General features: G+C 32.6%; 2 protein-coding genes across 10 annotated transcripts in view; one reads left to right on the top strand and one right to left on the bottom strand.

The window, feature by feature from the left end:
- Window positions 1-66,271, top strand: part of LOC114331221 (nucleolar complex protein 3 homolog) — a 229,787-nt gene extending 163,516 nt beyond the window's left edge. For all 8 annotated transcript variants that reach the window (XM_050654838.1, XM_050654840.1, XM_050654839.1 and 5 more), the window contains 10 exons: window positions 27,652-27,821; window positions 31,715-32,092; window positions 37,688-37,821; window positions 42,102-42,302; window positions 48,021-48,206; window positions 52,337-52,518; window positions 55,202-55,366; window positions 55,444-55,680; window positions 57,006-57,227; window positions 66,055-66,271. In XM_050654838.1, coding sequence (XP_050510795.1) covers window positions 27,652-27,821; window positions 31,715-32,092; window positions 37,688-37,821; window positions 42,102-42,302; window positions 48,021-48,206; window positions 52,337-52,518; window positions 55,202-55,366; window positions 55,444-55,680; window positions 57,006-57,227; window positions 66,055-66,250 — 2,071 coding nt within the window. In that variant the 3' untranslated portion in view covers window positions 66,251-66,271. The remainder of the gene's footprint in view (window positions 1-27,651; window positions 27,822-31,714; window positions 32,093-37,687; window positions 37,822-42,101; window positions 42,303-48,020; window positions 48,207-52,336; window positions 52,519-55,201; window positions 55,367-55,443; window positions 55,681-57,005; window positions 57,228-66,054) is intronic.
- Window positions 66,272-78,554: 12,283 nt separating this feature from the next.
- LOC114331260 (NACHT and WD repeat domain-containing protein 2) lies at window positions 78,555-285,233 on the bottom strand. Of its 2 annotated transcripts, none has more exons than XM_028280772.2 (21): window positions 284,865-285,233; window positions 254,678-254,825; window positions 214,267-214,484; window positions 201,108-201,305; window positions 194,029-194,196; window positions 188,689-188,839; window positions 188,011-188,218; window positions 187,684-187,839; window positions 170,237-170,532; window positions 168,792-169,026; window positions 164,668-165,039; window positions 156,305-156,536; window positions 152,825-153,039; window positions 143,530-143,603; window positions 128,674-129,198; window positions 124,495-124,742; window positions 115,028-115,100; window positions 114,696-114,832; window positions 99,403-99,603; window positions 94,960-95,094; window positions 78,555-94,132 (listed from the first exon to the last, which is right to left on the bottom strand). In XM_028280772.2, the coding sequence occupies exons 2-21, from the start codon at window positions 254,743-254,745 to the stop codon at window positions 93,921-93,923; spliced, it is 4,122 nt and encodes a 1,373-aa protein (XP_028136573.2). In that variant the 5' UTR covers window positions 254,746-254,825; window positions 284,865-285,233; the 3' UTR covers window positions 78,555-93,920. The 2 variants fall into 2 exon arrangements, with proteins under 2 accessions (XP_028136573.2, XP_028136582.2); XM_028280781.2 differs by having other exon boundaries at window positions 152,825-153,012.
- Window positions 285,234-288,358: the final 3,125 nt, after the last annotated feature.

The raw sequence follows: 288,358 nt of genomic DNA, 5'->3' as shown, positions 1-288,358 counted from the left end.
AATTCCTTAATTTTCTCCTTCAGTTGAAGAACCAAATTTTGAGATAAATCATTTATTCTTGAAGCAACAGTGTTTCTTGACAGCGAAATATTTTAAATTATTGACTTTTGAAATGGAAATGAAACATCGGCAACTTTCAACATACAGTCTTTAATAAAATCACCATCAGTGAAAGGTTTTGATCTCTTCGCGATTTCTAATGCAATAATAAAACTTGATTTCAGGGCATCTTCGCTCTCAGTATTAGCTTTAGTAAACATCGATTGTTGACCTTGAAGTTTAGATTTTAAAGATGACAATCTGTCCATTCTTATTTTTTCAGTGTAACAATCGAATTTTGATTTATGATTCGTATCATAGTGTCTCTTCAAGTTAAACTCCTTACAAACAGCAACTGTTTGATTGCAAATCAAACACAGTGGTTTACCTTTCCATTCTATGAAAAAATATGCATTTTCCCATTTAGACTGAAAAACTCTACGTTCACTATCAACTTTACGTTTTTGTGACATTATGCCGAAATCGTAACCATGCCCCGCCATTTTTTTTTGACATGGTCAAATAAAATACCAAACGTCAGACCGCGTATTTTAAATTTAAGAAATATTTTCCAAAAATTTAATATTTCTAAATTAGACATTACGCTTTCGAGGTGTGAACAGTTTCTGTTTTGCAGCAGTTAAAGTTTGCCACTAGTTTAGGGTCTTAACCTAGCTAACAACCGCCGGTGTTGTTGCTTAAGTGTTTGCATATAGGTAAGTTGAGCATTTTTGCTTATATTTTTTTTTCAAGCGGCTTTCTTTTATGCTATTTTGCTTGCTCTTTTTATTTCTTTTTGCTTTCTAGTTATTAATACTTCATTGACTGGTTTTTTCTTACAATGAGTGAGGAGAAGGGGGGCTCAGTCCCCCCTTATCCTGATACTTCTTCTCCGGCTAAAATTGCAATGACTAATAATTCCGAAAAAAATCAAAATCAGACTTCCGACAATAATTCTCAGGAAGAAAAAAAGGTTAATACATACTCCGAAAAAGATCATGGACCTTTTGTAGTATATCTTGAATCTACAAATATACCGAATATAAAAATTGGCACATTCAATACAATTAAAATAGCTCGAGATATATTCAACCTCAAACTTAATGACGTTAAAAAAATAGATAGTAAAGGGCTCAATAGAGTTTCAGTTGAATTTGCCAATTTTCACTCGGCTAACATGCTACTTAAGAACACTCAACTTCTAAATCAGGGATACAAGATATATATACCTTTTAACTTCGTAACCTGCAAAGGTATCGTCAGACAGATTGATACAGATATTGATGAAAAAGAACTTCTTCGGTGTTGCGATACAGGAAATGACATTGAAATTTTACATATAAAAAGATTAAATAGAAGAGTAATTAAAGATGGAGTAACTTCTTATGAACCCACAGGTACGACACTATTTACATTTCGAGGCGTTCTTATGCCCAAAACTGTGTTTTTTTATGGCATACCAAGACTAGTGGACACATATATTGCCCCAGTGACACAATGCTATAACTGTCTTAGATTTGGCCACACAAAAACAAACTGTAAAGGGAAAGAAAGATGTTTTAATTGCGGGGAAAACAAACATGAAGACGTATGCATGACAAAATGTTTTTACTGCAAGGACTCTCACAAATCTTTGGACAAGAGCTGCCCAGAATATACAAGGCAAAAGAATATTAAAGAACTGATGGCGTATGAAAATTTGACATTTTTTGAGGCAAGTGAAGCCATTCCAAAATCGTACATCTCAAATAATAAATTTATTTATAACCCGAGAGATTTTACAAATTTTAAAAATAACAGCAGGCCATTAGAAAATACTCCAAGTACCAGTACAAATAATTCTAACACCATAGAACCATCGCAACGAAGAACAAACAATTTTAGATCATCTACAGTAAAACGTTCCTTTCAACAGGTGGTTCTGAACTCCGACAACAAACGGAGAGTCGTGCAAAAACGTCAAGATAAGCAACCAAATGAAAAGAGTACTTATACACAGCAATTAAGACCAGAAAAGCCAACCTCTTCCCCCACTAGCTCATTTTCTCGTTCAGAACCTTTCAAATCAAGAACCTCAGGTAATTTATCACAAAACTCCAATCAAGCCTGGCAATCCAGTGCATCGCAAAACTTTCAAAATATTGATACCTTTTCTTCAAATGACTTTTTAAACTCATGCCTAAATTTTATTAGTAATACATCATCAGAAAACTTAAATTTACTTAAAAACCATTTATTTTCCCGATTAAACGTAGAGTCCTATATGGACCAAGAGGATAAATCTGATTCTGATTTTAATTAATTAAACATATATCAAATCACATAATCATGAATTCAAAAAAGAAATTAAAAATTATTCAGTGGAATATTAGAAGTATTAAATCAAACAGGGAAAACATAACGAACTTAATTTTCAAAGAAGACCCTGACATAATTGCTATTAATGAAACTTGGCTTAAACAAGATTTTAATTTTTCTTTGAAGTATTATAATGTTGTCAGACAGGACAGAGATGACGGATATGGTGGAGTAGCTACTTGTATCAAGAAATCTATTATTTTTTCTACAATTCAGAAGTACAACTCAGACCAAATCCAATACATAACAACAAAAATTGGTAACTTATACATAATAAACATTTACTCCAATACAAATAATGCCATAACTCTTCCTTTCTTGAGCTCAACAATAGAAAACATACCTACAGAAAACTTAATTATACTAGGTGATCTGAACTCTCACCATCCCCTATGGGATAAATGTCCTACCAATAAGGGAGGAAAAAATATTTATGATTTTATTTTTGATAAAGAATTAATTATCCTAAATGATGGGTCAGCAACATTGTTTCAACCTCCTAATAATAATCTTAGCGCTGTAGATCTAGCCATAGCAAGTAATAATATGGCTCTATGTTCTACTTGGGGTGTCATACAAGATTGTGGAAATAGCAACCATTTCCCCACCTTTGTCATAATAAACAACTGTGAGTTTAACAAAAATGATAGCATCTATACACAAACATACAAAATGAGAAATATTAAAAGAGCAGACTGGTATACATTCCACACTGGGATGATAACAGGAATGCTTGATTTACCGGTAAACTCTAATTACAATGAGTTTTTGGAGGTAGTTAATCAAGTAGCAGATAACTCAATTCCCTATAAAAACTGTAGAACACAGGGTAAACCTTCAAATCCGTGGTGGGATGAAGAATGTTCACTTTGGATTAAAAGCCGCAAACAGGCAATTCAAAACTTTAAACAATCTGTTTCCTTAGAGAACTATATACACGCTAAACGTATAATCGCCCAAACTAAACGAAACCTCAGAATTAAAAAAAGAAATAAATTCATAAACTTCTGTGAATCATTAAATAAGGAATCTAACACTACCTATGTCTGGAATAAAGTTAAAAAATTCTCAAATAACAAAAATTACGGCCAGACATTTCATAACCCAGCAGATAACATTAAAACAGAAATTCTACAGAACATGTCTGCAGTTTTTATTGATCCAAATTTTGAGCTTGACGATATAAACGAGCAAGTTTCCCCTTTTACAATCTGGGAACTTAACAATGCTGTAAATAATAAAAAAAATTCGGCACCAGGTATGGACGACATTCCTTACCTTATGATAAAACATCTACCACTACAAGCTAAACATTTTCTGTTGAATATCTACAATAATTGTCTAAATGGTGACAACCTGCCTGAAGATTGGAAAAACCATAATGTTATAAATATCTTAAAGCCACACAAAAATCCACTCTTGGCCAGTAGTTTCAGACCAATAGTTTTATCCTCATGTGTGCTTAAAACATTAGAAATATTAATCAAGAATCGCCTAGATTGGTCCTTAGAACATAACTGTTCATTCACCAACCATCAGACAGGTTTTAGAAAAGGAAGAGGCACTGCTGACAACTTGACCATCCTTCATTCCACAATTGTGGAAGCCTTTGAATCCTCCCAATCGGTTTTGGCCATCTTTCTTGATATCAAAGCAGCATATGATAATGTCAATATATACAAACTTTATAGCAAACTAAAACTTCGAAATATTCCATCTGCAATAAATAATATTGTGTTCAAAATTTTACAGAACAGACTTTTATATTCAAGATCTAATGATGGTGACTTTTTGGGACCTTTCATGGCAACTAAGGGGCTACCTCAAGGTTCTCCCTTAAGTACCATTTTGTTTAATATTTATATAGCAGAATTGTTTTGTATTAGCAATAATGAAGTTAAAATATGTGGATATGCAGACGACTTGGTTTTGTATATTAAGGGATATGATATCCAAAGCATGGTAAGTAAAATAAACAAAGAATTGGAAAACACATTACACTGGCTTGCAGAACATGACTTGTCCTTATCCAAAGACAAATGTGAAGCTGTATGGTTCACAAAGGGTAGGCGAAGAGATAATCTAACAGAAATCAAAATCAACAACACAGCCATTCCTCTAAAAAATGAAGTGAAATTTCTAGGCATAATTTTTCATAAGCATCTATCATGGGACTTACATGTTGACAATATTATACTCAAGGCAAAGAAAAATATTAACATCCTACGTGCAATATGTAGAGTCTGGTGGGGAGCTGACCCACGAACACTCCTAATGGTTTTTAATGCCTTGATCAGATCTCACCTCGATTATGGTTCCTTCCTATTCAACCCAATATCACAAAAATGCAACAACAAACTCAATGCAGTATTTTTTGAGGGACTTAAGATATGTTTGGGGTGCATGAAGTCTACACCAAATTTGGCAATCTTGGCAGAGTCTGCCCAAATGGACCTAGAACATAGAAGATTATTGTTAGCCTCTAAATTTTTAAGTAAAATCATCATTATTCAGAATCATCCCATAATATTACTCCTAATTGAAATACGTAAAAGACTTATAAACAAACCTAATTTTTATACAAGGAATAATGTACCATACTTGGTTTCGGCATTAGAATATTTTTTTCCATATTTTAAAAAAATATACAAAAGCCCAAATTTTCCATGCTATGAATTAGACTATGATACACTAATGAATCCACTTCCAATTCTAAATTGTAATATCAAAAAATATGACCCGATGATTAAAGAAAAATTCCTTATGACTACTGAACAATATGGGAAAGACCATACCTTTATATATACTGATGCCTCAAAAAACAAAGAAAGGGTAGGTTTTGGGATATGCATCCCGAGTATTGAATATAATTTCTCCTCAAGACTTCCTGGAGCTCTAAGCATAAGCAAAGCAGAGAGTATAGCAATACATCAAGCGGTGGAAGTCGCAACTACAAAACATCTAAAGAAAGCTATAATATTTTCTGATTCGCTCAATGCAATAACCAATATTAAAACATGTAACATATCTGCTTCAGCAGATATAAGGGCCCTAAAAACAAAGAAACTTATATCTTCAGCCAATGAGAATGGTACCAAAATTCTCCTTTCCTGGATACCTGGACACTCTAATATATTTGGTAACACCCAGGCTGACATACTGGCAAAAATAGGAAGAGACCTGAATGTACCCATGGAAGTACAACTGAATTCCCAGGATGCCCTATCAGTCATCAGAGGAAAAATTACAAAAGAGTACCAAGAAAAATGGAAATCTTTAGTCCATAAGAAGACTTCGCAATACAAAACAATTCAAGACTTCTTTCCTACAAAACCTTGGTATTCAAATTTTCCATATAGAAATAGAAGACACACTACCACCATCATTAGAATGCGCACAGGCCATTGTTTAACAAAACAACATCTGTATAAAATGAATATAAAAGATAATCCTTTTTGTGAATGTGGTCGTCTCGAGGATCTAAACCACATCTTTTTTGAATGCCCGATTAATGTGATTCCTAATTTTGATATATACACAAAATTTATTTCCATGAACTTCAAAACACCGCTCTCTATATACAATATTCTAAGTTCCTTAACGGAAGAATCAGTCAATGTAATTATGCGTTTTCTTGCAATTAACCAAATAAGCTTATAAACTGCAATGCGTTTTCTAGCAATTAACAAAATAAGCTTACAAATTGCAAGGCTCAACTGTTTATATGTATCCGTGTTATATTATGTTGCTATTTGTCATTTAATTTATGTTTTAATTTTTAATCATACTTAACCTGACCCAATTAATCTCATTTAATTATAATCATCACACCTCATCAAAAGCTTCCTTACAAGAACATAGGCTGCGTTCACCAGAAATAATCGGTTTAAGTTTCAACTAAACAGCTATGTTGCAGCGCTTTAAAACTACGTTTAGTCTGGTGAATGGTATTTTTCCGTTTGACACTTTCATAGTTGGTTTTTTTGTGTTCCCACCTGTTCTATGTATGAACCTAACCTAAAACGAGATTTGTTGTTTTTGTTGATTTATTATACTTATCGTTCAACGATAAATTGGACGTATCTTAAACAAATTTAATTCAAAAATGGATAATATACTACCTTTATTGATGTTTGAGAATGAAATGAACAAGAAATAATTTTTGGTGCTGCTGGCTGTGCTGGACTTGGCAGAGCAGAACCATTGGATGACCCACCATAAATAAATAATAATTATCACGTAAATATGAATTATGTTGAAAATATTGTTCATTAATACACAGATTTACAATTTCGTGAGCATATACAATTATGTATCTCCTAAGTTTCAATTACTTTATAATTAAAACCATTGTAAAATGAATATTTTCAAATAATCGCGCCATTACAATATATTTCTTAAACACGTTCAATATTGAAGCGATACAAATACTACGTTCAATAAAATGGCGACCGCTTCGTCAATACGTTGAAGTTTAGCCTAAATTGACGTGACGTTCACCCGAAAAATCTTAAACAGTTTCAGAGCGCTGACGTAGCGCACTGGTCTGGTGAACGCACCCATAGTCAGCGATTTTGGTATGGCTTAGAGCCAGACTACTGGACTACGTCAAGATCGCTTATAAATCGTGCTGGTAATCGCCTTGCAGCGAAACCAAAAACAAAAAAGAAGAAGAAGAAGTAACCACACACAACACTTTTTTCTATGATCGTAACAAATATGGAACTCGACACAATTATGGATATCGCACACGCACGACACAAACAAATGTACAATACCTTCTCAACCACTACTTCGCAACTGACTCACGTGACACGTCGACGCACTTCTTTTATATCGATAAGGAAGGTTCTAGTCTAGACTCGAAGCGCATGGAAGATTCTATTGTTCTCAACAAAAATAATAGGGTGTTTCCGCTAAGAGATGGTGTTACTGTCTATCTCTCTCGCTTGTCTAGGCACGCGCTGCCTTTGAAATGACTTATAAATGTAGTGTAGTGTACGCATTTTAAAACTTCCGTAGAGCAATCGAGTGAAGTCTAAAAGCTCTAAAAAACATGATTCTTCTTTCTGTGACACATTGCGATCGCGGGCCGTATTGGTATGGCCCGGGGGCCGGATGCGGCCCGCGGGCCGTATCTTTGACATGACTGCTTTAGATAGCTACTAGGTGGGATTCTAAATTGTGGCTACTTTTCTATGAGGGTGAAGTCAAGACGTCATCACTAATTAGGTTAGGTTATAAAAACAGAAAGTTAGGTTATTTGCAAGATAAACATAAACGTGCCTCTCTCTCTTTTGTATGGATATAAATAATTTACAACAAAATTAGAATGGCTGTGGTAAGAACTTAATTAACCGCAAATATATATGTAAGTATATTATTTTTATAATCAACTTTTTAGAAGGGCACTTTAGCTAAAAGTAAAAAAAGCCACAAAAATGTCAAATTTGCTAAACATGGCCCCAAGAAACAAAAGCTTTCCAAAAAACCGAAACCAAAAGAAGTCCCCAAAATTCAGAAAACTAAGCCAGTCGAAGACAACTCAGAGGAAAGTGACCAAGGAGAGGATATGTTGCAGATGGTAGATGAAGATGACATTAGTTTTCTGAAAAATGCTATTGCTAACAGATCATATAATTTATTTAATAAGATAAAAGTTTCTAAGTAAGTAACAACTCAAGCTTAACTATGTTTTTGTCTCCTGTTCTTATTAGTTATATTCCTTTAGTATTCCTTTTTTCTATTTAGATAATCACATTGACCAAAAAATGGCCATTAGTGATTCATTAACATGTTACCTGCGGGACGATGTCTCTTTGGCCCCGTCAAAGTTTTCGTATATGGCAGAATCAATTTTTGTAAGACTTCAAATATGGCTCTACAACTACGAGGTCTAATAGACCTCGTCAGAAACTTTCTCATGTGGTGGTTCAGGCATATATGACCCTGAAGAGGTTGCAATGTATTTTTGAAAATTGTTTTGTTACAATAAATAAAAACTGCATATTTGTTATAGAAATTCATTGTAAAACTGTCGAACAATATTCCTTTCTCATAGTTACTATTCTCTGTTTCAAACGTTAGAATCAGTACAGTTGTATATTGCAAGTGGGTGTGCCATTCTGTGAATTATCATAAATAAATTCTCCTTTAGTATACCACAGCAGTGAACAGCCATAATCCTCTACAAGTACCTGCCTAACCCGGGAGTAGTCGCACTCACTTCTGTAACGTGAATAGTGGCGTGTTAGATTCTATCTCACAATACGAATTTAAATATGAATTTACAACCAATTTTTATTTTATAGTATTTTTATTTACTTGTTATGTTAGAACTATTATTTCTAACAATTATTAAAACTAATTGCAAAATTGCAAAATTTTTCTTCAAGTTATCGCGAAAAAGGATAAAATTTGAGATTCTATCTAACGGCACAACTACTTGCTGGTTAATACTCAGAGACATAGACAAGAACAGAAACCGTAGACAAGGCATACTGAGCAAAAAAGCGTAACATACGGGCAGTTGATTGATGGTCTATCTATCTCTTTTTACTAAGCAATACCGCTCATATCGGCTAGACCACACAAAATGGATATTGACCAATGGCGTCCTTGATATCGGCATTACACCTCGATTCACAGAGCGGCCCATAGCTATCCTAATCTACAGGTTATTACAGTAGAACCCCGTAAATCCGAACCCCGCGAATCCGAACTTTCGGCAAATCCAAACCAACGGAAAGTGAAAAAAATTTAAAAATTTAAGACAAAAACTTAAAAACATGTTTATTATACAGAGTAAAGCCAGAAAATTAGGCAATGTAGGATTACTAGGACTTTGACATTTAAAATTTCTTTAAAATAAATATACTTTAATATATAGGTTTATAAAGTGTTTATAAAGGTTAAACACAAACTTACTTTGGTTCTCTCGTAGTCAACTTGAGTCCAAAAATATTGTCCACACTCTTGCGAGAACGTTTGGCTACTCAAAATCACAATGAAAGCTTTGAACTACTAGTTAAGGCTAACTTTCGGATAATCCGAACTTTTCGGAATCCGAACAGGCTGTCCCCCCAATTAGTTCGGATTTGCGGGGTTCTGCTGTATATCTATGTTAATACTACCTTTCACAGCCTCTGTCATGAAGAGCAGCAACATTGTCAGAAAATTCTCATTTAGTTCGCATGGGGCTATCCCTGTACACTGAATAGCATGTTTGAAATATGCTATAGATCAGCGGTGCTCAAATGATCGATCGCAATTGCCAAAGTTTTTGAAGTCAATCACAATTCACGGAAAAAATACACATGGAAAATGTGGAGACTGTGCTAACTTATGGATAATATGAAGTTTCATTCACATCATGAAGTGCATTAACATCCAAGTAAAATTAAGATGAAAAACATCTTTAATTACAACTCTCTGTAGTTACAACGTTTTATCAAATAGAAATGTGAAATAAAGTTTTTTATTTTCAAATTTTTTTTACTAGCAGTCGATCGCTGGACTCTTGCAGTTTATGTGGTAGATCCCATGCAGTGTAAGTCTGAGCACCACTGCTATAGATAGTAATAAAAAATTCATAATTAAGTTCCATGAAAGTTTTGTAAGATTTTTATTGAAATAAAACTCAAAAATACTAACATTTGTAAAAAAAGTGAAATTCATGAATAATACATTGTCCATATTTGACCACGATAAGCTGACTGTCTTCTGTTCTCATCACAATGAGAGTGGCCACTGTTGTGTTTATCAATTTTTTAGCTTTTGGCGAGATTTTTGTGAGAAAGTTGATTAGTAGCCTTTTTAGTGTGAAAGAATAATTACTAACCCCTTAATGTTTTGACTCCCAAATTAGTTTAGTTAAAAAACTACTGAAGGGTATCTTAAAAATAACTTTGTTGTAGTTTATTATTCTGGGATGTTTGATAGTTTAAACATTTATTGTTGTTAAGGTGTAGTTTTCTTAAACCTTTTGTAAATGGATGCCGTTAAGACAATCAGAAGGAAAATACTAGCGTTGATTGAGGTATTGGAGAAGATATCTCATGTTACGAAAGAAAACGAAACCTCTGCTATATTCGCCTCATAGATGGCAGGCCAAAAGCCATCTAGTGAGCAGATATGTGAATCTCTAACCCTTAGAACTACAAAGAAATTTGTATAAAATTCTACTTGTATTATTTTTGGATTTGACCACAAAACGCTACAATCGACAGCGTTGCCATTTCTAAATGTTTTGGTAATATTCAGTATCCAAAATATTTATTAGTCCAAGCTGTATAGTCACCTCCGTTATGTAAATTATTCCTTTTCGATTATTTTGCACAAATTTACTCAAAAAGAGATCCTTATAACAAATCCACAGGGTACCGGGCGGTACCGCGGTCGGAAAATTGTTTAAAAATTTTTTTTAAACAAATTCACAAAAATATTTTTTTTCACTTCGAACAATTTTTTTTTAGATTCTTTGGGTCATTCTCAGCAAAAAAGGTCTCTTGTTATTTTTCTCTAAAATTGATTGTTGTTGAGTTATACGCGATTTAAAATTTGAAAAAGCTAAAATAACCATTTTCAAGGGTTAATAACTCGGTTAAAAGTAATCATTATGAAAGTCAGAAACTGACCAAATTACCCAAAGATTAAAGTCCCCTCTACAAGATCCTGAAGAAATGTTTGTCATTATTTCATTACTAAGATGTTATTTTTAATTATCAACAATGAGCTTTAAGCGTGTATTGAGGCGGCGCGGCCGTCAATGTGAGTGCGAGTGAGATGCTCCATTGGACGGCTGGAATGGTGCATCTCTTTCGCAATCACCATTGAAGGCCGTCTAATATGCGCTTAGCGCCCATTGTTAATAATTAAAAATGACAGCTTAGTAATAACATAATGACAAAAATTTCTTTATGATCTTGTAGAGGGGGTTTTAAACTTTGATTAGGTCACTTTCCGACTTTCATAATAATTATTAGAGAGCGGAATATATGCAAAGTGCATATAGATGCTATTTTCAGACAACAAACACAACATTGCATATTTAAGCTAAACACGATTTATTTTGCATATTTTAAAAATAAATTATATAAAAGTTTAAAATTTTCCTCTCTTAGTTGGAATTTTATAACTTCGATATGAACGAGCTCGTTATTTATCTATCTATGGCTCATTATTATCTATCTGGACTTTCCCATTACTACCTGAATTTAACAATTATGGGTGTTCCCAGAAAAATATTATTTTATTAGCGTAGCAAGTCGTAGGTACCTACCTGCTTTTAAGGGTCTAATATTTATTTTGTCAGTTTCCGGCCAACATTTGTTTAAAGTAAACGTTGTATCGTATTTAGTGTTTTTGAAGTGATTGGTATATATTAAATTTAAATATGTCTACCATTCAAAAAAGCGCTTGGATAAAGTGTTTTCCCGAGTTAAAGTTAAGTGGAGACAAAGTATTTTGCAAGGCCTGTTCCAAAATCGTAAGTTACATTCATTTTCACATTTCATTTTTTAAATATTGTCCTATAACATCAGTAGATGTAGAACGAACTTTTTCTGTGTCCAAACACGTTTTTAGTGATAGAAGGCAAAAGTTGCTAGTTGAAAATTTTGAAAAATATTTGATTATAAATTCATACTATAATTTAGATTCTTAATTTAATTATAATATCAGTTTTTGTGTCATTTCATTTGTTTTTATGTGAAAAATAAATATGTATTAAACATAGATGTAGGTTGAATTTTTTAAACATAAATGTTTATATTTAATATATTGTTTTATTTTTGAGTATTTTTAATATGCATTTGCATATTTAGACAAATTTAGAAAAAATACCTGCATATTTGTAGTTAAAGTAATGCATATATATGCGCATATTTTGGTAATGTTGTGTTACATATATTCCGCTCTCTAATAATTATATTTAACCGAGTTATTAAACATTGAAAATGGCCATTTTCGCATTTTTCAAATTTTAAATCGCGGATAACTCGACAACAATCAATTTTAGAGAAAAATCACAAGTTACTAGGTCTGGATCCCGCGTACCAAAAAAGTTGATTAATAGCAAGCTGAAAATGTGTGAATAGCTTAACGGTGTCTAGACGGACAAACTTTGATGTATGGGAACATTGGAACAGGAGAAGTTTTAATAGTGGTTCAGGTTAAAGATTTGGACCGTCAGGCTACGAAAACTGTATTTTGTCGGATAGAACTTTCAATTGATTTGTTACGTTTTCATTGAACTCTAATGCAAAAATCAGACTGCTATTTATCACCAACGTAATTCCTGTTATTTGACATATTCTACGTGTCGGACTTAAAATGCCCAGTTGGTGATAAATAGCAGTCTGATATTTGCATGAGAGTTTAATAAAAGGGTAACAAATCAATTGGAAGTTCTGTCCGACAAAATAGATGGGATGTTTTCGTAGTCTAACGCTCCAAATTTTTAACCTGTTCCACGATTAAAACTTCCCCTGTTCCAGTGTTCCCATGCATCAAAGTTTGTCCGACTAGACACTCTTAAGCTATGATCAAATTTCAGCTTGCTATTAATCAACTTTTTTTTGGTACGCGGGATCCAAAACTATACCTTTTTTGCTCAGAATGGCCCAAATGATCTAAAAAATTATTTTTGTGAATTTGTTTAACAAAAATTATTGTTTAAACAATTTTTCGATTATGGTACCGTCTCTCACCCTGTGGATTTGTTATAAGGACCTCTTTTTGAGTAAGTTTGTGCAAAAATTTCGAATTGGAATAATTTACCTAACGGGGGCGACAATACAAACTCGACTATGTCCTAGCAAACATCTTTCTTAAATACCGTTATATGAAGGGTAGTGGTCCTGGCTGGTGATTTATTGCCGGGCTGAGGTTCGCTTTAGAATTAAAATAAAACCAGATGTGCAAAAGACTTTGCTTTGGAAATATTTACCTATACAATATGTACTATATTTTCACAATAATGGATTTAAACTTAGATTATAGAAACGAATCTTCTTCTTTTTGTGCCTATTCGTTTAGAATATTGACGATCATTCTGGCTCTAATGATTTTATTAACTGATGCTTTAAATAGATTAGTTGTTGTGGAGAACCATTTCCTCAGGTTCTTTAACCATGATATTCTTCTTCTTCCAATTTCTCGTTTCCGAATACTTTGCCTTGAAGTATTACCGTCAGTAATCTGTATTTGGTGCCGTTTCTCATTATGTGTTATACTAACTTTCGAACTTTTTAACGATATATACTAACTTTCTCCTTTTAATGGTGTACATCACCTCTCTTTCTTTTCCCATTCTTCGTAATACGGTCTCGTTGGTTATCTTGTCCGTACATGATATCCTTATGATTCGTCTGTATAGTCACATCTCGAAGGTTTCAAGTTTTTTCTCCATCGCTTTAGTGAGTGTCCAGGATTCAACTCAGTAGTATAATATTAAAAAGATATAACATCGTAGGAGCCTTACTTTTATCTCCAGTTTAAGGTTGTGGATTTTAAAGAGTTTTGCCATGTTATTTAATGCATTCCGAGCCTTCTCTATTTTACATTTTATTTCTTGTGAGTGGTCCCATTGTTCGTTTACTATTGTTCCAAGATATGTATACTATACTGTATACTGGTATATTAACTCAGTCCCCTGGTGTATTCTTGATAACCAGTTGGGCGCCTCTAATTTTATTTTTGCTGATGACCATAAATTTAGTTTTTGATATATTTTCTTGTAGTCCAAAAATCTTTTACTTATACGCCAGGGAAATAAGGCAAAAATATGCCATGTTCGGAACACTTGAGCAGCCAGGTTACAAATGGTTTTTTTGGGTACTATATACTATACATATACCCAGGGCCGCGCCGTCCACGTGTGCAATGTGTGCGGCGCACACAGGCGCCAGCAATTAAGGGGCGCCACTAGAGTTGGTACAAAAATTTTACGCAGGTCACAACAACACTTACCCATTTACCGACCTTGCCACTCCGTATATCTCAACTTCAAAGGAAAGTAGGCCTTTGAAGTTTGCCTACATTACGTATTGATGTATACAATCTGCATAAACAAGAAAAATCCTAATTATTAACTATTTTTTACGGGAAATAAGCCACAATTTTACTAAAAAATATATTTTATTAATATTTTATTTTATTATTTTTTTAGTAAAATTTTGGCTTATTTACCATCAAAAATAGTTAATTACAAAAATGCCACAAGAAAATAGTTTCAGAACAACATTAAGAAAAATCCTGTAAAGACATGCAGCCACCGGTCCAGCAGAATTTATGCTTTAAAGCCATTGTACAACAATTTGACAGAAATAATGATGCTTTATGTGATATAACACATTCGGATTTTGATCTTGATTCAAAATATCAAGCTAGATGTTTAGGAGATAAAATACCAACATTTACATTTATATGCTCAGTCCACATTTATGGTATGAAGTTCTGATGAAAGTTAACTTCGTCAGCAAAAGTTTACGATCAAAAACAATGAATATGCTAAATGCTTTAGAAGAGTTAAGGGCGTAGGTAAAATTTCGCTCCAATGTGTTTTAAATTCATTAATTTTTTTCAAATCCTGAGAAAACTAATAGGTATTTTTGAAAAATTTAAACCCAGAATGAAAGATTGCATTATTACCAAGGGCCGAAAGTCCCTAAAAACTTATATGATGTTTATTTGTTTATTTTAATAAACGTCATAGAAGTGATTTTTAGTTTTAAATATCTCATTCAAATGAAACATTTCGGTTATTCTAATGGACTTTCGGCCCTCGGTAATAATGTAATCTTTCACTCAGCGTTTAAATTTTTCAAGAATACTTATTAGTTTTCTCAGGATTCGAAAAAAATTGTTAATTCATTTAAAACACATTGATGCGAAATTTTACGTCTACGCCCTTAAAACAATTCTCGCTCTAGTTTCGAATAGATAGCAAATTTAATGATGTTATTACTACAGCCAATGAAACTGTAGAGAAACTGGATGCGGAGCCATGGTACAATAACTTTCCCAAGCTTAATTGAAGCTTTATTGTACCATGATGCGGAGCCCAGTTTTCAACCAGCCACACAGTTACGGAGTCGGAATAAAAGCAGGCTGTTCGCTTACGAACGTAAAAACAGACGAACAGATGTTGGATCCTAAAATGTCATACAAAGTTCATTTCTTTTATTGTGTTCTCGACCAAGCATTAATTTCAGCAAATGAAAGATTTTCCATATTGGAGAATCATGTTGATTCTTTCAATTTTCTATATAATTTAAACGACATTACAGAAAACTCACAATTAAAACTTGTTATTAATAAATTATTGCAAAAATAACGGTTTATAATACGTTCACTCACGGTTTTTGCTATAAATTTTAAAAAACCACTTGGATTGACATGAAATTTGGCATACACTAGGCTAACATGTCAGATAAAACAAGCGATTTTGTGTCGATGTCTGCTTTTACCCTGGGGGTGAGTGTCACGCCTTTTCGGGGGTGAAAAAAGAAACCTTTTAAATAAGTCCGGAAGTGGTTAAACTGATTAATTTTAAGCAACTTTTGTTCCATACAGTTTTTTTGACCAAGTCAATACTTTTGGAGTTATTTGTTTTTTTGTTGAAAAATGAACATATTCACTCACAAATAACTCGAAAAGTATTGAATTAGTGAAAAAACTGTATAGAACAAACGTTGCTTAGAATTTATCAGTTTATCCAATTCCGGACTATTTTAAAGGTGTCTTCTTTCACCCCCGAAACGGGACGAAACACACCCCCAGCGTAAAAGCACACATCGGCACAATATCATTTGTTTTGTTTGACATGTTAGCTACGTGCATGCCAAATTTCATGTCATTCCAAGTGGTTTTTTAGATGACTCCTAGTAGAGCAAAAACCGTGAGTAAACGTACTATAAACCGTTATTTTTGCAATAATTTATTAATAACAAAGTCGGAACCTGGTTTAAGCTATCACGACTAATGACAAGCGATTTAGCGTATATGATTCAATAAAATTGTGTTTTGACTGGGAAAGTTCTGATTTATTTCATTATATATGGCTTTTGGGCTGCTGAATCCGAATATGAGGTTTGCGGACAAAATTTCTGGCAGGAACATTGAAAAAATCGCGAAAAATGCGAAAAATTTCAGCTTTTTCCGCTTTTTTGCTCAAATCTCGAAAACTATTAACTTAGTAAATGGTCTGTTAACAGAAATTAAAGTACTTAAAATTATCTACAAACATCACTAATTACTTTTTTTTTAGACGAACTGTTCGGTCTAAAGTATAAGTTGAAAATTGCCAATTTTTAACGGTCTCGGCAAAACCCACTTTTTACATTCCAAAACTTTATTTTTTATTAGAATGCTGCCATTTGATAAATTTCTCCTAGTTTTCTGTACAAAGTAGTTGGTACAGTAGTGGTTAGTACACTGTAGTTTTCTGTGCACCTGAGATTTATGAAAGTCAGAGAGCTGTTCAACTAATAAATTTTGAAAGGACAAAACCTCAAGCTTTATCAGAAATCAAGATCCGAAGTGAATTTCGACACCAACTGAAACTGTGACTCCATCTGTGCCTGATCTTCTGGGCTCTAAGGTAAGGGAAAAGCAGAGATATTCTCGGTATTTTCGGATGGAATGGATTCATGGAAGCTATGAGAAGAGATATACCATATTCATATTATGAACTAACATTTATTATTTTTACAGAAAACTAGGAGCAATTTACCAAATGACAATATTCTAATAAAAACTAAAGTTTTGGAATGTAAAAAGTGGGTTTTGCCGAGACCGTTAAAAATTGGCAATTTTCAACTTGGCAAATCGCGGCGAACTAAAAGTGCCACGGGACCCCCTATGTTGCGACTAGACTAAATGCCGTTGTTATTTCAATCAACGTCAATATCCAATACGTAGGTATAAATTTATTAAATGTAAACCACGTACAGTACTTTTATTTTTTACTCCTTTTAAACTCCTTTGTATAATATTATATTTCAATCAAGGATGGCACCTAAAAACATTTTATTTAAAATACACGCTAATTATCCAGGTACAGTAAATTGGACTAAAGTTTAATGGCAATAAAGTTTAATATATTCTTCTAAAAGCTTTACAATAATATCACTTAGGTCTGGATCCCGCGTATGAAAAAAAAGTTGATTAATAGCAAGCTGAAAATTTGTTAATAGCTTAAGAGTGTCTAGTCGGACAAACTTTGATATATGGGAACACTGGAACAGAGGAAGTTTTAATTGTGAAACAGGTTAAAAATTTGGAACAGTCATACCACGAAAACGGCACATGTATTTTGTCCGAGAGAACAGACTTAAACTCTCCGAACAGAGATTAAACTCTCATGCAAAAATCAGACTGCTATTTATCACCAATATGGGCGTTTTAATGAGTAGAACATATAGAATATGTCAAATGAGAGGAATTATGACAGGTGATAAATAGCAGTCTGATTTTTGCATGAGAGTTTAATCTCTGTTCGGAGAGTTTAAGTCTGTTCTGTCGGACAAAATATATGTGCCGTTTTCGTGGTCTGACCGTTCCAAATTTGTAACCTGTTCCACAATTAAAACTGCCCCTGTTACAGTGTTTCCATATATCAAAGATTATCCGACTAGACACCCTTAAGCTTTTAACAAATTTTCAGCTTGCTATTAATAATCTTTTTTTTCATACGCGGGATCCAGACCTAACTGTGAATGTATCGGAAACAGGTGTTTGTCCAACGTTCATGTTTTTTATGCGTATTTTGTTTCTATTGTTAATTTAACCTTGCCCTTCTTAAAAATAACGTTAACTAAAAATTGAAAAACTGAACTAAATTAATTAACAGATACATAATATGTTAATTAGAAACGGTGTCCCAACCGTCTTTATTGTCAAAGCCTTATATAAAATATGCCCTTAAATAAAGGTAGATATGACGACATATAACAAGAAAAGCCTTCTATAAGTGTAATGCAAAGCAACTAATAATAATTATTGTGGGCATATTATGTTTCGAAATTCGTTAAGAATTACAAGAAATATTTATTTATACAATATGTATTCTAATTCAATCAAGGATTTAAATGAATATACTCTTGAATAAAACGATAAACACAAAGTTGGAATCCGATCAATTCATGTAATACAATACATAGGTATTGAAAAAAATCAAATGACAGTAGTTACATTATATCAAACTACAAAAAAGTTGTTTCAAACAACGTAAATACCACCGTTCATTGAAATATTATATTTCAGACCTATAAATATTTACAAAGAAAGAATCATTTAAATTTTATGACTAACTAGAAATTTCTTAGATGTGGCAACAGAGCTGGTGTGTAAAAAGGCTGGCTGAGTCTCTTTCCTTGTCTAAGGTGTAACGGTAAACGAAATAAAACAGGAAACTACAGGCTAACAGTATAGTTTGCGATGAATCCACTGGGGCAGTACCTACCGAAGAATCTATTTTTCAATAATTTTCCAGTTTGTAAGAGACAGAAGATCGTATTCGCGTTTTTGAAAGAAGGATAGAGATACTCGGTGAATGTCGGTGATAGAATGCCTCAATTTTTAGTGAAGCATGAGAGATCTTCCCATATCAATATTTCAATCAACGATACTAGGCTTATTTGACTTATGAAGTTATTACACTGCGGTTATTCACACTTTTTAATCAACTAATCATGCTTTCTAGTATGACCAAGACTGAGCCACGTTATTATTAATTCTTGGCTCCTTGAGGTGGGTAACACATTCAGATGAATAGGAATTCAGATGAAAAATAAAAAATTGGAAAATCTGTTTTTTGGTCTAACACATTTCTTTAGGTGTTGCCTTCATTGTGGAATAATGTCATATAATTTAGTTATCGTAGAATCTGCATAGTGCACCTGGTTGTTATTACCATTTCTGGTTTTGGCTCTCTTAGCATTAGCAAGAGTGCCACAAGGCAATTTGCGTTACGCTGTGGTCTAGAGTAGATGTGTGATAACGTCAGTCTAAATCGCAAATTGCCTAAGTCACAAATGGCAAATTTTACAGGAGAGACAAAAAAGTGTGGAGTTTGCCTATGTCCTATGAGGAAAATAACTTTCGTTTAGCGAAATTGCCGCGAAATAAAATAATAATTGCGCTTGTGGGAATTGTCAGGTGGTAGCTTTTACCGTCTACTACTAGATGAAACCAAAAAACAATTTTCGCAAAAAATGGACTTAGGCAATTTGCGATTTAGACTGACGATAAGTACCATTCCCTTTTAAATAGTGCCCTAACATGTCGCACCTCCTCTCAAATAGTGTCACAACTCAAAAAAAAAAAAATTAATAAAAACTGTTTTATTTCACTAACAGTTTAACAAAACTACAAAATCTTATCTCAAATAGTGTTACTAGTTAGGGTAGGTGGGGGCAAAAGTACGCACGGGGCAAAAGTATGCACTTACATTTTTCAGTAACTTCTTATATGTTGGCGACAACATCTTGTGGCATATGTTTGTACTACTCAGTAGCATTGGATGAGAAACTTTGGCGCAATCAGGGCGAACACAACAACAAAAATGAGATAAAAATTATTTTTGTACCTTTTGATCTAATTTTTCTTAAAAATTGATTGATTCTAATTCTTAATCTTTCAAACTCAGATTATTATTGGTTAGGCATGTTGAAAGTTTATTGTTAGAAGTCTTCTTCTACATGACAGTTTGAAGTTCATATGTGCATAGTTTCATATTGAGGTTAGATATATTATTGGTTGCCGGATGAGGCAAAAGTACTCACACAAATGGGGCAAAGGTACGCACTGCGAACGTTGAAATGTGGCAAACGTTCGCAGTGCGTACCTTTGCCCCCAGTGAGGTAGACTTGGCAAATGCATGTTTCAAGTCAATCTTCAAAGTGAATATCAAATTGAGCTTGATATTCTATCAGCTAATTTTGTCTTAATTGCAAAATGTCTCAAATCCGCAAAAGTACGCACATGCGTACTTTTGCCCCATTGGGTGGGGCAAAGGTACGCATTTACATTTTTTTTTCAAAAAGTTATCAACACTACAAAAATAATATTGAAGAATTTCCATTTGCCTAATATGATTACAAAATGTATCAATTTCACTTTCATCTATACCCTGTGCCAATTCAAGCATTAGGAGATTCACTAGAGATGAAAATTTAGAAAATGCGTACCTTTGCCCCCACCTACCCTATAGTTCAAGTATTTGTCATCAGATGACACTAGAGTCATTATACGATTAACCAAAATCAATGGTGCACCGAACATAAACACAGTCACATATCGACTTGTGCAAGGCATTTGTCCATCTAAGATGTGTATAAAGCGTCGTTTTCACGTTAAGACAGTATATGTGATTACTTTATTCAAAACAATCTGTGTATGTGCTCAAGAAAAGTGAAACGTTTATCACGTATTTTTCTTTCTTTTTGCAGTATTTTTTGTTTAATGTTATTGCTTGTATTTAAAGTTACATCATTTAAAAGTATAAGTCTGTTAACCAAATAATAATAATGATATTATATTCTGTACTGCAAGAGCCACTTTTGAGAAATAATGTTTCATAAACTTTTCGTTATTTTTGGTGAAAAAAAACATTGATGGTGAATACTACTATGATTTTCATAAAGCTAATCTTCCTTGCATTTATCAATACTTAGAAGCAATTGATTGGGACAGTCTTATAAGTGATAAAGAACTTTCCGAGATGATAGGTACTTTCTATGATATTCTTTACTGTGTGCTTAATATGTATGTTCCATTGAAAAAAGTTTGTACAAAGAAATTTCCTGGTTGGTATTCTAGTGAACTTACACAATTAATACGTGACAAAAAGACTGCCCATTTAATTTACAAGAGTAACAGGTCTCCTGAGAATTATGCAGGTTTTAGTCGACTTAGAGCTCAGTGCAAAATTTTATCAAAAAATTGTTATGCTAATTATATACATTCAACTGAGATTTCGATCCAAGCTAATCCAAAAAATTTTTGGAAATTAGATAGATAGATAGATATCTTTATTTCAAAATAGGTAACCTAATATACAAATTTAACTTAAATACATTTTTTTACATATAAAACGAATTAAAATACAATACAATGATTCACAATAAAAAAATTCAATAAAAAAAATAAAAAATGTAATAATAAATTAAAAAATAATAACAAATTATAATCAAAATTAATAACGAATTATAATCAAATTAACAAGTTCCCCAACCAATAAAAGTCAATAAAAATAAACAAAAATATTGTGCACGTTCACCGCCAATTCAAATACATACTACTTTAAATTTTTAAGGAAAACCTTTAATTTATCTTTAAAACTTTTAACTGTCCTACAGTCTTTTAATTCATTAGGCAATTCATTAAATTCTCTGAAACCTCTAAATATTAATGAATTCATTGAGCTGCTATAATTCATTTTAGAAAAGTATATGTTATTTTTATTTCGAGTATCGTGTATGTGTGTATTAGGAAAATTAATAAATTGCTGAAAATAATCGGGAGCTATATTGTTTTTAATTTTATAAACAAAAATCAATGCAAAATATTGAAACCTTTGATATACCGAAAACCAGTTCAATGTATTCAGCATTAAATTTATTGGTGTCCATCGACCCATTCTTAATATTATACGCATGCCACGATTTTGTAATTTTTGAAGTTGCCCCATTTTATTTAGGTTGAACAAATATAAGACTGATGCACAATAATCAAAATGTGGTTGGATTATTGAATTATATACAGTAAGTCTAGTTTCTAAAGATAAATTTTTTGCTATTCTTGTAAAAAAGAATAATTTCTTGCTGATTTTTTTGTGTATATAAACAAAATGATCTTCCAATGAAAGAGTGTTATCAAGTTGAAATCCTAAGTATTTAATAGTTGTTGTTATTTCAATCTTTTCACCATTTATGGATAAATTAATGCTATTTATATTGATTTTGTTATACTTATATCTACTGGTTACAATTAGAGCTTTTGTCTTTGATACATTTAATTTTAACTTGTTTAATGTTAAATAATTATAAACAGCCTCTAGAATTGAATTCATTTTTGCCACTGCATTTTCCAAGCACACATCACTACAAGCTATTAACGTATCGTCAGCAAAAAGATTGACAAACTCACAATCCACAAACAGATCTATATCATTCAAGTAGAGAATAAAAAGTAATGGCCCCAGGACACTGCCCTGAGGTACACCTAGATCAATGTTAAGTTCATCTGACATACAATTATTGAATTTAACCTTCTGATTGCGATTTGATAGATAATTATTCAGCCAGTCAAAAACTCCACCCCTAATGCCATACTGCCACAATTTTGCCAGTAAAATATTACGGTCTATGGTCTCAAACGCCCTCTTAAGGTCTAAGAATACAGATACTACATATTTGTTTTGATCCAATTCAGTTTTAAATTTACTAATTGTCAATTGAAGTGCCGAATCACAAGAGTGTTGCTTTCTGAAACCAGATTGATTACTTATCAAAATAGCATTTGTTTTAACATGTTCAATAATTTGATCATACACAACAAGCTCAATCAATTTTTCAATTGGGGGTAGTGTATTGATGGGTCTGAATTCTTCAGCTTTCACTGTATTATTGATTTTTTGAATTGGTACAATTGTACTAACTTTAAGTTGATTCGGAATTTTACCAGTAGACAGACTAGTATTTATTAAATTTAGTATAATATGCCCAATTGTTTCAAAAATGTCTTTGAGAATTTTAGCGTTTAATATATCATGAACTGAGCATTTACTGTCTAATTTATTAACATACATACATAATTCGTTTAAAGATACTAATTTAAATTTATTTATTGGTAGGTATAAGTTACTATTTTTATTACACCAGGTTTGCCTCAAATCCAAAGCTCCAACAATATTGTTGATACTTGAAACAAAGTAACTGTTGAACTGGTTAGCGATTTCTTTGCTATCTTGACATGTTGAATACATACCTGTTTCAAATCTAACATATTGAGGTGAACCCTTGGATTTAATGTTCACTAAATTTTTTAATGTTCTCCACATTTCTTTGGGGTTGTGTCTAAATCTATCTATTTTATTAAAATAATAAAGATTTTTTTTAGTTTTTAACAAATTAACAACTTCATTACGATATCTTTTAAAATTACTCCACAACTCCTGTTTAAACGGTTCAAGTGCTGTTTTAAAAGTTCTATAAGCATTATCACGTAATTTTATAAGAGAGTAAACTTCGTTATCAAACCAAGGTAGCTTTAAGTTAAACCGGCAGATTTGAATAGGTGCTGTTTTATTGATTTCAATCTCACAATTTAAAAATAACTCATTAAAAATCGAGTCAACATCAACAGAATTCAAATTCCAATTATAATACATTAAATTAGTTTGAATTGTCAAAATATTACTCTGACTTAAATTTCTAAATTTCTTAACATTATAATGCTCTGTACTTTTAGTATTTCTTAGATTAACAGAAATAATGGAGTGGTCAGTTAATTTTGGAGTTTCATGAACATTTACTATGATATTATTAGTATTTGACAGGACATAATCTACCAGTGTTTTAGATACATTTGTCACTCTAGTAGGTTCTGTAACTAATTGGCAAATACCGTAGCTCAACATTTGATTATTTATTTTTTTGACATAAAAAGTTCTTGACAATTGATCTAAATTGAAATCGCCCACTAAAATGAAAGAGTGGTTCGTTGAAACAATAAAATCAAAAATATTATCCAGTTCTTCCATAAACCTAGCATCTGATGATGAAGGCGAATGATATATGCAACCTATGTACCAAGTTGATGTTAAAAAATTAACTTTTAAAATTACACACCAATAATTTTTGTCAAGGACATACTTTCTTACAACAGAACATCTATAGTCACTTTTAACATATACTAACACTCCACCAGTATACCTACTTGATGAATCACAACGAACACACATATAGTTTTCAATTCTTATTTCATTATCTTCTATGTCCTTGGTGGTCCTGGTCTCGCTTAATAAAATAACCTTCGGATTAAAACATAACAGACTTTCCCTAATTAGATCTAAATTTTGCAAAACACTTTGAGCATTTATATATATAACATCTGTATTAAGTTGTATATCAGGTGCAATTTTTAGTTTTTTTGATTATTTATATTATTTTTGTTGACAATCGTGCTTCACATTCTTCACAGTAATACTTCAATAATCTGGTTCCCTTAAGATCAATAACTTTTAATTCACTAGCAGTAAGATTCGAACAATCCCTGTGTGTAGCCCTCTGGCAGCTGTCACATGTTATATATGGTCTGCTATTTATAATTTTACAAACAACACACTCCATAATAATCGTCAAATTAAAAATTAAAGAATTAGGAAAGTAGTAGGCACGCCACTGGTAATTATTCCAAAACAGACGGAGCTTATCCTTAATTGATTTTTAATGGTAATTGCTTTTGAGCCAAAAAAACCAAAAAGAGAACTGCAAAACTGCACTAATTTTCACAGATTTCTTAGATTAGAACACTTCAACTTCAAAAACACAACTTTAGGCAGAAACTGCAGACCTTTCTCACCATGTAGGTATAATTTGTAAACAGAAAGAAAGAAAATAATAGTATGCCTGTCTCAATGTCACTAAACAATACACTAGCCTCTAATGGCAACGATATTGCAAATTTATTTGCTAGCCATTTCTCTTCAGTTTTTAGTAATAAAACTCTTAAGCATAATGACAATTTAATACAGTCTAAGGTCTGTGTATCTTCTTATATCATACCAATTTCAAAAATATACGAAAAACTTTCAACTCTTAATGTCAATAAGGGACCTGGGCCAGATGGTATTTCTCCCATTTTTCTTAAACGATTCTCTTTTATTCTGTCTCGGCCGCTTTATCATATTTTTAATAAATCCCTTCAGTTGGAGGAATTTCCTGACTTTTGGAAACTATCCTATGTCACTCCAATTTACAAAGCAGGTAATAAAGCTGACATAACGAATTATCGTCCTATTTCTATTCTCGGCACAATTCCCAAGGTATTTGAGAGTATTGTTACTGATTACCTTAATTATGACTGCTCTTGGATACTAAATTCTCAACAGTTCGGATTTTCTTGTGGTAAATCAGCAGAACTTAGTTTGTTGCTTTATGTTGATACCTTGTCTGAAGCTTTGGAGAGGGGGTTGCAGATTGATTCAGTGTATACTGACTTCTCCAAGGCTTTTGATAGGGTAAACCATGATCTTTTGTTACATAAGCTCAAATTATATGGCATAGAAGGTTCTGTGTTGAAGTGGTTGGGCAGTTACCTAACAAATAGAACACAGCAGGTTAGGGTTAATCATCATTACTCCAACACTTTTCTAGTAACCTCTGGTGTACCTCAGGGCTCTCATTTGGGTCCACTTTTGTTTAACCTGTATATTAACGACATCGTCACCTGCTTCTCTAACACTTCTGCTCTCTTATTCGCTGATGATCTTAAATGTTATCAAATCATTAATAATCAAGATGATGCAATATCATTGCAATCAGATTTAGATAATTTAGCCAACTGGTGTCTTGATAATGGGATGGATTTGAATGTCAACAAGTGTCACATTATCCGGTTTTGTCGGAATCATCATTTATCAGTATTTAATTATACCATAAATGATCAATTATTGGATACGGTAGACTCAATTAAAGATTTAGGTGTTGTTCTTGATTCCTCTCTGAGCTTTAACCATCACATCAACAATATTACTCAAAGATCCATGAAAATGCTTGGCTTTGTTAAAAGGACAACTCGTGATTTCACGAACGTGTTCACTATTAAAATGCTCTATTGTTCTTTAGTCAGGACGCACCTTGACTACTGTTCTCCAGTTTGGTCCCCACATTATTTACACCTCAAGAACAAACTTGATAGTGTTCAACATAATTTTCTTAGATATATTGGGTTCAAAAAACACATCAATTATAATTATACAGATATGGAACGATTTTTGAATATCTCTTCTCTGGATGTCCGTAGGAAGCGTAAAGATCTCACAGTATTGTTTAATATTATCAATGGCATATATTACTGCCCTGAACTCCTTGCTAAAATATTGTTGTTTGTTCCACCACGATCAACAAGACAAATTCAAACCTTTCATATTTCTTTTCATAGATATAATTACTCATATTTTACTTTTGTTCCTAGAACACTAATACTTGCTAACTCCCTAGATGACCTTTTACTTTTTGGTAACTCTGTTGATGTTTTTAAGAACCATTTAACCAAATTAAATATTTAGCAATGTCATAACCTTGTTATTTGTTAGTAATTAATGTTTTGTAATTATTTTACTTTGTCATGTCTTTTTAAATGTTTTGTACTCTCTCATTTTATTCTTATATATTCAACACTGTAATTATCAATATCTTATTAATGTATTACCGAATTGGGCTTGCCCGTATAAATAAATAAATAAATAAATAAATATTTTATCTGTAGGTCACCTATAGTGTCACAACTCAATTTTTTTTTTAAATATTTTTAGCAGAAATAATACACTATTTTATAGAGCTTCAAAAACCTTAGTAACTGATTAAAATAGCTTATACTGATTTTAACAGTTTTTGAATTAAACCCAGAAAAGTTCTAGCATAAATTTTAAACATCGTTTTCTCGATACTTTGCTCTTTTGACTTATGACACTGTTTAAGCGGAGGTGCTATGTGATAATGCATTTGTTAGCCAAGAAAAATCACTCAAGTAAAACCTATGTTAGTGCCATAACCTGTGATAAGGCAATATTTTAAGGGTAAATTTCAGGGTAAAGCAATGTCAATAACTGAAAATAAATGCTATTGTTATAGCTGCACATAATCAACATGAGTGGTGAGAATTTGGTTAACTTAGATAAGAAAGTTACAGAGAAAAAAAAAATGAAGAGTTCACAAGTAACATCTTGTTTTTGCTCTCCTGAAAAGTTTGCGATTTCATGGTTATGGCACTAATGAAATCAGGTTGCGATGTGCTTTTTTAAACTGAATCATATTATATGTGCAGGTCACAGAAAGTTAAGTCTTAAAAGCTGTAATGATGCTAGAATGGTGTAAGAATGCCGAGAACACTCAACTGACTGAATTTTTGATCATTTTTATTTGGATACCCTATTCTTTTCTCTATTATTTTAAATACTTTAACTGTTTTTTTGTTGATATCTAGATATATACAGTGATATAGTCACTAAAGTTGTATGTACTGTAGATCAGAAGGTCCGAAATCAAAGAAGAGAAAACTAACTGATGATGATTCTTTAGAAAATCAATATGAAGCACAGCTCGATGAAGGTGAATCTGATAAACAAGTTAAAAATTTACTACCAATCAAGACAAAAAGGGGCATAATTCCTATGCAAACTTTGGAACCAATCCAAGGTAGGTGAAAACAGAAATTAGTATTCAGAAAGATTTGGATATCTTTTTGTTTCTAATATTTCTGGACCTCGGAGGTAAACTACACTAAGTATGTCATTTCGAGCAACTGTGTTAGCGTGTGTTGACCATATTTTAATGCTAAATATAACCGATTTGTATAATCCAATTATTAAAATAAGTGGATTAAAGAAACCTATTAGAAACAATGCCATGTCACCTTAGTGTAGTTTACCTCCAAGGTTTGATTTTATTAATTGTCTCGTACAGTACCTGCTATTAGTAAACATATGTACATAGTTTGTTCTTTTGTTGAACATGAGTTTGAGTTTTGTTTTTAATTTGTTCGTTTAGTGGAAAAGCTCCATTAGATCAAATGCTTTTTAGGTACAGTAGAGCGTCGATTATCCGAACGTCGATCAACCGAACGACCGCTTATTCGAACTATCGACTCCCGCGTCCCGCACTCGAATACCGAGCAAACGTTAGTAATTGACGCTTAAAATATCTTCAATTTTCTTCAATATTATATCCAAAAATAATTATGTTGTTGCAAAGACTGCACTTTTTTGTTTAGTTGCTAGTTGTCATTATCAAGATATAAATAAATATGTAGGTATATAAATATGGCTTTTATTCACTTGTGGATAAATATGTATGACTTTAAATATGTATCAATATATTGTAGTTCGATTATCCGAACAAATCGGTTTTCCGAACACCTATGTCCCCCAATTAGTTCGGATAATCGACGCTCTACTGTATATCAAAAACATACACTCACCTGCACAAAATTCCGCCACCCAAAATTTTTGATTAAGTTTCACAATTTAAGTATAACTTTATTATTTGTACTCCGGAATTTTGTATTCCGGTAACAAAAAAATTTGCTTAGATGGCATTATACGAGTGTGAATGGAAGCATTGTATTTTCTCTCAATTTTAAAAATTTGTGGAAAAATTAGAGTGCTTATTTTGTTACATACTCCTTTTGTATTATCCTGGAAGTATCCCTAAGATTTTGTTTTTTGAATTATCCGGATATCTCTTTTCTTTTAAAAGCTCTAAATAAGAACATTGGTTTGAAGGTTTACTTAATTAAAAATATCAAACGCACTAAAATTAACAACACAAAATAAAATTAACAACAAAACAAAACAATTCAATAGCGGGTATGTCCACCTCTCGTAGTAACGACTGCTCTCAATCTGTTCGGCATCGAATAAAGATGTGGTATCCTTGCCTTTGGAATAGCCCGATATTCCTCTACCAGGGCCATGCCATAACTGTACCAAATTTTTTGGAGGCATAGGAGACGGCGAATAGCTATTTTTAATTCGTCCCATAAATGCTCAATCGGATTGAGATCTGGGCTGCATGCGGGTCATTCTAATCTTATCAATCCAACCTTTATTTAAGATATTTATGTTTATGAGTCATGTGACATTAACGATGAACAAGGTGGAGAAAGAAAAGAAGGCAAAGCCCTAAAGTTGGGTGCCATAAATATGTGTGGCAATAAAATGGAAAGAAGAAGAAGTTGTCAACACATATGGGATGAACGAAGGCTCCGTTGCTCAGAATCGGTTAGAGATGTGGGTGTGGTTCTTTACATTTTCTTATTAGCTGGGAAATAGAGACAAAAAATAGACAAACACAAAAAGGGGCAAATAGCTACTAGAGCTAAACTAGGACACAGTGGATAAAAAAATTAAATTAAAAAATTAATCAGTATAAGGCCGAAAGGGCGCCACTTTGATCTTTTAGTTTTGAAAGGGAAGACAAAGAAAAACTCTTTAAATAAACCAAACAAATTAAAAGGTAACTAAATAAAAATAATCATTTCAAGATAAATATAAATTCATATAAAGATATGTAATAAAGATAAAAAAGATAAATAAAACCTACCTTATTATTTATTACTCAGTTGACCAGAGATAAGGGAGATGGATAATTAGTAACAAGCCAACATTATTAAAAATTAATACTATTTATTAAAGAAAAAAATTATAAAAAAAATTAAGGTTGACCTCTTTCTGGTTTTACATTTTTTATTTTAAGAGGTATTGTCCACAAATACAAATAAATACAACATTAAGTAGATACCTTTGTGTCTCTGCTTTAATATCCTGCAGCTTCCAACGCAAAGTCCAGATATACGGTAGCAGCACTTTTCACTTCACTACTACAAAAATACAATACTGATGTGGTACAATCTCGAATTTACAGGAGTATGTAGTTTGAAAAGTTCAGCAATGCTTTACTTGTTTTAGTAACTTATATAACTTGGTGTGACGTAAAAACACGACTTCATTTCACCATGATTATTAATTAAAACTGCTTGACCAATATGAAATGCGTTCCAAAAGGAACAGGGGGTGTCTTCCAGACAAAAATAAAGGTCGTTGACTACCGACCATCAAACTTTGTAGCTAAATCGACGATCTCCATAATTGCACCTAAGTGCAAACTCTCCCAGTGTTTTACGAAGACATCACTGGACACTGCACAATCAGAAGTTCGACCTCTCTACATCGTTGGCTGATCGATAATGCTCATCTTAGCTACCTCCTCATCGCTCCTACCCCAGAAAACATACCACCTTTCCTCCAGCTCACACCTCATGATCCGACCAACCAATCAAGAAAATATTGTCCTTTTCATGACAAAACAATTGACGAATCAAAAACCAATTACAGAAACAAGAACAGCCCCAAAAAGCACCATTTCTCCCAAATATATCACAAAACGTTAGTCTAGCCAATCAAAAATGAGATACCGTTCCAGATGACAAATATTAACCAATGCTAGCAAAATGCTAAGCCCTGCTCTTTTGCATGACACAATGTTTAGCGAATTAAAAACCAATACACTAACTCTGCGTTAAGATGCCAATAAATTATAGCCATTAGTTAGAAAAATAAACGATGTAATTTGGACGATCTTTGGTGTTTATAGGTCGCAATTAGATGATTCTATTCCATTTCGGCTTAACAAAAGATAGCCAATTAATCATTCCAAATGGGACTGACTTAAGTAAGAAGAACAACAAACAGTCCACTTATTTCACTACTTTTAATTTCTCAATGTTTATTCTGGATATGACTTGACATGGAAAAGAGATTAACTTTATAGCGAACGTTGAAGTTGCCCACATTTATGGTGAACAATAATGAACCACTCAACGTTCACTTGCATTTTTTAACGCAAAGAAACAGACACTTGTGTAAACACCAAAATATATCTATCTACGCTAAAGTGTAGAAACATTAGGATTCTACTTACGAATTTTTTCACGGCGTAATTTTTTAACGAATATTAGATAATACGTGTATGATATACAGGGTAAAATGAAACATAATGTTTTCTGCAAAAGCTGAAAACTAAAAAAAATTGAAGTGTTTTCGTATCGTTACAGTCAATCAGTGTTTTTATTTACAAAAAATTGTACAGCTCTTACAAGAAAAGAGATATTAGGATAATTCAAAAAGCAAAATCTTAGGAATATCTCCAGGATAATTTTTCCAATTTTTCCACACAATTTTTTTAAGTAAGTAGAAAATACAACGCTTCCATTCACTCCCGTATAATGTCATCTAAGCAAACAATTTTTATTACCGAATTAATAACAAACGACACCAAAACATGTACCTATAAACTGATGCAAGAATCTTGAAAATAGGAATACAAATAATAAAGTTATACCACTCTATAAACTGTCAAACTTAATAAAAAAATTTGGGTGGCGGAATTTTGTGCCGGTGAGTGTATGTTTTTGATATACCTAAAAAGCACTTGATCTAATGGAGCTTTTCCACCAAACGGACAAAATAAAAACAAAACTTTTGAATGTTAAAATATAACGTGAGCAATTAATCCTTTTTTTATGTATACAGATGAACAAGATGAAGAAGCTTCAGATGTCAATAATGAAGAAGAGGTAATTGAAGAAACTGAACCTGAAGGAAACAATTTTTCTCTAGAATCTACAGGATTTGATACAGGTGAACCAATTTCAGCAGCTCAGCTATTAGCAAAAAGAAACGAAGTCATAAACAAAATGAAAATTCACATTGGAACATTAAGTTCTGGTTTATTAGAAAACCCAGAGGAGAAGGTCTTGAATTTACGAACGTTGCTGTCCTTGATGGATGAAGAAGCTGCGCAACTTTACATAACAGTTAAAAAATTGATCACTGTATCTTTGTTGGAGGTGTTCAAAGATATATTACCATCATATGAGATCAAAAATTTGATGCCAGATGGAGTTAAATGTAAGTAAATAAAAAATCGTTTTATTATTTTAAAATGGTTTGATAATTTAGTTCTTTTTAAACGAAACTTTTTATGGTGATCTGATAATACACTTCTCCAAGAAATTAACGCACCACCTTAAAAATGGGTCATTTTTAATGTCTCGAAGTTCCTAAAGCTGTTGTCCGATTTAAGTGATTTTTTAATATGTTATTCGCTGTGAGCTTGTAGGTAGAGGGGATACATAAAAGTTCGTGAGCGCCAGTAGTGACAAATCAATGAATTTTTGCTGGAAATTTGACATAAATGTCAAAGTGATTGATTAATTTAAAACATTGAACTTTAAAACATTAATAGGAAAAATATTAGTTGGCAAAAGCTGTGGCATATATTTTTACCTTAAATATGTTTTTATCTACTTTATGTCATATTGTGTATAAGTTTTTAGTTTGTGAAAACTGTCATTATAGATAGCAGTGCGTGAAGGGTTTAAAGTGTGCGTGAAGTAACAATGTATTTTAAATGGGACTTACTTTTTCGCACTGTTTTTGACACACTTTCATATAATCAAATATCCTTAACTTTCGCGTTGTCATGGTGATGACATAATGAGCAATAAATTACAAGAAATATTTTGACAGTTTTCTGGTTTGAAAGAAATTAGAATTTTTAAATGTCAAAGTTCTCAAAAATTGTAGAATAGAAATGAATTCCAGTGACGAAGAGTTACAGTTTTTTTATTTGTTTATCGTAGATAAAATATTGTATAAAACTATGCGTGAAGTACTTTTTGCGAACTTACGCGATGTATAGCACTCGCTCCGTTGTCGCTCGTGCTCTAAACATCGCGTGCGTTCGCAAAAAGCATACTTCACGAACTGTTTCATAAATAACTATTCTACAACCGTGTTAAAAATGCAATTTTTAGCACTCCATAGGAGCGTTAAAAATGCTACTTTAAAGCACTAGTGCTTTAAAATTTTTAAGGCACTGCAGTTAAAAGTGAATTGTCAAATTGTGAAACGTCAGAATATTTATATTTCATTTATTAACATTAATATTAATAGTACAACTTGAGCAATTTGAGAAAGGTGGTTTAAAAGGTTTTTTAAAATTTAATTTAAACTATTATTGCATTTTTAACACGTTTATAGAAAAAACAAGTTTATGTAACGGTATAATATTTTCGCTAAGAATTTTTAGACATTCCCCTCGAGTGTAGATAACCAGTTCTACCTTTTACGGGTCATAGGTTTCATGGTTTCAGCAATTAACAAAAATGTTGTATTTTATACATTTATAACGTTTGTAGAAAAAATATTGTATGATATACGTGTTAAAAAGTACATTTTTAAGGCACTCATGTGAATTGCAGAACTCGCTTTCGCTCATTCTGCAAACTTTCACATGCGTGCCTAAGTCTACAGTCAATATTAACAGAGTTATTCAAATTGTTTATAAGCCAACATTAACTCTACTTTTGTAAAATGTTTTCGGAATAATAAAAATGAGTTTTTATTGCAGCATTTTTTTTTTCATATGGTTTCCACAGAATTGCTTTATCATTATTATTTTCTGAACTCTTGGGAGAAACAAATTGAATAATTAAACTAATTGACGAATCATCTTGAAATTTTCTGGGCATTATATGGACTATTTGATTTAACTTTTCATGCAATATCAAAGTCTTAAATTCATTTTTGCAAAAGTTATAGCCAATTTTTAATTTTCGAAATTTTAGTCTTACTTTGCAATTTTCGAAACAACAAATCATCGGACCAAAATTAAAAAACTGCCATTTTAAACCTTTGCTCATCTGCTAAAAGGTTAATACCCCAAATAAGATATTTAATTACCCCATTATTGCCTGTAGCGATTTAAACGAAAAAACTGCCATTTTTGACCCTTATTTGTTAATAACTAAAATTCTCGTCCCAATTGTGATTGGCATTTTTGTATTTATAATGTCTTAGGTATATAGTACCCAAAAAACCCATCTGCAACCTGGTTGCTCAAGTTTCGCGACAAAAACCTTATTTCTCTGGACTTAAAAACCTTACACCCTCTTTAGAAAAGTGATATTTATTTCTGAATTCCTTAGCGGTGTATTGTGAAAAGGGATTTATTGTATCTTTGAAAAGTTTCCTTTTTCGTGTATTTTCTATCATATTAATTAAATTATCAACTTCTTCGACAGCCGCAATACCTTTTAACCCATTTTTTTATTATATAATTCCTCACAAAACAAATCAAAAGATAATATATTTTTGCCTTTGATGCCATTGACAGTCATAAAATAGTTTATACCAGACTTAAACAAGGGTGTGGGTTGGTATAAATTTGGACTAAATTCTTATACCAAGTATAACCTATATCTGAGTTATTCCATGTTTATTGGTAGTGATTTTGCCTATACCTGATTTATTCTCAGTATAACTTTTATACTTGGTTTATTAGTAACAGTGTAAGGCTATTAGTTGCGATCTAACAGTCTTCATGTAGTAAAGCCCATGAGTATCTACCTGTTTAGCAACCCCCGTGATGGGTGAGTCATGCTGTGCCCATGGGCCTAATTCTTTATAAATGTTATTCATCCTTTGGAATTGTAATCAAATATGCTAATATACAATTTTTTATATCATTTAAAGGGTAAATACCCTGATATTTCTTTGGTTGCTCGGCCTGTGATCAAACAGTTTTAAACACTGATAATATTTTTAAATATCGAAAACGTTTTGTGATGTAGCCCGTAACAGTTTGATTGCCGATTACTCCGATTGGAGTGTGCCGGCAACCTTCGATGCTGCCGGCTGCTCCGATCGGAGTATAGATCACATAATCGAAGTAAGACTCACGGAGTTAGGGCAGTCAATGAGGATATTTGGCTCCGAATTCCATCCTACTACATCGATTTACTTGATATTTTCACAGTAAGTAGGGAATAGATCAAGAAACAAAGTCTACCCTATGCCGATGTGCGCTTTTATCTTGGGGGTGGTTCCCAGTCCTTCTCGGGAGTGAAACATGTTTTGGTTAAAATAGGCATGGAAGAGGCTAGAGAACCCAATTTTAAGCAAAAACTGTTCTATAATTATTTTTTGAAAACTCAATAGTTTTTGAGTTATTCGTGGTTGAAAATTGGCCATTTTCATTGAAAAATGACACCTTTTCGGGCGGGTTTTGCGAATACCTTAAAAATTATGCATCTAACAAAAAAACTATATAAAATATTTCTGTATGTTATAAAAAACAAAGAGATTCGTTCCTTCATAAATCTTCTAGTTAAAATACAAAGAGGGATATAGTAGGTAAGAAGAGTTTGTTTTTTTGCTGCATGCTCAAATCGATGTATTCAACTTGAAATAACAGAGAAACTGTAGATTTTAGGTGTATAATGATACTAATAACTTTTGTAGTGCCTGAAAAGACCTTTAAAATGAGTAATACTAAATGTCGATTACATTCAAACTAAGCGAGATATTCTGCAAAAAAGTTGATGACTAATGTATTTTAAGAAGAAATGAGAAGTATATTTAACCCCTCATCCATCAGAATTTAAATACATCGTTTTCCTTCTACAATACTTTGTATTATAGTGTTATTTCTATGTTCAAAAAGTTGGACTGGATAAAAATAAATGGTTTGTGAAAAAAATAAGATCAAAATTATAGAGCGCATTTTTAAATTTTCTTAAAAATCTTCCCTTTCCTCCATGTAACTCGAAAAAGATAAGAGATACGAAAAAAAGATACCACACAAAAATGTAGGGCTTTTTCAGATAAAAATTTCCTTTTTATTTTTCATTACAGTATCTCTTATTATTTTCAAGTTACATGGAGAAAAAGGAAGATTTTTAAAAAAATTTAAAAATGCTCTCTATAATTTGATCTTTTTTTTTTCAAAAACCATTCATTTTAAACCCGTCCAATTTTTTTAACATAGAAATAACACTATAATAAAAGGTATTGTGGAAGGAAAACGATGCATTTACATTTTGGTGGATAGGGGCTAAAATTACTTCTCATTTTTTCTTAAAATACATTAGTTATCAATTTTGTTTGCAGCATATCTCGCTTAGTTTTAATGTAATGGACCTTTAATATAGCTCATTTTAAAGGTCTTTTCAAGCACTACAAAAGGTATTAGTGGCATTATACACCTAAAATCGACCGTTTCTCTGTTATTTCAAGTTGAATACACCAATTTGAGAATGTACCAAAAAACAAACTATTTTCACCTACCATATCTCTTTTTGTATGATAACTAGAAGATTTATGAAGTCAAGCGTCTCTTTGCTTTTTATAACGTACAAAAAAAAAGTTTAACCTTTAACTACCCGCGCATCAAGTTATAATATAACTACACTCGTGGCGTACTTTATACGCCACAAGAAAATACACTTAAGAACATCGGATTTGTTTTTTTTTTGAAAAAATACACTTAGTTATTATTTCCTTATTCGGCATCAGTGAATACTTGGAGTTCCTTCTCAGCCAATTGGGATTAATAACTGGAATCATGGAATCCGAAAAATTTTTTTGCAATGTGATTTTTTACAGGAGAAAAAGTATTGTTTATAAAGAAAAATATATTTTGTGCCATAATGACTAAAAAACAATTGAAATATATACTTATATTACGACTTATATTAATATAATCGTGGCGTATATTGTCCACCACCGGAAACAACAAATAATAAACTGTAAATTACGATCTTCCCAGAACACCGATTATAACGAAACTAAAACCAAATTGTAAAGCACATTCCAGTGATAGGTTAGAGAGATAAACAAGGTCAAAAATTAAATTTTGAAATATATTTGCAGTAGAATTCTTATATCTGGCGTACAAAATACGCCAGCGCGTGTAGTTAAAGGTTAATATAATTTTTTTAGTTAGATGCATAGTTTTTAAGGTATTCGCAAAAAACCGTTCGAAAAGGTATTATGTTTCAATGAAAATGGCCAATTTTCAACCACGAATACCTCAAAAAGTATTGAGTTTTCAAAAAAAAATTATAGAACAGTTTTTGCTTAGAATTAGGAACTCTAGCGAGTTCCGTGGCAATTTTAACCAAAAAATTTTTCACCCCTAAGATGGGGTGGGAACCACCCCCAAGATAAAAGCACACATCGGCATAGGGTAGACTTTGAATTAGAAGATAAGTAGAGGCTAGGCCCAAAATTTCATTAAAATCCATGCAGTAGGATAGAATTCGGAGGTAATATCCTATTCTTGCTACCATTGACTGGCATAAGTAGCCGTCGTTATCGATCAACCTGTTAAAGGGATTTTAATAAATTTTATATATTTTACAAAGGATTTTTCATTAAAAATGTTTGTGAATGGTTTACAGTATGCAGCCAGCTGTAGGAAAAATTCTTTCTTTTCCTTGTGGATTTTTACTTCTTTTTTAATTACCTCAATTACCTTCTTATCAAATGTAGGAAATGTATTTGCATGCCTTATGGCATTTGCCAAATTATGGCAAACAACACTAGATTCTGCTAACAAATTGTTATATCAGTTTTAAAAATAATTAAATTACGGCAAACAACACTCCGCACTCTAATAACGAACTGCTCCCCAACTAAAACGCTTCTCTTACATTTCAGTGAAAAAGGACACATTAAAGCTGCAAAAATACGAAGAAAACCTCCTGTTATATTACAAAAAGTTCTTACAGAAACTAGAAAAGTATGCTTTAGTGTTGTTTAAGAAAAGAGGAGATACACGCAAAAGATCAGAAGTAAGTATTATAGCCCCACACTTAAAAACAATTAAAAAAAAACAGTAAAATCCTGTATAAAAGGTATATTTAAAAACCCTCAAAGAAGCCACACCAAAATAACATAACTAGTTTTCGACTGGTTTACCAGTCATCATCAGTGCTTGCCTAAAATTAATATAACCTGATAAAATAATACAAAAGATATTGAAATTTTGACTAGGGTTAAAAAAATATCAGTTATACTCACGTGCAATGTACATGCTAACCACCAAGATAGTATTTAACAAAAATATTAGGGTCAAAGCCCAGTAAAAGAAGTCCGTCAAGGAAACATTGGTTTAAAAAGCTACATAAAGTATGGATGTTTAAAATATTTAGCTAATCTGCCCCAGGTAACATCTGAGATGTGGATTTGACTTGTTTACATGTTGAATGTATGACGGCAAGTGACAATGAGATGGATAGGACCTCTGAACGATGACAAGACAGAAATGACAGTTCCACAAGAAGTTAAAAATTAACCTGTCATATTTAAGACTAAGTTGTACAGCATGTTAAAATTAGAAATGATGTAACAACACACTCCATTGTGAAAATTATCATTTAGAATTCATTGTTATGTCAAGCTATTGTCCTTTTCATGATCATTTTTCAGTGCGTAACAAATGATAGGAAAAAGGGTAAGTCCGTGATAATACACATTTATGACATTTATTCTAACATGACATTTTAGTTAAATCTGACAGTTGTCACATTTTATTTTCAATTTGGAATAAAAACAAATCAAATGTGTTTCTTTGCATTTATAAAATGGTATTTTCTTTGATTTGTATAGTCTTATAAATTATACAGATTATATTTGTAATATTATGATCTAATTAAAAAATTTTTTTTTATTATGGCGCCATCTATCGACAACTAGAATAACTAGAAGAAATGTTATAAAAATGTCACCGACGAAATCTAATCACTGACGTGCCTTTTTTTCTGTCACATACAATTTAATGCGTTAGAAAGAAATCGAAAAACTGTGACGCACTGAAAGATGATCATGAGAAATACTGTAGTTGTTATAATTAAAAATGTATTCACGTATACTGTAAGTGCAGTTAGGCAAACCATATTACACAAAATTTTCGTGTTCAATAACTAAATTCAGTAAAAAAAACCTTATTATCCAGAGATCTAAGATTTAAAAAGCAATTTGTGTTGATTAAAGTTATCGAATTTATTTAATTTATTGGTAGCTGTTGGAGTTTATGTGGGTAAGTGTGTAAGAGATCACAATAGGGGTGACTAAGGTGTAAAAATGTCTTAAATAATCTGGGGGATGTACCATTAACAAAGCACAAGCTCAAACTTAGGCGACTAATTCTTAAAGTCTTCGCAGGCTGCCCGGATCCCTAAGGGTCCAAAAACCAAAACCGTAATAGGATGATGACAGTCGGGGCTGGGGGTATGAGATGTCTGTGAGGGAATTAGTGGGAAAAGGAACATGAACGAGACCTAGAAAGAGAATTATTAGACTTTAATTGGTTTTAATAAAGATGAGTGTTATATTTTGGTAATGACCGATTGAAAAGGTAAAGTAAGTAATTTTTAAATATACCTTTTATACAGGATTTTACTGGTTTTTTTTTGTATTACATGGTATACAGTCAACCACAGGAAAACTTTTTCCTTGTGAATTCTTAAAAACAATTCCTTCATGAGACTTCGTTTATTCAGTTATTCATGTCGAGACAGACAACTTTTCTAAAATGGAAAATTTTCGAGAGGGGTGCGTTTCGTAAATATAGGGGTTTCTAAACTTTGGTGCGTCCGACAAGTGTAGTACCCTTAAAAATTTGTCGGACAATATTACCAGTGAATTGTAAACAATCCTGCAAAAAAAAAGAATGTGTGTGTACTTTTTACGCACGTAAGAAGTCATACTTCGATTGTTTGATAAAAATATTTACAATTAACTGGTAGCATTGTCCGACAAATTTTTTAGGATACGTTGTCGGACTGATATTTGGACCCAGAAGTGATATTTGGCCCTCAAAGGGATAGGCAGGTCATGTGGTAAGATCAGAGGAAAGAGCGTTAAAGACAATATTTTTTGAGAGACCAGACGGTAGATGAAAAAGATGGAAGGATGATTTTCTAAATTTTTTTTTGTTAGAAAAGTTTTCAGACTCGACATGAATAACTGAATAAACGAAGTCTCACGAGGGAGATAATCATTTTTTTTCAAGTGTGGGCCCAATCAAAGAATACCCCAACCAACAAGAAGCGAAAGCATTGTCGGCACCTTTTGATGTACAGGGGACAGAAATATCGGTTGGAGAATGGTAGGACTAATCCATCACACTACACTAAGAGAAGTAATGAGGAATTGGTTCAAAACAGTAGTAAATTTTGAGTTGCACTGAGAAACAAAGTAATAATTAAAACTAGTGTTTTTTAAGTTGATCTGTTTTATATGAATTGTTTTTTTTTCTGTAAAATTGTATTAATTCATATATCAATTTTGTAGTGATAAGTAAAAAGCTCTTAAGTTAAAAATATCGATTTTGACCAAGTTTTGTACGTTCAAAAAACCGATGAAACGTGATGGATTTTGAATGCTTAGTTGAATTTAATGGTTAATTTCAAAATAGAGATGGAAATTTATATCGATTACTATTACTTTTTTTTCGTACTAAAAAACTTGTCAAAATCGATTTTTTGACCCAAGAACTTTTTACTTAGTACAGAATTATACTTTTGTCTATTAACTTTGTCTTAGGTTGATGACTTTTTTTGTTACCTTTTGAGGAATTTCTTTGCGGCATTTTTTCCTGCGTCTGAGGCTAGAATGACTTTATTCACCTTCGATTTCTTTCTGTGCATCTGAGTTTTCCGGAACTTCTGGTTTTACTGTACCAAATTCAATTCTCTTGGATATATCACATTTATCCCATCACAAATTTTGTTAGATTTCAAATGTACGATAACGAAAACATAGTTTGAATTGGGTGCTAAGACAAATACTTAATGATCTGAAAAAAATTAAGCAAATGTTTGTTTACTGGAAATAACTATTGCAAATTAAATAAAACAATAAATAGGTATGTTTAAATTGTTTTTATTCTTTATTAAAAATCTGGGAATAAATAATTTTAATAGATAGGTACGTATATGAAAATGAATCACATGGATGTTTAAAAGGAACTTCTCTCATTGCCCTACGATCGTTTACCTGCTACGATTTCTCGGTATTGAAAGGAGAATTATTGTGTGTTCACGATCTAGTGGGGCATCCCAGTACGAACCACACAAGAAAATCCACCTTTGCGTGGAGCCATCACAATGAGAGTTTATTTTAACAATATATGTACTGTTCGTCTAATATACTTACCTTTGCACGTCATTATCTACGTCAGAGATCTAAGTTGACATTGTTGCCCAATTACAAACAATTATTGAATTCATTTTAAATCAAATATATCACATAATTTTTGAGGAAGTGGATTATATAACAAAACAAATTAAATATTCAATGTAAATAAATAAAAATTTTAGAAATAGAAAACAAGAATTAAGTTATAATCTTACGTTAAAGTAAATAATGAAAACAGTAAATATAATAAAACAAATACTTATAGTAAAGAATAAAAACAAATATGAAGTGTCATCACCGCAACTGTCAAATAAATGTTACCAATTTATGCCAAAATATCACCTTCGTTCGATTACAGTTACAGTGTGTTCCGAACAAATGTGCTTCATAAACACGCTTTATAATCCATTTATATAAATTAAATGAAACATATTATTGTGTATTTCTTTAAGTTAACATTAATAGATCTTCAAATATTATTTCTACGCGTACATAATAAAATATGTCTAGTGGCTGTAATTTCAGTGTACTCGGCAAAATGATTCTAAAAAAGAACACACCTACCGTCTAAATATGTCGTATTGGTATCATGTGAACGGGCTATGACGCGGATTACGTGCAACGGTAAGTATATTAGACGGAGTATATATGTTTAATAGTATTATCCTTTTTCTACAATTAGAAAAGACCAGACAACACAATAATTTTACAAACACGTTCACATTGTTTGTTAGGTTCAACAAGCATTGTTAGGGGTTAGGTTGAGAAATAAGAAGTAACATACATGAAACATGGCGGATCGTACATGCTCATAGAAATTTGGATCGTGAAATTGTCGATGCTTTCGCTTCTTGTTGGTTGGGGTATTCTTTGGCCCAATACCTATTATTTGAGTGACAAATGCAGCTATGTTAAAATTTGTATATTTCAGGAAGAATTAACGTTAGGAGTATTAGCAATACAAGCTATGTGCGAATTATTAATTACACATCCGTATTTTAATTTTTCGCAGAATATTGCTCAAGCAGTAGTTCCATTTTTAAATAACCGCGACAAATCTGTTAGGGAACTGGTTAAAACATCCGTGAAGACAGTATTTAAAGAAGATAAAAAAGATGAAATAACTTTGAAGGTAACTATATTATTATATCATCATCATCATTGGTTCTACAACCCATGGTGGGTCTTGGCCTGTTCCAGAATCAGCTTCCATTCCTTCCCATCCTTCGCCTTGGTTGTCCAATTTCGCACTCCCTAACTATCGCAAGTCGTCTTCCACTGGGTCCTTAACTCGTGCTATGGGCCTGCCTCCTCTTCTCACTCCATCTGGTCTCTGGCTACAAATGTGTTTCGACGGCTTCACATCATTCATTCTCTCTAAGTGGACTAGCCACCGCAGTCTGTTTATTTAGATAAATCTACCATTTTTATGGCATATTGTTACTATGGAACGCTTAAGGTACGATTCCGACATCGACGGCAGGCAGCAGACGGTAGTTGCAGTTGTCGTCGTGACAGACGTCACTACGTTGCACTATTAAGGTATGTGCAGGCAATAACGCCAGCTTGGTGATATCGCCAGCTCGTGATTTCTCAGAAAGTACGTTTGCTAAATAATAAATGGCAACATGGATATGTTCCTCATACTATTATAAATCACGTGATCATGTTTGCGATGACCTTAGATTCGCCAGTGGTGTTTAGGACAGTTGAGTATCAGTGTTCGGTGTAGAAGGAGTACCGTTTATAATTTTACATATTTTGTTTATTAGATTGGAGCGGCGTTATTGATGAGTAATTTTATTTGATTTCAGTGATTTGTACTTTGTTTCCTAAGGAATACAATGATGCATTCAGATTTTTAAGATAGTTTTGCTTATCTTCGAAAACCAAATTACAAACAATTTATGTGCATGTCAGTAACATCGCCAAGTCCAATGGATGGTAATAACGCCTTGGCGTTACTATCCCTACTTGGAGAAGGTTGCCTTGGCAACCTTCTCCAGATATGTCGAAGGTTGGAAAAATTAGAGTCATCGACAAGCAACAGTGATTCTGATGATATCGAGTTAAGTGAGATGGAAACATCAGATGAAGAAAAACATGACACTTCATTTTCAGATACCTATGCTAACCACTCCAGATTATGGTACAGAAATCTTATTGTTCTTAAATACTTACTTATTGTTATTTTTCAGCAAATATATCATTTTGAAGTATAATGTTCAATTGTTAGACCGTATTGCATTCGAAATAATAGGTTGGCGATATTGCCAACAAGGGTTGGAAATATCGCCAAAGATTACTTTTTTTTTTAAATTGTCCAGTAAATGTGTAAAAATATCCAAGTTATTATTTTAGTGGATTCTACGTAATTTCAAGTAGTAGTTCATTGAATAGCTCAAGTTGTGACATTTTTTTTATATAACCCACTATCCAACAAAAAATTCTAAACCTTAGCTTGGCGATATTACCTTCAGATACCTTAATTTGTATGAGACTGATTCCGACATCTGCAATTGCTGTCCGGCAGAACGTCAGTTTCTAATAATTCTACAAATTAATAGTGTAAAGTAAATACGTATGTCATGGTAACAACTGTAACTGCCGTTTGCAGTTGCCGTCTGCCGCTGCCGTCGATGTCGGAATCATACCTTTAGATAAATTTTGAACATCTTGAACAACAAAATACGTACAAAATAAACAACTCAAAATATCCCTGAATCCGTTTCAAATATTTAGTAGCCTTGTTTGTCACGATCTTGTCACCACATTCTGTCCGACTGAGTGCATTGTATGACAAAGATGGCGAATGTTCGATTTGGAAAATATCACCTCGGATATGGTGTTAATTTTTTTAGAATCAGAATGAAATATTACATCATTTCTCCTCTATCTATTCTCCTTCGTAAGGATGTAGTGGCGTCATGTAAGTCGTTTGATAGTCTAGGGCGCATCTGTTTTGAGATGGACGTTGAGAGGTGACTCAAATTTTTTTGCAGAAATTGCTTGAAAATAAATCAAATAATAATATTTGAGTTATCCTCCCTCTCAAAAAGGTCCGGAACATTGTTTAAATAATCAAAATGTCCAAAAATTAGGGAAAAATTCGATTTTTTTCTTCGTTTTTTGATTATAACTTTAAAAGTATTCATTTCCGAGAAAAGTTGTACTGACATAAAAGTTGCGTAATTAAATTTCCTATAATGTAAAATTGGTTAAAAATTTAAAAAATTGTTACCCTAGTTGCAAAATAGCAATAATTGTGAACAAACCATACAAAAACAAGTATTCGCATTTTACGTTTTTCAACCATTTATGCTACACTTAGGACCTTCATATTTCACCCAGAAGAACATTATGATACAGTAAAACAATACTGTAAATTTTATTAAGATCGGTTCAATAGATTTTGCAAAATAAATTTTGCAATCCAGCTTTCGCAAAAAAAAATTATTTTTTCAAAATGTTACAGGACTGAAAATAAAGCAGATAGCAAGTTGAATTTTTTTTTGTTTATAGAAGTGTACTGTACCTTTCATTTGCAATTTGCAAAATTAAAATCGATTAATTACCACGGCGTCAAGAAATTTTTTAAATAAACAATAATTTTTGGTGCTACGCGCAGGACAGCGGTGTTCGATTCACACAAGTTGATTTCCACCAAAATTTCTTCCAATCTTTATCTAATATATTATTTTCTTACTCTATATTTTGTTGTATTTTAATATTTTAATTGCACAAAAATCAAACTTATTTTATTATTGTTTGTGAAATATTGTTTAAACAATTGCATATGTTTAAAAATAATAAACTTTTATTTTTTAAGTTAAAATATATGAACAAAGAAAGTTTTTGCTAATAAAAGTGTTATTTCAAAGGATAGAGTATGTGTTTTTATTTTGCAATAAACAAATTTATTTATTTATATCGAAATTTAATAAAAATTAAAATGTATCAATCATTATCAAAGGTCATTGGAATGCCCAATCAGAGCAAACTATCCGCTGTCCTGCGCGTAGCAACAATAATTAATGTTTATTTTAAAAAATTCCTGACGCCGTGGTGTTAATTGATTTTAATTTTGCAAAATTGCAAATGAAAGGTACAGTAGACTTCTATATGCAAAAAAAATTCAACTTGCTATCTGCTTTATTTTCAGTCCTGTAACATTTTGAAAAAATGAATTTTTTTTACGAAAGCTGGATTGCAAAATTTATTTTGCACAATCTGTTGAACAGATCTTAACGAAATTTACAGTATTGCTTTGCTGTATCATAAAGTTTTTCTGGGTGAAATATGAAGGTCCTAAGTGTAGCATAAATGGTTGAAAAACGTAAAATGCGAATACTTGTTTTTGTATGGTTTTTTCGCAATTATTGTTATTTTGCAACAAGGGTGACTATTTTTTAAATTTTTAACCAATTCTATATTGTAGAAAATTTAACTACGCAACTTTTATGTCAGTACAACTTTTCTCGGAAATGAATACTTTTAAAGTTATAATCAAAAAAACGAAGAAAAAGATCGAATTTTTTGACATTTTGATTATTTAAACAATGTTCCGGACCTTTTTGAGAGGGAGGATAACTCAATTATTATTATTTGATTTATTTTCAAGCAATTTCTGCAAAAAAAATTGAGTCACCTCTCAACGTCCAAATGTACTAATATTTTTACAGATGCGCCCTGGTCTATGACTATTTCTGTCCAGTTCTCTCTCTCCTGTGCGTGTTGTTTCGCTTCGGAGAATGAGTAACCAGTCATGTCCTTTATTTGGTCCGACCATCGTAATGGAGATCTTCCTCTGGATCTTCTGCCCTCTACGTTGCCTTCAACTATCATTCGTTCCATGCCTTCTCTTCTAGTTATATGTCCAAAATACCTCAGTATATTTTGGTTGATAGTTGTGCTGAGTCTAGCTTTTATGTTAAGTTCGGCTAATATTGAATTATTTGTGCGATGGGCGGTCCATGGTATCTGCAACATTCTCCGGTAGACCCACATTTCAAATGCCATTATACGTTTTGAATCTGCTTTTTTGATGGTCCAAGTCTCTGAAGCGTTGGTGGCGATAGGAAATATTAACGCTCGAACAAGGCGTAATTTTGTGTTTTTTGTAATGTCAGTATTCTTCCATATTTTTGTGAGTTTGGCTGTTGCCGATCTGGCCATTATGATGCGCCTACGGATCTCGTCTTCGCATCTTCCACTGTTAGTAATAACGGAGCCTAAGTAATTAAATTGTCTGACCACTTCGTAACCTGCCAAGTCTCTTATCTCCGGTTGGTTGTTTCTGATTCTATCGATGATCATTACTTTGGTTATCTGTATATTTATTTTCAAACCATATTCTGTACTCACCGTTCTTAGCCTATTTCAATATTTGAGGTTCTTTTTCATAACTTCTTTTCTCTGTATTATGGTCTGGGTCGTTGTTAGAGAATAGTATTTCACAATATTTTTTCCACACCTCTACGATACCGTCTGGGTTTGTTATGGTATTTCCACTATTATCTTTGATGATCTATGTCTGTGGTTTGAATTCTCTCGCTAGATATTTTACTTTGGTGAAAAGTTCTCTAGATTCTTGGCGGTCAGCATGTTCCTCTATTTGTTCACATATGCTTTTTATATAATTATTTTTGTTCCTTCTGCACAAGTGTTTTATAGTTGTATTTATGGTGCTTATCTCTATTTGTATTGAACTTGACGTGCCGTTTCTAAGTTTTCGTCTTTCTTCTACAAGGTTGAGAGTTTCTTCAGTCATCCAATGTTTTTTCCTATCTATTACATCATTACCGAGGGTAAAAAGTCCCTTAGAATAAACAAAAAGTTTCTTTTGAATGAGATATTTGAAATTAAAAATCACACTCAATCTTCTCGTCTTTTTCACCCCTCTAACTTATTAAAATAGACATTATAGAAGTTTTCAGGGACTTTCTACCGTCAGTAATAATATTATACAGAGTGAGCCTGTAATTTGGAATAAATTCAATGGTTCAAATACTAACTGTTTTTTTGAAAAATGCTCATATCTGTCGATTAGTATTTCAAATCGAAATTTTTTACACACAATAATAATGTATATAGGTGTCCCAATTTAGAGATATGACGCCATCGTTGATTTTCTTAAAAGGCAACACTGTCATTTTGATAACTATTTTGAAAGGGTGTGTAAAGTTATACATAACTGTAAAATATTAAATTTTTATTCCGTACCATTTACAAGATACTATAAAAACCAAAGTTATATCTGTAAATTGGAATAAATTAAATAGTTCAAATACTAATTGTTTTTTTGAGAAATGTTCAGACCTGTCGATTAGTATTTCAAATCGAAATTTTTTACATACAATAATAATGTATACAGGGTGTCCCAATTTAGAGATGACATCTTGTAAATGATAGGGAATAAAAATTTGATATTTTGCAGTTATGTATGACTTTACACACCCAATCAAAATAGATATTAAAATGACAATTTTGCCATTTAAGAAAATGAACGATGACGTTATATCTCTAAATTGGGACACCCTGTACACATTATTATTGTATCTAAAAATTTTGATTTGAAATACTAATCGACAGGTGTGAGCATTTTTCAAAAAAACAATTAGTATTTGAACTATTGTATTTATTCCAAATTACACTCACTCTGTATAATCTTTCATTCTGTGTTTAAATTTTTCAAAAATACTTACAGTTCTCTCAGGATTCGAAAAAAATGAATGCATTTAAAAAGCATTGGCAGAAAATTTTGCGCTTACGCTCTTATAAGAGTAGAAGTACTTTCGTGACATTTTTTATTAATAATAGTACAAAGTTTGTTTAAATAATTGTTTTTTAGATTCTTAGAATTATAAACAACTACTTAAAGAACCATCTGCATGTGCATGTAGATATGCTTGAAGTGTTCTTAGTATTAAACCTAAGAGATGTTAATTTGGACCAAGAAAAAGAGCAAGATATGAAGCAGAAAAAGTTGATGTCACATAAATCTAGGTTATTGCAGATGTCAAAAAAAGAAAGAAAAGTAAGTTTTTTTTCCAGAAGTAAGTCCACAATTAAAACTTCCCCTGTTCCAGTGTTCCCATACATCAAAGTTTGTCCGACTAGATACCGTTAAGCTATTAATAAATTTTCAGCTTGCTATTAATAAACTTTTTTTAGTGCAGGCCCTGGGCCCTGATTCTAATTCATTTCGACAGTCGCAATTTCATTTCGACACCGCCATGACAGCCGCAGAGTATAGCGATTCTTATTCATTTCGATATTAGTTACAACTGGGGACATTAACCTTATCATGTTGACACTGCTCAGAATTTGGGTTGGCGCTCCGGTTTATTGGAATTTGTTGATAGTCTGGGAAAATTATTGAAAAAATGCCATTTTTGGGAAAAATTATTTACCAGCTATTTTATTGCTAAAATCGAATCTTAAGATTGCATATATTAGTAATATGGGGTATGACAAGTCCGCAGAAAGTGTGTTATTTTATTTATAAACAAATTAGCACTCCTAAATCTTCTTTTTTTTCAATTAGTGCTCTGTAACTCCTAAGATTTTTCCTTTGAGCCAAAAACACTCAAATAAAAATTCACCGTAATTTAGTTCTGCACAAAGTTATTTTTTTCCGATTTCCTTCAACAAAAATTTTACTCAGAAAATCCGAGTTTTCCCAAAAAATTTGCAATTTTCAATTAAAATTTTAGGGAAGTACCTAATTATTTATCAATAATTAAATATTTGATGACATGAAAGATTTAGTACAGTAGATTTTACAGAGGGGCTAAATTATGGAATAAATTCATTTCTTTAAAACGGACGATTTTGGAGCAAAATCCCGAAAGAGGTCGATTTTTATTTTTAAATTACAATTTTTTGGCATATATTTCATACTAGTGACGTCATCCATCTGAGCGTGATGACGTAATCGATAATTTTGTTAATGGGAATAGGGGTCGTGTGGTAGGTCATTTAAAACGGCGTTCAATTCTCTATTCAGTAATATAAACATTAATATCATTAGATATTTATACAGGGTTGCCAAAAAATAATTTTTGAATTAAATTAATTGGCGCAAAAAGAAGAATGTATGTAATTTATTTAACTCAAAATACATTGTACTGCTGTCAGAAAATAGAAAAAAAGGTTTATTTCACAAAAAAACATTTCTTTTCGCTTAAATTAAATCACAAACAGCCTCCCTCCTACCTATTGGCAGTTTGAACATTTAATTTAAGCTAAAAGCAATGTTTATTTGCAAAATAAACATTTTTTCCTATTTTCTGACAGCAATAGAATGTATTTTGAGTTAAATAAATTACATGCATTTTTCTTCTTGCGTCAATTAATTTAATTCAAAAATATTTTTGGCCTCCCTGTATAAATAATGATATTACTGTTTATAATACTGAATAGAGAATTGAACGCCTTTGTAAATGAGCTACAACACGAACCCCTAGTCCTATTTAAAAAAATCGATTACGTCATCACGCTCGGATGGATGGCGTCACTAGTTTGGAATATATGCCAAAAAAATTTAATTTAAAAATAAAAATCGACCTGTTTCGGGATTTTTCTCTAAAATCGTCCATTTTAGAGAAAATGAATTTATTCCATAATTTAGCCCCTCTCTGTATATCAGGAGACCGGCGACAATCTAACCAATAGTTTAGCAATAATTAAAATGTTAATTAAAAAATTTCGGTCGAAATAATAACCAGAAAGATTATGATACACCAGAATAACTATGATTTTCGTATAAAAAAGCACTATACCTATTCAACGTACCTTACAGGATTGAAATTGGACCATTTGAGCGGTCTCAGGAATGTTATAAGAAACAGTTTTTTGGCTTATAAACAAATAGAACCCCTCAGAAAATATTAGATTAAATTAAATTAAGTTAACGCTGTTGAAAAGGGCACGGCACGGCTTCTGTGCCCTTTTCGAAGAAAAAAAATTATAACCGGTCAAATTTGACCGGCATTTGCGACAGAGTTATAAACAACAGGATTTTAATCTTTGAACCATTAGATACCTTTTATTTCCGGTCCTCTTTGTACATACAAATTTTCATATCTTCAAGACACTCATAACAAAAAAGATTTATGTCACTGTCACCAAATTATTTAATTATTGATTAATAATTCTCTCAAATTTTAGTTGAAAATTAAAGATTTTGTTTGGAAAACCCGAATTTTCGTTTGGTATGGACTACTGTTCTACTAATAACCATATATTTAGCTCCTATAATAGTTAAGTTCAAACTATAACTTTGGGTTTCATGTTGCATAATTTTTTAATAGATGAAAATACAATATACATATAATTCCTAATTTGGATCAAACTGCAGATAATTCTAATGCAAATATTTTACCACAAATGTCAAAACAAAATAAAAACACAATTAATCAACAGTCAACGCAAAAATTCTGGTTAACATTAAAATGTTATGTTTTTAAAAGTTTATAAAATCCTTAAAATCAGCTGTAGACGTGACACAGGGTGACAAACAAAATTTCGACCAATCACGTGCCGAATTTCATATAATTTTCGATACAAGAACTTGCATAGTGTCATACAGGGCACAAATGTACGTACAAGAAACGATACAAGAAAATGGATACAACTTCTGATATCAGAAACGATATTAGAAATGATACAAGAAAATGCATAGTGTCATACAGCCTTTAAGATTTGATTTCAGCATGTCCAGCAATAAAATAGCTGGTAATTAATTTTCCTTGTTTTTTACTAATTTTCCCAGATTATTACCTTACATCTTTCATTGAGTTGATGATTCATGTTGTGGACATTCTCAATTATTATATTTCTAATTTAATACTATTCTATCTAATTCCTCAAAACAAGCAAATTTCAATTAAACCCAACCATATTAATACCTTTTGCTTTAGTTTTCCTTGCAAGAAATAAACAAAACACATCTAAACTAAACCTAACCTCGCTTTTGGCCATTCATTCATCTCCGTGTCAAATAATTTCGACATCGAAATTATAATAGCGACCACTTTTTTGGAGTCGCTATTAATTTCGATAGTCGCTATTTTGTGACGTCATTTCGTTAGTTCAATGAAAATCCACAAGGCTCGCACAGTCGCATTTCGACGTCGCCATATTGAAAGCGACTTGTTTAGTGTCGAAATTTGATTTAGAATCAGGGCTCTGGAAGCATTTGAGTATGCAAAACCTGAGGACCGGCAACTATGTTCGGATTCTTTTAGCTGAGACCTTGAACAATGAAAAACTGAATCTTGCCGGAAGGTGCGATGGGGCCTTGTTACCCCTTCCCTCCCCCCTATGTTACGGGCAGATAAACAGCGATTTTTCGCAAAAAAAAACAATTTTTTGTATTTCTTGGGCCATTCTAAGCAAAAAATGTTCCTACAAGTTTATTCTTAAAAGATATTCGGGCTCAAAAATTGCAATTTTTGGATTTTTTAAAGTTTAACCGCGTTTATCTCGAAAACTATGCATTTTACGAAAAAACTTGTAGGAACATTTTTTGCTTAGAATGACCCAAAAAATACAAACAAAAATCTTTTTTTTTGCGAAAAATCGCTTTTTATCTTCCCGTAACATAGGGGGTGGGAGGGGGGTAACAAGGCGCCATCGCACCTTTCGGCAATATTCAGTTTTTCATTGTTCAAGGTCTCAGGTAAAATAATCCGAACATAGTTGCCAGTCCTCAGTTTTGCATACTCAAATACTTCCAGGTCCCGGTCTATTTTTGGTACGCGGGATCCAGGCCTAATATGCTTATGCACTTTGCTTTTATCATTCGTTTTTAAGCCGTCTAGTGTCTTCAAGCCTTCAAGGAAAAAAATTAAAATCACGGGCACTGCCCTATTAACCGTAGTCCAAGATTTTTAAAAATACAATCAATAATTCTCTATCGATGCGTAAAATGGTATAATATAAGGGAGAAAATCGTCGCAGCACATGCGGTTTTCTTTACAAAGGAAAATTCAATTTCTACGCAGATTTCCTTAGGAAACACCATAGTTTTCACATATTTGACTCTCTTTGATTTCAGCTTTCACTGTCAAAGGCATAAGGAATAAAATCGTGGCTGAACTTCTATTGGAATCTGACGGTCTAATTGATTAACTTCTTGACAGACTTTTTATATTTTTTTAGAGAAAGAAAAAGTTGAAGGAGGTTGAGAAGGAACTTATGGAAACCAAAGCTGAAGAAAATAAACAAGTCAAACAGAAAAATTTGACGGAAATAACAAAAATAATATTCAATGTCTATTTTCGGATCTTGAAGACCTCCAGCGACACAAAAATTTTGGGTGTATGTCTAGAAGGATTGGCAAAGTAAGCACATTTTTCAACATTATTTATAATATGTAGAGTACTAGTCAAAAGTCCCCTCTCCCCTCGTATATTTTGAACGGTTAGGTACTTACATTAGTAAAATTTGGAAGGAGGAATTAAAAGGACGAAGGCTTCTCAAATAGTCATAACAGGTGGCGTAATAGTGACAGATGACGTTACAGAGCTACTTTGACAGATAATTTTAAATGGTACCTTGTGGCAAGTGATATCTTGTTTGAAAGGTATTAAAAATACCTATTCAATCATACTAATCTTGTTTGGGTTTAAGTTGATTTTAATGAATAAATTAAATAAATATAAAATTATAGAAAAAAAGCTAAGATTTCAATCTAAAAGCACATAAAACAACACCAACCGGTGTTGTTTTATGTGCTATTAGATTGAAAACTTAGTTTTTGCTAGCAATTGCCGCTAGGGCATCCCTGCCATTTCGTTCGTTGCAATCCGTGACTGCACGCCGGGGTTTGTCCTAGTTGAGTCAGAGAGGCAGCATATGTGCCTCCTGATGAGAGACTAATAAGTTTCGAAACCGGTAGAGGTGCTTGCTGCACTCTCTGATTGGACTAGAATAATGATGCGGCTGTAGTTTCGTGTTGCAACGAAATTGAAAATGGTTATTCATTTTTGATAAAATTATAGTTTTGCATTTAATTAATAAAGATTCAAACGCCCGCCTATGGTTATTTTTCAAAAAAGTTGACGTTGACGTAAAGCAACTAGAGAATTGAAAAACGTCAACTTTTTTGACAAATGACCATTAGTGGACGTTTCAATCTTTAGGTTTGTTCCAACTCGATACAAAACCGTTCTTGAACGGTTACGAGTATGCTGTAACGAAAAATGTGTACTGCGCATAATTATTCGTTATTGGGCATGCGCGTAACGATTCAAGAACGGTTTTGTATCGAGTTGGAACAAACCTTTTATCAATTAAATGCGAAACTACAATTTTATATTTATTTAATTTATTGATCAAAATCAACTTAAACCCAAACAAAATTAGTATGATTGAAGAGATATTTTCAATACCTTTCAAACGAGATATCACTTGCCGTAAGGTCCCATTTAAAATTATCGGTCAAAGTGGCTTTGTAACGTCATCTATCACTATTACGTCACCTGAGATTTGAGAAGCCCTTCGTCCGTTTATTTCCTGCCTCCAAATTTCACTATTTTAAGTACAACCGTTCCAAAGTTACGAGGGGAGGAGACTTTTGACTAGCACTGTATAATATTAATGTATACAGGGTAGCGAGAAAGTATGGAAACACTGTAATTTCTCGGAAACCGCTAGACCCATTTTTATAGATTTTGGTGAGTAAGGGTCTCATAATGCGACCGATATTATAGTGGTAATTACATTATTGTCACATATTCCGTTTTTCTGGAAATCTAATGAACTTTCTTATTTCAAATGGGACACCCTGTATATTTTTTGCGTTTTAAAGTCCTTAAGAAATACTGATTATGTTTCATGTTATATTCCCTATACCTAAATGCCATAATTTCTTAATTACTGCTACATTTATTAAAAAAAAATTAAAAATCACATTTTTTCGGCCCGTGTAGAAATTATTTTAGGTTCTTTAGATCATTGGGAACAAAAAAGATCTTTTGTAATTTTCCTCAAAAGTTAATCGTTTCCGAGTTATAAACAATTTAAAACTGAAAAAAATCGAAAAATGATAATTATTATCAAGGTTCAAAAACACAAGAAAAAAAAATAATTTTTGAAATTACAAAATACCTAAATTCAAGCTCAAACCATCTTCTATCAACTCCCTATAAGAATTTTTGGCATATTTTATTCTAAAATATTGTTTTTTTTTTAATTGTTAATAAAGCGCATATGAGAGGACGGGTGATCGGCCTGCATTAACAACTAAAAACCAATATTTTAAAATTACATAAGGCCAAATTACTTATCGGTACCTGATAAAAGAAAATTTAGACACTTTGTGGTTTCAAAAATAGAATGTTTTACTTGTGTTTCTGAACCTTGAAAATCGTCATTTTTCGATTTTTTTTAGGTTTAAATTGTTTATAACTCGGAAACGATTAACTTTTGAGGAAAATTACAAAATACCTTTTTTGTTTCTAATGATCCAAAGAACCTAAAATGATGTATATCCGGGCCGAAAAAAAATGATTTTTATAATTTGGTTAAATTTTTTTTTAATAAATGTAGCAGTAACTCCTAAATTATGAAATTTAGGTATAAGGAATATAACATGAAAAATTTTCAGTATCTTGTAAGAACTTCAAAACGCAAAAAATATAGGTACAGGGTGTTCCATTTAAAATAAGAAAGTTCATAAGATTTCCAGAAAAACGGAAGATGTGACAACAATGTAATTACCACTATAATATCGGCCGCATTAGAAGACCCTTACCCACTAAAATCTATAAAAATTGTTTTAGCGGTTTCCGATAAATTACCATTTTTCCATATTTTCTCGCTACCCTGTATGTATAATACTAAATACAGTCGAAAAAATGAAAGTTTACCCATGAACGATCACATCAATCACTTATTTTGTATTTGCTGTCTTTTTCTATAACAAACGTCTGTGATTTATAGAAAAAGACAGCAAATACAAAATAAGTGATCGATGTGAACGCGTATGTATCATATTAAACAATTAAAGTAAACAATTTTTAGGTACGCACATTGTATAAATTTAGAATATTATGTAGACATAGTCAATGTCTTGGATAATCTTCTGAAAGAAGATTGGTTAGGATATAGGGAGCAGTTGCATTGTATTCAAACAGCCTTTGCCATTTTAGGAGGTCAAGGAGAAGCCTTAAATCTTGATCCACTCAGGTAAGCTTTTTCATAGTTCAGATTTGTTTTATTTTGAGATCGGATTAATACATTTTTTGTTCTCTGTAATGTTCTAGATTTTACAATAATCTCTATAAGGAATTACTCACGATTAATGCCTCTTCGAAAAAGTCAGACAGCACATTGATTTTGATAAAAACTCTGAACGAAGCATTGGTAAGAAGAAGGAAGAAAATTACAAGTAAAAGAATGTTGGGCTTTACGAAAAGATTGGCTCAATTGAGTCTGCAATTAACACATGATGGATCGATGGGTTGCCTGAGTTTGATAAAAACCATAATGCAATTGTCGAGGTAAGTAATCGTTTGGAAAAAGGCAATATTGTAATAAAAAATTATTAAGTTCCCCTTTTTTGTTAATCGGCGTTGTTTTCATACCATATGAAACAACAGGTCTTATTAATGTCTTATATAGGTTCATCTTTGTTTTCTTACATAGAGTCTTGGTTCTCAGCAGATATTTCTATTCATTCCACATGTTTTTTTTTGCCTTTCAGAATTTTTTCATCTGTTCTCTCTTTTCCGGTTTTTCCTATTGTTACTCCCAAGTAGCTAAAGGTGGATACAGTTTCAAATTTGTTATGTGTTTTTAGATTTTTCTGAGTTGTTGTGTCGTCCTTCCCCATCGTCATGTAATTTGTTTTGTGCTAGTTTATCTCTAGCCCTATTCTCTTCGCTTCCTTATCTAAATTTTCAACTGCTTTTATAAGCGTCGTCTTCGTCTTCGCTGTGATGACTAGATTTGTCGTCCTCAAATAAAACGCGGTATGTGCAGCCAACTTAAAACCGAGAAATCGGCTGTTAAAGTTTTTTCTCAGGCCTCTATATGTTTTGACAACTTTTTAACGCAAAACATGTTCTAACGATAGTTAAACATTATTTAAAAATATATTATTAAAAAAGTCATGTTTTTATCAGAGCTGTAAACAAAAAGTCCGATACCGCGTTTTAATTGAGCAGCGGACATATTACTGGATCAGAAATAGTGCCCTATCTGCATGTTATTTACAAATATGATTTTTTACCAAGAAGAATGGTTACCAAAAAAGAAAAATAAATAGCTTATAATTGTTTATTATATACGCAAAATACCTACATGTCATATATGCTCAAAATACGAGGTCGCAACACGAGTCTCGATAAAAACGCGGTAAATGCACTGTGCTCAATTAAAACGCGATAAGTACATGATACTCGCTAGCCCATACCGCTTTTTAGCTGAGTACTATGTAGATACCGTATTTTAATTAAGCAATTATTGAAATTTAGCACATACGACATATTCCAATTTGTTTATTTTGGTAGTAAATAAAATAATACGGCTTTCAGACATTGCAAAAGCATAAATAAGGTCACAAGAAAACCACATATAGCAAAAACTCGATTTCCAATTTTTTTTGCAGATACCGCGTTTTAATTGAGGACGACAGAGATCATCTGCATATGCTACTAGTTAAATGATCATTTAGTAGATTTAAAATAATATTTAAGCCAATAAAAGACTACTTTGAAAAATAAAATATTGCATTTTGCAAATGTCGTCAGCATGATGATTGATATGACAATTTGTGGCAGAAACAAATCGCGTATTTGTTTGTCTAACTTCTTTTACTTTATAGATCAACCGATATTTTATTGGACCTTGATCCGTCAACAGGAGAAGGCAAATACGATCCAGAAATTGACGATCCCGAATATTCTAATGCTTCTAGCAGCGCATTATACGAGTTGATGTTATTATCTAAACATTACCATCCGATCGTCAGTAAATTCGGTAGAAATATTGCAAGTGGGGCCCCCTCAGCCGGCGAAGGAAGTCTCCCAGGGGAATACGCTAAGAGGTAAAAGCTCAGATTTTCTAAAATACTGTTGAGCCCATTGTTCTTTACCCGTGCGCCATCATTTAAAGCATACGAAATAACTCGGAAATTTACTCTACGCAACAGCAAGTGACAGAAAGTGGCTACTGTTCTGATCACGGATTGTATTAAAATTTGACGTTTTCAAATAAATAGAATTTTAGTGCGGAATTACAGCTACTTCTAATATCATTAGTGATTAATAAACTAGAGTTTTTCCAGGCATAATAAAAAAAATTCAATAAAATATATTCTTTTTATCATTTCTTTCACTTTTATGGAAACTTAAACAAAATTATTCCTTAACTGTGTGAATGAGGTTAACTTTGTATGTAGATTAATGGCAAAATAAAATACACTTACCATAAAATTTCAAACTCCAATATAAAATTAGTGGGAAAACAACTGCGTAATACACTCTTGGACAAAAATATTGCATATACATGTGGAATGATTTTTTTGTGCTGCTATCCTTAGCCCCCTGTATCATAGGAATATAATTTCTGATCTGGGCTATATGCTGGCCAGTATAATTTTTAAATTGAATCTCATCAAGGTAAGTATTTACTATGCTAACGGCATGAAGACATGCATTAGCACCAATATGTCATATCCAATGTGGCTTTCAAAATGGCAAACATGGTCTTCTAAAATGTTTTCAATGTACAGTTACGATCATTGAATAGTTTACAGGCTTACATATCTAGGAGCCGATCTTTTAATTTTTTTACCTCGTTTAAACACACCTTTTCCGTCAAAGTGACGTTACCAGTGGTGTACCTAGAATAGATTGATAAAAATTTTAAAATCAAAGTAATATAATTATATTTTACAATATACTTACCATAAAATTTCAAACTCCAATATAAAATTAGTGTGAAAACAACTGTTTGGGTAATACACTCATTGACAAAAATATTGCATATGCATGTGGAATGATTTTTTTTGTGCTGCTATCCTTAGCCCCCCTGTATCATAGGAATAGGATTTCTGATCTGGGCTATGTGCTGGCCAGTATAATTTTTAAATTGAATCTCATCAAGGTAAGTATTTACTATGCTAACGGCATGAAGACATGCATTAGCACCAATATGTCATATCCAATGTGGCTTTCACATGGCAAAACATGATCTTTTAAAATGTTTTCAATGTACAGTTACGATCATTGAATAGTTTACAGGCTTACGTATCTAGGAGCCGATCTTTTAATTTTTTTACCTCGTTTAAACACACCTTTTCCGTCAAAGTGACGTTACCAGTGGTGTACCTAGAATAGATTGATACAAATTTTAAAATCAAAATAATATAATTATATTTGAAGGGTGTCGGGAGAAAATCATGGATGTCACCAAGAAATGATTTTGAGAAAAACGAATTTTAAAGTTATAAGACTATTTACGACAAAAAAAAATGTGTTGGGAGGTATTAAAGATAAACGTAATGATAGAAAAATGTATTGATAATATAAACTAATGTAAACAAAGCATAAGAGTTAAATTGTTTTTAAAAAAATAAAAAATTAGTCGCGTAATGCCCACTTTTTAAAGAAGAAAACAATGGATGTCACCAAGTACAGGCGTTTAGTCACAGGATTATTCCTGTTTTGTTTTTGCTTTTTTGTTCTCTGCTTTTCATCTCAAACAAAATAAAACATTTTAGTTAAAAAATAGTATTTTTTAATTATTTTCTTCATAACCTCGTACATCCTTCCCTATTTTTCCTTTTTTCCATCACTCTTTTCACTATTAGCCATTATGAGATAATATTATATTGAACTCACACTAAACAATGCTGTACAGTTTTCGCAGTTATAAAACAATCTGCTGCTCTGTTGTTATAATTTGTAAACGAACTAACGACTAACCTATCTAAACACGTGTGTATTACAAATCAACCGAAAAATATACATTTTACTACGCAGCGTGCCGACGTGGCAAGTGATATTGCTTGGGTGACCATCATTATTTTCACCAAATTACGCGTGGACAAATATCGTTTTCTCCCGACATGGTCAATTTAAAAGGCTTAAAATCTCTGAACATTCGATGTTTTCTACCTATTTGAAGGAATGATGTGATAGTATTCGTTAAAATCTAGAGAATGACGTATTTACCTAAATATCACCCAATTGGTGACATCCATGATTTTCTCCCGACACCCTTCATTTTACAAAATTTAACAAAATGGAAAGTATAGAAAGAGGTTTTTTTGAATAAAATGGATTATGGTCTTAATAACGAAAATAAGGAAGTCTGGTTTTAAAACATCCATTTTATTTTAAATCTATCTATTTAACAATGATAATAAACAATAATTAATATTTGGTGGAAGCCCCATTATTGTCAATACAACTTTGCAGTCTTCTGGTCATAGATAGCACCAATCCCCTCATGTTATAGTCAACAAGCTCTTCCCATGCCTGCTCAATTGCTTTCCATAATTCCATTCTACGCCGTGGTCTAAGGTTTTTTTCATTTAGTTTCTTTGTTAACTCTGCCCACGCTTTTCCCAATTTCGACAGGGATAAAGTCTGAACCCCGGGAAGGCCAAGGAAGAACAATAACATGAGTTTCTTCCAGCCATTCTCGAACAATAGGGAACTTGCAAATTTTTTTTATTGGATAATAATGTTCAGTTTTGTTTAAAAATGAGATTTCCAAAATTTCACGCTTCAAAAACTCGTAATAACTTAGAAATACATATTTAAAGTCTTCAGCGGTATAAAATAGTTCAAACGGCACGTGACGTCACATAGTTTTGCAGTAGTTTTTATTATGGTTATATTTCGCTGTGTCTAGGTACACGCTAACGTGTACGCAAATAAAAAAGTTAGGTAGACGCGAATTAAACTTCATCAAGCCAGTGACGTCATTATTTAGCTTGCGCAGTTACTATATATTTTGGTACATGCTATTTTGATATGTTTAGTGTTTGTTTGATGGAAACATATTTGTTAAGGGAAGGGAAGCAGAACTATTCAGATGTTTCAAACTTAATTGTAATAAATCAATGTGTATATATAAAAGTATATATTTAGGTTAGCAAAATAATTATATGTATTTAGTTGACATGACATGTAGGTACAAAATATTGTTAAAATAATTTTTATACATAAGTGAATTATTATAATCAACTATTCTAAATGCAAAATAAGCCACAATTTAACTAAAAAAATTATTTTATTAACGTTTAAACGTCCAAATCGGATGTCATTGTCAAAATACAAAAATTAGTCAGATTAAATAAATTATTGAAAAAAATTTTTTACTAAGCAACAACATTTTTGTTTAATTTAATAATATTTTGTATTTTGACAACGACATCCGGTTTAGAAGTCGAAACGTTAATAAAATCAATTTTTTAGTTAAATTGTGGCTTAGTTCCCATTTAGAATAGTTGATTACAAAAATGCCACAAGGATAATAGCTTCAAAACAAGTTAATTATTATTGTGAAAGCTTTAGGTCTTCCTTTTATTTTAATCTTTTACGGTAATACTATTTCATTTATAACTAAAAAAAATATATATTAATTTATAGTCTCTTATCTTTTGCGTACTGTTTTAAAATGTTCTTAAACTCATTAAAAGAACTAAATAATTGTCCGCACTCCGTAGTTAATTTAAAAACAAACACTAAACAAATAAAAAATAAGAAATCACTGACACTCTAACTTTTTTATTTGCGTACACGTTAGCGTATACCTAGACACAACCTTATATTTAGGTATATTCTTCTTCTCATTCTTTAGTTTATTGGCCTCCACCTACTTGGGTATTTGGCAAGCTCATCGTCGTGGAATAAGTCAAAAATATTTATATTCTAATGACATTTATCGTATGTCATTGTAATAATATATACCAGTTTGTTAAAATTGTAGTTTTATACTGTTTTTGAAGGAAATGAACGAAGGTTTACTATTGAAAATAAAACCATTTTGTAAAAGTACAAATTTTCTATGAATAGGTCAAACACTTGTAACGTCACATAAATGTATTTTCTAATGACGTTTATAACGTCTAATTTAAAATTCTGTTTACTTTATTGGAAAAATGTAAATGTAAAACCAAGTGACGTCACGATGCGTTTTGGACCACCTGTTTGAATTTGAATTTTTAATCGTCTTTAGGGGCCAAACGAAAGACAAACAAAACTTTTTTATCTTTGATACAGGTTCTAAATTATGTTCTGTTGTGATTTATAACATTTTTTTCGAATTTAAAAATTTATGCAAGTTCCCTATTCTACTCGTATGCACCGGGCAATTATCATGTTGAAAGATGAAGTCGTTATTGGAGAATCTCCAGATCACCAATGGCAACATTGTGTTCTCAAGAATATGTTTGTGGTGTAATCCTGTTAATTTTTCTTCTATACGATAACAAACGCCCGGGCCTTCAGCACTTATCCATCTCCATAGGTTGATCGAGAATCCTCCACTATTTCTTAAATGATGCGTTGATGCGTATATTGTTCATCATACCTATGATTTCTCGGCCTATAAACTCTTATTCGACCAGTACTATATGATTGAAATACCTTTTCATCGGAAAATGCAACCCTAGAACAAAAGTTCTCTTCACGGTTTATAAATTCATTACAAAATGCAACTCGCCTCTTCTTGTGATCCTCATAGTCCAGGGCGCATCTGTTTTGAGATGGACGTTGAGAGGTGACTCAAATTTTTTTGCAGAAATTGCTTGAAAATAGATCAAATAATAATATTTGAGTTATCCTCCCTCTCAAAAATGTCCGGAACATTGTTTAAATAATCAAAATGTCAAAAAATGAAGGAAAAATTCAATTTTTTTCTTCGTTTTTTGATTATAACTTTAAAACTATTCATTTCAGAGAAAAGTTGTAATGACATAAAAGTTGCATAATTAAATTTCCTACAACATAGGATTGGTTAAAAATTTTAGAAATAGTCACCCTAGTTGAAAAATAGCAATAATTGCGAAAAAACCATACAAAAACAAGTATTTGCATTTTACGTTTTTCAACCATTTATATTAGGATATTTATATCAACCACTTAGGACCTTCATATTTCTTTCAGAAAAACATTATGATACAATAAAACAATACTGTAAATTTCATTAAGATCGGTGCAATAGATTATGCAAAATAAATTTTGCAATCCAGCTTTCGCAAAAAAAATTCATTTTTTTAAAATGTTACAGGACTGAAAATAAAGCAGGTAGCACGTTGAAATTTTTTTTGCTTATAGAAGAGTACTGTACCTTTCATTTTCAATTTAAAAAATTAACATCGATTAATTACCACGGCGTGAGGAAATTTTTTAATTATACATTAATTTTTGGTGCTACGCGCAGGACAGCGGTGTTCGATTCACACAAGTTGATTTCCACCAAAATTTCTTCCAATCTTTATCTAATATATTATTTTCTTACTCTATATTTTGTTGTATTTTAATATTTTAATTCCACAAAAATCAAACTACTTTTATTATTGTTTTTGAAATATTGTTTAAACAATTGCTTATGTTTAAAAATAATAAACTTTTATTCTCTAAGTTAAAATATATGAACAAAGAAAGTTTTTGCTAATAAAAGTGATATTTCAAAGGATAGAGTATGTGTTTTTATTTTGCAATAAACAAATTTATTTATTTATATCGAAATGTAATAAAAATTAAAATGTATCAATCATTATCAAAAGTCATTGGAATGCCCAATCAGAGCAAACATTCCGCAGTCCTGCGCGTAGCACCAATAATTAATGTTTATTTAAAAAAATTTCTGACGCCGTGGTGTTAATCGATTTTAATTTTGCAAAATTGCAAATGAAAGGTACATTACACTTCTATACGCAAAAAAATGTCAACTTGCTATCTGCTTTATTTTCAGTCCTGTAACATTTTGAAAAAATGATTTTTTTTGCGAAAGCTAGATTGCAAAATTTATTTTGCAAAATCTATTGAACCGATCTTAATGAAATTATTAGTGTTGTTTTAGTGTATCATAAAGTTTTTCTGGGTGAAATATGAAGGTCCTAAGTTCAGCATAAATGGTTGAAAAACGTAAAATTCGAATACTTGTTTTTGTATGATTTTTTCGCAATTATTGCTATTTTGCAACAAGGGTGACTATTTTTTAAATTTGTAACTAATCTTATATTATAGGAAATTTAATTACGCAACTTTTATGTTAGTACAACTTTTCTCGGAAATAAATACTTTTAAAGTTATAATCAAAAAACGAAGAAAAAAATCGAATTTTTCCTTAATTTTTTGACATATTGATTTTTTAAACAATGTTCCGGACCTTTTTGAGAGGGAGGATAACTCAAATATTATTATTTGATTTATTTTCAAGCAATTTCTGCAAAAAAAATTTGAGTCACCTCTCAACGTCCAAATGTACTAATATTTTTACAGATGGGCCCTGGTCTATCAGTCAAAAAAGGTTTCGTTGCAGCTGCACAATTTATCAGTCCACTTGCTTTAATTCTTCTACGTGCAGTGCCAATACTGCCCGGAAACGCTGTGTCTCTTCGCTAGCTTTTTGAGCTGTGGCAAAAGGAGATTCTCTCAAATAATCTACTAACATATCATCCTGTTGATCTGTGGAGATCTTCTGTCCTCTTGAACCGCCCAACGGTGCTATAGAGTGAACATTATCCCATCTTTGTTGGATTTTCCATATGCACATATGGCTCACGTTCAAATCTGTAGCAACTTGACTTAGTGACCAACCTTCTTCGAGTTTGGCAATTGCTCTTGCTTTGTACGCATCATTAAAATGCATTCTAACCATTTTGGAGGAGTTTGATATCGTTTTATTTTATTTTTTAACACTCGCAAAGTTTTTGACAAGCATTGACTTTTTGAAATTTTTTTACTTAGACATTTTTCAAATCCGTATGACACTGCAATTTTACAGTATTACAATATAAAAATTAAGGCGTAAACTATTCAGTGATCGTAACTGTACATATCAGTTGGCATTCGTCTAATCACCTCCACGTGTTCGGTATGTCCCTTCAAAGCAATACCGCTTTGTAGCACTATGCCGCCACCACCAAAACTAACGCTCTGCATGAGGTTACAACTGAAGTGCGGTTCGCCAACTCTTCTGTAGACGAAGTTTTGTAAACCCTGCTTCCATATGGTGAACGGTATGCCAGATGTAACCTCATACAGAGTGTTAATTTTGGTGGTGGCCGCATAGTGCTATGAAGTGGTAATTCTTGAAAAGGAGAGACCGAACTTGTGGAGGTGATTGGGCCAATGACGGTTGATATGTACATTAAAAACATTTTAGAAAATCATGTTTTGGCATTTGCCAGCCATATTGGATAACAAATTAGTCTTAAGTCGCGTTTACACGATGGCAATTGGTGAGACAATTGTCAGAAGACAACTGACTGGCATGAAATTATTGTCTTCGTGTAAACACTTCAGGCCAATTGCCTTGCTAACTGCCCTCACAATTGGCCCAAAATTCAGTTGTCTCCGGGAGTAGACTGAGGACAATGAGCTGCGCCCAGTGAGCCCCCCACCACTTGAAATCTCAATTGTCGCGACAATTGGCGCCGTGTGAACGGTGTAGGCCAGTAGTGCTGTCTTGTTTTTTGCCAGTTCCCTCTAGATGACGAGCAGTCGGCCATGTTTTAGCTGTCTACTGCCATGGCAATAGTTAACCCCGTGTAAACATCTTCTCTTTCAACTGGACTGGCCTCCGACAATCCGCAACCACGTGATGACAATTGTCCAATGACAATTGTCTCGCCAATTGCCATCGTGAAAACGCGACTTTAATGCACCATGACACAGCTCTTCATGTCGGTAGAATTGTAAATACTCACCTTGATGAAATTAAATTTAAAAATTATATTGGCCACCATAGAGGTCATATTAACTTTAAATCCAATTATACCATTTGTATGATACAATAAAACATCAAATTCGGAAAAGTAATCATATTTATATGACACGGGGGGCAGCACAAAAATTTTTATTTCAAACGTTAAGTTCAAAATATGCAATATTTTTGTCCGTGAGTGTATAAATAACGTCTAAATGCAGGACAAAAACAGCAAAAAATCCAACATGCTGACAGCCAGAATTAAACAAACCGGAAACGTCACAAATTGTACCTACTTATAACAAATACTATTGACTGTAATACATACAACTCTTGACATTTCCCATTAATATTGAGGAAGCAAAAAAATAGCGCCATCTAGCGGTATGAATAGGATAACCAGAGCAATCTAACCTTATATTTAGAGAATTGCTTTATTATTGTTTTTGTATAAGTGTTTGAACTATTTTTATTTTAATTTAATTTAGCAAAATTAGCTCGTTATTCAAAAATTTATAAAATTAAATTTGAATGTTTACGTCAAATTTTACGTTGCCAAAACGTAGTTCAACTCAAGCCGACAGTGGCGCTAGTGACAACGTGCTTCCAGATTTCTGTGGGAGTTGGATGTATTACAGTCAATAGTACATATTTGCTTATAATCTGAAAATATCCCCAAACGTCTTTTTTTGTACCTATCTCTTTTCAATGTAATGAGTCTAGAGCGTTCATAAAAATAACGTGTGTCTTTACTTAATAACAGGCGGTAACTGGTTTGCCTTAGTTTCATGCGTGGAAGACAGTGATGCTAGATAAAACATATGTATTTTATCTCGTCAGGTATTAATGACGCACGCGTAAAGAACCATGGACTCCATGTATATGTAATAATAAATTTTATATCACAAAAATTTTGATCATTCTCTTATGGAAGTTTTTCATTGATTATTTTGACGTTTATATATTTTAATATTTTGTTTTAGTGCTGCAGATCAATTGTATATAGATTTTGACATGTCCGAAATGGCATTTAACCCTCCTGTACCGCCACCTAAGAAGGAACAGCCAAAAACCAGGCCAAAGCAAATATTTTTCGCTGACAGTACGTTTGAGGAAGAATGTAGGCAATGTTTACGTAGACCCACTAAAAGAAAATCATTCTGGTTTGATAGTTTGTGAATATATGGTTTATAAAATAAATTTGTGTTTTATCTTTTTCTGTCATAAGGATCTATAGAAGAAGGGACGGTTATTCTTTGAGGTTATCGGATTCAGAATTAGCAATAGCCCGATGGGTAAAATAATTTATTACAGAATACTTTTTGTTTGGGCGATCGTGTGATATCACTATGAATGAGTTGAGAGTGTGACGATGATCAAGATGTTATCAGCAGTAAGAATTCAGAATGACTCGTGAACTCCATCTGAAGTACATAGAGGTTAAGGCAGGGACACGCGCTGGCGTGTCAGCTTTTTAACATAGCCTTAGACAAAGTCGTACTATATTTAATATATTGTATTTAATATATTAATATTATATATTAGTATATTAGTCCACATTCTAGCATATGCTGACGACACAGTTTAACAAGAACCACTCTATCCATTGGCGACGCGTGACTTTTTCTAAAGTGTTATAGCCCAGTCGGGATAGTATTTGACCTTGCATTAGGAGCTGCCCCAAATTTTATTTTTCTAATCTTTAGGGAGGGTCAATATTAGTATAAATTTAAAATCTCGACTGAATTCCACCGTTGCGTTAGCCGCCATCTTGATTTTAAACGAGAACCGTTTTTGCTCAATATCTCCGCAATTTTCAATTTTTTGACAAAAAGTGTAGAAACTGAAATTGTTGAAAATGCAATTTTCTGTAATTTCATTTATTATAATTTTTTTCGTGCGGTCGATATTTTCCGAGTTATGAGGGGAAAATAGTGACAGTTGTAGCATAATTATTGAATTAATGAATTATCTCGTTTATTATTAGTTTTACAACAAATATTTACCTATACAAAAATGAAAAGAATTAAAATTTGTACAATTTTGATGCCGTTCATTTTTTGATAAAATTAATATTTAAGGTAGTACGTATGTGGTAAAGGTGCGAGCGTAAGACCTGATTGATTTTGTAGCAATTGTTTTTGTTCAATATCTCCGCCATTTTAAACTTTTCGACAAAAAGTGTAAGAACTGAAATTGTTGCAATTACGATTTACTACAATTTTTCGAGAGAACCAGTAGCGGGTCTACAAGGGGGGAAATGGGAAAATTACCCCCAACAGGGTCCAAAATTTAAAAAAAATTGTTGGAACATCACGATATATTAGCTGACATAAAACTTAAAATATCGACAGACAAATTCAACCAATAAAACCCGCTAGTTAATAAAATTAAATGAACTTAATGTATATAATGTCTTTTTATGTCTTTTATATACTTAGTTTGGTTGATGTTTCATTGGAAGTTTCAAAAATTGTATAAAATATAATTCTCTTTATTTTTGTTTATGTACAATTATGTCGTAAAGTTAATAATAAATGAGACAATTTAATAATTATGCTTCCCCTCAGCTTCCATTATTTTCCCCCTTAACTCGGAGAATATTGATCGCATAAAAAAATTGTGCCAAAGAAATTGTAGGAAATTGCATTTGCAACAATTTTCTTTCCCACCATTTATGTCAAAAAGTTGAAAGTGGCGGAGATATTAAGCAACAACAGTTCTCATTTAAAATGAATATGGCGGCTAATGCAACCGCGGAATTCAGTCGAGATTTTAAATTTACACTACTATTGATCTCTCCTAAAGGATATAATTATAAAATTTGGGGCAGCTCGGATACAAAATTCAATTCAATAATTATGCTCCCCCCACCACATGCCAACCGCATGAAAAAAATTGTTAAAAAGAAATTGTGGGAAATTATATTTTGAACAATTTAGTTGAAAATGGCGTAGATATTGAAAAAAAAAAAAAACAATTGCTATAAAATCAATCCGGTCTTACGCTTCGCGCCATTACCGCATACGTACTACCTTAAATATTAATTTTAGCAAAAAAATTACAGAAATCAAAATTATGTAGAATTTAATTCTCTTCATTTTTGTACAGGTACATATTTGTTGTAAAACTAATAATAAACGAGATAATTCAATAATTCAATAATTATGCTCCAACTGTCACTATTTTCCCCTCATAACTCGGAAAATATCGACCGCACGAAAAAATTATAATAAATGAAATTATAGAAAATCGTATTTTCAACAATTTCAGTTTCTACACTTTTTGTCAAAAAATTGAAAATAGCGGAGATATTGAGCAAAAACGGTTCTCGTTTAAAATCAGGATGGCGGCTAATGCAACAGTGGAATTCAGTCGAGATTTTAAATTTATACTAATATTGACCCTCCCTAAATATTGGAAAAATAAAATTTGGGGCAGCTCCTAATGCAAGGTTAGGCCTGGTATTCGTCTAACCCGACTGGACTATTACCAAAACCCGTGACCCGTCAAAATAGCCCGGTCAAAACAGCTCCGTCAAAAAAGCCCCGTCAAAATAGCCCGGACACAAAATAGCCTTGACAAAATAGCCCCGACAAAATAGATCGCACACAAAATAGCCCCGGTCAAAACATCCCCGGCTAAAATAGCCCCGGCTAAAACAGCCCCTTAGAAAACACCTCCAATAAAAAGTTTTACCTTTTAACGGAGTACCATTTATTTTAAATTACTATTCTAATTGGGAAATAAGCCACAATGTTCTTAAAAAATTATTTTATTAACGTTTCGACTTCCACTTCGGACGTCGTTGTCATAATACAAAATATTAATAAATTAAACAACAATGTTGTTGCTCAGTAAAAACATTCTTCTAATAATTTAATTTAATCTGACTCATTCATATCGGCAATTCAGACGTACAGTATGGTGCACATGGAAGGAGTAAATTCGTTATTTCGTAAACCCGCCACTTTAAGGAAAAATCCTGAAATAGATCGATTTTTATTTTTAAATTACGATATTCTGTTATAATATATGTCATACTAGTGACGTCATCCATCTGGGCGTGATAACTTAATCGATGATTTTTTAACCCGTCAGTGGTCGCTATATGAGATTTTCTCTCACGGTTTCTGAAAATTGCGCACAACTTTTTTTCTGGGAAATTATACGCGCTGTAGTTCCTTCTAGTCTCCTAACTATCCTCCCTCGACAATCTAATAGACTCGTCCGCTCAGATAGTGACTCAGTTTACTTAGTGTCACCATATTGTTGAGTCAGTGCGCTTCATGTGAGAGATTCTCTCATCAAGCGACCACCGGCGTCACCAACTGCGTATAAAAATTAATTTTATTTTTCCCCTTAAAACCTAAAATAATATCCTTTTATGATGTAATAAAATGCGCCGTGGATGTGGTCGATGATATGAAAATCGTATATTCTGTTTCACGGGTTAGTTGTAGATGGTCACTTACCATATATTTTTCAATGTTAAATATTGTTGGCATCAATAGTCACATTTTATATAAATATAATAATAATAAAACAGAAAAACGTCGTGTCTTTTTAAAGCAAATGGCTTTATCATTGATGAAACCTCATGTTTTTTGTAAAATTTTGTAAAGAAAGGCAAAAGTTGGATATGTGAGAGAAAATCTCACGCGCGACCACTCGCGTAACAACCTACCTAGCAACCAATGCCGGGTTAAATGAGAATAGGGGTCGTGTGCTAGCTCATTCGAAAGGTTATTTAATTCTCTATTCAGTAATAAAACCTTTTTTTAGTTTAAATTATTTGACAAAAAAAGAATAATGTACATATTTAATTTATTTAATTTAAAATGCATTTTACTGTTGCCCAAAAACAGAAAACATGTTTATATCACAAATAAACATTGATTTTCGCTTAAATTAAATGTTCAGACTTCCAAGAGGCAGAGAAGACAGGACTCGAGTTCTCTGAAGAGACCATTTTTATTTAATGTTGTTAAGATAAACATCTGAATAGAGGATAATTACCATTTCCGAAAAAATGTATTTTTAAGGGATTATTTCATGATGAATTCTGAAGGGAGCTTTTTTGTCGGGGCTATTTTGTCGGCGGGCTATTATTCAGCGGCTATTTTGTCCGAGCTATTTTGTGTGCCGGATATTATGTCGGGGTTATTTTGTCGGAGCTTTTTCGACGGGGCTATTTTGACGGGGTACCACCAAAACCAGATGCAAAAAATCTTATTTAAAAAAAATGAAGATATGGCTAAATGTATATATAGCTTCAAAAATATCATTTTGTATATCACTTGAAACTCTCGAAAAAACAGTTGATGTTTCTAGATGTTGGCAAAATTTTTGATCTTTTTTGGCAATTAATGTTAACAATTCCCTGTAATTGCCGGGATTGTCAGAGTCGTCGCCCTCAAAATGACCACGAAACGCTAATTCTTGTTTGGCCAAAAAACATACGGTATCTATTATAAGTGTGCTAAGGATATACCTATCTATTTTTTTTTAACAAACTCATTATGTTTAGCAATATTTGCTTTAAAAGCTTGGTTAAGAGAACTTTCGATTCTTGTTTTGCCAAACTGAATCAAATTGGGTATACATCTTACATGTAGGTAACGGAGAAATTTCATGTCTCCTTTTTAAAACTCTAAAACTATTTAAATCGTGAACCTGGTCCATCCATTTTTTCTGTAGAAACCAGAAGACATGGTCAACAATACAGTCTATTTTTTTGCAATAGGGATGTTCACTAATTTTTAATATAGTTAAATTCAATAGATTACAAGGTATATAAAAACGTAACAATCATAAAACTGTTTAAAAATGTATATTTTTTAAGATAAATGAGTTCATAATGTTGATTTTCTTGGAGGCTAGAAAAACGGTACCCTGCAGCGAGGCTACGGTCTGTGACGTCAGCAGTCGTAACGTCTTTGATCGACAACTAGTTTTGTATACTTATTTACTCAGTGTATTTGAATGTGCGCAGTTTTTTACGTATTTAATTATTAAAAATAAAGCCAAATAAGTGGTGTTTTGTTCCTGGGTGTGTAAATACATCAAAAAACAGTTCTGACAAGATTTTTATTACCGTTCCAGCCAATTTAAAACAGAAAAAGAAATGGTTTGTTGCAGCTAGAACTTAAAATAACTAACTTAAAGAACTAACTTAATAAAATAAACATTATAGAAGTTTTCCAGAGACTTTCGGCCCTTGGTAATAATGTAATTGTTCTTTTTGCATTTACATTTTTCAAAAATACTTATTAGTTTTCTCAGGATTCGAAAAAAATGAATGAATTTAAATAGCATTGGACCAAGATTTTGCACCTACCCCCTTAAAGAGTAAATGAAAAAGTTTCGGGACCTCAAATTTGTATTCCTTAAACTGGGATATTCCTAAAAACGGGATTCTAATAATACATACAGTAAAAGTAAACCTTGAAATAACTACATGTGGATGTAGGTATGACTTTATATTATATTAAAATCATTAATAATTTAGTGAAAAGATGGTTGAAATGAAAATGTATAATACCCAAGTTTAAAAATATTTTTTACCTTGGAACAGTTGTCAACTCGAAATACGAAACAACCGAAATAAGATCTAGAGTTGAAAAGGACATAGCAACATTTAACAATATGCATGAGAAATATTTTCACCCATTGCGACATAATATCTCTCCCACTAAAAATGCGGCTGCTAAAATGTTATTATTTCCGGTTTTGCTATATGGCGCAGAGGCCTGGACAATAATGGAAACATTAATGAAAAAGCTAGAGGCATTCGAGATGTGGGTGTACCCACGTATCCTCAAAATATCCTGGGCCACCCACACCAACGTACAGGTATTGCGTCGAATGGGAAAACAAAAAGAAATCTCTTTTACAATTAAGAAACGAAATCTTAAATATTTCGGTCATATCATGAGGCATGATAAATATCGTATACTCCAACTGATAACGCAAGGTAAAATAGAGAGCAAACGCGGACCCGGAAGAAAAGACACTCATGTCTTAAAAACTTACGCCAATGATTTGGACAAAAATCGATCGAGTTATTCAGAAACGCCTCAAATGAAATTAAAATTGCCATGATGATAGCCAACGTCCACAACGGACAAGGCACATGAAGAAGAATAAAAATATTTTTAATACACCTAACCAAGGTAAAGTAATAACCAGCCAATGTATGTATGTATACAATATGCATGCGTACAATGCATGCATACAACTTTCTCTATTTTTTTTGTGGAGTATTAAGCATTTATTTTTTTAGCTTAAAGAAGACATGGAAAATTATATGGAATATACACTCAGTAAAGCTGTGGTAGATTTATTTTTTTACAAGATGCCAATAAATCATACACCATTGTTACATCTACACTACAGTCGGTAGTTTATACGAATCGGCTTTCTGAAAACGTTCTTCCATTTTATTTGTTTATTTTTGTAAAACCCAAAATATGTCCTTACAAACAGTCTATCCACTTTAAACTAAACAAATTCACTATAAAACTCAACTTTAACCCTGATAAAACAAGAAGAGAACAAAATAAAATGACCTGAAACGTCAAACAGGTAAACAGTAACACTATGAGAATGGCGCGCGCTTGCGGTATGCAACTAGTGACGTCAGGCCAATAGAGAAGCGTTCTTGAAATTTAAAATAATGCTAGATTTCTAATAAAGATTTTTTATAGAAAGGCTTATTCAATTTTGTTGAAATTTTGGACAATTATTCCTAGGGTGTTTCTTAATCCTTTTACATGTTTGAAATGACTTTTTAATTTTTTGTGAACATCCCTATTACATAACCAAGGATTTTCACTGTACCAACTAAATTTAAAATATTGAACTACTTTTTTGATTCCTTTTTTAAATTGTTTAAAATAGGTCTTTCATTTTCAATAATCTCATTTTTTTCTTCAAAATTACACAAGGAGAATTACTTTTCAAGTAGTTGATTGATTACGCAGTGACACTCATCCATGGTTAACTGCACGCACACTTTTTATAGGTACTATAACCAAATTTAAATCTGGTAACAGGGCTACTGATATACACAGCGCGCTTACCGCCGTCGCTCCTTCAAAATTTTCAGACACTAGCCGGTCCCGAGCGACAGCGATGATGTAACCATTGTAACCACAAATGAAACTGGTAACAGAGTATAATAAAGTGCAACTGAGTCACATAAACTCGCCAATATTTTCGTGTGTCAACGAGTAGTTGGCTACTTACTGAATTAGGTACTATTAACACATAATAATATATTTCTATTGGTAAAAATATAGGTAAATGGAATTATTCATTGTCATATTAACTGTTACCAATGGTAACAGTGGTTACATGGACGCTTCGCCATTGACTCTATCCTAAATTCTAATCGAAATAAAATCAGATTCATGTCGACTAACACCAATCAACCATTCAAATAAGTAACACATCAAAAAAGGAAAGTAACTGCGAGTATTTTTTACCTCCACTCTAAACCTTATACTTGTATGTAGTGTATGATTGAGAATAAAAGAATATGAAAAAAAAAAATTTAAGAAACGCTTTTCTTTAGTTACGAGTGACTAAAATTAAAAATATTATAAAAAATCAACTAAAAAGCAAAAAATTAAAAACAATTGAAAAAATCTAACACATCCGTCAAAGAAAAGCGTGGCGCGTGTTCATCGAATAAACGGTTTTCGCCCCACGCTTTTCTTTAACGAATGTGTTAGATTTTTTCAAGCTTTTTTAATTTTTTGCTTTTTAGTTGATTTTTTTATAATATTTTTAATTTTAGTCACTCGTAACTAAAGAAAAGCGTTTCTTAAAAATTTTTTTTTTCATATTTTTTTATTTTTTACTTTTTAGTCTTACACTTTTCAAACAATAAAATATATCGTCATGTTTATTAAAATATGTATAAAACATATGATGTACAAACATGAAAAGTAGTCAGAATCGGCAAAAAATTTGAAACTTTATTGTTTATTAATGAAGCATAACGTAAACAATTAACGTAAAAAGTGAAATTATGTATTGTTCATATCATTAGCTATACAATCTGTAAAAGTTTCAAGTTTTTACATTGTAAAAACAAGCGAATTTAAGCGTTTTCCATTAAAATCGTTTTTTTTTTATTTAAACAATTAATAAACATGAAAATTTTTTTTTTATTGACTATTCGTGTATTGTTCCCGCGAATGCATATGTCTGCAAATTTTCATTCATTTGCATTGAAGAAAAGGCAGTCAAATTAACGTCTAAAGATTTGATGCAAACCATTGAACTAAATAAAAGCGTTTAATAAAAAATATAAAAAAATTTTTTTAAGAAACGCTTTTCTTTAGCTACGAGTGACTAAAATTAAAAATATACAAAAATCAACTAAAAAGCAAAAATTAAAAAAAAAAAAATTGAAAAAATCTAACACATCCGTCAAAGAAAAGCGTGGCGCGTGTTCATCGAATAAACGGTTTTCGCCCCACGCTTTTCTTTAACGAATGTGTTAGATTTTTTCAATTTTTTTTTTTAATTTTTGCTTTTTAGTTGATTTTTGTATATTTTTAATTTTAGTCACTCGTAACTAAAGAAAAGCGTTTCTTAAAAATTTTTTTTATATTTTTTATTTTTTACTTTTTAGTCTTACACTTTTCAAACATTAAAATATATCGTCATGTTTATTAAAATATGTATAAAACATATGATGTACTAACATGAAAAGTAGTCGGAATCGGCAAAAAATTTGAAACTTTATTGTTTATTATTGAAGCATAACGTAAACAATTAACGTAAAAAGTGAAATTAAGTATTGTACATATCATTAGCTATACAATCCGTAAAAGTTTCAAGTTTTTACATTGTAAAAAACAAGAGAATTTAAGCGTTTTCCATTAAAATCGTTTTTTGAAGTTATACTTCTTTAGGTGCGATTTCATTGAGGGTGAAATTTTATTAATCTGCGCGCATGCGCACACAAGCAGTATGGAGTTCGTTACTAAATGTTTTAATTTATGTATTTATCAGTCCAGAAAAGGTGTAGAAAGGATATATTAGTGTTTTTAAATATATTTTTCTACAAACGTGTTAAAAATGCAATTTATAGCACTCCATAGGAGCGTTAAAAATGCTACTTTAAAGCACCGGTGCTTTAAAAATTTTAAGGCACTGCAGTTAAAAGTGAATTGTCAAATTGTGAAACGTCAAAATATTTATATTTCATTTATTAACATTAATAGATATTAATAATACAACTTGCGCAATTTGAAAAAAGTGGTTTAAAAGGTTTTTTAAAATTTAATTTACACTGTATTGCATTTTTAACACGTTTGTAGAAAAAAACAAATTTGTTAATACAAAAATAAAAGTAGATGTTATTCTGATTTACGTATTGACAGTATAGGCAGTTTTGATGTAATGTCAAGAAAAATATAAAAATGGAATGTCAGTCAAGTTTAAGTAAAAGTTTTTGTAGGTATTGTCCTGTAATTGAGAATGAATAAATTATAATTGTTGATATATAAGACGTTTGTAGAAAAAATATTGTATGATATAGGTACGTGTTAAAAAGTACATTTTTAAGGCACTCATGTGAATTGCAGAATGAGCGAAGCGAATGTTTCACATTCGTGCCTTAAAATTGTACTTTTAACATTTATATCATAAATAACTATTATTATAATTTTTGTGTATTTGGACTTGTCTACCTCGGGAATAAGATAATAAGTAATATTTAAAGTATTTTATAATTCACTTGTCTGTTTGTCACTATGTCTGAGAAATCTTGTAGACCGGATAATCAAAAGGGTATAGCTCAGTGGTAGAGCGTTGGACTGGAGATCAAGAGGACCTCGGTTCGAATCCTGGTGTTTTCTAATCTTTTTTTAATTTTTGGTATTGTTTTAATAAAAATGTTTGAAAAGTAGTAAGTAAAAATGAATTTAATCTTTAAATAAAATACAAATAAACTGTCCGAAAGTATATGTATTTCATTGAAATCATATTTAGAAGTATAACTTCTTACGTGCGTACAAAGTACACACACATTCTTTTTTTTTTATTTAAACAATTAATAAACATGAAAAAAAAAAGAATGTGTGTGTACTTTGTACGCACGTAAGAAGTTATACTTCTATTATATGATTTAAACGAAATTAATATACTTTTTATTTATATTTTGTTTAAATATTAAACTAATTTATACTTACTACTTCTCAAACATTTTTATTAGAACAGTGACAAAAATTAAAATAATAAAAGAATAAAACACACACAAACACATTAAACAAGCCACAAATGATGTCTGAACATTAATTGTCGAAATTTTTTTTAACTAAATACGTATTTTCTGAAAATACAATTATATAATAAATATACTTACAATCATAAAATGTATTAAAAAAACAAAAAAGAAAGTTTCTATTGGGACTTGAACCAGCGCTGATAACAGCGGTTGGTATTGGAATTCATTCGCCTTCTCCGCTTAGCCACGTACACTATGTGTCATTATTTACGAAGATCGACTAACTAAACGGATTAAACTTGTGATATTTTGATATTTTGAAAATTGATCAAATTATTTTAATTTTGAATTGAAATGATTTAGAATTGAAAAAATACAACAAAACATAGAGTAAAAAAACAATATATTAGGTGAATATTGATAGAAATTTTGATGGTAATCAAATTATATAAATAAAAGTATTACATACTATGTATTTTGGCAGATCAAATAGGTAGGTTTATACCCATGATACATTAACAATTATTACGTACTTGGTGCTTTTAAAAACTATTTAAAAGTCACTACAATATTATAAACTTTTTTGTTTCTGTCCTCACAACAATAAAACTAATATATTATACATTTGTTTACCTTTACCTTTACCTCCAAGCCACAGCTGCCATATCGGATAATTTTTGACATGTCATTTGAACATCCAATCAGAACAAAGTTATAATGCGCATGCGCCGGGCTGATAGGTTTTAACATATAAAAAAATCACCCTCTATCGCCGGTAAAGAAGTATAACTTCAAAAATTTTTATTGATTATTTGTGTATTGTTCCCGCGAATGCATATGTCTGCAAATTTTCATTCATTTGCATTGAAGAAAAGGCAGTCAAATTAACATCTAAAGATTTGACGCAAACCATTGAACTAAATAAAAGCGTTTAAAAAAAGAAAGCTGTCTTGATCGTAAGACCAAATAATAAATGTCTCTTTAACGTAATGTGAAAACCAGATGGGAAGATCCAATCAGTTATGAACACCAAGTAGCGACTCGTTCGCTATTTTACATATTGAATTATTTTGCTCTTATGTTAAGTCTGTGGACTAATCTTTGCAGACTATCTTCATCTTGGGCGTAACAGAGTATTTTTATTATTATTATACTCTAGTTATTTCTCAGTAATTTGTTTTATGACGAATATTGCATCTGTACACGATCTTCCTATACGAAAACTCCATCGTTCATCTGCTAAACTTATCCTCTGATCAATTAGTTCTTGTAGAATTGTAGTTGTAAGTCTAAGGGCCGGTTGTTCGAAAGCTAATCAACAATGATAATTATCAAATATTTAATTACTGTCCCCAACTGTCAATGTCAACTTTGTTTGGGTTGCTGAAAACATAATATGAAATTACTTAATCAATTATGTTAATAATTGTTATGTTAATTGAGTAACTAATCTCATAATTTTAATCAATTATGTTTTCAGCAACCCAATAAAAGTTGACATTGACAGTTTTGGTGACAGTAATTAAATATTTGATAGTGATCATTGTTGATTAGCGTTCGAACAACCGGCCCTTAGGGTAGTATTTAACAAGTTGATACTTCTGTAGTTTTCTGGCTGCTTTTTATCTCCTTCTGAATAGTGGAATTAGTTCGCTCTTTCTCCATTCTTCCAGTATTTTATTGTGTTTTATAATTTTATTAATTAATGTTGTTAATTGTTCTGTCATTGTTGCTCTACAACATTTCAGTAATTCGTTTGGTATTCCGTCTTTACTTGCAGCTTTTCTGTTCTTCAGATTTTCAAGTATTTCCTAACTTGCTTTGTACTTATTATACAGTGATGAGCGTGCTAATAACCGGCAAAATAGCGCAAAAGATGGAAAACGTATTAAGTTGTGAGATAAAAAGAAATGAAACTAGTCGAGCTGTATATTAACATAATATATTAACACATTAACATTATATTGACATCTTCATTTGTGGTAATTTCTGGTGTTTCCGGTTCTAGCGTCATTTCTTCTTCTTCTGCATATAGCTTTTTTAGATAGTCAATCCATGTTTCCTTTTCTATGTGTTTTGATTCTATTAGTTCCTTTACCCTCATTCTTTGGCCTCTTATAAAGCGCCATATTTCCTTTTGCAGACCATAAAAATCATGTTCCATTTCTTTCGAAAAACGTTGCAAGTGATAATTTTTTTATGCACTTACATTATTTTCTAGTTAAAAAAATTCAAACGCATTGTTTAATACATTTATTTATACACAAGTCTCACAACATACAAATATAATATTTTAATGAATTAATGTTGTTCCACATACCAGATGGGAATATTTTTTACAGTTACAAATAATAGAACAAATATAATGAACACCGTTGGATCTAATTAATTTTTCAGTCCAATAAAAAAATCGTCTTGCCAACTAACGTGAGGGATGATTTCTTCTTACTGAGCCTATACAGGGTGTCCAGAAACTCCACCGACAAACGAAGACGGGAGATTTCTCAGATAATATTAAGATAATTTAACCAAATTCACCTAGTCCGAAACTGCTTCCTAAGGGAGCTAAGAGCTATTTGAAGATGGCGTCTGGTAATTAGTTTTTCTTAAATGTCTCCAGAACGCTTCTATTAAAAAAAAAAAAACGAAAATTGGTACGCATATTTATCTTTCAGAGATAAATCGATTCCATCTACAGTAAAACCTGCCATATCCGGATCAATGTGGCGACAGACCGATTCGGATATGAAAAAATCCGGATATCAAGATAACTTCTTTTATAGTCTCTAAAACGTTTTCTCCTCATACATTTCAGTAATCAACGCCGTCAATAACTTTCGTCGATAGACACGTTTTATATAATACATTATTTCGGCATCTTTTAGTTCTTTTGGGTCGGGATGATAGGGTGCGTTGTCCAACAGCAGGACTGCCTTTCTCGGTAGATTTTGGTAGATCCGGACAGCAGAACCGTCCGGATATGGGGAGGTCCGGATATGGCAGGTTGTACTGTATTACGAATTTCTAGTACCGGTCATAAGCGTCCGTTTTGGGTAGGGCAACAGTTATCGTATAACTAATTTGTTTTTAATTTTTAAGCATTTTTGAGTCAGGATTATTAAAATGTAAGGTATTATAGTGCTAACTCTTACTTTAAGTCGATAGGATACACCGTTTTCTAGAAAAATCGATTTGGAAATTTTTCGTTTTTTGAATATCAAAAAAAAATTTCGACAAACTATTTAGGAAAACGAAAACTGGTAGGTACTATATTTTATATTCTAGAGATGAATCGATTTCATTAATTACGAATTTCTAGTACCGGTCATATGGGTCCGTTTTGGGTAGGGCAACGGTTATTTTATCGAATAACTTTTTTGTCTTTAATTTTTAAAAAATTTTGACACTAGATTATTAAATTATGAGGTATTCTAGTACTTAAAGTTATTCTTGCTTTAAATTGGTAAAACACACCGTTTTTTTAAATGTTTTTCATTTTTTTTTCAAATTCAGGAAACGAAAAATTTTCAAATCGATTTTTCTAGAAAACGGTGTTTTGGAGACCTCTTATCACCGTTACTATTCAATTTAGCCTTAGAATCTGCAATCAGTAAAATATCTGAGCTGACAGTAGGATTTGCGAATTGAGGATCAAAACTATTGTTGGCCTTTGCTGATGACCTAGAAGATGCAGTTGCTCATTTTACAAGAGACGTGAAAGAGGTGTATTCACAGCTCGAGGAAGAAACAGTTAGTCTGGGCCTTCGAATAAATCAAGAGAAGACAAAATACATGTGGTTAGTAACCAATAATTCAAAGACAGAACATAACTATTAATGAACACAAGTTCGAAGTAGTAAAACCGTTTAAATATTTGGGGGCGCTAATCACAGATGACAACCACAAAGAAAAATAGGTTTCAGCAAGGATAGCTGCTGGGAATAGAGCATTATACTCCCTATTATCATTACATATTAAGATCTAAGCTGTTAAAAAATCTAAATTGGGACTGCACTGCACATATCAATTATTCGCCCAGTTGTTACATGTGGAAGTGAAAATACATAAGCGGGAAATAAATAAGCTGCTGGTACATATTTGGAAGGACAGTTTTCAGAACGATATTTGGCACTCAAAGAGATGAATTGACAGGAGAGTGGAGAAGGCGCCGCAATGCTGAATTGGTGACTTTGTATGGTACTGAAAACATCGTCAGACATATAAAAGCTATAGCCGGAAAAGATGGGCAGGCCATGTGGTAAGATCAGAGGAAGACAGAGTGTTAAAGATAGTGTTCTTTGACAGAACAGACGGCAGAAGATCAGTAGGCCGTCTCAGAACGAACTCCAATATACATTAGATAAGTTAAGAGAGACAGGAGAAAAAATAATAATATTAGGATATTGGATTTCTAGAGTAGGTAAGGACGTTAATAGGGGATTAGGATGTATTGAACAATATGGGGAAGAAACACTAAATAGAAATGGAATTAAAATGCTAGAATTCTGCCAAACGAATGACCTGATAATAGGAAACACATTCAGTGAACAAACCATTGAAGACAAATATGCTTAGTCGAAAGAGCTTAATTGGCTATATAGTAGGTATATACAAGAAATTGGGAACAAAAAATACAAAATATCTTAACGGAAAAAGAACCGGAGCTGTCCACACAACACAGGTTTATCTTTGCAAAACTGAAGGATGAAAAAATAGAGGAGGTGGAAAGAAAAGAGTACAAGAAAGTAAAAGTAAACAAACTAACGATAGAACGTGTGCGAGAACTTTACAAGAAGGAAACCAATAAAAGATTGAGGCAGACAGAGTGCCAAAAAGAAACATGGAAAATGGAAGAAAGATGCAATACTTACAGGGAAGTATTAAAGAAAATAACAGCTGAAGTATGTGGAATCAAAAAATGTAATAATCAATTGAAAAGGACAATGTGGTGGAATAAAGAAGTGAAAACAGAAATAAAAAAGAAGAAAATGGCATGGAAAAAATACATCGAAACGGGATTAGAAGAAGATAAAGAAGAATATTACAGGCAGAGAGGATTGGTGAAAAAGACAGTCACACAAGCAAAAGCAAATATAAGCACAAGACCATAGAAGATGGAGGACTCACCCCGAGTTGTAAGGCAAGTCAAGAAGAAGATAGATTAAATTGATAGATGTTAAAAACTTTCTGTTATAAAACAATGCAGTGAATGAAACATTTCTTTATATAAATTTTATAAAAATAATTTTAGGCTCAGTAAAAAGAAATCAACCATCGTACATAAATATTTGTTTTCTGAATCCGCTGACATGATGATAGCTAATAACTAAAATAATAATCAATTTTTGTGCAACATTTCTAAGCGTACCTATATTTGATTGATAAGATTTTTAAAATCCAGTTAAAATGCAGCTAATTCAGAAAAAGTTTCAGACTATCGTTTGCTTTGATAATGTTAAAATTTTTGTAAAATATAGGTAATTTATTTGTTTAAAACAGCAATTTCGTTTGTGCAGGCCATTTTTATTTTTCTGATGAAAGTTAAAACAGGTTTCTTCTGCATTTACCAATTATATTTATTTTATATTTATTTTTGAATGTATTCAATTTGTATATTTCGATTTACTGACAAATGTTGTTAAAATAGTGTCTCAAAAGTATTAAGCCATGTTTAGTTCAGTCATTACTTATTTTCGACAACATAATGATTCATAGGTAATTTTTCTTTATGTAATTATGTTTATTTACAATCTACATCATTAAAAGAGTATTAAGTAAATTTGTTCCATGTTTTTGGGCATGAAGAAGAGACTTCCAATGATGTCTCATCTTATTCTATTTATGTTTAAGTTTTAAAATAGGTCCTGAGGCCAGGTTCTATCTAGTCTCCTTGTGGCAGGGCCATTATGGAATAATTCCCTTACTAACTCATTGTCATGGTGAATGGTACGCTGATTTTGTGACTCTGTGGCTCGATGGATTTCTTCTCTGATGAAAGGTATATTTAAGTCTTCGTGAAGTGTTTGATTAGTTACGTACCATGGTGCATCCACTATTGATCTTAGAACTTTAGACTGAAATCTTTGGATGATATTCAGTGATGTTGACTTTTGCACAGCCCCAGAGGTGTAGTCCGTAGTACCAAATAGGTTTGAGTATTGCTTTGTACAGAAGAATTTTGTTTTGGATGTTGAGTTTTGATCTGCGTCCAGGGAGCCAATACATTTGCCGGAATTTCAAGTCTAGTTGTCTTCTTTTGGTCTATATGTTTCTTCCATGTAAGACGTTGGTCAAGATGAAGGTCAAGGTATTTAGCGTCTGTTACTGTTGGTATTCGTTAATTTTCCATTCTTACAGGTGGGCATGTGTTGTGGCGGTTGATAAACGTTATTTGAGATGATTTTGTTTTGTTCACTTTTGTTCGACATTTTGTGTACCATTCACTGAGTATGTCCAGATGGTGTTGCAGGTCTTGTGAGGCTTGTATGTGATCTTCATTTACAGCTAGTATTGCTACGTCATCAGCAAAGGAAGCGATCGTAGTATTATGAGACTCTGGTATATCGGCTGTGTAGAGTGAGAACAGCAGCGGCCCGAGAACACTACCTTACGGAACTTCGGAGTTAATAGGACAGAGGCTGGATTGTTGGTCTTTGAATTTTACTGAAAAATATCTATTTGATAAGTAGGATTTGATTAGGAGGAAATAGTTACTAGATAGTGCTAATTTTACTTTGTAAAGCAGACCTCTGTGCCAAACTTTGTCAAACGCTTGTGAGATATCTACGAATACAGCGTTGCAGTATATCTTTTCTTCGAGAATTTTTGATATTTATATATATCATAGGTAATTTGAAACAAACATTTAAAACTCATTAAACTGAACTATTGAACTTTCTTCTTCTTCTTCTTCTTCTTCTTCTTCTTCTTCTTCTTCTTCTTCTTCTTCTTCTTCTTCTTCTTCTTCTTCTTCTTCCTGCTTCCTTAATAGGCTCGGGCCTGTTCAATCTTCGGATGCCTCCTCATCAGATATCCAGGTTGTCACTCCATCTCTTCCTTGGCCTTCCTACACTCCTTCGACCGTTTGGTGATCTGTCTCGTGCTATATCTTTACCAGTCTTCCTTCTCCCATTCTGCTTATATGGTTATACCATTCTTTTTTTCTTTTCAGTGTCCAGTCATTTATGTTCTCTATATTACAGCTTTGCCTGAGGTCTGTGCTACGCTGTCTGTTCCATAATGATTTTCCTGTGATATATCGGACTATTTTCATTTCCCAGGTTTTCATCAGTCTTTTTGTACTTGTGGTGTCAGGTCTTGTTTCCGCAGTGTAAGTCATAATTGGCCTAACTACTGTCTACTATAAATCTTGGCCAGGCACGGCCCTAGGAATTTTGCCGCCCTGGACAAGATCGGCGACCGCCGCCCCCCTTGGTATACCCAAAAACTCAAAAATTTCACCATGGCTCTTAATTTGCTTAAATCTATCACTTGCATGCACAGTTGTGCTATAATTTTTAAATAGAACTCAACTTTATATCGTGTCTCTGGATCTAGGTCCATACTTTCATCTTCAGCCTCATGGCCAAATTGTCTTTTCACTTTCCTCTTTCTGGCTATTATTGTGCCTCCTTTTCGCGTTCTCAATTTCTAACTTTGATGAGCTCTTTTGCGTCTGTCACTTCACTTCTGAGAGAGTTAAAATGGATTTCCGAATTTTCTAATAAACTGATACGCTTCCATGTCAATACTCTGCATACGCGACTACGTTGATGTGAAGAAGTAAAATGTCATGCCATATTACCACAGAGCAAAGAAAAGTAAAATCACGGATTTGATTTTCCAAACAGCTTGCCTCATGAGCAACCATTTTATCGTTGTTTTTATTCACAGTGATTTCTACAAGAGCATCGTAAATTTCTTCAATTTGGTATCTAATGGGAGTAATTGCATCAATTATTCTACTTTTCCATCTAGTTTCGGACAAAGGTTTCAATGTTAGGCTAGAAATATGATGTGTCAGCAAAGTCCAACGATGAATAAATGCTGAGAAACAGTTAATTTAGTAAATTTTTGTCACTAAGGAAAAGAAAGAAACTGCAAACTGTGAGGCTTTAGCAGCATCGTTCACGACTAAGTTAAGTGAATGGCTAGAACATGGGACAAAAAATGACAAAAAATTCATTTTTAACACTCTGTTTTGAACTCCCAAGTTCTTCTGTTCCATGTTTGCCCCATTATCATGCCCTTGTCCTCTTATATCTTCCAGAGGTATTCCCAGTTCATTCTGGGACTCTGTAACTCCCAAGCCAGTGGTTTCCACTACAGGCACAAATCCAAGAAAATGTTCTTCAATTTTAACACTTTGTGAACCAGAACGTAAGTTGACAAAATGTACAACAATAGTCATCTATAGCCCCAATAATCATCTATAGTCCCAGCAATATCAGATATACAATCTAAAATTATGCTATAATACTTTGCTGATTTCAAAAAGTTTAAAATTTTGTTTTTGATTTGGTCATGGAGGAGCTGAATAATTTCGTTTTGAATACGTTTTCTCAAGTAGTGATGCTGCTTGTTACTCCCATTAGTTATTTTCCTAATGTGCTCTTGTAAAATTTTGTTGAAATTTATTGTTAAAATTAAAATTTTGTTGTTAAAATTTCTTGTTAAAAAAGAATCAAAATTTTTAAAGAGCTCAAAAAACTTGAAAAAATTACCATTGTTTTGATGAAAATGTTTATCGGAATCGCCCTTCAATGGAAGACACTGTTGTGCTAAGAACTGTATTATTGACATACCTAAGTCGTTGTATTACATTTTTCCAATGACCAATTTGTGAATTTAGAACTTTTTGTGTTTCTTCATCTATGATTTTGCTCGATTCTAGTCTAATTGCTAGTTCTACCCACTGTCGCTGTGACTGTAGATGAGCTGGAGACTTAGCGTGGCTGGACAAAGCTTCAGCTATATGTTTCTAATTATTATATCCATTTTCAGTAAAGTTAATTTTAAGAGAATTTCAGTGAATTTTGTTTAGTTCTGATCCTACTATTCTTATGCGATGAAGAAGAAGGCGGTGTTGTCGATTTTCCGTCGAATGAACCTTGCAATTGTTATTGTTTCACTTACTTAATTCTCGTTTTTACAGTTGCATTTTTGCCCCACTTGTTCATAATATTGATTTTTTATAATATTAAAAACATAATTTATTATTTTATTTCTTCAATTTCAAAAATTGGCTGTCCTCTAAAATTTGCCGCCCCTGAATTTACCGTCCTGGACGGCCGCCCCTGGGGCCGGGCCTGATTTTGGCCTTTGTTTCCGTCCGTAGATGTGTGTTGCGCCAGATAGTGTATTTAAGACACCTTTCAATTCTGTTGGCTTTGTTTATTTGTTACGCAAATTCCGCTTCTGTATCTCCATAACTTTGCATTAATAGTACTCCAAGGTAGCTGATATTTCTTTCTTTCTGGATTATTTTGCTGTCCACTTCCAGCTTGCACCTTATTGGATCTTTAGAGATTACCATACTTTTTGTTTTATTTTTTGATATTATCATGTTGAACTTTCTTGTTGTTTAATTAAATTGATATAAAAGTCTCTGAAGGTCTTCCACTATTGAACCTTTATATAGTAATTCTACATTTCACGTCATATGGGATCTTCTACATCTTTTAAGTTAGTTTAATAACCACAGAGAAAAAAAAATCAACTGGTGTCAATTCGGGTTATCTGTCCGGCCACTTGTATAAACTATGAAGTACTCAGTATTTTAAAAAAGTCAATAAGTATTTTGCTTCGTATTTTAATATTCTGACTTAAGTGTCTCAGTTAACGTTTTACATTTTTTGTTGATTTTACATAAACTGAACATGACTTTCTTACAAAGTGTTACCAGGAGGTAGCATTGTACTTAAAAAATATGTTTATTCCTCATAAGCCTTGAAGATTATCTACAGAATGAAATTTGGATAGCTAGAATATGGATACTATTGAGAAAAATTGCTGGGAAAACTCTGTAAACTGAATTAGCAGTATTTATACCTATACAAGTTTGTGGTCTGTGGTTTGTGGTGACACATCAATAGACTTCCCATATAGCACACAACGTCCGATGTACGTCCATATAACGTACATTTAAAGTCCAAACGTCCATGGACCAAAACTGGACGTACTATGTACGTACATTACGGGACGTCCATTGGACGTTTGATTTCAACGTACATTGGACATCCATTTGTGGTCCATGGATATTTTACACAAAACGCGACTATTATATTAAATCCCAATACAAACTAAATGAGAATCTTCTTGACAACGTTGTCGCTCTTCGCGCTATCGGTCGTGAAAGGTAGTATATCAGGTACTTTTAGGGGATTATCGATGTTAATTGTTGTGGAATACTGAAGGATGGTTTATTTATGATAATTCACAGAATGGCAAACGCGCTTGTAATATACAACAACGGTACTGACTCTAAAAATAGTTTGGAACAGAAACAGAACAGAGATTAAACCTCTTTTAATGTGCATGCTTCCTAGGGCGTCATTATCTGAATCTCGTCTTTATGAAAATACATCCTGTGATATATTTGTGTTTTCTGTTTATCGTGCAAGTGCAGTCGTGCATTAATGAAGTTCCTAGTTCCTATAATAAAGTATATATTATAATGAAGTTATAGTAAAGAGAAATAAAAAAGGTCTTTTGTGTAATATTTTTAAGTATAAGTTTAGTATTATAAGGAACTATTTCCTATAAAGGCTTTTTGCTATGTATTCACAAAATTATGGATACTAGATTGCTTTCTGAAAAGTGCCCTACAAATAAGGTGTACACTGAAAGCTCCAATACAACGTACAATGTACGTTTGTAGCGGACGTTCTATGTACGTCCAATTTTGTGAACTCTGGACATTCGTTGGACGTCCATCGGATGTCCATTGTACCTTAGCGGGACGTCCATTGGACGTTCCAATGTACACAGATGTACGTCCATTGGATGTCCATAAAACGTACTTGTGCTATCTGGGTTAATGTCATTTTTGCAAATACATAATGTTTTATACCGAAAGTACATTTTATTCCGATTAAGTGGTTGAATTCCACTTTATGTGAGATTCTTTATAAATAGCTGGTAGGCGGTTTAAAGCTTTACTCGCTTTAAAAATGATGGGTTGAAAGCTGTCGAAACGAAGTCACAATAGTCACAAGATTTAATTTTTATATTTTGATTCTTCCTTAAGTGTAATGCTACCTCCCATCCTATTCCTTTTATTAAATCATTTAGTTTATACATTACACATGAAACAAATAGTGAAAAATGCATTAAAACTTAAAAAAATATTATTCTAAAAAGTCCGATTAAGCTGTAAGTTAGCCATTTTATTAAAAAATGTGTTTATATAAATCTGAAACCAGCAGATGGCAATTGACAAAAATATCTGTACAAATAATTTTAAAAATAAATTTCTTAAAACATAAAATATCTACTAGATCTGAAACCAGCACAGATCACTCTAAAATTTAAATAGAATTGGCGCTTTAGTCAGTTATATCTACTTCTTTTGGTTAAAACTATTAGGTATTGAAAATGTGTCAAAAAGTAATTAAGTCACTGTAATATAATTCTCCAAGAAATTAACGCATTACCTTAAAAATTGGTAATTTTTAATGTCTCGAATTTCCTAAACATGTTATCCAATTTAAGTGATTTTTTTAATACATGTCATAGCCTTATTCTTTAACAATATCACTGTAATAGGTAATATTGTTGCTAGACAGATAAATTATCATTGTATACCGGGTGTACCAATCAAACTGTGAATTTTTCACAAAGTTCGCGTCACCCTGTGGAATATTCTAGCACTTATAGGTATAAAATATTGAAAATAAAACCCAACTATAGCCTCATGTTTTCTTAACATTATGTTTTTTGATTCATTCGCTTATGTTGAATAATAAAAAAGTTTTATAAACACATCTTCTTCTCTTCTTCATTCTCCAGCCTGTTTGCATCCAGTCCTGGATAAGTCCTTCCCATGAATTCTCCATTCTCCTCTGCTTTGTTCTATTTTGGGTGCCAGTTTCTCCCCATTTTTGCTTTGATGTCGTCTAGTCATCGTTCTTGTGGTCTTCCTCCTTCCTCTACTACGACTGTGCTCGCGTGGTTTCCAATGTACAATGTTTCTCGTCCACCTTAAGATGTTTTGTCGTGCCACGTATCCTACCAAGTTCCATTTCATTTGCGTAATTCTTCCAATTACATTTTCCACCTTCGTCCTGCTACGCACGTCCTCATCCTCATTTCGTATATGTTCCCTCAGATATATTCCTAACATAGCTCGTTCGCTCGCTCTCTGTGTCATTCTCAATCTATAGGGCTTTTCATCGATTGTCATTTGTTTCGAGCTTCTGTCATGTGTCACATAATATTAATATATCTACGTAATACGTCTTTGGTTTGTATCATTGACAATACCAATAACGTATGACGTAGATATATTAATATTAGACGACACATGACATAAGTTCGAAACAAATGACTGTGAATGAAAAGCCCTATTGGCTGATAACTCTGTAAATGTCATAGTAGACCGGTCTAGTTCACGGTTATTAGACTTTATTACGGTTGTCTTGTCCGACGGTGGTGGGGAGACTTATATTTTTGATTTTACGTCACAAGAGTTTACATTCCCATATTTTTAAATTATTTTCCATCATTGAATGTGTGTTATTGTGTATATATGTGTATTATTTGTGTTATTATGAAATAATAAGACAAATAGTATACATTTTATCTTATACCGGGTGGTGAATCGTAAAAAGGGCCATAGGAAACTCAATGTAAAATTCTGAATTGTTGAATTCCTGCTTCCCTAATTATTCTACATCAAAAGTCATGAGAGAATACTTGTAGAGAATTAAAATCTGTATTAAAATCAAAAGTTAAAATTGTTCTACGATTTAATGCATTCCAAAATTTTGAAAAATATGATACATTTGCCACAATAGGTATGCGTGTATAAGTAAGGCTAAGGCTCCACGGGCGAGAAATTTACGCTAGCAGTAGCCGTAAAACGAACTTAAGGTTCCGCGGAACGGAATAGGAATAGGCGAACTGAACCGACTACGCACAAGTTCGTAGTCGGTTCAGTTCGGCTATTCCTATTTCGTTCCGCGGAACCTTAAGTTCGTTTTACGGCTACTGCTAGCGTAGATTTGTTGCCCGTGGAGCCTTAGCCTAAGGCCACACGTTACTATTTAACTGACAGTGCTCACACCATTGACTGAATAAAAAAATCTTTATTATTAATCCTTTCTCCGCAACTGAGGGTATCTTATCAACTGTATAATTTTTAAATAATAGATGATAAAATAAAAATATTGACAGTTCAAAAATGTGAACATTATTGCATTGTGTGTGGCCTAAGTTTGGGCTGAAAACTAAAATGTATTACATTTTTACAAAATTTTGGAATATGTTTAATTACGTAGACCAATTTTAACAGTTATGTCCAATACAGATTTCAATCCTCTTCAAATAGTTTCTAATGTCTTTTGATGTAAAATAATTATTAGGGAAGCTGGAATTCAACAGTTCAGAATTTTACATTGAGTTAATGCAAAACTTTGACGCATGTCAAAATTCTCAATGTGTTTTAATTGTATTCATTTTTTTCGAATTCTGAGAAAACTAATAAATATTTTTGAAAATTTTAAACTCAGAATGAAAGACTACATTATTACCGAGGGCTGAAAGTCCCTGAAAACTTCTATAATGTTTGTTTTAATAAGTTACAGGGCTGAAAATAAAAGAGAAGTGTGATATTTAATTTCAAATATTTCATTCAATAGAATCTGCTTGTTTATTCTAAGAGGCTTTCCGCCCTCGGTAATAATGTAATTTTGCATCCTGCGTTTAAATTTTTCTAAAATACTTGGTTTTCTCAGGATTCGAAAAAAATCATATTACGATTCAAATGACAGTAAACTCTCGTGACGTAATCTCACCCTTAATGTTCATTGGTTAGTCGATTTAGGCAACCGTAGTAATGTCTAAGAACCGTGGGTCTAGTTAGACTCAAAAATAGGAGTGAGGTTACAATAATTACCATCAAGCTGGAAATTGGCAGGATTGTTCAAAATACCATCATAAATGAAATCTAAAAGTACTCATAAATCCGACCAGAGCTAAAAAATTTACGCGGGGTCAAAGGTCACCAAATATGGTTTTTAGCGATTTTCAGCCAAACGGTAAGTTTTATCATAAAATTAGTTCTAACAAAAAATGTAAATTAGATAATTATCTATAAAAAATATCTTAATACTTTTTTTGGTAAGAGCCACCGTTTTTGAGATACAACGATTCAAAGAGTTGAAAGAGTTCTAATCGTCATAATAAATATGTATTAGTACACCACGTATATACATCACTGAAGCTGTAATACAAGTATGCATAATATTCTATCGGTCAACTTAACTTATATTACACATAATAATATAAGATATTATAAATATGATAATGTTTCTACTATACAGCTTGCGGTCTACCGAGGGATGCAATGTATAAGCTGTATTATATTACAGTGCCAACAAAAAAATCTTTACAAAGTGAATGTAACGCGAAAATAATAAGAATTATTATTTCAATTTTACGGCTTACTCCCAACAAAAATAGAAAATTGATATGACAAAGTATTAACTTATAACAATTCTTCTTACTTATGCGTCTTATTCAATTTGTAAAGATGGGTTTTGTCGGAATAAACACGTTCTATCGGTACGTCCGCTAATCTAATCACCCTACCTATTCTTTTCTCAGAAGGGTTTGAACATAATAATGAAAGCCAACTTTCTAGGCAAAATGTTTATTGCTAAGTACTAATAAACATTTCAATATACAATAAACTTTATGCAAATTTAGTTTGTTTACTATTATGCAAATAACACCGTTATCTTCCTGGGTGGCGAGATCCTTCAGGTATGATACCCTCGAGGTATTAATTAGTCTTGATTCTAGTACTACTCCAGAGTGAAAAATACGTGTTAAACCTAATATATTACTTGAATATGCTGAAGTTAAAAAAAAGTAATTCAACTCCACAAGAAGTTATTTCCAACAGAATTAGCTTTCTTCTCCTGAACACAATTTTTTGCAACTGTAAAAAAGGATGTAGCGCTAAACGTGGTTGCAAAAAGTTGGACTGTTTTGTTCGGTAGCATGAACGAATTGTCCAAACCTGTCGTGCTCCAATGTTGAATCACCAACAATTGAGGATTAATTTGATTATATCGAGGAGCCATGCGATGTTTCATTATTGGGGCAATTTACTTGCACCCAGAATGAACAAGAAGAAGAAGAACAAAAAGAAGAAGAAGAATAACAAGGAGAAGAGGAAGCAGAAGTATTAGAAAGTTATGAACCAGTTGGATAAATTTCCTTTTTTTATTTATACCGCTTTTTATAACTTTTATCATTTTTAACCCTTGCCAATATCAATTATTCAATAGCTTCAAATTAAACAGAATCATAATAGATCCATGGAACAGGTCTACTAGGGAAACCACGTTAAAAAACGCGATAAGTACATTACCTCAAAGGTGGTATGGAAACGTGTGCGCATATTATGACGATTACAACTTTTTGAATCATTGTATCTCAAAAACGGTGGCTCTTAGGAAAAAAAGTAATAAGACATTTTTTATAGATAATTATCTAATTTATATTTTGTGTTAGAACAAATTTTATGATAAAACTTATCGTTTCGCTGAAAATCGCTAAAAACTATATTTTATGACCTTTGACCCCGCGCGTACATTTTTTAGCTCGGGTCGGATTTATGAGGACTTTTTAGATTTAATTTATGATGGTATTTTGAACAATCCTGCCAATTTTAAGCTTGATGGTAATTTTTGTAACCTCGGATGTGTAAGTTGACCGGAGTATAGTCTTCATTCCATAGGTCATAACTGGTAGAATACAATTATTATTGAATACACATCACTGAGTCTTTCTACTGCTATTTTGATTTGTCATCTCTTTTGTTTTATTCATTTTTAAACCGATATTCTCAGATTATTGTTTAAGCTCCTTTAACATGTAGGTTAGTTCCTCTGTATTGTTGCTTATGAATAGGTACGATTTCATCGGCAAATCTTAGAAGACTTAAAAATCTGCCATCAATTTTAATTCCGCGTTGTTCCTAATTCAACTTCTTGAACACATCTTCTAATGCAGAAGTAAACAATTTTGGAGAGATAGCGTCTCCTTGTCTCACGTAGATAGCGTATTTTAGGAGTATTCTATATCTGGAATAAATCCTTGCCTTATTCATTCCTTCTAATACGGTCCAGAGTTCTATGGAATCGAATGCCTTATTGTAATCCACAAATGCCAAAAATTAAGAGGTTCATTGTATCCTCATCATCATCATCAACAGCTATTCCATCCATCGCCGGATGTAAACCTCCCTTAGGTGTGTCCATTCATATCTGTTTGCTGTTTTTTGTATCCATTTGTGGCCAGCCATTCGCTTGACGTCATCAGTCCACCTTGTTTGAGGTCTGCCTCTACTTTTTTTGCTTGCCTTTGGTCGCCATTCGAGAATTCTCTTCGTCCAAGGGTTGTCTTTAATTCTTTCGCTGTGTCCTGCCCAGTTCCATTTTGACATGGCAATCTTCTGGGTCACATCTGTTATTTTTGATGTATCGTCTTCATCTCTTCATTGGATTTGCTATAGCTGAGCTTAATGCTGAGAATTCTCCGTTCCATAGCTCTCTGGATCACTTGAAGCTTGTTGACTACGCTGTTTGTAAGTTTGATTTAAAAACTGTTTGTATAAATACAAACAAATGCTTAAATCAAGTAAATTTTGTTTTTAAGAAACGTGTTTTTGAAGTAGATAAAACTGACTTCTCTAACTGTATAAAAGTATCTAATATTTATACCAAATAATCAAGTGAACTCAAAGTAATCAACATCTTTTGATCAATTTTCCCCGTGATGTTGAAGTTCAAATCCCAACAGTTCAAATGACTATTCACTATAGAGATTATTAAAACGTATCATTTAGATTTGTACACCGGGAAGTTTCTTTAAGACAAAACTTGTAAGTAACCGATGAGGTTCAAAATTCTGTTTCTAGTACAGCGACTGAAGGTTTTCACCTCGGATTTCGTATGAACCTCCATCGATTTTCATGAAAATTTGTGAGTGGTTAGAGGATACCTCAAGAAACAAAAGTGACGTAGTGCGCACTTGTCCTTTTATCTTTCAACAAATTATGCTTAGAATTTGACCCTCTATCGATTTATGGTGGTATTTTTAATAAAATAATTTTTACCCCCGAGAAGGAGTTGCATCCACCCCCATTGTAAAAGCGCAAGTTGGTATCATGCCACTTTTGTTTCTTGAAGTATCCTCTAAGCACTAACCAATATTCATGAAAATCGATGTAGATTCACCGAAATCGGAGGTAATGGTTGATTTTTACCTTCATATACTGTACTAAATTCCCTTTCCATTTGAAGTCTCATCCATATAGTAATAGTCTAAAAGTTAAAGATTTGAGAATTATGGACTAATATTCCTTTATTCTGGTCAGCAGTTTTCTGGTAGCACGAATGTTTTTCCCGAGTTTTCTTCCTCTCCGTACGATTCGCTTTGGGGTGTTTCGTCGATGCCCGGACCTTTTAGCTCGAGGGTTACCAGCTTTTTGCATCCGTCCAATGCCAGCACCACGAAACGGCCGTTGGAGGTGATTTCGCAGGCGGAGATCTTCGTTTTGGGCGTGTAAACTGCTACTAAATTACCTAAAACAAATATACTGGTTAAGTACTTTCAATTATACCGATATAGAGCTAAAAGGACAAGTAGGTCAGAACACAATACAAAACAAGTATTTGTAAGTAGTTCTTCTTAAGGCCGCGTCCCACCATCAAATAATTTGATCAAACTTGTTTGAGCAAACTGAAAGTGACAGTTAGTGACGTCACATCCTGAGTGTTCATTGTGGATAATAATGAAAAATTTTAATTTTAAATAAAGTACAAACAAGTTAGACAACTCAATACAAAAAATTTGATCAAACTAGACTGATAGTGAGAGCACAGATTTTTAGAATTTCAAAAAACTGCAGTTGTGACGTCACTTTGACGTACTTCCGGAGTTTGCTCAAACTGTTTGATCAAATTATTTGATGGTGAGACGCGGCCTTTATGGTGCCTTTCCGCTACGTATGTTATACACTAACAAGTTTGACCTTGTTAATTGCTACCCTAAAAAGTCCGATAGTGGCCAAGTTAAACCAATTTCGTAGGTTATGTAGCCATGATATTCTTCTTCTTCCTGGACCTCTTTTTATGTGGACCTTATCTTGAAGTATGGTTCGAAGTAGGTGGATTGTTGTTCATTACGCATTATATGGCCCAGTTTTTCCAGCATGAATTCTCTTTTTAGCTTCTCTGATAGCTTTTATTATCTCTCTCTAGACACTGATATCTGGCGAAGTATTTCCCTTTGGATTCTCTCCTACTCTCCATCATTTGTATCATACTGTCGGACATCCATGGTTTTTCCTTTTCTGTTAGATATTTTTTAGGTTTTTATTTAAATTTTTAAATAGATATAAAATTCTTACCTTTATTAAGATCCCAGATTCTAATGGATCTGTCCCTACATTCCGAGTCCCTGGAAAGACAAAATGCTCCCGTAGGATCCAATTTTAATGACGATACTGGTGCTGTATGTCCACTTAATGACCATCGACAATTACCTAAATAATGAAATTTTATACATTAGTACAATCTAATAATAAAACTATGCAGAATAAAAGTTGGAAACACAACTCAGAAACTTTTAAAGTCGATAAAATACTTCGAAGAGCATGCTGCCTGTCACCAACCTTATTTAAACTTTATATAGATGAAACACTCAAACACTGGTATAAGAAATATGGACAGATGGGAGTAAAAATTGACGACAACTATGTCCATAAAAATTTGTTTGCGTTTGATGACATAATTTTAGCAGAAGACAAATAGTCCAGGGCGCATCTGTTTTGAGATGGACGTTGAGAGGTGACTCATATTTTTTTGCAGAAATTGCTTGGAATTAACTCATATAATGATAAAACTGCTTAGCCATACCATGAAAATATGGGAAAGAGTAATTGATAGACGGATACGTGAAGAGACCGAAATATCCGAGAATCAATTTGGCTTTATGCAGGGCAGATCAACAACAAATGCAATTTTCATTATAAGACAGTTGAAGGAAAAATACAGGAGTAAAGAAACAAACGCTCATATGGTATTCATTGATCTTGAGAAAGCATATGATAGAGTTCCTCGAGAGATTCTGTGGTGGGCACTCAATAAGAAAGGAGTCCCTGGTGCATATGTAAAGATTGTAAGGGATATGTATGAGAGAGTAACGACTAGTGTTAGGACAGGTGTGGGAGAGACTGATAAATTTCATGTGAAAGTAGGATTGCACCAAGGCTCTGTGCTTAGTCCGTATTTATTCTCATTAGTTTTGGACCAGATAACAGCGAAACTACAATGTAACATTCCATGGTGCTTAATATTTGCTGATGATGTCGTGGTAGTAGGAAATAGTGAAAGAGACTTAGAACAAAAACTGGAACAGGCAAGCTCTGGAGGAAAAAGGTTTAAAACTTACTAGGACAAAAACAGAGTATTTGGAATGTTCATTTAAAGATGGAGATACTACAAATAAAATGGTATCTTTGGATGGTGAACTGATTGTAAAAAGCAATAGTTTTAAGTACCTGGGATAGGTATTACAGAATAATGGAAAAATAGATGGAGATGCATCCAGTAGAATTAGGGCTGGATGGATGAAGTGGAAAAAAGCGAGTGGTGTGTTGTGTGACAGAAAAATTCCAATGAAGCTGAGAGAAAATTCTATAAAACAGCCATAAGACCGGTTATGATGTACGGAACTGAATGCTGAGCAGTGAAGAAGAAAGAGGAACAACAAATGCATGTGGCGCAAATGAGAATGCTTAGATGGATGAGTGGAGTGACAAAGAAGGATAAAATTATAAATGAGTACATTAGGGGAAGTCTAGGTGTGGCACCAATTGATGTCAAAATGAGAGAGCATAGGTTAAGATGGTTTGGTCATGTTCAACGTCGAGACGTTAATCACGAAGAATAGCTGAAGTGCAGATTCCTGGAAGGAGTAGGAGAGGAAGACCAAAGAAGACCTGGGGGGAGACGATAAGGCAGGACATGTTGGTAAAGAGGATTGACATTGATATGACCCAAGATAGAATTGTGTGGAGAAATGCAATTAGGGAAGCCGATCCCGCATAGGGATAAGGCAAAGAGAATGATGAATGATAATTGAGTTATCCTTCCACTCAAAAAGGTTCGGAACATTGTTTAAATAATCAAAATGTCAAAAAATGAAGGACAAATTCGATTTTTTTCTTGGTTTTTTGATTATAACTTTAAAAGCATTCATTTCCGAGAAAAGTTACACTGACGTAAAAGTTGCGCAACTAAATTTCCTACAATATAGGATTGGTTAAAAATTTTAAAAATTGTCACGCTTGTTGCAAAATAGCAATAGTTTCGAAAAATCCATAAAAAAAACAAGTATTCACATTTTACGTTTTTCAACCATTTGTGCTACACTTAGGGACTTAATATTTTATCAATATCGGTATAATAATCGGTTCAATAGATTTTTTTAAATAAATTTTGCAATCCAGCTTTCGCAAAGACAATTCATTTTTAAAAACGTTGCAGGACTGAAAATAAAACAGATAGCAAGTTGGTTTTTTTTTATATATAGAAAAATACTGTACCTTTCATTTGCAATTTGCAAAATTAAAATCGGTTAACTACCACGGCGCCAGGAATTTTTTTAAATAAATATTAATTTTTGGTGCTACGCGCAGAAAAGCGGTGTTCGATTTACACAAGTTGATTTCCACCAAAATTTCTTCTAATCTTTATCTAATATATTATTTTCTTACTCTATATTTTGTTGTCTTTTAATATTTTAATTCCACAAAAATCAAACTAAGTTGATTATTGTTTGTGAAATATTGTTTAAACAATTGCATATGTTTAAAAATAATAAACTTTTATTCTCTAAGTTAAAATATACGTACAAAGAAAGTTTTTGTTAAAAAAGTGTTATTTCATTGGAATGCCCAATTAGAGCAAACGTATCCGCTGTCCTGCGCGTAGCACCAAAAATTAATATTAATTTAAAAAAATTCCTGACGACGTGGTAGTTAACTGATTTTAATTTTGCAAATTGCACACAAAAGGTACAGTATTCTTCTATATGTAAAAAAATTCAACTTGTTGTCTGCTTTATTTTCAGTCCTGCAACATTTTGAAAAAATGATTTTTTTTTTGCGAAAGCTGGATTGCAAAATTGATTTTGCAAAATCTATTAAACCGATCATAATGAAATTTACAATATTGTTTTATTGTAGCATATAGTTTTTCTGGGTGAAATATGAAGGTCCTATGTGTAGCACAAATTGTTGGAAAACGTAAAATGCAAATACTTGTATTTTTATAATTTTTTTGCAATTATTGCTATTTTGCAACAAGGGTGACAATTTTTAAACCTTTTAACTAATCCTATATTGTAGAAAATTGAATTACCCAACTTTTACGTCAGTGTAGATTTTCTCGGAAAAGAATACTTTTAAAGTTATAATCAAAAAACGAAGAAAAAATCATGTTTTTCCTTAATTTTTTGATATTTTGATTATTTAAACAATGTTCCGGACCTTTTTGAGTGGGAGGAAATATTATTATATGAGCTATTTTCAATAAATTTTTCCAAAAATATATGAGTCACCTCTCAACATCCAAATGTACTAATATTTTTACAGATGCGCCCTGGTCTAAAAGACCACACAAATACATGGGAATGATTTTAACAAATACTGTATGAATATACAAGTACTGAATGATATATGTACCTACTTAATAAATAAAATAAAAAAGGAAAGACTATAACACGACAATAATTACACTTGATTACATGCAGCAACGATATTACAAGTAAAACAAAATACCAAATCTTTAAGACAATCGTGGAAAGCTGCTCATCATATGCCTCAGAGACGTGGGTAAAGAATGAAATACAGAACCAATATCTAAATAGTGAGAAATGAACGAATTAGACAACTAATGAATGTGAAGGAGACACTAAATGACGAAATATAAAAAGGAAAATTACTCTGGTATGGACATATGCGAAGGATGGACGAGAGAAAAATACCGCTGAGAACTTGTAAATGGACACCAAACGGAAGGATAAAAAGAGATAATTACTTACTAAAATCACTAGCCAGTTGTGTCTGAGTTTAGCGAACCGACTGTACCTATCTAGTAGGTAATGCTTTGTTTTACATAAATTAATTACCACCGAAATTTCTACCAATCTTCATCTAATATATTGTTTTCTTACTCTATGTTTTGTTGTATTTTAATATTTTAATTCCACAAAAATCAAACTAATTTGATTAAATTCAGAACTGTCAAACAGTAAAACGTTCAGCTGGCCTATCTTTGCACATAGCAAGTACGTGTAAGTGGCTAAATGAGTAGATGCTTCGACTTCAAATCCTAAGCACCCGAATAAACGCGGGTTCGAATCCCGATGCAAGTTTTTATTTTTTTATGTTTTTATACATTTTATGATTGTAAGTATATTTGTTATATTTTTTTTTTCAGAAAATGCGTATTTAGTTAAAATTTTTGCCAACAATTATTGTTCAGAAATCATTTCTTTGTGGCATTTTTCAATGTATTTGTGTGTGTTTTATTCTTTTATTTTTGTTAATTTTTGGTATTGTTTTAATAAAAATTTTTGGAAAGTAGTAAGTATTAAAATTAGTTTAATATTTAAATAAAATATAAATAAACTGTTTAAAGTACATATTAATTTCGTTGGAATCATATCATAGAAGTATCACTTCTTACGTGCGTACAAAGTACACACACATTCTGCATTCTTAAGATGACCATTTGCAAATGAATCAACCTAACGAATAATGATATAAACCAGAATTTTAACTTACCAGTAATAAGGTCCCAAACAAGTATCCTTGCATCTTCGAGACCAGATATGACACAGCCACCTTGTGAGCTTATTTCTAGAGAAACCGTATTGCAAGATGGCTTCCATTTCTTGAACAATGTACCACTTTGCAAATCATACACAACAATAAAATTGGGATTCGGTTCCGCTATTTCAAAACAAACACAACAAACGTAGTTACCTAAAAATTAAATTTAATACATTATAATAAAAATCTGTACAATATTTTAACAATATTCCACTTTAATATGTATAAATATATTAGTAAACAATTAAGCACACAGAATGTTGTAAGTAGACCGTGAATGTCTTGTAAACAAAACTTACGCATGTATTAGTGCAATCTTGCATTTATGTATTATTATTTATTTTATTAAACTTGACATTCATATATAGGAAAGTAAGAATACACATGAAATCAATAGATATTGATTTCATGTGTTGCAACCAATAGTTGCCAATTTCATGGCAATAGAGAGTGCCATCTTGAACAGAATACGTAGGTACATTTTCATCGTCAACTGGGTACTAGCAAATATTAATAAATGTACTTAGAAAAACACTAAAGTATTTGATGGGGAATATGGTGCTCCTGGTTAGCTAGCCCCATCACAAGGGAAAACCTACGTCTTTATAAATCTTTACTGGCATCAAAGTGCAAACATCAGGATTGTCCGCAATAATTCTGAAGAGCTTCAAATACGAACAGGAGTAAAACAGGGCAGCATTTTGTCCCCATTAATGTTTTCAACGTCTATGCTGATTTCGTTTTCAATAAAGCTATGCATAGTGTTCAATGTGGTATTAAAATTAATGGCGTCAGTATTGATCATTTGAGGTACGCGGATGACACGGTATTAATTGCAAATAGTTACGAAGAATTTAGCCAGAATGGCATATCACAATGGCCAGATCGGTAACAGTCAAACCCACAAAATATAGAAGAACACTGGCATTACAAAAACAGATATTACATTGAAATGGCATTTGAAATGTGCGTCTACCCTAGAATGTTGCGGATCCCATGGATAGCACATCGCACAAATAATTCAATACTAGAAGAACTTATATAAAACCTAGACTCACCACAACTATGAACCAAAATAAACTGAGATATTTTGGACATATAACTAGAAGAAGAGAAGTTATGGAACGAATGATAGTTGAAAGCAACGTAGCGGGCAAAAGATCCAGAGGGATTTGCGGAGTTCAATGGTTAGACCAACTAAAGGACATGCGTGGTTACTCATTCTCCGAAGCAAAACAATACGCGCAGGTGAGAGATAAGTGGACAGTAGATAAGAACTTCAACATCTGATTAATAGGATTATCACAACGTGTGGTGAATATGGACTGAAACTAAATACCGCAAAGATAAAGGTGATGGTGTCAGTTGTCAGTAAAACGGTAATACAACCAGAACGGTAATAGCTTATGGAGAACAACTGGAGAGAACCAACAGTATCACTTACTTTGGTTGTAATCTAAATTGACATGTAAACTGAGACATGCAAAGAAATTAAAATAGGTAAAGAGAAGGCCATAGCTGTTTTTTAAGGTGAAGAAAATCTTATGTGGAAACAATAACACTTTGAGATTAAAAATTAGATTAGTAAGATGTCATGTGTTCTTTCTTTTATGTGGTGTCGAAGGTTGGACTTTAACGGATACACTCCTCAAAAAACTGGAAATATTTGGCCTTTGAAATATGGGTGTATAGGAGAATCATACGAATACGTTGAGCAGATAGAATTCGTAATGAGGTTGTTTTGCAGCGGATGTACAAAGTTACGGAAGTGTCCACAACAGTTAAAAATCGCAAACTGGAATGTTTTGGCATGTTGTGTGTCACGCAGAGAGATATAATCTACGTCAGTGGATAATACAAGGCAAAATAGACGGAAGAACAGGGTCAGGTCGAAAAAGGACGTCGTGGCTTAAAACCCTGAAGGAATGGTTTAACAAATCTTCTGCATCCCTTTTCCGAGCTGCCGTCAATAAAATTAGTATAGCCAATTTGATAGCCAACGTACGATAATCGAGTATGACAGAAAGAAAAATAATAAAAATGAATAATTTGTTTGCTTATATTCGAACTAAAACTACTTGTCAGGTAAGCTGAAAATTTCAGTGGACCAACTCAGTAAACTATCAAGCCAGACTATTTTTGAGACTATCGTTCTCAATAGAAGACTAATGCATTCCGAGCATCATCGGCCCATATTTTTGAGAACGACCTTAGCATTGTAATTATTTTCAACAGCGAGCTCTCTATGTTGATTATTACCAACTGTTTTTAGTATAAATTGGATGATACGGACGGTTTAGTTTTCAATTAGATATACGCACTATAAATGGCAACACTGCTTCCCTGCTGCCCACCTAATGCAGTTGATTCGCGTCGATTCCTCAAGTCATGCGTCATTCTACAGTGGCAATGTAACTCATTTTCATAAACAATGTTGCCGATTTTACCCAGCAAACAGACCGACGTGTTAATTACGTGAATTTTGGGTACATTTGTCACCAATATACGTAAATTGTTTACGTGAATTTCACGTGAAAATTTGGTTGGAATGTCACATTGAAAATACGTCTTTAAATTACGTGAATAACTCGTCTTCAATAGACGTGTTATTTACCTTAAATAGCAATAACATGTTTCGGGAAATTCACGTTGCAAATACGTGTTGATTAACGTATCTTTTAGGGAATGTATATATTAGTATTCACGTGAAAGATACGTCCTCGGTTCACGTAATTATTAGCCTCATATGATATAAATAAAACAAGCATAATATAAAGTATTAACAATGTATTTATTTAGTAGAATTTAGAGACTTTAAAATATTTGTCTTGTATAATTATTATACAATATAATGAACCAAAAATGGTACCGACCTAAAGACACATTAAAAAATTTGCCAACACAAAACACAACACAGGTCACTTTTTATTTCTAGGATGACACTTCGACACTTTCTTGTTTTTTTCTAATTGCATCATTGGCACTTCAACCCTCGAGCAGTGAGGTAAACGTTAATACGAAAGACATTATTATAAATAAACCCGCCTAAAATAAAACGAAGGAAATAAAGCTGTTCACGTTTCACTTTCACTTTTTGTTGTGAGAAATGTGAGAAGCTGATATTACAGGTTATGATCATCGATTTTAAAAATCGATTATTTTTAAATTACAGTTAAACTATTCTACTTACTTTAAATTAGTATTACGTATTTTCTTTTTGTTTTTAAATTTCTTCTACTATTAACTAATTAGTCTTACTAAAAATCTATTTCAATACCAGAATAATATAAAAAAAGAATCCTATCGAAACTTATCTATTATTCGATAAATCGATTAATTTAGTTTTCGAACCAACTATGTTAATCATGTACCGTGGTCACGTGATAGTATTTAAAGGAGGAGAAAGGAGAAAGGCTTGGTAGTACGTCATCACCGCGCGCGATTTGAAAATTAGACTCAACATTATTTTAGCTCCTGTGATATTTTTAAAGAAAAAAATAGCAAAAATAGCGTCAAATCAAGGTTGGATTGAAATAGTTTGCTAAATGATTTTAAAAGCGAAATCATAAACTTTTTGTTTAAATATTGGTATTATTTATATTACTTTTACGTGAAATACATCTAATTTTTCAACGTCCATAAAATACAGTGAGTAAAATTCAAGCGATACGTATTTAACCAACACCGTTGTAAAATTTTTTTTTTCCAAATATTTCTCAAAATTTAACCAAAGGAAGTTATTTCTGTTTCGTGATTATTACGTAAAATAAACGTACCTTTGCGATGTAACCGACATTCACACCTATTATAAAAAAACATGTAGTATATTCGTCATTATGATTTTATATTATTCTAATGTCAAACATGTATAAAGGAAGCCCTAATATATAAGTGAATGATTTGGCACTGAAATACGTTTTTTTCCCGTCATAAATCACCGAGTTACGTATTCGTTGAAATTTGCCGTAAATTTAATGTAATCATCACGTAACTGGGCTCAAACCTGTTTGCTGGGTAGCGCTTCCTTAATTGGGGAATATCTGATCAAACAGTCTCTATGTACATCACCAACAGGTGGTTTTAACAGAAATGTGCTACATAGCATATAGTCCAGAGAAATAAGATTTTTCTCGTGACACAACCCCCTCCAGGCCGAAACCAAATTTTTTGAGTAGTATGGACATCTATAATAATAACCTAAATATATGTTTCCTGCAGCCGATTTTGACGATATTATTATTATTATTATTATTATTATACAATAATATCGAGCCAAAGCAGAGCTTATATGGCTCAAAGTACAAAAATAATTGTAGGTCTTAAACTAAATAATATAACATAAAACAAATTCTTACAAAATAAAAATTAAATTAAAGTAAATATTCAAAAGAATTGGTTTTCATAAAAGTTGTTACAACAATAGCAAATTAAAAAAGATACAAAAACTAGAAAGTAAGTATACCTAAAAATCACAAATTTTTTTTGTCATAAAAAAAACATAAAATATATCCTTATATTTTACAACAACTATTTAACAAAAATTGCCAACATTACACATACAATGTCCAGTTAGTTCTCATCAAACCTGTTTTTGAAACTATTTAAGCTAATAGCCCCTACGATGTCATCACTTAAACTGTTCCATTTATCAAAAACTCGATTTACCAAAAAGTTTTGCCTTACAGTAGTTTTAAAAGGTTCCTTTTTCAATTTATAGTGATGACCTCGTAGTCTAGCATCTTCGCTGATATTAAAAAAATTCGATGTTCCCCAAAATTCTCCCCTAATAATTCTGTAAGTAGATATTAAATCACCTCTCTCTCTTCTATGAGTCAATGGAGACAACTTAAGCTTTCTTAATAGAGTTTCATAGCTTAATCTTGCATAATTAAAAGGTAGCTTAGTAGCTCTTCGTTGTACTCCTTCTAATAAATTAATATCTCTTTGTAAATGAGGTGACCAAACAGATACCGCAAATTGCAGGTGAGGTCTGACATAACTTTTATAGAGTTTCAAAAACAAGTCTGAAGACATTCTAGGAAAAGCTTTTGATATGAGGTATAAAGCAGAGTTAGCTTTACCGACTACTTTTGCTGTTTGAGTAGACCAGCTTAACGTTTGGTTGACCGTAACACCCAAATCATTAACTTCCTGTACCGATTTCAGAGGAACTCCATCCAAAAAATATGTTATATGTGTGAAGCGTCTAATGTCTTCTGATTGATGAATAATGGTCGCTGGGTTTAATTAGTTAGGTAGTACCTAGAGACAATGGACTGTTTAGATTTGTAGAGATAAGATATATATGGGCATTTAGTATAGCAAAAATGAATAAATGTGTGTGTTTGTACGCAAATGTGAAAAAGTTGATCTGGCTATATGTTCATAAATTGTATCAATGTTAGAGAAAATATCGCACCTACCTTTAAAATGGGTGTAATTGGCCGGTATCTCCAGGATTGGGCAGCATCTCCATGACGGAACGGCCACCCGGGTGGTAAACTAGGCAAATGTGTCTCGTTCGACGTAGAATTTCGTACTGACTTTTTGTCGTCTTTTGCGGGGCCGCGGAGGTAACAGCCCTTAGCTTGGGTCATAAATTATTGACGCATGTGGTGCTTTGAAAGGCATTAGTGTCAAAGATGCCTTTGTGTTAAAAGTAAAAGTGCGTTTTCTCTGAATATCTGCTCAAAATATGATACAGCCAGTCATTTTACAGGGCAGTGTTGTAAAATACAAAATATAGGGTGAATATCAAATAAGATTATAGGTTTTAAAAGAAATTAATCGTATTACATAATTAACTAGTCATATGCTTAACTATAAAAAACTAATAAACTAAAATACTAAAATACGTTGCATACTTTCCCAAACATTCTCCCCCTCCAAAAACGAATGTTTTTAAGAACGATTGGAAGTATAAGTATAAATATGAACATGAAGAGATATAATATAACGTAGTAAAGAGATAGAATAAAAAAATGGTAAAAGATATAGAATAGTAAAAATAGTAAAAGAGTTAGAATAGTAAAAGTAATAAAATAATAGTAATAAAAGAAAAGTAATGAAAGAGGTAGTATAGTACAGGAATGCACTGAACACGAAATATGACTCCGTAAGCATACCTTGACCACCGAACGTCTGAGGTTGCCATGCATGGATGAACAAGCGCGTCGGACGCTGTTAACCAAAAAAGATATCTGATCCAATCGATTGTCAGGATAATACCGCAAGGACGAAATATTGATTGCCAGATAAGCTGTGGGCGTATTTTGACCACCGAACGTCTGAGGTTGCCATACATGGATGAACAAGCGCGTCGGACGCCGTTAACCGAAAAAGATATCTGATCCAATCGATTGTCAAAATAAGACCATTTTTTCCTATATAAATTTCTATTGATTGACAGATAACCGTGGGATGCGAAAGAAAGAAGAAGAACCGCGTCGAAAGCTCTACGAGGGGTCGTAGGTATTAGAAAGAAAGTGTTCGACGATAGCCGATAAGTAATAATAAAGTGATATTTCGACGTGGACCACGGTAGAAAACTGCCAATTGTAGGGAAAACCTGTAACAGTTGTGCCGGTGACCAACCACGACTAACACAATCTGCGAGGTTTTGATGAGATGGCATTTAATGCCGAGAAAAACATGAGATCAGTCCTTGTATGTGGCTTATGATTGACAAGAAAATAATTAAGCTAAATAAACAATTGTGAAATTTGACCAAACGTGAAGATTGGACGAAAAACTCGTTGACAAAATGTGACATGGACATTAGGAGTGCCAAGAACTCCAACCCTGCTATTGGTGATCATGTAAAAAAGACTAGAAATTTGGCACATACAAGTACAATCTGACATGTTAATATAAATAATATTGTTGTAGCAGACATTTGGCCAGTAAAAGACACTGAGAAATAAGCCAAGAGGATAAAAAAAAGAAAAGACGTCAGTCGTACGGCTCTATTCCAGGAAAATACCTTGATAATGGACGAATTCCTCCTTGGCAAACGAAAAGAGAAAATTGTCAAATTATCTGAACCAAAGTCGCTGAGTACCCCGGGGTAGATTTAGATGGTTGCTTGCTGCGAATCATCGAGCTTTAGAAGCTGAATAAGCTCTAACTGTAGAGAGCGAGTAGATGAAAGAGAATCACTTCCTAGCAAACCGTCATGAATGTAGAAAGTAGCGATAGTGTTAGTGACGCCGTAGGAGAATGTGATCCTGTAGTAAACGAAAACTCTTGGAGTTTTGTAAAGTAAGAAAATATGAAGACGTGACTTGATGCAGACACGTGGAGAATATTCTTGGAGCGGTTTACAAGGAGCCGATCTCCAGAGAACTCTCGAATAGTTCCAAAATTCTTTGTTAACGTTAATTTATCGATACCTTTGATTTATGTTGCAGATGAAGAAGTAATGAAAATATCGAAAATCAAGTAACAGAGGAAATGCCCTTTGAGGACTAGTATAAAAGTGGTATCTAGAGACACGCCTCGAACGTCATATTACGTAGATGAACGTCGAAGCGAGAACGAATTTTGGATGTAAGTAACGAATTTAATAATTTGTTGTATAAAAAGCTGCGCAAGGAGCTGTGTAAATAAGTAATTAAGTAACTAAGTAAGTGGACACCGTTTAGTAGAGACAATGGACTGTTTAGATTTGTAGAGATAAGATATATATGGGCATTTAGTATAGCAAAAATGAATAAATGTGTGTGTTTGTACGCAAATGTGAAAAAGTTGACCTGGCTATATGTTCATAAATTGTATCAATGTTAGAGAAAATATCGCACCTACCTTTAAAATGGGTGTAATTGGCCGGTATCTCCAGGATTGGGCAGCATCTCCATGACGGAACGGCCACCCGGGTGGTAAACTAGGCAAATGTGTCTCGTTCGACGTAGAATTTCGTACTTACTTTTTGTCGTCTTTTGCGGGGCCGCGGAGGTAACAGCCCTTAGCTTGGGTCATAAATTATTGACGCATGTGGTGCTTTGAAAGGCATTAGTGTCAAAGATGCCTTTGTGTTAAAAGTAAAAGTGCGTTTTCTCTGAATATCTGCTCAAAATATGATACAGCCAGTCATTTTACAGGGCAGTGTTGTAAAATACAAAATATAGGGTGAATATCAAATAAGATTATAGGTTTTAAAAGAAATTAATCGTATTACATAATTAACTAGTCATATGCTTAACTATAAAAAACTAATAAACTAAAATACTAAAATACGTTGCATACTTTCCCAAACAATGTGGATTATTATATCCACATTGAACAACACAACACTTACGCGAATTTAATGGAATAGCCCATTTCATGCTCCATTCTGATAGCTGATTAAGGTCACTCTGAAGAGTATTAACAATATCGGGACAGTAATATAACTTTAAATCGTCGGCATATGAAACTGATTTTGACTGCCATCCGCACGTTAAATCAGATACGTACAACAAAAACAGAATAGGCCCTAATATTGATCCCTGAGGGACACCACTGGCTACCGCACGTGGAACACTGCAGTCATTTTCCACTTTGACCGAAAAAGTTCTTTCAGAGAGGAAGTTTTCTAACCACAATAGCAACTCTCCACGCACGCCGTAATGTTCTAGCTTCAGCATTAATTTTTGTATGGGTACCTTATCAAATGCACGGGAAAAATCTATATAAATAATGTCAATCGGTTCATGTCGGTCCAAAGATAAAGTCCATTCATTAAGAGAGTGAAGAAGGTTGCTAGTTACAGAACGGTTCGGCAGAAATCCGTGTTGAGAGACTGGAATAACATTATGCTCTAACCAAAAGGATATTAATTTATTAGCTATTAATTTTTCCATTATTTTAACTGATGTTGGTGGAACTGTTACTGGGCGATAATTAGACGAAAGGAGTTTATTTCCACTTTTATATATCGGTGTTACTATACCAGATTTCCATGAAGCTGGTATTGAATTTGTTTGCAAAGATTTGGCCAATAAAGCTGCCATTGGAGCCGCTAAACTATCTGCACAATTATGATATAACAATGGTGAAATATTTTCCGATCCAGGAGACGCAGTAGTCTTTAAAGAACATAATACCTCTCTAACCAATTCAGTAGAGATGTCAATTGTTGATAAACTCTCCATTATTCTATCAGTAGTGGGCAAACCTGAAAACGCAGCATCCGTGTCAACTGTAAAAGCAGTGGAAAAAGTATCAGCAAATAACTCACAAACCTCTTCTTTTAAACATATTTCGCCATTAGATTTTTCTAATAAAGGAATACCAGTTTTTGTACAGAATTTTGATCTAACGTATTTGTAAAAAGATTTGGGACCTCTGGAGCTAACTCTGTTTTCATAATTACTTCTCGATAATCTCATACATAGATATACATAGTTATAAACAAATGAAGATCAAAAAAACGGTAAATTTTCGCTTTTTTCGTCTATTACCAAAAAGTTTAGCATTTTAAACAAATTTGAGAGTAAGAAACTCATAAATCATACAAAAAACTTCAACATGGCGTTCACTGAATGAATATGTCTATCCTTATTTGATGCTTAGAAAATTGCAAAATAAGTCATAAATTTTGAGATTTTATAAATGTTCATAACTTATGTAAGAATTAAACTAAAACCTTCTTATTGAGTAGAATGCTGAGACTTCTTGTGTTTAAATTATATTTTAAATTTCAAAGCAATTGGTCAAATAGTTTAAAAATTATTTAATTTGTTCCAAATTCATTTTTTTGCAACACTACAAGTCAGAAAATTATGAGGTTACAGTAACACTTCGGACAGTTTATGAAAGAAGAACATTTTTTATATGTACTATTAACTTAATTAAAAAAAAATGACAAAAAGTAATTTTAAACAGTGTAAAATTATTTTGCAAAAACATGTCAATTTTTTACTTACTTATAAACAATTAGAATAACTTTTTAACCGTTACCCGTAGAAAAATTATTTTTTCATATTTAGAAAGACTAAATTTTTACACACATTTAGAAAGAAAAATAATTGTCCTAGGAAAATTAGGGACGGAAGTTAGCCCCCCTTTTTTAATTCACATGTTTTTGCAAAATAATTTTGCAATATTTAGAATTATTTTTTGTCAATTTTTTTAATTAAATCAATAGTGTAAATCTTCTTCTTTCATAAACTATACGACTATTTCATATACTAAACATAAACCTACGAGTTTCCTGCACACCCAAAACTAGATCTCTTACACCTTCAACCGCCGACCGAACTGGTCGATTCCAGAGCACACACACGATTTCAAAAACTGTAAGTTGTACGTTTTCTTTACGATTCAGAGCAAATAAATGATTTCAACCACTTGTTAACATCGACACCATTCGATAATGTTTTTTGCAGTAACATAATACATTCATATTGAAGTACTAGCAGTGTTTTGAATCATTACATAATTAAATTGAACCTCTACCTATAGAAATATACCACTATCGAAGGAACCACAAAAAATCCATCTGAGAACGATTGTACCGGTTGTTCCGTACCCTGGCTCAAGAAGTAAGCCACACTAGGACGATTAGAAGCCCTAATTCGTTCCCTTTTCAAAGTACCTATTACTGCAACTTCATCATTTTCTGACTTATGGTGTTGCAAAAAAAAAAGAATGTGTGTACTTTGTACGCACGTAAGAAGTTATACTTCTATTATATGATTTCAACGAAACCAATATACTTTAAACAGTTTCTCTACTACTTTCCAAAAATTTTTATTAAAACAATACCAAAAATTAAAAAAATAAAAGAATAAAACACACACAAACACATTGAAAAATGCCACAAATGATTTCTGAACAATAATTGTTGCCAACAATTTTAATTAAATACGTATTTTCTGATAAAAATTATATAATAATATACTTACAATCATAAAATCTATAAAAAAAATAAAAAAATGTTATAACTTGCATTGGGCTTGAATCTACTTCCCGTGTATCCCGCCGTACGAGAGTCGAAGTGATTTCAAACTGCACTACCTTCGCGTATACGTCATGTGGGAATATACACAAACTTAATAACTTTTTGACTTTTGTTTATATGAATTTTTATTAGTTTGATTTTTGTCGAATTAAAATACAACAATATATAGAGTAAGAAAACGATACATTAGACGAAAATTTGTAGAAAGTTTGTTCGTAATCAGATTATGTAAATTAAAGCATTGCCTTCTAGGGGTATAGCATAGCAAGTACTAGGTATGTAAGTACATTATTTTTTTTACATTTTCCAAATAGGTATGAAGATAATTTTTTATTGGAATACAACTGAAACATTTAGAATTACGTACCTGTGGCTTTTCAAAACTATTTAAAAAGTCACTATAATTATAAATTTGATTTTATTTCTGTCCTCACAACAATAAAAACTAATATATTATACAACATTTTTGTTTACCGATAACCTCCATATTGAACAATTATTGACAGATCATTTCAACACCCAATCAGAGCCCGTATAAAGACTAATACCAAACTGTCGGTGTGCGCATGCGCGCAGATCAATATAAATTCACCCTCAATCTCAATCGCGCCTAAAGAAGTATAACTTCAAAAAAATTAATTTGCGATAAACAAATTAAATAACTTTTAAACTATTTAACCAATTGCTTTAAAATTTAGAATATGATTTAAGCACCAGAAGTCTCAGCATTGTGTGTAATAAGAAGGTTCTAAGTTAATTTTTACATAAGTTATGAATATTTATAAAAACTCAAAATGTATGATTTATTTTGCCATTTTCTAAGCAACCAATGAGGATAGACATATTCAGCGAACGCCATATTGAAGTTTTTTATACGATTTATGAGTTTCTTACTCTCAAATTTGTTTAAAATGCTTAACTTTTTGGTAATAGACAAAAAAGCGAAAATTTACCGTTTTTTGATCTTCATTTGTTTATAACTATGTATATCATCAAAATCGGCTGCAGGAAACATACAGGGTGAGTTTTTAGTGCGGGATCGGTCGATAACTCCATTATGGTATAAAATATCGAGAAAAGTTATTTAAAAAAAATGTAGGCAATGATATTCTCCAGACTTGGAAAATATGTCCATTTCTACAGGGTGATCAGTAACTGCGTGCTATATCAAACATATAATTTTTTAAATCGGACACCCTATAGATTTTTTCATATTTATATTCCCCTCATAATTCTTGTTCATATAATATATGGTTTTGCATTACTATACAGAGCGTTTAACAAGTTATGACCATTTTTATTTCGAAATCACTATGAGATTAACACCCTGTATATAAAGAAGTAATTCGTAGACAATAATTTGTTTTATTTAATAAGATAAACAATATACTGTAGTTTTTAAATTAAGTCCAATTCACATCATTGACGAATATTTGTATACAGGGTGAACTACAAAACCAAATTACGATTTTCTCTATTTTTTTAAATGGATCACCCTATATTTTATTTTTCAACATTATTTTATTTAATACACTCTTTCATTTTTATATAGCATTTCCTATATCTAAACTTATTACTTTTCGAGATATTTTTAGTTTTCTTCAAATTTCGGGAATACATTCAATTTTTCTAGTAGAAATAAGTTAGTATTGAGTGATAATTAAACAAAATTATTTTTATTAGATAAACAACTAACACAAAATATAAACCATAGCAATATGCAGTGAATATACCAACAAATGTGATATTAAGAAATTATCATATTTCCCTAATACACAAGAATCGTAAAATTCCTACAAAAAAAACTTTGTATTGTATATAATAATATAACAAGATTATTTTTATTCAATAAATAACTTACAAGAAACATAAATCAAAACAATATACAACTGATGTAACAGTTTTTAGATTGGTATATCAACAGCATTCTAAGCCAAGAATTTTTTAGTAGAACATTCATTTTTATTAGCACTTTTAAACTACAAAACAAAATTACGATTTTCTCAATTTTTTTTTAATCGATCATCCTATATTTTATTTTTTTTGAAATATTGTATTTATGATACTCTTTCATTTTTATATAGCATCTCCTATACCTAAACTTATTAGTTTCTGAGATATTCTTAGTTTTCTTCATTTGCCGGGAATACATTCAATTCTTATAAATATAAATAACTTAACAAATAAGTATTATGTAATAATATAACAAATATTTTCATTCAATAAATAACTAACAAAAAAATAATAAACCATAACAAAATTTAATGAATGTACCAATTAATGTGATGTTAAGTATATAATTCTAAAGTAAATGTTGAAAATGACCACTTTCAACGTCTATGCAATTTTGTAACCGATATTCAAATGACCGAGCCACATTTCTAACATTTTTGTAAGTCAATATTATTAAAAGCTTCTTTTATTCTATTTTTCATATCATCAAGCGTTGTTGTATGCTTCTGGTATACAAGGTTTTTTATATAGCCCCACTTGAAAAAAATCAATTTTGGAAGAACTGGAGCACCGTCGTATAAAAACCTCAACCGTCAAAAAATGTGGACCAATCACATAATCTCTAACAATATCACCTTAAACATTTATAGATCACCTAGTTTGAGTGTTAACAAAGTAGGGATTTCTTGATGCATATTAATGAAATTTAATATGTATATTATATTATTAATAACTGCGGGTCACAATCTGCAATTAGGAATGTGTTACTAAAAACTTCTTGGCTTAGAATGCTGTTGATATAATAATCTAAAAACTATTAAATTAGTTGTATATTGTTTTGATTTATGTTTTGTTTAAGTTGTTTATTAAATAAAAATAATCTTGTAATTTTATTATACACAAGATACCTATATTTTTTTTGTAGGAATTGTATGATTCTTATATATTAGGGAAATATGATAATTCCTTAATATCACATTTATTGATACATTCATTGCATATTGCTATGGTTTATATTTTGTGTTAGTTATTTATTGAATAAAAATAATTTTGTTTAATTATCATTCAATACCAACTTATTTCTACTAGAAAAATTGAATGTATTCCAGAAAGTTGAAGAAAACTAAAAATATCTCCGAAAGTAATAAGTTTAGATATAGGGAATGCTATATAAAAATGAAAGAGTATAATAAGTACAATATTTTTGAAAAATAAAATATAGGGTGATCCATTTAAAAAAATAGAGAAAATCGTAATTTGGTTTTGTAGTTCACCCTGTATACAAACATTCGTCAATTATTTCAATTGGACTTAATTTAAAAACTACAGTATATTGTTTATCTTACTACAGTGGAACCTCGATTATCCGTCTCTCTATTAACCGTCACCTCTGTTAACCGTCAGGGTCCATACCTGCAAAGTTATATTGACAACATACGTAAAAATTTAGTCATCAATTAATTTTGTTTGAGCATTGCGATGAGCCAAACGAAATTCGTTGAAATGTACACGCGTGCAGTTATACCACCACCGCATTTTTTATGTAAATAATTTTTGTTCTTATTCAGGGCTCTGGATTAAATTTCAATTTAAATAGGTGATAAATGATACCGTGCTTTTAGAGTTCTATTTTTAGAATCTCAAGCCGAAAATAAAAATGTACAGCACAATAATTATTAGTCAATATCTGTGTGTCACCATAATTAAATTTGATTCAAATTCGAACATTGATTGTGTCACTTAGTCGTTTGATCAATTAAGTTTTGTTAATGTTCTGTTAACCGTCTTTTAGATTATCCGTCATACCCTTGGTCCGGTGCCCTGACGGATAATCGAGGTTCCACTGTACATAAAACAAGTTATTGTCTATGAATTACTTCTTTATATACAGGGTGTTAATCTCATAGGGATTTCGAAACAAAAATGGTCATAACTTGTTAAATACTCTGTATAGTAATGCAAAACCCTATATAATATAAACAAGAATTATAAGGGAAATATAAATATGAAAAAATATATAGGGTGTCCCATTTAAAAAAATATATGTTTGATATACCACGCTGTTATTGATCACCCTGTAGAAATGGACATATTTTCCAAGCGTGGAGAATATCACTGCCTACATTTTTTCTAAATAACTTTTTTCGATATTCGATACCGTAATGGAATTATCGACCGATCCCGCACTAAAAACTCACCCTGTATATGTTATTATTATAGATGTCCATACTACTCAAAAAATTTAGACCAACAGGATATTTTTTTCCCTTATTTCTTTGAACTAATACAGCTTATAAACCCTTGATTTAATGTTCCTTGATTTGGTTGATGATGGGAATAATACACTTACCTTCGTACGTTATAGCAGACAACGCTGTAATAAAATGATGATGAGGAATCCTAAGGTCGTATAATAATTTTCTAGACTTTAAATTCCACACTAACAACGGAAAGGGCTTCTGCGTTTCGTCTCCACAAACAAGGACTCTAATAATAATATCAGCAGTTAAATTAAGCTCGTATAGGGCTTTTCATCGACTCTCATTTGTTTCAAGCTTCTGTCAAATGTTGTATAATCTGTATATATGAATATTATACACAGATTATACAACATATGACAGAAACTCGAAACAAACGAGAGTCGATGAAAAGCCCTATTAAATGTGAGATTGATTGAATTACCTCCCATCCCCTGAAACCAGCAGGGAGTTGAGAAAGCGGTCCTCCCCAGCCTTGAATGTAGTTACGCAATTACCTGAAATTATAAAAGAGTTAATGGAATAAATATAGTCAATTGTTATACACAGGAGAGACACATCAGTGACCTTTTTGACGATGCTTCTCGAGAAAATGCTCCAAATACTACCTGTGACAACCAATTAGACAGAGGTCCCAGTATACTGAAGTCAGAAGTCATAAAAGCAATACAACAAGCCAAAAACAATGAAGCACCTGGACCAGATCAAATCCCTGTTGAGCTACTTAAACTTTTAGATGAGGAAAACATTACCTACTTGACTACTTTCTTTAACAAAATTTACAACGAAGGAAAAATACCTGATGATTGGTTGGAGTCACTGTTTATAACATTACCAAAGAAAAGCAGGCCCACCAAATGCAGCAATTTGGATTTAGGTATGGTCTAGGAACTAGAGAAGCACTATTTTGTATGTGCGTTCTATTACAAAAAAGTTGTGAATTCCTAAAGAACGTTTATGTTTGTTTCATCGACTTCGAGAAGGCATTCGACCGAGTACAACATGATACACTTTTCGATTGCCTGCAGGCAGCAGGACTTGACCACTACGATATAAGACTGCTGAAATACTTATATTACAATCAAGTAGCCTCTATCCAAATTGGAGACAGTCGTACTGAAAAACTGCCGATAAAACGTGGAGTACGACAAGGTTGTGTTTTATCGCCCACCCTTTTTAATCTGTACTCTGAAGAAATCTTTAGGGAGGCTTTGGATGACAGACCAGAGGGAGTAAGGCTAGGCGGAGAAGTAATCAACAATATTAGATACGCTGACTATACAGCCATTCTTACTGAAAATTTACAAGATCTTCAGACACTACTAAATCTAGTCAGTGAAGCAAGTTATCGGAGAGGCCAAACAAAGTGGATGGCAGTTGGAAAGATTAATATAGATCAAGGTCAGCTTTCTCTTGATGGAGAGGAGTTAGAACGGGTAAACCATTTCAAGTACCTTGGCAGCTGGTTAACTATAAGTTTGACTCCGATGAAGAGATAATAACTAGTATCAAAATATCACGTAAGGCTTTTATGACCTGGAAACCAGTTTTATGTAACAGAAACCTGTCGATGAATATTCGAAAGAAGGTGCTGAAATGTTATGTCTGGTCTATCCTATTGTATGGTTGTGAGACATGGACTTTAAAAACCACAATGCTAAACAAAATAGAAGCATACGAATTGTGGTGCTATCGACGAATCCTAAAGATATCGTGGATTTCGCACACTTCCAATGAAGATGTTCTTCAAATGCTGAATTCAGAACGTCTGCTCATAAGCATCATAAAGAGGAGAAAAACAGCATACTTCGGCCATATAATTAGAGGACCTAAATACCATCTGCTTCGCCTTATAATACAAGGTAAAATGGAGGGAAAGAGATGGATTGGTCGAAAGAAACTTTCATGGCTGCGTAATATTAGACAATGGTGTGGCTGCACAGTAGAAGAATTATTTCGCGCAGCAGCCGATAGAGAGAGATTTCAGGAAATTGTAAACATAATGACGGCCAACGTCTGAATACAGACACGGCACCTAAAGAAGAAGAATTGCTATATACAGTGGACATTCCATCATCAATGTTGTCGTAACGGCGTAATCGACGATTTTTTTTAAATCGACGTCACGGGACACGCAATTTGAAGGGTCTCCTAATTGACTTTACAACGAAGCAATTATTTGAATATTTATTTCTACAGGGTTAACCAAAACTTGATACAATTAAGTTACAATAACAGTAAAATATAATCAAATTTTAAGAAATGTTGAAACTAACGACTATCAGCAATGTTATAATGAGAAAGGCGGGAAGTAAATTCTTTCTTAACGTTTTCGACAGTGTTGCCAATCGCATTTCTCTAGATTATCCGATAATCACTCGAAAAATATCCGATTTGTCACGAAAAGGTACGCTAGGTCAAAAAATATTCTGTTATTAAAATCAATGTTGCCAATGTTATTCTTTTTGTCCCCTTAACAACCATCAAATAATAAAATCCGTTGTTCGTACGCCAATCAGTAGATTGTAATCAATTATCATTATAATAATTACCATAATTGATTAATTAATTAATTACTAATTATCAATTAACGTAACAATTATTAAGATAATTGATTAATTAATCTAATCTCATAATTGTAATCAATTATGTTTTCAGCAACCCAATCAAAGTTGACATTGACAGTAATTAAATATTTGATAATGATCAGTTGATTCCATTTCTGATTAGAGTTCGAACAACCGCAACCGGCCCTTTAATCTACTGGATTCAAGTTTAAAAATTTTCGTTTATAGATGAAAATCTCGTATCCTATCTGATTATTACCTAATTCATGTATGTAAATACTATTTACTTACTATTATTATATTATTCGTATTTTGTATTATCGTAAGTGTTAAATTCTAAATAAATAAATAAATCTAAATATTTCATTATTTGGATCGTTATATTAATTTATTATAATTATTTAAGTAAAAAAAACACTTTTAAATGTTATTTTATTAAAACGTAATAACTATCTAAAACTAGGTACTGGAAAAATAAATAATAAATAAATCAATACAAAATAAACTACAGCTACATTAATAGCATAGGCGCAAAATTTCTGGTCAATGCTTTTAAAATGCATTATTTTTTCGAGTACTGAGACAGCTAATAAGTATTATTTAAAAATTTAAACGCAGAATGAAAGATTACATTATTACCGAGGGCCGAAAGTCTCTGAAGATTTCTATAATTTTTATTCTAATATGTTACAGGGGTAAAAAAGGAAAAGAATATTGAGTGTGAAGTTTAATTTTAAATATCTCATTCAAAAGAAACATTTTGTTTATTCTAAGGGACATTCAGCCCTCGATAATAATGTAATCTTTCATTCTGAGTTCAAATTTTTCAAAAATATTGATTAGTTTTCTCAGAAATCGAAAAAATTAATAAGTTTAAAGATTATTGGTCCGAAATTTTGCACCTACGCTCTTTTAACACCTAAAGATTTATTACAACTAAAACAATAGAAATGTATTTGACAGTCTTGTAGTTATTAAGGTATCAAAGTTATTATCCATAATACCCGTGGTGCGTTCAACGTTAATGCCCGACTAAATAATTTTTATAGGCAAAAAATTTGAAGGATTTTTGAGTTAATTAGTAGATATCTAGATACTACTAGTTTCAAATAAGTAGATTTTTCTACAACCACTATTCCAAATGCATTTTTTTGCACAATTTTATGTTACCAAACTTAATACTTTCTCACAGAATAACTGACAGTAGTGTGCAGAAAAGTGACGTTTCTGTGCCGGAAAAGTTTCTGCATAGTACCATTACATTCCTCAAAAAAATCATAAATATAATTAGGTATAACATTAGCTTCTAATAACACGAAAATATACTGGGTGATTCATTAAAACTAAAGATCATGGACTATGCTAGACTTTCGTGACGCACCCTGTATATTTAAATCTATGTTTATAAAGCGCCCATTTGAATTTAAAAGTTAACGGGTACAGCATTTTTTAATAATTTTCTAAAATAAGTACACAAAAAATTTTATTCCATAAGTAGTTTCCATACTTTCTAATTTCAAAATTTCACCCTGTATTATTGTTAATTATATTTCGTTAAAATTGGTTGTTAAGCAGCTTTTAAAAATATAAAAATATATAGGGTGTTCCAATAAAAAAAACATATGGACTCTGCCAGGCTTGCGCCAATCACCCTGTAGATTTAAATTTATATTTAAAAAATGCACATTTATATATATTAAAATCGACGGGTCCCAGCGCTTTTTTAATTCTTTAAAACAAGGACACAAATAATTTTATTCCAAAAGTGCCTTTCACAATGTATAACGGTTGTTGAAATTTGAATTGGATTAGTATGCCTTAAGTGGACGCACTTGTGCATTTAAATTCTAAACCAAAGAATCGGCACATGTCCCTTTTGTCAAAAGATGAAAAGTATCGGATGTCACTAACATTCATCCAGTATAGGCTATTTATAAAAATTTGGGTGGAACCAAACAAATTTAATGTGTTGTTGGTGTTGGGAATATATGAATGAGAAAGTTTTAGACAATGGTAGATACACTGAAAAATATCCGCAAATATCCGATTTATTTAAAGGTACGAAGAAGATACGACAACTCTCCAAAAGGTACGCAAATCGGATAATTATCCGCCGATTGGCAACACTGGTTTTCGATGACTTCAGAAGTTATTTGTGCAATTTCCGTTCTGATGTGCTCCTTTAACTCTTCTACATTATTCGGTTGACTTCGATACACTTTGCTCTCTACAAATCCCCATAAAAAAGTAACCGAATCAAATCTGGGGACTTTGGTGGCCATTGGATATATCACCATCTACCTATCCACCTTACCTAGGAAAACGTTATTTAAGTAATTTCGTACAACAATACCGGAGTGTGGGAACCATCATAAACATTTAGCTTCTCAGTATATTGTGTCCTATATTTTTCCATACAATGTGGATTTTAACTTACCCAGTATCGATATGGCTGACGGTTTACGTAATCGTTCTGCATAAAAACAGCTTTACCTGAAAGAAGTACCTATTCTACGAAGCTCTGATCTCTGTTACATAGCTCCATAATGGTTTCGTAAAATTCAATTCATCTATCAAAGTTATCTTCAAGTGATATATTATTCGACCAGCCTTCGCAAGGCGAGAACAAATATATACTTCCGGTTTGATGACTGTCCGTTAGTGATGTTGATTATAGTTACTTTCGAGTATTCGTTACTTTTGTATAAAGTAATCATTTACAGTATTCGTTAGTTTGATTACTATGATTACTATTTTGTTACTTTTGTAATTGAGTACCGGTAATCATATCGAGAATCGTATTTCTCAGTAGGTAGGTATTTTGTATAAAGTAATCATTTACAGTATTCGTTACTTTGATTAGTATTATTACTTTTGTTATTTTTGTATTTGAGTACCGGTAATCATATCGAGAATCGTATTTCTCAGTAGGTAGGTATTTTGTATGAAGTAATCATTTACAGTATTCGTTACTTTGATTACTATGATTACTTTTGTTATTTTTGCATTTGAGTACCGGTAATCATATCGAGAATCGTATTTCTCAGTTGGTAGGTATTTTGTATAGGTGTTCCGATATAATAACCACCTTCACGAAGTACGAAGTAATCAGAGTAATAAAAGTAATCAAAGTAGATGCAATAGTCGTTACTCGCTCTGTTACGATTGGTACGAAGTAATCAGAGTAATCAAAGTAATCAAAGTAGATATAATAGTCGTTACTCGCTCTGATACGATTGGTACGAAGTAACGAAGTAATCAGAGTAATCAAAGTAACGATTTGCCTCTCTGTATAGTAATCGTTACTTTCCGAATTCGTAAGTAACGAGTAATTTGTAACGAATAGTTACTTTTTCAACATCACTACTGTCCGTCTGTCCGTCCGTCCGCGAATATAACTCCTCCGTCACTATACCCGGTAGAATGACAAATGAGGTGTCGTATGAAAGCTTATAACCCAATAATGGTATTATAGATGAGAAATTTGACATCGGACTTCCGGTTTTAGAGTTGCAACCGGAATTTTATATAATTTCCGGTTAAAAAGTTCTAACTGGAAGTACCATATTATAGTCGCAGAAATAGTACATGTAACATATCAATCGAAGATTATTGAAAAGTCGAGCTTTTTAGTCCCGGTTTTGAAATCATTTCCGTAACAATAATTATGACCGAAAGTTTAGTAAAAATGACTCAAAATTAGTGAAATTGTATATCAATCGACGCAAAGTTACACGAAGAATTCAAATATCGACTTCAGGTTCTACATTCGATCACTTTAAGTGAAAACCTAGGACTTACGAAATCCAATTACTTGTTTTGCACGTAACTAAGTACAAAATTTTGGTTAACCCTGTAGAAATAAATATTAGAATAATAAATCGTTGCAATGAGGATCAGGAGACCTTTGACATGAAGTGTTCCGTGACCTCGGTTTCTATTAAAAAAAACCCCGCCGATTACGTCATTATACCAATACTGACGATATAATGTCCAACATATTGATCGCCATCCAAAAATTAAAATTTGCGTATTTTACAATTTTTTAAGGTTATCTGTTTCTGAAATAATGAATTTATTCCATAAATTTGCATCATACTGTATAAATGCGACGATAAAAGCAGTATGAAACAAATATTTAGACGAAAAATAAGGAGGTATAGAAGAGTATAGAGAGCTAGGAAGAGAAATAAAAAGAAAAATAAATGACGCCAAAGAAATATTGATTAGGGAACAATGTGAAAAAAAGGAAAATTAGGGATATTTTCTGTGGATGTGTGTTCCTCCTTTATCTTCGTTTTTAGTAAATATAACTTGAACAAAATCACATGCATAAACCTTTTATGCCTGGTTGCACCAACAGTAGGGATGGGAAAAACCTACCGGTTTAAACCTAAAACCGGTTTTTTTACTTCGCAATAACCGGTTTTACCGGTTGTTTTTTGTCCCGGTTATAACCGGTTTTTTCTTTTTAAAGTGAAAAACCGGTTATTAGGTTTTTACAGTGATTATGATTAGGTTAGGTATTATTTCGGATCCCAATCATAATTATTATTCTCAAATAATTATTCCAAACAAAACCATAATTCAAATTTTATTTTATTTTATAAAATACAGAAGCAAACTGAAAGTGCAATCTCACATCAGCCAGAAACAATTATTAAGTTTTATTATAATATTTCCTCGAAAAGGTATTTGTAATCATCATATTTACATAAGAAGTGATCTGGTTGAATTAGACGCAAACATCATATATTTTTCACACTTAACTCTTGACATTGAAAGTGGGTTAATGCCCTTTTCGGATTACCAAAGATAATGCTCTGACTATGAATATCGAATTACTGATTACGAATACAAATCTCCAAAAATTTCGCTATGTTTTCAAAACGATGCACTCATACAGGAAGTATTAAATGAGTTAAAATGTACCTATTCTACAAATATACAAACGTGTTAAAATACATGTTATTTCGATAGCACTAATTTTGATCATATTGATATCGAGTCGAATGAAGTATCGCAAACTAAAGTGTATTGTAAATGTAACTTTGTAACCTATTGGATTAAAAAAACCGAAAACCGGTTTTTCTAAAAACCGGTTTTTTTGGCCGGTTATAACCGCCAGGTTAAACCGTAAGCAAAAAAAAACCGGTATAACCGAAAACCGGTGTTTTGTCAAAAACCGCCATCCCTAACCAACAGATCTTAGGCTTAAGACGTGCCTTAAGCTCAGCTAACGAAACATTCGCGTTGCACAATTGAGCCTTAGATCAATTTTCAGCTCGCCACATTGGGCTTTTCATCGATTGTCATTTGTTTCGAGCTTCTGTCATGTGTCACATAATATTAATATATCTACGTCATACGTCTTTGGTTTGTATCATTGGTATGTACCAATAACGTACGACGTATATATACATATTCATATTATGTGAAACATGACAGAAGCTCGAAACAAATGACTGTGAATGAAAAGCCCTATGGATTGCCACGTGGATTACATCTTAAACTTATCAGTTAAGATGTGCTAAGATAGAGGAGCCCTATCTATAAGCAGAGCTGGGCTAAGCTGGAACTTAACATTTATTGGTGCAACCAGGCATACATATCAGTGGCGTGGCGTAGTAGGGGCGGCCCGCATCGTTCGGCGACCCGCTCTTTGTAGGGGGCGGCAAAATTTAACAATAAATAATAAAAATATTTTTTAAATATCTGACCTATTTTATATTTTTATCGCAACTACAAATTCGGACCGATTGAAAGAAGCACGGAATCTTTAAAATCAAAATGAGAGACAAGACGGCTTACTAAGGAATGGTTTTACCGTACATTGACAAACATTGAAAAAGTTTTACGTACTTGGATGGCTTATTCTTCACCTAAGGCATCATTATTAATTTTGCTTCTGTTGTCGTTTATTTGAGAACGTAAATACACCGAATGGATCTAAATTTTGCTCATCTGATGGATTTAATACTTGGTGGAAATTAAATCCTAAGGTTTCAAGTCACGAATCAAGTGCTCCACATCCAAAATTATTGCAAATGGAAGGAGTTGGAGAGCAGTCTTCAAAAAGGACAGACTATTGACAAAAAAGATCAAGACATAGTGACACAAAAAAATTAAAAAATGGCAGGAAACTCTGATCCAGAATGTTTGATATTATAAGATTTCTTGGCAAACAAAATTTGGCTTTACGTGGACATATAGAAAACGACACCAGCACCAATAGAGGAAACTACAAAACGAATTTATTGCCATTTTGGGAAATAATGTTCGCCAACATAATAAAAAGGCTAAGTATTATTCAATTGTATTCGAGAGCACTCCAGATCTTTCGCATAAAGATCAAACAAGCCAGGCATTAAGATACGTAGTAATTGAAAATCAGGAAGTAAAAGTAATGGAATTTTTATAGATTTCATTGAAACTAAAGACAAATCTGCTGAAGGAACTTCAAATTTGATTTTGAACACGACTCAAGCTGATGGCCTAGATATAAGCAACTGTAGAGGCCAAGCATATGATAATGCTGCTGTTATGGCTGAAAAATATTCAGGAGTTCAGCAAAGAATTCAAGAAATAAACCCTAAAGCTGAATTCGTACCTTGCTCCAATCATTCGTTAAACCTAGTTTGTTTAGACGCTGCCTCAGTTGAGGTGGATTCAGTAACTTTTTTCGGCACTTTAGAACATTGCTATTCTTTTTTTTCCTCATCGACACATCGTTCGGAAGTTCTGATAGCAGCTACAGGCAAAAGCTTCTTAAAAAGGGTTCAAGACACGCGGTGGAGTGCAAGAGGCGATGCCGAAAAATGTGGCATGGCATGATTACAAAGACATTCTCGTCACTTTGGAAAAACTGACAGAGGCAGGTGAAAGCTTAAACACTAGGACAGATGCAGGTGCTTTACTAGTTTCGATGCAGTCATTTTCCTTTCTTTGTTTTTTTGGGCCTGTGGCAGTGACAACCGATGCTACATGAAGTGAATGATACACAAAAATATTTACAAACAAGGGGACTTGACATAATATTGTGCGCTAAGAAAGTAAATGCTTTACAGATAATATTGACAGAGAATTAATAAACGTAATTGTAAAATTTAGATAAACTTTTTTATTTAAAATCTAACCTGTATAATGCAAAATAATGATGACTGTTCTCGCCGAAAAGTTCTCTATAATTAATGTATGTAATGTATAGTATACATTAAATTAAAATACCTAAATAAGAGGGCGGCAAAATTGTTTTCCGCCCCAGGCAGCCGACACTCACGCTACGCCACTGATCCATATTTTAAAATTTTATACCAAATCTTACCACTTTCTAAATTCATAAGATTGATGTACATCCTATTTCTACTGAGTGCCACTAGATGCGATTGGTCGTGCAGCCCATAGTAGGGCATCTTTTGGTTCATGACACCCTTCAATTTGGTTAAAAAACTACCAGAATTCAGATCGAACGTTCTTAATTCCCGCATACACAATACTATACATTTAAATTCATCTATTGGTATTAGATTAATGGGATGTGGAACACCCTGTAATATCCTTACTGGTTGGCAACTGAAACAAACAATATTTTTTTATTTATTTGAAACTTATAGGTGAATCAGAATGTGAATAGAAGTAAACATACTGCAGTAGCCACAGTTAGAATGCAGTGTTGGTCTTACGATGTTCGGCGATGCCGCTCATGTCGGCACAGTGGTAGGTGCGCGGTAGTTTGGCGATATACTGAGAAATCACTAGTCCGCTTGCGCCGCTTGGGGCAAACCGGCAACGTGGTCCGCCGTTCTCCCGTAAGAAATACATTGCTCTATGCTACCCGCAAATAAAATTTGGCTTATCGAAAAAATACTAAGAGGCAAAAAAGTTTCAAAAATATTGTGTTTAACTAATGGTACCACAATAATAATTCAATTGGAACGTACACAAAAGTTTGGAGGGAGGGAGTTTAAGGAACAAAATCCCATAAAATTTGTATGGGGTGTACAAATGTCCCTGTTGTTTTTTTTAAGATGATCCTTTCACAAGAATGCCACATGTCCATTTTTAATAAAAAATCTCTTAAGAGTTTTCGATATAATATGAAAAAAAATGGATTTTCATTTTGTAACTTCAAAGGGCTGTAACTTTTTTTGTGTGCACTATTGTATATAGGTAAGTGAGGTCAATCAACCTATTTTTGACCCCAGAATCTGTAGTATAATTTATGACCAATCTTTTAGGGACACCCTGTATAATAAAAATAGCAATGAATAAAATTACTTTTATTAAAATGAAGTCATTTCTTTGCAATAATCATCTCAGTTTAGAACTAAGACAAAGAATGGGTAAGTGCTATGTTTGGTCTGTACTTTTGTATAGTGCAGAAGTGTACCTAAGGCAAGCCGCACACCAAAGAAACATGAAACGAAAAACATGAAACATGTAACGTGAAACATGTTTCATGAAAATAAAACACTGCTAAACAAATCTCAAAGTCCACCTACCAATGAAACGAGTGTGATTCATGCTCATGACACATTTTTATTTTCGGAGAGTTTTATAAATGGCCGGACGTATATTTGTTTAGCAGTGTTTTATTTCCATGAAACGTAATTTACGTTTCATGTTTCTTTGAAGTGCGGCCTGCCTAACACTAAAAGTATCGATTATGAACAGAATTGAAGTATTGGAAATGTGGATTCATAGACGGATGCTGAAGATACCTTGGACAGCAAAAAAAGCTTAAAAGGAAGTGGTCAATAAAGATAGATAACTACTAAAGACTGTTAAACACCGAAAAATGTTTTATCTTGGGCTTATAGTGAGGGAAATCGATATAGAATATTAAATTGACCCTTAAGAGTAAACAGTAGCGATCAACAGGTAGCAATAAAATATAACTTCGGGAGATAGTATCATAAACTTTGGCAACATTGGTAATCTTTGACATTATGTAAGATTAATATTATTGACAATTTAACTCATAGGCGCGCTAAATGGAAGTAACCGAAAACAATTTTGTTATTATTAAATAAATATTTATAAAAATAAACCCAAATGGGTGAAAATTTTATGTTAACATAGGTAATTGTACGAAAAAATAATAATAAATAATAATTTCATTGTGAAGCGAAACGAGAGCAGTCTTATTTTATTTAGTTCAGAGAGCGCCAAAGGCACTCTAGAACACCCTTTAACCCTTCTTAGGGTCCCATCAAAGGTGCATATTTCATTCTCTTTGAACTACTAAAATTCGGGCTACCGTTATCGGTTCACAACGAAATGATGGCATGAATGCCGTGGCGGTATCTGCTAAAGACGAACAAAAGTTTTACTTCTAATATTAACAATATCAAAAATAAAATAAAACTTAGAACTAGTCTTCTGGTTAAACCAATCGTGGCTTGTGGCTTCTAAAATTTGCAAGCCAACGAATTGCCGGAGCTAAGAAGGCCGAGGGAAATCTACCAGGTTAAGTCGTACTTCATGGAATGATTATTTATTATTTTGATTAGTTCTACTCGTAATCTGAGTATTCGGAACTAAGCTTTGTTGGAATTTTACCGTGCTGGACAGGCGGGAAGTGATATGCAGCCTGATAGATCTTCCTCGGCATTGTTAGCTCCTGCACTTTTTATAAAAATACACTTTCTTCAATTTTTTTATCCGATGCCTAGATTTTGTGTCATTTTGGAACTACTAATGAAATAAAAAATTTTAGTAGTTCCAAAATTACACAAAATCTAGGCATCGGATAAAAAAGTTTATTTGAAGAAATTGTATTTTTTTGTTCTTCTTAATGGCGGTACAGGCTCGTTTTTTTAATATTGTATTTAATTACAGAGTACTTTCCACATATTAATATATTTTTCAAATGGGCCCTGTACCGCCATTCTTTATTTTATTACGAATACGTGTGCCAAATATCTCGAAAAAATATTCAAAATTACAGCCGCAATCTTGGAACGCGTTTTTGCTACCCGTTGATCGCTACTGTATCACCTTTAGCAAAAATAAATTTTTTCGGGTTCAAAAATTGCAATTTTTCGATTTTAAGTTCAACCGCGTTTATCTCGAAAACTATGCATCCTACGAAAAAACTTGTCAGGACAGTTTTTGCTTAGAATGACCCAAAAAATACAAAAAAAATGTTTTGTTTTGCGAGAAATCGCTGTTATGTAATTCCTCAAGTTCTTTGTTTATAACAATCTTATCGACATCCGGATCAACTGTTACCCAACAAATTCGTGTTCTACGGGTCAAGATACATAAAAAAATCTTGGGTAAGACCATCTGAATAAAGGAGGCCGTTGTACCCCCTTGGCGACAGGACTATGAATATCTACCTAAAAAAAATTGGCATTTGTACTGTAGTCAGGATCTCTGTACCTAAACATAGATTTATTACGAATTTCATTTTCATGGGAAACAACTTTTCACACTTTTTTTATGTATAACAACAGTAGATTACTTCTTATAGGTACTTATATTGTTAAAATTTGTGGTGGCTCCAATTTCGATGTTCTCATAATTTTGGCACGGCTTTTAATGGACTTTTTCTTGGAATTATTCGCTTTATTTGTCGTTTGATTAACTTTTCCCATTTCGTTAAACTATTGATAATATGTTAAAAATAAAATATCCTCCTAAATCTTTATACTCGCATTAGAATTCGAAATGTTTTTACGTAAAATATACTTACCTACCTACATAGAACTGAACTAAAACACAATTAACAACAATCTATTATTTCAAACAGGCCAACAACTTATACAACAACAACAAAAATATAATAAATAACTATCAATAAACACTATTTTCCTATGAAACAACGATAACGAATTCTTAAATTAACACACTACTGCACTGGTCTGATATCAATAAAGATGACAGAACAAATTAGAGAAAATCTGACGCAGGTTTGTCAAAATGACACTGACAATTTCTCTATGTTGCCTAATTAGTTATTTAGTTATAATATGTTCGATTTCTTGTTAGAAATAAAAAAATTTAGTAGTTCCAATATTACACAAAATCTAGGCATGCGATAAAAAAGTTTATTTGAAGAAAGTTTATTATTTTTTTCTTCTTAATGGCGGTACAGGCTCCTTTTTTCAATATTTTATTTAGTTATAGAGTAATTTCCACGTACTAACATATTTCTAAAATTGGGCTCTGTACCGCCATTCTTTATTATATTACGAATATGTGTGCCAAATATCTCGACAAAATATTCAAAATTAGAGCCGCAATATTGGAACGCGTTTGCTGCTACCTGTTGCTCGCTACTGTAGCCTCTTAAAGGTAAAATAGAGGGCCGTAGAAGTGGATTGAGAACAAATGTACAAATGGACTCAGATATCAAATGTACGACAATGATTTCATATTGCAGAAGATCGAGAAGCCTTCGCAATGGTGATCGCCAACATCGGATAATTCTGATACGGCACATGAAGAAGAAGAAGGGAGACTTGTGTATAATAATTTATAATTAACAAATACTTACTTGATAATATCCCATACACAAAGCTCTTTGTTGTTCGTAGATACGGTAACAATGAATTGATCAGTCTTCGGAAGTCGTACAACCAAATCGAAATTCTTCTCCTCAGTCGTCTTCTCCAAAAACTGGTCTGACTCCACCGAATCTGCTTCGTTAATAGCAATCAGCGATAAAACAGGAGGGGATTTACATACACTATACACTTTAGATAAACTAGAGTCATTATTTTCTATACTAAGTTCATTCTTGCTAATCTTATCAGTTAAATATTTGTACATGTGTGAGTAGAATTGTTTGCCGTCGTAGTTCAATACGGAGGCGTGGGTTTCAATGAAGTCTTTGAGAACAAGCGTAAATTGGTTTGAGATTTGAGGATGAAGGTTGATGTCTTCTAATATCTGGTAACAGTTAGAGCCGCACACCTTGTCGTATATCCAGGAAGTATCCGAGAGGAACATAGAGTTCTCCAGATTGGAATGCAGTTGGAAGTGTTGGTAGGGAAGTTCGTCCAGTCGCCTGCGGTTATAACTGTTGAAGATATTCAATATTATAAAACAGAAATTAGCTTATGAAGTTTGTTGTATGAGGATTTTAAATAATAAGCACACAAATTAAGTACAAACCTAAGAACACATTTATAATAGCACCAAGATAAAGATAACGTTGATGAACAGATAATATTTTAACAAACATTTATCATACAGTGTGTACAAATAGTAACATAATTTGGTAATTATTTTGATTCCAGATAGGTTTACGAAATAAGGAATAATCTGAACTGAAATTAGCGTGAAATTCATAGCGAATTACGATTTACAGTGGAACCTCGATAAGTCGGCCCCCGATGACCCGGAAGTCCGGCTAAGCCGGGCCGATTTTCATCAGACAAACATTTCAACAATAAAAATGTATGTAGGTATTTACATATTATGTTAAAACATTTTATCTGTAGCCTCTTCTGGAATGTCTCAAAATATCGAGTTTCATTGATAAAACTTCGCTTGGACCATAATATAATATTTGAGAGATAATGGGTATTTGTGTAATTTGAACTATATGATAGTGAAAATGACTCATGGCACACGGCGGCGGCAGAGCGACGTTCATTATTTCGGGCTATCGCAAACAACAGAGGCACCTGTTATTCCTTTATTTATTCCCAACTGTCTTTTAAAAAATTCTTTTTTAAATCCACTGTCTTTTTTTAAATCTTTTAAACAATGAAAGAGCCACTGTTCTTAAATAACATAACATCGTTCCGATGGCAGATGAAATTGACACAACCGAAACTGAGTTTTTTTACCTAGAAATGAGCAATACTCTATTATACTATCTATACTCTATACTCTATACTCTATACTCTATACTATACATACTCTATACAACTATAGGTAAGTTAGATGTGTACTGTGCATATATATTTCATGTTATTTTAATTATAACGGACTTTATCTATAAGTATACGGTATTTTATTAATTTTTACCATGCTCTCCGGCTAACCCGGATTTTTGATAACCCGGATTTTCGATAACCCGGATCGGCAGCGGTCCCGATGAATTCGAGTTATCGAGGTTCCACTGTACTAGTAAAATCACTTTGTTTTAAACTTCTCGACTGTTAGAACTCGAAGAGATGTCATTGCCATATTTAACTAGAAACGTACAGTGCGTCTAATTTACTTACCGTTGCACGTCATTATCTACGTTAGAGATTTAAGTTGACATAGTTGCCCAATTACAAAAAATTCTTGAATTCATTTTAAATCAAATAAATCACACAACTTTGGCGGAAGTGGATTATACAGCAAAACAAATTAATATTCAATGTAAATAAATAAAAACTTTAGAAATAGAAAACAAGAATTAAGTTATAATCTTACTTTAAAGTACATAATAAAAACAGTAAATATAATGCAACAAATTCTTATAGTAAAGAATATAAACAAAAATGAAGTGTCATCACCGCAACTGTCAAATAAATGTTACCAATTTATGCCAAAATATCACCTTCGTTCGATTATAGTTACAGTGTTTTTCGAACAAATGTGCTTCATAAAAACGCTTTATAATCCATTTATACAAATTAAATGAAACATATTATTGTGTATTTCTTTAAGTTAACATTAATAGAAATCTTTAAATATTATTTCTACGCGTATATAATAAAATATATCTAGTGGCTGTAATGTCAGTGTACTCGGCAAAGTGATTCTAAAAAAGAACACACCGACCGCCTAAATATTTCGTGTTGGTATCATGTGACGTCACGGGCTATGACGCGGATGACGTGCAACGGTAAGTAAATTAGATGGAGTATATACGTTGTTAGAGACGTTCAGGCGTAATCCTTCGTATGGTATTCATCTTTTCATGACCATTTTTCAGTGCGTCACAAATTATAGAAAAAAAGGTAAGTCCGTGATAATACACATTTATGACATTTATTCTAACATGACATTTTAGTTAAATCTGACAGTTGTCACATTTTATTTTCAATTTGGAATAAAAACAAATCAATTGTGTCTATTGCATTTATAAAATGGTATTTTCTTTGATTTGTATAGTCTTATAAATTGTACAGATTATATTGATAATATTATTATTTTATTTAATAAATAATTCCTTTTTGATTATGGCGCCATCTATCGACAACTAGAATAACTAGAATAAATGTTATAAATGTCTGTAATCAGCGACGTGCCTTTTTTCTGTCACATACAATTTAATGCGTTAGAGAGAAATCGAAAAACTGTTACGCACTGAAAAATGGTCATGAAAAGGACTAGCTTGAATTATTCTTGGCGTGTGTATCCGTGACGAGTGTTGGTAATCAATCTTTGATAGATAAAGTGAGAATCTTTATCTTGTCTACAGCAGTGCGGAAGAGCTGCAAAGATATTGTGTTGAAACAGATTCTGAGGTTCTTTAACCAGGATGTTCTTCCACCTGGACCTCGCTTTCTAAATATTTTCCGTGCAGGAGGGCATATTTGGATTCTATTTGTATAGTGTGTCCGAAGTGTTGTAGCCAGGGCCGCGTTTAGGTCAACTGACGCCCTAGGCAATTCTCTAGTAGCCGCCCTTCAACCATGTTTCATTTTTGCGAAAAAAAAATTGCAAAAATTTGCAAAAACACTAAAAATGGATTTAAACTACGATGTTTATATATCTATAACAGAAAAAAAATTCATTCCAGTTCGATCACATCAGAGACTTCTTTTCAAAAAAAAATTTTTTTCTTGACAAAATCGACAAATTGTTAACACGTTCTTGCGTCATACTTGATGGGAAATTATTTTTAATTCTTGACATTTTCAAAAATGACCTTTCAGCGGACACGTTAACACATGGGATGCACAAGTAAATGTGCAAAGCAATGCCAAAATTAGGGAAAATATCTTTCAATCCACTTAGTGCAGTCACTGAAGGTTTTCACCTCCGATATCGTTGAACTTCCTTCAATTTTCATGAAAATTGGTGAGTAGTTAGAGGATACCTCAAGGAATAAAGGTGACATGACGCCGACTTGCGCTTTTACCGTGGTGGTGAATGCCACTTCTTCTCGGGGATGAAAATTATTTTTTTAATAATACCATAAATCGATAGAGAGACAAATTCTAAGCAAAATTTGTTATATATATAGTTATTAATATAAATCAATACTTTTTGAGTTATTAAAGATCAAAGATTTTATTTTATTATAAAAAAATGCATGTTTTAAATCTGTTGCTATATTTTTTTCAACGAGTACTCAAATCTACATAAGTATTCAAGCTTAAATAACGGGAAAGAGATGCATTTTATAAAATATACCTACTACTTACACACTTGTTAAAGTACTTCGGAGTACCTATCAAATGAGCTCCAGTAGAAGTTAATATCATCACAATTAAGCAAGTTATGATGAAAATAAGAGAACCCTTTAGAACTTTTTAGGAAAAAGTGAAAAATAAAACATACACCATTTCCTCAAAAATTAAAATTTATAGTAGTCCTTAGCAGAATTTCTTTATATTAGCATAAATAATGATTTCAACAATTTTGACCGGTTTAGAATGCATCTTAAAAAAAAAGATATAATTAAAAAAAAAAATCAGAATTTTTAAAATTATCGTAATTTTCATTTTCTTTTGATCATAACTCCAAAAATATTCAATATACGTAAAAAGTGATTTATGAATATCCAAATTTTAGTTTCCTTTGTATCAAATATTTTAACTTTTTATATTGTAAAACTAACGGAGGTATTTAAAAAAAAAAACAATAACTTTTTTGGAAAAATTTTTAAAAGATAAATTTTAATGCTATCAACTTGTCCGGGGACTCATTTGATAGATATTTCTAAGTACTTTGACAAATGTTTAATAAGGTTATGTTATAAAATGCATCATTTTCCGGTTATTTAAGCTTAAATACTTAGATTTGGGTACTCGCCGAAAAAAATATATATTCAATTACATATAATTCACTTTTAGTTAACATTAAAAGGTTTTTTCAGTAAGGAGTTTATTTCATTTTTTATTAGCTTCAATTTTGGTAATAATAACATTTTTTTTAAATCTTATAGTTTTTGAGTTATTTATGAAAAATCGGATAAAAACATGCATTTTTCTCATAAAAATTAAAATCTTTGATCTTTAATAACTCAAAAAGTTTTGATTTATTTCAATAACTTATGTAACAAATTTTGCTTAGAATTTGCCCCTCTATCGAATTCTGGGGATATTTTTAATAAAATAATTTTATAATTTTCACTCCCGAGAAGGGGTGGCATCCACCCCCAGGGTAAAAGCGCAAGTTGACACCATGTCACCTTTGTTCCTTGATATATCCTCTAACCACTCACCAATTTTCATGCAAATCGATGGAGGTTCAACGAAATCGGAGGTAATAGCTCATATCCACCTTCAGTGACTGCACTAACTCTTCTTTAAATATTAAGATATGTATGTCAATTAGCTATTTTATTGTGGTATTCTCATGACCCTTTAAGTGAATGCATTCATGCATGAATGATATATCTTGGTCGTCTTTATTTTGTAAAAGATTTTCAGCTTCTTAATAATTTCTTCATTGCTTAATTTTGGCAAATCTGTTAATAACACGAAAACGTTGATAAATAAGTCGATAAGATTCCAGACGTCTATTTAGGTCTCTTATCAAAGTGTCGATTATAATATAGAATGTGTGGATTTTCATCTCATCGCTAGCTAAAAAGTTTAGTTCATCATCGGCCCCCTCGTCAAATTGAATTTTACTTTTTCTCTTTCTTATTTCTTTATTTGTTATATTTGTCACAATTTTTTGGCTTCCTTGCGGTAAAGTAATTTGAAAGAGCTTCATACTCTTTAGTGACAGAACCCAGATCCATAATTTTTATATACAAATCTATTTTGTACAGTATTTTTGCCGCCCTCTCATAATGTGCCGCCCTAGGCAACTGCCTATATTGCCTAATGGATAAAGCAGCCCTGGTTGTAGCTTTCGAGACTTGATAGTGGTCAGTATCTCCCCGTTCTTCTTGATTCTTCTGGGACGTCCTCATTTATGACTCAATCATCATAGCGTCATCTCAAATGTTTCCAATCTTCTGCACATATCTTCGTTCAGGATCCACGATTCAACACCACAAAAAAGGACAGAGAAAACGTAGTATCGCAACATTCTTACTTTTATACCAAGAGAAAGGTTGTAGCTATTGAAAAAGGACTCCATACGGTGGAAGATGGATCTAGCTTTTTCTATGCTCGCTCTTATCTCTTGGTCGTTGGTCCATTCTTCATTTATTATGGTGCTGAAGTAGTTGCAGTGCGTTACTCTTGCTACAGGGGTTTTGGTTGAAGTAGAGTTGAACATCTGTTATCATTTTTTGCTAATCTTCTTTTTCTTCCTTCTTGTATGTAGGCTTTAAAGCCTATTTCTTCTTCAATATTAGCCTCCTAAATTGTTTAAATTATCGCACCATCTTTTTCTTGTTCTGCCAATACTTTTGGCTGACTACTACCATTTGGTGACTTATCTCGTGCTATTCGTACTATCCTATATAATAATTTTGTATCATTATTTTACATCGTGGTGGGTATTTAGATGTTGTCATACATTTGGTTTTTTCTCATGATATTATTATATTGTGTTCTGCTGTATTGAAGATGTGTATTAATCTTTGGAGATTGTCTTCTGTCTCGTCGATTAATGCGGCATCGTCTGCATAACATAATATTTGGATTTCTTTGTTCCCCATTCTGTAACCATGACTTTTACGTACTGCTTCTATTATTTCGTCCATCGTCATTATTGCTAATCATCATGTGATTTGTCTTTTATAACATTATTTATTTTAAGTCTATATTGTTGACTGTAATACGTGATATTGTGTATATAAGGACTTCTAGAATTTCCGCAAATACTACGGTATCATCTGCAAATCTGATCTTGTTCAGCCGGTACCGTAGTAGAATGCCTTTTTCAGTTTCGTGCAAAGCTTTGCTAAATTTTAGAGTAGAGATTGAAGCTTAGAGGAGACAAAATACTACCTTGCCTCACTATACTTATGTTTTTTACATATTCGGTGTACCTATTCACCTTTAATTCTAAGATTTGCGGTCTGATTCCAGTTAAGGTTTCTGATCATTTTTAGATCTTGGTTGCTAATTCTTGCCTCTTCTTTTAATATTTGCATCATCTTGGCGTGCTGTACTCGGTCAAACGCTTTCTCGTAATCAACTAAATATGCATATAGAGAGACTACGCTACGTGCTGAATGTTTTTTTTTTCAATAAAATGTTATATGGAACTATAATTATAGATATAAAAATATGCTACGGTTTTGGAAAAATATTTCAGGAAAATATTTTGAAGGTGAGAAAAATTTTGAAAAGGTGGACCTTAATAAAAAGTTAAATAATCAGTTGTTAAAAGGTACCTTTCAAATTATTTTTTGTAAGAATATTTTTTATCCTAGAAAGTATATTTTGTTCATGCCCATCTAGGCTATTGATTATGTAGGTACTATAGAAAGGAACTACAACGTTAACGGGGTTTTATTATTTCATATGGTCAATGAATCTCTATATATGAAAAAACCGCGGAGTGCTACCATTTAAAGGGGTGCTTTTTTGAGAAATGGGTGAATTAGTCCCTGGGCACAGGTTACATTAGGGTGAGTTCTACGCACTTTTAGTACAAACACGTCTACTTAAAAATTGTTCCTGGTTAAATTTTCTATCTAAATATAACTTTTTAAAGTCATAGATACTTTTTTTTTACAAAAATATATTCAAAAGAAAAAGCACAAAGAAACCCAAAAGAAAGAAATTTTGTTTTTTGCACCATAACTTTTGTCCACGGGGATATAGGTATAGACATTGCTTCACAGAAAAAAAACTTACATATTTTGTCTTTAAAATGATGTTTGGCAGAGGTCATTAGGATTTACAGTTTTCGAAATAGAATTTTTGAAAGTTAGCCACTCACAGCAATTTTGGGCAATTTTCCTTGTTATTTCGCAAATATTGTTCTGTAACTTTTTTCTACGTAACTTTAGGCATATGCAATGGTACATGTAAGATGAATAGAAATCAATTACCTTTAAAATGTTTTACTGTATAATGTTGTACGACTTCTTTTAAAGAGTTTATCTTTTTCAAGACTTTATATTTTTAACGAGTTTTATATTTTTTACGAAAATTTTTTTAATTTCCCATTATAATTTTTATATATTATATAATAAAAAAGAAAGATTATTCTGTTTACTTTAAAATGGTGTATTATAAAAAATTCTAGGATTATTTTTGAATAAAATATGCTTTTTCAAAATGTAATAAGTACTTGCAACGATTTTTGATTTTAGGATTATTTTTTAAATTCCTCATTATAACTTTTTTATGTGATTGTCTGTTATGATTGAATCTTATTTTTTATAGGTAATACTTTGGATCCACTTGACTCGGCCGGGCAAACTTCAAAATATGGATTAATTCCAATATTTACTGTCAAAGCTCCTGCACCACAAGCTTTGCTTGAAAAAAGAGCATGTAAATGTACCAAAGGATGTACAAAAAACTGCGGTTGTAGGAAGATAGGAATTAGTTGTTCAATATTCTGCAAAGGGTGCATGTGCATGGGTACTAATCGTGGGAACTCTAAGATAACTGAAGTGTCAGAGGAAGATATTGAAGCTAATGCTAACGAAGAGATGGACTTTGATTTTGAAAATTTTTTAAATGTCAACCTTTAAATAATTTTAACTAACGTGATATTTTCTAAGACTAATGTTTATATAATTTTTGTAAAAGAAATAATTTTAAATAATACCGTTAAAAAAATATCAAAGAATCACTCGGTTTCCATTACATGTTTAAATATAGATGATACACCATTTTAAAGAACAGAAAGTAAGCCCTCTTTATTGAGCAATATATAGTATATTCATGTAAGTACAACAAAAAAAAGTTATAATGAGAAATTTCAAAAATAATCGTAAATTTTTTTTGAAGTTATACTTCTTTACCGGCGATATGAGGGTGAATTTTTATATGTTAAAACCTATGATCCCGGCGCATGCTCATTATAACTTTGTTCTGATTGGATGTTCAAATGACATGTCAAAAATTATTCAATATGGCGGCTGTGGCACAGCTGTAGTTAGATTATTTATGGTTGTTGCGTTTCAAAATTTGTGTGAAAAGAAACAACAAACAAAAGTTAGTTAATAGTTATACTGCCTTTTTAAATAGTTTTCATATACCTATATTTTTGGACTTTTGGACAAGGAAAACTCATTCTAATTTGGTAAGTAGTTTTTATTATAATCATATTGTAATTAAACATTTGGATTAGGTTGAAATACAGTAGAGCGTCGATTATCCGAACTAATTGGGGGACATAGGTGTTCGGAAAACCGATTTGTTTGGATAATCGAACTACAATATATTGATACATATTTATAGTCATACATATTTATCCACAAGTGAATAAAAGCCATATTTATATACCTACATATTTATTTATACCTTGATAATGACAACTAGCAACTAAACAAAAAAGTGCAGTCTTTGCAACAACATAATTATTTTTGAATACAATATTGAAGAAAATTGAAGATATTTTAAGCGTCAATTACTAACGCTTGCTCGGTATTCGAGTGCGGGACGCGGGAGTCGATAGTTCGAATAAGCGGTCGTTCGGTTGATCGACGTTCGGATAATCGACGCTCTACTGTACATTTATTTTCTCAAGAATGGCGATTTTCGAGAGAAATCCCAAATTAGGTCCGATTTTTATTTTTAAATTATGATTTTTTGGCGTAGATTTATTTATCTAGTAGGTATGTAATGCTTTGATTTACATACTTAATTTGATTACCAACAAAAGTTCTACCAATCTTCATCTAATACATTGTTTTCTTACTGTTTTGTTATATTTTAATATTTTCTTCCACAAAATGTAAACTACATAATTTAATTATATTCAAAACAACTGTCAAAGAGAAAAACGTTCAGTTACCCTATTTTTCCACATGACAAATAATGTGGAATTGGACGAGTGAGTCTAGGCTTCGATTACGAATCAAAGCGCCCCGAAATTCACGGGTTCGATTTCCGATGCAAATTTTTATTTTTTTATTTTTTTATGCATTTTATGATTGTAAGTATTTGTTATATATTTTTTTTTCAGAAAATGCGTATTTAAAATTTTCGCCAACAATTATTATCGTTCAGAAATCATTTTTTCTTTGTGGCATTTTTCAATGTGTTTGTGTGCGTTTTATTCTTTTATTTTTTTAAATTTTTGGTATTGTCTTAAAAATCACATAATATGTAGTAGAAGTATAACTTCTTACGTGCGTACAAAGTACACACATTCTTTTTTTTTATATTATATATACTATATGTAATATAATATATATATATATATATATATATATATATATAATATATGATATAATAATATTATTTTATTTTTATATTATATTATAAAAAATCGTTAAAAGTATAAAACCTTGAAAAACCATAATCTCTTTTAAAATAAAAAAGTCGTACAACGTTATACAGTAGACCATTTTAAAGGTAATTGATTTCTATTCCTATTACGTGTACCATTGCATATACCTAAAGTTACGTAGAAAAAAGTTACAGAACAATATTTGCGAAATAACAAGGAAAACTGCCCAAAATTGCTGTGAGTGGCGAAATTTGAAAAATCATATTTCGAAAACTATAAATCCTAATTACCTCTACTAAACAACATTTTAAAGCAGAAATATGTAGGTTTTTTTTCTGTAAAGCAATGACTATACCTATATCCTCGTGGACAAAAGTTATGGGACAAAAAACAAAATTTCTTTCTTTTGGGTTTCTTTGTGCTTTTTCTTTTGAATATATTTTTGTAAAAAAAGTATCAGTGACTTTAAAAAGTGATATTTAGATAGGAAATTTAACGAGGAACAATTTTTATGTAGATATGTTTGTACCAAAAGTGCATAGAACTCACGCTAATGTAACCTGTGCCCAGGGACTAATTCATCCATTTCTCAAAAACGCACCCCTTTAAATGGTAGCACTCCGCGGTTTTTTCATATATAGATGTCAATTGACCATATGAAATAATAAAACCCCGTTAACGTTGTAGTTCCTTTTAGCTATCTTATTTTGAATATAATCAATCGCCTAATCAATGGGTTAACAAATAAAATGCTTATGATTAAATATAAGTAGATACCTTTTACTGGTAAGCATTTTTCGCACTAAATTTTTAATAATTAAAAAACAACGCCGAAATTTCTGCAAAAAACGTTTAGGTTTTCTTACTATGGGTATATATTAACTGAAGACTCAAATCAAATACCTAGGTATTGCAAAGTACTGAGAAAAATTTATTTCCCTGGAATTAATACATAATAGAAAGAATAATTACGATAAACGTTGCTCAACACAAAAATTTCTAATAAATTAATAGACCTGGATCCCGCGTAAGAAAAAAAAGTTTATTAATAGCAAGCTGAAAATTTGTTAATAGCTTAACGGTGTCTAGTCGGACAAACTTTGATGTGTGGGAACACTGGAACAGGACAAGTTTTAATTGTGGAGCATGATAAACGTGTCGTCCTGACAAGTTTATGATTGTGAAAAATAGCAAGTTGTTTTTAAGTTTATTGAATAACCAACGTTATATAATATATGAAAAAATGTTTGTCCGACAAAAATGTTGGGCATTTTAACGAGTCCGACACGTAGAAGATGTCACATCACAGGAATTATGTTGGTGATAAATAGCAGTCTGATTTTTGCAAGAGAGTTTAATGAAAGGTTAAAAAATCAATTGAAAGTTCTGTCCGACAAAATTAATGGGAAGTTTTCGTAGTCCGACGTTCTAAACATGTAAGATATAGACAAAAATGTTGGTGATAAATAGCAAGCTAATTTTGATTTTTTATGTACAAATTATATTTTGTAACGCAAAAAGTTATATGTCGGACAAAAATTTTGGGAAAATCCAAGGAAATAAGTAAAAAATCATTTTTTCAGAATGACTTAGTCGCATATTGATAAAGCTATTTTAGTTGTACCTATATTATTATTTATATTCACATACTTGCACATGTATATACATACATGCACACTCCAAAAACAATGAGGTAAGTATCAATGCATGTATATATTCCATAAAAATTATTTTTTGGGTGGAATTTGTTCTAGATATTCTCAAAATGATAATAAAAAAATGTTATAGAACATATTAAAGCAACGACTTACGGTTTTCTTATTAGGCGCATCAAAAAGTATGGAAAATTTCCTACAAAAAACGTTGTATACATTTTTTTCCATAACCAAATCTTAGCCCTGTAAAACGACGTTGAAAAATGTGAAGAGTGTAAAAATTCGGTGCTTATAAGAATAGACGTAAGTATGTGTATGTAGAAGGCTGCATTATTTGTCTGTCTGACATTTTGTACTCTGTACAAATTATTATTTGAAAGCACATGGTCTCTGACTTTCTGTTTGCCTCGTGTGTTGGAAATTAAAATTTATATTAACTATGGAGTGTTTTTGTGTTTATTTTTGAGTGTGAACAGTTTAAATTTTAAGCCATCAAATGAAAAAGTGAAACAATTCAACGGAACATTTTTGAGTGATTGTTGAACATTTTACAAAGTTCGTATTTACAAAATTCTATTGGATATCATTCTTCGTGCTATAATGCTTTTTGAGTTAAAAAGGGCTTCATTGAAGAAGGGTAACTAAATAAATTATTTATTAAAATTGTATAATTGTATACAAACTTGAAGTTACGATTGCAATTTATTATGAATTATTCTCAAAAGTGACATTCTTAAATGGCAATGTATTCATAGACATATTATTATTATTATGGGTAGACAGGGAATACAGAGCAAACAGTCTGTCGTGGTCTATCTATCTCTTTTAACCAAGCGATCCCACGCATGTGACAGACAAAGATGGCATAATATTGGCGTTACACCGGTTCCACCTCGATGCAACAGAGTGGCCCATACTTTGCCTAATCTACTAGTTAGAATGTATTGCAGTAAGGTAACTAAATGATGTTGAGATAAATCGAAAGATATCGATTGTAATTGATTGTAGGTACTTTTGACATAGAATAATCACCCATTATTAAAATTTCAAAAATTATTTTTTTAAATTGTCCGACTACGAAATCTACCCCTTAATTTTTTCCGACAACAGTCATTCTTTGTAAGGAATAATTTACTTATAGGTCTGGATCACGCGTATGAAAAAAAAAGAAGGTGTGTGTACTTTGTACGCACGTAAGAAGTGTACTTCTATTATATGATCAACGAAATTAATATACTTTAAACAGTTTATTTATATTTTATTTAAATATTAAACTAATTTTAATACTTACTTCTTCTCAAAAATTTTTATTAAAACAGTGCCAAAAATTAAAATAATAAAAGAATAAAATACATACAAACAAACACATTGAAAAATGCCACAAATGATTTCTGAACAATGTAGGAAAACATTTTAACTAAATAGGTATTTTCTGAAAAAAAAATTATATAATAAATAAACTTACAATCATAAAATGTATAAAAAAAATCCATTGGGGTTCGAACCCGCTTATCAGCGCAGTTAGTATTGAAATTCATTCACCTTAAACTTTTGACGGTTCTGAATTTAACCAACTTATTTTGATTTTGAATTGAGATTATTTAGAATTGAAAGAAATATTAAAATATAATAAAACATAGAGTAAAAAAACAATATATTAGGTGAATATTGATAGAAATTTTGATGGTAATCAAATTATGTAAATCAAAGCATTACATACTATTTTGGTAGGTTCTTTTTAAATTTTCGAAATAGGTAGGCACCTATGAAATTTTTTATTAGGATACTGAAACATTTACAATTATTACGTACCTGTCGCTTTTAAAAACTATTTAAAAAGTCACTACAACATTAATTTGTTTATCCAAAATCTCCGTATTGAACAATTATTGACAGATAATTTTAACACCCAATCAGATCCCGTATAACGTTTATTCCATACTGTCTGTGTGCGCATGCGCGCAGTATTATGAAATTTTACTCTCAATCGCGCCTAAAGAAGTATAACTTCAAAAGTTGATTAATAGCAAGCTGAAAATTTGTTAATAGCTTAAGGGTGTCTAGTCGGACAAACTTTGATATATGGGAACACTGGAACAGGGGCAGTTTTAATTGTGGAACAGGTTAAAAATTTGGAACGGTCACACCACGAAAACGGCATATTTATTTTGTCCGACAGAACAGACTTAAACTCTCCGAACAGAGATTAAACCCTCATGCAAAAATCAGACTGCTATTTATCACCAAATGGGCGTTTTAATGAGTGGAACATGTAGAATATGTCAAATGACAGGAATTATGACAGGTGATAAGTAGCAGTCTAATTTTTGCATGAGAGTTTAATGTCTGTTCGCAGAGTTTAAGTCTGTTCTGTCGGACAAAATAAATATGCCGTTTTCGTGGTGTGACCGTTCCAAATTTTTAACCTGTTCCACAATCAAAACTGCCCCTGTTCCAGTGTTTCCATATATCAAAGTTTATTTGACTAGACACCCTTCAGCTATTAACAAATTTTCAGCTTGCTATTAATCAAATTTTTTTTCATACGCGGGATCCAGACCTATTAATTTAATTTCGTTTTGTCGGAAAGCTATTTATCACCAGCATTTTTGTCTATATCTTACATGTTTAGAATATCGGACTACGAAAACTTCCCATTAATTTTGTCGGACAGAACTCCCAATTGATTTTTTAACCTTTCATTAAACTCTCATGCAAAAATCAGACTGCTATTTATCACCAACATAATTCCTGTGATGTGACATCTTCTACGTGTCGGACTCGTTAAAATGCCCAACATTTTTGTCGGACAAACATTTTTTCATATATTATATAACGTTGGTTATTCAATAAACTTAAAAACAACTTGCTATTTTTCACAATCATAAACTTGTCAGGACGACACGTTTATCATGCTCCACAATTAAAACTTCCCCTGTTCCAGTGTTCCCGTGCATCAAAGTTTGTCCGACTAGACACCGTTAAGCTATTAACAAATTTTCAGCTTGCTATTAATCAACTTTTCTTTCTTATGCGGGATCCAGGTCTAAAAATAAAATGTTACCAACCTTGTAAGTTATCTATCTATTGTGCAAAAATAAGCTTTGCAATAATTAAAAGCAAAATAAAAATAAAAATTAGAATTAAAAAGCTTTATTAAAAAAATATGTACATGCATAACGGCAAACAAATTAAATATGTACAAAAATAATATGTAAATCAAACAAAATGAGGAAAACATCACATCCATATTATCACCATACCATTTTCCTAATATATTTTCTTGAACGACCAGCCGAGCCTGGAGACTTGTGGGTTTACTGTTCCACCATCGGCCCTAAAAGAATCAATATTTTATTTGTAAATTTACCTACCTACAATTATACAGAAATAGCTGAAACTGCCTAGGTCACTCAGGTAGTGAGTAAAGGAGAGGGGACTTCAGTTGAACGCGTTGATGCAAAGGGTAAACATTCATTTAAAAGGAATTGTGCACGAAATTAGTTGCTTTGCGGCATTGAAAAACCTTTGAAATCTAAGTGATCTGACAATGTCGCGTCGCGTAACCAACGTTTTCGATCGGTCTGACCTTGGTTGTTTCGGATATTTCTGTCGACTTGTACTTAATTGTAGATATATCAAGGTAATAATAATTATTATAACATTTAATTTTTTTTCACTTTAATCAAAAGTGGTGAATTTGGACTAATAGAATATATGAAGAGTACAGAGGTTAAACAAGGGATGTAACATTTTATACATATTGAGATAAACACCAATAAAGGTTTTTTTTTCCTTACATTACGCATCAACCACGCAGGGTTATTAACGTGTATGGATTGTGTTACAAAATTATGAATTAAAAATAGATTTTAAACATAAAATAGGAAATTATAAAAAGCCCTAAATCTATACAAAGTAAAGTAAAATAGGTACTATATTCTTGGTAAAAGGTTGCAGTCTTTGAGGAATGTGAAGATGCTTTTTGTATTACTGTCTTTTCCGAGTGCACTATTTAATGTTGGTGGTATGTTGTACTTTTTTCGTTGCACTTTATACTTCGGACACTGCAATAAACAATGTTTTACGGTAAGGACACTTTTACACAAATCACACACAGGTTGATCGGCACGTTGGAGTATGTAGTCATGGGTTAATCGAGTATGGCCAATCCGGAGACGAGTGAAGATTACTTGTTCTCTTCTGTTCTTGAATTGTGGAATTTGATTGTGGTTAATGTCAACTTCGTACAACTTGGTCGGGGAGTCCCTCCATGTATCCTGCCATATTGTAAAAGTATTTTCTTTGAAATAGGCTTTCAGGTCGGTGTGTAGGGTTTTCATGTTCTCTTCTGCGTTTGGGTTATTAGGTGCATTCTTTGCTATTTTGTCTACAACCTCGTTACCTTCTATTCCAGTATGAGATGGTACCCAAATAAAATTAACTTTAATATTCATATCTTCTACCTGTTTTAGTTCCTTTTTAATGAAAAGTAGTAGTGGATGATCAGAATAGAGTTGTTTTAATGCCAATATTGAGCTGAGAGGATCTGTAATAATGATGTTTCTCTTTTTATTTTTGTTAACTATCAGAGCTAATGCTTTTAGAATAGCAAACAGTTCAGCGGAGAACGTTGTTGTATATGAAGGTAATTTATAAGCTGCTGTGTAATCAGACGAGTATATTGCTGCGCCAGTTCCGTCTTCGTTTTTGGAGGCATCGGTGTAAACTTTGAAGCAGCTACCATATTTGCTTAATATTTTAAGAAATTCTTGATTGATTTGACTTGCAGGCGTTTCTGATTTGTTTAGCCGCAATAAGCTGGTATCAGTAGAGGGAAGGCGAATTGTCCAAGGAGGAGGGGTTTGGATTGCGGAAATATCGTAGGTGTCTGGAAAATGAATACCTATTTTTAATAAGTAAGTTTTTATTCGGTAATAGAAAGGGTGATCAGTTCGATTTGAGTTTTGGAAACAACTTTTAAAGCGGTCAACGAATACGTTGTGTCTAACTGGATTATCTTGATTAGAGGATACTGCAGTGGCATAAGAAAGACTTAGATATTGTCTTCTAAACGTGAGTGGGATCTCTCCAGTCTCCCAGTATAGAGTTTGTATTGGACTTGTGTGGTGTGCTCCTAAGGAAATTCGAAGACCTGTATTTTGAATCACATCTATTGTTTTTAAGTACGTCTTTTTTGAGGAGTTGTAAACGATTGAGCCATAGTCAAGTTTGGAACGTACTAGAGCCTTGTAGATATGTAGTAATGTAGAAGAGTCGGCGCCCCATTTTTTGTTTGCAAGTGATCGTAATAAATTTATTCCAGGCTGATATGTCTTTTTTAAATGTTCTAAATGTGTTTTCCAAGTTAGTTTTTGATCGAGTATCATACCGAGAAATCTAACTTCGTCTACATATTTAACCTGTTCTCCATTTAAGTATAAGTTCTTCAGTTGTATTTGGTGACTTTTCGTAAAACACACTGCTTTGGTTTTAATGGAATTAAATTGAAGTCCACTTGTGAATGACCATTCTTCAATATGTTTTATGGCTTTTTGGAGATGGTTATGGATGGTTGTTAGGTTCTTTCCTCTGCAAAGTATAACCAAATCATCTGAATATAACCTAGCTTTTACAGGATGTTTAATTTTTGCGGTAATAGAGTTCATAGCTATAAGAAACAGAGTTGTGCTAAGGTTCGAGCCCTGTGGTATACCATTGTCTTGATTTCTTGTTGAGGAATATACGCTATCTACTCTGACTTGAAACTGTCTATTTTCTAATAAGTTTGATATATATTTGAGTATATTACCTCTAATTTTCCATTCGCTAAGTGTTTTTAATATTGAGAATTTCCACACTGTATCGTAGGCTTTACTAATGTGGAAAAATATTCCGATACAATGTTGTTTAATTGCAAAAGCCTCATGAATTTCCGATTCTACGTCAATCAGATTGTCTACAGTAGAACGGTGTTTTCTGAAACCACTCTGTTCTGGTATAATTAATTTTTTTGATTCCAGATACCACATTAGTCTGTTATTTATTATTTTCTCTAGCATTTTGCTCATAGTACAAGTAAGAGATATTGGTCTATATGTTTCGGGATCTGATTTTGATTTACTTTGCTTAGGAATAGGAATTATTATTGAATTTCTCCACGATTTTGGAAATAAACTTTTCGAGAAGATTAAGTTGAATATGCTGAGTAAGTGTTCTTTAGATGGGTAGGTGAGGTTTTTTAGAAAAATAGTGGGTATATTATCTGGCCCAGGGCACGAGTTCTTACAGTTTTTTATTACCGCTTCTAATTCATCCATCGATATTGGAAAGTTTATTTCACTATTATTTTGATCTTCATAATCTATGGTATATTTTTCTTCATTTCTTTTGATCCTTAAGAAATTTGGTGAATAGTTTGCGTCGCTTGAATTTTTTTCATAAACTAATGCCAGTATATTTGATATTTCCTTTTGGGATTTATATATTATATTATTTTGCTCTAACAGATTTATTGACTTGTGTGATTTTGTACCAGATATTCTTTTTACTTTTTTCCATACCGTTGTCATTGGAGTAGAACTGTCCATTGTTGAAACATATGTTTTCCAAGATTCGCGCTTAGCTTTTTTGATAGTGAATCTGGCTATAGCTCTTAATCGTTTAAATTCTAAAGAGTTTTGTTCATTTTTTTGTCGTTTGAATTTATTAAACGCTTTTTTGGATTGTTGTATTGCTTGTTTACATTCATGATTTCACCAAGGAACTGGATGAAATTTACTGTTGAAATTAATTTTTCCAATATTTTTGTCTGCTGAGTCTATTATTAGTTTTGTAATGAAATCTACCTCTTCGTTCACATTACTATTTTCATTTATGGCATGCAAGTTGCGTTCGATATGATTTTGAAATTTCGTCCAATCCGCATTTTTTAAGTTCCATTTTGCTTCTGGTAAAGCTGTAGATGCTTCTTCGTTATGAATTATAATAAAATAATGGTCACTGTCGTATGGCTCTGGTAATACATCCCATGAAAGTATATGCGTTAATGATGGTTCACATATAGATAAGTCGATAGTAGAACCCTCGCCCGTTCTTATGTCGAAACGGGTATCTTGTCCATCATTAAGTAGATTTAGGCTGAGTTTTTCCAGAAGTACTTCTATTTTTCTACCAAGATGTGTTAATTTTTTTGAACCCCATAATGGACTATGTGCGTTAAAGTCCCCGACAATTAATCGTGGAGTAGGTATTTGTTCTAAAAGATCCGATATTTCGTTCTGGTTAAGTTCTTGATTGGGGGGATGTATATGTTACATAAGGAAAAACTAGTTACGTCTTTGATTCTGACTGCAATTGCCTCAATGTTTGTTTCTAGTGGTATTGCTGTGCTATTAATGTCGTACTTTATGTATATGGCTACTCCTCCACTGGCTATTTTAGCATGTTGTCGATTTTTAAAGAAACAATTAAAGTTTTTTAGTTTATGTGCAGTGTTGTTTTTAAAATTAGTTTCTTGTAAACATAGAATCATTGGTCTGTATTTTGAGATTAGTATTTGCAACATTTATAAATGGGTGTAATACCCATTCAGATTCCATTGAATTAAACTAGTGAATGATATTGTTATTTTAATATGTGTCCGTAGAGGTGTCGCTTTCTGCTTCGGTATGGAAGTCTGGATCAATCTGTCGTAAAATTTTATTTCTTATTCGGGTGCGTCTACTTTTAATTTTTCGATCAATTAGTTTAGGGTAAATTTTTGTCAGTAGATCTGTGACTTCAGAAATTTCATTGGTATACATTTTTGCAATGCTTATTGGGTCGGAGGAGCCTGTACAATTTTCGAAGAAATCTATTAGTTGATCATAGTTTAAGGGATAACTGGAATTTTGGTCTTCAAATAATTCTTCTCTAGGTTTCAGCATTTCCTCTAACGTCTTTTTTGGTATATTGCCTTGGTTTAATTTAGTCTTTTTCTCTTTGTTTTTTGGTACTTCAAAAGCATGTTCTGATGAAGGAGTTGGGGAACGCTCAGAAACTGTGCGTTTTGGTAATATTTGATCTGTTTCTATTTGGTTAGTTTGGAGCTCTGTGCTTAGTGTTTCATTTTGCACAACTTGATCGTTAAGTTCGGTTTGATTTTGTGGGATGACATTAGATACTTCTTGAGTCGCCTGATTGTTACTATTTTCAATTGAGTTCTCACTGGATTCTGTATTGTGAGGAATTGAAGTGGTGTCGCCTGATACAGATGCCTTTGCTGGACAGTCTTTTGCTGAATGCTTGGTATTTTTGCATATTGGACAAGTCTGGTTGTCTAAAGATATCCATATTCTATATGATGTTTTCTCATGGGTGATAAGAAAAGAATCGGGTAAGGTATGGTGGGTTAAAGGGGATATATAGGTTTGTCGCCTGAAGCTTAATATATGCTGGAACTCAGGACTGGAAGTCCCTATACGGAGAAATGATAAGGGTGACAAAAGGTTGACACCAAATGCTTGCAATTCGGATTCTAAGATTGAGTGTGGAATAGATGGACATACGCCTGAGAGTACTAGTCGTTGGCTGGGTGTGATTAGTCGACGTGCTTGTAAGAGTTGTTGATTAACTTTGATTTTTCCGTGGTTGGTAATAAAATCGTCCACTAATCTTTCATTTGCTAAGTAAATGCACATTCTGTTGTTGGATAGCTTTGAACAGAAAATAATATTGATTGGTCGAATAATTTGGGTTAAACTGTGAAGGTAATCTTCAATTTTGGTGTTGTCAATTGCGTCGAACACAATTGCTTGGTTACGTGATGGAAATACATTAGCGGTTGGTTGTCTGGTTGCGGAAGAGTAGCTTTTAGGTTGTTGAGATTGGTGGTCTGGTGTAGAACTAAGTTGAGTTGACGTAGATGAGGATGCAATGATGTAGAAATTGATATTTTTTATGCCAAAATATCAATTATTTGGGGCCAGTAAATACTGGCCTATTTTTGAGGTCGTCTATAATATGTATTTAAATAAAGTCACCTTAGTCGAGGCATTGAAGCACAAAAATAGGACTTACTGTCGATTTTTGGCGCAGTAAGAGGGATTTTAATGCAGTTTGGTGCGTTGGATTCGTGAGAATGTCAGGAAATTTTGTGAACTAATGTAATGGATAAGAAATCTCAAATTGCATTTGTGCATAAGAAAAATGTATTTCAAAAATGCATTTTGGTAAATAGTAGGAAAAATTGACTCAATTTTCTTACTCGGGGGGTTTTGTGGTCGCTGAAAACGAATATGAGGTCGGCGAGAGTGTGCAAACTATCTGGTGCCTGCAGCGGGTGTAATAAACGTCTTCCTCTGGAGTATTGTGGTATTTTATCATATAATTGGCTTAAACTCATTACTCGGGTGTTTTTGGGGTCGCTGAAAATGAATATGAGGTCCGCGAGAGTGTGCAAGCTACCTGGTGCCTGCAGCGGGACATCTTCCTCTGGCCTATTATGGTAATTTGTTAAATAATTGGCCCAAACTTGTTACTCGGGGGTCTTTGGGGTCACTCAAAATAAATATCGCAACGACTAAATTCTAATTTCATATCATTTAAAGCAGTTTGAATTAAGGCGCAAGTGGATGATGTGGTTTTACCTTGAGAGAAAATTACTAGATACATACAGAATGTACTTAATGGCTGTTGCCAAAAATAAAAAGATTGTCATTGGAAAAATTCTTTCATCTGTTGATGCATTTACCCAGCATTTAAAAAGGGTATATCTACAAACACAAATTTGGCTGCATGGAGAGGACAGTAACATGAACCCAACCGATTGGGGATGGGAATTACAAAATAATGTATTAATTCCAGTTAGAATGACTCAGCCACCTGGTCCTCCAAACATTTTAAATTTAATATTCTGTAGTTGTAAGTCAGACTGCGGCAACTCATGCGGGTACAGGAAGCATGGGTTAGTTTGTAATTTAAAATTTTGCAGGCTCTGATTGTACAAATATTGCATTGGACTCGAGAGAGGAAGGCAATAATGAAGAAGAAGATGATAATGATGAAGAAAATGAATTTTAAAGATAAATTACGATAAATTTTGTATAATGAACTTTTTTAACCATAAATATATTACAATAATAAAAATTTATGTTTATTTATAATAAAAATACCACCCTTTTAGATCACTATAGTTACATCGAAGAAAATAGATTACCCCAAAAACCCCCGAGCAACGAGTTTAAACTAATTATATGATAAATTACCATAATACTCCAGAGGAAGACGTTTATTACACCAGCTGCATGCACCAGGTATTTTGCACACTCTCGCCGACCTCATTATCATTTTCAGCGACCCTAAAAACCCCCGAGTAAAAAGTTTGGGCCAATTATTTAATAAATTACTATAATACTCCAGAGGAAGACGCTTATTACACCCGCTGCAAGCACCAGGTAGTTTGCACACTCTTGTCGAGCTCATATTCGTTTTCAGCGACCCCAAAAACCCCCGGGTGAGAAAATTAAGTCAATTTTTCCCACTATTTACCGAAATACATTTTTGAAATGCATTTTTCTTATGCACAAATGCAATTTGAGATTTCTTATTCATTAAATTAGTTCACAAAATTTCCTGACATTCTCACGAATCCAACGCACCAATCCGCATTAAAATCCGTCTTACTGCAAAAAAATCGACACATCAATCCTTCAATGCCTCGACTACCTTACCAATGTTTATTGATAAAACAACACATTCACAAAACGCGTTTTTAACTTTTGCAAAAACTGTAAGCGAATATTAATTAGAATTTAACGTCTTTACTCTTCGGCTGCTATGATAAGACTCCTACCAATAAAGGTTTAATTCTTATGATATTTAAAAGCTACTTTTTATTTACTAAAAGGTGATTTTTAGGCACCAAAAAACTGTTACCATTCCTTATTTTTGTTTAGTGGCGTGCGGACAATCCTGGTTCTTCGCCTGGATATAAATTCTTAGAAAATTTATATAGACTAATCTTTCTGGTTTTTGTTCTAAATCGATAGGCTAGTCGATAGTACTCATGTTTTGCTATCACATGGCGAGAAAAACCAAAATTCATAAAAAAGTGACATGCCTTATGTTTCCCCTGTACTTTTCATATGGATTTTATATCAATTATTTAAAATATTATTGATGTTTATCAATTTTCTTTACATATCAGCCACGTCGATAATAAGTTGGAAAACAAAATCCTGGAAACCAAAAAACCAATTGTTGGGCAATTCTAGGTTATAAACCAACAGCTGACTGCAGAGGACTGCATCAAGGACTGTGAAAGAGCTCAAAGGCTTCGTTCGAAGCCTTATTAGCGAGATACCATTATCTCGATGGAAGAGGGTAAAACAAAACAGGTGGAAAACATGTGACAACCAAAGCTTGCAACCACTACTTCGCATTGGACTCAAAAGGTATTTATACAGGTGGAACAAATTACAAAAGGGCCCGTTGAAGTTTCCAAAAATGAATTAACCGCAAATCTAAGATCCTACAGATCTATTTTCAGCACAAAAAACAGCACCGGTACAATCATAAAATAGCTGAGAAAAACATTGACATGGTGCTTATTCAAGAACCGTGGATAAATGAAGGTGAGATACGGGGACCAAATATTAAGGGATGAGCACTAATTTTGGGGGTACCAGACAGTAAAATAAAAACTTGTGTCTTTTTTAGGTCTGATCTTAACCTAATATCAGTCATGGTCATGGTACCAGTAAACTGAACTACAACGGGTTGGTTATAGAGATGTTTGTTGTATCTTTACCTTCCTATTCAGGGAACAGAAAGTCCCAAATATTAATGTGAACTTAATATGGTTCAGTGATGGGCTTAAAACTACCCATGGTAGTGGATCAGGAGTCTTTGGGCAGATATGTAATTATAATAAATCTTACAGCCTAGGTCAATATACAAATCTGTTCTAGGCTGAAGTTTTTGCTTTGATGTCCTGCAATAATGAAATAATGGATGGAGACCCCAAAGCAAAGAGAACCAAAAAACGAAAATGGAAGAAGAGATTGCCATACACATCCTATGTCATTGTATGCTATGGATATGAGGTAGGAATTCACTGATTGGACTTCGTTGAGGCCACATGACTTATTAGAGTTTTATGGAAAAAACAAGTTATGATAGAAAGGTCTTACAACCAAGTGCCAGAGATTAACGAGACTCGCCTTAACTAAGAAAAAGAAGAAAAAGAACTAATATGATATGGTCGAATAAGTATATAATATGCACGATACAATGCTATCAAAGACAACATGAAAAGGATATCGTGGAATCGCAAATAACGAGAAACGGTTGGAAAACCTGAAAAGCACAATAATTGATAGAAATGGATTTTAGTAATTTTAGAAAATATCAATGAAATGATGCAAAAAGAGTCATCAAAAGACATTTTTAACTGATTATACATTTTTAACTGATTATGGTGCATACTTTTTTATATAGTATTACGTTTGTCAACATCTTTAAATTTGACATCAGATTGGGATATCGTATACTATAAGAATAAAAATAAATTCTTACATTATAATAATCATAAAGCATTTGGTGGGCCCAATTTTTGTGTTCCTTGAATCTTTCAGACGCTGCTTCCTTTAACAAATTATCCTTCCATTGAATACCCAGAACCTTGCCAGTTAATGTCCAATGGAGGAATGGAGCTAAGTATTTATTTATTCTTGACCACGTTATACATGCTGGAGCCCAAGAAACTAAAACATCACATAGAGAGGATTTTTCTAAAATAAATAAAACATCAAGATCTACATCTATCTAAATAAAAAAATAAAAATATATTATTTTTCAATTGAAATTCATCTTTGGTCATGTTAGCCTTGGAAACAATGGTAATCACTTAATTCACGTTCTGCAATTTTTTTTCTGATTCTGGCCTTGGTTTAGAACTAGAACCTTTAGCCACGTAATTGTATCTTTGTTATCACTAACTCAGGTGTAACGTGAAGTGTGTGTGTTGAGTAAGTGTCTTGTTACTTTGCAAAGTCGACGTCATTGTCTTTGCAAAGAGACGCTAATTGTATCCGAACGTCTGCGGTCCCTCCGGTTCCTACGTTCTGCAATGTTATTTATGTTTGTAAACGTCACACTGACAGTTCCTTTTTTTTTGGATTTGACTGAAATTTTAAGTATTGTGATTAAAAAATGGTATTTGTTTTTAAAATTTCGACCAAATCTGATGATTATGTGGTCAATTTTTGTGTGCTGAAACCATGGCAAATTCATACAAGAATACAAACAGTGACTGAAAATGCAAGTTTTGTGTATCAGACTATCAAGGAATTTTTTTTTGAAACGTTTATAAAGCAATCTGTTAGTTATAAAAATTCTAACAATAAGCGTCTTTGGGGTTTGAAATAAAAAAGAATTGACGTTAGAGAGTCCAATGACTGGACCTCTAGTATGGAACAAACATGACATTCCGATAATATGCTACATACAAACATACATTTTACATTTACAAACAATACATATATCTAAAATATAAACACAATTACGGTGAGGTATAAAACTTATTTATAAATAAGGTCCAATGGATTTTTACGTTTTAGTCTGTGAGTTTGTTGACTATTATCAAGCAAGTTTATTGCCAGGGCATTTGGATGGCTTTCTAGGCGTTTAAGGCCCATTTATACATATCAGGGCCGTGTCCGTTCCGTGTTAAGATAGGGCCCGGTCTAAAAAAAAACAATATGTACTCTTATGAGCATGTTTATACATTGGCGTTTCCCGGACGGGGCCCGTCCGGGCCCGGTCTGAAATTAATCCCAGCCGATATTTTTGCTGTCGGCACTGGCGATGCACGAAAATGACACGGATCGCAGGGACTTGTATAAACACGATTTTATTGTTTTGTGAACGCGACTGCTGGAAAACAGACAAGCAATAGATATTGTGAGGTGAGATCTTCTATCCAAGCCGAAATATTTTCAACTATCTTTTACACAGAGATATGTAATAACATTTTCCTCTCTTATTCGGCCCGGTACGCACACTGCCACAACCCGGTTGTATGTGAATATCGCAACAAAAATACCCGGACTCGGCACTGACCCGGAACAGACACGGCCCGGGTATGTATAAATGGGCCTTAATGTACCGAACACTGCACTGAACTATCACTTCACTGATCGTAGGTACTTCTAGATCACAATAAATGTCTTTGTTTGACACGAACCATGGGGCGTCTGTTATAGAGCGTAACACTTTGGATTGCAATCTTTCCATTATCGATATGTTGGATTTTGTTGCTGTACCCCATAGCTGGATCCCATAGGTCCAGACCGGTTTGAGTATTGTATTGTATACCAACATTTTGTTACGTATAGACAACTTCGATGTTCTGCCCAGTATCCAATAATGTTTACGAAATTTTAAATTTAACTGTTGTCGCTTTTGCTATATGTATATGTGTTCTCCATGTCAAAGTTTTGTCCAGGTGCATACCAAGGTATTTAACGCTTTCGGCTTGTGGAATTGCTTTGTTATTTATTTCTATATTAGGCGATATTTTACGACATTTTGTAAATATGATATGTTGTGATTTTGATTCATTGATCTTTATTCGCCATTTCTTTGTCCACTTTTCAATGTTCCTAATATGCCTTTGAAGAGATTCGGTAGCTGTTGCGGGATTTTCATCTGTGACTAACATAGCTGTGTCATCTGCGAATGTTGTAGTCGTTACATTTTCGTTTGTTGGTATATCGTGTGTAAATATTAAATATAATATAGGACCCAGAACACTACCTTGAGGGACTCCAGATCGTATAGGGTAGATTTTCGATGTATCTGCTTCATGCTTGACACGGTAGTACCTTTCTTCTAAATATGATTTTAGTATAGTAAACATTGAATCAGGAACGTTCATTTTTATTTTGAAGAGCAACCCTTCATGCCAGACTTTATCAAAAGCCTGACTGACGTCAAGAAAAAGTGCAGAACAGTACTTTTTTTCTTCAAAAGTTTTATTTAATATATCAACGACTCTATGGACTTGTTCTATTGTTGAATGCTTCTCTCTGAAACCAAACTGGTGATCCGGAAAAAGATTATTATCAGTTATTATCTTCATTAGCCTTGTCGCTAATAGCTTCTCAAATAGTTTAGCTAGTACCGGTAAGAGACTAATAGGACGATAAGAGGTATGCTCGTGAGGTGGTTTACCATGAAATGGTAAACCATCAAGGAATGGTTGTGAAAATTTCAGAGTGGAAGAAAGGAGACGGAACCATAAGCTGCGACCAGGTGCCTTGAATACTGCACTAACAGACAGGAATGTTACATGTGTGAAAGACTAGAAAAAATCGTCGAATGGGTTTATCTTTGCAACATCTCACGGAATATAGCAAAATTTTAATGACTTTCTTTCGTCAATAATTGCTGGCGACGAATATTGGTGTCATTATTTTGAACCATTCAGACAAAACCAAAGAAGTTTAACAGACCCATAGAAGTTTAAAGTTTAATCTTCTGTAGGCAAGGTCATATTAAAATTTTTTTCCGAACCTAGACTGCATATCAATGTAAACCTGTATAATGAAACTTTGAAAGAGCTCCACATCAAGCAATAGGACGACAACGTCCAGGGAAGCTCTCACGTGGTGTCATTCTTCTACTTGATAATACTCGACCTCATGTTGGCAAAGTAGTGAAAGAAAATCTGCAACGAAAAAAATTATGAATATAAGTGCAACCACCTTACAAACCCGATTTAATGCCTTACGATTTTCACATCTTTGGGCCACTCAAAAAGACGTCAAAAGGTAAATAATCGTTTTCAGCATGACGAAGGATTCCAAAAGGTCTTAAAATAATTCTTAGAGCAACAGTCACAACAATTTTTAAAGCAGGGTATACATCAGTTGATAAAGCAATGTGAGTAGAGGTAATTATGTGTAGATAGATTTGCCAATAAATTTTGTCCGAACCAAAGATGGGTTTCAATTGAATAAGCTTCGTGTAGTATAAGTCTAGACATGTTATTACCAAATGTTGTATCTGTATTGAAATGTTCATCGAAAGCTAGTAAGTCTATCATTTCTGAGTCAGTTAGGCTATGCTTTGTACAGGTTAGTAGAGCCAAAGCGTGTTGGACTTGAGTTTCTCCTAAAATCGTTTCTAGTTCCTCCAGCATTTGGTGTAGTTGATCGTTGACATGCCCTTTTGGTACGATTTCGTGTTCTTTATCTACCCACCACGATGTTTGCCATGCTAAAACCTAAAAGAACAAATGCTAGATGTTAATTTTTTAAAAATTATTAAGATAAATTTAAAAATATAGGATATTTCAGATCAATAAAAATATCTAATTACACATAACCTCAAAAATTTTTCTCCGCCAGCAATATTGTTCATACAAATCGTCTTGCGCCATAATATGCTGGCTAAAATGAAACGGAAGATGCACGAATCCTTCAACATGAGATCAAAGATGACCAATGGCCAAGTTTTAATGCCTAATATTTTAAGGCCTATGTCAAATTACACAAAAAGAAAAGAAAAGAAAGAAAGAGTGCTGGAAAAGAAAGAGTGGACCACAGAAGTTCAGCAGGATTTTTTTGTGTTTCGGAAAACGTCTCTCTAGCCCACTGTGTTGCTCAAGACCTCTAGATGACTACAAACGAGATTATTTTAGTGAATACAAACGAGATTAATTCTTTTATTCAATAGAAATTTCGGTCGCTTGGACGAGTTAAAAAATCAAAAGCCTAAAGTTGGAACAGTACTGCGATTAGAAGATGGTCCTCGATCTTTGCTGTATATGGTTACCAGAAAATCTTATACAGACAAGGCAAGCTACGAGAATATATGGCGTACTCTACTAATTTGAAGAAAATTATTTGCAACTATGACATCAATGGCTTTACTAAAGATAGGCCATGCACTAGGAAATATGTATTGGGAGATTGTGAGAAGCATGCTTGAAGTGATCTTCCGAGAAACAGGCGTACAGATTATTATGTGTTGCATTAACCTAATGTATATGTAGATATTGGCAAAGGAAAGAAAATTATGAAAAAATAATACAATTAATGGGAATAGAAATCAGAACAAAAAGAGAATTAGAAGAAATATTAAATAGAAAATGGCAAAACGAATGGGATAATTCCCCTAAAGCAAGACGGCTCTATAATTCTATTCCAAATTTAAATAATATACCAAATTATTTTAACCCAAAAAAAGGATTAATCCATTTTCTTACAGGGCACGGTCCGTACCCTACATACCTACATAGATTTAACTTAAAAGACAATCAATATTGTGAATGTGGAGAAATAGGCACACCAAAACACATAGTATTTATTTGCGAAAGACAAACAAATACACAAGAACTACAAAGAATGAGAAGAGACCTTGTTGGCATAAATATAGAAAATATAATACAAAATGAAGAATTATTTAATACACTAAATAATTTAGCGGACATAATATCAAAGAAACAATTAGAATTATATAATATTAGACGAAGAAGAAATCAAGTAAATAATATCAGGTAAAATCAAGTAAATAATAAATCAAGTAAATATTATTGTCATTCCCCGTTAGAGGACAGTCTAACCACAATATACTGCAGATATTTTAATAGATGCAGTTCTTCTTCGTCTCGAGTTGATTCAATTCAGTCTACTTGCAATAGCCTCTTTGATAAAGGATAAAGATCCAGAAACACCGTGTCAGAGGATGGCAAGAGACTCGAATTGAATCAAAACGAAAACGATTATTTTCTTTTTCTAAATAATATCCAACCTCTATGAATTTGAATAAGAAATTATACAAAAAAAAAATTAAAATTACATATAAAAATATAAAATAAAATATTGGAATAATTAAATAAATATTTATATAATAAATAATTAAAAATTAATATCAAATATAAAATAAAATAAAATAAATCAAAAATAAAAAAAAATATTAATCAAACAAAAAAAAAATTAAACTAAAAACCTGAAATTTTAAAACTCAATGGTCTGAGGCTCACCGAAATACCATTGAGAATATCATAAAGTCGATTAGACCTGAACTTAAAATTATTCGTGACTATTTTTAGATGAATAGTGCTGGCATTTCTCATCTAAGAATGAGAAATGGGAGCACTTTTATAAAAATTATATGTTCAAAAAAAAAGTAATAATTTATCTTTTGTTTATTAGTTTTTGTTTAGTTGTTATTATTTGTTCATTAGAATTGTTTACAATTTGTAGTTTTCATAATTAGTAGTAGATTAGGGCTATATTGTTAATTAGTCAAATAGTAAAAATTCTTAAAGTAATAATATTGTAATAAACTACTGTAATCCCATCAGGAAACGACCTGGATTAGTCACAAGAGGCCAGGTCAATTGTATAGTACTATAAATAAATAAATAAATAAATATATAAATGTTGCATTAACCCGAAGAGGTACTGCTCTTCAAAGACAATAGACTGTTATTTCTTCTTAAGTGATTATGCAGAACTGGAGAGTCCTGTAAATTCCGCCATTCTGGGCCTTCATATAGAGTTGCTGATAGGGACGTTCAGATCTAAGAGGGGAGCAATGTAACGAAAAAGGTTATTTCGAAGCTACCCGGTATAACGTTTCCAACTCGACCGAGTGACGACACCGAGTGTTCTAGATCAGTAGCCGAGCTGCGAGAGGCGGATGTTCAGAATTATATTATATTATATTCAAAATTATATGTTCAGAATTATAAATGGAGACGAGAAGTTAAGAAAGTACTATCAGCCTGCGCGGTGAATAGAGATGGACTGTTTTAGATGTTCTAGAAATATGTATTTATATATATATATATATATATATATATAAAGCAGTTAGGTAATATTGACTGACACTATGTAAAATCTTGTTAATTTTGAGGTTGCAGTCATAAATTTCAGGGGGCAGGATAAGTTTAAACCTGAAATTTATGACTGCAACCTCAAAATTAACAAGATTTTATATATATATATATATATATATATATATATATATATATATATATATATATATATATATATATATATATATATATATATATATATATATATATAAAGCGCGCCGTTATTAGTTGAGTTTAGTTGATATGATAATCTAGTGATGTAAACTTATAAAAAGAGTTTTACATAAATTCGAACCGCTAGTTTTATTTAAAATCGTTACAAAAATCTTCTTCTTCTTGATGTGCCTAGTCATCACAAATGTTGGCGATCATCATGTCGCAAATAAGCGTGTTGTTACTGCCTTCTGGTCCCAATTAATTAAAACTCTTATTTCTATTCAAATACATATATTTTTGGTTTACCATGTCGATGACTAAATCATAATAACTTGTTTATAATCACGACCTACCTTAAACGTGGTTACTGCTAACTATTACAATAATCATAACAATAATAATAATGGTATCATATCATCGGGCGTTTACTTATATATTAGAATGAACTTTGCAACCTCACGCGTCGGCCTTGGTCAAGGGCGGACAATTTACTTTCAATAAAACATCTTTTGTACAGGGTGATATTATAATACCACAATCATGACAATGTTTATCTTATCTGCAGTAGCACGGAAAAGCATAACATATTTTTTGTTGAACTAGGTTCTGCGGTTCTACAACCAGGATGTTCTTCTTCTTCCTGGACCTCGCTTTCCAAATATTTTGCCTTGTAGGATAGCTTGTAGGAGGGTATATCATACTCAGTGCGTCCATAAAATAACGCATAAATTCATTTTCATTCAGGTCGATTTTTATTTTTGAATTAAAATTTTTTGGCGTATATATCATACTAGTGACGTCATCCATCTGAGCGAGATGACGTAATCAATTATTTTTTTAAATGAGAATAGGGGTCATGTGATAGCTTATTTGAAAGGGTATTTAATTCTCTATTCACTAATATAAACATTAACATAATTATTTATACAGCGTGTCCAAAAATGTATTTTTTTAATTACCTAAATTAATTGACACAAAAAGATGAATGTACAGTTTGTCTAATTTACTTACCGTTGCACGTCATTATCTATGTCAGAGATCTATGTTGACATTGTTGCCAAAGTATAAAAAAATCCTGAATCCATTTTAAATCAAATAGATCACATAATTATTGCAAACTTGGGATTGTACAACAAAACAAATTAATATTCAATGTAAATAAATAAAAACATTAGAAATAGAAAACTTGAATTAAGTTATAATCTTACCTTAAAGTAAATAGTAAAAACAATAAATATAATAAAACAAATACTTAAAGTCAAGAATAAAAACAAAAGGCCCGGATTATGTACACTCGATACGCATCGTATCCGCCATGTTTTACTGTAGCGCCTTATGGGAAAACATGGCGGATACGATGCGTATCGAGTGTACGTAATCCGGGCCCATCTAAAGTGTCAATACCGCAACTGTCAAATAAATGTTACCAATTTATGCCAAAGTGTCACCTTCGTTCGATTACAGTTACAGTGTGTTTCGAACAAATGTGCTTCATAAAAACGCTTTATAATCCATTTATACAAATTAAACGAAACATATTATTGTGTATTTCTTTAAGTTAACATTAATAGAGATCTTCAAAAATATTATTTCTACGCGTATATAATAAAATATGTCTAGTGGCTGTAATTTCAGTGTACTGGGCAACAGGATTCTAAAAAAGAACACACCTACCGCCTAAATATTTCGTGTTGGTATCATGTGACGTCACGGGCTATGACGCGGATGACGTGCAACGGTCAGTAAATTAGATGGAGTATAATATGTAATTTGTTTAATTCTAAATACATTTTAGTATTGTCAGAGAACATAAAAATGTTTTATTTAAAAAATAAACATTGATTTTCGCTTAAACGAAATGTTCAAAATTTCCAAAAGGTAAGATGGGTGGCAGCTTTAACATTAAATTTAAGCTAAAAGCAATAGTTATTTATCAAATAAACATGTTTTCTTTCTGTTTTCTGACAACAGTAAAACGTATTTTGAATTAAATACATTACATACAATCTTCTTTTCTCTCAATTAATTTAATGTAAAAATTTTTTTTGAACACTCTGTATAAATAATTATGTTAATGTTTATATTAGTAAATAGAGAATTAAATACCCATTTAAATGAGCTATCACATGACCCACATTCTCATTTAAAAAATCATCGATTACGTCATCAAGTCAAGATGGATGACGTCACTAATAGTATGATATATAGGCCAAGAAATTGTAATTTAAAAATAAAAATCAACGTATTTCGGTATTTTTCCTTAAAGTCACCGGCAAGTATTATAACTTTGGAGAGGGTCAGTCCCGTGGATTGCCGGCTGACTCAGTCAGTCCACGCAATTCTAGGTATTCTCTAATATAGCCACATCTCAAATGCTTCCAATTTTCTGAACAGATCTTCGTTGAAAGTCCACGATTTAACACCATAAAATAGGACTGAGAAGACGTATCATCGTAGCATTCTTACTTTTATACCAAGAGAGAGGTTGTGGCTCTCCTCCGCTTGAATGTGGATCCAGCTTTTCCTATGGTTATCTCCGATGGCTCTTATCTCTTGGTTGTTTCATTTGTTATGGTTACAACAACAACGAAACTTTAACATATATTACTTAAGAAGTGAAAATCTTCCTTTGTAAATGGTATATAATTTATTTAAAATGGGTTGTAAGTTTAAAAGTGGTAATTTATTTAAAAAAGATCCAAGTTGGACTCAAAGTAGATACATCACAAACAAAAGTTTTCGGAGTAATCAGTCAATCATCAGGTTAGGCTCCAGATCCAAAGCAGTTGAAACTAGCTACTAAGTTAGATCGAATGACCTTTCAAATGTAACGTTTTAGCTGTCTAGGCTACATTGAAAACGACAATAAGTCGTTGTTTATAAAATAAATTATAATTAACCATTTTGATAAGAAATAAGCCACAGTTAACTTGAAAAAAATAATTTTAAAAACATTTCGACACCCAAATCGGGTGCCGTTGTCAAAATACAAAATACTATTTTGTATTTTGACAACGGCACCCGATTTGGGCATCGAAACGTTAATAAAATTATTTTTTTCATGTTAATTGTAGCTTATTCCCCATCTAAATAGTTAACTATAAAAATGCCACAAGGAAATAGCTTCAGAACAACATTAAGAATAAATAGACCAGGGCGCATCTGTAAAAATATTAGTACATTTGGACGTTGAGAGGTGACTCAAATTTTTTTGCAGAAATTGCTTGAAAATTAATCAAATAATAATATTTGAGCTATCCTCCCTCTCAAAAAGGTCCGGAACATTGTTTAAATAATCAAAATGTCAAAAAATTAAGGAAAAATTCGATTTTTTTCTTCGTTTTTTGATTATAACTTTAAAAGTATTCATTTCCGAGAAAAGTTGTACTAACATAAAAGTTGCGTAATTAAATTTCCTATAATATAGAATTGGTTATAAATTAAAAAAATAGTCACCCTTGTTGCAAAATAGCAATAATTGCGAAAAAACCATACAAAAACAAGTATTGGCATTTTACGTTTTTCAACCATTAATTCTAGACTTAGGACCTTCATATTTCACCCAGAAAAACTTTATGATACAGTAAAACAATACTGTAAATTTAATTAAGATCGGTTTAATAGATTTTGCAAAATAAATTTTACAATCCAGCTTTCGCAAAAAAAATTCATTTTTTCAAAATGTTACAGGACTGAAAATAAAGCAGATAGCAAGTTGAATTTTTTTTGCGTATAAAAGTGTACTGTACCTTTCTATTGCAATTTTGCAAAATTAAAATAGATTAACAGCACGGCGTCAGGAATTTTTTTAAATAAACATTAATTATTGGTGCCACGCGCAAGACAGCGGATAGTTTGTGTGATTGGGCATTCCAATGACCTTTGATAATGATTGATACATTTTAATTTTTATTACATTTCGATATAAATAAATAAATTTGTTTATTGCAAAATAAAAACACATACTCTATCCTTTGAAATAACACTTTTATTAGCAAAAACTTTCTTTGTTCAAATATTTTAACTTAGAGAATAAAAGTTTATTATTTTTAAACATATGCAATTGTTAAAACAATATTTCACAAACAATAATACAATTAGTTTGATTTTTGTGAAATTAAAATATTAAAATACAACAAAATATAGAGTAAGAAAATAATATACTAGATAAAGATTGGAAGAAATTTTGGTGGAAATCAACTTGTGTGAATCGAACACCGCTGTCCTGCGCGTAGCACCAAAAATTAATGTTTATTTAAAAAATTTTCTGACGCCGTGGTAATTAATCGATTTTAATTTTGAAAATTGTAAATGAAAGGTACAGTACACTTCTATAAGGAAAAAAAAATTCAACTTGCTATCTGCTTTATTTTCAGTCCTGTAACATTTTGAAAAAATGGATATTTTTTGCGAAAGCTGGATTGCAAAATTTATTTTGCAAAATCTATTGAACCGATCTTAACGAAATTTACAGTATTGTTTTACTGTATCATAAAGTTTTTCTGGGTGAAATATGAAGGTCCTAAGTGTGGCATAAATGGTTGAAAAACGTAAAATGCGAATACTTGTTTTTGTATGGTTTTTTCGCAATTATTGCTATTTTGCAACTAAAGTAACTATTTTTTAAATTTTTAACCAATTCTATATTGTAGTAAATTTAATTATGCAACTTTTATGTTAGTACAACTTTTCTCGGAAATGACTACTTTTAAAGTTATAATAAAAAAACGAAGAAAAAAATCGAATTTTTCCTTAATTTTTTGCCATTTTGATTATTTAAACAATGTTCCGGACCTTATTGAGAGGGAGGATAACTCAAATATTATTGTTTGATTTATTTTCAAGTAATTTCTGCAAAAAAATTTGAGTCACCTCTCAACGTCCATCTCAAAACAGATGCGCCCTGGACTAAAATTATATTAAATCGACATGGTGTCTTTCACTTAGCTTCAAACGTCATGGCTAGGGTTGAAGCTAAGATTAAGACACCATGTTAATTTAAAATAATTTATTCTATAAACATCGACTTATTGTCATTTTCAATGTAGCCCTCATGGCTAAAATGTTACATTTGAAAGGTCATTCGACCTAACTCAGTACCTAGTTTCAAGTGCTTTGGATCTAGAGTCTAACCTGACTGATTAGTCCAAAAACGTTTGTTTGTGATGTACCTACTTTGAATCCAACTTGGATCTCTTTAGAAACAATTTTTAAATAAATTATATATCTACCATTTACAAAGGAAGATTTTCACTTCTTAAGTAATTTTCATTATGGTATACAGCCAATGAGAGGAATTCAATCCTTTTTTTAAATTTTAACATATATAATAGAAAAGAGGTCTGTAAATATATAGATTATGAACGTTTCTTACCTTAGAGTATAAAGGAATGGTACATTCTTGGACAGATTTTAATACGCAGTCTTGAATTTTAGAGTTAACGCTATGATTATATTGCATCACACTAGACATCAGGATCCCCTTGGCTTCAGTCTCCCCGAGAAGAGGCATCTGGATAAAATTGTCTTGGTTAAGCTTTTCGCTAATTTTGGCGTGCATATCACTGTGCTCTGATACAGAGATTATTAGTTTAATATTATCTGGCAAGACCGTGGGTAGCCAGTCTATGTTTTTGGAACTGTACGCTCGTACTTGATCCAGACCGTCCAATAGGATTATCAGCGGTCTTTGCAGGCAACTTGCTGTTAGTAGATTTGGAAGTACTTTTTGGTAGGTTTCTATGTTCTAAACAAATAACGAAAATATTTAGTACAATAGTTTTCAAAAACATAAAATTAGTATTATTTATTACATAAAAAAATGGAGAAATCAGAAACTTATATCAAGGAGGAAAAAACGAGAAAAAGGGGTACCGAAAAAACCTGTACACTACAAAAGTAAAAATGGAAGGAATTTAGTAAGCGACGAAGAAATACTGAACAGATGGAGAGAATACTTCTAAGAGCTTCTAAATGAAGTTCCTACAACAGAATATGCAGAAGAAGAAGAAGAAGAACCGAATGAAAATATTGATCAAGAAGAAATAGAGGAAAGACCGCCTAATGAAAAAGAAATAAAAGAAATAATAGAGAAACTAAAGAAAAACAAGAGTCCAGGTAAGGATGAAGTAACAGCTGAAATGTTTAAATATGGAGGACCAGTACTAATTAAGCATTTGGAAGAGCTGATAAAAGAAATTTGGGAACAAGAACACATACCAAAAGAATGGACTGAAGCCACACTGTGTCCAATTCACAAAAAAGGCGATAAGAGTTTATGCCATAATTACAGGGGAATAGCCCTACTAAACGTTGCATGTAAAATACTTGCAGTACATGTAAAAGACAAGATAACACAAAAGATAGATAGTGACATAGGAGAATATCAATGTGGATTCAGAAGAGGACGCAGCACGGGGGATCAAATTTTCCTGCTGCGTGAGATACAAGCGGAAAGCTACGAATACGGGAAATCTACAATGGCCCTATTCATCGACTTTAAACAAGCTTTTGACAGAGTTAAACGAAAAGAAATATACAAAGCACTAGGTGAAATTGGAATTAGAGAAAAATTAATAAAGATGGTAAAAGTTACACTCAGAGAAACAGAGAACAGGGTTAAAATAAATGGAAAGGAAACGGATAAGTATAAGGTCGGTGAAGGGGTACGACAAGGAGACCCACTGTCATCATTGTTGTTCAGTATCCTTCTTGAAATGGTCATCAAAGAAGCCGAAATTAACAGGACAGGACTTGTATACCAACGAAGACACCAATGTTTGGCATTCGCTGATGACATAGTACTGATAGCCAGAAGTAAACAAGAATTAAAAGAAATACTAAAAAGACTAGAGGCGATAGGAAGAAAGAAAGGAATATACATAAACGAAGAAAAGACTAAATATATGGAATAGACAGAACGAGAATACACACAAGGACAATATCTGACAATAAACACAGAGGCAAAAATATATACATTAGAAGTAGAGAAATTCCAATATCTAGAAGCGATATTCACTAGGAGACCAAATATAAAAGAAGATATCCAAGCGAGAACTATGGCTGGTAATCGTTGTATCTTCTAAACAACTTATTAAGAAATAAGAACCTATCTAGAGGGGCTAAGATAGGAATATACAAGACAGTGATAAGACCTATAGTATTGTATGCCAGTGAAACATGGACGATGAACAAATCCAAGCAAGTCATGCTTAAAGTGTGGGAAAGAAAAGTCCTAAGAAAAATATTCGGCGGAAAGATATGGAATGGAATGTGGATAAGAAGACCAAATGTAGAACTGGAGAGGATGTATGGTGAACCAAACATAGTAGGGATCATAAAATCACAAAGACTGAGATGGTTGGGACATATACAAAGGATGCCAAACACGAGACTTCCCAAAAGAATACTAACGGGAGGAATAGGAGGAAAGAAGAAGAAAGGTAGACCGAAAACCAGAAGGAAGAAAGATGTTGAAAAAGACATAGAAGAACTGAAAATCACAAATTGGAAAAATAAAGCAGCAAATAGGAAAGATTGGAAAGGAATAGTAAACCAAGCCATGGGCCTTCTAGGCCTGTAGAGCTAAACTATATAAATATATATTACATAAAAAATGTCGACAAACACCTCATTCCACAACAAGGAGGATTCAGACCCGGCAAATCTTGCACCGGGCTAGTCCTCGCACTAACATATTGAAGAGGGCTTCGAATAAAACTTATAACAGGGGCTGCTTCGGTAGATTTGACAGCCGCCTATGACACGGTGAGGCACAAGACACTGCACCACAAATTGTATGACACTCTCAATGACCAGCATTCAGGCAAGATCGTATATTCCTTACTGCAAAACAGACGTTTTTTCGTCATGCTGGAGGGCAAAGAAGTAAGTAGGTGAAGAGTTCAAAAGTACGGCCTCCCACAGGGAACTGTTTTAGCACCAGTGCTTTTCAATATATATAAAAACGACCAACCTACGTCAACTGAAACCGAGCCCTTTCTGTACGCTGACGAGATCGCAATATGTGGCCAAGGAAAAAGTTTTAAAGAGGGAGAGAAGAAACTCGAACGTACCAGCTGCAGAATTCACTGAAACCAATCCATCTCATTACCTCCACTTTTCCTTGTATTACAAGGCGAAGTAGATGGTATCTTGATCTTGGTCCTCTAATTATATAACCGAAGTATTCTGTTTTTTCCTCTTTATGATTTTTATGAGCAGACGTTCTAAATTCATCATTTTAGGAACACAAAGTGTGCGAAACCCACGATATGTTTAGGATTCGTCGATAACACTAAAACTCTAATGCTTCTAATTTGTTTAGCATTGTGATTTTTAACGCCCATACATAACATTTCAAGACCCTTTTGAAAATATGCTTTGAGAGATTTCTGTTTCATAGAACTGGTTTCCAGGTAGTCAAAGCCTTTCGTAAAAAACAATATCAGTGTATCTGCTATTGTTGATTTCTTTTCCGCTTAGTCTTATTCCCTCTTATCTGTCATACTTCTTCTTCTTCTACGGCACTACAGCCCAAATTAAGCCTTGGCCTTCTTTATTTTTTGCCTCCACCCTTGCTTGTCTGTGGCTGCTCTTTTCCATACACGGACTCCTAAAAGGGCTTGTGCGTCGCTGTTTACTGTGTCGTCCCAACGCTTTCTTGGCTTTCCAACCGGTCTCTTTTCCTGCATTCTAGCATTTAGTGCTCTTTCTGGTAGCCTATCCTCTCCCATTCTTATCACATGTCCGGCTCATTGCAATCTTTGTATTCTAATGACGTCTGACAGGGGTGCTTCCTTATAAAGTTGATAAAGTTCGTTGTTGTATCGACTTCTGAAGATTCCGTTTCCCCTCACAGGTCCTAGTATTCTCCCCAGTACTTTCTTTTCGAATGTGTCGAGTTTGTTTTTGGATGTTTCGTTCAGGACCCAGGCTTCAGTTTTTCAGTACGACTATCTATAATTTGGATAGAGGCTGCTTGATTGTAATATAAGTAGCCTCTATATGGTGGTGGTCAAGTCCTGCTGCCCGCAGATTATCGTGTTGTACTCGGTCGAATGCCTTCTTGAACCATTTCAAACAAGCCGATGTAGTAACAATAAACAAAGGTGAAGACTAAAATCCAACGCAGCCAAAAACCTACAGACCCAATTGTTTCCTGAATATAATGGTGTCCCCATTACAAGAGAAATTCCTCTGTAGAAGATTGAACTAAGTGCGAACATTGGCCGGAGTAAATCCAGACCAGTACGGATAAAGAAGTGGTAAATTTACAGACGACACCGGAAACAAGGTCTATGAAATGATAGCACAATAATATTATGAATACATGGGCGTAGAGAATCACCAATATAGGGGAGTTATGACAAAAAACAAAAATGACCAGAATATAATGTATAGGTACCTACAACATTCTATTCTTAGTGTTGTTTTTTTCATAGATCTTTTTACATAATAAGAATAAGGCAAATTTATAATTTAAACATTTATACTTACATGAGTACAATGACATTTGTGACCGTAATTTAAAATGGAACACTGATTAGTAATTGAACTCAAAAGCTGTTCTACTGTACTAGATTGGGCACTGATGCCAATAAATCTAACTATTAAAAACGCTTCTGGTAGCCATTGTTGGCAACACTGCGCTACTCTGGCTAACAGGGTAGTTTTTCCACATCCGCTGGGCCCGTAAATCACCAACGGATTTGTACTATTTCCATTTATATACCTAAAATAAATGATATAAAAATTATATATATTAGTACAATTCTACAGAAATATCTGGAATATTAAAGGTCACTCAGGTAGCAAATCAAGGAGGGGGACTTTAGTTTGAACGCGTTGGTGCCAAGAGTAAACATACATTTAAAATACATCGTACAGGAAATCAGTGGTTTTGCGACATTGCTGGATAAAACCGTCGAATAGTTGTTTATTTAGAATACATTTAATAAACATGAATATTATAACTGCGACAACGTCGCATAATCAAATTTTTCGATCGGTCTGACCTTGGCGATTTCAGATATTTCTCTAGAGTTGTAATAGGCCTGGATCCCGCGTACCCAAAAAAAATTATTAATAGCAAGCTGAAATTAACTAGTTTTGATGGGAAACAAGCCACAATTTTACTAAAAAAATGATTTTATTAACGTTTCGACGCCCTAAAATAAAATAATTTAGCATCAAAACGTTAATAAAATCATTTTTTTAGTAAAATTGTGGCTATTTCCCATCAAAACTAGTTAATTGCAAAAATGCCACAAGAAAATAACTTCAGAAGAACAGCAAGCTGAAAATTTATTAATAGCTTAACGGTGTCTAATCGGACAAACTGTGATGTACGGGAACACTAGAACACGGAAATTTTTAATTGTGGAACAGGTTACAGGTTTCCAACGTCAGAGTGCGAAAACGTCCCATGTATTTTGTCAGAGAGCACACACACACACCCTTTATTTAAACTATCATGCAAAAATCAGACTGCTTTTTACCACCAAGACAATTCCATTCATTTGACATGTTCTACGTGTCGGAGTTATTAAAATGCTTAACATATTTGTCGGACAAATATTTTTCAGACAAATATTTTTTCATATACTATATAAACTTTGCTATTGAATAAACTTAAAATCTACCTGCTAGTTTTCACAATCATAAACTTGTCAGGATGATACGTTCCACAATTAAAATCACGTTCCACAATTAAAATCACGTTCCACAATTAAAATCACGTTCCACAATTAAAATCACGTTCCACAATTAAAATCACGTTCCAGAATTAAAATCACGTTCCACAATTAAAATCACGTTCCGCAATTGAAACTTTACTTGTTCCAGTGTTCCCTTACATCAAAGTTTGTCAGACTAAAAACCGTTAACCAACTTTTTTTGGTACGCGTGATCCAGGCCTATAAGAATACTTTTGTGCAAATTACCCTTTAACTTCGTTTATGGTTTTTTCCCTATCGGTGCTGCATTGAGCCGCCTTTTGACAAAAAGTGGTCTGTTGATTTAGTTCTTCAAACAACGTGGCCTCAATACCAAAACTCGGTTTTAGCATAGTTTTGCTCTGGTGCTCTTCTATTATCGTATTGATCATTTCGCTAAGATGTTTTTTCAAATGATGTACTACGTTGGCTAAATATTCTTCATGTTCTGGAATTTGAATGTTTAGACCACCCTCGACATACTTCACTGGTATCCTTACTATGTGTTTTTCCGCCAATTGGTTCTAAAACAAAATATATACATTATTATTAAAAAATATTAAAAAATGGACTTCTGGAGAAGATCTGCTAGTATATCAAGAATACAAAAAATCAGAAATACAAGAATATTGGAGATAATGGATGTAAAGCATGCAATAATGGACGATATAAAAACAAAGCAACTAAGATGGTTTGGCCACGTACAACGTATGGAAGAAGACCGATTACCCAAGCAAGTGCTACGATGGGCACCAAAAGGACGGCGGAAGAGAGGAAGACCTAGGAAAAGCTGGATAGAAGGAATCCATAGGGAAATCGGAGAAAGAGGCTTGAACGAAGACATGTGCTACGATCGAGAGCAATGGCGATTGGGAATCGGAAGACGTCGTAGAACGTTATGAACCGATTATATATATATATATATACATCCCGCTATCATTATGTCATCTTTTCATGTTGCAGTCATTTGGCATCACCAAGAAATACTATCATTTTCGAATTTTAATTCGTGTATGTTTGTTGAGCGCATTTTTTAACGCCCTGTATCGTTCTCAGTTTTCTAAAATTTTAATTTTAAAAATTTAAATTATATACAAAAATTTTTACACTTCATAACCATTTTGACTTCCTCCACATAAAAATGTGTATTTCCCATCATTTTGCCGCTTTTCGACGTTGCCACGAGTTAAAAATACCGATCTTTTGAGGACAGGTAGAAAAGGTCTATTGTAAACTTAGAGGATGGAATATTTTGGTAAAATATTCCATCCTCTCAGATTATAAACTACATAAAAGGTAGGTTCTTTACCTGTTCAGCTGGATTACCAAGCAAGGGTCTAAATATTTTACGAGTTGAATTGTGTTTATTTGATTTCATCTGTTAAATTAAAATTTCTCATACCGACTTAAAATATTTGTTTGAAAAATTCATTTTATATTTTCGTTTAATTTACTTAGGGTTTTTGGTCAGAATTTTGAAGAAACGCTTGGTTCGACATAAAATTTGGGACACGTACCTATAGCTAATATGTTAAAGAAAAAAAGTGATATTGTGCCGATATGTGCTTTTGATCTGGAGGTGAGTTTCGTCGGTTATAGGGTATGAAAACAAATACGTTCAAATAAGTCCGGAATTGGATAAACTGACTAATTCTAAGCAACTTCTATTTTATAGCGTTTTTCACTAAGTCAATACTTTTAGAGATATTTGCGAGTGAATATGTTCATTTTTCAACAAAAAAAAAAAAACGTTTTTATACGTTTTTTCGCAAATAACTCAAAAAGTAGGTACTTTATTGAAAAAAAATTAGCAAATAGTAAATATAGCTTATAAAAAAGTGAAAAAATGGTATATGTGTCAGGTCTGTAGACCCAGTAGAAGCAGAGTTATTGCTAAGCTTTGTTTTAAAACCAAGAGGAGTAGGTAAACTAAATGGCAGATTCACACCCAAGAAAGTGACTAGAAATATCATCAGATAAATCTTCTTTTTTGGTTGATCATATCGGCCTTTGACGGTAATCTTGACTAAAAATCTAAAAATAAAAGGAAGAACGCAGAAAATACAAAAATTGCTGATAAAATAAATAAACTGACCTATGAAATGCCAATAGTGTCAAAATTTGATATGAGTAAAATTGCCTGAGGTTGTACCAATTACAAACAAGGTGTACGGCGCGGGAAATTTGAATGACTCCTCTTGTTTAAAAACAGACTATAGTGAAAAATAAGCTCTTATATCTCAAATTCCAAATCGAATATTTTAACGTGAAATAAAAAAAATGAAACACTTTTCTGGGAAAACTTATTACAACTTTCTTAAAGTGTTTAAGAAAACGTTTATTTTTATTTTTTTTTAAAGTTTCCAGCAGCAAGAGTAAGCAGGTTACGCTCAAAATACAGTTGTTCCTTTTTTTTTGGTTAAAAATATTCTAAAAACTCCCTCTAATTAACAGCCCAAATGGAATTAATCGTTACCACTTCACAAGTAACTTTATGTATTGTTTGTGTTTGTAAGTTTCATCAGTTCAAAGTGCTTATTTGTGGAAAAATTTGGTTTTAAAGTAAATTTTTTTAAATCTTTAATTTTGAAAAAAAGACTTTTGTCAAAATAACTTAAAAATTATTAGTGATACCAAATATCTTAAAGAGTAAAAAATGTAGGTGTTGCTTTTTTAAATATTTGGAATTTTTTGATTTTCTGGAAGACAAAAATTGGTTAAGATATGGCTGTTCAAAATTTGCATATACATACTCGTGACTAGTGATTCGTTCGAGGCCTTTCAACAAAACCCCTTTCAAAAATAAGCATTTTGAACCAATGCAACTTACAGATCATATACAGGGTTTCCCCGAAAATAGTGCGTTCCTTAAAGGTATAGATAGAAAGCACAATGTAGAGCAAAAAAGTCTTATAACATTTTATTCTAAATTCAGCCGTTTGACCAAAAAACGAAAATACATTTTGATATGCAAATTGATACTCAATTAGTAAATAAACAAGGGGTCCCATTAGATTAAATTTCACAGTCACAGGTTCTTCTACGCCATGTTGCCAGGTCATATAAATTTATGAAAATAAAAATTTACTCTTATGGAGAACAACGTAATTTTTGTTGAAACGGTTAACTTTAGGAAAAAATGTTACAACACCTTTTTGTTCTAAATTGTGTATTATATCCACACCTTAAAGGAACGCACTATTTTCGGAGACACCCTGTATAAACAATACATTTATCTAAAGTAACGTGTGAAGCGGTAACAATTAATTTTCATGACTTTCTTTTGCCAAAAAAAAGGGAACGATTTTATTTTCAGCGTAACTTGCTTACTTTTCACGCTAGAAACTGTTTTAAAAACACCAAAAAAAATTTTTTTTAAACACTTTAAAAGAGTTATGATGAGTGTTTCCCGAAAAGTGCTTTATTTTTTTGGTTATTTTACGTTGAAATATTCGATTTGGTATTTGACGAATAAGAACCTATTTTTCATTAGCTGCAACCCTGCTTCTACTGGGTCTACAGACCTTATACTGACACCTCTTTTTCATAAGCTATATTATTGCTAGGAATATTTTCTTCGATAAAATATGTACATACTTACTTTTTGAGTTATTTGCGAAAATCCGTCCAAAACGTGTTTTTCTATGAAAAATAAACATATTCACTCGCACATACCTCGAAAAGTATTGACCTAAAACTTTTATAGAACAAAATTTGCTTAGAATTAGAATTAGTCAGTTTATCCACTTCCGGACTTATTTTGCACGTATGTTTTTTCACCTCCAAGAAGGGGTGAAAGTCACATCCAGGACAAGAGAACATATCGGCATAATCTCACTTTTTTCTTTGGCATTTTAGCTACGTGTGTGCCAAATTTTATGTCAATCCAAGCGGTTCTTTAAAATCTGGAGGTTTTGCGATATTTTATCGTGAGTGAATGGAATAATAATTATTACAACGGCAATTATTGCCGTTGTCACTTTTAGATAAGAAGTCATTATCACAATGATATAGTCAGGTTAACTGAATTGTATAATTATTGTTTTTATCATTAAATGTGAAAACCTAGAATTATCCATGTCTGTCCGTCAATAAACACAACTCGTCTATTAGTAGGACAGAAAGAATGACAAATAAGGTGTCAAATGAAAGCCTATAACCAAAATATGATATTACATGTGAGAAGTTTGACCTCGGACTGCCTGTTCCAGAGTTGCAACCGAAAGTACTGTTTTAAATTCGTCGAAATAGTACAAACTATTGGTCAACACGACTAAGAAAGACCAGAACAAATACATACTTCCGGTTTCATGCCTGTCTGTTCGTCCATATCTGTAGGTGAACAAAATTCATCCGTCATATCAGCTGACAAAAAGTTACACGAAGGGTTCAAATATCGACTGCCGGTTCAACTTCCGGTCACTTTTTGTGAAAAATTAGAACTTACGATGTCCAATTGCTTGTTACAATTTTTTTTATAAGTGTTCTACTCTATCTATTCTGACTTTTCATTAACTTACTTAGATCACATATAATTTAATACAGTTTTGATGTCAGGGTCTTCAAAATTTATGTGGTGAGTTCCGGTATGTGATGAATGAAAAACGACTCCATAAGCAGAAGAAAAAAGTGTTCTCAAGACCTAAGACAATACATCGACTCACAAGAGCGTTGTGACAGTAGCAAAAATTCGAGTTGGGGTTCTAATTACTTTCTCATGCGGCTTACTCTCCTGACTTGGCCCCCTCCGATTATTAAGTGTTCCCAAATCTGAAGAAATGATGGGCGAGTCACAAAGTTTCACAAAAAAGCGAATATTTCGCGAAATGAACGTCAGATCGAAAAACTAAAAAATGCGTGTTCAATATTTTTCAAAAGTCTATCGAATGATACCAAAAACGAACCCCCACGGAAAGGGGTGAGGAGTAAATTAAAAATTTTAAATACGAACCCTGCGATATTTCGCGAAATGAACATCAGAGTGCCAGTGTGTGCTTTTTTTCTGGGGATGAGTACCACCCCCTTCTCGAGTGTGAAAAAATATAGGTCCAAATAAGTCCGTAAGTGGATAAACTAATTAAATTCCTTGTAACTTTTGTTTTTAGATGGTTTTTCGCAAATAAATCAAAAAGTAAGTATTTGATCGAAAAACTATTCCTAGCAAATATAAAGCTTATAAAACAGTAAAAAAAATGATGTATGTATGAAGTCTGGACACACAATAAAAACAGAGTTGGAGCTAATCAAAAGTTGGTTCTTATTCGTCAAATTCCAAATCGACTAGTTCAACGTAAAATGTCCAAAAAATAACGCACTTTTCGGGGAAAACCCGCCACAAATTTTTTAAAGAGTTTAAAAAAAGTTTTATTTTTGTTATATAAAAAGTATCTATTCTATCACCATCAGCATCAAAAGTAGACCGGGCAGTATCGTCGCCCCCGCTAGCGAAATTATTCCGATTCGATTTTTTTGCACAAACTTACTCAAAAAGAGGTCCTTATAACATATCCAAAGGGTGCCGGGCGGTGCATTGGTCGAAAAATTGTTTAAAAAATTTTTTTGAAACAAATTCACAAAAACAATTTTTTCATTTCGAACAATTTTTTTTAGATAACTTGTGTCATTCTGGGCAAAAAAGGTGTCTTGCCATTTTTGTTTAAAATTGATTGTTGTCGAGTTATATGCGATTAAAAATTTGAAAAATGCGAAAATGGCCATTTTTAAGTCTTAATAACTCGATTAAAAGTTATTATTATGAAATTAAAAAGTGAGCAGATCAAGTTTCAAACCCTTGCTTCAAGGTCCTTAAGAGATTTTTGTCATTATTTTATTACAAAGCTGTTATTTTTAATTATTAATAATTAGCGCTATAGTCCCGGATTTATCGTCGCCCCTGTTAGTGAAATTATTCCGATTCGATTTTTTTGCACAAACTTACTCAAAAAGAGGTCCTTATAACATATTCACAAGGTGCCGTGGTCGAAAAATTGTTTAAACAATTTTTTAAACAAATCCACAAAAATAATTTTTTCACTTTGAACAATTTTTTTTAGATAATTTTGGACATTCTGAACAAAAAAGGTCTCTTGTCAATTTTCTCTAAAATTGATTGTTGTCGAGTTATACGCGATTTAAAACCTGAAAAATGCGAAAATGGCCATATAACTCGACAAAAATCAATTTTAGAGAAAAATCTCAAGATACCTTTTTTGCTCAGAATAACCCAACTTATCTAAAAAATCGTTCGTAATGAAAAAATTATTTTTGTGAATTTGTTTAAAAAATTGTTTAAGGTGATACAGTAGCGATCAACAGGTAGCCAAAACGCGTTCCAAGATTGCGGCTGTAATTTTGAATATTTTTTCAAGATATTTGGCACACGTATCCGTAATATAATAAAGAATGGCGGTACAGAGCCCAATTTGAAAAATATATTAGGTAATATTTGAAAATTATTCTGTAATTAAATACAATATTAAAAAAACGAGCCTGTACCGCCATTAAGAAGAACAAAAAAATACACTTTCTTCAAATAAACTTTTTTATCCGATGCCTAGATTTTGTGTCATTTTGGAACTACTAAAATGTTTTATTTCATTAGTCCAAAACAAAATTTAAATTTTTTAATTCGACAAAATATTTCCACGCACAGGCTGTGGTCTGTATTAATTCGAGAACCAAGAGAGACAGCTCATTAACCGCCTTTCATTTTTTCTTAGAAAATAAACGATCTCTACACAAAGTACTTATAGGATAATACGCCGCCGTTATGAAATGATTGTAGGATGTTAAAATGACGAAGGATGTTTTACCCGGAAATCCGAATTTTATACACTTTTGTTATATTTAATACCCTAATAGCACACGACGTCCTTTGGACGTCCAAAATAGGTCAATTTTTGGTCCTAACGTCCATGGACCATAAACGGACGTCCTTTGGACGTCCGACGCTGGACGTACTTCGGGTGTACTAAATATGTACGTCCTTTGGACGTCCGGCGTTGGACGTCCGGCGTTGGACGTCCTTCAGGTGGACTAAATATGTACGTCCTTTGGACGTCCGGCGTTGGACGTCCTTCGGGTGGACTAAATATGTACGTCCTTCGGACGTCCGGTGTTGGACGTCCTTCGGGTGGAATAAATATGAACGTCCTTTGGACGTCCGTACTCGGACGAAACACGGACCTTTTCCAATCGTCCATATTGGACATATTCTACCAATAAGGGGATTAAACAGCAAAATTATTTAATAAAATATTAACTTAATTATGTTAATAAAATAGTTTAAATGGAAAAGATTATAAATCATATTTAATTCAAAACTGTATATGTAGTTTAATATCTAATACATGTTTTTGTTTTTATGTAAAGTGTGAAAATCTGATCGGTAAATTATTCGTTATGTCCACTCTACATCAACAATAAATTGAACAAGAAATTGACAAAGTTATTCAAGGCCAAATTTGACGAGTACAAAATGTATGATTTGTAAAAGAAAATGAAGGAATTTGATGAAATAGAACAATTGGGTATGTTTTATTTTGTCAAATTTCTTTATTTTCTGTTTATTCACGGCAAAATTGGAAGTAGAATTGTGTTTTGTATAAGCCAAATTTGACCTTGAATAACTTGTCGTCAATTTCTTGTTCAATTATTGTTGATGTAAAGTGGACTTTATAATGTTTTATTATTCCCGTTACCAAGATGATAGAAGTTTGGTGGTTAATTCTAATAAGCAAAAATATAATTTTTATCAATGTATCCTTACTACAGATGAATATTGAGAGCATCTTTTTGAAGTTGAGCGTACGTGTGCCCAAAATAGGTCCAGTTTTAGTCCTAATGCGGATGGACTATAAATGAACGTCCTTCGGACGTCCGACGTTGGACGTACTTACGTGTTGAATAAATATGAACGTCCTTTGGACGTCCATTGGACGTCCGTGCTCGGACGTCCGTTGGACATTGACATCGATCCGTGAGCGTCATCTGCAAAGAAGAAAATCACAAGCCAGGACAACCAATCCAAATAGTGAGTGTTTCAAACTTTTGTGTTGTGTTGTCAAAGGTTTATTTAATTATTTATAAAAATGTGTGTACCAGTAAGTTTTCAATTTAAAAATCTTTTAGTAATTTTTGATATTTTTCAATATTAATTATTTGCTATTAGGATTGAAAGCTTGCTTCGTATTTTTTTTCGTATTTTTTATTTATTAATTATTTATGTTTTTCCTTACATACTTACATATTTTTTCAAGCTTTTTGGTATATTTTTCATATTTTTTACTATATTTCGATAAAAAAATTCTTCGCAGTTTTATCCTAATCAACATCATCATCATTCTATCCAAAAAGGCAAATCGCCAAAATCGCAATTTTATCATAATATGATATGTATATTTGCATTTTACCACATTTTTTCGATGTTTTGAAACATTTTTGTATATCTTTTGTGTATCTATCTATATTTTGTATATCACCCCTCCTCGGGGTGAAACTCACCCCCCAAATTCACATACTAATTTGTAAGTACACATACTTTGTAAGTATGGAATAAAGGTTGCTTAATATTAATCAGTTTATCGAAGTCCGGACTTATTTTGAACGTTTTTCACCCCAGAGAAAGAGTGAAACTCACCCCAGGGCAATAGCACACATTGGCACAATATCACTTTTTTTCTTTGGCATGTTAGCTATGCGTATGCCAAATTTCATGTCAATCCTTTAAAATTTACAGCAAAAACCATCAAAGAATGTAGTAATACTTGTTTTCATGAAGTCGGTGATAGAGTTTGACAAATCTTTATGGTTGTTAAATATCTTTTAATTTGTGTATTCGATTTTTAAAGGTAGGTACTATATACGTCCATTTGGCACAATAAAAAATAATCTTCGACCGGTACATATTGCTTGTATCGATGCTCGGTGCATTGTTCAGTCATAAATTTTACCTGTCCCTATAGCGTCGGCCGTCGGGTCTTATTGTAAATTATTATAATAATAGTCCGTCTCGGTATTTTATTATTTCTGTCATAAGTATCTCTGTGGAAATGCAAATGTTGCTTGTAACATCCCAAAAACCAGCTCTACTATTAATTGTACTCGTATAAATAAGTGTATAATATGTACCTACCTACTTATTTATTGTATTCATTTATAGACCTGGATCCCGCGTAATAAAAAAAGTTGATTAACAGCAAGCTGAAAATTTGTTAATAGCTTCACGGTGTCTAGTCGGACAAACTTTGATGTACGGGAATACTGGAACCGGGGAAGTTTTAATTGTGGAACAGGTTAAAAACTTGGAACATCAGACTACCGAAAACGTTCCATGTATTTTGTCGGACAGAACTTCCAATTGATTTGTTACCATTTCATTAAACTCTTATGCAAAAATCAGACTGCGTACCAGTCTACTTTTATTCTCTTAATATTTTTACTTAAAAAAAGTGTACTACAATCATCTCGCTAAACTTAATATAACTGTTTTCGAGATAAACCCATTTTAAATCTGCGATATAACATAATTTTTTGCATAATATTGTAGTTAAATCCGAAAAATCAACTTAAAACCATAATAATAATTGTGCCAATTCTCATTTATGTCATTTATATTTTTGGAGATTTTTATGGTTTATAAGTTATTTTTCGAGTTTAGCGAGACGAATGTAGTATATATTTTTTAAGTAATAATATTAAGAGAATAAAAGTTTTGATTCGAAAAGTATATGTAATGTAGAGTTCCCTCAGCGATGTGATATAATATTATTACAGTATAGCTCCCCGTGCATGACAAGCTTATGGAGGTAGCCCATATAGCCTAGGCTATAATATTATTAAAAAAATCACTTAGATGGGACAATGGCTTTAGGAAATTCGAGACATCAAAAATGGCCCATTTTTAAGGTGGTGCGTTAATTTCTTGGAGAAATGTAATTATAATTTAATGTAAATAATCTAATATCCAATAATTGTAAATTAATATAAGATGTAATATAAGTTCCTTAAAAAATATATTTTTTATTTCCCACAATACATTCTCCACAGGTATAAATATCGTCTCTAGACGTCCACCGAACGTCCTCCCAGGACGTTAGATGGATGATCGGCAGCAATACATTGGACCAAACTGGGACGTCCTATGAAGGCCCAATTGACGTCCACCGAACGTCCCTTCGGACGTTAGGTGGACCTCCATTGGGCGTTTGGCAACGTGGAATTTGGACCAAAATTGGACGTCCTGTTAAGGTCCAATTCACGTCCCCTAAGACGTCCGATTAAGATCCAATTTACTCCGATAAGGTCCAATTTACGTCCAATTAAGGTCCCATTTACGTCCGATTAAGGTCCAATTTACGTCCGATTAAAGTCCAATTTACGTCCGATTAAGGTTCAATTTACGTCCGATTAAGGTCCAATTTACGTCCGATTAAGGTTCAATTTACGTCCGATTAAGGTCCAATTTACGTCCGATTAGGGTCCAATTTACGTCCCCTAGGACGTCCGATTAAGGTCCAATTTACGTCCGATTAAGATCCAATATATGTCCCCTCGGACATTAGATGGACGTCCAATGGACGTTCGGTAGCGCGACATTTGGACCAAAATAGGACGTATAAAGGACGTTCCTCGGACGAAAACGGACGTCCAATGGACGTCCCTAAATCCGTGAAGGACGTCCATTGGACGTCCTTGTGCTATTAGGGTAGGTACCTACCTATAATTCTGGTGATTTTTTAAATCCTCTATTGTTAAGAGAATTTACACCTTTAGCCAAAGTTTTACGATTTTCTAACGGAAATTAACAAGTTATTTTAAATACGCACCAATTATCGATGTTGAAAGGAGTTTTTCAAGTTATAAAAATATTTTGTCTGATCAAAGAATATGTTTCCTCGTAAAGAATTTGGAAAAACACATTGTAGTGAATTATAATCGAAGATATATTTATAGTGATATTGTTGTTTTATTTTAAATAGGTAACTATTGGTAGCAGTTTTTGTAAAAACTGTGAATAAATTGCATATATAAAAAATGATTTTATTTGAAAAATAATAAATAAGATTACTAAATAAGACAGAAAATTTGTGGTTTCCCGAAATGCGCATTTTTTGAATTTTTGTGCATATCTTGCGCATATTTCGTAATTTTTTACCGCATATATATGCGAATATTTCATCAAAATTGATCGCATATAAATCCGCTCCCTAGTCATTGTATTCTGTTGGCTGATTCCAATGATTTGAGCCGCCGTACGACACGTTGGGACCAATGGGAGTGAAGATACGTAACTAATACCTATCAAGAGGTTTACTCAAACTTCTTTTCTGTACTTATACCTACCACTCGGTATAAGTACAAAAAAGAAATTTGTGTAAACCTTTGCACAACTGTGTAAATACTAAAGAAAACTCTAAAATATTAAAAAAAAATAGTGGAATCCGTTAATCTGTTCTCGAAAAAATTAGCTATGAAAATGAGCATAATTTTCTATATCCCTAACTTTTGACGAGCAGTTTAGCTTAAATGGGGAAAAGCGGTAAGCTTAGACCAAACACCAGTAGGAGGCATTCAATTAATTGAGGAAAAAAATTAAATGGATAACAATATTCATTTCAGTTATAGAAAAGGCATTGCCCCGCTAGAATGGTTGAAATCACAAGTAACAATTAACCTTCGGAGTACGAAGACTGGGTCAAGCGTGACCCGAAATTCACTTATTTCTTAATATTTTATGAAATAATTTTTTTACAAATCCGATTGATCGTAAGTTCTCCTTATTTGTTTCAGTCTATTTTTTCGTATATAATTCGTGAACATGCAAATTACAGTTTTTCCTCTACGTAACATCTATGATGCTGGGTCAGTCCTGACCCGGTCTTCGGATTTCGAAAAATATTTTTAATATGTTTGTAGGTACACGTAAATCGCAGCCGTCTCTGTTTACGGGTATACGTATTCAAATATATGGCCGGAGCGAATTTACCTATGCCCGTTTTCTGTAAGGTATTAAAATCTGGCCGCCGCAGCGAACTAGTGTATACCCATGGGAAACCATCTTAAAAAATTTAAATACAATAATTTAGGATTATAATGGTTATGTTTGTTTGTTTTTTGTTGAATTAAAGATACTGTTTATTAATACTGACTATTTAAAACATCCTTATAAATAAAATGAGAATGGGTCACGCTTGACCCATCTTCGTAATCTAAGTAAGTCAAATAATCTCCGTACTCCGAAGGTTAATAGTCCTACAAAAAAGACAGGCGCTTGAAAGTGATAAGACCATTGAACAATAAGCCTGCGAACTGCCTTTTAAACACATTCTTAAAAATAATCCATAACACAATTAAAAAAAGGTTTGTTAAGAAATTCTTTTATAGACTTCAGAAATTCAACAACTTCTCCTGATTATGTTTAAAAAACGTACGGAATGCACTAAATGAAAAAAAGAAGAAAAAGATTTATCATACCGTTATACTCTAATATATTCTTACGTTGAATATTTGATGCTTCCCTGTAGAGTATAAAACGGACAGTTGTGTTTTTCCCGTGAGCTGCCTTGTTTAGTCTTCTTTGTCGTTCTATTCGTTAAATCCTATCCTCTCAAGTCACAGCGTCAGAAAGCAGTGGGTATATGCAGTGAACGGGAGGCCTATGTCGAGCAGTGAACGTTGGGCCCCTTTCGCGTTTATCATATGTAGAGAAGTCGCTTGTCAAAAACTGGACGTATGTAATCGTATTCTATTTGTTAAATACTCTCACCTAATATGTCATACCATGTGTGTTAATCCATTTTATTTCTACAATTTTAAAGTGTTATTACATGCCGTCATTTTCATTTGTCTACACCATCTTATTCTGCCAGTTAAATCCCATCATTTCAGACGCTGTACGTCACGATTGAACCAATAGAACCGTAGATACAAGACTAAGGCCCTTTTGACATGATGCTGTAATTGATTTTCATACGTCATTGTATTATATTAGTCAAATCCAGTTATTTTAGGTGCTGTACGCCACGATTGGACCAATAGGAGCGAAGATACGTAAATAAGGCCCTTTTGACATATTGCTGTAATTGATTTTTCTGTGTCATTGTATTCTGTTCATTAAACCCTACCATTTGAGCTGCTGTACGTCACAATTGGACCAATAGGACTAGATATACATAACTAGGGCCCTTTTGACTTGTTGCTGTATTTGATTTTTCTGTGTCATTGTATTTTATTTGTCAAGTCCTATTATTTGAGATGCCGTACGTCACGATTGGTCTTATAGGACCGAAGATACGCGACTAAGGCCCTTTTGACATGAGGTTGTATTTGATTTTTCTCTCATTGTATTCTGTTTGTCAAATCCTATCATTTGAGGTGCTATACATCACGATTGGACCAACAGGACCGAAGATACATAACTAAGGCCCTTTTGACATATTGCTTGTTTGATTTTTCTGTGTCATTGTCTTCTATGATGTCTAAGGCATATCTCTGATATGCCCTATTTTTAAATTGGACTTCGTAAGTCCTAGGTTTTCACCCACAAGCTTTTATTTGACACCTCATTTGTCATTCTACCCGGTATAATGGCGGAGGAGTTATATTGGCGGTCGTACGGACCGACAGAAAGAGTACCCAGCTCAAATATCTCACCTTTAGTACCATCCTTGGATTATAAGCTTTCATTTGACACCTCATTTATTATTATAGCTGGTATAATGATAGAGGAGTTACATTCGCGGTCGGACGGACCCACCGACAGACCGCCTAGGTCAAATATCTCACCTTTAGTACCATCCTTGTATTACCAGCTTACATTTGACACCTTATTTGTCGTTCTACCTGGTATAATGACGGAGAAGTTATATTCGCGGTCGTACGGACCGACAGAAAGATTGTCTAGGCCAAATAGCTCACTTTTAGTACCATCCTTGGATTATAAGCTTTCATTTGACACCTTATTTATCATTCTACTTGGTATAAAGACGCAGAAGTTATAGTCGCGGTCGTACGGACCGGCGGAAAGACAGCTTAGGTCAAATCGCTCACCTGTAGTACCATCATTGGATTATCAGCTTTCATTTGACACCTCATTTGTCATTCTACTTGGTATAAAGACGCAGAAGTTATAGTCGCGGTCGTACGGACCGGCGGAAAGACAGCCTAGGTCAAATCGCTCACCTGTAGTACTATCATTGGATTATCAGCTTTCATTTGACACCTCATTTGTCATTCTACCTGGTATAACGACGGAGGGGTTATATGCGCGGTCGTACGGACCGACGGAAAGACAGCCTGGGTCAAATATCTCACCTTTAGTACCATCCTTGGAATATAAGCTTTCATTTGACACCTCATTTGTCATTCTACCTGGTATAATGACGGAGAAGTTATATTCGCGGTCGTACGGACCGACAGAAAGATTGCCTAGGCCAAATATCTCACCTTTAGTACCATCCTTGGATTATAAGCTTTCATTTGACACCTCATTTATCATTCTACCTGGTATAATGATTGAGGAGTTATACTCGCGGTCGGACGGACCGACGGACAGACCATGTAGGTCAAAAATCTCACCTTTAGTACCATCCTTGGAATATCAGCCTTCATTTGACACCTCATTTCTCATTCTACATGGTATAATGACGGAGGAGTTATATTCCCGGTCGTACGGACCGTCGGAAAGACAGCCTAGGTCAAATATCTCACCTTTATTACCATCCTTGGAATATAAGCTTTCATTTGACACTTCATTTGTCATTCTACCTGGTATAATGACGGAGGAGTTATATTCGCGGTCGGAGGGACCGACGGAAAGACAGCCTAGGTCAAATATCTCACCTTTAGTACCATCCTAGGATTATCAGCTTTCATTTGACACCTCATTTGTCATTCTACCTGGTATAATGACGGATAAGTTATATTCGCGGTCGGAGGGACCGAGTCACAGACCGCCTAAGTCAAATATCTCACCTTTAGTACCATCCTTGTATTATAAGCTTTCTTTTGACACCTCATTTGTCATTCTACCTGGTATAATGACGGAGGAGTTATATTCGCGGTCGGAGGGACCGACGGAAAGACAGCCTAGGTCAAATATCTCACCTTTAGTACCATCCTAGGATTATCAGCTTTCATTTGACACCTCATTTGTCATTCTACCTGGTATAACGACGGAGGGTTATATGCGCGGTCGTACGGACCGACGGAAAGACAGCCTGGGTCAAATATCTCACCTTTAGTACCATCCTTGGAATATAAGCTTTCATTTGACACCTCATTTGTCATTCTACCTGGTATAATGACGGAGAAGTTATATTCGCGGTCGTACGGACCGACAGAAAGATTGCCTAGGCCAAATATCTCACCTTTAGTACCATCCTTGGATTATAAGCTTTCATTTGACACCTCATTTATCATTCTACCTGGTATAATGATTGAGGAGTTATACTCGCGGTCGGACGGACCGACGGACAGACCATGTAGGTCAAAAATCTCACCTTTAGTACCATCCTTGGAATATCAGCCTTCATTTGACACCTCATTTCTCATTCTACATGGTATAATGACGGAGGAGTTATATTCCCGGTCGTACGGACCGTCGGAAAGACAGCCTAGGTCAAATATCTCACCTTTATTACCATCCTTGGAATATAAGCTTTCATTTGACACCTCATTTGTCATTCTACCTGGTATAATGACGGAGGAGTTATATTCGCGGTCGGAGGGACCGACGGAAAGACAGCCTTGGTCAAATATCTCACCTTTAGTACCATCCTAGGATTATCAGCTTTCATTTGACACCTCATTTGTCATTCTACCTGGTATAATGACGGATAAGTTATATTCGCGGTCGGAGGGACCGAGTCACAGACCGCCTAAGTCAAATATCTCACCTTTAGTACCATCCTTGTATTATAAGCTTTCTTTTGACACCTCATTTGTCATTCTACCTGGTATAATGACGGAGGAGTTATATTCGCGGTCGGAGGGACCGACGGAAAGACAGCCTAGGTCAAATATCTCACCTTTAGTACCATCCTAGGATTATCAGCTTTCATTTGACACCTCATTTGTCATTCTACCTGGTATAATGACCGCCTAAGTCAAATATCTCACCTTTAGTACCATCCTTGTATTATAAGCTTTCTTTTGACACCTCATTTGTCATTCTACCTGGTATAATGACGGAGGAGTTATATTTGCGGTCGGAGGGACCGACGGAAAGACAGCCTAGGTCAAATATCTCACCGTTAGTACCATCCTTGGATTATATGCTTTCATTTGACACCTCATTTGTCATTCTACCTGGTATAATGATGGAGGAGTTATATTCGCGGTCGTAAAGACCGACGGACAGACCGCCAAGGTCAAATATCTCACCTTTAGTACCATCCTTGGATTATCAGCTTTCATTTGATACCTCATTTGTCATTCTAGCTGGTATATTGACGGAGGAGTTGTGGTTACAGACAGACGGACAGACGGACGTGGATAATACAAAGTTTTCACATTTTTTCAAAATTGGGTGAAAACAATAAAACATGATGCCAGACTGATTTCTTTATGAAAATAATATATACATTCTCAAATTGTCTATTTTTCGTTGTGAATAATATTGTATTCAACAGTGATGCCAAATTTCTGATGCCAAAATGATTGATAATGAAAGTGGGATATACGTTTTCATGTATATAACGGCAGCGACAAAACGGTAAAACACTGAACTAAATGTATATAATATTTTCACTGTACGATCATTTTGGACTCAAACATTTTATGGAATAAACTTATATAACTTAGTAAGAGGTAAACAAGGAAAGCTGATATATTAAAGTAACATCAAGGAATCAAATCTCTAACTACCGAGCTGATTAGACTTCTGGTAGCAAGTACAGGAATAAAGTTATTAAAGTAGTGTAAAGTGGCATCGATATACAGATGCCACTTTGCAAGACGATGCCAAATCGATGGTAAATGCATAATGTATCGATGCCAAATTGATAGTAGGATGTATATATATATATATATATATATATATATATATATATATATATAAAAAAATGAGATGTAGATCCTTTAAATATATATATATATATATATATATATATATATATATATATATATATATATATATATATATATATATATATATATATATATATATTAAAAAATTCGAAGCTTTTTTCCCAAGAAATAAAGACTTCTACTGGGACCAGATTCTGGTAACTCCTGTATTCGAGCTTTATAATACTTTCAAAGCAGACGAACGATGAATTAAATAAGACTAGGGGAAATCTAAAAATTGCATTTCGCTACCTGTTTATTCATCTTGGTAAGAATTCCAACGAATCTTGGTTCCTTGTACTCAGATAGGATAGGAATAAACTAATATACAATTAAATTGAGAGACACCTTATATTTCAATTCGTTCAGAGAGGACCATCATCCCCTTACGTTTCAAGCTCCTTAGGGATCATCTGAGAGGCTCTATGGTATGCTCTCCAGCTCCGTAAACCATAGAACCCTTTCCGATGATCCCAAAGGAGGGTAACAAGTACTTAAGAGATGATGCTCCTCTCTGAACGAATTGAAATATCAGATGTCTCTCATTTTCATATAAATATACTAGTATTATTAGACATATTTTATGCTTAAGATTATTTTGATAGTACCTTTAAATCTTTTTGTAAAATATCTAATCTTCTATGTGCTTCAGCTTCTCCCGGACTCATATTATCTGGAGTTTTTGCTGTTGGAGTGTAAATTCTATTCAACCATATACATCTCTTCGCTAGTTCTTGACTCATAAATACTGTATTATGTACTTCCTAGAACATAGAAACATACTTAGTATTTCGTCGTCATTCTAAGAATTATTGTCAAACTAAAGGGAGGGAGAATTATTGTTAAACATTCTACTATTATTTAAACATTCTACTATTGTGAGATTAAAAACTCGACATGGAAAATATGAGATATGTAAAACAATATAACTTTACCTGTTCAACTACTGTTGTTAAATAAGTATCTTTCAGTTCTTGTGAAAAAACGGTAATTAGCACGGCCAACATCTTATCTATCTCACTAGCCCATTCCGCGAAAGCCTTTTCTCTATCTTGAAGCGACGTCTCTTTAAAACCAGGAATGTGACAAGAAATTGGACGCAGTCTGTAGCAAGGTGGTTGAGCATGACTATCTAACATATACCTTAAAAGGAGATTATTCAGTAAATATTTAGAAAATATTCAGTAAATATTTAATAAAAAATGTTCAGTAAATCTTTAGTAAATATTCAGTAAATCTTTAGTAAATATTCAGTAAATATTCAGTCAGCAAATATTCAGTAAATATTCAGTAAACCTTCAGCAAATGTTCAGTAAATATTCATACAAAAAATATTCAGTAAATATTCAGTAAATATTCATTAAATAATTCAGTATATATTCAGTAAATATTCAGTAAATATTCAGCAAATAGTCAGTAAATATTCAGTAAATATTAAGTAAATATTCAGTAAATATTCAGCAAATATTCAGCAAATATTCAGTAAATATTCAGTAAATATTCAGTAAATATTCAATTAATATTCAGTACATATTCAATAAATATTCAGAAAATATTTAGAAAATATTCAGAAAATATTCAGTAAATATTCAGTATTGCAAAAACTTGTTTACCATTTGGATAAAAGTCCTTGGGCTGATTGATTTTCCGCACTTTCCATCGCTACGTTAAAATCTTGAGTTTCTATGGTAATTGGCAATAATTGAGTGCCTAAGGAGTTATTTAAAAACAACACAGGAATTATGTACGCTACTTCCATTTGCCCTAAAACATAAAATTTAGACCATTTAGTAGATTTTATAACAATGTAGATATATTATAATGTAATTTAGATACATAAAAAATAAAAATATTACAAAAAAATATGAAATGATAACCAAAAACGTTGAATTTTAAACAAGTTCAAAATTTGAATTAGTAGCTATTAAAACGGGCAATAAAATATGCAGTCCATTTAAGACGACAAAGAGACTACTACAGAACTGCCCCACATCACATATCCTGTTTAAAATATTTCTGGAAAAATCCCTGAAACCAAGGAAAAGAAAGTGCGAAGGAATGGGCATACCAGTAAGAAACGAATATCTACAGGGTGAGTTTTTAGTGCGGGATCGGTCGATAACTTCATTATGGTATAAAATATCGAGAAAAGTTATTTAAAAAAAATGTAGGCAATGATACTCTCCACGCTTGGAAAATATGTCCATTTATACAGGGTGATCAGTAACTGCGTGGTATATCAAACATATAATTTTTTAAATGGGACACCCTATATATTTTTTCATATTTATATTCCCCTCATAATTCTTGTTCATGTAATATATGGTTTTGCATCACTATACAGAGTATTTAACAAGTTATGACCATTTTTATTTCGAAATCACTATGAGATTAACACCCTGTATATAAAGGAGTAATGGATCACCCTATATTTTATTTTTCAAAATTATTGTATTTAATATACTATTTCATTTTTATATAGCATTCCCTATATCTAAACTGATTACTTTCCGAGATATTTTTAGTTTTCTTCAAATTTCGGGAATACATTCAATTTTTCTAGTAGAAATAAGTTAGTATCAAGTGATAATTAAATAAAATTATTTTTACTAGATAAATAACTAACACAAAATATAAACCATAGCAATATGCAGTGAATATACCAATAAATGTGATATTAAGAAATTATCATATTTCCCTAATATACAAGAATCGTAAAATTCCTACAAAAAAAACTTTGTATTGTATATAAAAATATAACAAGATTATTTTTATTCAATAAATAACTTACATAAAACATAAATCAAAACAATATACAACTGATGTAACAGTTTTTAGTTTGGTATATCAACAGCATTCTAAGCCAAGAATTTTTTAGTAGAACATTCATTTTTATGAGCACTTTTAAACTACAAAAAAAAATTAAGATTTTCTCATTTTTTTTTAATAGATCACCCTATATTTTATTTTTTTGCAATATTGTATTTATGATACTCTTTCATTTTTATATAGCATCTCCTATACCTAAACTTATTAGTTTCTGAGATATTTTTAGTTTTCTTCATTTGCCGGGAATACATTCAATTATTCTTATAAATATAAATAACTTAACAAATAAGTATTATGTAATAATATAACAAATATTTTCATTCAATAAATAACTAACAAAAAAATAATAAACCATAACAAAATTTAATGAATGCACCAATTAATGTGATGTTAAGGATATAAGTCTAAAGTAAATGTTGAAAATGACCACTTTCAACGTCTATGCAATTTTGTAACCGATATTCAAATGACCGAGCCACATTTCTAACATTTTTGTAAGTCAATATTATTAAAAGCTTCTTTTATTCTATTTTTCATATCATCAAGCGTTGTTGGATGCTTCTGGTATACAAGGTTTTTTATATAGCCCCACTTGAAAAAAATCAATTTTGGAAGAACTGGAGCACCGTCGTATAAAAACCTCAACCGTCAAAAAATGTGGACCAATCACATAATCTCTAACAATATCACCTTAAACATTTATAGATCACCTAGTTTGATTTCTTATTGATGCATATTAATGAAATTTAATATGAAAATTATATTATTAAAAACTGCGGGTCACAATCTGCTATTAGGAATGTGTTACTAAAAACTTCTTGGCTTAGAATGCTGTTGATATAATAATCTAAAAACTATTAAATTAGTTGTATATTGTTTTGATTTATGTTTTGTGTGAGTTGTTTATTAAATAAAAATAATCTTGTAATTTTATTATACACAACATATCTATATTTTTTTTGTAGGAATTGTATGATTCTTGTATATTAGGGAAATATGATAATTCCTTAATATCACATTTATTGATACATTCATTGCATATTGCTATTGTTTATATTTTGTGTTAGTGATTTATTGAATAAAAATAATTTTGTTTAATTATCATTCAATACCAACTTATTTCTACTAGAAAAATTGAATGTATTCCCGAAAGTTGAAGAAAACTAAAAATATCTCCGAAAGTAAAAAGTTTAGATATAGGGAATGCTATATAAAAATGAAAGAGTATAATAAATACACTATTTTTGAAAAATAAAATATAGGGTGATCCATTTAAAAAAATAGAGAAAATCGTAATTTGGTTTTGTAGTTCACCCTGTATACAAACATTCGTCAATGATTTCAATTGGACTTAATTTAATAACTACAGTATATTGTTTATCTTACTACATAAAACAAATTATTGTCTATGAATTACTTCTTTATATACAGGGTGTTAATCTCATAGGGATTTCGAAATAAAAATGGTCATAACTTGTTAAATACTCTGTATAGTAATGCAAAACCCTATATTATATGAACAAGAATTATGAGGGGAATATAAATATGAAAAAATATATAGGGTGTCACATTTAAAAAATTATATGTTTGATATACCACGCTGTTATTGATCACCCTGTAGAAATGGACATATTTTCCAAGTGTGGAGAATATGATTGTCTAAATTTTTTCTAAATAACTTTTTTCGATATTCTATACCGTAATGGAATTATCGACCGATCCCACACTAAAAACTCACCCTGTATATACCCTAACTTTTGTTGACTATCAAATAGTGATCGAACACGACAATGAGAAAACTGGAACATGAATATACAAAGAAATAAAACGACTGGAAATAGACGAAGGTAAACAAATCAAAGCAACAACTAAAGAAGATATAAAAAAATAGACCAGGACAAACAAGAGACTGCATACGAAAATTGAACCCGATACCGTGGGATAGAAAATCAGTGTCAACATAAAAAGAATAATATATAAATGAAGTAAAGAAACACAGACGTACTCACAATCATTTAATTTACTTCGACGACCGGTTTCGATCTCTACAATATACAGATCATCTTCAGGTCGGCGTTACAATTGATTAAATGATGCCGTTACAAGGGATGAGTTGTAAGTTCATCAATAACATATTTAAACGTCCAGATTATGCTAGTAGGGTAGCTAGGTGAAGGACTGGGTAGGCGGGCATGTTTCGTAGGTCAAAACACAGTAAATAGTGAACTTGCATAAAATTTTAAATTCGAAAAAAATGTTATAAATCACAACAGAACATAATTTAAAACATGTATCAAATATTAAAAAGTTTTGTTTGGCTTTCGTTTGGCCCCTAAAGATGATTAAAAATTCAAATTAAAACAGGTGGCCCAAAACGCGTCGTGACGTCATTCGTTTAAATTATGTTTGCATTCTTCCAAAAAAGTAAACAGAATTTAAAATTAGACATTATAAACGTCAGTAGAAAATACAGTTATGTAACCTTAAAAGTGTTTTTGATCGTTTGAACTATTTTAAATGTCATTTAATAGTGTCAGTGTCAAAACGAATGCCAAACCTAATAGGGAACTTGCACATTTTTTTTTATTGCATAATAATATCCAGTTTCCTTTAAAAATAAGCCTTAAGCGGAAACAGTAGCGATCAACAGGTAGCAAAAACGCGTTTCAAGATTACGGCTGTAATTTTGTATATTTTTTCGAGATATTTGGCACACGTATTTGTAATATAATAAAGAATGGCGGTACAGAGCCCAATTTGAAAAATATATGAATATGTGTAAATTACTCTGTAATTAAATACAATATTAAAAAAATGAGCCTGTACCGCCATTAAGAAGAACAAAAAAATATACTTTCTTCAAATAAACTTTTTTATCCGATGCCTAGATTTTGTGTCATTTTGGAACTACTAAAATTTTTTATTTCATTAGTAGTTCCAAAATGACACAAAATCTAGGCATCGGATAAAAAAGTTTATTTGAAGAAAGTGTATTTTTTTGTTCTTCTTAATGGCGGTACAGGCTCGTTTGTTTAATATTGTATTTAATTACAGAGTAATTTCCACATATTCATATATTTTTCAAATTGGGCTCTGTACCGCCATTCTTTATTATATTACAAATATGTGTGCCAAATATCTCGAAAAAATATTCAAAATTACAGCCGCGATCTTGGAACGCGTTTTCGCTACCTGTTGATCGCTACTGTTTCCTCTTAAAACCTCATAATAACAAGTACAAATTTAAAATCTATATATATTTTTTTGTTTTCTGGCCTTGGTTTAGAGAACCTTTAGTCAATTTAAAATAGTTCAAACGATCAAAAACACTTGTGAGGTTACATAACTGTATTTTCTACTGACGTTTATAATGTCTAATTTTAATTCTGTTTACTTTTTTGGAAGAATGTAAACATAATTTAAACGAATGACGTCACGACGCGTTTTGGGCCACCTGTTTTAATTTGAATTTTTAATCATCTTTAGGGGCCAAACGAAAGCCAAACAAAACTTTTTAATATTTGATACATGTTTTAAATTATGTTCTGTTGTGATTTATAACATTTTTTTCGAATTTAAAATTTTATGCAAGTTCCCTATTGGAATGTATTCTGAAGGCATATGTGTTATGTGAAACAGATATAGATGTATTAGCTATGAGAAAGACAACATTTGAATAATATATAACACCATGATAACAAATATCCTAACTTGTGGGTGTGAAAATTGGATAATAAATAAGAAAACAACAAAAACAAGAGCAACAAAGATCGAATACCTAAGGAGAAGCTTCAGAGTAACGAGAAGAGATAGAATAAACAACATAGAGATTCAGAAAAGAATGGATATGATCTCAGATATAATAGACTACGCAGATCAGAAGCGATTAACCTGATACGGACATCAGACAGGTTGTCAGAACAGCAGACAAAAAACGTTGGATAAACAGAATAACAGAGTGGAGCCCGATAGGAAAAAGGAGGAGAGGCAGACGCCAAAGATTTTCAGAGATGAAGTGGACGAAGAAATGGAAAGAAGAAATCTGCAGGAAGGGGAGTGGCAAAACAGAAAGATCTGTTTTAATCTTAATAAGTATAAAAATTAATAACTCCTAATTATATTACTTGTGAGTTCTCCTATACATAACTCCGGAAATTCGTGGTCCTGTTGCTTTTCTAGAAGAGTTTTCCAATGCAGATCCACGATATGTAACTCGTAGCCTCTGGATCTACAGTTTGCTCTTAATTCGGGGTAAATGGTATTATGTAGTGCCCCTTTCTCAACATTACAATCTAAAAAATAATTAAAATATATTAAAATAAATTGAGTTGAGTAGCTGTCAACAGTATGGGATAACTAATTACTAGGAAATTTTTAATAAAAAAACAAACATTTTAAAATTTTGACGTGTTTTTGGCAAGGATATGAATATTTTAGGAAAAAACATCAATACTACTATTCAAAATTGTACATCTATATGATGCCACAAATTTAATATGCATAATATTAGTATACTCATAGTAAAATGTACCAGCTGTAAAAATGATTAAATTAAGAGGAAAGAGTAGCATTAAAGACCATTTTATTTTGACTTACGTATAAATAGCATTTTTGCACTTCTCTGATATATGAAGTTTATCCGAAATATTTTTTATACATAGTGATTAGTGGCTGTAGTTCTTCCTTTACATCTTTGCTCATACATGAAATTATTCACGACTCCTTCTTATACTAGGTTTATTTTTTACCCACAGAAACTAGTATCGTAAAATAAAACCGCTTGTCCTTAGAATCCACAATAAGTTTAACAAGGATAAACCGTACGGCATGTCTTTGATACCTTGTTTACTATGCATTTTGACGTTTCTCATTTTCAGTGACAGTGACATTAGAGCATAATGTTTATTATGGGACCGTGCAAGTTCGGCAAAGCGACCTCTATTTCTACGCTCTGTACTTTTATTCGCACTTTTAATTATATTGGCCAATTATATTAGTCCTGGTTGCTGGATAATTGTCAAGGCCATAGTCCAAAAAAATAGTAAGAAGAAAAAATAAGATGCAGGTTATGTTTAGCAAACGTAAACAATTGACCATTCCAAATCACGTGATATAATATGGCCGGCAGTGGGCAAAAATTTAATAATATAGGGTTTACATCAGTTTTTTTAAAGAATATCCTGTTTGGTTTTGTTTTTTATTGTTAATTGTGCACCGAAATTGTGATAGCAAATAAATATAAACTAGTTTATCGCCTACATAACTGAATAATCCCATAGTAGTTATTGACACAAACTGGTAACTAATATGGGATAATTCAGTTCTGTAGGCGATAAATCACTTCATATTTAATATGTTATCACAATTTCGCAGATTTCCCTACACAATTAACATAAAAAAACAACCAAACAGGATTTTCTTTACAAATTAATGTAGATGTAAGGTTAGATTTTGCCCACACCCGGCCATGTTTGACGTTTCATTGGAATGCCTAATTGTATGTAGTAAATAAAATCAGTTATTAAAATGCAGTACTGCAAGCAAAATACAATTAATTAAATTTACCTTTATATAATAATTGCATATCATATCAATATTGTGGAGTAATATATAATTTTTCTGCGTCAATGACAGAAGGTATGAAATATACGTCAATTTGACAATTTCAATTGACAATATGAATTATTTAAGATAGATGCAATATTTCTCCGCGACTCGCGCACGGTCGTTTCTCGTTTCCCTTTCCAAGTACTTGCACACCGCGAATACACATATGTCCAAAAGTTTGGAATATTGGAATATTTCGTCTTTTTATTGATTTTTATATATAAACTTTTCTGAATAGTTAAACATCATTTTGTTTCAATTCTTAACATTACTAAATAAATCTCAAAACCAGATAAACGATATGCAAAAAAATTATTTATTCTCTTGGAGTGAACAAGTTAGAAAGTACAACTTACATTTAAAAATAAATTAGTAAAGAAAAAAATTATTTTTAATAAAACTAATAATTAGTATTTCCTCCATTGGCCTGTATGCATGCCTGTAGGCGATTTGGCATGCTGCCGATTAACTGGTCGAGCTGGGCTTGCGGAATTCTCTCCCATTCTTCACGAGCAGCATCTTTTAGTTCGCGAAGTGTAATATGGGGATTGTTTCGCTTTTTGATGCGTGTTTTGAGAATGTCCCAAGCATGTTCAATAACGTTCATATCGGGGGAATTCGAGGGCCACTGTAATGTAGATATTCCTTCTTCTTCCAGAAAATTTTGTACTGCTGCTGTTCGATGAGGAGGTGCGTTGTCATGCATAAACATAAATTCATCACCTACTGCCCCTCGGAATAGACGTACGACAGGATTTAAAACTTCCTCGATGTACACAGCACCAGTGACACTTCTCTCCAGAACCAGCAGTGGCGTCCGTGTACCACTCATAATACCACCCCAAACCATAATACTGCCACCTTGAAACGGGGCACGCGGTTGGGCTGTTTCTAGTCGGGCTTGTCGTCCTGGGGCCCTCCAAACTAGTGTTCTTCGCGAATAAGATACCAAGACAATTTTTGACTCATCAGAGAACATCACGTTATTTCAGTTAGGACCATGTTGCACCATTTCTGTAGCCCATTGCAACCTTACAATTTTGTGTTGGTAGGTTAGTTTAGGAACATGTAAGGGCATTCGACGATACAAATTTACCGCATTTAGTCGGCGTGTTATTGTTTGTCGTGAAATATTCAGTCCTTGCAACCTAGAAATTTCCCTGGATATACCACTTGTGGATTCCAGACGATTTCTTCGAGCTATCAATGTTATCTGCCGATCTTGTGCTGCTGTTGTACATCGACTTCTACCACTTCTGGGACGATCCTTGACGTCATTTTGTCTCTTGGATTTTTTTGAAGTTATACTTCTTTACGGGCGTAATGACAGTGAAATTTTATATGGTAAAACCTAGCGACCGGGCGCATGCGCATTATAACTTTGTTCTGATTGGATGTTCAAATGACATGACAAAAATTATCCAATATGGCAGCTGTGGCACAGCTGTGGGACTGTGATTTGGTTATAATGTATGCTTGTTGCGTTTTAAAATTTGTAGGAAGAGAAACAACAAACAAAAAGTTAGTTAATGGTTATACTGCCTTTTTAAATAGTTTTCATATTATATTTTTGGACTTATTTACATAGAAGAGATGATTGTTGCATGCCAATGTGAAAGCTCATCAAACTGTGACTAGTATGAGTGCCGCAAATCTCGCTTATTCAAAGCTAAAGAATCTTTCACTGGTAAGTGTTTTATAAATAGTTGATCAAATTTTGTTATGATATTTGAACATAGCCACTTTGCACGACGCAAGTGATTGCGAAATTTATTAGTCGTTATACGGGCTCCGATACCTACCTTGAACCTACCAAAATACATAAGTAGTATGTCATACTTTTATTTACATAATTTGATTACCATCAAAACTTCTATCAATATTCACCTAATATATTGTTTTCTTACTCTATGTTTTGTTGTATTTTTTCAATTCTAAATCATTTCAATTCAAAATCAAAATAATTTGATTTACATAAGTTAAAAATGTCAAAAGGTTAATCTGTTTAGTTAGACGATCTTCGCACATAATGACAAGCTGTCTCTGTGGCGAAGTTTTAATGCGAGTGAATCCCAATACAACGCAAATACCAGCCGCGTGGTAAGTTGGTTCGAATCCCAATAGAAACTTTTATTTTTTTATTTTTTTTATACATTTTATGATTGTAAGTATATTTATTATATAATTTTATTTTCAGAAAATACGTACAGTGGAACCTCGATAACTCGGATTAATCGGGACCGCGGCCGATCCGGGTTATCGAAAATCCGGGTTAGCCGGAGAGCATGGTAAAAATTAATATAATACGGTATACTTATAGATAAAGTCCCTTATAAGCAAAATAATATGAAACATATATGCACAGTTACCTATGGTTGTATAGAGTTTAGTATAGACAATATAGAGTATTATTAATTTCTAGGTAAAAAAACTCAGTCAGTTTGGTTGTGTCAATAATTTCGTCTGGTCTGCTTACGTAATTTAAGAACAGTGACTCTTTCATTGTTTAAAAGACCATTGTTTAAAAAAATAATTTTAAAAGACAGTTGAAAAATAAAGGAATAACAGGTGCCTGTTGTTTGCGATAATGAATGCCGCTCTGCCGCCGCCGTGTGCATGAGTCATTTTTACTATCATATAGTTCAAATTACACAGATACCCATTATCTCTCAAATATTATATTATGATTGAAGGGAAGTTTTATCAATGAAATTCGATATTTTTAAGACATTCCAGAAGCGGCTGCAGATAAAATGTTTTAACATAATACATACATTTTTATTGTTGAAATGTTTGTCCGATGAAAATCGGTCCGGGTTAGCCGGACTTCTGGGTTATCGGGGGCCGACTTATCGAGGTTCCACTGTATTTAGTTAAAAAATTTTCCGACAATTAATGTTCAGAAATCATTTGTGGCATTTTTAATGTGTTTGTGTGTGTTTTATTTTTTTATTATTTTAATTTTTGGCACTGTTTTAATAAAAACGTTTGAGAAGTAGTAAGTATAAATTAATTTAATATTTAAATAAAATATAAATAAAAAGTATATTAATTTCGTTTATAATCATATAATCATATAATAGAAGTATAACTTCTTACGTGCGTACAAAGTACACAAACATTCTTTTTTTTATTTTAGATACAGCACTCTGAGTAACATCAACAATATTCGCGATATCACTTTGGCTAAAGCCCTGTTGTAACAAAGCAATTATTCTAGATATGTCAAAGTGAGACATCACGTTTCTAGGCATTTTTAAACGGCTCAATTCAAATTTAAACACAGACTGAAATAATGTGTAAATACGCTAATCAGTTGAATGTGACCAAAATGGGCAAAATGATACAAAAACGATTCAAAGTTTTTATCATTTTCATGTAAAAACGCTCTCAAATGAATATCAACAACAGTTTTTAAACTACCATGGGCGTAGATATATTATTTGTACGTATTCCAAACTTTTGGACATGTGTGTATTTATATTTTATAAAGTTGTAATTGTGTTAAATATATTCTAACATAGTAAAATATAAACGTAGGTACAATATACCTAACTTTATAAAATACATAAGTCTAACAATAATAGCTATTTCCTAATTATTACATTGACAGTGCATATCAATGATATTACAGACATATCGATGTACGCTTCATTTAATGTTTTGATTTAAGGGCATGGGCGCACATATTTTATGGTTATCCATACTTTTTCTGTCTTTACACGGCAAATTAAGTGTAGTAAAATTCTCACTGGTATGGATATGTAAACATTACCTGACAAAAATGTCATCATTAACTTTAAAGAGATGGCTTTTGAGTGTTGTTGGATAACTGTTACTTGTACTCGTATAATTGCATAATAAATTCAGTTAATTAATATAATAGATTTTTCACTAACTATGTATTCAGTGATTATAATAATTTATATACTGTATAACAAAAACTAATACTCAATCGAGAAAAGAGGAAAAGTGATAAAGTGATTTTTTAATAATATATTGTTACTATGGAACGCTTACAATCTTGAACATCTTTAACAACCAAATACTTGGATCACAGAATATATCCTGCTGTATTCTCTGCTTCGATCTTCCATAAATAACAAACAATAAATAACTTTTTTTTAAGTTCACGTCTTTCAATTATTTATCAAATACATTATCAATAGTAATACCACTAGTGATTCAATTTTCCCGATAAGTCTGTCTTTTATTTCTAAACTCAACTGAGTTGCTTAAAGAAAACACCACTCGTCCTACGGACTCGTGGTGTTTTCAAGCAACTCAGTTTCGTTTAGAAGTAAATCGACAAACTTATCGCGAAAATTGAATCACTAGTGGTATTACTATTGACTATTTCACTCATCTTAAAATTTTCACATAATCTGACCAATCACAAACCAAAGACAGCTTGTGTTATCGCGAAAACACCAACTGTCTTTCAATTCTGATTGGTCTATCAGCTTCGTGTTTTCAACGAAGTAACCATGGATACGGATCGCAAAGCAAAGTTTGACGTTTGCCAAAAAAATTATTGTAGCTGTATACGTCAAAATGAGTCGTTTCGGTGGTACTTCAAGCGAAGTTATAAACCAAAACATTGAAGAAAATATACCGAGTAACACAAGAAAATCTAAATCTTATATATGGAGACAATTTATGATGTTCTGTGTGGATCGCAACTACAAATTAGATGCAGAAAATAACAACGAAACACTGGGCCATTCTAAAAGACTGGGCCTTCAACTATTTATTGTTATAGGTAAAAAATAATTATAACAAATTATTTATAGTTATAATAAATATTTCATGATTATGACTAATTGTGAATTATTCAAAAAATGGGTAGATTTGGGTTACCTAGATCAAATGTATTATTATTAAATTCCTTCCTCTCATTCTACTGAATTTTTGACCTATCACTTTGTTCGTGAAATAGTCAATATTATTTAATTAACAAATCAAAATATTCCCGATGGAATGCCAAATATTTAAAATTGCCACTGTCTTGTCACCATATTATATTCGGCTCAGTGCGTTGTATGACAAAGATAGCGAATGTTCGATTTGGAAAATATCACCACGGACATGGTGTCCATTTTTTCCGAATCCTAAAAAAACTAATAATAAATATTTTTAAAAAATTTAAACGCAGAATGAAAGACTGAATTATTATCGAGGGCCGAAAGTCCCTTAGAATAAACAAACAGTTTCATTTGAATGAGTTATTTGAAATTAAAAATAACACTACATTTTCTCTTAGTTTTTCACCCCTGTAACTTATTAAAATAAACATTACGTAAACATTACATAAGGAACTTTCGGCCCTTGGTAAGAACGTAATCTTTCATTCTACATTTAAATTTTTCAAAAATACTTATTAGTTTTCTCAGGATTCGAAAAAAATGAATCCCATTTAAATAGCATTAGTGCAGAAACTACGTACCCATCTCCTTAACTTGTTTGCAAATGAATCATGACGTTAGTGCAAAGATATAATAGAACAATTATATCCAAGGAGGAAGTAACAAAAGAAATACGAAGGACAAAAAAGACTCTTATGATATTACAATTAACCCATTTAATGGACTCTTACCTTGTGAATCAGCAGCACATATATAAATTACGATTTTCCTACTTTTCAGTACAGTCTTAGTCTGGGCCACTTTTCCCATGATCAAACATTGGAGGTTTTCTGACAGATCAGAAACCTCTTTTGGAACATTACTATCAAATAGTTTATCAAAATCCTTCGGACTTTGATTTCCTGGCGGCGAACTTAAAGACATTGAATCTGAAAAAAAAAAAATTAAAATAAACTATTCAATATTGTACCAAAATATAGATGTATGTTAAAAGAAAAATGCGATAAAACTTTTTAATATGGTTCCGGATAAAACAATGGAACGATTTCATGCTTTAAATATTATGTTTTTATTGGATTCAGCCACAACTAATTGTAATGAAAGTTACATTTTTAATTGCTGTTTAATCTCAAACATTCAATTTTCATATTCGATATTTTTATCACGCCGTGTATCACACTAACGCAATTGTTATTATATTCCAAACATATGCGGGCTATTTAGATAGTTTAATTATTGCAAATCAAAAACAATATTTTTGACTAGCGCACACTAATTGTGCTAACTAAATAAAATACTTTGTTAATTATACACGTGGGCTGCCCCCAATACTAGGGCAGCTAAGAAGGAGCATACATTAGTACATACATTCCTTCGAGTAACTTCAACGAGTCAAAATGTGCTTTTAAATATTCCTTCGAGTCAATTCACAGAGACAACATCTAGTCTCATCGTCAAATGATTCTCAGGTCAACCATCATACGAAGCGGCCAATGAAGTATCGTCATTAGGTCTCCCGGGAAGTTAGTGTCATTTACAGAATTAAATTATCATCTTGAATTTGGTGTTTCACTAAAGGCGATAGATCCTGCAGCTGAGCTCAAGATTATAGGTACATTGCTGTTTGACGTTTTGATTTGGACTTCGTTTTCAAAAAATGTTATTTAAAAGACATGGTTAGGTGTTATTATATCCGAAAGTTGTTTAGCGGTTGTTTTTCAAACTTGACGTGTGATGTACTTTGATATTAATCTTGTAGGAAAATAGACATGCCACAAGATAACAGTTTCAGAACCGCCTTTGGTTAAGTCAACTATGTTATCACGTTGACGGACACAACGTCTATAGACGTCTAATTTCCATTGATGTAATGTGACACAATGTCTATAGACGTCATTTTTTAAAATAACGAGTTGTGACAAAAAATGTCACATTACATCTACAGATGCATATTAAATGTGACACGACACCCATTGTCGTCGTCCACATGTTTACAAAAAATGTAAAAAACCTCAACTCAAAAAATTCAACAATTTCACTAAAATCTACTTTGCAAAATACAAAATAGTGTCACAACACTTGCTTATACATTTGGCGCACTGTCCGTCAACGTGTTAATAGCATCTGTAACGCAGGGGCCACAGTAACGTCTAATGCCGTTCATTAACGCATTATTTGCCATCTCTGTAATGCAGATAATGCGTTAATTATCGGTATTAGACGTTACTGTGGCCCCAGCATAAAGGATACCAGTATATCGTCCACGTGGACAGAAATAGAAGAATTCTACAAGCAACTAGAATACATTCTGGAATCGACCAAAAAAGAAGAGGTCACCATAATCATGGGCGATTTCAACGCTAAAGTTGGTAAGGTGAAAACTGATGGATGCACTGGTGAATTTGGACTTGGACAACGAAACGACCGAGGTGAACGTCTGGTACAATTTTGCCAAGAAAAAGAATTTGTAGTAATGAACACAATGTTCAGATTACCAAACCGTAGATTGTACACAGAGACATCACCAAGGGATAATGCAGACAACATCGTCAGGAATCAAATCGATTATATGCTAATCAGAAGCCGGTTTAAAAACTCCATCACGTCTACAAAAACCTATCGAGGCACTGATATAGAAGCGGATCACAATCCGGTGGTGGCTGTAGTAAATATAAGATTCAATAAACTACAGAAAAATGCAGTTAAACAAAAGATAGACGTTAAGCAACTGAAAGACGCAACTATACTGGAAAGGACAAGAGAACAGGTAAACAACAATCTTAGAAACCTTGCTGCAAAAAATAGGAACACAGACAATGTAGAGGACAAATGGATGGAGATAGAAAAGGCCCTTATGACAGCTGGTGAAGGCTCCTTAGCTCCAAGCAAAATTAAGAAAAAGGAATGGATGACAAATGAAATTTTGTTCCTCATGGAGGAAAGGCGAAGAAATAAAACCAACAAGACAAAATACAAAGAATTGAACCGTGAGATTAAGAGAAAAATTAAAGAAGCCAAAGAGAAGTGGGTTTTGGAAAACTGTACAAGAATTCATCTGTACTCAGTAGATATATCTTAAAAACACCCTGTAATTATCTACGATAACTACTTTCAGTTATTTATGTCATCATAACAATATTACAACCTTCATTCGATTATATAAATATTGTTATCCTAGATCACGATTCAACTAATAATTGCAGAGTCAATTATAAACACTTTTCATGGTCGATGCTGAATAGGCATTTCTAAATATATAAACAGCAAAACTATAACAAGTAAATTCATATTATTATATTAGACATTCTATTTTGGTGATCAGACGTAATATTTCCACATTAAAGATAGTGTCTCTTTCTTCACGAGACGTTCTTAGGGTGCGGTGCTACCAGCTTATGCTAATGCGAGTGTAAATAAAACAACTCAACAAGTAAAAGCGTATCAATTATTCCACCCCTCGGATAAGGGATAACCACCCTCACCGGGAGAAGATAGCCTTAGTGCCCAGGGCTGTCATATGGCGATCCAGAACCAGGGGAGAACTCAGGACTGGTGAACAGGACAGGTATGAAGAAACACGTCAATGTTCAGGCACCTAGACCACCTTAGACAACAGTGTGGTATGTAAAATGGATGGAGACATCAGGCCGACGCGGAGCTGAAAAGGGAATAGTATGGAGATGGAACATCGTGGGACAATGGAAAATGGACAATGCTATGGAACGTGCAGCGAGGACTTGTGATACGAACAAAGACGCGTAAAAGTGGTAAGTCCATATTAGCTATTTTTATGGTATTTCCTGATTAATATAAAGTATAAAGTATAAACATTATGTGCTACCTTAATTACATTAATATATGTTTCAAGTTTACCTATTTTTACTTAATTATTCTATTCTATTACCAATATTTATCAATATACAAAGATTTTTTTTACCCTCATATTAAGTTATTATAGGACGCAATGATACAATTTTATATGATTTTTACATATTTATCAACGTATACTTTATCCTTGCTGACTTTTATTCATTTATTATTTGACTACTGATTTTTAGTACATTTTTGCAATTTTTTATGATCTTAATATTTGCTATCGTAAATATACCTATCAAAATAAATATACGATATAACAAATATACGCTATATGCATAATACATTTAAATTATTATTCTAACTAATTATTTACAAGGGTTAATATAACGTTATTTATTTTTGAATTTTTATTACTACTGCAATTTTTACATATTTTTACCATATATTGACGTATTATTTTATCTCTATATTTTTTTACTATATATCTATATACTACATATCTATATACACCGTAAGACTATCGAATTTATATTTTCGCTAAGAAGTGCAGAAGCTGGAAAAAAAGAAAAAAATTATGTATAAATGAGTAGCAACAAAGTTACTTGGGAAGATTTTGTCAAAATAGTTGAGGAAATTGCACAAGAAATAGACAGGCAAAGCAGAAGAGTCTTAAAGAAAAAAGTTCCGAAATCTAAGGACATAAAGGAAGAAGTGACGACACAGCTAATTAAAGCTTATAACAAGTTCACACAATTGACTAGGAAAAACTGGGAAGCACTTTCGGACAAACAAAGGGAATCGTGCAACAAATATTTTGGAAAAATCAGAGACAAAGTTAAAGAGACAAAAGAGAAAAAAGGTGACATAAAACAAGATATAACAATATTAAACATGGCTTTGACAATCAATGAATTTTTGAATATCGCAAGCAAGATATTGCCCAACGAGTTCGATGGAAGCGCAGGGAAATTACAACCATTTTTAGACGCATTAGAACTACTTGGAAAATTGGCAGAAGGTCATGAAGACACAGCTGTAACGCTAATAAAAACGCGACTCACCAATAAGGCTAGGAACCTAATAACCACAGAAGATACGATGCCACGGATAGCTGAAGCACTAAAGAAAGAATTAAAAGGTGATAATCCGAAGAATTTAATAGCCAAATTAGCCAAAAAAAGGCAAGGGCATAGAGATGCAGCAGTGTACGCATCTGAAGTGGAAGAGTTAGCAGAACAATTAAAAGTAGCATACATAGCGGAAGGAATGCCACTTGACTTAGCAAAGAAATATACGACCGAAGCTGTAGTAACAACAATGAAACGAAACGCTAATGCAGAGAAAGCTAAGCTAATACTGGAAGCAGGTAACTTTACATCACCGCAGGAAGTAGTATCTAAATTTTTGTCGATCGATACGACTGAAGAAAATGCACAAGGAAGAGTCTTAAATTATAGGACAAACTACGAGAATAGGAGAGAACAGCAGCAATACAGAAGAGGATACCATAACAAATATGACAGAGGAAGAAGAAATAACTTCGGACAACGGAACGAAGGAGAAGCAACGGACAATCAACGAAATTATTCGAACAGAGGATACAGACAATTTAACAATCAAACATACAGAGGAAACCAGAGAGGCGGACGTAACAGGAACGTAAGGTTACTAGAAATAGAGGACAGTCAAGAAGAGCAAGAAAACCAGCAGTTGGGGTTTTGAATGAACAAGAAGTTGGAAGCACACAGGCAGAAATAAAATATAACATTTACAACTTCGACCTAAACCTAACGAACTTTGTACGAATGAAAACAGGAATTCTTGAAAACACAAGCACTTTTATCATAGACACAGGAGCTGACATTTCAATACTAAAATGTTCACAAGATTTTATGAAGGAACAGGTGAAACAAACACAAAGGCGAAAATAAAAGGAGTCACTAAAGGAGAGTTGCAAACAATGGGAGAAGTTGAGACAACACTCGAAGTAAAAGGAACTCGATTCCAACACATCTTTCAATTGGTAGAACCTAACTTTCCAATTCCAACAGACGGAATCATTGGGAGAGACTTTATTTCTAACTTTCAATGTATACTAGATTACGCAAACCTTAAAATGCACATTAAAGAGGACAACGATTGTTACATTAGTACGAAAATTCTGGATAATATAGACAATGACACCATAATAATACCGCCTAGATGTGAAATTTACAGAATCGTAAAAATTTTTCAAACGTTAAAGAAAGATAGGATAGTGGAACAGCAAGAAATACAACCAGGAATATTCATAGCAAGAGCAATTATTTCAAGTAATAATCCATACATCAAAATTTTGAACACAACGTACGAAACAGTAAATGTAGACGCAAGCACAATCAGGACGTTGGATATTAAACTATTCAATATATATAGGCTAGTCAACGACAGCAAGGACAGAAAAAAAGAATTGCGAGAATCACTGAAATTAGACATACCAGAATACATACGAGACAACTTAGTATCGTTATGCGAGGAATATTCAGACATATTCGCCCTAAGGCATGATATGTTAACCTGTAACAATTTCTACGAACAAAAACTAAGAGTTGAAGACCAAACTCCGGTATATATCAAGAATTATAGGACACCTCACGCGCAAACAGAGGAATTAAATCGACAAGTACAAAACCTAAGAGACCAAGGAATCATAGAACCATCTACATCCGAGTACAACAGTCCAGTAGTACTGGTACCGAAAAAAGCTATAGATGGAGGAAAAGCATGGAGATTATGCATAGATTTTAGACAACTGAACAAGAAGATAGTTACAGACAAATTTCCATTACCAAGAATAGATTCGATATTAGATCAACTAGGAAGAGCAAAATGGTTTTCAGTTATAGACTTAATGTCAGGCTTTCACCAGATACCATTAGAAAAATCATCGAGAAAATACACATCGTTCAGCACAGAAAATGGAGCATTTCAATTTACCAGATTACCTTTTGGATTAAATGTAAGCCCAAATAGCTTTTCAAGAATGATGTCAATAGCATTTTCAGGATTAACACCAGACAAAGCATTTCTTTACATGGACGATATCGTAGTAATTGGAATATCCGAAAAACATCACTTAGACAACCTGAAAAAGACATTCGAGACATGTCGAAAATTCAATTTGAAACTTAACCCAGGAAAATGTCAATTCTTTAGAAGGGAAGTAACATATTTAGGACATGATCTTTCTCAAGAGGGAGTATCACCAGACAAAGCGAAGTATGCAGCAATTGAACAATATCCGACACCTAAGACAGCGGAAGAAACAAAGAGATTTGTAGCATTTTGCAACTATTACAGACGTTTTATTAAAAATTTTGCGGAAATATGCAGACCACTCAACAAATTATCGAGGAAAGGAGTAGAATTTTCGTGGACCGAGGAGTGTGAAAAAGCATTCAAAAAGCTTAAAGCATCTCTGACGAAACCACCAATTTTAAAATATCCTGATTTCAACAAACAGTTTATCTTAACAACAGACGCATCCAATGAGAGTTGTTCAGCAATGCTAAGTCAAGATTATAACGGAATTGACCTACCTATAGCATATGCATCAAGAAGTTTTAGTAAAGGAGAATGTAATAAACCTATAATCGTTAAGGAATTACTAGCGATTCATTGGGGAATTAATTATTTTAAATGTTATCTATATGGAGCACCAACATTCAAAGTAAAAACAGACCATAAACCTTTGACACACCTATTTGCAATGAAAGAACCAACCTCAAAACTCACGAGGATCAGATTAGACCTAGAAGAATATGACTTCGAAATAGAGTATATAACAGGGAAAAGTAACTACGCAGACAGCCTTTCAAGAATAACATTGCATCAACTAAAAAACCTATACATAGACAACGCCCATATACTAGCCATAACAAGAGCTCAAGCAAAAGAAAAGGAGAAAGAAGCAAGACAAACAAAGGCTGAAAGTGAACTCGCACTACAGCCAGAAGCCACCAAACAGACAGTAAGGAAGGTACTAAATAATTTAGAGGCGCATAGACTACCAATTTTGTCCTTTGGAGCAGAACTAATCTCACCAAGACTGAGCATTAGGGCCAAAAACAAAATAAAATGCAGCAAAAGCATAGCCACAGGATTGAATCGTTTCGATTTAAACCAAGCGTTGGTACAGCTTGATAAGCTGGCGGTAGAGAATGCAGTACGTAAAGTAAAAATATACGTAAATGATATTATTTTTAAAATGTGCACAATTGATGAATTTATTAAAGAAGGAAATAAAAAATTGAAGAATATAGAAATATACATATGTGAAGTACCAGAAACAATAAAAGATGTCAAAGAAAAACACAGATTAATAGGAGAATACCATAATCACCCGATGTTCGGAGGACACTTAAAGAAAAACAGACTAATAAAGAAGCTAAAAGCAAGATTTAGATGGAAAAATTTAGAAAAAGACGTAAGAAAATACGTTAAACAATGCCATGAATGTCACATTAACAAACCGAATAGAACACATGTCAAAGAAGACGTGATATCGGACACTTCTTCGAAACCAGAGGACACAGAATACATAGATACGATAGGTCAATTCACTAGAAGCAATGAAAGCAAGGAAGACAAAAAAGAGCGGCAAGAAGAAAATAAGCCCAAAGCAACACCACAACACTTTAAAAGAGGAGACCTAGTCCTTGTAAAAAGGGAAGAGAATGGTAAGTTTGATAGTCTTTATGTAGGTCCTTTCACGATAACAGAAGTAAATAACGTTAATTGTAAAATCAGAATAGAAAACAATAAAATCAAGGAAATACATAAGAATAGATTATATGCTTACAATCCGAAAACACAGTGAGTGACAAGTGTTACGAAACAATGTTGTTAAACGAACATTTTATATTATTTATGTATTTGCGTAGGTTTAGGAAGTTTGTATATAAAATAAATTTTTTGTATTGATTACAACACAGTATGGGTTGGTAGCACGACTTGCAAATTTCCCTCCCCGTAGTCGGAAAATTCCTAAAAAGGGAAGGTGTACAAGAATTCATCTGTACTCAGTAGATATATCTTAAAAACACCCTGTAATTATCTACGATAATTACTTTCAGTTATTTATGTCATCATAACAATATTACAACCTTCATTCGATTATATAAATATTGTTATCCTAGATCACGATTCAACTAATAATTGCAGAGTCAATTATAAACACTTTTCATGGTCGATGCTGAATAGGCATTTCTAAATATATAAACAGCAAAACTATAACAAGTAAATTCATATTATTATATTAGACATTCTATTTTGGTGATCAGACGTAATATTTCCACATTAAAGATAGTGTCTCTTTCTTCACGAGACGTTCTTAGGGTGCGGTGCTACCAGCTTATGCTAATGCGAGTGTAAATAAAACAACTCAACAAGTAAAAGCGTATCAATTATTCCACCCCTCGGATAAGGGATAACCACCCTCACCGGGAGAAGATAGCCTTAGTGCCCAGGGCTGTCATAAAACTGCAAGGAAATAGAAGAATATGAAAGAAAGTACGATAGCCTTAACATGCATAAAAAGATTAAGGAAATAACAGGTAAAAAAGTGAAACAAGCATCCACCGTAAAAGACAAAAAAGGTAAAAAATTACAGATTTAAATGAACAACTGGCAAGATGGACAGAATACATTGAAGAACTTTTTGCAGACGAAAGACCAGATATAGCAGTGGCAGAACTTACAGACGACACAACAGGGCCTGAAATCCTAAAAGCGAGAATATGCTATAAGGAACATTAAAGGGGGTAAAGCTGCAGGACCAGATGAAATTTCTGTAGAATTGTTGAAACTTGTACACGACGACACACTTGAAATAATGGTGAACCTCTTTAACACAATTTATAGAACAGGCATTATACCAAAGAAATGGCTCTCCTCCAGTGGTGTCATGGCAAAATTAGCAGTGCCGGAACGCAGTGCCGGAACGCACTGCTAATTTTTGATTACAAAACCTAAATTCTCTATTTATTTTTTTTCTTTTCTTAACCAGTGCTGGAACAGCGTTCCCGCGCGTTCCCGCACTATGACACCACTGCTCTCCTCTACTTTTGTCACAATCCCGAAGACGAATAACGCCAGAGAGTGTTCAGACCACAGAACTATAGCATTTTTCACACACTAAAAGTATTTTTAAAAATAATCCACAAAGGAATATTTTATAAACTAGAAGAGGACATAAGCGCCACACAGTTTGGATTCAGAAGTGGACTGGGAACACGGGAAGCTTTGTTTGGTCTGAGTGTGTTAATGCAAAGATGTTTAGGTGTAAACCAAGACCTCTACGTAGGTTTCATAGATTTTGAGAAGGCCTTCGATAAAGTCAGACACCAAAAGCTGTATGAAATCCTAAGAAGCAAAAACATCGACAGTCGAGACATTAACATCATATCCAGGTTGTACTGGGGACAAACAGCAAAAATCAAGGTAGATAATGAGTTAACCGAAGAAATTGAGATTCGTCGAGGTGTGCATCAGGGTTGTGTGCTTTCTCCACTAGTATTCAATATATATATATATATATATATATAGCGAAACAATATGTCAGGAAGCACTCCTAGAGCAAAACATTGGTATTAACATTAATGGAGAGTTAATTAACAATATACGATACGCTGATGACACGCTAATAGTAACAGATAACCTAGAAAATTAACTGTATTTGATGGAAAACATAAACACTCATACTAATAAGTATGGTCTAAAACTGAACATCAAAAAGACTAAATTCATGATTGTAACGAAGAAGCTATACATCAATGTGAATTTAACGATAAATAATCAGCCAGTTGAAATAGTTACGTCCTACAAATATTTAGGGGTTTGCTTCACTGATACTAATGACCAGACAAGAGAAATCAAGAGGCGAATAGAGATAGCGAGACAATCGTTTGTCAAGCTTCTCCAATCATTTCGATTTACCGCTGTTCTCTTCCATGAACGCGTTCCCAGGAAGTTCCTGGCATCCTCACCGACTTCGTCTTCCCAAGAAAGAAGAACAAGAATGTTAAGATGCTATATTTTCTCCGTTCTGCTGTACGGCATGGAAGCTTGGACACTGAAAAAGATAAACATCAAAAACATTGAGCCATTCGAGATGTGGTGTTACAGGAGAATGTGGAAAATACCATGGACAGAAAGAGTGACAAATCAAGATATTTTGCTAAAGATGGGGAAGGAACGCGAAGTCATAAAAGCCATACAAACGAAAAAACTGGAATATCTAGGCCACATAATGAGAGGAGAAAGTACTCTCTGCTAAGACTCATAATCCAAGGAAAAATCTCGGGAAAGAGAAATGTGGGACGTAGGAGGATTGCCTGGTTGCAAAATTTAAGGGAGTGGTATGGGTGCAGTTCAATACAGTTGTTCAGAGCTGCAGCCAACAAAGTTAAGGTTGCTGTGATGGTAGCCAACCTCCGATAAGAGACGGTACTGCATGAAGAAGAAGTGTATTAATACTCGAGAGGAAATATATTTCTATAGTAGTTATACTTAAGATACAATCTAAGACATACAAAAAAATCCTACGGTATTTATTTTTAAACATCAATCGCCCCGGGAATATTAACTGCCGCTGGCGCTGGTAGGTCTGACAATCTTATATTTACGTCGGAAATGGAAAAAATATTTGTAAAGAGAAGAACTTCATTATTTTTATTTTAAGCTGTCGCATGTTGGTCTAGTATCCAAAAATAATTATCGTTGTGTGCACTGGTAATTAAAAATATATGTATAAATACACTTCTTCAAGAAATTAACGCACCCCCTTAAAAAAGAGTCATTTTTGATGCCTTGAACTTCGTAAACCTGCTCTCCGATTTAAGTAATTTTTTTTAACATGTTATAGCCTTATTCTGTAACAATATCGCTGTAATAATATTGTTGCTATAAAGGTAAATTGTCATTGTATACCGGGTGTAGCAATCAAACATACTTTAACAACTAGACTTGTTTTTCGTCAATACAGGGTGTTTTTAAATAAGTATGGAAAACTTTAAGAGGTAATTCTGCATGACAGAATAATGACAGTTTGCTTTGTAAACTTCGTTTCCGAGATAGGGGGTGTTGAAATTTTTCTCACAAACTGACGAATTATTTAGTGCTCTAAAACCGGTTCAGATATGCAAATTAAATTTGGTGGGTTTTAAGAGGTAGTTATTGCGCATTTTTTAATGTAAAATTAGGAATTTAATATTCCTGTATTAATGGAAAACAAGGATAGTAATTAAAGTACCCACCTTTTTTATTATCCAACATAAGCGAATGAATCAAAAAACAGAATGTTAAGAAAACAGAAGGCTATAGTTGGATTGTAATTTCAGTTTTTTACATATGCTAGAATATTCCAAAGGGTGACGCGAACTTTGAGAAAAAAACACTGTTTGATTGGTACACCCGGTATACAATAAAAACTTACCTGCTTAGCAACAAGCATATTACAGCGAGATTGTTAAAGAATAAGGCTGTAACAAGTTAAAAAAATCGCTTATATCAGACAACAGGTTTATTAAATTTGAGACATTAAAACTGAGCAATTTTTAAGGTGGTGCGTTAATTTCGTGCGTAGTAGATGGATTTTATTTTACAAATGTTCGTTTAAAAGGTATTTAAGAATATGTACTTTCATTTACCTGTTTAACGATCTTGTTTCCTCTTCCAATCTGCAGGATGGTCTATAGCAGTGTTTCCCAACCTTTTTTGTGTCATGCCCCACCTTAGTCTTTCTAAAAATTTTATGCCCCCCTATGTAACATACATATTTTTTAATATTAAAAAATTTAATATGTTAGGTTTTACGAAGAAATCACTGGGAAGTTTGTAATGAAACAGTGTAAGTAAATTTTTAAAATATATAATGATTGCAATTCTAATTCAAATTTCAATACTAAATTTCCAGATTTTTCTAATTAATTTTTTTTTAATTTAGTCAGATCCCTGCGCTTGATTCTTGCTGCTTGCTGCCCAGAGATTTTTTATTAGGTTCCAATTTCTCCACGTTGTGTTATATCGAGCCGATATCTCTTTTTTACCAGTAAATCATTTACTACACTGCATCGACATTTAGCTAAATATGAAGGTGGGAACGGTAGCAATATCTTTCTTGCACATTTGGTTGAATTTGGGTATTTGACTTCTCTTTCCTCAGAAAGTCATGCCATCGCTCCTTTTATCTTCAGATAGCCATCTTACTTCAGTATGTAGTAAAAGTTTCACGTGGTCTTCATTTTCTTTTTCACAAAATAGTTTGAATAGACGCTCACATTTGGCGTTAGATTTAATAGCACATTAACACACTTTATTACGGAATGAAGTGCGTCATCTAGAACAGCCAAGATGTTTTTAGCTACTAAGTTTTCCCTATGAATACCACATTGCACAAGAATCATTTCTGGATTCGTATGTTTCATCAACTTTAGCAGGAATATTTCTTGCCTATCATATTAGGAGCATCAGCAACACAAGATGTAAGTTATCAATACTGTCTCACTGTTTCTCAAAGTCAATTCATCAATTTGCATTGAGAAAGTTCTTGTTTTCAGCTCTTCAACATGTTGTTTTTTAATATCTTTATGCATTCCATCTATTCTTCTTCTACACTCTACAGTATTGTTACTGAGCGGCATAGCTTTTCCATCTTTGTCATTTTTTTTCAAGAACCGTTGTAAGAAATGCTGATATTGACGGTTTTATTCAATTATCTTCTATAGTTTGATTTTTTCCCGTTTTAGCGACGAATGAAGAAATTTGATAACTAGCCTTAAGCACACAATTGTTAGTTGAAGTATGAGCAATAAATAGAGAGTGTAATGTTCTTCACCGAAATCTAGCATTGTATTTAAATGGCCCGAGCGAAAGGGTTAAACTAGTGTCGAGTCCATATTCCAATGGCCCCCTTAAAAATCGAATTGCCCCCCTTAAAAATCAAATTTCCCCCTGTGGGGCGTGGGCCCTACGTTGGGAAACACTATAGGTATTTTTATCAAATACACAAAACAACTCCAAATCTACAAAACTTACCAGAGACACTAGTGATGGTTGTCCCTTTAAACGATTTTGTTAGACTCGGCTTATGTTCTAAAGCACTCGCTGTGGTAGTTGGAGTATTACCAGATGGTAGTTGAGGTTTTCCGGCAGTAGTGGGTTCCAAAATGACGCCGGAATGAGGCGTGATGTGGTTCAGCAACGTTTGTTGTTTCTCTGAAGGTAAACTAGCTCGCACCTGATAACTTCCCGACCTGAAACAATTATTATATTACAGTAAAAGTATGGTTTAAAACAAGACATTTTATAACATATAATCAATAATCAATATCATATTTTCTGATGATCAGATTTGCTATTTGATGATCAGATATCAAAATTGATGACTTAAGAATAAGATTAAAACCAAATTAAACATTTTATGGAACGCAATACTGAATGTTACCAAGAGAATTTAAAATTTCTTATGCAGATGTGTTTTAACTTTATAGACCAGGGCGCATCTGTAAAAATATTAGTACATTTGGACGTTGAGAGGTGACTCAAATTTTTTTGCAGAAATTGCTTAAAAATAACTCAAATAATAATATATGAGTTATCCTACCTCTCAAGAAGGTCCGGAACATTGTTTAAATAATTAAAATGTCAAAAAATGAAGGAAAAATTCGATTTTTTTCTTCGTTTTTTGATTATAACTTTAAAAGTATTCATTTCCGAAAAAAGGTGTACTGACATAAAAGTTGTGTAATTAAATTTCCTACAATATAGAATTGCATATAAATTTAAAAAATAGTCACCCTTGTTGCAAAATAGCAATAATCGCGAAACAACCATACAAAAGCAAGTATTCGCAATTTACGTTTTTTAACCATTTATCCTACACTTAGGACCTTTATATTTCACCCAGAAAAACTTTATGATACAGTAAAACAATACTGTAAATTTCATTGAGATCGGATCAATAAATTTTGCAAAATAAATTTTGCAATCCAGCTTTCATAAAAAAAATCCATTTTTTGAAAATGATACAGGACTGAAAATAAAGCAGATAGCAAGTTGAATTTTTTTGCGTATAGAAGTGTACTGTAACTTTCATTTGCAATTTGCAAAATTAAAATCGATTAACTACCACGGCGTCAGGAATTTTTTTAAATAAACATTATTTATTGGTGCTACGCGCAGGACAGCGGATAGTTTGCCCTGATTAGGCATTCCAATGACCTTTGATAATGATTGATACATTTTAATTTTTATTACATTTCGATATAAATAAATAAATTTGTTTATTGCAAAATAAAAACACATACTCTATCTTTTGAAATAATACTTTTTTTAGCAAAAACTTTCTTTGTTCATATATTTTAACTTAGAGAATAAAAGTTTATTATTTTTTAAACATATGCAATTGTTTAAACAATATTTCACAAACAATAATAAAATTAGTTTGATTTTTGTGGAATTAAAGTATTAAAATACAACAAAATATAGAGTAAGAAAATAATATATTAGATAAAGATTGGAAGAAATTTTGGTGGAAATCAACTTGTGTGAATCGAACACCGCTGTCCTGCTCGTAGCACTAAAAATTAATGTTTATTTAAAAAATTTCCTGACGCCGTGGTAATTAATCGATTTTAATTTTGCAAATTGCAAATGAAAGGTGCAGTACACTTCTATAAGCAAAAAAAAATCAACTTGCTATCTGCTTTATTTTCAGTCCTGCAACATTTTAAAAAAATGAAGTTTTTTTTTCGAAAGCTGGATTACAAAATTTATTTTGCAAAATCTATTAAACCGATCTTAATAAAATTTACAGTGTTGTTTTAGTATATCATAAAGTTTTTATGGGTAAAATATGAAGGTCCTAAGTGTAGCGTAAATGGTTGAAAAACGTAAAATGCGAATACTTGTTTTTGTATGTTTTTTTCGCAATTTTTGCTATTTTGCAACAAGGTTGACTATTTTTTTAAATTGTTAACCAATTCTGTATTATAGGAAATTTATTTACGCAACTTTTATGTCAGTACAACTTTTCTCAGAAATGAATAGTTTTAAAGTTATAATCAAAAAACCAATAAAAAAATCGAATTTTTCCTTCATATTTTGACATTTTGATTATCTAAACAATGTTCCGGACCATTTTGAGTGGAAGGATAACTCAAATATTATTGAGAGTTATTTTCAAGCAATTTCTGCAAAAAAATTTGAGTCACCTCTCAACGTCCCTCTCAAAACAGATGCGCCCTGGACTATTATAACTAACAGCACTTTTTTAATTAATGGTAAGTAAAATGGCTTTTTTATTTTTGGCAAAACTTTTATATTTCGTCAGAACCACCCGGATAAGGCAGGAAAGGGAGTGCAGTAATATTAAGAGAATAGTAACTAATTATCAAGATGTTCGTCCAAGTAATGAAGCTTAAAATAGGACAAAACCTCGCAATTTTTACAGAATGGATCGATTTGCTTGAAAATTTGAGAATCAATAGTGGATAGTCCTAGGATCAACATCTATATGATGCCGAAAGGCGCTTTTACCATGGGGGTAGTTGCCACCCCATCTCGGTGGTGGACATTTTGTATTATATTTTGACCGCAAAATAGTTTAAAACGAATAACGAAATACGAAAAAATGTTTAAGGGGGAAGTCTACTGTGACAAGGGAAAAACATTCCGATTTTCCGGATTTTTTTTTCTAACAAAATATGACTCGTACATTAAATTAATTTAAACCGCCATCTTTATTATATATTCAAGTAAGTATTTGTAAAAAAAGTTTCAAGTCTAAATATTCAAAATTGCCGTCGTGGCACTCCTTCAAGCGCAGGTCCGTTTTTTTTAGGTGCTCAAACGGTGTACATGAAATCTCACGTCTGGGTGATCTGAAACAAAAAACAAAATATGGTTATCATCTACATAGTATTGACTCTCGTCTGACGGAGAATTTTTTGATATCGTTTTTTGTTTAATTGTTATACAGTGCAGTGGAATAAGTGTTGCCCCCCTCTGTTAACTTGTTTATTTTAAGAAAATAAGCAAAAGGCTCGGACAGGTCGATTTTTAAACTAACCATAGTATATTATAGCATCAACGTTTCGAACTTTATGCGATCCCTCTTCAGGTAACAGCCATAACTTTGATTTTTTTAATGGGAAAGTACATCATGTGACACCTCATTTAAAAGCTCTTAAAATACTGAGTTCAAGAATGTATAATACTTTAATCCTGTTTGAGAGCGTAGGCGCAAAATTTCGGTCGAATTCTTTCTAAATGCAATCATTTTTTTCGAATCCTGAAAAAACTAATAAATATTCTTGAAAAATTTAAACGCAGAATGAAATATTACAGTATTCTCGATGGTCCAAAATTCCTGAGAACTCCTATAATGTTTATTTTAATAAGTCACAGTGGTGAAAAAAGAGAAAATTTAGTGTGATTTTTAATTTCAAATATATCATTCAAAAGAAACTTTTTGTTTATTCTAAGGGACTGTCAGCCCTCGGTAATAATCTAATATTTCATTCTGCGTTTAAATTTTTCAAAAATACTTATTAGTTTTCTCAGAATTCGAAAAAAATAAATGCGTTTAAAAAGAGTTCGACCGAAATTTTGGGCCTGCAATCTCAAAAAGGATTAAAGTATTATACATTTTTGAAATCAGTATTTTAAAAACTGTTAAATGAGGTGTCACATGATGTACTTTACCATTTAAAAAAATCAAAGTTATGTCTGTCACCTGAAGAGGGATCGCGTAAAGTTCGAAACGTTGATGCTATGACATACTATGATTAGTTTAAAAATCGACCTGTCCGAGCGTTTTGCTTATATTCTTGAAATAAACAAGTTAACAGGGGGGGCAACACTTATTCCACCGCACTGTATACAATAATAACATGAAATTTGGGCAAAAAAATAGAAAAAATTTCAAGAATTTTTTTTCGGCGTCAAAATTTTTAATAGACAAAATCCTTCGTCAGACGAGAGTCAATACTATGTAGATGATAACCATATTTTGTTTTTTGTTTCAGATCACCCAGACGTGAGATTTCATGTAGGTACACCGTTTGGGCACCTAAAAAAAACGGACCTGCGCTTGAAGGAGTGCCACGACGGCAATTTTGAATATTTCGACTTGAAACTTTTTTTACAAATACTTGAATATATAATAAAGCTTAGAAAAAAATCCGGAAAATCAGCCTGTTTTTCCCTTGTCACAGTAAACTTCCCCCTTAAATATGAAATTGTAGGCTATTTAATTCCCAAGAACTGACCTTGAAAAATTTTTTTCTATGACAAAAATTGAGTGAATCGTAAATGAGTATTATACAAAAACACATTGATTTTTTCGATATAAAATTAACACTTTCGATAGCGAATAAATCGAATACTATTAATTTTTTCAAAAAAATGTATAGAATTCTTTTTGCTTAAAATTAATGTTTTTATCAACTTTTGCGGTCAAAATATAATAAAAAAATTTCCATGGGGGGTGGCAACCACCCCCATGGTGAAAGCGCCTTTCGACATCATATAGATTTTGATCCTTGGACTATCCACTACTTATTCTCAAATTTTTAAGCAAATCGATCCATTCTGTAAAAATCGTGAGGTGAAAAGTTTCGGTTCCTGGACTAAATAATCTATATCTATCCGCATTTTTATTCAGCTCAACTAAAACTTTGTTATTTTTCGATAGTTGTAGGTATATTTTAGTGAGTTGATTGCATCTTATCCATATGCCAATCATATTATCTATTTGTTTGTTTCACTACTTTAGTCTGTTGAAAGCTTTTTATTGCGTTAATGCTGGGTACTCAAACATAACATACCCTGATATTGATTGCAGATAGATCAGGTTTAGATTTATTACCGAGTTTATATAATGAATTATCAATTTGTGTAATTATTCGGAAAATACAGATAAGATAAAATACAGTTCTGTGTATGAACACAAACATTAAATAAGTCTGATTGTACACGAATATAAAACATAGCAACAAGCGTAACATGCAATGTCAGAAAAAAGATATAAAGATACTGATAATGTAAATTTTGGTTTTATATGGTAATAAAAAATATGAAAAAAAATTTTTAAGAAACGCTTTTCTTTAGTTACGAGTGACTAAAATTAAAAATATTATAAAAAAAATCAACTAACAAGCAAAAAATAAAAAAAAATTGAAAAAATCTAACACATTCGTCAAAGAAAAGCGTCTTCATTGAATATACGGTTTTCGCCCTTCGCTTTTTTTTAACGAATGATTTTTTCAGATTTTTTGCTTTTCAGTTGATTTTTTTTATATTTTTCATTTTAGTCACTCGTAACTAAAGAAAAGGGCTTATTAAAATTTTTTTTTTCATATTTTTTATTTTTTACTTTTTAGTCTTACACATTTCAACCATTAAAAAAATATATCGTCATGTTTATTAAAATATGAATAAAAAATATGATGTACAAACATGAAAAGTAGTCGGAGTCGGCAAAAAATTTGAAACTTTATTGTTTATTTATGAAGCATAACGTAAACAATTAACGTAAAAAGTGAAATTATGTATAGTTCATATAATTAGCTACAATCTGTAAAAGTTTCAAGTTTCTTCATTGTAAAAAACAAGAGAATTTAAGCATTTTCCGTTAAAATCGTTTTTTATTTAAACAATTAATAAACATAAAAAAAATGTATTGGCTATTTGTGTATTGTTCCCGCGAATGCACATGTCTGCAAATTTTTAGTCATTTGCATTAAAGAAAAGGCAGTCAAATTAACGTCTAAATATTTGACCCAAACGATTGAACTAAAGAAAAGCGTTTAATTAATTAATACGCCTACGAAATCATGTGACTTCACGGGGTATGACGCGGATGACGTGCAACGGTAAGTATATTAGACGGAGTATATATATACAGATTTAAGAAAGGCCTTGTATATTTTTAACTAATTTTAAAATGTGAAGCCTATAGCTACTTATTTCTGTAAATAATTTTTCTTTTTAGCATTTTCTATATATGACAGACTTATTCACTTCATCCGAAGAACCAAACTAATTATTTATTGATTATTGTTCAAATATTTATATTTTTTATATATTTATAGACGATGCTTTATTATTTTATTTAGTAGTTTATCATTTTTCAATAATTCCCAATGTGATATTTTATCTTCCGATGAATATTTAAAGTCGCTACGTGACAAGGACGCAAAGAACCGTGGCCGTATCCTGTGTACTCGTCCTAGAAGAGAAAATAGGTCACGGGATCCGAATACACACAGTTACTCATTGACGTCATTGCCGTGACGTCAGAGTTGCGAAGCACTGCACCTAGTTTCCCGGAAAAACAGTTAACTTAACCAGAAAATATTCGAAATTGTGGAATCGTTCCGTTGTCGGGCTTTTACGTCATTTTAACACACACTTTTCTCTTTGGAATGCAGTGTTTTGTGTTTATTTAATGCTTTTTTTATGTAGCAGGCTTTGTCACAGATTAGATTTATTATTTTTTGTAAAGCTCCGGAAACTAAGGTTTTTTATTTCATCATTTTGTTTTGCTTTTATATATTCTCTGCAGCTGTTTTTACACTGTGCTAGCATTTAATTTTTAACAATAATAATAATATAATAATATGATACAATAATGGCTTATAGATATACTGAGAATATATAAAGTCGATGATAATATAGTGACTTTTTACAGCATATAATGACAGAGTGGAAGACTAGAATTTACCTTCAAATACCTGGTGAAAATAACATCGAAACTGAAAATATCGTAATCAGCCGGGGCCTGTTCCAAGGAGATTCGTTAAGTTCACTGTGGTTCTGTCTAGCTTTGAACACACTATCTCAGCTATTGAACTCCACTGACGAAGGCTTTAGCATCAAAAATAAAACCAATGTGGTGGCGAAGCTTAATCATCTGTTGTATATGGATGATTTGAAATTATGGCTTCCACTCGAAACTAACTAGATGAGATGCTAAGAACTGGAGAGTCCTTTTCAAATGATATTAGTATGCACTTCGGACTAGACATGTGCCGTGTTTTAAATATAGTCAGAGGAAAAGTACAGCCCGGAGGATTCGATATGCAAAATGGCCAGAACATTGAGGCCATGGGTGAAAACGATATGTATAAATATATTGGGGTAAAGCAAGCACGGAAAATTGACCATAAGCAAATGAAAATTGAGATAACTACTGAGTTTATACGAAGGGTAAAACAGCTGCTTCGTTCACACCTTAACAGTAGAAATTTGTTTAAGGCACTAAACACCTACGCATGTTCCGCGCTTAGCTATTTGTTTGGCATTGACGGCATTGTTAAGTAGACAAAAACGGACATGAGAATCTTCATTGAAAAGTAAGAACACACTTCAGAAAAGCACAAAAACACCATCCTAAAAGTGCAGTAGAAAGAACTATTATTACCACGGAATCTAGGAGGAAGAGGACTTATGGATATAGGTGAGCAATTAGATAAACAAATTGCTAATTTAAGAACTTATTTTCAGATGCAAGCTGAGACATCTACTCTACATCGCGCTGTTTGCGCAGTAGATGACACAACACCGATCAAACTGAGGTAACCAGAAATGCGCATAATTCACCTCACTAAAGACGAAAAAATGCGCACTTGGATGAGTAAACCTCTGCACGGGCGATATCCCAGTGAGGTTAGCCAAGACTATGTCGACAATATAGCGTCGAACTATTGGATGACATCAGGAAAGATGTTCCCTGAAACGGAGGGTTCATTATTGGCCATTCAGGATCAGGTTATACCAACGAAAAATTACCTGAAATATATCATCAAAGACCCTCAGGTCCAAAACGACAAATGCCCATATGGATGTCAAACCCAAGAAACCATCCAACATCTTACAGGGGGCTGCCAGGCATTTGCTGCAACTGAATACAAGAAACGGCATGACGCAGTGGGAAAAAATCCTTCATCAAGAGATAGCTATCAAGCTGGGACTTCTCTAAAAGGACCATCTCCCATATTATCAATACGTCCCTGAGAGTATGCTTGAGGATGGCAACTACAAGCTATACTGGGACCGCACTGTGCTCACAGGCCAAACAGTGGCACATAATAGACCAGATCTCGTACTAGTTAATAAATTAACAAGACAAACGACACTAATTGATGTGGCCATACCTAACAACAATAATCTACGTACTAAATTTACTGAAAAGATCGCCAAGTACAGTGATCTGGAAATTTAAATACGAAGACAATGGAGAATGCAAAGTACCGAGACGATACCTCTTATCATGTCTACTGCTGGAGTCATTCCTAAGAGCCTCCTCGAAAGCATAAAAAAGCTGGGTCTAAATGAACATCTTTACAAAACCATGCAGAAAGCTGTACTACTCGCAACGGCCAGATGTGTACGAAAATTTTTGGGAGATACACCTTCATATCAAGTCACCTAGGGCTCGATAAAACGGAAAGAGTCCACCAGAGTCCAATCCTTTTGATACCGTAGGTATCTAGGATGAGTCAATTTTCCCCTTAGCGGGAGTGTGAGCCGTAGGGCTAAATCCGGATAATATAATAATAATTGAAGAGATTTCGAAATAGTATTATATCAAAATTATAGGTGTAAGTGAAATGAAAAAGTAAAATTTAATAAAAAATTTTGGTCTTGGTAAAAGGTATATTATTTTAAAAAACCCTATAGGGCTACAAACATCGAACAGAACGTTTTCGCTCTAAAAAGAGCATCATCAGTGTTGCCTAAAATAAGTATAACCATATTAATTATCAAAATGTTGAACTTAAAGTGATGACCAAGGTAGAATCAAAGTTTGGTTATACTTACAAGAACATGGTGAGCCAACCAAAAAATACGAAGGTCAAAGCCTTTCAAAAATGGACTAAAAGTCACATCAAAATGCTAACATAGCAAATTCCAAAGGATGGATATAATCCCTAAGGATATGGCCCTAGGATAACATATGACTCCCACACGTTGTAAGTGGGTCAAAGGTAACAAATTAGGTCATTATGTTACAAGAGCTGACAGGCAACTAAGATGTGAGATATCAAAAGCGAATCTGTCTGATGTCAAGACAACAATTGTCAATGGAACTTGAAGTATCATGAAAAATTGGTTACACAGCTACTAAATTTATAGTTGTTTATAGTACAAGCAATGATAACAGCTAACATCAGTGTGTTGGAATTATAAAAATAAAGAGTTAGTGAGAATAGATTATCTAGATGTAAAATAGAAGGGGGGAATTTGAGTACCCACAATCATCAATGAAGTGTACGTAAATTGATGAAGAAAGGTAGGCAAAACAACATACAGATAATGTAATGTATGGTTTATGTTTTGAAATTAGATAATTTATATTTGTGAACCAACACAAATGATGGCTGAGAGACTGGCTGAAAAACTAGAGACAAATTAGGGGTCGTGATATCAAATGCTGAAAAAGTTGTAAACTCAAATTCCCCCCTTCTATTTTACATCTAGATAATCTATTCTCACTAACTCTTTATTTTTATAATTCCAACACACTGATGTTAGCTGTTATCATTGCTTGTACTATAAACAACTATAAATTTAGTAGCTGTGTAACCAATTTTTCATGATACTTCAAGTTCCATTGACAATTGTTGTCTTGACATCAGACAGATTCGCTTTTGATATCTCACATCTTAGTTGCCTGTCAGCTCTTGTAACATAATGACCTAATTTGTTACCTTTGACCCACTTACAACGTGTGGGAGTCATATGTTATCCTAGGGCCATATCCTTAGGGATTATATCCATCCTTTGGAATTTGCTATGTTAGCATTTTGATGTGACTTTTAGTCCATTTTTGAAAGGCTTTGACCTTCGTATTTTTTGGTTGGCTCACCATGTTCTTGTAAGTATAACCAAACTTTGATTCTACCTTGGTCATCACTTTAAGTTCAACATTTTGATAATTAATATGGTTATACTTATTTTAGGCAACACTGATGATGCTCTTTTTAGAGCGAAAACGTTCTGTTCGATGTTTGTAGCCCTATAGGGTTTTTTAAAATAATATACCTTTTACCAAGACCAAAATTTTTTATTAAATTTTACTTGTAATTAATGGTATACAGCCAGCTACAGGAAATTCTTCCTAGTGGATTTTTGAAATGAAAAAAACTGACAACGGCAGAATAAAACTAGATGACCATATATTATAATTTTCACTGCTCGGGTATACATCTAGAATGAAAAATGGAGTGGGAACAATGGTAATCAGAATACTAGACAGAAAGGTAACAAATGTAAGATCAGAGAGATGAATATGGTACATCAAAATATTACCAGAAAAATAAACAGTTAGCCAAAACCCAATGGAAGAAAATAGGGAAAGAAAATTAATGAATTTTATGAAACATTACATAAACTAATGACCAATGATGCAATAATAATGAAATTGGCCAAATAAAAGAGACAGAGAGACTAGGTAGGTATCAGAAGAGAGGAATGGGATACATAGAGCGGTGATTTAAGAAATAATGTTGTTTCCTATATAACCAATGTCCGTGCAGACCATGTTTTTCCTTACGTTTGCTTTATTGTACAAGTAGAGGTACAGATACCTTATCCTGAAGATATGTTTAAGTGTTTGAGAGGCTCAACGGCGTAACCAGGATGATCCTAAGGGGGGGGGGGGGTTACAACTACTGGAAGGTCTCTGGGGGGTATGGTGTTAAGCGTATATATAGCTCAAAGTACATCCAAATGGGGGGGGTATAACCCCCCAAAATCTCCCCTGGTTACGCCTATGTGGAGGTTGATTTAGACGTGCACTGTATGTTGTCCTACCTAAAGCAATTTTTTTCAAGATTATATAATAATAATAGCTTTATAATAGCTTTATTGCCCAACAGTTTCCCATTTACAGGACAATGATAAAAATATTACATAATTTATAATACCTATAGGTAAGATTTAAGCAGTAGTACCAAAAAAATAACATTAATAATACAAGTTAGACTAAAATTAATATAAATTCAAACCGAAAAAGAAAATAAATTAATAAAAAAAATAAAATAAAATAAAATAAAAAATTAGTGCTTATTTCAGACACTCAATAGCTACTTTTATAAAGTTCCTTTGAGAACATGAAAAAATGTCACAATGCTTACCAATAACATTAAAATTTCTACACATTACATTAATAGGAGCCTTACATAGAATATTTGTACGAGCTCTTGTACACCTAAATAATACATTTGTTCTTAAATTTGACCTTGGAATATTAAAATTAATGTTTTGTAATATTGAAATACAATCAATTGCATTATTAACAAGTTTGTACAAAAAAATTAAAGATGCAACTTTTCTTCTTAATTCTAAACTACACATACTAAAACGATCACACAAGTAATTATTATCTATACCTCTAGCCGGATAAAGACCATTTACTTTAAACATTAAAAATTTTAGAAATTTTCTCTGAACGCTTTCAATTGCAATGTTATGACAATCATAGAAAGGACTCCATACAATACTGGCATATTCAAGTTTAGAGCGGACATAAGTATAATATAGCAATGTTAATGACTTTATATTATTAAATGACTTACAATTGCGAATTAAAAACCCATAAGCCTTCAACGCTTCAGAAACTTTAACACACATATGTTCCACAAAAGTGAGTTTTGTGTCAAAAATTACACCCAAATCCTTAACCGTGTTCTGCCTTTCTAATGTTCTATCGTGACAACTATAGTTAAATACAAATAAACTTGATTTCCTAGAAAAAGTGACTACTTTACATTTTTTTGTGTTAAGTTGTAATTTGTTGCTGTTGCACCAATTTTCCAATATTTCTATATTCTGCTGAAGTTGGTTACAATCATCCAGCTCCCTAATAGTAGAAAATATTTTCAAATCGTCAGCAAAGCCCAATCTTTCGCATGAAATATTTTCAAGAAGGTCATTAATAAATAGTAGAAAGAGCAATGGACCGAGATTGGAACCTTGAGGCACACCAGACGCAGCAAGATATTTTTCTGAGACATAACCATTATATGCTACAAACTGCATCCTTCCCTGAAGATACGATTTTAACAATAAAAGAGCACTGTCAGTAAAACCAAATGTTGAAAGCTTGCTAAGTAATACTTCATGATCAATTCTGTCAAAAGCCCTCGAAAAATCGGTATATATAACATCAACTTGGCCATTATCGTCAATAACTTCAGAAATATATTGGGTAAAATAAACCAAGTTGGTTACAGTTGATCTTTTATTAACAAAACCATGCTGATGAGATGAAATATAAAGTTGAACAGAAGATAAGATCCTATTATACAGGGTGTCCCGAAAAGAATGGTCATAAATTATACCACAGATTCTGGGGTCAAAAATATGTTGATTGAACCTCACTTACCTATATACAATAGTGCACACAAAAAAAGTTACAGCCCTTTGAAGTTACAAAATGAAAATCGATTTTTTTTCATATATCGAAAACCCTTCGAGATTTTTCATTGAAAATGGACATGTGGCATTATTATAGCAGCATCATCTTAAAAAAAAATTAAAGTGAAATTTGTGCACCCCATAAAAATTTTAAGGGGGTTTTGTTCCTTTAAACCCCCCCAAACTTTTGTGTACGTTCCAATTAAATTAATATTGTGACACCATTAGTTAAACAAAATATTTTTAAAACTTTTTTGCCTCTTAGTACTTTTTCGATAAGTCAGTGTTTATCGACCTATTTTGAATATTTGTCGAATCCACCACATATTTGTATATGGTTAAATACGATTATAGAGACCTGTTAATAATCTGAAAATGTATTTATAATTTACATTTTTAGGTATATTTTGAAAAAGAAGCCATATCTCGATAAAAGGTGATTTCTGAAAAAAAGACTAAGAGTCAAAAAAGTTTTAAAAACACTGTGTTTAACTAATGGTACCACAATAATAGTGTAATTGGAACGTACACAAACATTTGGGGGGTTTAAAGGAACAAAACCCCCATAAAATTTTTATGTAAATATATTAAAAAAGAAGCCGCATCTCGATAAAAACTGGCTTATTGAAAAAATACTAAGAGTCAAAAAAGTTTTAAAAACGTTGTGTTTAACTAATGATACCACAATAATGAATTAATTGGAACGTATACAAAAGTATGGGGGGGTTTAAGGGAACCAAACCCCCATAAAATTTTTATGGGGTGGACAAACTTCACTATAATTTTGTTTTAAGATGTTACTGCCATAAGAATGATACATGTCAATTTTCAATAAAAAATCTCTAATAGTTTTCGATATATTGAAAAAAATCGATTTTCATTTTGTAACTTCAAAGGGCTGTAACTTTTTTTATGAGCACATTTGTACTAAGGTAAGTTAGGTTCAATCGAACTATTTTTGACCGTAGAATGTGTGGTATAATTTATGACCAATCTTTTCGGGACACCCTGTATAATACGATTTCGAAAACCTTTGAAAAATTAGATAAAATAGAGACAGCTCTATAGTTTTCTATTTCTGACTTCACCCCAGCCTTAAATATCGGACACACCCTTGCTTCCTTCCATAGTTCTGGATATTTCATTTTTTGTATAGATAAGTTTATAATCTTGGTTAAAGGTATGACAAATGCACCAGCGCAATCTTTAATAAGAAACGAGGGAATCTTGTCAGGGCCTGATGTCATCTTATCTTTTAACTTTCTGATAGCAGCATTTATTTCATCCTCTGTAACCGATTGAAAATTAATTGATGTCATATATGGGTTTATTGGATAATTGCAACCACCTTCATCATCAGAAACTAAATAAACACTACTGAAAAATTCCGCAAAAGCATTCACTATGGCTTGCGGATCTTTGTAATCACTTCCCTCAAAACTCATGTTTCCAGGAATTCGTGATGATTTATTTCTAGAGTGAATGTAAGACCAGAACTTAGTTTTGTCTTGAGAAATATTTGTTTGAATATCCTCCAAGTAGTTGTCATATGCCACCTTGACCTGATATTTTATTAGTCGTCGTAATCTTTTAAACTCAATAAAATCGGAATGAATCTGAGATTTTTTATATTTGCGTCGGAATTTAACTTTTAGTTTTATGTTTTTTATAATCTCGGAATCAAACCAAGGTGGATATTTATGAGCATGATTTTTGTAAACCGGAATATGCTTATCAAAAATGTCATAAATTTTATTATAAAAAGTTTGTACAGCAATATCTACTTCGTCGCAGCATTCGATAAAACTCCAATCACTCTGTAGGATACTTGAATATAAGTTAACAAAATCTGCATTGCTAAAATTATAAGCTTTATCAAGTGAATTTGGAATAAACGTTACTTCTTTAGAAAATATGTTGTTAAAATTTATTAGTAGAGCCGGATGATGATCATCCTCAGCTACAAGAGGCAAATCATCGTGAGACACAGTACATTTTATATTGGATGCTATCAAATCAAGTATTCGTTCAAGTGTATTTTTTATATTATTATATTGATCCAAGTTAATAGTATTAAATAAATTTAAAATTGCTGCAGTTTTTCTATCCGATATCTCATTCTCAATAAATTTAGGCGCATTAAAATCTCCCAAAATAATCACAAAATTATCATTCAAATAATCAAGTTGCTCTAAAGATTCAAAGAAAAATTCAAAATCTAATAAACTTAACTTATCAGGAATATATAATACCATTACATGTAACATTATATGTAACAAACTTGTCATCCTTTATAAAGCTGAATTAATATACATATACATACGGTGACCATATCTTTTTAAAGAAAAAAAAGTACAAAAAACAAAAATGTATTAAAAACGCAAAATGTATCTTGTTATTGGACAAATATAACTTTTTGGCATTAAAAATAAATCAACTATGTAGCTAAACATAAAAAATTATATCAATTAAACTAAACATAACACATTCTATTAACTTTGAAAAAGTTGCAAGCCTGTAATTATGAGTTTTTAGATGAGGGACCTGGAATAGCCTCATCTTCTTCCGGTTTTTTGCATCATTCATATTTTTCTGAACTTAAAATTAATTTAAGAAGGTCCGGCTTCGACTAAAGTAAATGAAACATTTCATACAAGTCTCATCAAAATTTGCGTACACCAGCATCGCTGCCTTGAGAGTGGATATGGACATTTGAGACTTTTCCGACGTCCAATAATTATTACAGAAAATAAACGCTAGATAGCCGGACCAGTACCCGGAAGACAAAACATAAATTCGCATAATATTTGTAAGTTTTTCAGTTTCAATTGATCTACACATTTAAAAACTTCAAGTTATCGATCCTGACTATTTTTTTCTTCTCTGTTCCACTCAGCAATTTTTTCACTTGTAGCCACGTCTTTCAAAATTCCCAGTTCGTCAAAGAGTTGATCTTCATTTAACATGGTTGCCTTGATATACAATTTAAAAGTTTCGAGAGAATAACAAACATCGTTCCATGTTATGTATTTCACTTCTTAGATCTATCCTTTTGAATAGTTTAAATTCATGAAAATTTGTACTCCAGTTGTCTAGGTAGGTTACACATTTTGTGTAAAAATATTTCACTTGTGCAGTGAGGTTTTGTGCACGACTACCGCACCATAAGCCTGATGTCTCATACACATAAAATGTTTTTAAAGATCATTCATAAACGCATTTACCAAACACTTGATATGGATATTGAAGAAACCCACTTTGGATTCCGTAGAGTCGTAGGTACCCGTGAAGCTCTGTTTGCATTCAACATACTAATCCAGAGATGCTTGGATGTGAACCAGGATATGTACGTCTGTTTCATAGATTACAACAAGGCTTTCGATAAAGTCCGCCACAAAGAGCTAATGGACGTCCTCAAAGCAAAACAATTACAATACAATGACCTTTGAATTATAACAAATCTATATTATAAACAGCAGGCACACATACGCATTAACGAACACACATCAGAAGAGTTCGAAATTAAAAGAGGAGTGCGATAGGGGCGTGTACTGTCACTACTACTATTCAGTGCATACTCTGAAGAAATTATGAAAAAAGCTCTGCAGGGAGGAACAGCAGGAATAAAGGTAAATGGAACGCCAATTAACAACACTAGATAGGTATGCAGACGATACTGTCATAATAGCGGACAACCTCCAAGACCTCCAAAACACAAGATAGTTGAGTATGGAGAAGAATATGAATTATCAGTAAACATCAAGAAAACTAAACACATTATGAGGATATCAAAAACCCAAAATAATGATAAAAGCCTGACAATTAAAGGTAAAACTTTAGAACAAGTTGAAAACCACAACTATCTTGGCACAATAATTAATCACACAAACGATTACTCCAAAGAAATCAAAGTTCGAATAGAGAGGACAAGAACAAACTTCAATAAAATGAGAAAGGTAGTTTGTGTAAGAGAACTGAAATAATTAAGACTTGAGAGTTAGGCTGGCAAGGTGTCATGTTTTCTCGACTCTGCTTTACCTGAAGATAGCATGAACCGAGCCTGTCACAAACAACGAAGTCATGAGAAGAGTCAACAAAAGAATGGAAATATTGGAAACCATCAAGACACAAAAGCTGCAATACCTGAAACAGTATACAAAGAAATTTGTTTAAAAGTACATATTAAAATATAAAAATATTCATTTTTTAGAAAAAATAAGTACATTTGCGTGTCCTTGGAAATTTTAAAGTACATTAGGACAATATTTAAAAATAAGTACTGTCCTACTTAAATAAGTACATATGGTCACCGTACATATACAATAAATCATTTAACAAGGATGAATGATGAATAACATATTTTTGATATATTGGACCTTGTGGATAGTGTTTAGAATGTTATTAAATAAAAAGCAAAATTGAAAACTTCAATTAACTTTTTATTGCGTCACATTATAAGTTTGGCGAATGATTCGTTGTAGGTAATTAAGTTATAGATATAAACATATTTATATTTCGGATGTCTCAAAATTAATTTAATATAACCTGTACAGAAATACATCAGTTAATATAAAATAGATTCTTTAAATATCAAAATTTAAATGAGGTTCTTGTGTCTTACGTATAACATGTTCACATTTGGTTTGGTTTACTTTAAAAAGCTTTCCTTGTGTATCTTGATTTTTATTATGGATAGACCAGAAAAAGACCAGACTTGTATCACGATATATCCAAATCATTAAAGCTTAAAACCATATTATAAAATGCTACATTGTGTGTTATAATTAATAAATTAACTACTCTCTCTCTCTCTCTCTCTCTCTCTCTCTCTCTCTCTCTTTCTCTCTCTCTCGCTCTCTATTTCTCGCCCTCTCTCTCTCTCTCGCTCTCTCTCTCTCTCTCTCTCTTTCTCTCTCTCTCTGTGTTCGAAATCCAATTCATTCATCTTATTAATACAATATCATTGAAAGTAACGGAGATGTTTTATCACTCGTAATTCAAAGGGACTACCATACCCACCAGATAAACTGTTAGACATCAAATTGTTATGTTATAAATATGTTATACACAGATAAAGTGTTACCTCCATACAAATCCATGCATTAACATCTTTTAAATATATCATACAGCAAACTGAAACTGTATGTGATATCACAGAAAGTAAAGATATTATTTCGTATTATTATTATGTTTTATTTTGTGAGAATACGGCTGTTCGGTTATTTCGAGAATACAACAAATGGCGCCTATACGTCAATATAGAGAAAACCAAATATACATGTGTAGGGATTCTTTAAAAACAATCGTAATAAAAGTCCGTTTGATGTTTAACAGTTTTAATTAATAAAATAGATAACTAAATTATTGATACTATTAAATTGACGAAATGTAAAAGTGTTTGTGTAATTGCTACTAAAACTTTACGAGTTCTCACAAAAGAAACTGTCTTTGAAATATTCTCGTTTATCTACTTAATATATGACCGGCTTGTCAATATTACGTCCTTATGATTATCCCAAATACAACCTCATAAGTTCGAATCTCAGGATCGACTGACTATACCACCCCAACGATAAAACAAATTCTCTTAAATACATGTAATCACTCTTTTCCGTTTTCCAATGAGAACCAACCCATTAAAATTGGTTCAAAGTATGTGCTGACCTTTTCCCAATAAACGAAAACTATTAAAATTAGTTAAGGGGGCTACTTATGTTTATCTTGCAACTCCGATTCCCGATCCCCAAGCTAATCCGCACATGTGATCTTATGCGTGAGACTCTTATTTCGTTTTCGGAATAATAATTAAGAAAAATTATATATACAGGGGAATTTAAAATATAAGGTAAAATATTTACAATTCTACACGTCTATAGGAGGAGAGAAAAATGAGTTACAACTAGAAGATGAAATGATTATTATCGAACCAAGCTCTGATTATGTGTACCTTGGAACAAGAATCCAACAAAGTGAAAGGACAGAATTCGAAATAGAGGAAATAATTATGAAAGGAAAGAAAGTAATAGGAGCTTTCAACTCACTACTTTGGTCAAAAACCATATCAAAAGAAAAGAAAACACAGTTAAATAATAGCATCTTTAAAAGCGTGGTAGTAATGTGAAACCTGACAACTGAATAAGGGAACAGAACAAAAGTTGCTCGCAGTGGTAATGGACTTCTGGCGAAGATTGGCTTGCGTCTCTAGAGTTTCACATATAATGAATGAACGAGTACGAGATATTATGAATAGGAAAATTAACATAATATAAGAAATCCAGGAAAAACAACTTTGTTGGTATGACCATGTTCAAACAATGGAAGAACATACGAGTGTCTGAGAGAGCTGTACGACCAGGAGATTGGACAGATCGACGCTGTTGGAAAATAGGAACCGAAAAGCACATGATGCTATTGTAGCGGTTTTTACTGTAATAACTTATAATTACAAAGAAACTAGCAGTTCGTATTTATATACACTTTATTTATATAACTGTACAGACGAATTTATATTTAAAGACTGACTACTCTTAAAAATTGACATGCTTATATTGTATTGAATATAAAAATAACAACCGTGTTCTTGAACGTTCCAGAAAAACGGAACCACCCATCACTAGTTAATCCGTGGCCTTGACTGTCGATCATTCACGAGAAATCGTTTCCTCACTTGTCCGGTGAGTCATTGTAACATATGTCTCCATACGTGGGTCGCTGTCGAGACGGAACCTGTTATTTGCGGTCGGTAATTTGTCACACTATGAACCGGTGTTATAGATAAGTATATATTATATCTTCTACTTTGTTTGTTATCAAACTAGGTATAATTTTTAAGTTTGTATCTATTTGTATGAGCTCTTTTAATTTATATAACATAGTATATACTGTAATGGGGGTATCCCGTAAAAAAAAGATATCTACTAAGAACCTTTTTTCCTCTTATCCTAGAAAGTATTCACAAGAGAGAAAAATAATTATTCTATTAAAATGGAAAACTATACTGAAATGGGAAACTCAGTCATAAGAAAGATAAAAAAATATTTGTGTTCCTTCCTTAGTAGGCCGAAACAACAGCAAAAATGTATCTATATAGTAAAAAACATTTGATAGGGGAGCCCAAGCGGGGGTTTTGTAGTTATTCGAGCGCGTCAGATTATTACATGGGGAGAAACCTTGTACCCTGAAAATGTACCTCTAATTATATTGTCTCTAAATGCAGGGAGTTCGTTATGGGGGGCCGAAAAAAATCTGTCCTTAAAAATACTCGAAAATCTCAGATTAAGATAAGGTAAGTTAAGTACATGCAAAACAGTGTATACTTCAAAAATCTGACGATTTGAGTGGGGTGTGAGGAAATGGGCGAGTCCCAAAGTTTCACAAGAAAAAAGCGAATATTTCGCGAAATGAATGACAGATCGAAAAACTAAAAAATACGTGCTTAATATTTTTCAAAAATCTATCGAATGATACCAAACACGACTTCCCACGGAGAGGGGTGGGGGGTAAATTTAAAATGTTAAATACGAATCCCGCGATATTTTGCGAAATGACAACAGATCGAAAAACTGAAAAATACAGTTCACCAAGAATAGCTGAAAGTCTGAAATTCTAACTGCCTGCGCGAACAATGAAGTGAGAACGCACTCGGAAGGAAAAAGATAGCCTGTACGCGCGGGTGAACTTTAAAATATAGGTACAATCGGAGACACAAATATAGAAACGTAAAGTTTGAATAGTTTCTAATAGGTCCCGTACACAATTATTATTACTGTCATTACTTTTCTTCAGTATATTAGTATTTTTTTTACAAAGTGAGATGTAATAAAATAGATCCAACAAAAACCGCTTGTGTTGCTATGGCATTATAAACCAAAAATTATATTTTTATATTGACTATTTATACTTTATATTAGCATTATATTGACCAAAAGGTTTCGGAGAAAAAGGGCGTAAGCAGTAGGGTAATAAAGTAGTAATAAAATCGTCTATTGCAATACTAAATAGAAATTAGATGTTCGGTCCCGGTGAAGCATAAATATGGTGTCTTTGTACCAGTACCTTTTGTTAAAAGAGATATTTATAACCTTTCTCGTATCCATTTTCATAACATTTGTCGTCATCGTTTTATTCAATCCACACAAACTTTTCACTAATTTAAAATCAAAACTGACATTTTTTTCAGCGACATATTGCTTCATAGAAGCCCATACTAACTCTATAGGATTCAAATCCGGATAATATCTTGGGTAACCGTAAAACTGAATGTCCTTTATCCTCGAGTATTTTGTCAATTTCATAGGTTTTAAACAGAGGTTTGTGTAATTTTATAATGTCGTATAATTCAAATTTCAACATGTCATCTGTAAAGGAAATATTTCGCGTTGTCAGCCACTGCTGCATTTCTGCTTTCCTGGAAGACATAGTTGGACATTTCTCAGTTTGTACTTTGTGATACGGTGCATTATCAATCACTAAAACGCTGTTCGGGGGCAAATTTGGTATCAGTTTATCCTGAAGCCACTTTTTGTAATTGTCGTAGTTCATTGTATCATGATAATCTCCTGTTTTTATAGTAGGTTTGTAGCGCAGATAAGCGTTTTTAACAAAACCACTTTCACCTCCAGCATGCACTATCACAAGCATCTGTCCTTTAGATACTGGTTTTTGTATGCCCTTGTTTGAACTATCAGACCAGCTCTTTTGGTAGGTATGAGATGAATGGACGTATGTTTCATCCATGTATATAATTGGGCGATTTGCGTTCCTATAACGTTTCATACTACGTAAGAAGTTCAGTCTAAGATGTTAAATATTGGGCTTTTCCATTAATAATTTTCTATTAGTTCTGGTTTTTCGCCAACGAAATCCCATCTTTCTAATTACTGTTCGTAGGCTTTCTATGGAACCTGAGTAGTTGTACTCCTCTGCAAATGTTCTGTGTATGCGTTTCACAGTTGGGACTTGTTTTTGTATTATACAAAAATCCATTATATATCGTCGAAGACGCCCTATATCAAAATCGTCCAAGCACGTTTTTGAAGCGCTTTTTTTTCTCTTTTTGTTTGGAGTTACAAATGAGGAATATTCGCCATCTTCAATTAATTGCATTTCCCGAGCAATTTTTTGAACGCTGCTTAAACTAACACATGTTGCCAATACCACACGTTCCTGCACTTTTTTCAAATCTCTACACGGTTCATTGTTTTTCGCTTCATTTATCATAAAATGAATCACGTTTGCTATCACTTCCCGTGTCTGATTATTTAAAACTTTTTCCTTCAGATTCGATTTAACCAAAATTTGCAAATTTTAAATTGATTCTCCTTTGCGGTTCGTACTTACAAAAAATGTTTCGCAGACTGTACCGACTTGTTCACGTTACAAACGGTAGATATTAAGTGAACGCTCAGTGCGAGATCCGTCGGATGACGAATGCGCATCATGGGCGTGGTTATTTTCAGACTTTCAGCTATTCTTGGTGAACTGTACACTTATTCAAGTAACTTTTATTCGAGACATTTTTTCGAATTATGGATAGATGGCGCTATAAAAAAGAAAGAATGTGTGTGTACTTTCTACGCACGTAAGAAGTTGTACTTCTATTATATAATTTCAACGAAATAAATATACTTAACAGTTACAATACCAAAAATTAACTATAATTACCAAAAATTAACCAAAACGTAACAATACCAAAAATGAAAAAAAAAGAGATATGAGTAGTCCGGGATTTGAACCCGCGATCTTTCGATCTCTGGTCCAATGCCCTACCAACCGAGCTATCAAGCCCCATGGTATTGACGTGTCGGATATAATTACGCATCACGGTGACAAATAGATCAAAATGAAGTATAAAAATAGATATTTTATTATCTTACGCCCGAGGAAGACAAATCCAAAGACACAAAAATTTTAATAAATAATACATTTACTAAGAACACTAATATATTCTTTTAATGACTTATTTGCGCTGATACATACATAATTTGAAAGAATAGCAACGAACTACATACTGTCTGTCTGCGCATGCGCCAGGGAATTATAAAATTTCACTCTCAATCGTAAAGAAGTATAACTTCAAAAACGATTGTTGGAAAGGGGAAATTAAATTACAAATGGAAAGTCCCCACTAAAATGAAAAACTTTACTGAACTTTTTTGGTTTTAGGACTACTCTTCACAACCCAATAGGTCCCCATAACGCTAGAGTGACTGCACATTTAGCATATTTTGCTCCCCTACCAACTGTATAATGTGTTGTGTATGTACCTATTATATTTATATTGTATAATGCAAACTAACGAGCGATCCACAATTATTGGGATCAAAGCTAGCCGTGCAAAAAATTACGTATGTCACGTCTTAATCTGAATTTATATCATTGGTTTATCAATTAATTTTGATTAACATTATAAAACATAAAAAATCAGTCAAAGCCTAACACAGAACTTTAATTAGAAATAAAAAGAATTAACAAAATTATAAGTAACAATAATAAATAAAGTCAAACAAACTACATAACCTAACTTTTCGTGTTAAGTTGACGTACACTGCAAAGTTGACGTAAACTAGAAAGTATATCTGAATTAAGAATAGACATGCACTGTATCTGTATAGCTATCTCTGTCGTTCAAAGCCACCTATGGTGACAATAATTTTGGATCACACGTTAGAATGTTGAATAACTGTAAAACCGCCACTAATAATATTTTATGGTTAATGTGGTATTTCCCAATAAAAAAATATTTTGGATGTCGTCATATAATATTTTGATGATCCCATTTATGTTGTGGTTTGAAATAAAATTGAAATATATTTTGGTATGTGTTGATTTTCTGTATACTTAGGTTTCATTTTTTTTTATGATGATTCATATCCAAACTTCCCAAGTTTTCGAAAATTTTCGTCTAAAAATATGTTGATCTTTTATAATTTTAAACCGTGGCATATAAATTTCATGTGAAAGATTTAGTGGTGTGAAATTGGTGACATATTATGAATTTATGAATATGAGATGGCCAAAATATTATTAGATGGCAGATGTGATTTTGAGAGACTTTTCGGTAATTATGAAACGAATTTTTTAATAAAATAATAAATTCTCGGTTTTTGAAAATACACTCGTCGCAAAAAGTGTCGCATAAATGTACCTATGAAGTCTATAAGTTTTGATTGGTAACTCATAAATCTTTTTGGACATGCCAGGGAAAGAAGCGTATGAATATTTAACAGTGGTTTATTCCAGTAAAATGAAAATTCAAAGACTAATAGGCAAAAAAAAACAATTAAAATAAATACTCAACGAAAATGAAAAATAAAAATCTGTAAAATAAGACATTTTAGGGACAAATTGAACATTTTAATATCAGGTATTAGCACCCATGGCTATCTTATCAGAGACCGTCTTCTTCTTCAGATGGAAATCCCCTAATGGATGTTAGCGATCACATTTTCTATTAATTCTCTGTTTCTTGCAATGTGTATCAGATATTGTATGCCGTTAATCCCTGCCCATTGCCTTATGTTTCGGAGCCAGGACATTTTCTTGCGCCCTATTCTTCTCTTGCCTTCAATTTTACTCTGGATTATAAGTTGAAGGAACTTTTATTTTTCGTTTCGCATGCTGTCACCCAAATACGCCGTTTTCTTTTCTTGATGAAAAGCTGGCGTTCTTGGTTGATTCTTTTAAGGATATCTACATTTGTGACTTTCGCCGTCCATGGTATCTTTAGGATACGGCGATAAAGCCACACTTCGAAGTCTTCTAATCTGTTTATATCCCTCGTTTTGGGTGTCCAACCCTCTATGCCATATAGCACCACCGACCACACGTAGCATTTGGTAAACCTTAGTCTCAGTTGAAGATCGAACTCTAAACAGGTCAGTACCTTTCTCAATTTTACAAAAGCTTGTCGAGCTTACTCAATGCGATATTTTACTTCCCTGTACGATGTCCAGTCTTCAAAAAGCCACGTTCCCAGATATTTAAATTTGATCACTCTTTCAATGGACTTAGTATTCAGTGTTATGGTCGAGCTTTCACATGCATCCAAGTTTCTGGAGCTGATCATGAATTTGGTCTTTTTGGTATTAATCTCTAATCCCTTTCGCTTACTGTATTCTCCGATTATAGTGACAAGTTGTTGAAGATCTGCTATGTTGTCACAAATTAAGATAGCATCATCAGCATATCGTATGTTGTTGATCAATACCCCGTTCACATTGATTCCCATCTCTGCACCTTCCAAAGACTCTTGAAATATGGCTTCCGAATAAATGTTAAATAAAAGAGGGGAAAGGGGAAAGCACACATCGCTGCCGAACACCCCTTCTTATATGTATGGGTTTGGATATAGAATTGTCTATTTTTAATTGGGCTGCCCGATACCAGTACAAGTTTTCAATGCATCTTATGTCTTTTTGATCTATATCAAGCTTCTTGAGGATCTGCATTAACTTTCTCGTAATCTAAACGCTTTCTCGTAATCTAAAAAGCACAGGAACACGTCCTTTCTCTGATCGTAACAATTTTGGACCAACACCTGTGTTGCTACTATTGCTTCTATTGTTCCTAAACCTTGCCTAAATCCAAACTGAGAATCACTGATATCCCATTCACATTTTTTGTATAATCTTTGATGTAGTATTTTTAAGAATATTTTTAAAGTGTGTCTCATCAGGCTAATGAGTCTGTGATAATCACATATTTTTGCATTGTCTTTTTTGGGTAGGGGAATAAATGTAGAGAGCATCCACTGTTGAGGGTAGCAACCAGTTTCATAAATAAAATTAAATCTTTTATGTAGTTCTGAAATTCCCCTTTTATCCAGTAGTTTGAGTATTTCTGAAGGGATTTCATCTGGTCCAGGTGCCTTATTGTTTTTTGAATATAATATTTCTATCTCCACTTTAGTGATTTAAGGGCCAGTTAGCTGGTCGTCTGGGTATTTCTTCATGAAAGAGCTCCTGGATATAGTTTTCCCATATATGAATTTTTTCTTTTTCTACTAGCACTATCTGGTTATCCTGATTAACTAAGGTAGTTGCTCTTTGTTTTATGTATATTCCAGCAGTCTCCTTAAGCCTTTTATGTAAATTCCGGTCATCGTGCTGTCGTTGTAAATGTTCTAGATCGATAAATTGTTACTTTAAGCGATTCATTCGTCTACATACGGTTAGAAACCGTATGTACTCCAAATCCAAATTTTACCATTCTTCCGTTAAAACGTTTCCCAGACGATATCGGCTCTTATGCGTATTTCTAGGTTGTTCCAAACATTCTTATTTGGGCTATAGGTCGCTACGGTCTCCAATTTATGAGAATTTTGTTCCGTTGGTCTTCTTTTTGTCTTATAGTGTGTCCGGAAAATCTCCATTTCAACTTTGCAACTTCTTGTCTAACATCCCTAACTTTGGTTTTATCTGTTATCCACTAGTTTCTCTTTTTATCCATTAGTCTTATGTGCAACATTTGCCTTTCCATTGCTCTTTGCGTTCTTATGATCTTGTCCATGTTTGCTTTCGTAAACGTCCACGTTTGAGAACCGTAAGTGAGAACAGGGAGTACGCATGATTGTATACCTTGGTCTTAAGATGTTGTTAATATCTTTTGTTTTTAAGGATGTAGCTTAGTTTTCTCGTCTTTTGATCTCTGCTGTTTGGTTTTCCTTGTTAAGTTTTATAATTTGACCCAGATATAATATAATCGTGAACTTGTTCTATTTCATCTTGTCCGATCCTTATTGTGATGTCCTCATCTGTATTTGTTATGATTTTGGTCTTACTATAATTCATATTAAGACCTATCTTTCCGGCTTCTATGTCCAGTTCTTTCATCATTTCAAACAATTCTTCTTTTTTATCAGTTATCAATACGATGTCATCGGCGTACCTTAGGCTGTTTTAACTGCCATTACCCCCTCTTTTTATCAAGGCAGTAGTAGTTCAGAAAACACTGAATTTTTGCTCATTTCCCTAGCCTATTTATTGTACATAGTTCAAGTTCATTACATCCGTTTATTAACACTAATGTTTAATAGACCAGTAAGGATCTGTTTTTAGGTGGATGTGAGAGGTGGCATTCAGATTTTTGCGGATAAAGTTAGGTGATAACTTCGTTAATAATAATTGGTTTATGCTCCTTTTCAAATATGCCCGGAAGATTAATAAAAAAAAAAAAATATTTAAAAATTTCAAAAAATTTCGTTTTTTTTTCTAATTTTTTTGCTTATAACTTAAAAACTATTCATTTTAGAATGAAGTAATGTAGGAATAAAACAAAGATAATTAAATTTTCTATCAGATGCGATTGGTAAAAAATGTCTTAATTTATCACCCTTGCTTCAAAATAGCAATAAATATAAAATAAGGGGGCAAAACAAGCCTGTCCTTATTCAATGATTTTCCATCACTTAGGTTACACTTGGAACCTTCCTAATTCGCTAAGAAAATTTTTGTAATGTGCTAAAACCGTACACCAAATTTCATTAAAATTGACTTACTAGATTTTGCATAATAATTTTGCAATCTAAACTTTTTTTAAAAAATTAAATTTTTTTAAAATCTTGCTAAACAAAAACTAGAACATACAAAGATTTGTCAATTTTTTTACATATAAATAAGTACTGCACCTATCTAATGCACTTTACAGAATTGAAATCGGATTATTTAAGCAGCCTCAGCCTATAAACAAATTAGTGCTGTGGCCAGGAGGGGGTGCTACGGGCTCCTTTATTTAGATGGACTTACCCAAGTTTTTTTATGTATTTTGACCCGTAGAACACGAATTTTTTGGACAACAGTTGATCCGGATGTCGATAAGATTGTTATAAACAAAGAACTTGAGGAATTACATAAAATAGATTTTTCGCAAAATAAAACATTTTTTTGTATTTCTTGGGTAATTCTAAGCAAAAAATGTTCTTACCAGTTTTTTCGTAGGATGCATAGTTTTCGAGATAAACGCGGTGGAACTTTCAAAAAATCGAGAAATTGCAATTTTTGAACGCGAATAACGTTTGATTAAAAAATAAAATAGCAATTCTGCTGACAGCATTTGAAAGTTGCAAGTCAAATTATACCGGTTTGAATTATTTGCATTGCTAAACATTAAATTTTTTATTATTAAACAAAGCCATTTGTTTATAAGCCAAAAAAATTAAAGGGCCCCTTAAATAATCCGATTTTAATTCTGTAAAGTGTATTAGATAGGTAGAGCACCTCTTGATATGTAAAAAAATTAGCCAACTTCTAAATGGTCTACTTTTTGTTCAGAAAGATTTTTAAAAATTTTAACTTTTTTAAAAACATTTAGATTGCAAATTTATTATGCAAAATTTATTAGGTCGATTTTAACGAAATTTGGTACACGATTTAAGTATGTTACAAAGAATTTCCTAAGTGAATTACTAAGGTTCTAAGTGCCACCAAAGTGGTTAAAAAATATTGAATAACAACAGACTTATTTTGCCCCCTTATTTTGTATTTATTGCTAGATTGCAGAAAAGCCAATACCTTAAGACATTTTTTGCCAGTCGTATATCATACAAAATTCAATTATCTTTATTTTATTTCTTTACGACTTTGTTCCAAAACGAATCGTTTTAAAGTTATAAGCAAAGAAAGCAGAAAAAAATCGATGTTCTTCGAAATTTTTAAATATTTTAATTTTTTTATTAATGTTCCGGGCATATTTGAGAAGGAGCATAAGTCAATTATTATTACTGAAGGTGTAACCTAACTTTATCTGTAAAAATCCGAATGCCACCTCTTACATCCAAAAATAGACGTTTTTTCGCAAATCCTTACTGGTCTATTTAATAGCATTAATTAGTACAGTCTGAAAACACCTGACATGAGAAAAACTGACCTACTCCAAGCGATAAATTAGTTTTTGTCTTAATTACCCCATAACCAGAAAAGAAAACATATAAAAGATTATCCCAACATCCAACATCTGCACTGTTTGCCTATTAAAACCTCGTAAAAGTCGGAAATGATATACAGTGAGTTAGAATTTATATTGGATCATTTACATTATCTATTTATTTATGCATAATAATTTTGCTAAATTATTTGAAGTAAAAACAAAAAATAAAATAAAATTGATAGATTAAAATTTTTATTGTGTCTGGGATTGATGCCTCTGAGCCTTCTTTTGCAGTTTTGCAATTTTGGAGTGTTTTGCAATTTTGCAATATTAGAGTGTTTTTTTATGACACTGTTTTAATGACTGATTCGAACCATAGTCTCCAGATACTGTTAAATAGGGTTACTGATAGTTGTGACAAAATGGGGATGAAGATCAATACTACGAAAACCAAAGTTATGAAAAATCAAGGAACAAAATTCCCTCATCTTCTTTAGCATCAGCATCCGTTTATGGCTTGCAAATTTTAGAAGCCTTGGAGGTCTACCAGAGAAGGTTCTTATGTAGGCCAGGGTAATAAGACAAAAATATACCCTGTTCGTGACACTTCAGTAGCCAGGGTACTGAAGCGATTTCCTGTGTAGGATCTGGCGGCCATTTTTATTTATAAACAATTAACTGTCAAAAAATGGCATTTTTCCCTTTTTTTTTTCAAATCAATGGGAAACAGTGAGATTTATGATTTTTTTAGTACAAATATCTTTGAGATTATGGAAAAAGCTTTAAAATGACATATTACAAAGTTTGATATACTCATTTATTATTAATATAATTGCGAAAAAAGGTCCGAATTGCAAAAAAAAAATATTTTCGCAATAACTGTTGTAAAAACTAGTGTACAGGTTTGAAATTTTTGTCAAATGAGGGTTCTATGGTGCTTAATATGTGATAAAAATTTCAAAGCGATTCATTCAATTGTTTAAATTTTATTTGAATTATTTATCTCAGAGAGCATTTTTTTGCAATAAGATAAGTCAGAAAAAAATGACGTTAGAACCATTCCACAAGTGTCAAATGGAAGAGCATAGCTATATTTTCCACTTGGTTTAAAGAAAGCGAATAAAAAAATGCATTTATTAGCAATAAATAATTATGCAAAAGTATCCTAAATCTTTCCTTATAAAGTTTTTGAATAACTTTTTTCAAAAAAATTAACTTTTTTACCCTGTTTTAAGTGCACAACTACCAAGTAATGTTATTTATATCATAATTGATAAAAAATTGTAATAAATATATATAATTTCTTATATAACAAAATAAAAAGTTTATAAGGAAAGATTTACGATACTTTTGCATAATTATTTATTATTAATAAATGTATTTTTTATTCGCTTTTTTTAACCAAGTTGAAAACATAGCTCATGCTCTTTCATTTGACACCTGTGGAGTGGTTCTAACGTCATTTTTTTCTGACTTATGTTATTGCAAAAAAAAATGCTCTCTGGGATAAACAATTTGAATAACATTTAAACAATTACATGAATCGCCTTGAAACTTTTATCACATATTAAGCACCAAAGAACCCTTATATGACAAAAATTTCAAAACTGTACACTAATTTTTACAAAACATATTGCGAAATTATTTTTTTTTGCCATTTCGACCTTTTTTCGCAATTATATTAACAATAAATGAGTATATCAAACTTTGTAATACGTCATTTTAAAGCTTTTTCCATAATCTCAAAGATATTTGTACTAAAAAAACCATAAGTTTCACTGTTTTCCATTGATTTGAAAAAAAAAGGGAAACATGCCATTTTTTGACACTTAATTGTTTATAAATAAAAATGGGCGCCAGATCCTACGCAGGGAATAGTTACAATTTGTTCTTATATGTATTACCTGTCGAAAAAACGCCTCAGTACCCTGGCTGCTCGAGTGTCATGGAAAAAACCTTATTACCCTGGACTAATTGTTTTCAGTCTGTTGGAATGTAGAGTAATATTTTTGGTGTGTGCTATTAGATTGAAAACTTAGTCTTCTGTTTTTTTTTTGTCTTTTTACCTTCCTGTCTTGTAGTGAGAAACCTTCCACACGGAATCAGGGACGTCATTAGAGCCAGGGGTGCTAATGTTAAACTACTTAAATATTATTAAATAAATAAATCTAGTATTAGTAGTATTTTTACAGCTGAGATTATAGCCATCGAAAAAGCTCTAGAATGGATCAAAGAGAATAATATTGAAAAAGCTGTGATAATAACAGACTCCAGATCTGCAATATATGCAATTGAAAATACTGATTTTAGTTCATACAAATCAAAAGTTTTATGTAATATAAAAAATAATTTGTCTAAAGTGGAAGTAGTATTTATATGGGCAAAAGGGCATGCCGGTATACTGGGTAATGAGAAAGTGGATGAGTTGGCCAAAGATGCAATAAAAAAAGGTGAGATACTAACTCACATCTTATCGACAGATGCAATAAATGACGTCAAAGTTAGAATAAATAAAATATGGAAAAAAGAATGGAAAAATATTACAAGCATGTCAAAAAATTTATATTTTTCTTTACATCAAGAACTTCCTCCGCCACCTGAATACATATTTAAACATAACCTGCCAAAGCAAGATATTTCTACTATCGTCAGATTAAAAACTCGACACGGGAAATATGAGGCACATCTGCACAAATTAGGAATAATTAATTCATCAGTATGTTTTTGTGATAATGTTTCGATTAGAGATTTAAACCATATTTTCTTGGAATGCAAAATTAACGAGAGATATATAAATCAATTATATTACAATTTACGACAAACACAAGTTCATTTTCCAATTAGTATAGAATATCTACTAAGTTGTCATAAAATGGAAATATTTAAATTACTCATAAACTACGTGAAAGAAACAAATATAATCATTTAAGTGAAATACGTATAAATATAACAAAACTAATAAATTGAGGTAAAAATAAAATAAAAATCTGTGGCTAACGGACTCGAATCCAAGCCATTTTTTCACACACACACACACACACACACACACACACACACATACTTAAATATTACATTTGTTTTTGAAATTCCTTATTTCATAGATTTGTATTTTTCATTTTTCTTGTATAATTGATATTTTAATATTTTTGGCTTGTTAGTCTTTAATTTTTCATTTCACTGGAATAAACCACTATTAAATATTCTTACCTTTGATTCCCTGGCATTTCAAAAAAAAACTAATAATAATCAAAACTAGGAGACATTAACCCTGGAAGATCACACCTATTTTTTTATATAAACCGCACACATGGGTATCAGATACCCAATGATTTTTTGTGAAAAATTAAATAAAAAAGTAAATATTTTATGATTTTCAGAGACTCTTTAATCACTATTGAATACATAAAAATAATTAAATCAATCATTTTATTTTCTCTCTCTTAATTGTAGTAACGCAAAAGAAAAAAATATTAAAAATACCTAAAAATAATTAACAAACATTTTCTAAAAAACCGGAAACATAATTCAAAATATTTTGATTTATTTTAACAACAAAATGGTCTTTCTAACTAAAATATAACACCTTTTAGTACTCATATTCTTTCTTAGCCAGGTATTTCAGTTTCACTCATTTTAGTGACTACATTCATAAGGCAGTGTGGCTCTATGCTCCATGCATTATGCTTTATAGCCAGCCGAGCATGCACTCTTTGCTTTTCCATCTTTGCCTTTGCAGAAATAACACCTAGTTTGCTTTACTAAATTTGTGGGATGTTGTGTTGTTAGGTCATGTTGTTAACTTGAACGCACACTTGATCGCAAACCTCACACATGGGTGCTACATACCCTAGCCTGTATTCAATAAATTTTCGTGATTGGAAATATTGCTCAAATGAGACTGCAACTACACACCCGTCCTTGGCAGACTAGAGACTGAATTCATAGATAAGGTATATATACTGAATTTACATAAAGCAGCATTACCATTGAAATGCAGGTGCGCAAGCTACATGCAGTTAAGTGTCGCGATGGGTATCTCACACCCAAGTGTGAGCTTCCAGGGTTAATCAAACTTCTACACTTAATACATTTATGCCATACTTTTTGCTATGTGTGTTTTTTTGTTTGTTTTTGTTGAGATTTTGTTTTTGTTGAATTATCATAAATTTATTGTTCGGCCCAGTCAGAATCTGTAGAAAAGATCTGAAATTGATTGTGTGATCCACACGTGTGTCTTACCTGGTATCAGCGGATATGGTTAAAACCAAATTTTCCTCTCAATACGTTGCGGTAGTTATCAGTAGTTTTTGTTCTTTATATGAATTATAAATTATAAGTAAACGATTCATGTTAAAGATTCAGTGTATATATTGCCAACAACTGATTCGTTTGTATAATGTTTTTGAAACATAAGGGTTTTGTATTTTTGACACAAATGACTTTAGTGCTTTTGGTGTACAGTGACAAGTTGCAGCCCTATGAGGTGTACTACTCTAATCGAGATTTTTCCATTTTCCAACTCTATCCCGACGATAAAAGTGCGGTTTCAAATAATAAATATACTCTGAACTGTGCAAAGAATTCTTTGGAGTGCATTTTGTTGGTAAGGGGCGACAATGTCTTTCTCAGGCATAACTTTAGTTACGAATATAAAATTAGTAAATTTACGGACACTACGGGAACATTTAATCAAACAACTGCAATCATAGATTTTAACAACAAGGTACATTTGACTAACGTCATCCTTCCAAACGTTACTGATAAATACTACTATAATGTTGAAACTGATTCTTTAACGGTATGGCCTTCTGAACCACCTAATATATATTTGTCTTATCACGGTCTTGTCAGTGAAACTGTAGACAGCCACCAAAAGGCAACTTATATCCGATTTAGTGCCTGCAATAATGCCTACAATCTAAAAATTTTAGACGAATTTGGACAAAATATATTCAAAACTGACCAAGAACGAATTTATGTTCGTAAAATAGTGAATTTAGACAAATTAGACGAATTTTTACAACTTGTATCCAACACTTCCCAAGAACGAATCTATGCTGTTAAAGAAATAACGAATCCGAATAAGACATTTATTAATTGTTTCTGGACTGATAGAATCAAAGATGTTACAGCAAAATTAGTTACCACAACACCAAAGACAACCACTACAACACGAGCGGCCATCACTGCAACCACTCAAAGAATAACTTCCCGTGGAAAAAACAGAGTGATTCCAAATCAAGCGATTCCAAATCAAGCGATTCCAAATCAAGATAGGGGAAAGTCGCTTATGGTGGCATACCTAATTTTAACTCAACTTTTTATGTTTATTTAAAATTTTAGAGGCATTTTTGTAATTCCAAGTGATTTCAACTTACGCTTAAGGGGAAAGGAACAAAATGCAAAATTTTGACGCCAGTCAAAATTTTCAATCTATTTTAAATGTAATCATTTTTTTTTCGAATCCTGAGAAATCTAATATGCATTTTTGATAAATTTAAACGCAGAATGAAAGATTGCTTTATTACCGAGGGCCGAAAGTCCCTTAGAATGAAAAAAAGTTTCTTTTGAATGAGATATTTGAAATTAAAATCACACTAAATTTTCTCTTAGCTTTTACCCCTGTAACTTATTAAAATAAATATTATAGAACTCTTCAGCTACTTTCGGCTCTCGGTAATAACGTTATCTTTCATTCTGCGTTTAAATTTTTCAAAAATAATTATTAGTTTTCTCAGGATTCGAAAAAATGAATCTTATTTAAATAGCATTGAAGCCGAAAGTTCGTGCCCATACCCTTAAGTTTTGTACAATAGTTCATTTACTCACGGATTTTGCTCCGGATTTTAAAGAACTGCTTGGATGGACATGAAATTTGGTATACACATAGCTAACATGTCAAAAAAGTTATATTGTGCCGATGTGTGCTTTTGCCCTAGGAGTGAGGTTTACACCTTCTCGGGGGTGAAAATTTATATTTTCAAAATAAGTCCGGAAATAGATAAACTGACTAATTCTAAGCAACTTTTATTCTATAGAGTTTTTCCACTAAGTCATTATTTCTTGAGTTATTTGCGGGGGAATATGTTCATTTTTCAACAAAAAAAAATATTCTTAGATAAACAAAAACAAAAAAAAATATTCTGCAACTCATAAAAAATTAAAAAAAAAGGGTGTACGTATGAAGTCTGTAGACCAAGTTGATGAATAGTTGTAGATAATTAAACGAAGGATCTTATCCGTCAAATTCCAAATTGAATATTTCAACGTGAAATAACCAAAAAATGAAGCACTTTTCGGGGAAAGCTCATCACAACTATTTTAAACGCATTTAAAAAAAGGTTTAATTTTGTTTTATAAATATGTTTCTAGTATCTAAAGTAAGCAAGTTACGCTCAAAATAAAGTTTGTTCCTTTTTTTTTTTGGTAGAAAAAAATCGTGAAAATCACCCCCTAATTAGCATCCCGACTGAATTTAATTGTTACCACTTTATTTACATGATCTGTTTCATCGGTTTATTTTTGAAAAAAAAAAAAATGGTTTTAAACTAGTTTTTTTTTCATTTTGAAGAAAAGTTCTTTGTTTCAAAATAACTTAAAAATTATTAATAGTGATGCATAAACTCTCAAAGCGTAAAAATGTAGGTTTTGCTTTTCTGAGTATTTTGGATTTTTTGTTTTTGTGTAAGACAAAAATTGGTTAAGATATCGCTATTCAAAATTTTCATATACTCGTGATTAGTGACTCGTTCAAGCCTCTTTAACTACAGCCCTTTTAATATTAAGCACTTTCAACCGATAAAACTTAGAGATCATATATAAACAATACATAAGCAAAGGATTTGTGAAGCGGTAACAATTAATTTCAATTGGGATGCTAATTAGACGGTGATTTTCATGATCTTTCTTTTACCAAAAAACGGACCATCTTTATTTGGAGCGTAACTTGTTTACTTTTGATGCTAGAAACTTTTTTAAAAAAGTTTTTAAAAATCAACCTTTTTTTAAACTCTTTAAAATAGTTGTGAAAAGTTTTCCCCGAAAAGTGCTTCATTTTTTATTTATTTCCCGTTGAAATATTCGATTTAGAATTTTACAAATAAGAAATTCAACTCTGCTTCTACTGTGTCTACAAACTTTATGCATACACCATTTTTTTCACCATTTAAGTTATATTTTTGTTAAGTACCTATATTTTTTTTCGATAAATACTTACTTTTGAGTTATTTGCGAAACACCGTCTAAAAACTTCGTTTTTTCTTTTGAAAAATGAACATATCTGCTCGCAAATAACTCGAAAAATATTGACTTCTTAGTGAAAAAACTGTAAACAAAAGTTGCCTACAATCAGTCAGTTTATCCATTTCCGGATTTACTCTGAACGTATGTACCTATATTTTGTCACCCCCGAAAAGGGGTGAAAGTCACCCCAGTGCAAAAGAACACATCGGCACAATATCACTTTTTTCTTTGATATGTTAGCTATGTGTATGCCAAATTTCATCTTAATCCAAGCGGTTCTTCCAAATTCGGAGGTTTTGCAATATTTTACCGTGAGTGAATGGACTACAATATAATATAATATGTACTGATTTTGAACTTTGTTGGCACGCTTTTATTTTTTTTATTAGCAAGTATGCCATGATAGGTAACACACGTTTCCTATGATGGCACAGCATTTATTTTAAAATAAAAGAAAATAATTTTGTATGCTTTAATAATAAAAATAACAACAAAAAATAAAAAATAAATGCGTAATATTCTACTAACTTAACTAAAAGATTATTAAATAAATAATATTGTTTATAAACACAATTCGCATATAAACTGTTTTACTTCTTTTCCAATATCCGCACATTTTGAATGGCACCATCTTCTTCTGTAAGTTCCATCTTCTATCGAAGGTTGGAAATCATCATAGCAATGCGGACCCTGTTGACTGCCGCTCTAAATAGCTCTGCACTACTGCATTCGAACCATTCCCGTAAGTTCTTAAGCCAGGATGTTCTTCGTCTTCCCACATTTCGCTTTCCTCGGATTTTGCCTTGCATAACAAGTTGTAATAATGAGTATTTTTGCCCTCTCATCACATGTCCCAAGTACTCAAGTTTTCGTCTTTTGATAGTTAGTATTATTTCCGGTTGATTTCCTATCCTTCTAGTTACTTCCACGTTCGACATTCTTTGAATCCATGATATTCGTAGGATTCTTCTGTAACACCAAAATTCAAAGGCGGCCAACTTATTCAAATGGGCTTGTTTCAACGTCCACGCTTCCAAGCCGTAAAGAAGAGTAGAGAACACGTAACATCGAAGCATCCTTAGACGTAGTTCTAACCTTATATCCCGACAACAAAGAAACTTTTTAAGTTTAATGAATGATGCACGTGCTATTTCAATACGTGTCTTAATTTCTTTGGTTTGGTCTACATTTGATGTTATCCATGTTCCTAAGTATTTGTAGTTATCCACACTCTCAATCACAGTATCTTCAATAGTTAATTGGATGTTTACTTGTGCTGATTTAGTTATGATCATGCATTTAGTTTTCTTTAAATTCATCTTCAGTCCGTACTCATGACAGCGTTCATTAAGGCGTTGCATAACGTTCTGTAAATCATTGTTGTTATCTGTTATTATTACTGTATCGTCTGCAAAACGTAAGTTGTTTAAAACTTCTCCATTGATAGATATACCTTCTATTGAATTTGAGAGCGCTTCTTGAAATACCGCTTCACTGTAGACATTGAAAGTAGTGGAGACAGCACGCAACCCTGACGGACTCCTCTCTGTATTTTGATATCTTGGGTGTCCTGTTTGTCAACTCTTATAGTCCTGTCGCCAAGGGGGGTACAACGGCCTCCTTAATTCAGATGGACTTACCCAAGTTTTTTTTTTATATATTTTGACCCGTAGAATACGAATTTTTTGGGTAACAGTTGATCCGGATGTCGATAAGAATGTTATAGACAAAGAACTTGAGGAATTACATAACAGCGATTTCTCGCAAAACAAAACATCTTCTTGTATTTTTTGGGTCATTTTAAGCAAAAAATATTCCTACAAGTTTTTTCGTAGAATGCATAGTTTTCGAGATAACCGCGGTTGAACTTTCAAAAAATCGAAAAATTGCAACTTTTGAACCCGAATAACTTTTGATTAAAAAATAAAGTAGCAATTCTGCTTACCGCATTTGAAAGTTTAAGTCAAATTATATCGGTTTTGATTATTTGTATTGCTAAAAATTAATTTTTTTATTGTTAAAAAAAGCTATAAACACATAGTGTTTCCCGTGCCTAATACATGCGTTTTAACGCTTGCTACGTAGAAATTGCCTCGCTTGCACTTGTAGCTACTCTACCTACTCGTTCGATTTTAAATGAGAAATCATTGAAAACGAAAACATCACTCACGCACTAGGTGTTTATAGCTTTGTTTAACAATAATATAATAAATTTTTGGCAATGCAAATAATCAAAACCGATATAATTTGACTTAAACTTTCAAATGCGGTAAGCAGAATTGCTACTTTATTTGTTAATCAAAAGTTATTCGGGTTCAAAAATTGCAATTTTTCGATTTTTTGAAAGTTCAACCGCGGCTATCTCGAAAACTATGCATTCTACGAAAATACTTTTAGGAATATTTTTTGCTTAAAATGACCCAAAAAATACAAAAAGATGTTTTGTTTTGCGAGAAATCGCTGTTATGTAATTCCTCAAGTTCTTTGTCTATAACAATCTTATCGACATCCGGATCAACTGTTACCCAAAAAATTCGTATTCTGCGGGTCGAAATATATAAAAAAAACTTGGGTAAGTCCATCTGAATTAAGGAGGCCGTTGCACCACCCCTGGCGACAGGACTATTACCTTGGCAGTTTGATTCCAATATATATTAGATATAATTTTCATGTCACGACTGTCAATATTTTTGCTTTTTAATATATCTACAAGCTTTTTATGTTGAACTTTATCAAATGCCTTTTCAAAGTCTACAAAACATAAGTACATATCCTGATTCATGTCCATGCATCTCTGGGCCAGCACATTCAAGCCGAACAAAGCATCTCGCGTGCTCATACCATTTCTAAAGCCAAATTGTGTGTCACTGATTTCATATTCGAGAGTTTTAACAATTCTACTGTGTATTATTTTCAAAAATGTTTTAAGTGTGTGACTCATTAAAGATATTGTTCTGTGATCCGAGCAGGTTGTTGCACTTGACTTTTTGGGAATTGCTACAAAGGTCGATTGCAGCCATTGTTTGGGGATTGTGGCAGTCTGATATATTAGATTAAAGAGTTCAACCATTACATCAATACCATCTTCATCAATCAGTTTTAATAATTCGATGGGCACATCATCTGGTCCAGTAGCTTTACCCTCTTTCGTGTTTTTGATGGCATAGATGACTTCGTCTCTTAATATTGGTGGTCCAGTATCCTCTGTGATTTCTAATGACAGTTCTGCTCTTTAATCATTAAAGAGTTGTTGGATGTAATTGGTCCATTGACACAATCTCTCCTTCACGTCAGTAATAATATCCCCTTTATCATTTTTAAGGGTATTCGTTCTTGTGCTTTTTCTAGAACCTGTCATTTCTTTGATTTTTTTGTGTAAATTAAAGCTGTCATACTTTTTATCCAGGTCTTCTATATCTTTGCATCTGTCGGAGAGCCACCTCTCTTTTGCCTCTCGAATTTTCTTTTTGATGTTTCTCTGAATTTCTTTGTATTTATTCGGGTCTTTTGTTTTATGTTTTCTTCGTTCTTCCATAAGTTCAAGAATTTCTACTGTCATCCAAGATTTTGTTTTTTCTCCAAGTGGTTTGAGGGTTTCTTTTCCAACTGATACTAAGGCTTGTTGAATTTTTCCCCATTTTTGGTCAACAGTCAGAGTTTCCGCTCTATCTTCTTTGACTTTCCTTAAGTTCTCGTTGGCACCATGAATGGCATGTATGACACCGAATCCGTGTTTTCTTTTGTTTTAGATTGGGAGTGCAGTTCATTACAATACAAATAACATCAGAGTTGTCATCTTTAAAATCATTTCAGAATTTCGCTTCTTCTTCTTCTTCGTCACTGCTTTATTTTTCACTAAAACTTTCTTCTTGCACTGCAAGAATCACTACGTTTCCAGTAGTCCCATATCCTCTTCTGATGAGGGCGAAAGACCTCCGCAACCGGTATAGACTTTTCCTGCACTCTCCGACTTAACCAGAGTATTATGCAGCTGCTGCATTTTCGTGTTGCAAAGAAATGGAAAATGTTTATACATTTTTAATTCATTTACTCTTTTGTAAGAGTATTAAGAAATCTTTCTTGTTGGAACTTTTACCACGCTGAGCTGATGAGTTGTGAATTATTTAAAATTCTCTCATCTTAATTTCCTCGGCATCCTGTTTGATTTATAAATTTTGAAAATCTCAGGTGGTGTAACCAAAGAAAATATTCCTCCTGTTGTCAATCTGGTGGTATGGGAACGATATTTATTGTCGTTTTCTGTGCTACTTCGATTGATAACTTACTTTGTTTTTCGGTAGGTGGCTCTAGTTCATCCGTGACATTTCTTTCTTTGCAATTCGGAAGGGCCCAAAGTATGATACCTGGGGAAATCGGAGAGAAGAGGATATGGGACTACTGATGAGGGGGAAAAGACCTCCGAAACCGGTACAGACTCTTCCTGCACTCTATGATTTTACCAGAGTATTATGCAGCTGCTGCATTTTCTTGTTGCAAAGAAATGGAAAATGTTTATACATTTTGAAAATTAAGAAATTTGCAAGCGCAGTTCTACAGGGAGGAAGAAATACAATGTTATGCAGAAATCCGGAACATGTGCATCTTTTATATCAAAATGGTTTACTTAGAAAGCCCTGTTGCTTATTCGGAATAAAAATAAAATTCAACTGGCTACAGAATGTTATTTTCTTCGCACATAATAAACAACTGTTGCATCCGTGGATACATGATGATGCATATAATCGCAAATACGAGGAACAAACTCTAACGTTAGTACAAGAAAGTTGCTTGGGTTAAGACATTTTGTTACAAAAATGTGAAACTTATTCAAAACACAAAATTTGAAGCATGTTGCTTTGGTGGAGACACACCTTTAGAATATTAAAAGAGATAGAAAACATTAAATTTTACTTACTCTTCAGACCTCTGTGACATGTTGTCCTTGTCTTTGTGCGCCTGTCCGCTGCTGCAGGAATTCCCCATCTTGGTATTTTTCTTCTTATGTTTTGTACTTTTTTAATAATTACTTCAATTTATTTAACATTTCTCCCGAACTATTCCACCTAGAAAAAAAATAGAAGTTACTCAAAATGTACTTTTCAATGGTATTTTTTTTTATATTATATTTTCTAAAATATAGGCCTCGGAGACCTTGGGTAAAAATGTACCGTAATACTTGTATCTATAAATTAAATTAAATGCTTACAATTTGTTACAGCCTTGCAACATATTTTTTTATCAATAGTACAGAATACGTCCCTGTGCTATTGATAAAAATTTCTTTTATTATCCTTATTATCATGAAAAACAATTCGAACCACACACCTGAATTTTCTATCGTTCTATTCTCACTAAACTGAATTTGTCATATAATAATATTCAGTCTAATAGTCAATCATAAAAACATTTTTTGATTTTAAGTTTAAACACTAGAAAGCCATAAAATAGGTCGTAAAATCTCTATTTGGTTTGAAAATCCCAATAAAATACTGGTTCGTTGAGCTTTATAAAATCCATGTAATAAAACAATTTTTAAATATAAGATGAGACGTAAAACGTGTTCCTGATGAGACGTAAAACCTTGAAACACGTGTGAAAACAATGATGGATTTCTAATTAAAAAGAACTGATATCGTCTACTTTTATTTTAACAAAGATGGTGTTTTTCAAGGGTAACTGTAGATGTATAATCGGAATAAAAGGTCAATTCTAACATCGTCTTATAGCTTCCAGTAAACCTGGATTTTCAGTTTACCTAATTTACATAGAATACATGTTTTCTCCACTTTTTTCCTATTTCTTTTACTAGTCTCCTTCATTCCAATATATTCAGTGCTTTCTCTTACCATTCAGAGATATTACTTGGGTCTACTATTAATATTGCTTGGCTCCACTTGCAAACCATCATTTCCTTGTGGTGAGTAAACTCCTTAGTAGGATCATACTAGGCATCGTTTCGTTATCCATCACATAGACCTGTGCTAGCCATTTTAATGACTTGGCTTTTATGTACCTACTTATAATTGGGTCGTTATATGGTCTAATAATTCATTGTTTGTTTTCCTCCTTCATCCTTCCAGTAATCTCACTCCCCTACAGACAGATCTGAACTTTTTTTACACCTCTATATTGCTTTCTTCGGATGTTTCGATGATTTATGGATTTTAACGAAAAGAAGAGCTTCTGAATATTTTTTGTTAGTATGTAATAAAAAAACAGTAGGTAGATAATTGCGACGGATAATGAAACACTCTTCTTCTTCTTCTCATACTTGTTGTAGATCTGTCGATCTGTTAATTCCGACGTTGAAGTATTTCTTGAAAGATAGACTGCCAGCTATCTCTCCATCTTTTTGGCGGTCTCCCAAAAGCTTGCCTGCTGGTTTTCCTTCTAGAGCAATTCTTGGTAGTTTGTGCTCCTCTATTCTTTTTACATGATTGAACCATTCTCTTCGTCTTTGCCTGCCACATCTGCATCTGACTACCTTGCAGGCCACATTGTTCCCTGATGACGTTGTTTCGTATTCTATCTCTTCTTGTCTTCCCTGCTCTTGCTCTTAGTGTCTTCATTTAGGTTGTTCGTAGCATGATTTTGGTTTTATTGGTGTCTTCTCTTGATTCAATGCCATAGGTCATAACATAGATAATGAAACAATAGGTAGATAATTAGTTGCAGCAGACCATATCTTTTGCTGTTCTTCATGATATGACCGAGGTATTCGATGTTGGCTGTTTTTATTGTGATTAACAGCTCTTTTTTGCATTCTCAGAGAAATATCCAGATTAGTAACGTTGTTGGTATAAATAATCTTCAGGATTCGAGGATATAGCCACATTTCAAAAGTCTTAATTTTCTTGCAGGTGACGTCTGAGAGAGTTCACGACTAAACTTCGTACAACAGTATAGGAAAGATATACCTCCCTAGCAACCTGATTTTTATCATCGTTCAATCTTCGCTTGTCCACTGCTGGACATACAGCGTGTCTACTTGAGTTGGAAACATATGGGAAACTTTTTTATTATTAATTTTACGAAAAAAAGTTATTCTTTATAAAAAGTTCTGCATGCCCCAAAACCTAAGATTCAATCATCAGATATCAAATTTTCTGAATATTATATGAGGTATGTCAAAAAATATGAACTTCGTTCAAGAGTAAAGTACCTTTATTTCTCTCAATATCGAAAATGCTTATTCTGAAAAGTTGTTTGGAAATAAAAACTAAGCTCAAATATGCAATTACATGCTTCTAATTGGAAAAAAATATTTTCCAAATTTTTCTCAAATTTATTGATACTAACTTCGTTTTGATTCATTACACATACGATAACTCTTTTATTATTACTTTTACGAAAAAAAGGTATTCTTTATAAAAAGCTCTGTAGGTCATAAGGCCGAAGATGCAACCAACAGATATCACATTTTATTAATTTTATACGAGTTATGTCAAAAAATATGAATTTCACTCAAGAGTAAAGTACCTTTATTTTTCATAATATTGAAAACAGTTATTAAAAAAGTTGTTTAGAACTAAAAACTATGTGTCAATATGCAATTACATCCTTCTAATTGAAATACTGTGAAATATAAAAGTGCTATAATATTGAGCGAATTTCATATTTTTTGACACACCTCGTATAAACTTAATAAAAGTTGATATATCATGCTTGTGTTTTAGATTTTAGACCATGCAAAGCTTTTTACGAAGAATAACTTTTTTTCGTAAAATGAATAATAAACGAGTTATCATATTTGTAATAATTAAAAACAATGTTGGGTATCCTTAAATTTGAGAAAATTTTTTTTTTTCAATAAGAAGCATGTAATTGCATATTTGATCTTAGTTTTTAATTCCAAACAACTTTTTATCATAAGAATTTTCGATATTGAGAGAAATAAAGGTACTTTACCCTTGACCGAAATTCATATTTTTTGACATACCTCGTATAATATTCAGAAAATTTGATATCTGATGATTGAAATTTAGGTTTTGGGGCATGCAGAACTTTTTATAAAGAATAACTTTTTTTCGTAAAATTAATAATAAAAAAGTTTCCCATATGTTTCCAACTCAAGTAGACACGCTGTAGATCTCCCGCATAATTTTCCATCTCAGGTCTCCATACCTGATTTATATGAGTATTGATAAATCACGACATTTGAATAGCGATTTTTTGGAATGCAGATCTTGCTTTCTCTGTCCTACATTTGATTTTTATGTATCTAATGCATAGAAATTAAATGCATATGGTACTCTTTCATATTTTGCTTATTTAACCAACTGGCTTTCTGCCATCGGGCCTTTCCCAGAAGGTTGAATTTAGAAGTCGTTCATCATTCGATCGCTGTACATAACATGTGCTATGTACTCTATTTACTATGTTTTCGTCTTCACAGAGTACTTGAAGTTCTTAGTTGTGTCTTTCGTCTCAACTCTCTTGTTATCTCGTCTCTACAAGGCCCAAAGCTCGTCCGAACGATCTTCCGTTCTAAAGCTAATAATTAAATAAAACTTTTTGAAAAAAGTTTTCAATCCAATAGCACATAAAACAACATCCAAAAATGTCATTCTACATCCTAACAGACTGAAAACAATGGGAACCTTCTCTGGTAACACCTACGAAGCTTCTACAATTTGCAATCCATAACGGATGCTGAGAGTAAGGAAGATGAGGGAATTTTACAATTTATAATTTTACGTCCCATCTGCTCAGCGGGTTAAAATTCCAACGCGAATGGTTCCCTTCGTACTCCAATCAGAGTAAACATGTAAACATGGCCTATTTTACCACTAGGCCCATGAGGCACCTGCCTCGGGCCCGCATTTCATTGGGGCCCGGAAAGATCTCAAAAAACAAAAAAAAAATTTAATGCAATAACAAAATACATTTTCAAAATTCTTTCATTTTACGAACACAAAAAGGTAAATTAACAGGGGATTGGCCAAAACATTTAAATCTGGAATTCCAACAATATTTTATAAATAATCGTTCGAATCAATATACACACAACGGCAAAATTAAAGGAACACCTAAAAAATGGGACATGTTTGATGTCTAGATTTTCTTAAACCTGTTGTCCGATTTGAGTGTTTTTTTTTTTAGTATGTTATAGCAATAGCCTTTATTATTATTTAAGAATATTTCTATACGCTGTGAGCTCGTACGTAGAGGGGATATTTACAAATTCGCGAACGCCAGTAGTGACAAGTTTGTAAACGTTTACTGGAAATTTGATATAAATGTCAAAGTGATTAATTTAAAATTAAAATTAAAAACATTAATTATAAACAATATTAGTTGGTCAAAGCTGTGGTATATATTTTTACCTTAAATATACTTATGTTTTAAATACTGAATTTAAGTTTTTTTAATGTTCCGTAATATCTAATTATAAATAATCTATTATAATCTTAGCGCCATCTACACGATTATTGTCAAAGTACCCGAAGTAAGAAATTGATATTTTATCAATAGAACGTCAAAATGATTAGAAAAATCTTAAAAAAATCGATTACAATTTAATTACTTTTTTGCGTTGTAAATATTAAGCGACAACAGTTAAATCATAAATTTAAAAATTACCGGTAAAAGTTGAATTAGTAACCGCTAGGAGCGACACCAGCGAAGCTCAGAGCGTATACGCTGTGAGCTCGTACATAGAGGGGATATTTATAAATTCGCGAGCGCCAGTAGTGGCAAGTCTGTAAACGTTTACCGGAAATTTGACATAAATGTCAAAATGATTAATTTAAAATTAAAATTAAAAACATTAATTATAAAAAATATTAGTTGGTCAAAGCTGTGGTATATATTTTTACCTTAAATATACTTACGTTTTAAATACTGAATTTACGTTTTTTTAATGTTCCGTAATATGTAATTATAAATTAATCTATTAATCTTAGCGCCATCTACACGATAATTGTGAAAGTATCCGAAGTAAGAAATTAATATTTCATCAATAGAACGTCAAAATGATTAGCAAAATCTTAAAAAAATCTGTTATAATTTAATTACTTTTTAGCGTTGTAAATATTAAGCGATAACAATTAAATAATAAATTTAAAAATTACCGGTGAAAGTTGAATTAGTAATCCGCCAGGAGCGACACCAGCGAAGCTCAGAGCGTATAATAATATTGTTGCTAGACAGGTAAATGTCATTTTATACCAGGTGTAATAATCATACTGTGTTTTTTCCTTAAAGTTTGGAACACCCTATGGAATATTCTAGCATAAGTATATAAAATATTGAAATTAAAACTCAATTGTAGTCTTAGGCTTTCTTAACATTTTCTTTTCTGATTCATTTGCTTATGTTGGATAATACAAAAGTTAGGTACTTTAACAACTAGCCATGTTCTTCATCAATACAGGGTGTTTCTAAATAAGTGCGACAAACTTTAAGGGATAATTCTGCATGAAACATAATGACCGTTTGCTTTATAAACATATGTCCGCAAATGCTTCGTTTCCGAGATACGGGATGTTGAATTTTTTCTTATAAACTGATATAATATTGATATAATAAAAAATTGATATAACTATTTATACCCGTATGCACGCCAATGGTGAATATACCTACAATTACGCCAATAACGTCAAAAAATGCGCAATAACTAGGTACCTCTTAAAACCTACCAAATTTCAACTACATACCTATCTCAACCGGTTTTAGAGCAATAAATAAATCATAGACCAGGGCGCATCTGTAAAAATATTAGTACATTTGGACGTTGAGAGGTGACTCAAATTTTTTTGCAGAAATTGCTTGAAAATAAAACAAATAATAATATTTGAGTTATCCTTCCTCTCTAAAAGGTCCGGAACATTGTTTAAATAATCAAAATGTCAAAAAATTAAGGAAAAATTCGATTTTTTTCTTCGTTTTTTGATTATAACTTTAAAAGTATTCATTTCCGAGAAAAGTTCTACTGACATAAAAGTTTCGTAATTAAAGTTCCTACAATATGGAATTAGTTAAAAATTTAAAAAATAGTCACCTTGTTTGCAAAATAGCAATAATTGCGAAAAAAACCATACAAAAGCAAGTATTCGCATTTTACGTTTTTCAACCATTTATGCTACACTTAGGACCTTTATATTTCACCCAGAAAAACTTTATGATACCGTTAAATATTACTGTAAATTTCATTAAGATCGGTTCAACAGATTTTGCAATCCAGCTTTCGTAAAAAAAATTCATTTTTTGAAAATGTTACAGGACTGAAAGTAAAGCAGATAGCAAGTTGAATTTTTTTTGCTTATAGAAGTCTACTGTACCTTTCATTTGCAATTTTCCAAAATTAAAATCGACTAACACCACGGCGTCAGGAATTTTTTTAAATAAACATTAATTATTGGTGCTACGCGCAGGACAGCGGATAGCTTCCTCTGATTGGGCATTCCAATGACCTTTGATAATGATTGATACATTTTAATTTTTATTAAATTTCGATATAAATAAATAAAATTGTTTATTGCAAAATAAAAACACATACTCTATACTTGGAAATAACACTTTTATTAGCAAAAACTTTCTTTGTTCATATATTTTAACTTAAAAAATAAAAGTATATTATTTTTAAACATATGCAATTGTTTAAACAATATTTCACAAACAATAATAAAATTAGTTTGATTTTTGTGGAATTAAAATATTAAAATACAACAAAATATAGAGTAAGAAAATAATATATTAGATAAAGATTGGAAGAAATTTTGGTGGAAATCAACTTGTGTGAATCGAACACCGCTGTCCTGCGCGTAGCACCAAAAATTATTGTTTATTTAAAAAATTTCCTGACGCCGTGGTAATTAATCGATTTAAATTTTGCAAATTAAAAATGAAAGGTACAGTACACTTCTATAAGCAAAAAAAATTTCAACTTTCTATCTGCTTTATTTTTAGTCCTGTAACATTTTGAAAAAATGAATTTTTTTTGCGGAAGCTGGATTGCAAAATTTATTTTGCAAAATCTGTTAAACCGATCTTAATGAAATTTAGAGTATTGTTTTACTGTATCATAAAGTTTTTCTGGGTGAAACATGAAGTTCCTTAGTGTAGCATAAATGGTTTAAAAGCGTAAAATTCGAATACTTGTTTTTGTATGGTTTTTTCGCAATTATTGCTATTTAGCAACTAGGGTGACTATTTTTTAAATTTTCATCCAATTCCATATTGTAGAAAATTTAATTACGCAACTTTTATGTCAGTACATCTTTTCTCGGAAATGAATACTTTTAAAGTTATAATCAAAAATCGAAGAAAAAAATCGAATTTTTCCTTAATTTTTTGACATTTTGATTATTTAAACAATGTTCCGGACCTTTTTGAGAGGGAGGATAACTCAAATATTATTATTTGATTTATTTTCAAGCAATTTCTGCAAAAACATTTGAGTCACCTCTCAACGTCCATCTCAAAACAGATGCGCCCTGGACTATCATCAGTTTATAAGAAAGAATTCAACATTCCGTATCTCGGAAACGAAGCATTTGCGGATATAATATGTTTATAAAGGAAATGGTCATTATTTTTTCATGCAGAATTACTCCTTAAAGTTTGTCGCACTTGTTTAGAAACACCCTGTATTGATGAAGAACATGGCTAGTTGTTAACGTACCTAACGTTTTTATTATCCAACATAAGTAAATGAACCGAACAATAAAATGTTGAGAAAGCCTAAGACTACAATTATTGAGTTTTAATTTCAATATTTTATATACATATGCTAGAATATTCCACAGGGTGTTCCGAACTTTAAGGAAAAAACACAGTATGATTGTTACACCCAGTATAAAATGACATTTATTTACTTGTCTAGTCGCAATATTATTACACCGATATTCTTAAATAATAGGGCTATACAATATTAAGACGATCACTCAAATCGGACAACCGGTTTAGGAAGTTCGAGACATCAAACATGTCCCATTTTTTAGGTGTTCCTTTAATTTTGCCGGTGTGTGTATGTATTGATTAAATTAGTGGATGTTTTACACAACTGGATAATAATAAAACCAGTCATTTGCAAAGTGCGATTTTTTATAAAATGAAAGCTAATGCGGAAAAAATTCTTCGTGAGTAGTTAGTGTACAGTTCTAAATATAGCCATGTTTATTGTTACGTTTGTAAACTGATTTCCACGAAAATTATTGTTCTACTAACTTTTGATGGGTATCATGACTGGAAAAATATCAATTAGTCCAGGGCGGATCTGTTTTGAGATGGACGCTGAGAGGTGACTCAAATTTTTTTGCAGAAATTGCTTGAAAATAAATAAAATAATAATATTTGAGTTATCCTCCCTCTCAAAAAGGTCCGGAACATTGTTTAAATAATCAAAATGTCAAAAATTGAAGGAAAAATTCGATTTTTTTCTTCGTTTTTTGATTATAACTTTAAAAGTATTCATTTCCGAGAAAAGTTGTACTGACATAAAAGTTGCGTATTTAAATTTCCTACAATATAAAATTGGTTAAAAATTAAAAAAATAGTCACCCTAGTTGCAAAATAGCAATAATTGCGAAAAAAACATACAAAAACAAGTATTCGCATTTTACGTTTTTCAACCATTTATGATACACTTAGGACCTTCATATTTCACCCAGAAAAACTTAATAATACAGTAAAAGAATACTGTAAATTTCTTTAAGATCGGTTTAACAGATTTTGCAAAATAAATTTTGCAATCCAGCTTTCGCAAAAAAAATTAATTTTTTCAAAATGTTACAGGACTGAAAATAAAGCAGATAGCAAGTTAACAATTTTTTTTTTGCTTATAGAAGTGTACTGTACCTTTCATTTGCAATTTTCAAAATTAAAATCGATTAATTACCACGGCGTCAGAAAATTTTTGAAATAAACAATAATTTTTGGTGCTACGCGCAGGACAGCGGTGTTCGATTCACACAAGTTGATTTCCACCAAAATGTCTTCCAATCTTTATCTAATATATTATTTTCTTACTCTATATTTTGTTGTATTTTAATATTTTAATTCCACAAAAATCAAACTAATTTTATTATTGTTTGTGAAATATTGTTTAAACAATTGCATATGTTTAAAAATAATAAACTTTTATTATTTAAGTTAAAATATATGAACAAAGAAAGTTTTTGCTAATAAAATTGTTATATCAAAGGATAGAGTATGTGTTTTTATTTTGCAATAAACAAATTTATTTATTTATATCGAAATGTAATAAAAATTAAAATGTATCAATAATTATCAAAGGTCATTGGAATGCCCAATCAGAGCAAACTATCCGCTGTCCTGCGCGTAGCACCAATAATTAATGTTTATTTAAAAAAATTCCTGACGCCGTGGTGTTAATCGATTTTAATTTTGTAAAATTGCGAATGAAAGGTACAGTACACTTCTATACGCAAAAAAATTTTCAACTTGCTATCTGCTTTATTTTCAGCACTGTAACATTTTGAAAAAATGAATTTTTTTTACGAAAGCTGGATTGCAAAATTTATTTTGCAAAATCTATTAAACCGATCTTAATGAAATTTACAGTATTGTTTTATTGTATCATAAAGTTTTTCAGGGTGAAATATGAAGGTCCTGAGTGTAGCATAAATGGTTGAAAAACGTAAAATACGAATACTTGTTTTTGTATGTTTTTTTCACAATAATTGCTATTTTGCAAGAAGGGTGACTATTTTTTAAATTTTTAACCAATTCTATATTGTAGGAAATTTAATTACGCAACTTTTATGTTAGTACAACTTTTCTCGGAAATGAATACTTTTAAATTTATAATTAAAAAACCAAGAAAAAAATCAAATTTTTCCTTAATTTTTTGACATTTTGATTATTTAAACAATGTTCCGGACCTTTTTGAGAGGGAGGATAACTCAAATATTATTATTTGATATATTTTCAAGCAATTTCTGCAAAAAAATTTGAGTCACCTCTCAACGTCCAAATGTACTAATATTTTTACAGATGCGCCCTGGTCTAAATAGGACAGTTATTCAACCTGATCGATCTCCTGAACATATTGCATCAATTGGTACGTTAGTCAAGAGAAGTAGTACGGCAGTACAAATTATAACATTAATGGTAAAAAGTTATTTAGAAGAAAAGGATTTTTTAGAGAAACCTTCTTCAAAGAATACTAGCAAGTAGCATGCAGAATGATGCATGCTGCCAACGTATGCTTCAGATGGTAAGGTTTATTTGACCTTACCATGATCAAATCTCTGTAATCTGTTATGTATATTTTTTGTGTGAGAGTCCTTTGTGCCCGTATTTGCTGTTTTCGATGTTCCAACCACAACCGACAACACCATTAGACAATTTTTTTTTCCAAAAGTGAGACAAAGTATATTGACCATAACTCTGAAGATTGCTTTATATGCCGAAAGCGCTCGGCTAGGATTTATATATTTTACATACTTCAAAAGTACGCTTCTCCCTGTCTTTCAGTAGTCAAAAGTGTGTATAAAAACTATTTCATTCTTTACATTTAACTATATTCCTATTAAATAATTAATTAATTTAAAAAGATTACTTATTGTTAAATCATATTTCGGGGCCCGAAAATTGGGTAGCGTCTCGGGCCTAGTTTGAAGTAAAATAGGCTCTGCATGTAAATCAAAAATGAATAACCATTTTCAATTTCGTTGCACCACAAAACTACAGCCGCATCATTATTCCAGTTCAATCAGAGAGTGCAGTAAACACCTCTACCGGTTTCGAAACTTATTAGTCTCTCATCAGGAGGCACATATGCTGCTCTCTCTGACCCAACTAGGACAAACCCCGGCGTGCAGTCACGGATTGCAACGAACGAAATGGCAGGGATGCTCTAGCGGCAACGGCTAGCAAAAAACTAAGTTTTCAATCTAATAGCACATAAAACAACATCCAAAAATGTTATTCTAGATCCTACCAGACTGAAAACAATGGGAACCTTAGTCTCAGTGTCCGTTATGGCTTGCAAATTGTATAAGCCTTGGAGGTGTTACCAGGGAAGGTTCCCATTGTTTTCAGTCTGATAGGATGTAGAATAACATTTTTGGATGTTGTTTTATGTGCTATTAGATTGAAAACTTAGTTTTTTTGCTAGCAGTTGCCGCTAGGGAGACTAATAAGTTTCGAAACCGGTAGAGGTGCTTGCTGCACTCTCTGATTGAACTGGAATAATGATGTGGCTGTAGTTTCGTGTTGCAACGAAATTGAAACTGGTTATTCATTTTTGATAATAATTTTTTATTTGATGCTGGTTCAGACTCCAATTCTCTCAGCCATGTATTATTATGGGGCGAATTACAGTTTTATATGGTTTTTGAAGTCTTTGACGACAATTTTGATTTAAGTAGCGTCACTTTTGCCCAATACGCACTATTTATAAGGTTTAATGCTTCAGTTGTCAATAGGTTTACATTAAAAATAAAATAAAATTGCATACAGTAGAACCTCGATTATCCGTCGGGTCACCGGACCAAGGGTATGACGGATAATCGAAAAGACGGTTAACAGAACATTAAAAAAAAAATAAAAATTCATAGTACAACTCTCAAATTTCATTTGTATGATTTGTTTGACAACATAAGAGGGATTAGTATTCGTACAATCAAATCAATTTAAAATATTCTGAAATCTGTGTTTGTTTCACTGTTGCTTCACATTTTGCGACGGCTAAATTTCTTAATCGGCATAAGATCATGCAATCTACTTTATTGGCTTCTTCTTGTTGAGAATACCACTCGATAAATTATTGCATATGCGATGCAGCTTCTCTAGATTATTTACGCAAATATTTGTTAGTTACAATAGGTTCATCAATATAGCTTCTGTCAAATTCCAAGCTGTGTCAGCTTCTGAATCTGTTTGGTCCGCCTTTGTTGTCATTTCAATGATTTCTTTATCTGTCAGCAATGGATAGCCGTTTGTGTCCTCATCACAAATCAAATTACCTTTTTTTTTATTTTTTTTGCATTAAAATTATTGGTAATGTAGTCAATACAACTTTTGTATGTACCCTGACGGTTAACAGAGGTGACGGTTAATGGAGAGACGGTTAATCGAGGTTCCACTGTATTTTGCTGACTATGCGGGAGATATTACATTTAGTAAATAAAATTAGATGGAGAAAACTGTGAAAGGTACATAATATACAGGGTGTAACAAAAATACAGGTCATAACTTAAATCACGTATTCTGGGATCAAAAATAGTTCGAATGAACCTAACTTACCTTAGTACAAATATGCACATAAAAAAAGTTATAGCCCTTTGAAGTTACAAAATGAAAATCGATTTTTTCGAATATATCGAAAACTATTAGAGATTTTTTATTGAAAATGGATATGCGGCATTCTTATGGTAGGAGCATCTTAAAGAAAAATTATAGTGAAATTTGTGCTCCCCATAAAAATTTTATGGGGGTTTTGTTCCCTTAATCCCCCCCAAACTTTTCTGTACGTTCCAATTAAATTATTATTGTGGTACCATTAGTTAAATTCAATATTTGTAAAACTTTTTTGGCTCCCAGTATTTTTTCGATAAGGCAGTTTTTATCGAGTTGCGGCTTCTTTTTTAATATGTTTACATATAAATTGTATGGGGCTTTTGTTCCTTTAAACCTCCCAAATGTTTGTGTACGCTCCAATTAAACTATTACTGCGATACCATTAGTTAAACAAAATGTTTTTAAAACTTTTTTGCCTCTTTGTATTTTTTTGAGAAGGCAACTTTTATCGAGATATGGCTTCTTTTTTAATACGGTTCAAAATATACCTAAAAATGTAAATCATACATAAATTTTCATATTATTACCAAGTCTCCATAATCGTACTTAACCATATACAAATATGTGGTGGATTTGACAAATATTCAAAATATCTCGATAAAAACTGACTTTTAGAAAAAGTACTAAGAGCCAAAAAAGTTTTAAAAATATTGTGTTTAAGTAATGGTACTACAATAATAATTTAATTGGAACGTAAACAAAAGTTTGGGGGGGTTTAAAGGAACTAAACCCCCATAAAATTTTTATAGGGTGTCCAAATTTCACTATAATTTTTTCTTAAGATGCTACTGTCATAAGAATGCCATATGTCCATTTTCAATAAAAAATCTTTAATAGTTTTCGATACATTGGAAAAAATCGATTTTCATTTTGTAACTTCAAAGGGTTGTAACTTTTTTTATATGCACATTTGTACTAAGGTAATTTAGGTTCAATCAAATTATTTTTAGTCCCAGAATATGTGATTAAATTTATGACCTGTATTTTCGTTACACCCTGTATACAGCAAGGTAAAACAAATACCAATAAATCACTGAATAAAAATTGAAACATAAGGAACTACAGCAAGTATTTGCATTATTACAGCCCATTTTGAACATGTTGACATTAACATATTTGATAAATGATATCTCAGAGTACATGGTTTGGAAAATTGAAATTAATGCTAATGTATTCAACTATTTGCTTTACATTTATAAACATGGCATGTATATTTCAAGAAGCTAAGGAGATAATACAATTTATGACAGTGTTAGGTCTCAAAAAAAAACGCAATAGTATCTGCATTCATTTGTTGAAAGTACAGAAAGACCAAAGGTTTATAATTTTTTTATTCCTTTGTAATATTTTTTAAACTTAAGAAAAGTTAACTTTTACTTAGGTTAAGGTTTTATTCTTCCTTCTTCTCCAGATTCACCAATTTCTTCAGTAATTACCATAGATTAGTTGATTATCCTGAAAAAGGAATTTATTAAAAAAAAACATTTAGAATTCCCTCATTCAATGTCATGATAAGAGAAAGAACTGGTAAAGCGCGTTACGTATTTTATACAAGGTGATTCAGTGAAACAGTACGATTTGACAACGCTGCTGACGATAAAATAGAGGAACCGCGGGATTGCGACGTAAACGTTGTGAATCTAGATAGTGGGAAGTTTAGTTATCATGGAGGCGTGGTCTTGTGAACAACGCGCATTTGCTGTGAAAGCTTATTACAAAAATGGTGAAAGTTTTGTGCGTGTACAACGAGCATTTCGTTTACACTTACACTACCATTTGCCGCCCAGCGCTGTAGTACCATCTAACATGTAGGTAGTTGTTCAATATCACAGAAAAGAGTGACAGTGTCAGAACTGCTCGCGTACCACAGAATATTGAAGCGGTGCCAAATTCATTACATGCGAATCGTCGCAGGGATCTTCGAGCACTCGCGTGTAATTAATTTGGCACCTCTTCAATATTCTGTGGTGTGCGAGCAGTTCTGACACTGACAGCTCTTTTTTGTGATGTTGAACCACTACTTTCAAAGTTCCTAACTCAAGTCTTGTAACTTGGTCTTGTGAACGGGGCGGCAAATAAGGGTCGACAAGACAAGAATTCTTGTCTTGACAACAACTTCTTGTCTTGTCTTGAGAAAAATCAAGAAATTTAAAGAAATCTTTTCTTGACGTTTTCTTGGCATCTTTTATCTTGTCTTGACTCAAGAAATTTCAAGATCTAGAAATTTCTTAATTATTCGGTCCGGTGATTCCTTGGTGACCTTTTTATTGCGTTTCGGACTAACATGGCCTCCACTGCCACTGGGGGGAGTCCCCGATCTGCATTTGTTTTCTGACGAACCCAAAAATAATGTGTAGTTTCAGTAGTAACTTAGCTCTTAGCTGTCCAGGATTTCATAAAAATTTCATAAAAATATTAGTGATACTTAGATTTCAACTCTCCTGTTAGTAAAATTAAATACCTTGTCAAAAAGAATCAAAAACTCATTGCAAATGCAACTTAAACTTAACAGTGCTTGCGAGGCCGTAAATTGTAAGATGACTATGCCAAAATTAGATGTGCCTACAAGATAACCTTCAACTTTCGAGATGCTAACATGGGTTTAAGTGTAAAAAATGCTTTAACTATATTTTGCGACAACAACGAAAATCTAACCCGTGTTGAGCTGGCCCCCCCCACTTGCAAAAATTAAAAAACCAATAGCCCTGATTTATGAGCTATTTATGAGCTCTCATATTCCGCAAACTAAAAATTTTGAGCTCGTTCCACTGAGCAGGAATTTAATACCCTAGTGCAGGAATTTAATACCCTATAACTTAAAAATAGGAATATTGAATCGGTTTTTGCGGCAGAATTACGAGCTATTTATGAGCTCTTGAAATTATATAGCTTCGATTTTTGAGCTCATCCCCTTCACCCCCAAACAACCCTTTAATTGATTTAACTTAAGAGAAAGATGCTGAGAAAACTTAAAATATATCGTATTGCGGATATAATTCCTATAGCTTATATACTCTAAGAATAAACTATTAAATCAAGGGCATTTCGATTATTGAGCTACAACCCCTTCGCAAGAAAACCACCCTATCTTCCCGGCTTAAGAGAAAGTTGTACTTAAAATGCGTTAAACTAATTATTTGGCGACTACATATCATTTAATAATTTATAAGCTTCCAAATTACGGGCATTTAGATCAGTAAATTGCAATTTATTTTGTATAGTGCAGTCATTGAAGGTAAAAATCAACGATTACCTTCAAGTTCGGTGAACCTTCATCGATTTTCACGAAAATTGGTCAGTGGTTAGAGGATACGTCAAGAAACAAAGGTGACATGGTACCACCTTGCGCCTTTACCCTGAGGGTGGATACCGCCCCTTCTCGGGGGTGAAAATTATTTTATAAAAAATAAATGCACAAATCAATAAAAGAACAAATTAAAAGCAAAATTTATTATATAAAGTTAATAAAATAAGTCAATACTTTTTAAGTTATTAAAGATCAAAGATTTTAATTATTTGTGAAAAAAATGCATGTTTTGAAGAGGTTTTTTGTAAATCACTGAAAAACTGTAAGTTTTTACAAAAAAGTTAATAGTAGTTTAATTCGTATAGCTTATATTCTAAGAATAAACTCTTAAATCACGCACCTTTCGATTATATAGCTACAACCCCTTCGCAAGAAAACGACCCCATTTTCCCGGCTTAAGAGAGAGTTGTTCTTAAAATAATTTAAATTGATTATTTGGCGACTACATATCGTTTAATAATTTATTAGCTTGCAAAATATACGCATCTCAATTATTGAATTGCCATTTTCTTTCTATAGTGCAGTCACTGAAGGTAAAAATCAACTATTACCTTCGATTTCGGTAAATCTCCATTTATTTTCACGAATTGACAATAACAACTTGGGGTTTTAGCCTGGGGTATATGTCACCCCTTCTCGGGAGTGAAAATTACTTTATTAAAAATAACCCCACAAATCGAGAGAGGGACAAATTGTAAGCAAAATTTGTTATATAATGTGATTAAAATAAATCAATACTTTTTGAGTTATTAAAGATCAAATATTTTAATTTTTGGAAAGAAAATGCATGCTTTAGAGCGATTTTTCATAAATGACTCAAAAACTTTAAGTTTTTACAAAAAAGTTTTCATCACTAAAATTGAAGCTAATAAAAAATATAATAAATTGCTTACTTGAAAAACCTTTAATGTTAATTTAAAGTAAGTTATTGGTAATTAAATGTATATTTTTTTCCGCGACTGTTCAAATCTAAGGGTTCAAGCTTAAATAACGGGGAAAAGATGCATTTTATAACACTTAGGTACTAAATACTTGTCAAAGTACTTAGAAATACCCATAAAAAATAAGATCCAGAAAAAGTTGATAGTATCAAAATCCGCTCACCAATTTTCGTGAAAATGAATGGAGATTTACCGAAATAGAAGGTCATAGTTGATTTTTACCTTCAGTGACTGCACTATAGAAAGAAAATGGCAATTCAATAATTGAGATGCGTATATTTTGGGAGCTCATAAATTATTAAACAATATATAGTCGACAAATAATTAATTTAAATTATTTTAAGTACAACCCTCTCTTAAGCCGGGAATATGGGATGGTTTTCTTGCGAAGGGGTTGTAGTTCAATAATCGAAAGGCGCGTGATTTTAGAGTTTATTCTTAGAATATAAGCTATACGAATTAAACTACTATTAACTTTTTTGTAAAAACTTACAGTTTTTCAGTGATTTACAAAAAACCTCTTCAAAACATGCATTTTTTTCACAAATAATTAAAATCTTTGATTTTTAATAACTTAAAAAGTATTGACTTATTTTATTAACTTTATATAATAAATTTTGCTTTTAATTTGTTCTTTTATTGATTTGTGCAGTTATTTTTTATAAAATAATTTTCACCCCCGAGAAGGGGCGGTATCCACCCTCAGGATAAAGGCGCAAGGTGGTACCATGTCACCTTTGTTTCTTGACGTATCCTCTAACCACTGACCAATTTTCGTGAAAATCGATGAAGGTTCACCGAAATTGAAGGTAATCGTTGATTTTTACCTTTAGTGACTGCACTATACAAAATAAATTGCAATTTACTGATCTAAATGCGCGTAATTTGGAAGCTTATAAATTATTAAATGATATGTAGTCGCCAAACAATTAGTTTAACGCATTTTAAGTACAACTTTCTCTTAAGCTGGGAAGATAGGGTGGTTTTCTTGCGAAGGGGTTGCAGCTCAATAATCGAAATGCCCTTGATTTAATAGTTTATTCTTAGAGTATATAAGCTATAGGAATTATATCCGCAATACGATATATTTTAAGTTTTCTCAGCATCTTTCTCTTAAGTTAAATCAATTAAAGGGTTGTTTGGGGGTGAAGGGGATGAGCTCAAAAATCGAAACTATATAATTTCAAGAGCTCATAAATAGCTCGTAATTCTGCCGCAAAAACCGATTCAATATTCCTATTTTTAAGTAGTGGGGGGGGCTGACTCAGCCCCCCCCCCCCACTAGGGTATTAAATTCCTGCTCAGTGGAACGAGCTCAAAATTTTTAGTTTGCGGAATATGAGAGCTCATAAATAGCTCATAAATCAGGGCTATTTGTTTTTTAATTTTTGCAAGTGGGGGGGGGCCAGCTCAACACGGGTGAAAATCTAAATAATTGCAAAATATTAGATAATAGGCCAGGAGCCGAAGCTTTTCACCTCGCAATTTTTACAGAATGGATCGATTTGCTTGAAAATTTGACAATAAGTAGTGGATAGTCCAAAGATCAAAATCTATATAATTCCGAAAGACGCTTTTACCATGGGGGTGGTTGCCACCCCATTTTGGGGGTGGAAATTTTTTATTATATTTTAACAGCAAAAGTTGATAAAATCAATCATTCTAAGCAAAAAATGTTCCATACATTTTTTTGATAAAATTAATAGTTTTCGATTTATTCGCTATCGAAAGTGTTAATTTTGTATAGAAAAAATCAATGTTTTTCGATATACTTACTCATTTATGATTCACTCAATTTTTGCTGTCGAAAAAATTTGTTCAAACCAAGTTCTTGGGAATTAAATAACCTACAATTTTATATTGAAACATTTTTTCCTATCTCTGATGCTAACCTTTCTATTCTGAAGAAAATGACATTTTTTACCAAACTACAAAAATTCGTTATTCGCTTTTAACTCCAGTTTTTTTAAAACTGATCATGCTAAGCCAGTCAAACTTCTAGAATATATTAATAATGCATAAATAAATAAGAATAAATAAGGCCAACGACTAAAAACATCGCTAACTTACATTATTATGCTTAAAATTTAATTTCTCCTTTGTGTTTCAAAAAAATATATTGATTTTTTAACCCTAACTTTTTTATTTTTTATCTTAGAAGGTTCGGTAAAAATAATTTGATAGGTTTTTACAAGATCTATAAGACTATTGATATTAAATCTTTTCAAAATCCTCAGTCGCAAAAAGAGGTGGTTTTGAAAGGGTTGGTAAAGGTGGATTTTGCATGTAATTATAAGTTTTAATTGTTAATAGTTCACTCAATTTTTACCGTAGAAAAAATTTTTCCAAACCATGTTCTTGGGAATTAAATAAGCTACAATTTCGTGTTTAAACATTTTTTCGTGTCTCTGATGCTAATCTTGCTATTCTGAAGAAAAAGCCATTTTTTACAAACTACAAAAATTCGTCATTCACTTTTAACTCCAGTTTTTTAAAAACTAATCATTCTAAGACAGTCAAACTTCTAGAACCTATTAATAATACATAAATGAAAAAGGCCAAATAAGGTCACTGAATAATTTTAATTAGGATGGTGATTAAGGGGTTGCTTGCGATCACTTTTTCACTGAAAAAAATAGGAACTGACATTCTTTTCATTATAAGTCACTTAATTTTTAAGCCAGAGACTTTTTTTTATTTTTGGAGATAGATATTTTTAAGTACTTTAAATTAGTTTGAACAAGTTGTTCTCGAAAAATGCATAGTTTTCCCGACTTTTGACTTTGAATCTACAATATTTAGCATTTGACAAAGAAGAGCCATCATATAATAAAGTATAGCTCGATTACTATTGGTCTCAAAGAATATTTAAAAAAACGGTTTTGTTTATTTTTTCAAATGGCACATTTTTGTTAGGTAAAGTTGTTTTGATAAAACGAAAACTTTTGGAGTTATTAGCAGAAAACTTTTAAAAACATTGATTTTTTCGATATAAAACTAATACTTTCGGTAGCGAATAAATCGAAAACTATTAATTTTATCAAAAAAATGTATAGAACGTTTTTTACTTAGAATGAATGTTTCTACTAACTTTTGTAATTAAAATATAAGAAAAAATTTCCACCCCGAGATAGGGTGGCAACCACCCCCATGGTAAAAGCGCCTTTCGGCATGTAATAGATTTTGATACTTGGACTATCCACTACTTATTCTCAAATTTTCAAGCAAATCGATCCATTCTGTAAAAATTACGAGGTTTTGTTCTATTTTAAGCTTCATTACTTGGACTAGTAAAGAATGGTTGTGATCAGTAAATTTTGTCAGTATCTGAGAAGCTTTAAAACATTTTCTTCAATTCTCGAAGGGGAAAATATTGCACACTCCCATTGGTGGTAATTGGAGTTATTTTACTTTTAGACAAACTGGAAATATGGGCTCATGAACGTAATAATAAAATTGATAGAGACGCTACCGGTGAGCAATTAATTTACTGCGTTCAAGCTGCGGGAGATAAAATACTGAAACACTGTAACAAAACTAATTGGATAGGTATATTATATAGTTCTTTTTTTGAATTATATATTTCTTATGTCCTATTTAAGGAAGCTGACAGTGATGACTTACAATCTTGGAAGTATGAAATTGAAAAATATTTAAATGAGCCTAGATCTGAAGATTCTGAGAATATACTTGATTGGCGGAGAAGACACGAAAATATCTACCCGTCATTATAGAAAATGGCCAAGGATTTTCTCAGAACGCCAGCAACATCTGTACCTGCGGAAAGGATATTTTCAAGAGCAACATCAAGAATAACAAAGCCAAGAAATCGGCTAGGCGTTGACTCTATCAGAAGGATTATCTGCCTTAATCTATGGCTTATCAAGATTTTTTGTTTTCTTGACAAGGAATATTGGTATTGACATACAATTTCTTGCCTTGTCTTGAAATCTAAATTTGCTTTTTGTCTGGATCTTGCCTTGAAATCAAGACAAGATCAAGACAAGATCTTGAAATTTTCAAGAAGTTGGCGACCCCTAGCGACAAATAGTAGTGTAAACGAAACGCTCGTTGTACACGCACATAACTTTCATCATTTGTGTAAAAAGCTTTCACAGTAAATGTGCGTTGTTCACAAGACCACGCTGTTCGCTGCAATATTTAATGAAATGTCCTGAGACGGCCCTGCCTGCGTGCATATATGGCTTATTAGCGACATATTCATTTTTTAGTAAGTCTGTTTGTTGTCTTCAAAGAGTTCACACATGTCTTAGTAATAAAAATATATACAGTCCACTTAGTCAGCAGTTTTATTCATTGGGAACACAAGGTTGCACGTGGGCATCCTAACATTGGTCCATTCGAGACGGATCAAATTTCGCTATAGTGCCGATGTAAATTGGTCAAGGGAGCTGTTAAGTTTTAATTAGATTACACTAAGACATACATATATCGTCAACGTGGTGACGGTGACGTAATAAGTGAATAGTTTTCGTTCAAAATTGGGTGAAGTCAACAAGTGGGACTCAAGACGGTTAAGTGTTTTGCTTTACAAGTTCAACGGACGGAAAACAAAGATCATAAAGACGGCAGTTGGAATAAGCGGATCAGGTTTCAGCTAATAGCGGCATGGTATACGACGATAATAAAATTAAAAGTGGGTGAGCCAATATCCTATTTATATTTTCCTAATTTCATTCGATAAAAAACAGCATAATTTGATCTGTGTTTATTGCATGTTATTCATTTGTCATAGGTAGTAAATTTTGATTTTAAATACTTTTATTTCCGGAGTTTACAATTGGAGAATTTAATTTCATAGTACATTTGGTTGATTTAATAATTATTAGTTTTAATAAACTATTTTTGGTTTATAATGGGTGATCTAACAGATTTAGTTGCTAGAAGGGGTGTAATTAAAGGTCAATTAAGCCGGTTTGAAACATTTATAAATAATATAAGGGATAATGAATTGCAATTCATAGAATTACGTCTTCGGAAATCGAAATGTGAAGAAAATTGGGATAAATTTGCAGACATTCAGTCAAAAATTGAAATATTAGACAGTTCAGGGAAACAATTAGATGAAAGGGTTAGTTTCGAAGATAATTATATTAGGATTATTGCGTTAGCTGAGGGTAAATTACAAAATTCATACGATGGTTCTAAAAATGCGGGTATTAGCAAAAACACGGAAAATCGGGCTCCATCGGAAAGAGGAGCATTATTAAAACATACGAATAATCGGGCTCCAACGGAAAGAGGAGCATTGGTAAAAAATAGGGACAATCGGGCTCAAACGGAAAGGCGGAATCATAGGGTAGAAGGCTGTACTATGCCAGGTTGCAGTGCTTGTGGTAGAAAACATAATATTCTGCCACATATTTCAGGGAATTTCGGTAGAAATATTTCGGATTCGGTAAATACAAATGTGGCTAGTCGCGGGACACCACAAACGGATAATAATACGGTACCTGTTTTTTCGGGAACAGGTTACGAAATACGGTTTACGGGAAATACGGTTACGGAAAATACGGTTAAGGAAAATACGGTTACGGAAAATGAGGTTACGGAACATACGACTGCGGGAAATGCGGTTACGGGAACCCGGGTTAATAATAATAATACGGCAAATAATACGGTAAATCGGATTAACTCGGGTAATAATGATGATAGGGAAGACACTGCTAAAACGGCACATAATACGGGAAATCAGGTTAATAATAATAATACGGCAAATAATACGGTAAATCGGATTAACTCGGGTAATAATAATGATAGGGAAGACACTGCTAAAATGGCACATAATACGGGAAATCAGGTTAATAATAACAACACGGCAAATAATACGGCAAATCGGATTAATTCGGGTAATAACAATAATAGGGAAAGCACTGTTAACACAGCGGATAATTCGGGAAATAATTATAATGAAAATTCGAAGGCTCAAGGGAATACAGAAGGTACGCGGACTTGTGAACAGGATCTTGTTCACAGTTACAAATCGGTGAGGATATCGGAAAATACGGATTCAAGGGAGATTTTATTATCTACGGAACATTTACAAATAATGGAAAAATCGGGAAAATTAAGTGACTGTAAAGCATTATTAGACGGTGCTTCAAAATCAAACTTTATGACTAAAGAATTATGGGAAAAGACAGGACTAAAGTCCTTTAAAGTAAATATACCGGTAAAAGGGATAGAGTACAATTGCACAAGCATAAGGGATTCGGTTAACTTAACGGTACGGTCTAAATGTAATAGTTTTCAAATGGACGGTTGTTTCTTAGCCATTGATAAAATAGATTTAGTAAATACTTTTAAAATTTCGGAAAATATTACTCTAGCAGATACTGAGTTTTGGAAAACAAATAAAATAAGTTTGCTGCTTGGAGCAACTGTATTTTGGGACTTACTTTGTACAGGGCGGTTCAAGGTGAATAAAGAGGGACCTTTTATTCAAAAAACCAAATTGGGTTTGATGGTATCGGGGCTAATACCAGGGGTTAATGACCAGCACAAAAAACAAAGTTGCAATTTTACGGAAAATAAAAATATTGAAGCACAATTACAACGGTTTTGGAGCTTGGATGAATGTGAGGAAGCTACACCTCATACAACGGAAGAACGAAGATGTGAGGAATTATTTGAAAATTCTAGGGAAAGAAACTGGGAAGGCAGGTTTATTGTGAAATATCTATTTAAGGATAATGTGGATAAGTTGGGCCAATCTTATGACACGGCGTTAAAAAGATTTAGTCATTTGGAAGGGAAATTAGAAAGGAACGCCGTCATGAAGCAGCAATATAATGATTTTATGAAGGAATATATCCAGTTAGGGTACATGTTCAAGATTGAGGATGAGAATCAAGTCTCACATGCGGCTCATTATCTTTGTCACCACGGGGCGTTCAAGGATTCTTCTATCACTAAGAAATGTAGGGTTGTTTTTGACGGTTCTGCGGTTAGCGATTCGGGAATCTCGCTAAATGATACTTTAATGACGGGTAATAAATTACAGGACAATTTATTTAATATTTTGTTACGGTTTAGGGAACATGTTATAGTAATTGTTGCTGATATAGCTAAGATGTACCGGCAAATTTTGATTTATGATCCAAACGGGGAATTTCAAAGAATTCTATGGAGATTTTCAACGCAAGACGAAGTAGGAGTTTATAGGTTGAACACGGTCACCTACGGGTTAGCTCCATCTAGTGTTTTAGCGGTTCGATGCTTATTACAGTTAGCTAGGGAAAAAAGGGATAAATATCAAAGGGCAAGTGAAGTTATACTTCGTGATTTTTATATGGATGATTTAATAAAGGGTACAAACACGGTTGAAGAAGATAGAGGTTTAAAAGGGGAAATAATTAGTATTTTGGATTCAGGATGTCTTCCATTAAGAAAATGGAAGTCAAATCATCCAGAGGTTCTTATGGATGAGTTTAATTCGGCAGGAGATATAGAATATTATCTAGCGGAAGATGGGATTAATAAAACACTTGGATTATTATGGAATTCAAAGGAAGATGTTTTATATTTTAGTATTACGATTGATACAAGAAAAGATAAGGTGAGCAAGAGAGGCATTCTATCGGTCGTAGCTCAAGTATTCGATTTACTTGGCCTAGTTAGTCCAGTGATGATAAGGGTAAAATTAATAATACAAACATTATGGCAGATGAAATTGGGATGGGATGAATCATTACCTCAGGAACTTTACTCGTCCTGTAGCAGGCTCAGGGATAAAATAACGGCTCTGGAAGAATTAAAAATAAATCGAAAATTTTATTGGAAAAAATCAACGGATGTTAACGGTATGGATAATGTAAATTTAGCTTGTTCAAAATCTAGGGTGGCTCCTTTGAAGTCTGTATCCTTGCCAAGACTGGAGCTATGTGCTGCTCTTTTAGGAGCAAAATTCACTGAAGAGGTAATTAAATCTTTAAATATTAGGTTTACCAAGGTAAGACTCTGGACGGATTCCACGAGGGCATTGGCATGGATATGGGGAGAACCGTGCCAATGGAAAACTTTTATAGCGAATAGTGTATGGGAGATTCAACGGTTAACGGATAAAAATTCTTGGGGACATGTTAGGTCAGAGATAAATCCAGTGGATGTTTTATCAAGAGGGATAGAACCAGAGCAATCCAAGGATTTTAGATTATGGTGGGATGGTCCTAATTTTTTAGTACTGCACGAAGAAATGTGGTTTGAAACAGAATCAGACGTTAAAGTAGAGGAGCTGCCAGAAATTAGAAAGCCAAAATTGGTATTTTCTTCAATTGTGGTACAGGACATATTCGGTAAATATTCTGGTCTTAAACGGTTAAAAAATGTAATAGGTTGGATATTTAGTTTTTACAAAAATTATAAATTAAAAAGGGAACAAAGGGTTTTAAGTAAAGTTCTCTCCAGTGACGAAAAAGAAACAGCTTTGAGACGACTAATAATATCGCAGAAACAGAGTTTTTATGAAGTCTGGCAAGCTCTGAAAAAATCAAAAGGGGTTTTGAATTCAAATAAAATAATATGTTTATATCCATTCTTGGATGATTCGGGTATATTAAGGATAAGAAAAAGAATACAGAATGCTGAGGTAGGGTACGACCAAAAGCATCAGATTATACTTTCGAAATCACATAAGTTAACAAGACTCATAATACAAAACGAACACTATCGGAATTTGCATGCGGGTGCGAAAACGTTATTAAATATTGTAAGATTAACTTATTGGCCTATATCGGGTAGAAGCGTGGTTCGGGATATATTACGTAAGTGCATAACCTGTTTTCGGGCAAAGCCATTGCATCTTAAACAAAAAATGGGAAATTTACCGGCTAGTCGCATAACTCCTAGTATTAAATCTTTTGAACGGTGTGGCATTGACTATGATGGTCCGTTTCATATAAGGGCTCATAAGCTTAGAGGGCAAAAAATTATTAAGGGGTATTTGTGTATTTTTGTTTGCTTGGTGACCAAGGCTTGTCATTTGGAGTTGGTCAATGACTTAACTACGCAGGGATTTTTGAATTGTTTTAAAAGATTTATATCCAGAAGGGGTTTACCACGGGATATATATTCAGATAATGGAAGTAACTTTGTAGGGGCTAACAACCACCTTCAGGATTTATTTAATTTTTTACGGGATAGGGTAAATCAGTGTACTTTTGCTAGATACTTATCTGAATTGTCTATTAACTGGCATTTTATACCAAGCTATTCTCCACATTTCGGTGGTTTATGGGAGGCAGCTGTAAAATCGGCAAAATATCATTTAAAAAGGGTTGTTGGGGACACTAGTCTCACCTATGATGAGTTGAATACGGTAATTGCGCAGACTGAAGCCTGCTTAAATTCCCGTCCTTTGACCCCTCTTTCTGAGGATCCTACTGATTTTAATGTTCTCACTCCTGGGCATTTTCTAATTGGCTGTCCATTGGTGTCGTTACCGCAAGAAAACATTCTACATCTGAATCCGGGTCGTATTCAAAGGTTCCAATTGGTAACGCAGATGATGCAAAATTTTTGGAGTAAATGGTCCAAGGGTTATCTGGCAAATTTGCAAGAAAGAAATAAATGGCGTTCTTCAGCTGACCAGATTAAACCCGGACAAATAGTAATTTTGGAGGAGAGTGGGGTACCACCCATGAAATGGCCTTTGGCAAGGGTAATGGAGGTGCATCCTGGAAAAGACGGTATTGTGCGGGTAGTGACGCTCAAAACGAGTAATGGACACTGTATTAAACGTGCGGTGGCAAAAATTTGCGTGTTACCGATGGATAATTAGACATAGGGGAAAGAGAAACTTTCGTTTGGTTTAGGACATTATTTTTGGTTTTAGGTTATATTGTTGCATTGTTTTGTTGGTATAATAGGAGCTTTAGTTTTAGTTATCTTGAAAGACTGTGCTTTCAAGGAGGGGCGGCATGTTCGCTGCAATATTTAATGAAATGTCCTGAGACGGCCCTGCCTGCGTGCATATATGGCTTATTAGCGACATATTCATTTTTTAGTCAGTCTGTTTGTTGTCTTCAAAGAGTTCACACATGTCTTAGTAATAAAAATATATACAGTCCACTTAGTCAGCAGTTTTATTCATTGGGAACACAAGGTTGCACGTGGGCATCCTAAACACACGCCTCCATGATAACTAAATTTCCCACTCTTTAGATTCATAACGTTTACGTTGCAAGCCCGCGGCTCCTCTATTTTATCGTCAGCAGCGCTATTCAAACCGACAATAGGTGGAATACCACGATATAACAATGGAGACCATGGACAGGAAAGAGAGCAAGAGGACGACCCCAGATGAGATGGGGAGACGACATTAAAAAGATAGGAGGAACGCACTGGAAACGAAAAGCACTAAACAGAAGCGAATGGAGAAAACTGGGGGAAGCCTATGTTCAAAATTGGACGAATTAAAGGGCAGAAGAAGAAGCGTTGTCAAATCGTACCGTTTCACTGAATCACCCTTTATATATAATATTTGTCAGGCAAATGTCCACATCTCTCTATACAGCTGGAACAATAATCTTTTGATTTACAAGTATACATGGTTCACTGAGAAAGATGTGATTGATCTTTCCAGATTTTTTCGTAAGGTTCCATCTTCAAATACTGAAAAAATTGTTTTTTGGGGTTTTTTTGCGAATGTTGCCCCCAGAGCAACACTTTACATAAATAAACGAAATATTTCGAACGATTCTACTCCATGGTAGGTTCTTTATACAAAGGCATTAATTCGTTGCTGATTCTTCTATCCCACCCGTCTTGTATCTTCCTTCCGCCGAAAACGCATCCCAATATTTTCCTTACCCGTCTTTCCAGAGTATCCTCTTCCTTCTTACTTAATGCCCATACCTCGCAGGCTTATGCTACTGTCGGTATAATTACTGATTTTTAGATTCGGAGTTTGCTTTGTTTAGAAACGTATTTTAAATTCATTTGACCTCTTAAACTGCCTAATTTTTTATTCCCTTTTGCTATTCTAGCTCGAGCTCCTATTCCTCTTTTCCATTTTCATCGCATACTACACCTAGTTATTCAAAATTATCCACCATTTTAAAAGTATAACAGGTTTTTGGTCGGTGGGTTGTAAGCAATTTAATAATTTCATAGTCAAATGAGTCAGGAACTAAAATTCGTCTTGTTATCCTCTGATACCTTTTAAAATGTACATATAAAGCAATACAGAGTGATGAATTAGTCGCCAAGGGATCTAGAATTGCATCCACCACATGTCGTTCACCGTGATAACAATATTTTAAATTCATAGAAGTGAATTCAAATAAAATAAAAGTAAAGATGATTCAGTTTTGATTACAGGATAGGGTCTCTACTATGTGCTTATACACTCAACGAAAAAGGTACGTAATATGTATTAATAAAAATGTTAATTCAAAGGATTCGAAAAAAAAATGAATACGATAAAAGACACACGAAAACTTCCTTCCAGTACGGACTGCACTTGGAAACGAAATGAAATTATTTGGAACTTCGGCAGAAATAACAGCATTGTTTAACAAAGAACGATAAGGAAAAACCGTTACATTTCAAATGGTCAAGCAAAACATTTATTGTTTCAACAAATTCGTTTATTTTTACCATGAACGCATTGATTGTGGTTATTAAACGCAGTAGTAGATTGATTAATGCATTCGTTGTTACAACAATCAGTTTATATCTATGGAATAATCAAATAATACTCTATCTATATTAACAACATTTGAACATTGTTTTAATGAAATCTGTACGTTGTCACGATAAACCAAGGTACTTACTTATCATCTACGAAATCAAGAAAGTGCTTTGCTACCACAATTACCATTATTTAATAAATATACGAAACTAACTTATTGTCTGAATAAATTGAGTGTTATTGATTAATGTACTCTAGTTATTTTCACAATTATTATTTAATCATTGTGACAATAACCAAATACCTATATTGATCAATGTCTAAAAGTTCATTGACACAAAAAATTAAATTGTTGTTACAACGAAATACTATTCAATAATCACTGTTAATCAATATTACGAACTAAATTTCTTTGAGTGTACGTATTTCGGTTTTACCGTAGCCTCCTCGGAGCAGCTGTGTAGAGAAACTGAACTAGAATCAAATGTTTTCATCTCTTCGGTGTAATTATTAAAATATTTACCAAAGATGCTACTAGCACCTTCTATGAATTATATTATACTTAATTTGCATCTTAAAAGGCATCAGAGGATAACAATTCGAATTTTAGTGACTCATTTGACTTACTATTCATAGACGGTGCTACTGGCATCTTTGGTAATTATTTTAATCATGAAGAGAAGTATCCATATTTCACAAATGTAGTCTCGAGGTAACAAAGTACAAAAAACTCGAAGAAGTACCTACCACAAAGTTTTTTTAATTAAAAAATCAATAAAATTGGACGGGTTTCGGCTCAATTAGAGCCATCATCAGCAAATAAATACAGGAACACAAACACCTAAGACACCTGATCTGTTCGCAAGATGGTTCCTCCACATGAAGATGTCCTTACTCAATTACTTTTTTTATTTATAATACAATGTAAAAATCGCTTAATAGCAAAACCAAAGAATGTTTGTGCAGTAATGTTTGTCTTTTAAAGTAGTTGATTCTTCCTCTTTCCTGTCCTGGTCAGTTCTTGATGTTTGTGTTCCTGTACTTATATGCTGATGGCTCTTGTTGAGCCGAAACGCGTCCAATTTTATTGATCTTTTTAATAAAAAAACTTTGTGGTACTTCTTCGAGTTTTTTGTACTTAAGTCGAACCCGCTTATTAGAATACCTGTTAAAGGAATACCCTGCTTTCAGTAATAGAAATTTGAGGTCCCGGAACGTTTCTACTAGCCACCATTGATCGGTTATTAGAATATTCCTGTTATAAGAATACTTTTGCTTGGCACGAAGGCCATTCCAATAAGCGGGTTCGACTGAACATAGTAGAGGCCCTGTTCTGTGATTAAATCGGAATCATCTTTACTTTCATTAAAAATTTCAAAAAATTCGCATACTTAGTTGAGACTTTTAAAAAATTTGTCCATTTTTTATAAACCAGTAGGCTGAGTGTACATAAACTGATTTTTTACAGAATTTTTCGTAAGGTATTATGCATCTTTATAATTTGTTTGTTTGAAAGTTTTTGGGGACGCTCTCCCTTTAAAACAGATCAAATCATTATTTTTTAGGTTATACATAATTTGAAGTACGAGGTAGGAGCATGTACCCACCTCATGACCCACCTTGTCTAAATTCTTAAATGGGAGAAAGATACAGTTAAGTAGAAAAATAATAACAGATAGAAAGTAATAATTAATCAGATTTACCCAAGACCACTGAGAAGCTTTTAAAATTCTCTCAAACACGTTGGTGGCAAAAGTTGATATCACTATTTTATGACAAATCGTTTTTCTGGACGTTTTTCAATGTTTTTTCTTCTTTAATAAATTTGTTAATAATAATTTTTGTAAATTAACTAGTACTTGGATATACTAACTCAAAATCCCTATAACTAATTTATTTAAAATAAACTTTAGATAATAGAATCGGTACTTACTTAACACATTATTTGAAAAGTCCAAAATCCATCCATCTCCTTGGCACACCATAAATATAAACAATAAAACTAGTCTTTAAACGGTACCACGGCACCTACCCCTAAGTGAATATTTGTCGTCCGAAAAGCATCCATAACTAATTAAATAGTTAAAAAAGGACCCGAAAAGTATCTAGTTTTCCCCGCAATATACGCGAAGCGTTCAATGGAAACAAACAAATTTTTATTTCGAGATCGAAGTTTCAAGCCGCAGTAGTCGGTCGGTCCCCTTTCAACAAATAATTACTACGAGAGCAACACTTTACATAAATAGACGAAATATTTGGAGCGATCCGAATGCATGGTTGACGTAAGTCATACACACAGTGGTAAAAATCGATGTTGGCCCACGGTGATCAGGCAAGCGCCGGTCTGTGACGTCAAAAGACGCTGGGCCAGCGGCGGAGATGAGCGGGCTATTACGCGATCCAGATATCCAGGATACGTCAGCCCACGTCGCGAACGCTATTTGCGTATTGAAATCAGTCTACCATATGGTACATGGGTCAAACCGCATGCAGTTTCTATTTCCGCACAAGCCTTCAATAGTGTTAATTTTGTGCGAAAAAAGTGATGCAATTAGATGACGTACACATCTACCAGATACAGAAAACAAAAAAGCTCTTTTATATACCTACAACAAAAGTATGTGTACTTTGTACGCACGTAAGAAGATATATTTCTATTTTTATGATTTCAACGAAACAAATACATTTTAAACATTTTAGTTATATTTTTATTTAAATATTAAACTAATTTTAATACTTAACCCGCGAGTAGTCGCTCCGTTAGATAGAATCTCACATTTTATCCTTTTTCGCGATAACTTGATGAAAAATTTTGCAATTTTGAAAAAATTTCGAAGTGCCTCGAGGAAGGGTGTAGTAATGCTTAGGTATTTTCTTCTTCTTTTTGTGGAATTTATGGCTTTGGGAGAGACAATTAGCTTTAATAAGTGTTAGAAATAATATTTTTCTACGAGCGTGCAAAAATGTCTACTTTCGCGCACGCATTTTAGTTTAGAAAGTTTCACTTTTCTCACGCGTGTTACTTTTCCGCACGCGTGTTACTTTTCCGCACGCGTGTTACTTTTCCGCACGCGGTTTTTACTTTTCCGCACGCGTGTTAATTTAGATATGTTAATATGGCCTTAAAGTAATTATAATACATGCAATAAACTAATATTTAGATGTTATTTACTAATTTACATATTTCAAATATATCTTATTGTGTTCCTGTTTTAATGAAATTAACGCGACAATTCGATGAAATAAAATTATTTTGACATAATATTCGAAAGTCAAATCGGTAGACAATAACAGTCGTTTTGAATCATCGTCATGGAAACCAAGATAGTCCTCATGCTAACTAATTATATTGAAAGTTTGGTTTTGACAACCTTGTCAAAGAATTAATTTGTGTATGTATTTTCATATTAATTAAATTAATTTTGGTAATTTTTGAAAGACTCTTAGAAAAAATATTTTTCCTAACTCTTGCAGAAAGTCTCTTTTCCGCACTCGACTGCTTGCCGAACTCCCGCTTCGCGTCGTTCGGCAAACTGCAGTCGCGTGCGGAAAAGAATGACTTTCTGCACTCTAGGAAAATAACTATTCTAACATAGCATGTAAATAAAAATACTATAAAATAAAAATTTGTTGTACATTCGTATTTAAATTCGTATTGTGAGATGAAACCTAACACGCGACTGTTCACGTTACAGAAGTAAGCGCGACTATCCCCGGGTTAAAATAATACCAAAAATTTCGCGCCTTTCGATTTTCTGCTGTATTTTGTTCAAATTTTAAAATCCTTAAAAATGGTAAATTCTCCAAAAATAAAATAAAAATCTGCCTAAGCAGATGGGACGTGAATTATAAATTGTAAAATTCCCTCATCTTCCTTAGTCTCAGCATCCGTTATGGCTTGCAAATTGTAGAAGCCTCGAAGGTATTACCAGAGAAGGTTCCCATTGTTTTCAGTGTGTTAGGATGTAGAATAGCATTTTTGGAAGTTGTTTTATGTGCTATTAGATTGAAAACTTAGTTTTTTTAATAGCAGTTGCCGCTAGGGCATCCCTGCTATTTTGTTCGTGCAATCCGTGACTGCACGCCGGGGTTTGTCCAAGTTGGGTCAGAGAGAGCAGCATATGTGCTTCCTGATGAGGGACTAATACGTTTCGAAACCGGTAGAGGTGCTGGCTGCACTCTCTGATTGAACTGGAATAATGATGCGGCTGTAGTTTCGTGTTGCAATGAAACTGAAAATGGTTATTCATTTTTAAGTTAATAATTACTAAATAGTTAGTAATTTGGCCAAAATTGGCAAAACACAAAAAAATTACCTACTAAAATCCCTAGCCAGCTATGTATGAGTTTAGCGAACCGACTATACTTTAAATCTTTTTATGTTGAGTAAAAGCAAGGTTATATGCAAAAATATTTGGTATAGTCAATAATTTGTTATTTTTAATTATAAATTTACATTATCTCGGCTTCTAATGGACCGATATTAATTGTTCAAAGTATGTTTGGTTTTGTTCTGAAACTATTTTCTTGTGGCATTAATATTTTTTGTATTTTGACAACGGCATCCGATTTGGACGTCTAAACGTTAACAAAATCATTTTTTTGGTAAAATTTTGGCTTATTTCCTATTACAAATAGGTAATTAGTTTGGTTTGTTTAAAAAAAAAACAAAACATGGTTTTTGAAAAGGGGTAAGTACCTACCTATATATTTTCTATGACAACTGAGCACTTTCTAACGAAGTAAGTTTTATTCAGATACTAGGGAATATGTGTGATACTTCTTTTATATATGATACTTCTATTATATTGGCCCGCGTACTAAAAAAAAGTTTATCAATAGCAAGCTGAAAATTTGTTAATAGCTTAACGGTGCCTAATCGGAAATAACTTTGATGTAAGGGAATACTGGAACAGAGGAAGTTTTAATTGTGGAACGTGATTTTAAATGTGGAACTTGTCATCCTAACAAGTTTTGTGAAAACTAGCAGGTTGTTTTTAAGTTTATTCAATAGCAAACTTTATATGGCACCCGGATCAGATGAAATCCCTTCAGAAATACTCAAACTACTGGATGAAAGGGGAATTTCAGTACTACATAAAATATTTAATTTTATTTGTGAAACTGGTTGCTATCCTCCACAGTGGTTGCTCTCTACATTTATTCCCCTACCCAAAAAAGTCAATGCAAAAAGATGTGAGGATCACAGACTCATAAGCCTGATGAGCCACACTTTAAAAATATTCTTAAAAATTCTATATCAAAGATTATACAAAAAATGTGAATGGGACATCAGTGATTCTCAGTTTGGGTTTAGGCAAGGTTTAGGAACAAGAGAAGCAATAGTAGCAACACAGGTGTTGGTCCAAAATTTTTACGATCAGAGGAAGGACGTATTCCTGTGCTTTTTAGATTACGAGAAAGCGT

The sequence above is a fragment of the Diabrotica virgifera genome, chromosome 6 (assembly GCF_917563875.1).
Source record: "Diabrotica virgifera virgifera chromosome 6, PGI_DIABVI_V3a".
NCBI lineage: Eukaryota > Metazoa > Arthropoda > Insecta > Coleoptera > Chrysomelidae > Diabrotica > Diabrotica virgifera.
This window is presented reverse-complemented; position numbering and strand designations above follow the sequence as displayed.

What these genes read in the sequence shown, in the direction of transcription:
- LOC114331260 (XM_028280772.2), bottom strand. Translation starts at nt 254,745, where the DNA reads ATGGGGAATTCCTGCAGCAGCGGACAGGCGCACAAAGACAAGGACAAC. An exon ending in ACCATAAACGAAGTTAAAGG is followed by an intron (nt 169,027 to 170,236) that starts GTAATTTGCACA and finishes CATTTATTTTAG; the next exon opens with GTATATAAATGGAAATAGTA. An exon ending in TGTTTGGGACCTTATTACTG is followed by an intron (nt 95,095 to 99,402) that starts GTAAGTTAAAAT and finishes TTCATTATTTAG; the next exon opens with GTAATTGTCGATGGTCATTA.